This window comes from Pelophylax lessonae (genome assembly GCF_965119305.1).
Source record: "Pelophylax lessonae genome assembly, chromosome: 11".
NCBI classification, from domain to species: domain Eukaryota; kingdom Metazoa; phylum Chordata; class Amphibia; order Anura; family Ranidae; genus Pelophylax; species Pelophylax lessonae.
In genome coordinates, this window is record NC_138778.1 from 140766742 (window position 1) to 141055099 (window position 288358).

The following is a 288358-nucleotide window of genomic DNA, read 5'->3' on the forward strand; positions in this document are numbered from 1 at the left end:
TCCATAAGAGGCAAGTTAAATAAAATAAATTTGTCATGCAGCCATGCCACCAATGTAAAAGGACTATCAGATGTACCAAAAACATTTTTTTCAGTTGTTCATGTCAGACCACAAACTACTGTAACACACATCTCTCACCCTACAGATTTATTCTGCCTGCAGTCACTTACCAGCAGGCAAGGAAGGTTTTGAGCAGTGATGTTTATCCCACTGAGATAAAGCAAAGGAACTTCTGAAAGAATACTTCGGCCAGTCGAATTAAGGTGAAGATGTTGAAAGCAAGATCATGAAGGGTGACGTAATGGTAAATGGGATACAGAAGGACTGGGCGCATTCTACTTCAGGGTAGGTTTTATATTGCCGATTAGAATCTAGAAAGACACCAAGTAAAAATACTGAACATGTTACTGTCCCCAACAAAAATGTACACACGCAACGATTATCGGCCGACCGATCATCCTTCTTTTGTCCAGAGTGGTGTTTTGTTGGTTGGAATGTGCTCTAGACTGCACTGGACTTTTGTTGGCTGACAGAAAATGAAGTCACTAGGTTCGACACATGTCCGACGCTTAAAGACATCAGTCCATCCATTCCAACCTATGATTGTTTATGTTTTATATTATGATGTTAAAATGTTCAGTGGCCACAAGCCCTTATTGATGTATAAAGGCATAGTTTTACTTACCCACCCATGCTAAATGTAAAAGTCAGCATATACCAAAGCTCTAGCTGGTGAATTACAATATTATCACATTAGGAGGTGAAAAATAAATGTATGTAGATATCATATCCCAAAATGCTAAAGATTTCCTTCATGTTGTTTTTATCTTAAAGTTGCATAAGCATTTAACAGACAAATGTGTGTGTAATAATGTGATGTGCTCAAGCACTAATTGTTTTTTCATTTTTTCCCCACAGTATCCCTCCAACGCAGAGCAGTGGCAGGAGATTGCTGCTCAATTCCAGGAGCAGTGGAATTTTCCCAATTGTGGGGGTGCTATTGATGGAAGGCACGTTCGCATTGTCCCCCCCACCGAATTCTGGCTCATATTTTTTCAACTACAAAGACTTTTTTAGTATTGTCATGCTAGCCATAGTCAATGCTAACTATGAGTTCATGTTTTTGGACATTGGGAAAAATGGCCGCAATTTGGATGGGGGAGTTATTGAGCAGACCGAGTTTGCTCGTCGGCTTGAGAATGGAACTCTCAACTTGCCATTCAGGGAGCAAACCATTGAGGGGCTCAGTTTTGTCTTTCTGGCAGATGATGCTTTTGCGCTTGGGGAGAATCTTATGAAGCCCTTCCCTCGGAGGAACCTCACCCCCGAGCAAAGGATCTTCAATTACAGGTTATCCAGAGCTCGCAGAGTGGTGGAGAATGCCTTCGGGATCATGTCGAAGCGTTTTAGGATTTTCCTGACTTCCATTCATCTGGCACTCTACAAAATCGATCATGTGGTCCTGTGTTGCTGCATTTTGCACAACTATTTGCGCAGGAATGCTGAGAGCTATATAAGTTTGCAGCAAGTGGATACTGACCCTGCCATGCCAGGGCCGAGTGGAGAGGCACAACCACGTGTGCAAGTGGAGTCCATGACATCAGTGGAAGTCTGCCGTTCAGGATTGGCATCCCAAAGTGCCCGTGATATACGACAACAATATCTGGAATATTTTGTGGGGAGAGGGGCTGTTTCGTGGCAGGAATTTCTGCCTGACACATTATAATTTTTATAAATATAATATTATTTCTGCAATAAAAAAATATTGCAATGATTATGTATTGTGTCTTATAATAATTTGGGCACATATCAAAAACAACATTTTTTGGGTTCATCATGTGTTATATATGTGTGACTTTAGAAGGGTTAATACATTCATCAGTGTCCTTTACAATCACTTTAAGGGGTCAGATAAACCCAGTCAGTGCACCACCTGAGGGGGAGCAAGTGGTGACTATGGAGGTGTAGTGTAATTCAGTTTTTCAATTAAACCAGCACTTGGATAACAGTGGGGGTTTAAGAGTTGCCCATATGGACTTTTCTATGGGACTAATTGAGGCATGTTTTACCTTATTAGCAGAAAAACTGCATGATTATTTTTAATTTATTCAACAGCACAAATGTATTTATAGGAGTACGTTTATGGGTACAAGGATTGTTTTGATGTATGTTTGTCCACTGCGAATTACTGATTTGTTTGAGAGAGAGACAAGTGTTTTTTTTTAATCATGGCATGAATTAAATTGGGCAGGTGAGTTGGGCTACCTTTTCTTTTTTGAGGACAGGAAGAACCTCCGAAAGCTTTGCGTCAATGCCAAGAACATCCCGTGTCCCTGTCACCCCTCCCTACCAACAGCTTCTGGAAGAAAAATCAATTATTCAAGGAAGAGACCAAACTTGAAGCTGCAGCTGAGATACTGAGTGATGGCACCAACCCCGTTCTTTTGCTAGTTGACAAAGAAGATCTCGCAGTTGGCCCGGAGCTGAAGTTTGATTATGGGGTCACAAAGAACTCCTTCAGGGGGAAGGGACAGATGTGGACTTGTTAAATACATAAGAACCTAGCAGACACCCATCCCTACACTACCGACAACAGGAGGAGTTCTAAGCAAGCATTAAAAGTGCTCAGTTTTGACGTTGAAAACCTGATTGAGGTATTTAATGAATATTCAAACAGTACAAAACAAGTTTCAGAATTAAAATCTTGGGGGGGGGGGGGGGAGAGCTACACTTCAGTTTTTTTACTTTAATGCAGAGAAAGCATTAAGGCGATAAAATTCAGCCTTAAGAAACCACTTTAATAAGATGTTGATTTCTTCTTTTCCATTTTCAGGTGAACAATGTGGCACACTATCTTTTCAATGTGGACTCCAAGAAGGTTTAGTTGAAGTGCATCCACCAGGCAGAAAGGACCATTGAATTCTTCCAGCAGCTTGAAGTATCTGGAGGTAGCAAATCAACCGCCCTCAACTATCTGGACAGGGTTCAGAAGTTTGCAAGGCACGTTGCATCAGAACCAAGATGCCCGAGGATCCTTTTTTACAGCCAGCTACATCAAAATTCTTCAACCTTCTGAAGGATATGCATGTTATAAAACATTTTTTCTTCCCCACAGACATCAGGCTCATGATCCAGAGGTATGCCAAAGGATTGTCTCTCTTGCAAAACCTAATTTTCAAATGAAGGGCTCTAGCTTGAAGACTGAGACCAGATGACCGTCCTTTACTTCCTGGAAGTGCTGCTAACACTGCAGCATCTACAGAGACCAGCTATCATCCAAAAGCTGACCGGGAGTGTTATACAAGTCAATAGAGTTTTACACCAAATGTTGTAACAAGTATCACTTTACACTGACCTCTGCTTTGTTACCCTTCAACAAGTACATCAATGGCTGCTGAGGGCCAGCAAGACAGTCCATTCAGAGGCCGTGGAAGTAACCATTGTCAAGGTGGATGTCGGAACCGCGGAGGCCCACCCCAAGATGGCTATGGTGGTCTTGGAAGGATCTGAGGAAATAAGGTTCAACAGATATTTCCAAAAGATTTCAACTTTTTTGTTGACCTTCAACAAAGGGGACTACTTTTTTGTCACCAGCGAGGGAGGGAAACACGTGATATCTGATGACCTTACTCGGTTCCATAAGAGGCAAGTTAAATAAAATAAATTTGTCATGAAGCCATGCCACCAATGTAAAAGGACTATCAGAGGTACCAAAAACATTTTTTTCAGTTGTTAATGTCAGACCACAAACTACTGTAACACACATCTCTCACCTCTCTCTCAGATAAAGAGAAGGAACTTCTGAAAGAATACTTCGGCCAGTCGAATTAAGGTGAAGATGTTGAAAGCAAGATCATGAAGGGTGCCGTGATGGTAGGTTTTATATTGCCAATTAGAATCTAGAAAGACACCAAGTAAAAATACTGAACATGTTACTGTCCCCAACAAAAATGTCTTCTCAGAGTTGGGCTTTAACACTTGTATTAAAGTGGTTATAACGCTCACAGGCTTTGCTGAGGCACCAGGAGTCTTTGGCTCCCGCTGCTGTTAACAAAAGCCATAGATGAGGAAGTGGGCGGGGGGGGCGGGGTAGAGTCCCGCTGTCTATGGACATAAGACAGCAGTGCTCTGGAGCCAGCCTGCAGAAGTGCCCCCCATAGGAATCGGCTTCCAGTGAGGGCACTGGACAGGGAGAAGGATACAGGTGGGGTACTAAAAAGGAGATTCTGGGATGCCCTGTGCAATTCCATTGTCCAGAGGAGCCAAGTGTGAACCTGTTTCTTTACATTGACAAAAACAGGGAGACTAAGTGGTCCCAGTTGACAAGGAGGTGGCCTTCAGGAAAGTCCTAGATGCATTTCCGGTGGTACCCAAAGAGAAACTGTAAACTGTATTCTGCTTTCAGGATGTTTCAAGAGGAATCCTCTACTACTGAAGATCAGGTAATGTTTTACACTCCAACACAAGGATGGACAACGAACCAACCTGAACCAGAGGACGTCCTGGAAAGCTGTAAGTCCACCACGGGCAGGGGAAAGGTACAATAAGCAGCAGACTTAAGGGCCGTACACACTATAAGATTTTCTGAAGACTTTTTCCTTCAGATTTACCTTTTCTATGTAGTGCAAGGGCCTGCCAGTTTGCATACAAATTGAAAGTGTTTAGGTTTGATCTCATATTATATGGTTTTGGTAAGTCTAAAGGAAAAAGTCTTCAGAAAATCTCATAGTGTGTATGGCCCATTAGAAAGTCAAATAAATTGCAAGACTGGAAAGGGCTTGCCATCATGGAAGACTGCGTTGGAAACACCGGATAGTTTCACGACTTTACCCTTCAAGAAAGGCGAGGTGGTCTGTGACTATCATGTACCCACCATGTTCCATGAAAGAGGCGAGGAGCTTGTGAACTCCATGACAGCATGTGAGATGGTGAAGCAGGTAAAACCTGATATCTGATTGACATTGTGTGAGTCGATTGGTCGCACAAGTCTGCACTTCTCCCCCTGCTGTCAATCACAGCCAGTGAGAATAGAGCAGGTGTTGGGGCCGAGCCCTGCTCTGTGTGTCTGTAGACACAGCTGGCTCAGGAACAAGCACACACAAGTGCCTCCAGAGCATGCGGCTTGCTATGGGGGCACTTGGCTGGGGGGAGCAGCCAGGAGCGCTTGCAGGGAACCTAAGAAGAGGAGGATCAGGGCTGCTCTGTGCAAAATCACTGCACAGCGCAGGTGAAACCAGTTATTTTAAAAAAGTGATCCTTTACAATCACTTTAAGGGGTCAGATAAACCCAGTCAGTACACCACCTGAGGGGGAGCAAGTGGTGACTATGGAGGTGTAGTGTAGTTCAGTTTTTCAATTAAACCAGCACTTGGATAACAGTGGGTGTTAAGAGTTGCCAATATGGACTTTTCTATGGGACTAATTGATGCATGTTTTACCTTATTAGCAGAAAAACTGCATGATTATATTTAATTTATTCAACAGCACAAATGTATTTATAGGAGTAAGTTTTTGGGTACAAGGATTCTTTTGATGTATGTTTGTCCACTGCGAATTACTGATTTGTTTGATTGAGAGAGAGACAAGTGTTTTTTTTTTTAATCATGGCATGAATTAAATTTGGCAGGTGAGATGGGCTACCTTTTCTTTTTTGAGGACAGGAAGAACCTCCGAAAGCTTTGCGTCAATGCCAAGAACATCCCGTATCCCTGTCACCCCTCCCTACCAACAGCTTCTGGAAGAAAAATCAATTATTCAAGGAAGAGACCAAACTTGAAGCTGCAGCTGAGATACTGAGAGATGGCACCAACCCCATTCTTTTGCTAGTTGACAAAGAAGATCTCGCAGTTGGCACGGAGCTGAAGTTTGATTATTGGGGCACAAAGAACTCCTTCAGGGGGAAGGGGCAGATGTGGACTGGTTACATAAATAAGAACCCAGCAGACACCCATCCCTACACTACCGGCAACAGGATGAGTTCTAAGCAAGCATTAAAAGTGCTCAGTTTTGACGTTGAAAACCTGATGATTGAGGCATTTAATGAATATTCCAACAGTACAAAACATGTTTCAAAATTAAAATCTTGGGGGGGGGGGGGGGGGAGCTGCACTTCGGTTCTTTACTTTAATGCAGAGAATGCATTAAGGTGAAAAAATTCAGCCTTAAGAAACCACTTTAATAAGATGTTGATTCCTTCTTTTCCATTTTCAGGTGAACAATGTGGCACACTATCTTTTCAATGTGGACTCCAAGAAGGTTTAGTTGAAGTGCATCCACCAGACAGAAAGGACCATTGAATTCTTCCAGCAGCTTGAAGTATCTGGAGGCAGCAAATCAACCGCCCTCAACTACCTGGACAGGGTTCAGAAGTTTGCAAGGCACGTTGCATCAAAACCAAGATGCCAGAGGATCCCTTTTTAAAGCCAGCTACATCAAGATTATTCGACTTTCTGAAGGATATGCATACAATAAAACTTGTTTTCTTCCTCACACACATCAGGCTCATGATCCAGAGGTATGCCAAAGGATTGTCTCTCTTGAAAAACCTAATTTTCAAATGAAGGGCTTGAGCTCAAAGACCGAGACCAGATGACCGCCCTTTTATTCCTAGAAGTGCTGCTAACAATGCAGCGTCTACAGAGACCAGCTATCATCCAAAAGCTGACCGTGAGTGTTATACAAGTCAAAAGAGTTTTACACCAAATGTTGTAACAAGTGTCACTTTTTGTGGCGAGGATCCATCCCACCATCGGCCCGACGATTCGAACATGCTCTGCGGTAGTTCTTAGCAAGGGCCTTTCGGACGGGCGATCCCCGCTGTCCCCAATTTTGGGTCATCCGAAGTTCCCCCCGGGTTGTGCGGGGGATAGATTTGGAGACCTCCAGCGTGAGGGCTCGTTCCAGGCGTCCCATTTTATCGAGGGTGGGGAGTGGCCGGACCTTTCCCGGCTGACCGCCACAGGTGGGAAATTTTGTCTATCTCGTGGGCAGGTGCTGCAGCTTCTCCATTTTCTCAGGGAGCTGGGCCCCCCCTCACTGTTCGTGAGAGACTTATCGCCATTCGAGATTCTTCTGACCACCTCGGGCCACATGCCTCATGCTCTTTCCCAACTGTATGCCCTCCTTTCGCTTCCCCCTGAGGATTTTGTCCTCCCGGGAATCCTTAAGTGAGAGGGAGAACTCCACAAGACGTTTTCTGAACCCCAGAGACGTAACATCCTCCGGTTCTCCCTTAAATCTTCTATATGCACCCGCATCCAGGAATCTAATTACAAGATTCCTACCCACTGGTATTACTCCCCGGCTAGACTCCGTCATATTTTGCACCCTGTCCCACATCTTTTGGAGCTGTCCTCTGCTCCGGGTTTTCTGGACTGAAGTACGCAGGATTTCCCAACTAATGACCGAGTATATTATCCCAGATGACCCAGCATTCTTTCTACTACATTGCTCTGGGATGGCTCCGAAGCGCTACAAACGATCTGTGCTCCGACATCTCACAGATGCGGCCAAGTCCTGTATTAGCATCTGCTGGAAAAGTACGACCCCCCCACGACGATCTCCCTCTGGTTGCGTAGAGTGAAATGGATTCATGACCTGGAAGACCTGGTACTCTCCGCGCAGGGTAGACGAGAGCAATACTCTAAAACATGGGCATGTTGGAACATGTTTATTCTTTCAGACGAGGGACAGACTGAGCGCATCCCCCCCATCGGACACCACCTGACTGGGGACGGGGTCACCCGCACGGGTTACTTTTAACTGCTCTTTTTCACCGCTTCCCGTCACCCCCCTTCCCTTTACATTCGCCCTCTCCTGGCCTCTTCTTCTTCCATGCTCCATTCCCACTTCTCTTCCCCTATTTTCTTATCCGTCTCTCCCCCCTTGCCTCATGTCCCCTCTCTACACACACAGCTACTCCACCTTAAGCGTATAAATCCAATGGTTCGGTCTTTCGGTACACGTGCTCCTCTGCTTCTTCTGCTGCTTTTCGCTACCACACTGCAGTGATGCCCTGTACTTAGACGCCTTAACCTCTACGTCTTGCATTCGTGTATATGATGAATCTCTCAGTTCCCTGACATTTATACTTAATGTATGCACTTAATCGTGGTTTTTGCTGATGTGCGATACCTCTGTTTCTACGCATTTTGTATACTGTGTTTTCTTTGATATTTCAATAAAGTTGAATTTGAAAAAAAAAAAAAAAAAAAAACAAGTGTCACTTTACACTGACCTCTGTTTTGTTACCCTTCAACAAGTACATCAATGGCTGATGAGGGCCCGCAAGACCATCCACTCAGAGGTCGTGGAAGTATCCATTGTCAAGGTGGATGTCGGAACCGCGGGGCCCACCCCCTGATAGCTACGGTGGTCTTGGAAGGATCTGAGGAAATATGGTTCAACAGATATTTCCAAAAAAGCAGCTTCACTGGTCATATACTGATAATATAAAATCAAGATCAATATATACAATTTACCTCAGTAGAGGAATCACCTGACACTTTAGGTGGTTTATTTCTGAGATTGAAAAACAGCGGAACTTCATACTAACAGGGACGTGGCCTTTTTTGAGAGGTACATTTCAGATAATATGGTCCCTAGGAGTCTCCGCTGGGAGTTTTTTCCTCAGAGCGACATCATTGATACTAATGAGTGTTTCCAATTTTTTAACAAAGAGGGACTTACTTTAATGAATTTTATGGTATCTAAAAAGAAATAAAAACTTTTAAGATTGGACACAGACATTGGGAATATTAAAGAGAAATTATCTGCCTTTAAAAATAATGATGACTATAAAAAGAAATCTGAGGCACTAAGAAAACATTTGGAAAAAGAGGAATCAGAGCAAAAACGTAAAAAGAAAAAGAAATTCTCTAGAGATTTGGGTGATTACAAACGTGGGGAAGTATTCAAATGGCAGACTGCCTTTGTAGCTAAAGAGCCTTCAGGAGCAGACACTAATGATGAGATGGAAATCTCTAGTGCTCCTGTATCAGTGAGGCCCAGATTAACTTCCACCAGAGATTTGGTCACCCCCTTGCCCAGACCCCAGCCCACATAGTGGTTGCCAGTTGGACGAGGTAGGGGACGAGGGAGAGGCAGGGGAAGGGGACGTCCACCCCCACCTTTACCCAATAACACATTACACCACTATAATAGATTTCAACCCTTATCTAGGGATGTGGAAGAACCAGATAGATATATGACTATGTATCCCTCTGAGCGGGAGAGGTTTGTCCCCAATAACAGCGGGTGGGCGCAGCCTGCTCGCCATAGAAACTATCAGGGACCCCCTCCCTTTAATTATGGCCATAATGATCATGATTATGGCTCTCACCATCCTGAGCCTTATACTCATGGTGGGGCTAATAATTTCAGTCACAATCAGTTTTTTCGCAAGGAAACCCCCAAACGGAAAAGGAGGAAAAAACATAAAAGAGGCACTAGAGGGGGGAGGAGAGTCAGAAACAAAAAGGCGATTCTGAAAGATGCCGACCTTTTTAATCTGAGCTCCGCCCCCATATCTGATGAAGAAAAATATGTCCTGAACCATGGATTGAAATTTGCACCACCAAAACCCCTAAGTAAATTTGACACCTTTATTGACCTGCAAAAATTTGTTAGGAAAATGAATATTAAAAGGTATTTACTTACCAATCCAGTTAACCCTAGAACTGATTATGTTATGGGTGTAAAAACCACGTCTTTTTCCAACGCCTCCACTTTTAACCCTCAAGGCCTGGTGGCCCCGTCTGACCGTATTTAAAGAATTGGTCGCCAGAGATATTGACTCCTTAAAAATCAAAAATCCTGGTGTAAACCTTATGTTTAAAAAAGGTCTTAAACGATTAAAAGAGAGGGATGATATTACTGTTAGGCCTGCTGACAAAGGGGGAGGCATTGTAATACTGGATACATCAGCCTACAACAAAGAGATGTATAGACTTTTGGCAGATCGTGATACATATGAGGTTTTGGCTGGGAATCCTACGGTCAAATATAAGAATGAGTTAACAACACTTATGGTTTCCACAAAAAATTACTAACAAAAAAAGAGAAGCTTTTTCTGGTCCCTTCGTCACCAAGGATACCAGTTGTCTATTATCTACCTAAAGTCCATAAGGACCCAATCAACCCACCCGGGAGGCCAATCATTAGCGTTATTGATTCCGTTACCTCCCGGGTAAGGTAAATATATATATAGACAATTTTTAGCAACCGTTGGTTGTAAAAACTCCTTTTTTGCGAAAGACTCCATGCAGGTCATTAATGAATTAAATAACATCAGTTGGAAAAATACCTACATTCTGGCCACTGCAGACGTCTCATCATTATATACCATCATCTCCCATCAAGATGGGAGGGAAGCGGTGGAATATTATTTGAGACAGAATGAACGGTTGGGGTTACAAAGAGAGACTTTTTAATGTCCCTCCTAGACTTTGCGATGGGTCATAACTATTTTTGGTTTGACAATGTATTCTATCGCCAGAGTCGGGGAGTGGCAATGGGCGCAAAATTTGCGCCCAGTATGGCCAACCTCTTTATGGCCAGGTGGGAGGAGGATGTCGTCGGTGTTGTGCCTAGGCCGGAGCTTGTGCTCTAGCGTAGGTACATCGACGACATTCTCCTCCTTTGGGATGGTGACCATACATCCCTAGAGCAATTTATGGCCACTTTAAACACCAACGACAAGGGCATTGTGCTCACGTTTGAGTGGAGTAGAGAAGAGATCCTCGATGTAAAAACTTAAGTGGTTGATGGATAGGGTTATTACTTCCAGCTTTTTCAAGACTACTGACAAGAACGGATTCATTGATACAACCAGTTGTCATCATCCATCTTGGTTGAGATCCGTTCCTGTCAGCCAGTTCTTGAGGCTGAGGCGAAATTGCTCCAGAAGGGAGGATTTTCTCAAAGAGGCCTCCTTCTTAAAATCACGTTTCCTTGAAAAAGGTTATAAGGAGGCAGATTTAGAAGCAGCTATACTACGTGCAGATACACAGAGTAGGGATAACCTATTGCTGCCTAAGGTAAGACCAAAGGATGAAACTTTCCAATATGCGTTCTTCTCTTCCTATTCCACACAGCACTTCTCAGTTAAAAACATTTTGCACAAACACTGGCACGTGTTGAAGAACGATGGGGTTTTGGGTCCCATCCTACCTGAATTGCTACCTGTGATCTTTAGAGGGGTGCCCCTCTGAGGTTGCAGGTGGCACCGAATGTTCAGAATCCCCCAAAGCGGATTTCTTTTTTCAGGATATGAGTGGCTTTTTTCCTTGCAAATCGTGTAGAGTTTGCAAATTAAACATTGCTGGTAGAAAAAAGAGTGAAGAATTCGAGACCTGTGTAACCAAGTTAACACATAAAATTAAACCCTTTATCACCTGCACCTCTAGGTACGTGGTGTAACTCATTAGGTGCCCATGTGGTTTGGAGTATGTGGGACGCACCACCAGGATGCTTAGGGTGCGATTAAATGAACATATTTCAAACATCAATAAAGGCATTCCAAAGCAGTGTCTCCCATCACTATGACACTTGCCACAATAGAGATCCTGCAGGCACTTTGTTTTTAGGGATCAACAGGTTCACAGGCAATTGGAGGGGCAGTAACCTCACCAGGGGGGTTTCCAGGCTGGAGACAGCCTGGATTTACAAGCTAAAATCCTATACACCGTACGGGTTAAACAAAGAGTGGGATGTTTTTATTGCTAATTTCGTAATTGCTCTCTATGTTTAACATTTGATCCCCCCTCTGGCTTACCATTGCCATAATTGTAGTAATGTGGCTAGAATTTATTCATGTTGTGTTCAGTCCAAAAACTTAAGATATATCTCTTGTCCTGTAAATTTATATTTTCATTGTATATATTATGTATATGTTTTCGACATATTTTTAATTTTTTCGTTCTTTGTGTGGCATCTTTTTATTTTGTTTTTAGTATAACCAGTGATGGTGTGGTTCCTTTTCTTAAACACAAGATGGCGCTGTTATCCTATACTGCGCATGTTTAGTTCTAATATATTAACTAAAAATAATTTTTTTTTGGCATCTTGGTAGTTCATTACAATGCCTATTATGCCGCCCGGATATTGATCTACATACTAGCCGAATCCATATATGCATTCCTGTAATATTGGATGCAGGTGTTTTCGGCCAGTCTATCTTTAATGCTCTTTCCTCTTCCGGTCTGTGGAGCGCATTCGATTGCGACTCTCACTTCCGGTTTTCTGCTGGCCAATCCGCATCGTCCTCCTGCTATATAACGGCGTTCGTCTATTACGGTGCCACGCCCCTGAAGACGTCATTTGCGTATGACAAAACGCATTGGGCCGCTGCCTATTGGTGGACGCCTGGACGCACATGCGCAGCTGAGGACGACTGCGGCAATTTTGTTGGTTAGGATCAGAACCACGCTGATCGGCGTTTATATGCTTGTATTCCCCTGCTACAATGTGAGTTTTTTTCTTACTATTTCAATAAATGGTTGATGCATGCCTGCTACAATGTGAGTTTTTTTCTTACTATTTCAATAAATGGTTGATGCATGCTTACATACTGCACCATGAGGGGTATCATTTATTTTTTATGAGTGGTTTCCGGTCTGATATTTGATTCTATACTTGTGAGATCCTCATCTGAGAAGTGGAATGGGACGGCGACCCTTTGATTGTTACCTGCAGTTTGCCATGGCTATTGATTAAGTGTTTGTTCATTTCATCTGTCTGGTAAGCGTGTTCTGGCATTTCACTTGGTGGTGGATCTATTGCACCCTTCCACTCAATATTGGTTGCTGTGTGATTACACTCTTCCACGAGGATCTCTGGATATCTCTTTTTATGGACTATCTATGGACTTTCTTTTAAATTATGATTAGCGCTTGCAGGGAACCTAAGAAGAGGAGGATCAGGGCTGCTCTGTGCAAAATCACTGCACAGCGCAGGTAAAACCAGTTATTTTAAAAAAGTAATCCTTTACAATCACTTATCTTATCTGACAAGGGGTCAGATAAACCCAGTGAGTGCAACACCTGAGGGGGAGCAAGTGGTGGCTATGGAGGTGTAGTGTAGTTCAGTTTTTTAATTAAACCAGCACTTGGATGTCGGGGTTTAAGAGTTGCCCATATGGAATTTTCTATGGGACTAATTGATGCATGTTTTACCTTAGCAGAAAAACCACATGATTATATTTAATTTATTCAACAGCACAAATGTATTTCTAGGAGTACGTTTATGGATACAAGGATTCTTTTGATGTATGTTTGTCCACTGCGAATTACTGATTTGTTTGATTGAGAGAGAGAGAGAGAGACAAGTTTTTTTTTTTTTTAATCATGGCATGAATTAAATTTGGCAGGTGAGATTGGCTACCTTTTCTTTTTTTAGGACAGGAAGAACCTCCGAAAGCTTTGCGTCAATGCCAAGAACATTGTGTGTCCCCGTTACCCCTCCCTACCAACAACTTCTGGAAGAAAAATCAATTATTCAAGGAAGAGGCCAAACTTAAAGCTGCAGCTGAGATACTGAGTGATGGCACCAACCCCGTTCTTTTGCTAGTTGACAAAGAAGATCTCGCAGTTGGCACGGAGATGAAGTTTGATTATGGGGACACAAAGAACTCCTTCAGGGGGAAGGGGCAGATGTGGACTGGTTAAATACATAAGAACCCAGCAGACACTTATCCCTACACTACCGGCAACAGGATGAGTTCTAAGCAAGCATTAAAAGTGCTCAGTTTTGACGTTGAAAACCTGATGATTGAGGTATTTTATGAATATTCAACCAGTGCAAAACATGTTTCAGAATTAAAATCTTGCTTTGAGTTTGTTCACTAGGATTATCTCAATGTTCTCAGGCATGTGCCAACTAGGTGGCTAAGTTTCTTTGCAGCAGTAGATTGTCTATTACTTAGCTGGGAATCCATGAAAGTCTATTTTTTAACATATGGAAAGGAAGACTGCCATCCAGTTATATGGAGCTTGAAAACCAAGAGTACGTCCTAAGTACAACACTTATGCCTCATTTCCACTGAGCGGATCGGTTCGGGTCGGTTCGGTACGCTATTTTGGGTGTTTCCATTATGAAAGTGGCCCATACAACTGAACCAAACCGCACCATTCCTGGTCCTGCTTCAGATGTAGGGCCATAGGAAATGGTACGGTACGGTTAGGGCGGAGCTACTGGCGTCACACGATAGATTCCACTGATTGGCGGACAGGAAAACTTCAATGCTCACGTCAAATGAAAGAGCAAAACAAACACCTCATTTGGTGTAAACCCCGCATGGTCCATGGTGGCCCGACTTGCAGTGGAAGCGCTCACCTGAATAGGCCGGACCATTCTAACCCTTCCAAACTGTACCGACCCAAACCGTTCCGCTCAGTGGAAACGAGGCATTACATTAGCGTAGTGCTTTATTTATTTATTTATTTTTGTCCATTCGTTTAGGTTTTTTTTTTTCACTAAATCAATTAAAACTCTGGAAAAGGATTCTGAAACTGTGCCAGAATTGTATTCAATCATGTCTGATCCCAGGATTCAGCTGCAGAACAGAAAATAAGATTCTTATTTTGGTTACAGAGTGATTTCCAAAGCTGTCACAAGCCGAGCAGGGAAAGTTTAAAACAGAAGCAGTAATGTTTTATGACCGCGCTTTAATCTATTTGGAGAAATGGTTTGAATTTGACAACTCACCATCCAAATACTTTTCATATCTGAATGGTAAAGCCATACCGTCATTTGAAGAGTTAAGGATGATTGTTGAGCTGCTAAAAATTGAAAGCACTGGAGATGAGCTTTATACTGAATATTGCCTACTAAAAGCTGCTTTTCCAGCAATTATAGTAAAGGAGGACATGACTCTCAGAGAAGTGGGTTCTTTTATTTTTTAAAAAACACTTATGCACCCATTCTACTAAAAATAGTTCAGGCAGTACTGGCTACTAAAAATAGTTCAGGCAGTACTGGCTACTAAAAATAGTTCAGGTAGTACTGGCTATTCCCTGCAGCAATGTTTTTGTGGAAAGAGTGTTGAGTATAATGAACAACCTGTGCGCAGATAAGAGGAAGAACAACCTGTGCGCGGATAAGATTAAAATGTTAGGCAGTATGGCGCTCAGATTGTGCAGGGAAATGGTAGCTGCAGTACAGGGTGAAGACATGTGTCCTAGGTGGATAACCAGGACACTGGTCAGCGTAATGCTAATGGGCTGTGGTGGAATTAGCACAAGGTGGGGATTTAAAGTCTGTGTGCAAGTCCCTGAAAATAAAAGGGAAGTAAAATGACCTGGAATCCAATAGGGGATGAGCAGGCACAGGGTGGATCCAGGGATGGATGGGTCGAAGGGCACTCAGGGCTGCTGTCCGTAGGAGTGAAGTCGACTCTGAGCAGTAAATAAAAGAAGAGGAAAGCGCCTCTTGAGTGTGGTAAAAGTAGAGTTTTAATACAGAACAATATAGTAACTTACATATGGGTAAGCGAGTCAGTGCATGGCGCTCCGAGGGCGGCTGGTGGTGATTGCATCCAGGTGTCCAGGCGATTGCTTGGTGTCCGAGGGAAATGTAGAGATCCGCTCTAGCCTTCCGGATTCACAGGACAACGATGGAGACTGGTGCGGCGGCCAATGGTCAGCGGCGTCTGATGTCACAAAGGTATGGAGGGGTAGTGTGGGCAGTCTGGACTCACAACGCGTTTCGGAGCATGCCCAAATGTCCGGTCCTGGACATGCGCACTCCTTTGTCAAGTGTCCAGATACTGGAGCGGAGCAGTCTATATACCCCTCGAGGGGGGCGTGTTCAATCATAAACGAGTGGTGCAGGTGAAAAACGTTGGTGTATTACAGCAATGCAAATATATTATAATGGTGACTCACAAATGAAACAAATCAATAAAACAAAACAGTATTCAGTGAAACTAATCCAATGGGGGATTAAAAATGATTGTATGAGAATTAAATTTGAGCATTAGAACTGGTCAACTTTATATGTTGGAAGTGCAAACACAAATACACTGAAAGTAGCTGGAAAGGACTGGGGGAAAGAAGGGGGGGGGGGGGGGGTTTGTTTAAAAGATACACACAGGCATCCTGGCAGTTAAACTGATATAAGATCACGATATGGGGGATGTTAGATTTCTGAGGGGTATTAAGGCACGGGATGACTGTGGCGGGGGATGGAAGAGGGGGAGGGGGAAAAAAGGGAGGGAGGGGGGGGGAAAGAAGAGAAGGGGGAGGGGTTTTAAAAAAATTCTCATCCGATCATTTTTCATCCCCCGTTGGATTAGTTTCACTGAATACTGTTTTGTTTTATTGATTTGTTTCATTTGTGAGTCACCATTATAATATATTTGCATTGCTGTAATACACCAACGTTTTCCACCTGCACCGCGCCTTTATGATTGAACACGCCCCCCTCGAGGGGTATATAGACTGCTCCGCTCCAGTATCTGGACACTTGACAAAGGAGTGCGCATGTCCAGGACCGGACATTCGCGCATGCTCCGAAACGCGTTGTGAGCCCAGACTGCCCACACTACCCCTCCATACCTTTGTGACATCAGACGCCGCTGACCATTGGCCGCCGCACCAGTCTCCATCGTTGTCCTGTGAATCCGGAAGGCTAGAGCGGATCTCTACAGTTCCCCGGACACCAAGCAATCGCCTGGACACCTGGATGCAATCACCACCAGCCGCCCTCGGAGCGCCATGCACTGACTCGCTTACCCATATGTAAGTTACTATATTGTTCTGTATTAAAACTCTACTTTTACCACACTCAAGAGGCGCTTTCCTCTTCTTTTATTTACTGCTCAGAGTCGACTTCACTCCTACGGACAGCAGCCCTGAGTGCCCTTCGACCCATCCATCCATCCCTGGATCCACCCTGTGCCTGCTCATCCCCTATTGGATTCCAGGTCATTTTACTTCCCTTTTATTTTCAGGGACTTGCACACGGACTTTAAATCCCCACCTTGTGCTAATTCCACCACAGCCCATTAGCATTACGCTGACCAGTGTCCTGGTTATCCACCTAGGACACATGTCTTCACCCTGTACTGCAGCTACCATTTCCCTGCACAATTTATGAGCGCCATACTGCCTAACATTTTAAACTTGTATTTCTGAAGTCTTGTTTGGTTTGCTATTAGATTTGTGCACCACTCAAGCCGCTATACTATCGGCCTTTTTATTCATTGTTCTATATTGTATTTGTCGTTTACCACTGTGTACTGATTTTAACATACTTTTAATTGTATTTATTTATTGATTTTACATCACCACCTTCCTGTAATATCGCTTTGTTGTGTTCCTCGACATATTGCGGTGCATGCAATTACTGATCCATATAGAGCTTTGTCTTATCCCTCCAGCATTGCCATTATTATCATTTTTTTCTCTTGCAGTATGGATCTCATCAATGAAATAGAACTTTTCAAATATGACACCCTAGATAACCTGTATACCACCTTGCCGGCTTCTGTGTTCACCACCACCCCCAACCTTGCCAGAACTACCCGGCAGACGCTATGTGGCCTCTTCAAAAAATTGGAGAGATTGATCCACTCTGCCAACACCCATTGGTAGCATACGTTTGTCCTCCAAAAATACATCTCCAGCAACATCTCGCCCAGAGGCCTCAGAGTACTCACCATCTGCTCCTTCTTAGACCCCACCCATCTCAAAGAATGGCAAAGTATTGCCGAATTTTGCACATCCAAATTTCTAAGTGTCCTCATTCAACAAAGAACGGTCAAGTTTGAGGAATGTGTACACCACATACAGATACTCACCCAAGACATCATTGCATGTAAACAACAAGTCCCCACTTCTTGGTTAGAAATTTTAAAGCTAAACACAAAGAAAAAGAGGACTCTTTAATCACCACCAAATTAGGCAAGTTTAAAAGAGATCTAAATGACTACCAAAATAATAAAATATTCTCCTGGAAAAAACATCAACAGATCCCCTCTCTATTAGATCCCTCATGGGATGCCTCCAGCGTCCACTCATCCCGTACACCAATACCACCTCTTCTCAAGAAACCCCCACAGAAGGCCCCGGGCCCAGGTACACCCTCTAAGATGAGATCATCTTGGCCCCCCAACCAACACAACAGACCCTTACCATTAATACCGAAACCTAAACAGATATACAACAAATCTACCAACATGAATTCCATTCAAAACAAAGGCAATCCCATATCCCTTACGCGCCCCCCCTCTCCCAACGCGTTGGCCACAGTGGAACCTGCCTCCAAACACACCAGTCGACCTACTCCAGTCGCCACCAATATTATTCAGCAGCCCACTTCCACCTCTCAGGTGGTTGGGATACACCATTCTCCGTCACAATCTATTACCACCATCTCATATAGTCATTGGGGACTTTGCAACAGGTGACATACCTACCACCTCATCATCCGACTCTATTTCTTTTTTTAGAGTTGGGTCACCAACACAAAAAACGCTTAAAAAGAAAGAACACAGAAGAGGGTGTAGAGGAGGACGTAGAACCCACTCTCACCCAAAACAAATTCCGGAAACTATAAAAATATTCAACCTTTCATCCTTCCCTTTACCCACCCAAGACACTTCCCTTCTCAGCAGATGTCTCTCCTTTGCCCCCACCACTGCCCCAAACTCTTTCCTAATCTTTAAAGATTTACACAAATTAATCTGTAAACTAACCCTGACCAGATTTTTCAACATAGAATCCAACAAAACTACTACTGAGATCACCCACCCTATCCCTGCCAGACCCAACATTGCTGGGGCCCACATAGAACCTCCCACCAGTCCATCAGGTAGCCTTGACATCTCCACATACACGGAAGATGCTTCTAGTGACCTTGATTCAGATCTAATTCTATATACTCAACATCCCCTCACGTCCCCCCCAGTGCAACATACTTCCTTATGTCCCAAATCCACTTTTTATCCCACCCGCTCCAAGGGTCCGTACATTGAAACTTATTATAGAGAAGTATTCTCAGATCTGCAAAAAATGTGTGATGACTGCCCATTCCTCCAAACTTTGGCCACAAAATGTAAGCTGTGGCGAACGACTATCCCTCAAAATTTTTATCCACAATCCAGACATCATCATAAAGCCCGCAGACAAGGGCGGGGGCATAGTCATTCAAAACAAAATAGATTACATTAATGAGGCCCTCCGACTACTCTCTGATAAAAACACTTATGAAATATTACCTAAGGATCCATTACCAAATTTCCAAGTCGAGGTTCAACAACTCATCAATACCAGACTTGTATAAAGTACTCGAAATTTCTACTTGAGTAAAAGTACAAGTGCTCAATCAAAAAGTGACTTGAGTAGAAGTGGAAGTGCTCGCAGAAAAAGTTACTTAAGTAGAAGTACTAAAGTATTCAACATTTTTTTTACTTAAGTATTGCAAGTAGTTTTTTCAAAAAAATTGCTACTTAAGTACTAAAAGTAAAAAGTACCAGTAGTTTTGAAAAAAAAATTCTACTCAAGTACTGAAAGTAGAAGTACAAGTACTGTGTTATGTAGTTATTAAAGAAAGAAGTCAAAAGTTTGAACATCATATTGTTTTTTATTATTTCAAATGATTTATTCAAATGATTAACCTGTGTTTGTTAGTAGTTTCTTGATGCACTTTAAGCGCTGTAGCACCATTTATTTGTTTGTTTCATATTTTCTTTTTATTGGAAAGATTTGGTATAGCAGCTTTTATTATACACAGCCTTTATTTTCGTATGCGCTGATTTACAAATGACATTATACACATTTTTTTGAGCTTTATGCAACCTGCCATCTACTGTTCTGGCAGTGGTAATTTTTTTAAAAGTAACGAGTAACTATGCAGCACAAAAAAAAAATACTTGAGTAGAAGTATTGAAATCATCGAAAAAATGTAGTGAAGTAAAAGTAGAAGTAGGAGAAAAAAATTCTACTCTAGGAAAGTACAGATACCGCATTTCGGTACTTAAGTACAGTACTTAAGTAGTTCTACTTCGTTACTATACATCTCTGATCAATACTGTCAGTCACCAACACATCATTGATCCAAAAGAAACATCCTTTCTGAAGAGAAATTACTACAAAACACCCTACTTCTACCATTTACCAAAAATACACAAACACCCCACTGCACCCCCTGGCAGACCCATAGTCGCCTCCATAGATAGTGTTACTAGTGGCCTCTCTCAATACGTACACACCTTCCTTCAACCCCTTGCCCAATCTCTCCCGTCATATATCCGTGACTCAGCCCATCTCATGGAGATGTTGGGTCCATACACCTGGGAGGAGCAGTACCTATGGCTTTCACTCGACGTAAATTCACTATACACGTCCATCCCCCACGATGTAGGATTAAAAGCCACGGAATATTTCCTAACCAATGATAATATGATCAATCCGGATCAAGCCATTTTCATATCACAAGCTATACAGTTCTGTCTCACCCATAACTATTTCCTCTTCCAAGATACATACTACCTTCAGACTACAGGCACAGCTATGGGGGCACATTTTGCCCCCTCCTATGCCAATCTCACCATGGGCTACTGGGAAGAAGCATACATCTGGCACAATAACCCATTCTCCCAACATCTCATTTTCAATGGGCGTTACATCGATGATCTCATTATCATCTGGGACGGCCATCTAATACCATTGCAGAATTTGTTCAACACTGCAATAATAACCCCTTTGGCCTATTATTCACTTCCGCTTGGCATCACGACCTATTACCTTTTCTAGACCTAGAACTCAGTCATGATGGTGGCACCATCCTCTCCCGCAATTATTCCAAACCCACACCCGGCAACTCATATCTACACTATGACAGTTGTCACCATCCATTATGGGTCAAAAACATCCCTAAGGGTCAGTTCTGCCGTTTACGGCAAAACTGTACAAAAGATTCCGATTACACCACCCAAAGTAACCATCTCAAACAGAAATTCCTGGATAAAGGCTATCCCTACACACTCATTGATGCAGCTTACAATACTTATCTCTCTGATAAACCCCCTAAAAAAGAAAAGCCCACATCAGATTCCACTACTCGGTTCATCACTAGATTTCATGCACGCCACAAAAAGATGGAAAGCATCTTCTCAAAACATTGGGGTATCCTAAAGCAAGATCCCCTCCTGTCTGTTAACATCCCAGACAAACCCCGTATCACCTACCGGAGGGCCCCCTCCCTCAAAAACAAAATAGCCCCCAGCAAACTAAAAAATCTTAGACCCAACCCCCTCTGCCTTGTACCTCTCAAGGGGATGTTCCAATGTAAAAAAAACTCTTTGCAAAACCTGTGAATTTGTTCAACATGGCCAGAAATCCTTCACCCACACAGGCAAAAACATACATGTTTGATGATTTCCACAACTGTTCCACTGACCACGTGGTTTATTGCCTGACCTGTCCATGTCCACTTCTTTATGTCGGTCGCACCATCTGTCCCCTAAGACAGCGTTTTGGGAAACACCGACGCTTTATCGAAACTGGTTGCGACCAACATAGTGTCCCCCGTCATTTCCTGGAGGCTCATCAAAAATCCACCACTGGACTACGGGTTTGGATCCTTGATTCCCTCCCCAGGGATCTACCTGCCGCAGAACGTTTCTCCCTACTTTGTGAGAGAGAAACGTTCTGGATTTACACTTTAGATAGCCTCAGTCCCAATGGGCTGAATGAGGAATTGGATGTCAACACAATTTTGTAAACCCCACACTTTTGGTTCCCCCCCCCACATATTCCTCCTAACCTGTTTTTGTTGTTATTATTCCAGGTATACCCTTACTGTACATCACACCTTTAATTACAACTGGACCACCTAGTAAGTATATATACAAAACCACACCCAACCCCTTACCCCCTTCCCCCTCATTAATTCTTCTTCCCCCCCCCCCATTTTTCTCCCCTCTCCCCCCCCCTCTCTCTTTTTTTAAACCCCCCCTCCCCCACTTCCATCCCCCACCACAGTCATCCCGTGCCTTAATACCCCTCAGAAGTCTAACATCCCCCACATCGTGATCTTATATCAGTTTAACTGCCAGGATGCCTGTGTGTATATTTTAAACAAAATCCCCCCCCCCCCTTCTTTCCCCCAGTCCTTTCCAGCTACTTTCAGTGTATTAGTGTTTGCACTTCCAACATATAAAGTTGACCAGTTCTAATGCTCAAATTTAATTCTCATCCGATCATTTTTAATCCCCCATTGGATTAGTTTCCCTGAATACTGTTTTGTTTTATTGATTTGTTTCATTTGTGAGTCACCATTATAATATATTTGCATTGCTGTAATACACCAACGTTTTTCACCTGCACCGCTCGTTTATGATTGAACACGCCCCCCTCGAGGGGTATATAGACTGCTCCGCTCCAGTATCTGGACACTTGACAAAGGAGTGCGCATGTCCAGGACCGGACATTCGCGCATGCTCCGAAACGCGTTGTGAGCCCAGACTGCCCACACTACCCCTCCATACCTTTGTGACGTCAGACGCCGCCGACGACCGTTGGCCGCCGCACCAGTCTCCATCATTGTCCTGTGAATCCGGAAGGCTAGAGCGGGTCTCTTCAGTTCCTCGGACACCAAGCAATCGCCTGGACACCTGGATGCAATCACCACCAGCCGCCCTCGGAGCACAATGCACTGACTCGCTTACCCATATGTAAGTTACTATATTGTCCTACACACTAGGAGTGAAAAATATGTAAACCACGGAATACCTATGACATATAGTCACTCACCCTGCGCTCTGACAAATACTTGGATAAGCAACTTATTCAAATAGACTAGAAAATGGATCTAAGCAGCTGCTATACAAAAAAGGATATGCAAAAAGATGTTAATTAGAATATTATACCATAAAAAATACTCGAAAAAACACTAGCAGCGCTAAGTAACAGGACATAGAAATATTCAACAGTCCATATATAAACATTATCAACAGGTCCAATCTGAGAATTCCAAGTCTATTGTGAGTCCGTTATTCAGGAAAACAGGTATGAGGGATCTTAATTACACCACCAGACTTCCACCACCGACAAGTGCTCCCCCCTTGCAGTGGGAACTCACCAAATAGCCAGTAAAAGTAAGCCCTTTTACAATATCCAGCACTCTCAGGATTTAAGACTCCAGATATGGACCACTGAACCTTCTCCTTCAAACGTTACTCCGTTCACCCGGCATGAAAATGAACAGAGTAGGGGCAGACAATAGTGTAATTCCGTATATACAATTTATTCAAACCAGATAAAACACATATGTTAAGCCCCTCTCCCCTTTGGTTGCCTACTTACAAGAAGCCCGTTATAGTGAAGGCATATAGTTCAATACATTGAATGGACCACCACTTCCAAACGCCCCTTCGGTAGAAGGAAAGATGTCCAGCGTGTAGATCAGACAATAAGCGACCGCGCACTACAACTCTAACATGTTTCGTCATGTAGACTTTCTCAAAGAGCTTGTGTGCGCAGCGTGGTCAGCACTTATTTATACAGACGCCGGCGCATGCGCTATTCGCGCAATGCCCGGCGTTCCACCAGCAGTGCACATTATGCTGACACTTCCGGTGACTGTGACGTACTTCCGCCCCGAGCGCCAGCATCCTTACTGATGTCCGCCCGGAAGTGCGTCACCCACAACATCCGGGTCATTGGGCGCGATGTGAGACCTCACACATCCGCTCAACGTTAGGACTGCGGCCGTGCCGTATCAGCGTCACTCCTAGAGAACGCCGCCCCTCCGGATATGTGACAGGACCCCGGAAACAGCAATTCTCATTGTCATTTCCTCCATTAATAATCAATTCGGCCGTAGCCTCTTACTCACTGCAAGAAAAATAATGTCAATTTCTCACATTTTTTCTACGGCATCACTGCATTAGACTAAATGCCTTTCACTGTACATTTATTACATACAAGACATATTAATCTAAATTATCAAAATTGTGATAAAACCTTAGAACGGCATCATAAATTAAATTAAATAAAAGCAGATAGACTGAGCCATAGAATAACTAGTAGACCTTTATATTAACTGTACCAGAATCACATTATATTAAAAATCAACGCTCGCTAAAAAATATAAAAGTTATTTAAACTAGCTAAAAGCCCATAAAAGCAGATTATTCAATTTCAATAAAACACTAAAAAATACACCAGCCTAAAAAATTATTAAAAGTTAGAATCAGATAACACCCAAATCCATCCAGGTACTAAACGGAATAGGACTATAACCATATATCAGTAATTGCTAATAAAGCAATTAATGTCCAAATCCACGTTTAGGCCTTTTGGATGCAGTGACTCAGTTAAATAAATCCAGTGTGTTTCACGCTTAGATATTTCTCGGACCCGATTAGAGCCCCTCCACACTGGTGCTACCTTTTCCACCCCCCAAAATTTCAGATGGGTGGGGTCACTGTTATGAAAGTCACGAAAATGAAGGGACAGGTTATGATCTTTAAATCCATTACGGATGTTCGTTATATGTTCAGAAACCCTGACTGTAATCGTTCTCTTGGTCCTACAGATATATAGTAAATTGAACGGGCACTGTATGCAGTACACTACATGTGTGCTACCACAGGTTATTGTATCTTTTATTTCAAAAGATTGCCCGTTGGCCGGGGACACAAAACTAGTGAAATTCCTCAAATGAGTATTCACCTGCTTGCAGGTTTTACACCTCCTGCAAGCAAAAAAGCCAGGTGTACTTTCCCAGAACATCGTCGGCCTCTCTGGGGGATCCAAAACTTTTTTAACCACCTGATCACCAAATGTTTGACCCTTCCTATATATGAATGTTGGAGTGTCAGGCAATACCGCACTCAGGACTTTATCCATACAAAGGACCGGCCAATGTCTTTTAAAGATCTGTTCAACCTCCCGATGTTGAGCACTGAATTGAGAAATGAAGCTCAATTCATGCCCCTGCGTATTCCGCTTCTCAGTGTCTCTTAGACAATCTTCTTGAGACAATCTACCTATTTCGGATATCGTATGGTCTAATTTCGTGACTTGATAGCCTTTTTCAATGAATCTCTGTTTTAAAATTTGGGACTGAGCTCTAAAGTCATCATCAGTGGTACAGTTCCTTCTAACTCGAAGGAACTGACCCCTGGGGATGTTGGACAGCCACTGTTGATGATGTCCGCTCTGGACGGGGAGATATCCATTCCGATCGGTGGGCTTGAAGTACACTTGAGTCTTCAGCCCACCCTCAAGAAGGGATATCTCCACGTCCAGATAATGGATCTTAGTCCTACTCCAATTAAAGTCCAGCTTTATATTATTTGTGTTATTATTGAGTTTTTGACAAAACTCCTCTAGGGAAGACTCGGTCCCTGCCCAGATAAAGAACAAGTCGTCGATGTAACGATGATAGATAATCAATTCACTATACTGGGCAGCACATAATTACTTTTGGTTCTACAGTAATTTTTACCAGCAACAGAGGGGAGTGGCTATGGGGGCCAAGTTCACCCCGAGTCTGGCTAACATCTTTATGGGTGAGTGGGAGGACCGGTCTATTTATGCTGCCCAGTATAGTGAATTGATTATCTATCGTCGTTACATCGACGACTTGTTCTTTATCTGGGCAGGGACCGAGTCTTCCCTAGAGGAGTTTTGTCAAAAACTCAATAATAACACAAATAATATAAAGCTGGACTTTAATTGGAGTAGGACTAAGATCCATTATCTGGACGTGGAGATATCCCTTCTTGAGGGTGGGCTGAAGACTCAAGTGTACTTCAAGCCCACCGATCGGAATGGATATCTCCCCGTCCAGAGCGGACATCATCAACAGTAGCTGTCCAACATCCCTAGGGGTCAGTTCCTTCGAGTTAGAAGGAACTGTACCACTGATGATGACTTTAGAGCTCAGTCCCAAATTTTAAAACAGATTCATTGAAAAAGGCTATCAAGTCACGAAATTAGACCATACGATATCCGAAATAGGTAGATTGTCTCAAGAAGATTGTCTAAGAGACACTGAGAAGCAGAATACGCAGGGGCATGAATTGAGCTTCATTTCTCAATTCAGTGCTCAACATCGGGAGGTTGAACAGATCTTTAAAAGACATGGGCCGGTCCTTTGTATGGATAAAGTCCTGAGTGCGGTATTGCCTGACACTCCAACATTCATATATAGGAAGGGTCAAACATTTGGTGATCAGGCGGTTAAAAAAGTTTTGGATCCCCCAGAGAGGCCGACGATGTTCTGGGAAAGTACACCTGGCTTTTTTGCTTGCAGGAGGTGTAAAACCTGCAAGCAGGTGAATACTCATTTGAGGAATTTCACTAGTTTTGTGTCCCCGGCCAACGGGCAATCTTTTGAAATGAAAGATACAATAACCTGTGGTAGCACACATGTAGTGTACTGCATACAGTGCCCGTGCAATTTACTATATATCGGTAGGACCAAGAGAACGATTACAGTCAGGGTTTCTGAACATATAACGAACATCCGTAATGTATTTAAAGATCATAACCTGTCCCTTCATTTTCGTGACTTTCATAACAGTGACCCCACCCATCTGAAATTTTGGGGGGTGGAAAAGGGAGCACCAGTGTGGAGGGGCTCTAATCGGGTCCGAGAAATATCTAAGCGTGAAACACATTGGATTTATTTAACTGAGTCACTGCATCCAAAAGGCCTAAACGTGGATTTGGACATTAATTGCTTTATTAGCAATTACTGATATATGGTTATAGTCCTATTCCGTTTAGTACCTGGATGGATTTGGGTGTTATCTGATTCTAACTTTTAATAATTTTTTAGGCTGTTTTTTTGTGTTTTATTGAAATTGAATAATCTGCTTTTATGGGCTTTTAGCTAGTTTAAATAACTTTTATATTTTTTAGCGAGTGTTGATTTTTAATATAATGTGATTCTGGTACAGTTAATATAAAGGTCTATTAGTTATTCTATGGCTCAGTCTATCTGCTTTTATTTAATTCAATTTATGATGCCGTTCTAAGGTTTTATCACAATTTTGATAATTTAGATTAATATGTCTTGTATGTAATAAATGTACAGTGAAAGGCATTTAGTCTAATGCAGTGATGCCGTAGAAAAAATGTGAGAAATTGACATTATTTTTCTTGCAGTGAGTAAGAGGCTACGGCCGAATTGATTATTAATGGAGGAAATGACAATGAGAATTGCTGTTTCCGGGGTCCTGTCACATATCCGGAGGGGCGGCGTTCTCTAGGAGTGACGCTGATACGTCACGGCCGCAGTCCTAACGTTGAGCGGATGTGTGAGGTCTCACATCGCGCCCAATGACCCGGATGTTGTGGGTGACGCACTTCCGGGCGGACGTCAGTAAGGATGCTGGCGCTCGGGGCGGAAGTGCGTCACAGTCACCGGAAGTGTCAGCATAATGTGCACTGCTGGTGGAACGCCGGGCATTGCGCGAATAGCGCATGCGCCGGCGTCTGTATAAATAAGTGCTGACCACGCCGCGCACACAAGCTCTTTGAAAAAGTCTACATGACGAAACATGTTAGAGTTGTAGTGCGCGGTCGCTTATTGTCTGATCTACACGCTGGACATCTTTCCTTCTACCGAAGGGGCGTTTGGAAGTGGTGGTCCATTCAGTGTATTGAACTATATGCCTTCACTATAACGGGCTTCTTGTAAGTAGGCAACCAAAGGGGAGAGGGGCTTAACATATGTGTTTTATCTGGTTTGAATAAATTGTATATACGGAATTACACTATTGTCTGCCCCTACTCTGTTCATTTTCATGCCGGGTGAACGGAGTAACGTTTGAAGGAGAAGGTTCAGTGGTCCATATCTGGAGTCTTAAATCCTGAGAGTGCTGGATATTGTAAAAGGGCTTACTTTTACTGGCTATTTGGTGAGTTCCCACTGCAAGGGGGGGAGCACTTGTCGGTGGTGGAAGTCTGGTGGTGTAATTAAGATCCCTCACACCTGTTTTCCTGAATAACGGACTCACAATAGACTTGAAATTCTCAGATTGGACCTGTTGATAATGTTTATATATGGACTGTTGAATATTTCTATGTCCTGTTACTTAGCGCTGCTAGTGTTTTTTCGAGTATTTTTTATGGTATAATATTCTAATTAACATCTTTTTGCATATACTATATTGTCCTGTATTAAAACTCTTACTTTTACTACACTCAAGAGGCGCTTTCCTCTTCTTTTATTATGTGCGCGGATGAGAGGAAGAACAACCTGTGCACGGATGAGAGAAAGAACAACCTGGGCACGGATGAGAGGAAGAACAACCTGGGCACGGATGAGAGGAAGAACAACCTGGGCACGGATGAGAGGAAGAACAACCTGTGCGCGGATGAGAGGAAGAACAACCTGGGCGCGGATGAGAGGAAGAACAACCTGGGCACGGATGAGAGGAAGAACAACCTGTGCGCGGATGAGAGGAAGAACAACCTGTGCGCGGATGACAGGAAGAACAACCTGTGCGCGGATGAGAGGAAGAACAACCTGTGCGCGGATGAGAGGAAGAACAACCTGTGCGCGGATGAGAGGAAGGACAACCTGTGCGCGGATGAGAGGAAGGACAACCTGTGCGCGGATGAGAGGAAGGACAACCTGTGCGCGGATGAGAGGAAGGACAACCTGTGCGCGGATGAGAGGAAGGACAACCTGTGCGCGGATGAGAGGAAGGACAACCTGTGCGCGGATGAGAGGAAGAACAATCTGTGCACGGATGAGAGGAAGGACAACCTGTGCGCGGATGAGAGGAAGAACAATCTGTGCACGGATGAGAGGAAGGACAACCTGTGCACGGATGAGAGGAAGGACAACCTGTGCGCGGATGAGAGGAAGAACAATCTGTGCACGGATGAGAGGAAGGACAACCTGTGCACGGATGAGAGGAAGGACAACCTGTGCACGGATGAGAGGAAGGACAACCTGTGCACTGATGAGAAGAAGGACAACCTGTGCACTGATGAGAAGAAGGACAACCTGTGCATGGATGAGAGCAACATACTTTCTGTTTGGATTGTGAAAAGTGAACTTTGCATTTGTTACAATTTGGTTTATTCTTGCTCAGAGTTTTATGTCCTAGCAATAAAAAACAGCAAATTATTGAATGCAGCAAAATCAAATACAAAATACACTTTCTAAACAGTGAGTTTATGGTATACAGCTCTGTTGTCTCTGTTGCGGTTTATTTGCACTTTTTGATCCTTTATTGAAGATAGTGTTATCTTTGGCTTGTTTTTGTAACTTCTAATAATATTTTGAAGCCATTGTGTGTTTAGATGTTGGTAAATATATTTACACATAAGTGTGTATACATAGGAGCTATTAAATGTTTGCGTTTGCACTATTTGGTGAAGTTGTCAGATTTATTTGTATTTAAAGCGGAGCTCCATTCCCCCAAACAATTTTTTATCTAAAGACGCCTGTATATTTGACAAAATAAGTACATTAACATTTGTAAAAAGTCATAATGCATATACAGCAGTATTGAATCACAATGTGCCTTGTTTTATCTAGACGTGTACCTTCTATTTTCAATGCATATTGCTGTACCATGTTTCCTTTGCCTTCAATAAAACCGTTTAAAAGAAAAAAAAAAAAAAAAGTCATAATGCTTTTAGTTTTAGTTTATTAAAAAATATGCTATTACTTACCAGATTTCAGAAGCAGGCAGGTTCCATTTTAGCTGTGGGCATCTGAAGCCCTCCTGCATTCATTTCCGGGATTTATGTGCAGCTGGCTACCCAGCATGCACCTCCGGATCTCACACCTGCACAGTAATGTCACGGCTCTCCCTCTTCATGTCCGGTTGTTATAGCAATGTCAGCTTCAGCGGACGTTTCCGGCTCATTGCTATAGCAACCATGGAAATCAGAAGACAGGAGAGGAAGGTAAGGGAAGTTTATTAAAGCCGGGTCGTCCCAAATAAACTTTTTATGCCTGGCAAATGATCTATTCTATGCACCATAATCATTGCTAATGTAAATATTTTGCCATTAATGTAAATATCAAATTGAAGAATTTTTTATATTTTTTTCTTGATCAATATCTAGTGCATGTTTATGGGAATAACTTTTCAATATAGTAAACTGTGTGTATTGTATGATCTGTTATGCCAAATTCTTTCCACTTTGTTTAACTCCACTGCATACCCATCCTTCATGAAGAAAAAAAAAAAAAGTACAAAAAAGTAAATAAATAATATAATATATATATATATATATATATATATAATCTCCATATACACACACACACAAACATATATATATATATATATATATGCATACATACATATACAGTCAGGTCCATAAATATTGGGACATTGACACAATTCTAATCTTTTTGGCTCTATACACCCCCACAATTGATTTTAAATGAAACAAACAAGACGTGCTTTAACTGCAGACTTTCAGCTTTAATGTGAGGGTATTTACATCCAAATCAGGTGAAAGGTGTAGGAATTACAACAGTTTGTATATGTGCCTCCCACTTTTTAAGGGATCAAAAGTAATGGGACAATTGGCTGCTCAGCTGTTTCGTGGCCAGGTGTGTGTTATTCCCTCATTATCCCATTTACAAGGAGCAGATAAAAGGTCCAGAGTTCAGTTTCAAGTGTGCTATTTGCATTTGGAATATGTTGCTGTCAACTCTCAATATGAGATCCAAAGAGCTGTCACTATCAGTGAAGCAAGCCATCATTAGGCTGAAAAAACAAAACAAACCCATCAGAGAGATAGCAAAAACATTAGGTGTGGCCAAGTCAACTGTTTGGAACATCCCTAAAAAGAAAGAACGCACCGGTGAGCTCAGCAACACCAAAAGACCCGGAAGACCACGGAAAACAACTGTGGTGGATGGCCGAAGAATTCCCTGGTGAAGAAAACACCCTTCACAACAGTTGGCCAGATCAAGAACACTCTCCAGGAGGTAGGTGTATGTGTCAATGTCAACAATCAAGAGAAGACTTCAGCAGAGTGAATACAGAGGGTTCACCACAAGATGTAAACCATTGGTGAGTCTCAAAAACAGGAAGGCCAGATTAGAGTTTGCCAAACAACATCTAAAAAAGCCTTCACAGTTCTGGAACAACATCCTATGGACAGATGAGACCGAGATCAACTTGTACCAGAGTGATGGGAAGAGAAGAGTATGGAGAAGGAAAAGAACTCCTCATGATCCAAAGCATACCACCTCATCAGTGAAGCATGGTGGTGGTAGTGTCATGGTGTGGGCATGTATGGCTGCCAATGGAACTGGTTCTCGTGTATTTATTGATGATGTGACTGCTGACAAAAGCAGCAGGATGAATTCTGAAGTGTTTCGGGAATATTATCTGCTCATATTCAGCCAAATGCTTCAGAACTCATTGGACGGCGCTTCACAGTGCAGATGGACAATGACCCGAAGAATACTGCAAAAGCAACCCAAGAGTTTTTTAAGGGAAAGAAGTGGAATGTTATGCAATTGCAAAGTCAATCACCTGCCCTGAATCCGATTGAGCATGCATTTCACTTGCTGAAGACAAAACTGAAGGGAAAATGTCCCAAGAACAAGCAGGAACTGAAGACAGTTGCAGTAGAGGCCTGGCAGAGCATCACCAGGGATGAAACCCAGCGTCTGGTGATGTCTATGCGTTTCAGACTTCAGGCTGTAATTGACTGCAAAGGATTTGCAACCAAGTATTAAAAAGTGAAAGTTTGATTTATGATTGTTAATCTGTCCCATTACTTTTGGTCCCTTAAAAAGTGGGAGGCACATATACAAATTGTTGTAATTCCTACACCGTTCACCTGATTTGGATGTAAATACCCTCAAATTAAAGCTGAAAGTCTGCAATTAAAACATATCTTGTTTGTTTCATTTAAAATCCATTGTGGTGGTGTATAGAGCCAAAAAAATTAGAATTGTGTCGATGTCCCAATATTTATGGACCTGACTGTATATACACATACATATTTTTTTATATGTGCTGGTCCTCCTGGCGATTTTTACCAGTTAGTGATCTGTACAATTTTTGTGAGAATACGTTACTTTAACTGATAATAAGTTATGCAGTGCTTGACTCAAGTTTAATTTATGTTATAATGTTTATCCAAACAAAGCATTGTTTGGGTATCATTTGATCACCACACCTTTTTTTATTTGGGACGATATCAAACAAAAAATTATTATACTTTTTACAAAGAAAAAATGTTTTACTTGCACATATGAAATTGAGACAATAAAATAAAAAAATCAAGGACAATACTTATAATGCCTCATATTCCCAATAAAAAAAGGATAATCAAATATTGACTGTATATTTTATTTCTTAATTATTCAAAATAGTAATGGCGGCGATCAATGACTTATTGCCCGTCTGCAATATTGAAGCGGACAGTTGGACACTGGCTGACACTTTAGACACTTTTTGGGGACCGGTGACACCAATACAGTGAATGGTGCTTAAATTATACACTTTCTTTGTACTAATGACACTGGCTGGGACGGGGATAAATATTTACAATGATCCAAGGTTTACCAGTGATCATAACCAGTGTTGTAGTCCCTGCTTTGGATCCCCCTGTCTGAATTGTTATCTGCCTAGTTTACAGATCTATGTTCGGTGTGGTTTAATGATGATAGGCAGTCGCCGTAGAACATCCATTGCACAGCAACCTCATGTCAGTATCTGCGCTTCTCCATGAAGAATCACAAATGCGAGGTCGCTCCCCTGAGTCGGAAGTGCCGAATCATGTAGACAGCCGATATATAATGTAATCAACCTGTTTAAAATAACATTTTGTTGATTTTCAGCAGTCTAAAATGAAGACAGACACAGTCTTTGTTTCATCAAGGTGTATTAACTATTTCAAATTATAACGTCCTAGTGAAATATATAACAACAGGTCAGATAAAAACAAATGAATAAAAAACAGAATCACTGAGTTGAAAAAAGGATCATCCCCCTTATCTCAGTATTTTCTTGAACCACCTTTTGCTTTAATTGCAGCCTTTAGTCTGTTGGGATTTGTTTCTACTAACGTTGCACATCTCGACTTTGCAATATTTGCCCACTCTTGATGGCACAACTGCTTATGAGACTGACTAACATTTAATTTATAGATATTTTTTTTTTTAGAACAATTTTAAAAAATTATCTAAAATTTACAATGTTTAATGTAAATGATTATTTTTTAACAGCTTTAATACATAAAGATTGCATTGCTATAATCTGAAAAAAAAGTTTCACAGAAAAAGAAAATATAGGATACATCAATTAAAATGGTAAGTATTGTATTTGTATACTGTAAAATACTCTATTATGTGGCAACCTGGATCAAAATATTTTTTTTTGTTTTATCCAGGAAAATAAAGAAAGTTCACAGCCTGAAGCTGGAACATCCACAAACAGTACAACGAGAAGGGAGGAGAGAGTGAGTAAACAAAATTTTACACACTTTGTGCACAGCATATTGTAAATTTAAGGACAGGTTCAACTCAGAACAGGCCTCGCCATGGTTCCCCAAAGAAGTTGAGTGCACGTGCTCAGCGTCATATCCAGAGGTTGTCTTTGGGAAATAGATGTATGAGTGCTGCCAGCATTGCTGTAGAAGTTGAAGGGGTGGGGGGTCAGCCTGTCAATGCTCAGACCATACGCCGCACACTGCATCAAATTGGTCTGCATGGTTGTCATCCCAGAAGGAAGCCTCTTCTAAAGATGATGCACAAGAAAGCTTGCAAACAGTTTACTGAAGAAGACAAGCAGACTAAGGACATGGATTACTGGAACCAAGATAAATTTATTTAGTTCAGATGGTGTCAAGCGTGTGTGGCAGCAACCAGGTGAGGAGTACAAAAGACAAGTGGTTATGGTCTGGGGCTTCATGAGTGCTGCCTGCACTGAGGAGCTACAGTTCATTGAGGGAACCATGAATGTCAACATGTGCTGTGACATACTGAAGCAGAGCATGAACCTCTCTCTTCGGAGACTGGGCTGTAGGGCAGTATTCCAACATGATAATGACCCCAAACACACCTCCAAGATGACCACTGCCTTGCTAAAGAAGCTGAGGGTAAAGGTGATGGACTGGTCAAGCATGTCTCAAGACCTAAACCCTATTGAACAGTGGTCCTCAACACTGGTCCTCAGGACCCACTAACAGGCCAGGTTTGCAAGATAACTAAAATACATCCCAGGTGATATAATTTACTGCTCAGTGATTGCAGTACTCTAGTCTGCATCTCCCCAAGGTAATACTTAAACTCTGGCCTGTTAGCGGGCCCTGAGGACCACTGCTATTGAGCATCTGTGGGGCATCCTCAACAGGAAGTTGGAAGAGCGCAAGGTCTCTAACATCCACCAGCTCTGTGATGTCATCATGGAGTGGAAGAGGACTCCAGTGGCAACCTGTGAAGCTCTGGTGAACTCCATGCCCAAGATGGTTAAGGCAGTGCTGGAAAATAATAGTGGCCACACAAAATATTGACACTTTGGGCCGTACTCACTTTTGTTGCCAGCGGTTTAGACAATAATGGCTGTGTGTTGAGTTATTTTGAGGGGACAGCAAATTTACACTGTTATACAAGCTGTACACTCACTACTTTACATTGTAGAAAAGTGTCATTTCTTCAGTGTTGTCACACACAAAATATAGAATAAAATATTAACAAACATGTGAGGGGTAAACTCACTTTTGTGAGATACTATATATATATATATATATATATATATATATATATATATATATATAGTAACTTTTTTTAACATTATTTTTTGTTAATGGATTGTTAGTGGAAGATCCTTTCCCCATTGTGTTTAGATGGTTATTGGGCCTACAAGAGGATGGAGGGAGTGGGCTGTCATTTATCGCTGTGTATACGCACAACTGTATGACTTTTTATTGGCGTGGCCTACTCAGATGTGAAAGAAAAGGAATCAGCATGTTCAGCATGTAAAATCAATGAAAAGTGAGCATATGCAGTTTTGTGATCTGAACATTAAAAATTCATATCCAGATATTAAACTTTAACAAAGTGTGGTGATATAGAACAGCAGCATCGACCTGGTCTATTTCTCAGACTATGGATCATAAATCGCATATTGACTGAGTTTGAACAGCATGCGATTCCTAAATTTTTTCCACTTGTTAGGCTCAATGTGCATTTTATGAGTTTAACAACAATTTACTAACATCTCCATTGAGTTTAAAGGATTAAGAAAGGTATGCTGGCATAAACTTTGAAGTGTTCAGGCATCAATTTATAAATGTATGCAATCTATGAATTCTAATCAAACAATTATCAAAATGTTTTCTTCTTTTTGAAAGTGAAATATGTTACTGTCAGAAATCTGGTCACAATATCCAGATCCCAAAGATGACCCAGCATTTCCTTATAATCCTTTAAGGAAGATTTCACAGGGAAAATCTTCAGAATTGGTAGAAGAGTCCAAATGAAAGGATTGGAAATAATGCATGGTGCACTTGTAACAATTGTATTGCTATGCCACATAGAGTCTGTCTGCTGTCAGGAAATAGCTGAGGTTGTAGGATGTATTGCCGGTGAAGATATCTGCATAACAGAAGCGGAAACATTCCAGTTATTAGTTGTCCATGAAAGGCACATGCTTATCCAGAACACCGTGCTTCATCAGGAATCATCACCATCTGTAGATGCTGACAGCAACAGGTAAAATTATTTAAAACATTTCAAAATAATTGATTCACATTTTACTACAAAAAAATGGTTGTATCTAATTTTGATCAGCCCAAAAGAACATTTAAAATATACATTTTTTAAAATCACAATTTTTGAGTTCACAATTTTGATAAAATGTTGTTTTCTTCACTATGAACTGCTTATTAATTTCATTGAACATTACAATATATAAGGACGTTGGTGGTTTTTGGATGTTTTAGCGCTGGATTTTTTTTTAGTTTCCAATTACAATTTGATAGAATGCAATAGCTCTCTGTCATTTGTTTTTATATTAGAGTTACCAGTCACTGAAATCTCTACAAACTGTTACTTTTAGAGCCGGTTCACACTACTTCGACTTGGGACGCGATTTGTGTGCCCTCAAGTCGCTTGTCATAACAAATGCAATGTAAATGAATGAGGGCCGTCTTAATTGGCACTACTGAAGTCACTCCGACTTCAGAAAAGGTTCCTGTACTACTTCAAGGCGACCTCTATCCGACTTGTGCACAAAGACTTCAATAGGAGTCGCCTCCAAGTCAGATCCTTATCTATGTTCAAGCGACTGTGATCAGACTTTCCAGGAAGAAGAAAAAGATTACCCAGGCATTCCCCACATTGCAGCCACGCCTACAGAGTTCCTAGATACCGTTACCTCTGCCTGGTCTGTCTGAAAAACTGCTGCTGAGAAAAATGTCCTCCAGACGCCGCAGAGATGTTGTGAGAAGAGAAGTGGTGGACAACAAGCTTCTCATCAGGCTGGTTAAGCATGGCACCTCATGGCAAAGAATTCTGAGGATATGAAAAAAATAACTGTTGCTCTACTTAAAGATGGCCTAGGCTATAAGAAGAGTGCCAAGATCCTGAAACTGAGCTGCAGCACAGTGGCCAAGACCATACAGCAGTTTACCAGGACAGGTTCCACTCAGAGCAGGCCTAGCCATAGTCAACCAAAGAAATTGAGTGAACATGCTCAGCTTCATATCCAGAGGTTGTCTTTGGGAAATAGACTTATGAGTGCTGCCAGCATTGCTGCAAAAGTTGAAGGGGTGGGGGGGTCAGTCAGTGCTCAGACCATACGCCACAAACTGCATCAAACTGGTCTGCTTGGAGGAAGCCTCTTCCAAAGATAATGCATAAGAAAGCCCACAACCAGTTTGCCAACGACAAGCAGACTAAGGTCATGGATTACAGGAACCATGTTGTGTGGTCCGATGAGACCAAGATAAACTTATTTGGTTCAGATGATGTCAAGCGTGTGTGGCGGCAGCCCGGTGAGAAGTACAAAGACAAGTGTGTCTTGCCTACAGTCAAGCATGGTGGTGGGAGTGTCATGGTCTGGGGCTGCATGAATGCTGCTGGCACTGGGGGGCTACAGTTCATTGAGGGTTCTATTTTGTCTTCAGAGCAACACATGAAAAGTAATTGCCATCTTCCCTAGCATGAATTCTATCATCAATGGTTGGTTCCTCAGACCAAAAATAATTGGGATTATGTAGGCAGAGTATATTAAACATAAAACATAATTTATTTAATAGAATTACAATCTGATTGAGTTGCAGATAGTAGAAAAATCATATACTTTCATAAAAGGTGCTATACATTGATATCAACAGTGGCGGCTTGGCCGCATAATTCCATATTACTTGGTGAAGATATGGCGATTCCCGATGTTACTGTTAGGACATCCAGGCTGAAAAGCGGCTGAGGATGTAACTGAACATAGGGATTACCGACGCGTTTCGGCTTAACAAAAAATGCCTCTCTCAAGGTAATCACCAAATTCTAAAAAAGTACAAGTAAAAAAACATGTAATTAGTGACATTTGAAACAAACTTTCTTCATTATTCATACCTTTAGTGCTGAATCCTCACGTCTAAAACGTACCAATCTGTGCAGTAGTGCACGAACTGGGGATTGGGGGGCAACCTCACCCTCCTGTACCCCAATAGCTTTATGAAAGTATATGATTTTTCTATCTGCAACTCACTCAGATTGTAATTAAATAAATTATGTTTTATGTTTAATATGCTCTGCCTACACAATCTCAATTATTTTTGGTCTGAGGAACCAACCATTGATGATAGAATTCATGCTAGGGATGATGGCAATTACTTTTCATGTGTTGCTCTGAAGACAAAACAGAATTTAGAAAATTTTAGGATGGTGAATCTTCCAGACCCTCACTAGTCTTTAGAGCCGACTCTATTAGAACAGCACTTCTACTTTGTATTGTATAAATACACTTCACTTCCGCACAAGTGAGATTACCTTTTCCCTCCTCCCTGAAAAAAACAAATTCAGGCAAGGAGATAACCTCCTTTCTTGGAGGTCTTTTTTATACACAGATTTCGAGCTCAAAGATGGGGGACCTTATGGGTACAGAATGGGACAACCTAATGAAAGGAATACACACCAACTTCCAAACCAAGGAACAACAGGAATCGGACACTATGGCCTTATTCTCAACACTTAAAAGAACACTGGAAAATAAAATTTGCCTTACACTGGCATATCCAATCCTTTGAAAGGTATATAAACAAAAACATAAACCCAATTGGGTTGAGAATACAAATCTTCCCCACACTGGACAACATCACAGGTCATATGAAAAAGGAGTGGGAAAATATTCTAAATGAATGTTCTCGCAGCCTTATGCGATTATTACAAGATAATACCAAAGACAAATTAAAACACTAGATGAAGACATCAAATCTTTATACACACAACGTACACCCTTGAAGAACATACCGCTCTACAGTGAGCAGGAAAAGAAATTGAAAAAACACCTGGAAGAATACAGTAAAATACTAAGGAAAAAAGAGAAAAAAATATTATAGACACAAAAATGCTTTCACCTAAGGGAGGGCATATAAATGGAACAATAGGAGACCCACAAAAAATAGATCCCAGGGGGCGCATGCGCGGCGCGGAGCTGGAAGGTCACTAGCTGCTCGGCTCCGTCAGAGGGTAGAGAGACAGGCGGCTTTCCCGGGGCCAAATCAAAATTTTTTGCGACATAAACTACCAGCACCCCCGTGGGAACACTCCGTGCATGCCGTCAGCGAAAAAAAAACAACCGGTGTCGCCCTCCGAAACACTCTCTGACGACCTATCTTCTCCGCACTAAGGAAACCACCAGGATGACCAAAGATGGCGCCCAGGCCTGTCCTCCGCAGCATGCAGAAACCTCCTCACCGCCACCTTCCACCACATCTCCTGCAGCAGACCGTGAGTACGCTAATAGCATTTCTAAGGCAGATCTGGATGCTAGTCTCACGGCGATGTATAACAAATTGGCAGACAAGTTCCAAACAGAGATTCATAAATCAACCAACACTCTGTCACAGGAGATAGCTGCTTTGGGGGGTCGCACAGATTTTCTGGAGGCAAAACATGATGAACTGGCCATTGCACATAATGATCTCAGGAAAGACTTTGAGCTCCTGTCTGACAATTACGATCTATTACAATCTCAGGTCGAAGACCTAGACAATAGAAATCGTAGGAATAACCTGCGCCTCAGAGGTATCCCGGAGACAGTGACTGAGCTAACCCCTGCAGTGTCCAAACTTTTCAGCGAACTGCTGCCAGATAAACCTGCTGCTGCTTTCAAATGTGATAGAATCCACAGAGCCTTGCGCCCTAAACCTCCCCCGGATAAGCCCCCAAAAGACGTGGTGCTATGTCTTAAAGACTTCCTGGTTAAGGAGGACATCCTGCGTGTTTCCAGGAACACTCCAAACATCATGTTAGAAGGTACCAGGATCCAAATCTTTCCGGATATTTCGCAAGCCACCCTTGAGAAATGGCGTGGTATGAAGGAGGTCACCACCATTTTGCAAAGGATTCGTTACAGATGGGGATTTCCCTTCAAGCTCACAGTACCTCATAATGGTTCTGTTTATGTGGTTTACAACTTGACACAAGGAAAGGAACTGCTTATTAAATTGGGCCTGATGAATGCAGCCCCTGAAGCCCGACCACAAGCCACTCCGAGACCCTCACCTGTGTGGTCTACCCCAGCTACAAGAAGGGATCAGCGCAGATGGCGAAACCCCTTCAGAGATGGTCCCTTTTAAGCCTATGCATACCAAATATGCAGTTCTTTTTTTTCCTCTCATGTTTGCGTGCGAATTAGCAGGAATTCCCTGCGGTGCTTTTGAGGTCTATTGTAGGTACCTATCACTGATGCGAGACCCATCACCTTAGGATGGGTCCCCATTATACCTATAATACCCTTCAGTGCATTAATATTTTGTTATATAATACAGATGGTTTGAAATCTTTAGATTTCTAGGTTTACAATTCACAATTGCCTTTCTCTCCCCCCCCCCCCTCGCTGGTTTGTCCCCCGTGTGCTATTTCGTGGGTGTCTGTGCCCTTAACAGGTGCAGATCGGTGTTATGCCCCAGGTCCCTGGGGCTCCAGGGCGCTGACCCCTACGAATGGCATCTGGACTTAATTGTCCTATGTTTTGTTGTATTTTTGATGGGTTTACATGAGTTGCCCGTCTCCCTAAGATATTTTTCATGTCTAAGAGTCTCTATGACTCTTGTTGGTATTGTCTGTTCTTTGATACTACAAAAAAATTGTTTTTTGAAAAATAGAAAGTCATCCACTCAGATCATTATAACTTTTTTATCGACTCTTCGGTCAGTTGGCCTGTTTGTGGTCTCTTGTCTGAAGGTTGCACTACCTCTCATTTTTGTGATATTTTTACCACGCTATTATCAGAAGGTTGCATATAAGATGTCTCTTGCATATTGGTTTCTGACACACTTAATATTTGCTTTAAGTCATTGGGCTCAGGCTCAATTATCATGCCTACTAATTATCCAGTCGTGTAGATTTTTCCCCCTCAATAACGATGGGTCTTAATAATTTCACACAACGTCCAGGGATTTAATTCCCCAAACAAAAGACACAAAGCATTTAGACATTACAAAAGAATAGGCGCTGATATTATCCTCCTGCAAGAAACACACTTTGCCACGGACAAACACCCCAAATTCTTTGACAAGTCATTTAGGCAATTTCAGTATTCCACTTTTCACAGCAAGGCAAGAGGAGTAGCTATCTTCATCCGTAACAACATTATTTTTGATATATCTTCTACATATAGTGATCCAGATAGTAGATTCCCGATCCTCAAGGGTAATATAGCAGGTAAATTAAATTACAGTAGCCTCTCTTTATGCCCCGAATGAAGCTCAGGCCACGTTTTTTAAGCACTTTTTTGAGATCCTTGACAGATTTACATCGCCCCATATGGTGGTCGGAGGTGACTTCAACCTTTCTGCTCACCCTTCGCTGGATAGGAGTAGAGTTACACCCTCTTCTAAGGCCTTTCCCAAAATTCTTACCAAGGTCCTTAGCGACTTTCAATTAATTGACGCCTGGAGAGCTCATAATGTAGGTATTAAAGAGTTCACTTTTTATTCCCATGCCCATGAAAGTGCGGCTAGACTGGACTATATCTTTTGCACACCGGTTTTACTGGCTAACTCCTCGGATGCAAGGATACACACTTGTCCCTGGTCAGACCATAAAATTGTGTCATTCGAGGCATGTGGGGTTGGTTTAAAAAGCTCAACATTTAATTGGAGACTTAATGACTCATTACTGAATGACTCTGCATTTACAGCCCAGATCGCATCCTCTTTGGATGAGTACTTTAGTTTAAATGAGAATGATGATACCCCCACGACCACAGTGTGGATATCACATAAAGCGGTAATTAGGGGTAAGATTATTGCCCTAGCTTCAGCCAAAAATAAAGCTAGACTAACCGATATAAAATCCCTTACTAAAGAGTTAGATAGATTATATAATTTACATAGCCAAGCTCCCTCCTCAGACTTGATGGATTTGATCTCCACCAAAAGGCGTGCTTTGGATGAAATTTTGTCTAGTGACACTGAAAAGGCCCTTAGGTGGTCCAAGGCAAAATTTATGCTTAATAGCAACACCATGTCTACAATGTTTGCCAAAAAACTCACACAAGATTCTAAACCCACCCATATCTATAAACTTAGAAGGCGGGATGGGAAGACAGTTTCCCACCCAGAAGAGGTGTTGAAGATCTTTACTAATTTCTAGAAGGATCTCCTATCAGTGTCATCTGATGTATCTCTGGCTGAGTTTGACTCTTGGATTGGGAAATTACAGATTGTAATGTTCTGGTACCTTTGGGTACCCTAATTACTCTTTCATAAGTGTATGCGCCCCACCATTCTCTTTTGGTAAGGTGCGCATACACCTTTAAGACTGATGCTGTCATCACTGAGCGCCGGACTGGATGGCTATTTAGATCGCCGGCTCTCACTCACATGTGTTCGTTCAAACTGCTTTGTGCCTTGATGCTAACCTGTCTTGAAGCTCTCATGCTTGCAAGCATACCTCGCTGTCGGAACTACGCTGCGCTGATCCCTGTATCCCGCTACCGGATCATCCGCTCTTGCCGAACCTCTCCTCTGCTACATTGCTATTAGTGATAAGTACCCCACAGGGGAGACCTCTATAACTTTCATACTAAAGCTTACACTATCTAGCTCTGCATACTAAGGACTATTACTACATCTGCATTATCTAAAATTGCTAGCTCTTGAGCCTACTACCACCTGTTCTTGCACTGGGTTGATCTCTCTTGTATGTCCACCTGCTACTCTGTCATCTGCTACCATACATGATTGCTAAACCTATCTGCATCCCATCTGCTACTATCTTACTTTCAAGAACATTTCCTTTCAAGTGTCTGTCATCTACCATCTCTACCCAACCTGTCTCTTCAGCCTATCATCACTGTGTTACTATATACATAAGTCACTCTAGGAAACATCTTATTGAGTGTGTGTATTTACTTGCTGAATTGAGATCATCCACACATGATGAGTCATTGAGAGTTGGGATTGGTGTCTCAGCGTTTCTCTACATGACTACTGAAGTGGAATATTTCTGCAGCTGAAAATCCACATCATACATAAAACGCAGGAGCGTTACACAGATCCCCTCCCTCTCAGCTTCTCAGAGGGAAGAGTTGGAGGCTCCTTGTTCGGAAGATGAGATCCTACACCTGATCAAATCCTTGAAGTCATCCACGGCCCCAGGTCCAGATGGATTCTCCTCCTCCTACTATAAAAGTTTTGCCCCAGTCCTGACCCCTAAATTAACCAAATTATTTAACCACGTTTTACAGGGCGGTAGCTTCCCAGAGAAAATGCTATATGAAAATATGTCACTCATCCCTAAACCCGATAAAGACCATTCTCTCCCACAAAACTTTAGGCCCATCTCGGTTATGAATAATGACCTGAAATAGTTTGGTCGCCTACTTGCCAATAGATTAGCTAAATACATCTGCCATTTGATTAACCCAGATCAAACCGGATTCATCCCGGGTAGGCAACTTACCGACAATATTAGGCTAGTCTCCAATATAATTCAGGACCCCAACATTAGCAAATCACCCACCTGCCTAGTCAGCTTAGACATTAACAAGGCGTTTGACAGCGTCAGTTGGGTTTTCTTGGATCATCTGCTTCCGAGATATGGTCTGGGCGATGGATTCGTTCATGGCTTTAGGGCCCTGTATGTATCCCCACGGACGAGGATCCGCCTTCCCGGATGCAACTTTGACTTTTTTCAGTTGAAACGGGGTACTAGACAGGGTTGCCCCCTTTCCCCTCTTTTGTTTGCCTTGGCAATTGAACCTCTAGCAATCTCTATCAGAAACAATGTCAAGATTAGCGGCTATCGTAAAGAGGGAAGGGAGTTCAAACTTAGCCTTTACGCTGATGATGTCCTTTTTTTGTCCCACCCTCATATATCCCTTCCTCAACTATTAGTAGAACTACAACAATTTAGCTCAATCTCAGGTCTGGGGGTTAATCTCTCCAAATGTTCTCTCATGCCAATCAACCTCCCAAATTGGATGCAGATTTCCATTAGAGAACGATTTTCATTTGCCTGGTGCCCGAGATCATTCAAGTATTTGGGAGTGCATATTACCCCTCACTATGATTCTCTATTTTTGCTAAATTTCCCTAATATGTTCAAAAAACTATCATTAGTGCTAAAAACCTGGTCTAATTATCATATCTCTCTCTTGGGTAGAATCTTAGCGGTGAAGAGGATTATACTCCCCAAGCTGTTATTTCTTTTCCGTGCCCTCCCCATCAATGTCCCAAAAACACATATTATATCCTTTCAAAGAGAAATATCAAAGTTTGTTTGGTGTTCGAAAAAAATCTAGATATAATAAACAGGTTTTACATGCCCCTCAATCTCAAGGGGGTCTGGGTCTCCCTGACTTTTGGCTTTATTACCTCTCTGCCAAATTTCAGCAGCTGGGACAATGGTGTTCCAATGATGATAATATCCCTTGGTTGGATTTTGAACGGGCCACGGCTGCCCCATGCTCGCTGAAGGCCATACTCTGGGATATTCCGAGACCACCTCGGTACAAAACTTTTCCCAACAAAATTATTAACCATTTACTTCAACTCTGGTCCAAACTGAAAACTCCTTTGGAAATGGTATCCCGAACCTCACCTCTGACCTCCTTCATGAACTATTTGGGCTCCCCCTCTTTCCCACTAGATGAAACAGACCTGGAACCTTGGATATCCAGAGACTTGGTTTCCCTTAAAGCCATCACAGTCTGTAATACACTCTGCACATTTGATCAACTTACCCAACAGCACAGTATCCCCAGCTCTGAACTGGGCCACTATTTAACCATAATTGAGTTTTTTCGCTCAAAAGGCACCGCATCACTGAACCCACCATTTTCTGTGTTTGAAAACATTTGCTCCTCTTCCCCCAGAGGAAAGGGTATTGTTTCTACATTATACTTACCTTTAGTTGGTGTTTCTCTTCCTGAGAAGCAGGGGTATATGATTAAATAGGAAGGGGACCTGAGTTGTGGTTTTTCACCTCTAGAATGGAATAAAATGTGGAGTAATCTGCGCAGATGTTCCCGTTCTAGTGCTTGCAGGGAATCCCCCCTTAAACTCTTCACTAGATGGTATTTAACCCCTTCTCTAATACACTCTTTTAACGATTCAGCCTCACCTTCCTGTTTTAGAGGTTGTTCTGAGGAGGGTACTCTGCTTAATCTCTTTTGGAACTGCAATTATTTGCGGCCCATCTGGGATCAGGCTCAAAAGCTTATTTCGAAAATTGTTGGGTCCAACTTTTCCCTCTCCCCTAAATATTGTTTACTTTTTACAAAAATTCCTGGTGTCCCATGCCAAACAGGGAGACTAATCCATACATTAATGTGTTCCATTCATTGGATGATTGCCCCTAATTGGAGATCAGACACTTTGGTGTGGTCTCAGGTACTCTCCCGAATGGAAAGTATTAAGCTGTCAGAAAAAGTTTTTCATTCGGTACATAACTCGATGGCAATATTTCAGGCCAAATGGGCCATATGGGACTCCAACGTTTGATACTATTAAATTTTAGGTTATGGCCACTTTGATCATGTAATTGAGCCTTACGGCACCCTTTATCCTCTTCGGCTTCATTGTTGTTATGCCTGTCTAACTTGTTATTTCTCATGTGCAGACCCATTTATGTAATACCTTTGCTATGAGGTGTAACTTCTGTATATCTCTATTTTGATATATGTTGAAAATGATCTGTAATGTTTTCTATGACTTTCTAATAAAAAATCTTTTGAAAAAAAAAAAAAAAAATAGATCCCAACCAGGGAACAAGTCCAATAATATCTGGGGAACAGTTACTCATCTGACTCCTCATCAGTATCTCACACATCAGGATCTGAACAACTTATGGTGAGAAGGAGGGGGCCATTTCAAAAAACCGCGAGATGGTGGACCACAAACAAGAAAACACACAAGGGAGGAGGATAGACACACAGAAAATGAAGGAGGAGAAAACAGTGGCCCAGATCCTAATTAGAGATGTCCCGAACTGTTCGCCGGCGGACAGTTCCCAGCAAACACCGCTTGTTCGCGTCCGCCGCTGCGGGCGAACATATGCGATGTTCGGTCTGCCCCCTATACTTCATCATTGATGCGAACTTTGACCCTGTACCTCACAGTCAGCAGACACATTCCAGCCAATCAGCATACCCTCCCTCCCACCTCCTATAAAAAAGCAAGGGCAGCATCCATCTTAGATCATTCTGAAGCAGTGTGTTAGTGAGAGCAGGGAGAGTGCTGCTGCTGCTGTTAATAGGGACAGTTGTTAGATAGTGTTCTTGGTCCACTCCTGCTGTAAGGACAGCATCCTGACAGCACCCCAAAAAGCCCTTTTTAGGGCTGGTATTTCAGTAATTTATATATATATCTATCTATCTATTGTGCAGTTGCCTGTCCGCCGTGTGTGAGAGGCCACAGACCCACCACAGACTGTACTGTGTGCACACCACACTCATATCGGGTGGCACAGTACCTTGCAGTTTAAAAAAAAAAAAAAAATTTCCTGCGTCATAATTGCAGTTGCCTGGCCTGCCAGTGAGTGTCAGGTCCACAGAGTGTACTGTGCCCACTGCAGTGCCCACCACTCATATATACGGTGGCACAGCAGCTTGCAAATTAAAAAAATATATATTTTTTATAATTGCAGTTGCCTGGCCTGCCAGTGAGTGTCAGGTCCACAGAGTGTACTGTGCCCACTGCAATGCCCACCACTCATATATACGGTGGCACAGCAGCTTGCAAAATAAAAAAATATCTATTTTTTATAATTGCAGTTGCCTGACCTGCCAGTGAGTGTCAGGTCTACAGACTGTACTGTACCCACTGCCCAACACCAACACTCATATAGGGTGGCACAGCACCTTGCACGCATAGTAACACAAATCTAAAAAAAAAGACAGGCAGAGGCAGGCCACCCCGCAGGGGCCATCATGGTCGTGGTGCTGTGCTTTCCTTTGGCCCTAGAATAATGCCCAGTGTTCAGAAGCCACGTACCCTGAACTCAAAAAATTCTGAGGACATAGTTGACTGGCTTACACGGGACACCCAATCTTCTACAGCTTCCATTCGGAAACCTTGATGCATCATCCTCCTCCAGCTCAGCTTCGGGCACCTCTCAATTTACCACTCACCCGCCCGCCGGCACCACCACCAACACTAGCACCACAGCCGCTTCACTTGATCTGTCAGAGGAGTTATTTACACATCAGTTGGAAGAAATAAGTGATGCGCAACCATTAGTGCCAGAGGATGTAGATAACGGGGATATGTCTCAGTCAGGCAGCATTATACACATGGACGTACATTGTGATAATGATGATGATGTTGTACCTGCTGCTGCTGCCTTTGCTGAGTTGTCAAGTGAAGCGGCTGATGACGATGTGTCTGTGGATGTCACCTGGGTGCCTGCTCGAAGAGAAGAAGAAGAGGGGGAAAGTTCAAATGGGGAGACAGAGAGGAGGAGGAGACGAGTTGGAAGCAGGGGGAGGTCATCGCAAGGAGCTAGTGGCACAGTCAGACAGCATAAATCGGACCCGGGGTCAGCCAGACAGCACGCCAATCAAAGCAAGCTTTTGCCACCACCAGAATGCCGTCATTGCAAAGCTCAGCAGTGTGGCATTTTTTGTGTGTGACTGCCTCTGATAGCAGTGATGCTATTTGCAACTTGTGCCAAAAGAAACTGAGTCGTGGGAAGTCCAACACCCACCTAGGTACAACTGCTTTGCGAAGGCACATGATCTCACATCACAAACGCCTATGGGATCAACACATGAATACAAGCAGCACACAAACTCAAAGCCATCATCTTCCTCCTGGTCCAGCATCTTCAGCCACGTCAACCACTGCTGTCCTCCTTGCCCCCTATCAACAACCCGCCACTCCGCCTCTCACCTTTAGCAGTTCCTGCTCATCTGCCCACAGTCAAGTGTTTGTCAAGGAAATGTTTGAGCGTAAGAAGCCAATGTCACAGAGTCACCCCCTTGCCCGGCGTCTGGCAGCTGGCTTGTCGGAACTCTTAGCCCGCCAGCTTTTACCATACAAGCTGGTGGAGTCTGAGGCCTTCAAAAAATTTGTCGCTATTGGGACACCGCAGTGGAAGGTACCCGGCCGAAATTTTTTTTCACAAAAGGCAATCCCCAACCTGTACTCTATTGTGGAAAAGGAAATCATGTCCCGTCTGGCACACAGTGTTGGGGCAAGGGTCCATCTGACCACTGATACCTGGTCTGCAAAGCACGGTCAGGGCAGGTATTATATCACTTACACTGCGCATTGGGTAAATCTGCTGGCGGCTGCCAAGCATGGAATGCGTGGCTCTGCAGAGGAGTTGGTGACACCGCCACGACTTGCAGGCAGGCCTGCTGCCACCTCCTCTACTCCTCCTACTCCATCCTCTTTGCTAACCTCCTCGGCTGAGTCCTCTTCTGCTGTTGCGTCTTGCTCCACACCAACTGCATCCCCCCAGCTCCCCAGGGGCTATTCCATATGCCGGATACGCCAGTGTCACGCTGTCTTGGGGTTGACTTGGGGAGTCACACCGGACCAGCACTACTGTCCGCCCTGAACGCACAGGTGGATCAGTGGCTGACCCCGCACCAACTGGAGATCGGTAAAGTGGTGTGTGACAACGGAAGCAATTTGTTGGCGGCATTGAATTTGGGCAAGTTGACACATGTGCCGTGCATGGCACATGTGTTGAATCTGATTGCACAACGCTTTGTACATAAGTACCCAGGCTTACAGGACGTCCTCAAGCAGGCCAGGAAGGTGTGTGGCCATTTCAGGCATTCCTACACGGCCATGGCGCACTTTTCAGATATTCAACGGCGAAACAACATGCCAGTGAGGCGCTTGATTTGCGAAAGCCCGACATGATGGAATTCAACACTCCTAATGTTCGACCGCCCGCTCAAACAAGAAAAAACCGTCAACGAGTATTTGTATGACGGGGGTGCTAGGACAGCCTCTGCGGAGCTGGGTATTTTTTTGCCACGTTACTGGACGCTCATGCGCAATGCCTGTAGGCTCATGCGTCCTTTTGAGGAGGTGACAAACCTAGTCAGTCGCACCGAAGGCACCATCAGCGACATCATCCCATATGTTTTCTTCCTGGAGCGTGCCCTGCGAAGAGTGCTGAATCAGGCCGTAGATGAGCGTGAAGAGGAAGAGTTGTGGTCACCATCACCACCAGAAATAGCCTTATCATCGCTTGCTGGACCTGCGGCAACGCTGGAAGAGGAGTCAGAGGAGGAATGTGGCTTTGAGGAGGAGGAACACCAACCACAGTAGGCATCCCAGGGTGCTCGTTGTCACCTATCTGGTACCCATGGTGTTGTACATGGCTGGGGGGAAGAAGAGACCTTCAATGAGATCAGTGAGGACGAGGAATTGGACATAAGTAGCTCGGCATCCAACCTTGTGCAAATGGGGTCTTTCATGCTGTCATGCCTGTTGAGGGACCCTCGTATAAAAAGGCTGAAGGAGAACGACCTGTACTGGGTGGCCACGCTACTAGACCCCCGGTATAAGCAGAAACTGTCTGATATGTTACCGAATTACCGGCAGTCGCAAAGGATGCAGCAGTTACAAAACAAGTTAAAAAGTATGCTTTACACAGCGTATAAGGGTGATGTCACAGCACAATGGGAATCTAACAGGGGAAGAGGTGAAAGTAATCCTCCTCCTACCACAACCACGCCGGCAAGGACAGGACGCTTTACAGACGTGTTGTTGATGGAGGACATGCAGAGCTTTTTAAGTCCTACGCATCGCCACAGCCCTTTGGGGTCCACCCTCAGAGAACGACTCGACCGACAGGTAGCAGACTACCTTGCCTTAACTGCAGATATCGACACTCTGAGGAGTGATGAACCCCTTGACTACTGGGTGTGCAGGCTTGACCTGTGGCCTGAGCTATCCCAATTTGCGATAGAACTTCTGGCCTGCCCCGCTTCAAGTGTCCTGTCAGAAAGGACCATCAGCGCAGCAGGAGGTATTGTCACTAAGAAGAGAAGTCGCCTAGGTCAAAAAAGTCTAGATTACCTCACCTTTATTAAGATGAATGAGGCATGGATCCCGAAGGGACTGACAGTGGGGGATGCATTTGACTAAAAAAGGCCTGATGAGATGCCTTGGGCTAAAAATGGTCCACACGCTGCTGTATTTAATCTCTGCATGCCGGATGACTTACGTGACTTCTCCGCCACCAACTACGGTTCAAGCTGCAATGTTTTAGTGCACTTTCTGCCTGGAAAACCTCAATTTTTCCGGCCGCTGCTACAGCAGCGGCTGCAACAATACCTACTTTTTCAGGCATGTGTACATGCCTAATTTTTCTGGCCTCTGGTGCTACACTGTGGCTGCAAAAAACAAAACACAAAAAGAAAGGCACATACATGTGTCAATTCCCCTTCGTGATCGTTACCTTGTTGTGGTGAAGGGGCTTGCGTATCACAATGAATCGATCACCTCTAGGAGTGTGTTGGCAATGTTGGCACACCCCAGATGATAAGGTCGTTGCTTCATTGTGAACAGACCAAAAGTGATCCGCTGGATAATTTTTCATAGAAAATACATTACTTTTCTTTATGATCATCTTGGGTGATCATTAAAGCCTACTAGGCCAACAATGGGCCCACACTGCAGAATCATTGTTTTCTGGGTCACTTAATTGTCACTGAACTACCTCAGCATGACTATAGGCTTTGAAAAACCGCCATCGCCTGCAATCTCCCAAAACGTGCGCATGAGCACAGTCATCACTACAGCAAGATTGACGCATAGAGGAATAAAATTTATGTCATGAGTGTGTCAACTATTGACAACTCTTTGCGGTTGTCTAAAATCTATTTGATACATGTCCCCTGATAGGGGACGTAACAGGGATTAAACTGATAAGAATAGTACTACTTAACACACCACTCGTATAGGATGGCACAGTACATTGCACGGCGCAGTGCCCAAAATTGGAAGTAAGAGGACAGACCAACCATCTTTTTCCATCTCCCGGTTCCTAAAATCTATTCCATACACCAGTCTCTGATAGGGGACGTAACGTAACAGGGATTAAACTGATAAGAACAGCCTTTTTTTTAATTTTAAAAAAAAGAGGACAGCCTCTGCGGAGCTGGGTATTTTTTGGCTGCGTTACTGAATGCTCATGCACAATGGCTGTAGGCTCATGCGTCCTTTTGCGGAGGTGACAAACCTGGTCAGTCAAACCCAAGGCAACATCATCGACCTCATCCCATACGCATTTTTTCTGGAGCGTGCCCTGCGAAGAGTGCTGGATCAGGCCGTAGATGAGCATGAAGAGGAAGAGTTGTGGTCCCCATCACCACCAGAAGCAGCCTTGTCGTTGTCGATTGCTGGACCTGTGGCAACGCAGAGAGAGGAGTCTGAAGAAGAGAAGTCAGAGGAGGAAGGTGGCTTTGAGGAGGTGGAAGACCAACCACAGCATGCGTCCCAGGGGGCTTGTTGTCACCTTTCGGGGACCCTTAGTGTTGTACGTGGTTGGGTGGAGGAAGAGACCTTCAATGACGTCAGTGAGGACAAGGAACGGGACATGGCTAGCTTGGTATCCAACCTTGTGCAAATGGGGAGTTTGCGGTTGTGCAAATGGACTGACTGACTGTTAAACAGGGAGTTTGGTCTGTCACTGTGAAGAGGGCGTAACCCTTACACTACCTGATTGATACAACATCATACCTGATCGTATACACACACTGGATGTTTTAAAGCACGTTATTCCAAACAATTTAGGAATGTTAGGTGATTTATGCCCTTTATGGATTAAAACCCGACTCTGCGTCAACTTGTAATGTTCTGGTACCTTTGGTACCTAATTCCACTTTTCCTAAGTGTATGCGCCCCACCATTCTCTTTTGGTAAGGTGCACATACACCTTTAAGACCGATGCTGTCATCACTGAGCGCCGCTGGAGCGGCTATTTCAACCTCCGGCGGTCTCACTCACATGTTCGTTCAACGCCGCATAATCTGTCTTGAAGCTCTCATGCTTGCAAGCATACCTCGCTATCGGAACCACGCTGCGCTGATCCCTGTATCCCGTTACCGGATCATCCGCGCTTGCCGAACCTCTCCTCTACTACATTGCTACTAGTGATAAGTACCCCACAGGGGAAACCTCTATAACCTTCATACTAAAGCTTACACTATCTAGCTCTGCATACTAAGGACTATTACTACATCTGCATTAACTAAGATTGCTAACTCTTGAGCCTAATACCATCTGCTCTTGCACTGGGTTGGTCTATCCTGTATGTTCACCTGCTACTCTATCATCTGCTACCATACATGATTGCTAAACCTATCTGCATCCCATCTGCTACTATCTTACTTTCAAGAACATTCCTTTCAAGTGTCTGTCATCTACCATCTCTACCCAACCTGTCTCTTCAGCCTATCATCACTATATTACTATACATATAAGTCACTCTAGGAACATCTTATTGAGTGTGTGTATTTACTTGCTGAATTGAGACTATCCACACATGATGAGTCTTGGGAGTTGGGATTGGTGTCTCAGCGTTTCTCTACATGACTACTGAAGTGGAATATTTCTGCAGCTGTAAATCCACATTATACATAAAACGCAGGAGCGTTACACAACTACGTAATTTTCCATGAGAGTTTTGCCATGGATCCCCCTCCGGCATGCCACAGTCCAGGTGTTAGTCCCCTTGAAACAACTTTCCCATCACTATTGTGGCCAGAAAGAGTCCCTGTGGGTTTTAAAATTCACCTGCCTATTGAAGTCTATGGCGGTTCGCCCGTTCGCGAACATTCGCGGAGGATCGCGTTCGCCGTTCGAGAACGGCAACTTTTAGGTTCGCGACATCTCTAATCCTAATTACACACAAGAATCAGAAGGTATGGTTACCTCTATTAAACCCCACGACATATTCACAAGATCAAAGAAAAAGGACCAGGACCCCACAACACAACAAACCAAAACTTTTTTTAGGGAAAGCAACACAGAAACAACAATGCAGAACACAGGCCCAACCAGACCAATAGACACCATAGACACCAGGCTAAGGGAAGAGGAGGAAATGTCTATCATAAATCTCTCATCTCATGAACTTACAGAAAGGGAAAGGGAGGTCTCTGGCACTAGGCATTTCCTTTTGCCCTAACCACAAAATAGACAAATTTAAGACCATTAAGGATTTAAACCTCTTCGCACGCAAACTATTACTGAAAAGCATGTAGAGTAAAATAGCACTATTCGTGAGACAAACCAAAAGGGAAATGGAAAAACTCATGAGACAACAATAGAATGGACAATCTGACAAGCAAACAGCGTCCGTCACTGAGAACCCTTTGGAACAATGATGGCATAACTATCAAGTCATCAGATAAAGGCGGAAACTTAGTCATTATGGACAAAAATCACTACAAAAACATGTGTTTAAAAATCCTGGAAAATACAAACGTGTTACAGAAAAATTTCTCCAGTCCTCATCAATTCCTATAAAGAAGACTTTTACTATAAGATAGACAAAGCCCTAATGAGGGGATTATATCAAAATCCCTCTGGGAATACGTCCGCACTAAACACCTGCGGACCCCAACCTTTCATGCACTTCCCAAGGTGGACAAGGATCTACTCAACCCCCCTGGAAGACCCATCGTATCAGGCAATGGCAATATAACGGAAGCCATGAGCGAGGTAATAGATGCATAACTCAGGCCACATGTGACGGACCTTTCCTCTCACACTAAAGATACTATACATTTTCTACAAATCATAAATAGAATGGAAATTCCCAAAAATGCACTTCTGGTAACAATCAACGTGGAGTCATTGTACAACAATATACCACATGAAAAGGGCCTACGAGTGGTGAAACAAGTCCTCAGACAACAAAGTCTACACAATGGAAAAATTCAACAACTTTATATTACAAATGTTGGAATTTATATTATTTCACAACTATTTCTCCTTTACAGGCTCCCACTACCTCCAGGTTTGCGGCGTAGCCATGGGGACCAGTTGTGCCCCGTCCTACGCCAACTTATACTTGGGGGTGTGGGAGCAGGAGTTTCTGGTGGAGGAAGAAAACTCAGAATACTCCCAACACATTATGCTATGGCAGAAATACATTGATGACCTGTTTATCATCTGGAATGGTCCTGAACATTTGATAGGCGATTGCCTACAAAAGATGAATCGCAACACCTACAACTTATTTTTCACAATGTCGTATAGTGCCAACCATGTGACCTTTCTAGATACCTGCGTGGAAAAAGACATGCATGGCAAACTACATACCCGACTCTACAGAAAAGAAACTGCGGGAAATACCATTCTCCACGCAGAGTGTTTTCATCCTATATCCTTAAAACAATCGATACCCTATAGCCAGTTCTTACGCATTAAACGGAACTGCACAAAGTACGAGGACTTCCAGAGGGAATCAGATGCCCTGACAGCACGCCTGCTCCAATGAGGCTACACCAAATCATGCTTTACAAAAGCCTTCAACAGAGTAAGGTCCCAAGATCGGAAGAAACTATTGTTCAAAAAAGGCATAAAAACAGCAGCGGATGATGAAAAGGAAACATCAAGGATCATACTGAGATATACGAACCAACACAATCAGATGAAAAAAATCCTAAGGAAAAACTGGGCTATCCTTACTCAGGATACCACAATGAAATGTCTGGTCCCCAATGTACCATTGATCACATTCAGGAAAGCCGGCTCCATAAAAGACTCCCTGGTACACAGTGAATACAAAGAGGTCCCCAATAAAGATCCGTGCAGAGATAAGGGCACTTTTCCCTGTGAGAGCTGCATGCAATGCATAGTTATATGCAGATGTAACTCAAAAATATTACGGAGAGACCTTCAGGCCTAGGCACTTTGCTAATTGTAAGACTAAAGGAGTCGTTTATTTAATGGAATGCAGATGCGGGGCCTTCTATGTGAGCAAAACCCGCCAAGAATTCGGCAAAAGGCTAAACAAACATATACAGAGCATGACAATTGGGAATTTCTATCTCCCACTTGGGCGACATATTGTTCAGACACATAACTATAGGATGCCTAAAGCCCCGTACACACGTACCGATCGTCGGCATACAAACGTCGGTGGACGAAGGATCTGCCGATTGTACGCGTGTTAGTATGGTGCCTCCGACAGATGTCTGCGCACAATCCGCGGACAAAAGTCTTTCTTGCAAACATGAAAATTTTTGTATGCCGACACCAGAACGGACGATTGTTCGCCTGTCAGTACAGAATTCGGCCGACACACAGCTACAAATCCCAACACGCATGATCAAACCAAATGAGTTCCCGGAAGAATTTTCTCTAGTAAACTCAACATTTTATTCAGAAAGAACTTTCGGCTCGCGGAAGTCCAAGAAATAGGTGAAATGCGGAGCACATGCTCATCTTGATAAATGTGAGAAGAAGGAAGATGCTGCTCATAATGCCATACTTTTCTAATAAAAAGGCATGTGTTCTGTTATGATGAAGATAATGTTTGTCTATTCTATCTGTTCTATCAAATTTTATAATTAAATAATTTGAACTCTTCACCATTATTTTTGTATTTTCACACCAAAGATCTAACTATTGATATGACCCTTTATTCTTGTATGAATTAATGTCTAAAACATATTTTTCAGGTTATGCACAATATTAAACATGTTAACAAATTCAGATAGGCCATTTTTTATTTTCAATTTTCTTTATTTTTTGGATCTCAGCAAAAAAAAACAAAGTAAACATCAATACTTTCCGTATAATAAACTAAACATAAAAAAGTTCCATTTGGACAAAATTAAACTAGAAACTGGCAAACAGGGGTAAAATAAATAATAGGGGGTTACAAAAATTAAAGTTGCTGGTAACTGAAATCAGGTTGCCATGAGGGCAGGTTTGGATCCTGCTGGCCATATTGCCACTGGCCATGTGGCATTTGGCGAGGTGGTGGGTGTTGTGGAGGTGGAGGTGGAGGTGGAGGGCACGGGTGCTCCTGGCATGCATGGCTGTGCTCAGTAAGTATGCCGTTTTCAGCCTTTTGCAGCACATCGAGTATGATTTTTCTGGCATACTGACACTGCCTGAGGTCCACCTTATCTAAAATTTTTGCCGTCATGTTGCCGAAGGACTCATTGGCCTCCGGTTTCCGACGTAGGGCTATGGTGGCCTCCTGGATAAACTCGTCGGTGATGTCATCCACGTGCTTCCTCTTTTGCCTCCGTTTGGCAGGAGGAGGTGGTGGTGGAAATAGTTCCGCAGGCTCCTCAGGCTCCTCAGGCTCCACAGGCTCCCCAGGCTCCTGGCTGCAACCTGGCTCCTCCTCAGTGACACTTCCCTGTTGATGAAATGAACAATTGATTAGAATGTTATAGTGTATATAAAAAGTCATGTTTGTTATATTATTGTGAACAAATAGCAGACTTTACATACAGTGGCGTATCTAGGGTCTCCAGTGCCCTTGTTGAGGAGCTGTATTTGGCAACAACCCCCCCCCCCCCCAAGATCAATGTAAAACTGTAACCCACCCCCCCCAAAAAAAATTAAAGGGCATTAAAAGTTTCTAATTTGCCCCTTGTTTGCCCAGTGTAGAGCTCTCTAGTGGGCAATCATTGTCTCAGGTGTGAAAAAGAAAGAGAGGGTTGAGAGATAGAGAGAGGGAGAGAAAGAGGGGGTGTGAGAGAGAGAGGAGGGGGTTGCAGAGAGAGAGGGGCCTGAACTTGCAGAGGGCTTGATGTAGGGCATTGAGGGTGAAGCAGTGCAGGGAAACATGAATAAGGGAGCCACCTGCCTTGCTGACCCACAGTGAGAGACCAGAGACATGGAAGCAAGGATGGATGGATCATTTGCAGGAGCTGTTAGTTTTGTATTAAAAAAGGTTGAGCCCGAGGAATGCTGAGGCTACAGCAGTGTTTGTTAGGACCAGAGGTGTGCTGGGGATGCAGCAGTGTTTGTAAGACCGGAGGGGTGCTGGGGATGCAGTGAGAGGCAGTCTCAGTCTCCTGGTCTTTTGGCTCAGCTGCTCTCAATGTTTTACACCTGCATGAAGCAGCTCTCAATGTTTTACACCTGCATGAAGCAGCTCTCAATGTTTTACACCTGCATGAAGCAGCTCTCAATGTTTTACACCTGCATGAAGCTGCTCTCAATGTTTTACACCTGCATGAATCCGCCTGCAAACTGGGGGTTCTGGGGTGTGCAGGCTGAGTGGATTGTTAAAATAAACAATAAAACAATGCCAATGTTTTTGTGACCCACCCCCCTTGGCCTGCGCCCCTGGCGGTTGCCTGTCATGCCAACCCCTTGCTATGCCCGTTTACATAAAGGGTCAATTATGGTTTAGCTTATAATTTTGTTACATGATTAAATTTTAGCAGACAATATATTGTGAAATGCCATACCTGAGTAAAACTCTCCTCCAGGAAATCCTCATCCTGGCTTGGATCTACAGACACTGAGCCCTCTGCCGAAGTAGAAGGCAGTGTTGAAATTGACGGCCTGGATTCCATGGTGTCTGCCAGGAACCGCATGTTATCATAATACCACAGCCGTGGTACATATACATTCCGTGCCCCTGCTCCAGACTGGGTGGACTCCTCTATTTTTTTTAACTCCCGCCTGTAGGCAGTGCGAATACTGTTTATTTTTTTGCGGATATAAGTGAAATTTGCCCCAGGACAGACGGGCTTGTAGAAGGCCACCAAATGTTCCATGGCCTGTTTTCTGAGTTTTCTATTTTTATAATCTGCGGACTTGACTTGCCACAAACACGGGAGTTGCCTGAATTCATCAATGAAACTGATGAGAAAGTTGTGGGTGGTGAAATTGTCCACCATATTGCAGGACAGTATATGCCTGCAAGACACAAAACAACACAAAACATATTAAAATAGCATGTATTTTGGCACATAATAAAGATATTCCTAATAAAAGCTGTATAGGGCCCAAAACACACACTTTCTATTAAAAGAGTCGTACCTTTGTTTGTGGGGAAAAGTCGTGATTCGCCGCTCGATCGTGCTCCAACTCTCGATATGTCCGCTAGCGAATCGTCGGCCGAACGATCTGGCGTCCTTTAAATACAGCGCAGGCGTCAACTCCTCCTCCAGTGGCGGGCTTGTGCAGGGGTGTGTACGTGCCGAAGATCAGGCCTACATGCGACACTCACACCTGAAGCAGAGGAACAATCTTTTAATCAAGAAGAATGTCTGAAAGATCTCAGAGTTCATCAAGTGGGGGCCGAAGTGATTGGGCCACCAGAAAATCAAGGGCTACACCCATGTCAAAGCCAGAAATGGTGGAGATGGTCTCCATTTTAGAAAAAATGGATTATGATGGCAAGTTGGCTAATTACGAGCGGCCCAATGCCAGGAAAGATGGCATCATGGACAAGGTGGTGGCCTGTTTGGTCAAAAAATTCGGTGTCGAGCGATCGAAAGATCAGATTCGGAAACGGTGGTCTGACCTCAAACACCGTGAGCAGGATCAGCTTTCCCAAATCCATCGGATTTTGAAAAAAAGTAAGTTTTATTTTTTCTTTATTTTTTTAATCATGCAATATGTTTTTTATAATTTGGTGTATGTTGTATTAACATGTCTAGATTATAATGTCTATGTAAAAAGTTAGATTACTCATTTTAGTTGTCATGTCGTGATTTGATCGATCTATTGTTGATGTTTTAGTATATGACATTAAAAGTCAGGAAGCCATAGTTAAAAATATATGTATTGTGTTGCAACGAACGTTCTTTCCTGCACGAATCTTCTCAGCAAACATTCCTATTAATCACAGATTATTATTCAAACCTTTAAATAGGAGAAAAACGTAAACTCCGTGCCAAACTATGGGAAAGGAGGAGGAGAGGTCTGGCAGCTCCATCGGCAGTTGCCGAACAAGATGAGGACATGGGCACAGAAGTTGGCACAGATTCCACTAAAGGTAATTGGTTCCTATGCACTGTCAAACATTAATGTACCATATTTTTCGTAGATAACCATGTACATGTCTTCATATTTGTTACTAAAAGAGCTATCAAGCAGGGCACCATGTCCTAACAAATGTACCTCTTGTGACTTTTATGATATGGCCAATGTTTTGTATTATGTAGATGAAGACATTATTCCGGAAATAATCCTGGTGGAGCCAATAAGTGATGAGACACCAGAGCAACAAGAAGGTTGGTAGTCACAGATTTTTGTGTAGTGGGATCATAGAAATATGTGTATTTGCAATGATTGTTTAACCTTATATTCTTGTATTCCCTTACAAATTTACATTGCAGATGTTGCATCATGCCAGGATGTGGCATCCCCAGCCAGGTCAGAACCCCGATCTCCTGGCAACTTGCCAAGCAGCATGGAAGCCAGTTCCGAAACTGTGGAGGAACCAGGACCAAGTGTCAGAGAGCCAGTTGTGTGCCCACGTAGGTTTTTGCAGAATGATTTTTATCAGTGTTATTTTTAGCCTCCAATTTACAACACTAGTTCCCTATGGGAGCCTCTTTATTTGAATGGAAGTCGCACCCTAAGTCGGATCAGGATGCTCTGACTTGCGGGGCCACTTGCGTTGTGAAGATTTTTGAGGGGGAACTACACCAAAAAATTGAACAACCCACCGTGGGTGTCCCCCCAAGTTCACAACCAGGCCTTTTGTGTGTGGTATTGAGTTTGAGGGTATGCCCACAACAAAAAGACAGCGTGGGTTACCCCCAAAACCCCTACCAGACCCTTATCCAAGCATGCAGCTTGTCAGGCCAGGAAAGAGAACGAGCAAGCGGACCAAACACCCCCTGGACCACAGCAGGACACATGCCCTCAACATGGGGGTGTTTTGTTGCTTTGGGCCAGGGGGCCTCTGCACCGCACACCCAAAAGCACCTTACTCCCATGTAGAGGAGGACAAGAGCCTCATCCCCACAACCCTGTCTGGTGGTTTTGGGGGGTCATGCGGCCAGGGGGTTCCTAGGACTTTGGAAGCAACCTTTAACAAAGGGTGGCCCCCAGATCCCAGACCCCAATCACTATGTGAATGGGTATGGGGTACATAGTACCCCTACACATTAACCACATAAATGGAAGTGTATGTGAATAACGACAGGAGACGTTTATGAAATGTTCTTAAAGATCTTCATCCGGTCTTCTCCACTCTGCTCTTTGGATCTTCTCCTCTCCAGTCTTCTGCTGTCCAATCTTCTGCTCTTATGTTGTCTGCTCTTTTGCCCTAGGCTCTTCTTCTTCCTCCTGTCCTCCTCCAATGCTGTTGCCGTGCATTCTGCCCGTCTCTGGTCTCTGCATCTTAATATATATACATTACAACCATGCCCTCACAATGACGTCATCATGCGTTCACACCCCTAATGAATATATAGTAAGCTCAGGAGACCGGCAGAATCATCAGCAACAGCATCGGAGGAGGACAGGAGGAAGAAGAAGAGCCTAGGGCAAAAGAGCATAAGAACAGGGTAGGTATTAACTCGAGAGGAATTTAAGATTACCTGGACACCAAATGTTTCTCTATTATTATGACCTCATGTAGGTGATTCACATTGACTCATTTTTTTTTAATTTTTACAGACCATGTTTTACATAGTTGCACATTAGCCAAATTGACCCGTGAGGCTCTCCAATGCTGCGCAGACCTGGAACAAATAAAGGAGACTGCAACGGCATTACAAATCAAAATGCGCAATTTTGTGGACATGATTGGCAAATTTTAAGCCACAATTTTACTAGGTTTTTAATGTTTGTATTGGGATGTTCCTGATGTTACAAATTTTTTATAATGTTTTAGGGCATTTTAATTACACTCAGATGTTAAAGAGTGTACCCAAGTTTGGGAAAAGCACTTTACAACACCCTAACCCTAACCCTAACCCTAACCCTGTGAATGTTTGATACTAAAACGTTTTTACATTCAACAATGTGTGTTCAATTCTTTATTAGACTTTCGTTGGGGGGTCGAGGTCTAAAGCTGTGTAAAGAAGCACTAAATGTATGATGGCTGTCCTATTCCCATATTTACATGTTAAAGAAAGCATTTTGGACACTGCCATATGCGAGTTGCTGGAGGTGTCAATGAAATGTTAAAGATACCCCCAGTTTTAACGCATATCACAGTGCGATCTGACATTTCACACAGGATCGGATCACACAAGTTTGAACGATTGTGCGATCCTATCCTGATGCGGCTGAATAAATGCATCATGTGCGACTTTTGTGCGAGTGCAGTGCGAATTGAGCCATACAAACTGTATAGCTGATTTTCGCATGAACATCTGATCGCATGTAATAAAGGAGCAGTGCGCTACGATATTACATGCCATCAGATGTGCAGTGTGAATTGAGACATACACTTTGTATGGCTACATTCGCACTGAACACGCATACAAGTCGCACATGACCCTTTATTTCTGATGTATCTGGATTGGATCGCACAGTGCTTAACACTTGTGGAATACAATCCTGTGCAAAAAGTAAGTGGCGGGTCACCCTTATGCAATGCTGGAAGGCTGCAAAGTCGCAGACTTCCCGCATCGCATAAGTGTGACTCAACACTCAAGGTACTAGCAGTCCTAGGATTCAATATGGCATTGATATTGCCAGTAGCAATCAGTGTAGGGAGATCAGTGTAATCTATAGTGTATTGCTTGTTCGTTGCTCTAGTTCACTTTCCATTACCTATATATATAACACTTTGAGATGAACAATGATCAAGTTTCACATAACACTGACATATCCTAACATTGGTGGGCAGTGAGAAGGATGTCATAAATGAACACAACATAACAGGTGTAGGTACTTTGTTAATACCCTAATGTATTATATGAAATATATAGTATGGGCAACTTCTGGACAATGAACACCAATGTAAGGTGACATTAGATGAACCTTGGGTGTGACCTAGTTCTCAATGTGACAGGGTTTGTGTACATTTTGTGGGGTGCAGAAGGCCCTTGTATTGACACCACTGGCTAAAAAATAACACATGGCCATCATCACTTTGGATCAGCTGGTGAGAGACTACAGTCAAGAAACACACTGATGAATGTATTAACCCTTCCAAAGTCACACATATATAACACATGATTAACCCAAATAATTGTGTTTGGCATATGTGCCCAAATGATTATAATCCACAATACAGAATCATTGCAATTTTTGTTTAATGTGTTGAAAAATAATATATCTCTGACATTTATCTTGTGTGTCCAATCTTTAACAAGATTAATGGGTGTGTGACAGTGATTGCTGCCAGGACACAGCTCCTCTCCCCACTAAATAGTCCAGATATTCCTGGCGGATCTGACGGGCCCTGTGTGATGCCAATGCTGACCGTCCAACTTCCATTGACGTCATGGACTCCACTTGGTTAGAAGGTTGGGCCTCTCCACTTGTACCTGGCATAGCAGGGTCAGTATCCAGTTGCTGCAATACATAATTTTGTGCATTCCTGCGTAGGAAGTTGTGCAAAATGCAGCAACACAAGACCACATTATCCACTTTGTACAGTGCCAGGTTTATGGACGTCAGGAATATCCGGAACCGGTTGGCCATTATCCCGAAGGCATTCTCCACAACTCTGCGAGCTCTGGACAACCGGTAGTTGTAAATCCTTTGGTCTGGGGTGAGGTTCCTCTGAGGGTAGGGCTTCATGAGATGCTCCCCAAGCGCAAAAGCCTCATCTGCGATAAACACAAAGCTCATACCCTCAACAGTTTGCTCCCTGGATGGCAGGTTCAGAGTGCCGTTCTTTAGACGACGAGCGAACTCCGTCTGATCAATAACTCCCCCATCCGAATTGCGGCCATTTTTGCCAATATCCAAAAAAATAAACTCATAGTTTGCATTAACTATGGCTAGCATGACTATACTAAAAAAACCTTTATAATTATAATAAAATGTGCCGGAATTCGGAGGGGGGACAATGCGGACGTGCTTCCCATCAATAGCACCCCCACAATTGGGAAAATTCCACTTCTCCAGAAATTGATCAGAAATCTCCAGCCATTGCTCTGCGTTTGAAGGAAACTGTGGGGAAAAAATAAAAAAAAATAAAAAAAATAAAATTAGTGCTTGAGCACATCACATTATTAATTACACACACAGTTGTCTGTTAAATGCTTATGCAATTTGCTAAAAAAATATACAACAGGAAGGCAAAGGTTTGGATATGGGGATGTAACATCTACATACATTTCTTTTCAACCTCCTATTGTTCTTATATTGTAAAGGGCCATACACACTAGAAGATTCTCTGAAGACTTTTTCGTGCAGATTTACCTTTTCTATGTAGTGCAAGGGCCTACCAGATTGCATAGGATTTGAAAGTGTTTGTTGGACCTCATATTATTTGGTTTTGGTAAATCGGAAGGATAAATTGTTCTGACAATCTTCTAGTGTGTATGGCCCATTATACTCACCAGCTAGAGCTGAGATTTACAAACTACGGCCCTCCAGCTGTTGCAGAACTACACATCCCATGAGGCCTTGTAATTCTCTGACATTCACAGACATGACTAGGCATGATGGAAATTGAAGTTCGTGAACAACTGGTGGGCCATAGTTTGAAGACCTCTGAACTTGAGCTTTGGTATATGCTGACTTTGAGATTTAGCATGTGGGTGGGGGATGGGTAAGTAAAACTGGGCATTTATACATCAATAAGGGCTTGTGGTCAGTGAAGGTTTTAACATCATTACATAAACATACAGAATCATAGGTGGGAATGGATGGACTGATGTATTTTAGATAAATCATTAACTAGGTACTAAAACATTGGCCAAGGAATAATTGTTTGAGGGAAAGCAATAAAATTTGAAAAATTCGACATACTGTTAACAGGCAATGCGTTTAGGGACACATAGGAGAGAATGGTGGGGTGGTTAGTGGGTAATTTTACAAATGGTTAAAGATAATCTACATCTTTACTACTATGTGCATGCGGACAGAGGGTAGTTTACAAATAATGGCCTGTGTCAATTGCTGTACATCCAAAAACATCATAATTCGGGTGAAACTAGTAATACATGTAATGTAATGTAAAAAATCAAACATACCTTGATATAGTCCTTCTGCAAGACCTTGATGATGGCAGAGCAGGTCTCAGGGATGATGATACCAAGAGCTTGGGGGGAGATGCCTGTGGTGAACTTCAGATCCTGCAGGCTTCTCCCTGTTGCAAGATACCTCAACGTCGCAATTAACCTTTGCTCAGGAGTAATTGCAAGCCGCATACAAGTATCCTGCTTCAGAATATAGGGGGACACCAGGGCAAGAAGACGGTAAAAGATGGGATCCGTCATCCTCAAATAATTCCTGAAGTCATCAGGATTATTTTCCTGGAGCTCCCTCAGCAAGGACATATGAGAAAATTGATCACGGTTAAGCAACCAATTTTTCGTCCAGGAGGTCCGCTTCTTCTTCCTATTGCTCGTACGTCGTCTCAGAGCCAAAACTCCAACACTAACGACAGCAACGGACGAATTCACGGTCGCCATAATAAATTCTCGAACGATGTCTCGGAAAATAGCGAAATGTCGTCAACCAAACAAATGCTACCGAAATCAGCGCGAGATGCCCAGAAGGGTCACGGCCAAACACTCACTTCCTCTTTTGTAGCGGCGAACGTGCGTGGAACGTAGTGACGTCATTTTCTGTCGGAAGACAAATGTCCTGGGCAAGTTTAGAGCACTTTTCAACAGACAAACAACAAACACACCAGCCGCGAACATTTGTAGGACGTTCTGTCGGCCGACGATCGGTACGTGTGTACGGGGCTTAAAAGTCACCTTTATGGCCCTAGACAGGATCCATATCCCACCAAGAGGTGGGGACTGGAATAAAGTCCTGCTCCAGCGCGAGATGCGCTGGATTAGGCATCTCTGAGACACTCCCCCCCTCCCCCCGGCCTCAATGACTCTGAAAGTTTCTGTTCTTTCCTGGAGGGTTTCTCCTCAGGAAAAGCAGATTAAATGGACAGACAGCTGTCTGTACCCCCACACCCCATTATCCAGGACATTCCGTGTCAGATAGAGCTTCCCAAACCCTGTCCAACTTAGGTTGTACTAGTACGATCTATAGCACGATTTCTGCTATTTTCTTTGGAATTATTTTGAATGCTATTTCTTTGATTTTTAATGATACAGTTTTTCACACACAAGGCATACTGCATAATTTGTATTTTTTGCTGTTTTTGTCTCTTTTCTGTGTATGCCAATCTAACTTGCAGGGTGCCCCCCTGGGGAAGGGGATCGCCACCTTAGCCCTCCATATCCACCCCACCATAGGGCCACAACCGGCACGGTAAGCCCCATGCTGATGGGGCAAAGTTTTGCGGCGGGACACACCCCAGATACATCATTGGATGCCCTCAGATCCAGACGAGCCCCGGGTCCCCGTAGCACTCTCCCATGTCGGTGCCCTCTTTTGATGTATGTGCTGATGATCCTCCGCCCCGGCGCATGCGCAGTAGCGATTGTCCAGCCGGCAGCCCTGGAGTCAAAGCATCCTGCTGCACAGCACCGCACATGCGCGATTCATACAAAAGGACGCCGGGGATCTAAGCAGACGCCATTCCCCACCTGCAGCGGAGAAGTGAGCGTCGCTGCAGATAGCAGTTTAAAGGAAGCACTAGGAAGAGATCAATAGGATCGGTCCTGCCTACCTCACCAGCCCATATCTTGCTAAAAAAGTTTTATTTTGAACCCTCATTCTCCTTGGCCCATCTTTGCTCCAATTACTTTATCAGAGCCAATGTATATGTCCCTTTACAGGCTGACGGCTACCTAGGAACCTCTAGGAAAACCCTGAAGGACCCCCGATTGTGTCCTCCCCCTCTCATATCCAGCAAGACGGAAGTGCATATTTTGGATCACTTACTCTAAGGGCCCTGGTACCAGCGAAGTTGTTGCAAACAGCATCCCTTATCGCACCTAATGTATGCCCTATTTATCTTATAGGCTGCTGATAACCCGGGGTTACATGCAGAGAACCCGTGGGATACATCCTCCCTTCCCCCTCCTAACTTCCACTTTTTGAACAGTGGGACACAAGTAAGTTTTAAACATAGAGCATCTCTATCCATAATCCAAGCATACAATTAATTGGCAGTAACCACATTGCAATAACCCCCATTGTGACACCTCTCATTTTAGAGAGACGGTGAAATTCCAGCAGAGAACCTACTGGCAATTTGAACCATATGTCTGTCCAAGAAATCTACAAGTGAGTGGCCTCCTGTATTGCTATATTGCTATTCCCGGTCTCTCTGATACCAGGGGACCCCTTTTTTTGAATGATAGTTGTCCCACAATACATATATACACATACATATATGTTTTTCAGGTCCAACAATAACCAACCAATTGAGATCTCGCTGTGACTCTTGGGGTACAGGAGGGTGAGGTTGCCCCCCAATCCCCAACTGGGGCACTACTTTAGACATGAGGATTCAGCACTAAAGTTATGAATAATGAAGAAAGTTTGTTTCAAATGTCACTAATTACGTTTATTCACTTTTTCAGAATTTGGTGATTACCTTGAGAAAGGAATTTTTTTTATTTAAGGCGAAACGCGTCGGTAATCCCTATGTTCAGTTACATCCTCAGCCGATTTTCAGCCTGGATGTCCCAACAGTAACATCGGGAATCACCATATCTTCCCCAAGTAATATGGAATCATGCGGCCAAGCCGCCACTGTTGATATCAATGTATAGCACCTTTATGAAAGTATATGATTTTTCTACTTTCTGCAACTCACTCAGATTGTAATTCTATTAAGTAAATGATGTTTTATGTTTAATATACTCTGCCTACACAATCCACAATTATTTTGGTCTGAGGAACCAAGCATTGATGATACAGTTCATTGAGGGAACCATGAATGCCAACATGTACTGTGAAATACTGAGGCAGAGCACTATCCCCCCCTTCAGAGACTGGGCGGCAGGGCAGGGCAGGGCAAGATCTCTAACATCCACCAACTCTGTGATGTCGTCATGAAGGAGTGGAAGAGGACTCCAATGGCAACCTGTGAAGCTCTGGTGAACTCCATGCTCAAGAGGGCTAAGGAAGTGCAGGAAAATAGTGGTGGCCTCACAAAATACTCACTTTTGTTGCCAGACATTTATGGCTGTGTTGAGTTATTTTGAGGGGACAGTGAATTTGCACTGTTATACAAGCTGTACACTCACTACTCTACATTGTAGCAAAGTGTCAGAACTATTGGGGCTTAAAAGGAATCGTATAAGAAGGCCCATACAGATCATTTTATACATATTGTTATATGAGCATCCTGGTAGCCATTTTGTCATGAGGTGAATGTAAGTTCATTGTCCTTGGGTAAAGATTCTTACAGAAAATCTTAGAGTCTCAGCAAAGACCTTCTCAAGCAAAAAATTAAGAGGGCTCTGACAACACGCCGAGATAAGGACTAGCCGTGGTGCCAGGCTAGATTATGAGAGTGATGTCATTCTTCTCTGGATTTCAACAATGAACAAGAGATCAGAATGTTTCATTTTTATTTTTTAGGGCTCATTTAAAAATCTGCTTGAGTAAAAATTATTATTTGTAGTAATTGTATTAGCAACGATATTATTGTGTCATTGTATTATATGAAGCATATACATAGGCCTACTTAATTGAATAGGTTCTAGGAACATTTTATATATACCGTATATACTCGAGTATAAGCCAACCCGAATATAAGCCGAGGCCCCTAATTTTACCACAAAAAAGTGGGAAAACTTATTGACTCGAGTATAAGCCTAGGGTGGGAAATGCAGCAGCTACCGGACCCAACTGGACCACCACGAGACACAACACAGGGGCTGAGGGCATGGTACAGGAGATGGTTCAGGCATAGTACAGGCGTGGCACGGATGATGGTACAGGCATGGCACAGGAGATGGTACAGGCATGGCACAGGAGATGGTACAGGCATGGCACAGGAGATGGTACAGGCATGGCACAGTCGGTGAGGTGCCTTAAATTTAAAAATGTCACCGCACATGCGCCGCCAATGCTCGGGAAAGCCCGTACACGTCCGGCTATTCCCGGTCATGCGGTGCCATTTTTAAAAACTAAGTGAGCCAGTATACTGAGTATACCCGAGGATAACCCGAGGGGGGCTTTTTCAGCATGAAAAAACATGCTGAAAAAATCGGGTTATACTCGAGTATATACGGTATTTACTTTTATAATATTCATTCATATATTGGGGGGAGGTACGTCTTGAATTATATGTGTATTATCATTGATATAGTAGGTATTAGCTTTAAATATATGAAATAGGGTGATATGTCTACCATTTTTTTTTTTTTATGCATAAAAAACAAATTGGTATACAGAGATTCCACTTTAAATTGCTCACTTAAAAGGGAATGTTTTAATTGCAGTGGTTTTAAAATCCTATGCAGGCAATATAAATCCTACAAGGTAGTCGCTATTCTTGACAAGAAGTGACATGGGGGGGGGGGGTAAACATACTAGTATTTAGGTTTTTCTCCAAGGCTTAGGTCAGAAGGTTATCTTTGAGAAAATAGTTGAATTAAAACCATTTTCCCCAAATTGTTATAGACGGAAAGTGCCCCCTATTGATAATGCAGGGTAGAGCCATATAGAGGATGAGCCACTGTCTGGTGTATTTTCATGTGGAAAACAAAATTCATGCCAACATTCCCATAGGATAAATGTTTAGTGTAAGTGAGAGATGAAAGTGGAGAATTGAAAAGATTAGGAAGGAAGGAAGATGCTTGGATGAGGTTCTGACACTGATGGGAGACATTTGAAGCTGAGGCAGGAGTCAAACGTGACATCTCAAACAACCGACAAAGAAGTCTTTGGTAAAGTATACATTTCTATATTTGCTATAGGCAATTTGCTTGCCCTATACATCTGACTGAAACATTATTATCATTATAGCATCAAGATTTGAATTTAGATAATTCTAATTGCAGTATGACTGATCTATTTTTTTTTTTTTTATCTTGGGAAATTTAGGCTGATTTCAGCCCATAGTAAATGGGGCAGTTGTGATGTATTCTTAAAATATATAGAAGTTTATTTTACCAAAAACAATCTTGACTTCTAGCAAGTCTTGGTGCATGGTGTAACAATTTTTGTCCATGCATTTTCTTTAAACAGTGAGTTGTGAACATCTGTTACTTGAGAGAGGTCATCTGTCAAATCTGTCAAATTTGTTTCCATATTTTGTGAGCTCATGAGAAGCTATTAATCACATTCCAGAAGTTATGGGTTTTTGGTTACTTTGATATTCTGTAATAATATCCTTTGATTGCATTTCTCACATTACCTGTGTGATACATATTATTGAATGTTGTTACACATTTTGTGTTTATTACCAGTTATATTTTTGACATTATTCTGCATTGGATTTTTATTCAATATATATTTTTGCACAAAATTGTATTCCTCTTATCTTCAGATTAGCGCCACTAAACGACCTCGAGTTTTTGTTGATTTATGGAAATAAGTGGAGAATCTCCTTACTTATATAGATCCTTTTTTGCATAAATAGACATTTTTTATCAGAGCAGTATAAATATTCTGACAAATAAAAAATAAAATATTTACAAAAATGTGAGGGGTGTACTCACTTTTGTGAGATATTGTACATCACAGACCTTAAACAGGTGCTTGCGCTCAGAAACCTAAAGACGTAATTTCCTGCTTCTTCTTGAACATGCTGCTTAAAGTAGGACATGGAAGGACATAAATGCCTATTCAGCCATGATTTCAAGTTGGACACATTTTTCATAAGTTGCTTTTAATTCCTTATATTTTTACCTACAATGAGTTCTTATACTTTATACATTGTATTTATGATGCCAATTGTGAGACAATAAATTCACACTTTGTTTTTAAGTCAGGCTATCAATACTAATCATCCGGAAACGCCTAAAAGATACTAAGATATTAGATACCTTTTACAAAAGGAAAGCTCGATTTGAGGGGAAAAAAAATAATTTGGAAACAGCATTGCATGATCGCGCAATTGTCGTTTATAGTGCGATAGCGCTGAAAATTGGTCCAGGCAGGAAGAGGGTGAAAGTGCCGGTATTGAAGTGGTTAACTATCAAGTGGCGCCTTTAAAGTCCATGTTTGTGATTATTCAAAGTAGAGACAACTAGAACTGGTTAGTACCATGTTCACAGAGTAAACATTGTGTATAGTGATGAGGACCCTCAAAAAGCAAGTAGCTACGCATTAATCAGAAAAGGTATAGATTTGATCTGGACCAATCTGCTGAGCTTAAATTAGTGAGTTCTTGTGAAGGTTTTATGTAAAATGTCAGATAAGTGATGACAAGGGCAGAGATGATCAGTGGCAGAGTGTGCCTAGTTGAGTGGGTGGTGGTGACTGTAGTTGGTCTGACAGTAGATGGAAATTGGATCTTTGTAGATATACTGTAGAATCTGGCTGTGGGCTACATTCTTAGAGGTCCCCTATGCATTTTAATCAATGGGACACATTGCATAGACGTACAGCTGTGATTATAAGTTTACATACCCTGGTAGAATTTATGATTTCTTGGCCATTTTTCCGAGAATATGAATGATAACACAAAAACTATTCTTTCACTCATGGTTAGTGTTTGGCTGAAGCCATTTATTATCAACTGTGTTTACACTTACCCTGATAGTCATTCAATTCCCTTTGTGTCAACTTGTGTGCATGTTATTAAAGATAACCATCCACATCTATGATCGGTTTGCTTGTAATTAGTGTGCGTGTATATAAAAGATCAATCAGTTTCTGGACTCCTGACAGACCCTTGCATCTTTCATCCAGTGCTGCACTGACGTTTCTGGATTCAGAGTCATGGGAAAAGCAAAAGGATTGTCAAAGGATCTGCAGGAAAATGTAGTTGAACTGTATACACAGGAAGGATATAAAAAGATATCCAAGGAATTGAAAATGCCAATAATCAGCAGTGTTCAAACTCCAATCAAGAAGTGGAAAATGAGGGGTTCTGTTGGAACCAAACCACAGTCAGGTAGACCAACTACAATTTCAGCCACAACTGTCAGGAAAATTGTTTGGGATGCAAAGAAAAACCCACAAATAACTTCATGTTAAATACACCCTCGTGAGGCTGACGGGCCTCCTGCCCGACAGAAGGTTGGCCAGTCAACTCTCACCTCGAGCATTATCGGGCACCCCCACCCCAACAATTTAATCATCAATATGGAGGGGCAATATCAGAATCAGCAATACTGGACACCTAACCAGTGTTTTTTCCTGGGGTCACCCCCAAAACAAAAAGACAAAAAAAAACCAAAAGGGGGACCAGAGGGGGGAGGAGACTCCGCTACAAAAAGGAGGCGTCTTTGAAGGATGGGGGGCTTTTTAATTTAAGTACGGCCACCATTTCAAATGACGAGAAACATGTTCTCAATAGAGGTCTAAAATATGCTCCCCCTAAACAGCTTAATAAGTTTGAGACATTTATCGATCTCCAAAAGTACATTAGAAAAGTTAATATTAAAAGATACTTGATTACCAATCCCATTGTCTCAAAACAAGAATATAATATGGGTATTAAAAGTACTAACTTTTCGAATGCTTCTACATTCAACCCTCCAGTCCCGGTGGCACCCGCGGTGTCGGTCTTTAGAGACCTTGTGGCCAAAGATATTGATCAACTTCAGATCAAGAAATGTGGGAGGGATTCTGCCTTTAATAGGGGTCTTAAATCACTAAAAGAGCGAAAAGACATTGTGGTAAGGCCCGCGGACAAAGGCGGTGGAATCGTCATTATGGATTCCACAGCCTATGGCGCTGAAATGCACAGATTATTGGCAGATAGAGAGACCTATATCGCCTTGAGGGGAGATCCATCGGTGACTTTTAACAAGGAATTCGTCGTTTTGGTCAATAGTGGGTTCAGTAGAAAACTATTGACAAAAAAAGAAAAGGCCTTTCTGGTGCCATCTGCACCAAAAATCCCTGTAATGTACTTTTTACCTAAGGTGCATAAAGATCCAGTTTGCCCACCTGGGAGACCCATCATCAGTGGCATTTATTCTGTCACTTCCCGGGTGGGCAAATAAATTGATCATTTTTTACAGCCCTTGGTGGTCAAGATGCCATCTTACCTCCGTGATTCCATGCATGTGATAAACGAGCTCAAAAATATCACATGGAGGTATAGTTTCATCTTAGTTACAGCAGATGTTTCATCACTGTACACTATTATATCCCATCAGCATGGACGAGAGGCGTTATCCCATTTTTTGGGATCTGAGAATCTGTTGAGTTTCCAAAGGGATTTTATACTTTCCCTTTTGGATTTTGCCATGTCCCAAAATTGTTTTTGGTTTGATGTTATCTTTTATTTGCAGAACAGGGGTGTGGCCATGGGTGCCAAATTCGCACCAAGCATGGCCAACCTGTTCATGGCCAAGTGGGAGGAGGATGTTGTCTTGAGTGTGCCTAGGCCGGAGCTTGTGCTCTGGCGTAGGTACATTGACGACATCCTCTTTCTATGGGATGGCAGTCCTGGCTCTCTTCAAGAGTTTATGGTAACCCTCAATAACAACCAGAGAGGTATCAGTTTACAATATGAATCTAGCAATACAGAGATTAATTTCCTTGACCTAAAGATACGCGTGGAAGAGGGTCAAATTGTGACCTCCACCTTCAAGGCTACTGACAGGAACGGATTCATCGACACCACCAGTTGCCACCATAAAGCGTGGCTAGAATCCGTTCCTGTCAGTTCTTGCGTTTAAAGCGCAATTGCTCACGCAGGGAAGATTTTTTAAGCGAGGCCTCTACTCTGAAAGTTAAATTCTTGGAGAAGGGCTACAGTGAAGTATTGCTCAATGAAGCAATAGCACGTGCTGATTCACGCACTAGGGAAGATCTTCTACAGTCCAAGGTGAAGGGGACTCAGGATTCCTTTGGTTACACCTTTTTTCTTCTTTTTCCACACAGTAAGTACTTTTCGGTCAATAAGATATTGCGCCGTCATTGGCATATATTGCAAAATGACGGGGTTTTGGGCCCTCTTCTTCCACAGCAACCACAGGTTGTATATAGGGGAGTTTCCCCTCTTAGGTTGCAAGTGGCCCCTAATATTAGGGATCCCCCAAGAAAGCCTCCTTTTCCAGCAGAAGGGAGGCTTTTATAAATGTAGGAGATGTGCAATTTGTAAGTTAAATGTGGAAAAGGGCAGATGTGTGGAAACTTTTAAGTCAGGTTCCACAGGACAGGAATTTGCTACCAAGCCCTTTATTTCCTGTACTACCAAATTCGTAGTGTACCTGATTAGATGTCCATGTGGTCTTGACTATTATAAGGTGATGGTATTTCTATAGTGATTTTTATGTCTCTGCCTTTGTATAATTTTAAAATCTTATATTGTCTCTTTTTATGTGTGTTTTTATATCCATGTAAATTTATATTATTTTAAATTTATGATGTTTCTCCAGTGCGGTTCCTGCTGGGACCTCTAGATGGCGCCGTCTCTTCCGAGTTTAGGCATTGTTTATATTACGATATCTATATTTTTTAGGATATATTTCATAATGTCCTTTGGAATTATGGTCGAGGAATCGCACCATAATATCAGTTGCTTTTGATAGTACTTGTGACAGTAAATCCATTTGGCAATCCATGGGATAGTAATAATTCTGGTATTCAGGATATAGCCATTTGTATTTGGTTTAGGGCATTTTCCGGTCTGTGGAACGCACATCTTGGTTCCGGTTTCCGGTTTGCTCTGGCATTTCCGCTCTCCTCCACCGCTATATATAGCGTAGCGTACCTTGAGACCACACCCCTTGACGACGTCTTTTGATGACGAAACACTTTGGGTGGTGCTCATGGTGACGCACGCCGTTACGAGCAGGAGACGTGGCGGCCATCTTTTCGGTTATCCAGCACAACACGCGGAGAAGAGCTCTCATTACCAACTTGAGATGCCTGTATTTACTACAACACTGTAAGTGTTTTTTTATCTTGTGTGGCAATAAACATTTTGTGCAGTCTGCGCTATGAGAGAGTCCGTGCTCTTTGTTTTATATCACACGCACGGTTGAATCCTGTCAGTCCCGGACCTGTGAGATGAGGATCATGTTCACCTTTTTGCATCTGGCTTTCTTTGATCTCTGTTAAGGGGATCATTGTCATCTGGTAAGGAGTGGTGTTATCAGAGTGCTTGGTGGCGGTTCTCCGGTTCTGTGGTCCTTCAAATTTTCTTTGGGTTTGGAGTGGACACCTAAAGGACTGCTTTCGTCCAATTTATTTGGGACATTTGGTTTTAGCGCCGCAGTTATTACACTATTTGCTTTGAACCTGTGCTATTCCGAATTTGTGTGGCTGCTTCCATATTTTAAATTATAAATGTTACTTATTTTGAGTTTTTAGCACAGCAATACTATGATTTAAATACAGGACTCTCTGAAAACATGTGGTGTTGCTGTTTCAAGATGCAGAACAAGGAGGCACTTAAAGATGGGCTGCATGGTCGAGTTGCCAGAAGAAAGCCATTACTACGCAAATGCCACAAATTATCCCGCTTACAATACGCCAAACGGCACAGAGACAAGCTTTAAACCTTCTGGCACAAAGTCATTTGGAGTGATGAGACCAAAATTTAGCTATTTAGCCACAACCATAAACGCTACATTTGGAGAGGAGTCCACAGGGCCTACGATGAAAGGTACACCATTCCTACTGTGAAACACGGAGGTGGATCGCTGATGTTTTGGGGATGTGTGAGCTATAAAGGCACAGGACATTTGGTCAGAATTGATGGCAAGATGAATGCAGTATGTTATCAACAAATACTGGAGGAAAATTTGCATTCATCAGCCCGGAAGCTGCGCATGGGACGTACTTGGACATTCCAACATGACAATGATCCTAAACACAAGGCCAAGTTGATCTGTCATTGGCTACAGCAGAATAAAGTGAAGGTTCTGGAGTGGCCATCTCAGTCTCCTGACCTCAATATGATTGAGCCACTCGGGGGAGATCTCAATGTGCAGTTCATTCAAGACAGCCCAAGAATTTACAGGAACTGGAGGCTTTTTGCCAGGAAGAATGGGCAGCTTTACCCTCTGAGAAGATAAAGAGTCTCATCCACAAATACAACAAAATACTTCAAGCTGTTATTGATGTTAAAGGGGGCAATACACGGTATTAAAAACTGGGGTATGTAAACTTTTGATCAGGGTAATTTGGGTAGTTTCTGTTGTCATTGCGATTTAAAAAAAGAGTAAACACAGTTGATTAATAATAAATGGCTTTAGCCAAACACTAACCATGAGTGAAAGAAAAGTTTTTGTGTTATCATTCATATTCTGAATAAAATGGCCAAGAAATAATTTATTATCATCAATTCTGCCAGGGTATGCACACTTATGAGCACAACTGTACATAGCCAAGTCCAAAAAAACATGCAAGACACTTCTACTAATCCATGGAGCAGAAGACACTGGTTTCTCTCTATGTTCGGATAGCTCGGATACATCTTATTTTCAGGGACAGAACTTATTTCTTTGTTTGATTCATGGAGATCGTAACTATCACAATCATCCAGGGTTTGTAGAGTATCATTTGCGGGCACATAACTAATTTTCTTGTTTGATCCATGGAGAACATAACTGCCCCAGGATACTGGGTGAAGTCTCTATTCCTTGTAAACAATTACGTAAATCATACAAGGAGATTTCTGTATTATAATGATCCTGTATGATGACCTGAAAGTCCCATGACTGATTACTCCATGTGTTCCTTAGTGGTTTATAAGGCCCCTTTCACACTTGTGTCCTGTGACTTGGGACTGCATTGCAAGTCATACCCCATGATTTCCAATGAGTACCATTCATATCTGTGCGACTTTAAAGTAGTCCCTGCACTACTTTGGTCCGACTTCGAAGTCGGGCAACTTTCAGGTTGTACAAGTGTGAAAGAGGCCTTACTCCATGTGTTCCTTAGTGGTTTATAAGGCCCCTTTCACACTTGTGTGCCTCGAAAGTCAGGCGACTATGACACGACTTGAGGCAATGCCTGTGTAATCTTGAGGTCTTTGGACCTCAAGTCACTTAAAGCCCCCTTTCACACTTGTACGACCCAAAAGTCATGCAATTTTGACTGACTTGAAGCAATGCCTGTTATTTTGAGGTTTAGTGCGTTTTGAGGTCCATAAAGTCAGACCTAAGTAGTGCAGGAACCGCTTTAACCACTTCAGCCCCGCAAGGATTTGCCCCCTCCTGACCTGGCCCAATTTCGCGATTCGGCACTGCGTTACTTTAACGGACAATTGGGCTGTCATGCGGCGCTGTACACAAATGAAATTTATGTCCTTTTTTCCCACAAATAGAGCTTTCTTTTGGTGGTATTTGATCACCTGTGCGATTTTTATTTTTTGCGCTATAAACAAAAAAAAGAGCGACAATTTTGAAAAAAAAAAAAACAATATATTTTTCACATTCTGCTATATGCATTTTAGGCTAATTTGTTTTCTGCTACATAAATCACACAACTGTGAAGGGGGCCTAAGTCAGGTACATGAACTTGTTCCAGCGAGTGTTAATAAAGCTGTGTCAGTGATTTTGGGACATTTTGAACATGCACCTGGTAGCGTAGCATATAGGGCCCCTTTCACACTGTGATGCGACTTGAAGCAATGACTGTGCAATCTTGAGGTCTATAACGCTTAATTTGCATCAAAGAGTGACCAAAGTAGTGCAGGGACTACTTTGGAAATCATAGGGTATGACTTGTCTTGTGACTTTGCAGTCCCAGGTCGCAGGATAAAAAGCACAAGTGTGAAAGGGGTCTAAGTAATCCAAGTTTTCCATATCCCAATAGTAGCTTTGACTTGGTGTAACAAAATAGGAGGCAGCATTCATACAACCAAACAGCTCAACTGCTGTAGTCAACAATACACACTTTAGGAGCTTGTTTGAGGACAAACGCCTGCCAGGTGCATTTAAACAGCCCATGATTACCATACATATTCTGACTATCTGCTGGTAATAAATATTAGAATCAAAGCAGAAAAATAGCCGAGCGCTTGGTTTGCACCCAGTGTGGCAAATCTATTTATGGTGGGGGGCTCAAATACTACTTGAAAATAAGCCCCAACAGCTTGTCATGTACTGTAGGTTCATTGATGATATTATAGGTATTTGGAATGAGGAGGAAAAAATTCTCAAAACAACTTAATGGATAAATTAAATCATAATAAAAAAAATAAAGTTCTCACATGGGAAATGAGTAGAAAAATAATCAACTTTTTAGATACAGAGAGAATTGCCAAATGTGAATGAATATGTACCCGGGTGTTTTTCAACAGAAAGAAATAGGTACCTCCCAAATGACAGCTGCCATTATGACCCATTGTCAGGGAACCAGTACTTGTCTAGCTAATACTCATGTGCCAGTGCACAGATGGACTCTAGCTAGTAACCGATGCACACTGACACATTGGCACATTCTCGCGTGCCAGCGCAAATCAGCGTGCATGTGCTTCTGCACATTGGCATATGCTTGCGCATGTCTAGTCCCGGGAATGGTGATAAGCAGCCTATTTAAAAGCATGTGCTGATCGCTGGATGTTCTTCAGTTCCCTGTGATACTTGTTCCTGTGCATCCTGGTTACCCAGCTGCCTGACTACCCATTACTGTTCCTGGATATCCCTCTGACACTCTGCTGATTACTCATTTGTATGTCTGGTAAGCAGCTTGTAATATCGGTGGAGGTCACTATCTTTCACTTCAGCTATTTATTCCTTATTAAGTGGATTGCACTTAAGGTGTAAATTTCACCATTGGGTGTACATTTGTGATATATGCACCCATAATAATTATACAGTGTTACGCTATGGGATCTTGTATCATTTTTTACATGCACGTGGTCCATGGTTGTTGAGCTTTCCCTGTCGTCTGAGGTTGGAATTTATCCAGAGGTCTATCCTATTGAGGATCCTGGGAGCATACACTTTTGAATCAGGCACTTGATATACCTCAATCTGGTAAGCAGTCTGCGTATCTAGTGGCTGTTCCTTGCAATAGGAGTGATCTAACACTTTGGAATCTCACACGGACTACTGGATTGATCCCCAGGAGTTTTCCAGCAGTTTTTGTGGTCAAGATAATTTTTGACCTTTAGGACATTTTTATTTGCCACTGTTGTTTTTTTTGGGTCCTTATAGGGACTATTGAACTTTAATTAACTCTGCACACAACTTGCTTTACACACTTCCTGGTTGGGTGTATGTCACATTCAAGTTGTTGTTATTATTATTTTTATTCACTGTATATTTCAAGTATCTAACTTGGTATTTTCACCATATATAATATTTTGTGTGTTATAGCACAAATTCACTACTTAGCGCGGCTTACCTTGATATAACTCTGATTGCGACCCTGGCTTGCTGCATGACATCGCTCCTTCTAGATCTCCTGTGCTTGACCCAGTCTTCAGACCATGCTCCTTCTACCAATCCCTGTATGACCCTGGCCTGGCTCCTAACCAGGTCTCCCTCACCAGTCATCTGACCATGTATGACCATGGCTCTAGCTTCCAGACTACATTTGTCTCGCCACTTCCACCAAATGTTCCAATATTCCAAATGGGCAATGCCTTAGAAGAAGAAATTGCACAGAGAAAAGTGATTATATAGAATAGGCTTCAAAAATAGGAAGAAAATGCTACAGCTTATACAGATTGATAGAGATGAACTGATTACAGATAAACAGATGAAAAGAATAAACATCATACACTGGAGGTAGCGGAAACAAAACCTGTCAGCTCCGGTCGGAGCTGCTATAATAACCATGTGAGGGCAGTTCAGCAATCTCCCCACTGAGTGGTTTTCTGACAGGGGGACAGACCCCCCCCCCCCCCCGCCAGAACACTCTGATCAGCACTCTCAGCCACTGGCAGAGAGTGCTGATTGGGAGTCTGTCGGATGCTGGTTTTCCAGCATGCACAGTTGTCTTCTGTCTGACAGACCGACATACACATGGACCGAACCAGCCGTTGTCCCCCAACATTCGGTCAGCGTGTACCCAGTTTAGACTACAATAGACAATATATAAAAAGGAAATCATCTTTAAGAAGTATTTTGTCTTTGTTCTGACTTTTTAACTATTTCTTAATAAAGAATACAATTTTAACTAACAGTGCCTATAAAGTCCAACATTTTTTCTTCTCCATTTTCCTATATCCATTGGGATGAGGCACTTATATATTCTTATTGCGCCTAAGCTTACCCGGTAGCGCAACAAATAATCTATTTAACTTTAAGAGGGTGGTAGCACCCACTAGTGTCCTCACTAGCAAGCAGTATTTTTAAGGCATTTGAAACTTTATTTTCTTTTTGACTACCCTGTTTACTATGAACCCTCTGTAACACTATACCGATAATTTTGGTTTCGTCCTAAGACTACACCAATAACATATTGTGTAATTACCCTTGTTCAACTAGTATCTCTTTCTGCCTTCTTTGTTTTTCTTTCCAAATTCTTTAACCTATATTATCAACTATGGACTTTGTAGGGAACTCGTGGACTGGCTATATGGCTGAAATTCAACAAAGCTGTACTACCCCCATAAAAAATGATATTGGATAAAACCAACATATTAATACTGCCAAGAGATTGCTTAAAAGGAAATCTAATCTCTATTGGCATATAGAATTTTTCCTCAAATACATCCAGGAGGGTGTTTGCCCTCTGGGTCTCAGAATCCAATTATTTCCCTCCTTTGACAATGCCTCAAATGCTTTCAGAATACAATGGGAAAATGCTTTAACTAAATGTAGCTTGGAGTTATGTCAACTCCTGGTTACTCAATATAAATCAGATCTTCTATCTTTAGACTCTGAACTTTCAACATTGTACACTAAAAATGAAGCAATTAAAAATCATGAGGCTTTTGACAAAAGATGGAATGAGGTCAAACAGTATGTCACAAAGTTAAACAAAGACATTATCAATAAGAAACAAACTAAGTTTCTAAAAGACAAACTAGCATTTTCGGCGGGCTTTGCCTATCGGTGGCAAGGTCCGCCCCGTTCTCGGCGCCCCCACCACCCACGTGGCCCCCCAGACACAGTCAGGACTTCAGATCAGAGAGACACTGAGTGGGAATCGGATTCTTCATCGGTTTCCAACACCTCACAACAATCGACACTTTCGAACACTATTATTACACGCTCAAAATCTAAAGCAGGCCCACGTACACGTATTCCACGTGAGGGTAACCACACACCTCACTCGAAAAAAGGATCTGATGCACTAGTCAAATCACAAACACTACCTACCCCACGTGAGACATCAGCTAACACACAAGACCCCTATCTAGGGAATATTGCGATCCAAGCTTTACAAATGTTACAACCTACTTCAGTTACCACTGACAATAGATTACCTAATAGTAACATCCAACTGGGACACAGTACTAATACATCTACCGGCGCAACACAAATACAACAGGGGTCCCAAATGTCGGCTGTCACAGCACTTTCCAACTTTGGTACTAGACAAACTACCCTGGATTCACACTTTAATCCTCCCACCTCACAACCTTCAAATTTTCCCTTGAGCCAGACACCCACACCACCGACTTAAATTTGTCAGTGATTAATCTCACTCCTTACAGCCTCACCACCGAGGAACACGATGCACTCAAATTGGGTCTCACGTTTTGTCCTACAGCCCCACTTGACAAATATGATACCATAAAAGATTTATATCTTTTTTCCAGAAATCTCACATACAGATATATCTTTGATCAGACCAACACCTGGCTTAACCAAGAATGCCAGATCTCTGAAAGTATAAAAAAAAAAAACTTTACCATGAAGGAGTTTCAGGCACTTCGCAATCTAATCCTCCTATTGGAGGACAATGATCCCGGGAACCCCAACTCTCCTTCTAATACCACTTCAGCAAGTCCATTATCCACGCCACAACCTCCTCCATGCATACCAAGTAGGAAATGTAAACCTAAGTCCACACAGTTCCCCGACCTAACAACTAACCCAAAAATTTGGGCTTTTCTCAATACATGTGTCAGTGAGCTTAAACATTGCCAAATGCCTTCTTCTCATCGTAACCTTTCCCCCAAACAGCAAATCATAAGTACTCTCCAAAACCACCCAGATCTGATTATTAAAGCATCAGATAAGGGGGGTAACATCGTCCTTATGACCAGGGACAATTATGAAAAAATGTGTATGGACATATTGAGCAATACGGCTTGGTATAAGAAAATCAATCTGTCTAAAACAGTTAAATACAATTCCGAATATAAAGATCTAATCGGACAAGCGTTTCAATCTAGCCTAATAGATCAAGACACATACAATTTCCTAAATACTCGCTTCCCCAGAGAAGCCACATTTTACGCTCTGCCCAAGACTCATAAAAACATACATTCTCCCCCTAGCCACCTCATCATTTCAGGAATAGGCAATTTAACTGAAAACGCAAGCAGTTTTATTGACTTCTTTCTTTTACCTCATGTCCTTGGACTCCCGTACTATGTCAAGGACACCCTTGATTTTCTGAAAATGATGGAGGGGTTGGTTCTTCCTCCCGACGCCCTACTCATGACTTTGGATGTCGAGGCTTTATACTCGAGCATCCCTCACGAGCAGGGCGTCGGGATGATCAAAACCTTCCTCCTGGAGCAAGATCATCGGACTTGGCCGTTCAATGATTTCCTTCTGAGCTTACTTTCGTTTATCCTCACGCATAACTGGTTTTCTTTTAACGGGTCCCACTACCTCCAGGTACAAGACGTGGCCATGGGCACTTGTTGTGCCCCGGCCTACGCCAACTTGTACCTGGGGAGGTGGGAATGCTCTCTTTTCTGATGACACCCAATCTCAATATACTGTCCATATTGAAGTATGGTTAAGGTATATTGATGATGTATTTATTGTTTGGACGGGCTCACATCAACTATTGATTGAATTTGTCCAACATCTGAACATCAATAAATTTAATTTACAATTTACATTTTCAGTCAACCAGTTAGAGGTCAATTTTTTAGACCTCACCATCAAGAAAGACTTGGACAGCCGAGTCACTACTGATCTTTTTCGAAAAACGTCAGCGGCAAACACGATACTACATGCCTCGAGTGCACATCCCCCAGCACTGGTACGTAGTATCCCCTACGCGCAATATATAAGACTCCGACGCAACTGTACATCTTTGGAAGACTACAACAAACAGGCTAAGTTACTGCGCATGCGGCTGCTTAAGAGAGGCTATACTAAAAGTACCCTTCGTAAAGCCTATAATTCGGCTCTTTCTAAAAATAGACACTCTTTTGTATCGTACAAAGCCCACTCCGTCCAATCCCACCGTTAAACTGATTACCAAATTCTCTAGTCACCAAGGCATTCTTAGTTACATAGTTACATAGTTACATAGTTAGTAAGGTTGAAAAAAGACATCAGTCCATCCAGTTCAACCTATGCATCCAGTTCAACCTATGAATGCGTGTGTGTGTTTGCTTTTAATCGTACATTGTATACCCCTGTATGTTGTGGTCTTTAAGGTGTCCATCTAATAGTTTTTTGAAACTATCAATGCTCCCTGCTGATACGACTGCTTGTGGAAGAGAATTCCACATCCTTACTGCTCTTACAGTGAAGAACCCCTTACGCACTTTAAGGTTAAACCGCCTTTCCTCTAGTTTTAGTGAGTGGCCACGTGTCTTATTGTACCTCCTTTCTCTGAATAGTTTGTTCCTTATGCTCGGGTCACCAGTACAGTATTTGTACATTGATATCATATCCCCCCTCAATCGTCTTTTCTCCAGAGAGAAAAGGTTCAGTGCTTGTAGTCTTTCCTCATAGCTGATGTCCTCCATTCCCCTAATTATTTTTGTTGCCCTTCTCTGGACTTTCTCCAGTTCCAGCACATCCTTCCTGAGGACCGGTGCCCAGAACTGGACAGTTCTTAGGAACATACTCAACCGCCACTGGCGCCTGTTACAGGAAGACCCTATAGTTCGGAAACACATCCAACACCTTTCCTGAGATTACCTTCAAACGCACAACCTCCTTTTGTGACCGTCTAACTTCTATAACCGTACCAAATTAGTACATTCTGGCCCACGTGGCACCTACAAATGTCGCAATTGCGACTTGTGCCCGTGGGTAGCTGAGGGCAATAACTTTGCCCTGCCAAATGGGGAATCTTTCACACCCACTTTTAGAGCCAACTGCAGTACTGAGGGGGTCGTGTACCTCATGTCCTGTAACTGCGATATGTTCTATGTGGGGAAAACTATCCGCAAATTTCGGCGGCGTATCAACGACCACATATATTATTCCTCAGGAGGTAAAATGATTACCCCAGTAAGTAGGCACATAGACCTATATCATCGTTTCAACACTAAAAATGCCCAGTTTTTTGTCTTGGAGGTTGCGCCTCGGGACCCCCAGGGCAGAGACTGGAATTAGCGCATCCTCCAGAGGGAGTCCCTATGGATCGAGCGCTTGAATGCCACTATCCGTCCCGGTCTCAACGAGGCTCAATCCTATAAACCTTTTCTTATAGGTTAGTTTAAACCTCAACTAGCCTTGATGCTACAACATTTTCACCTAAAGCCCCGTACACATGCACGATTGTTGCCGTAAATTTTCGGCCAACGTCCGATCAGCCGATTGTCGGCTTGTTAGTATGATGCTTCCGACAACCGACTGCGACTTTTTCGGCCGAACAAAATCTGGTGTGCATGCTATAAAATTTTTGTTGGCCGTCAACAGAACGGCCAATTGTTCATCAGTCAGTACAGATTTCGGCCGACAAAAATCAGATGAGCAAGACTGGGCATGCTCAGAGAAGAAAAAACACAGGGAAAGTAAACCATCACGTGACATCACTTCTGAAGTTGGTTGTTGTTGGCCGAAAAAATTTGTGTGCAGTCTAGAGCACATTTCAACCAACACAACACTGGACAAAAGTCGGCCGATCGGTCGGCCAACAATCGGTGGGTGTGTACGAGGCTTTAGGCCAATATTTCCTCATTTATGGATCAAACCTACTTCCCCCCCCCCATTTTTCCTTTCTGTTTTCCTCTTCTCCCCCTCCCCCCCCGGTCTTTGTACCCTTGGGTTCATAATCTTCCTTGTTCGTTTGTTAACTTTATTGTTTATATACAGCAATATAATTGCTCTTGTTTTATACTATCTTTTATATATATGGTCTATAATGACATTTTGTTACCTGCACCAACTACACCCGCAACGCAGCGCTCTGTGTCTATTTTATGGACACTCTGGGTTGCTGCACGGGGATAGATCTGTGCATAAATTTTGTCATCTATATTTATATAGGAGGATTCTCAAAGATCTTGTGAAGTACGGCTACTATCATCGTGTTCTCTCTGACAAGGAGCAGAGGTACCTGATGCCAAGTTACAATAGAATCCCCACCATATATACTCTCCCTAACATTCATAAAGATATACAAAACCCCCCTGCCAGACCCATTGTTAATGGGATTAATTCAGCGACCGCCAGACTGGGAGAATACCTGGACTTCTTTTTACAGGTGAGCGTAGTAAACCTTAGGTCGTATTTGAAAGACACCAAGGATTTCCTGCGCGCTTTAAAAGAGGTCCAGCTATCCCCAGGTAAGGAAGTATTTCTGGTGACTGCGGATGTGTCCTCGTTGTACACCGTAATCCAACACGAGGATGCCCTACTAGCCCTGAATTGGGCCTTCTGCAGTAGAACCGACCTCCCTGACCCCCAGAAAAGATTTTTGAAGTGTGCGCTAGAGTTCTGTCTAGCGCATAACTATTTTTGGTTTAACGGCCATTATTATAATCAAAAACGCGGCGTGGCTATGGGAGCCAAATTTGCTCCCAGCCTCGCCAATCTGTTCATGGGGGAATGGGAGGATCGGTTCATTTATGCCAGTGGTAAGAATGAGGTCCAACTATACAGAAGATATATAGATGACCTATTCTTTATATGGGAGGGCTCTGAGAATAGTCTGAGAGAATTTGCTGATTCTCTCAACTCCAATATGAACAATATCAGACTGGAGTTTAATTGGAGTCACGAGACGATCCACTATCTGGATGTAGAGGTGATGCTGATCAATGGAGCATTAGAAACTCTGTTTTTTTTCAAACCCACTGACCGCAATGGGTATATCCCTATCCATAGCGGTCACCACCAGCGCTGGTTACAGAACATCCCAAAGGGGCAGTCTCTGCGAGTCAGGAGAAACTGCTCCTCGGACACGGATTTCTCAACCAATCTCAGGTCCTGCGACATCGTTTCCTGGAGAAAGGATACGATAGTCAGAAACTTGATAAAAACATCTCTGAGGTTTTGAGCATTTCTCAGCAGGAATGCCTTATGGAAACCGTAAGACCAGTGGATACTAAACAAGAGTGGAGTTTCCTGACACAGTATAACTCACAATGCAGAGAGGTGGAGGATATCAGGAAGTTTTGGGGAGTACTGAGTTTGGATAGAATTCTGGGTAATAATATTCCATCTAAACCCACCTTTGTGTATAAGAGAGCTCCCACTTTTGGCGACCAATTGGTGCGTAAGGTCCTTGACCCACCTACCCAACAATGTTTTGGGATAACAGAACCGGGTTTTTTGCCTGTCGTAGGGGCAAGACATGCAGGCAGGTGCGAACGCACTTGCGTGGGTTTTCGTCCTTTTGTTCTTCCGCTAATGGTGAAGTGTTTGATATTAAAGATCTTATCACATGCCATACCACCCATGTGGTGTATGGCATGGAATGCCCCTGTGGGCTCATCTATATTGGAAGAACAAAAAGAACGATCGCAATAAGAATCTCCGAACATATCGCAAATATTCGGAAAGGTTTTAAGGACCATAACGTCTCGTTACACTTCAAGGAACATCATAATCAGGACCCCTCAGATTTAAAATTTTGGGGTATAGAACACGTTAACCCTGTTTGGAGGGGCTCCAATAGGGTGAGAGAACTGTCCAAGCGGGAAACGCATTGGATTTTTTTGACGGATTCTCTCTACCCCAAGGGGTTAAACGTTGATCTTGATATCAACTGTTTTATTAGTGATTATTGATGTTTCCGTTTTTATTCTTTTCCCTTGTTCTGCTTTTTTTAAGTTTTTTAGTGTTTTAGCATTTAATACATTACTTTATTTTATTTACGGTTATGTTTTTATACAATTTGGTGTGAAGTGTATTATCTAAAAGTGGCAATCAATGAAGTGTCAGCAGCTGCTGATATATTATTTTTTCCCTTTTTAAAAAAAGTTATAAGATGAATGATCTGCCGGTGAACCGACGGTTTGAATGTCCTCTATGTGTCTTGTGACACCGGAAGTGGCTAGCAAATCAGATAGGGGATGGCTGTGACGCCCATTTTGGGTGGAACCTAACGTTTTAATACTTTAGGGATATCATCTTCATTTTAATGTGTATTATGTTTTTTAAGTGTATTATGTTTATACAGAAGTTGTATCTAACATGTGAATGCAGTTGCCTTTAAATTGTGTTTTGGTACATAAAAAGGCTGCATGATCCGCTGATGATCCGATGGTCTGAACGCCTGCTTCATGTGTGTCTCCGGATACTGGAAGCGGCTAGCAAGACTGATTGGAGATGGTGGGGACGCCGAGTATGGGCAGAAGTGAATAATACATGGTAAGGCTTGCAGAGTGGGCGGATGTGACGTACATAGCGGAGCGTTCCGCGTCATATGGCCGATTGGAGCCTCCGCCCCCTCTGTTGCTCTTAAATAGTTGTGACCATTCCCGCGTGGCCACGCCCTCTGTTGAAGTCACTCGATGACGAAACGCGTCAGGGCGTGGTCACGCGGTCACGAGGTACGATCCACGTCAGACGCCGGACCCGAGGGCTCGTTCCAGCTAGGTACCAGCGGCGAACCTCACTACGGGGACCGGCTCCGGGACGCAGGTCATGCCTCTCTTTGATTGTTTTTCATGCCTAACTTGATTGTACGACATGTAAGTGCAATATCTACAGGGGTTGTTTTGCTTGGGGAAATAAAGAGGCTTTTAGTCAAACGGGGCTGTTCTATGAGATCTGTTATTCCCACATGTGCCATCATTGAATCCTGGCTTGCTACGCATACCGCTGAGACCGTGGTCTAACAGGTGCTGTGTCTGGAGTTTGATTGGTCCTGATCAAGGGGAGATCGTTTGATCTACTTGCAGTGGGTGATCGGCATTTGTTTGGAGCTTTTCTTTATCCAAGTTCTGGTGAGTGCATTCACTCAAGGGGGTGCACTTTGGTGTGGTGGAGGGTCCGTTGCAGTTCAAGAACAAGGACTTATATGTGCTTAGGACTGTCATTAGAGGATACCCTTCGGGCACTATGCATGAACTTTACTCCCTGTATTGCACTTTGTTTTAGCGCTGCTAGTGCGTTATAATTTGCTCTATTGGACTATTGTAAATTCTATATGCACCTTCTTCTACATGATCTTTTGTTATAGCAGCAGCTTAATTTATGTGATTTTATATTACATTGCAATCTTATGTGCTAGCGCCGGTTGAGCAGGTTTTTTTTTTTTTTTTTTTTTTGTCCCCCGGTTTCTTATTGTTTTACTTGCTCCTTTTTATATATCTATATTTATATATTTGTTTGGATGTATCATTATTTTTGTCCTCTCTATCTTCAGCATAATCTGTATTATGGTTGTTAATCTTTTCCTTTTTGTCCGCAGGGAGGTGCTGTGTGGGGTTCCCCCTCTTTTTCAGGGATATCTCTGGGACTCACGTACGGCAGGGTAGCCACGCCTGCATTTTAGGCTCAGTTCTCTGGTGCATTTTGCTCGGGTAGTTAAGGCAGCGTAGTGAGTCTTTTTGACTCACCTCCGCTCCCGTATCCCCGCCCACATGCGCTATTACGTCCCATGCAACATCATTGCGGTGACACTCGTTTTTCGCGCATGCGCATGGAATACCGGCCTGGGCGGGTGACATCACTGCCCATTGACTCACCGCCCTGGGCCGCCGCACATAAATAGGGCACGTTACTTGCCCTCTACATGGCGGCATTCCCCATCCGGGGGGGCACATATTCTTTGCGCTGGAGCGATCTCTGCCTTACATCAATTCCTGGTAAGCACTATACCCCACATACTCGGGTGCACATACCATTACCAATTCCCATTTGTATAGCCCTGACCATCTCTTTACAAGTACTCCTTTTCCCTTAGCCTTGTCAGCATAGGAGCATCTGTTTTACTATAGGCGTCCCTTAATCCTGGACCTCCATATGTTGTACTCCTGACCTGCATTACAATTCTGGTGAGCTACATGCCTGGGTCATTTTCATATACTTATGACCCTTCCTCTTGGTGCTCCCCCTCTTTCTCTGTCTATTACTTTTGGGGAACTTCATACTTAGTTGCTACACCTTTCAAGGTTTATTCTAATATTGTATCACCTGATTCTCATTCAGGTATGTATGGGCTGATCGATTTCCTCATTATAATGTTCTGGTTTTCTTACTTAGAATATCATTCTACGTGTAGTGGCCCCCTACGTGTGCTCCCGCATGATATCCTTGTCTCCTGTGAGCGATCCCCATTTCACAGTCCCCCTATACTGACAAAAGATTTTATATTATACAATGCTTCGTGTGTTTTCTGTCTCGCTCCTATTGTCACACTTTTTTGGCTGCAATGAAATGTACACATGTTGAAATCTGTATATGTACATTTTTGAACCTATAAATCCATCTCTCATGTTGTCATACAGACACTTCCTGTACCAGTAGCTCCAGAGGAAGCTTGCTATGTAAGCAAAACATGTAGGGCAACCTGGCTACATGCAACGTCTATCTACCAACGCTCACATAGGTGGAACTCAGAGGCGGTTCAGTAACCCCTTCTGCAATCGTCTTTGAGCCCTATCAATATGTGATGTATCATTTCGCTATTCTTAATATTCATATGCAATACTATATGTGTGACTATGTATGTATATGTATTTGAGGTAACATGCCTCTATTATTAAGGTCTTTACCCCCCCCCTCTTTTTGTCTTTGTTCTGACTTTTTAACTATTTCTTAAGAATACAATTTTAACTAACAGTGCCTATAAAGTCCAACATTTTTTCTTCTCCATTTTCCTATTAAGAAGTATTGGCCCATATTGGAGGGCAGAAAAATACCTCGGGAATTTACAGTATTACCAAATAAACTCAAATTCATATACAGAAGAGGACCTACAATATAGGACTGCATTGTCAGGAACACTATAGATCCACCAAGTGAAAGGATGGTCATGGTATTCTATGAATATTCCTGTGGGAGGCGCTATGGCTGTACTGGAGTGAAGAATGTAAAAAGAAAAGCTTTCCAATCCAGAGTGACCAGGAGAGAATATCTTATTAGGGATTGGATTGCATGTCATACAGAAAGAGTATACTTAATCCCTTAAGGGGGAAGGCGCAGTGAGACCCATTTTTCCATATAGGTTAATGTCTCCAGGTAAGAGCAAAAGGTGACTGATCATGTGAGATTCACATTTTTAGATTTACTGGCATTGTGATAAACTTGGACTTCCATTTCATTTTTGAATTTAATTTAAATGTATCTTATTTAATTATATCTACAGAATTTCCAGCACACAGGTCCTTTTGAAAATGTGGCACTAAAGACAAACGTTAGAACTTTGAGTGTTTTTTTCATGTATTTTGATGCATTTTTTGTTTATATTGTATATAGTGGTATTGTAAAAAATTTCCAGTACACAGGTCATTTTTTGGAAAACGTGTAATAAAGTTTTAGGAGCACGATTTTATACAACTGCGTGGCACTTTTAATATAAAGAAAGATACATTGTATTTACTGCTTGATAAGGCTGATGAAACCAGAAATGACTAAATTCAGAGACTGGACACCATTCGGCCATTTGTATATTGACCAAAACATGGATACGTTGTACTGGTGGGGTATAAACATGCAGTTGTGGCAGTAAAAACATGCAGCTAAGGCCCCTTTCACACTTGTGCGACTTGTCACACGATTTGGGACTGCAAAATCGCATGACAAGTCGTTCATTATTTTTAATGAGTACCATTCATATCTGTGCGACTTGAAGTCGCACCGACTTCAAAGTAGTCCCTGCACTACTTTGGCACGATTTTGAAGCATTTTAAGGCCAAAGACATTTAAGCCCAGTCAAACTCGCGTCAAAAATCGCAGCAACAAAGTCGCAATAAAATTGCACAACTTTGAAGTCGCACAAGTGTGAAAGGGGCCTAAGCTGTGTTAATCCTAATGTAAGCTAAAAAGGCACCAGGAGAGGATTGTAAACTTGTCACAGCTGCAATGCTTTAATTTTGTGGTGCAGCAAGGATGCCCCATGTTGCATTTGGTGGCCAGTACAGGCCACCAGTCAAGTGAATGAGCCCAGTGTGGTGGTGCAGGAAGTAAAGATGTTAAGTTACATACTGCCTCAACTCCCTATGAAAAGTGATCTAGTGGGAACGGCTCTTCAAAAGGGTTAATGAAAAAATAATTGAGCCCTGGTAGTGGAAGGCATTGCTATACTTCCAAGATACAAGAGATGATAGAAGATCACATCTCACTCCCCGACCAAGATTCCCCTTTATATATCTGTAAATCCTCCAACCAGAGACCTGCACAGCCCATACAGCTCTGGAGGCACACTGGGTGGGATGATTGATTACAACAGACTGTTGGCTTTGCGAGGTAAGTTGCATTTTGAATGAGCTGACCCTGTGTAGACTTACCTCATCCAATCATGTGCAAGCAAATCTATTTTTGTTTTGTTTTCCCTGCACATTGTAGAGCACTCTTTGCAAAAGTGAAATTTCTCCACATTCACTAAACTCTGGGGAAAATTCCCTTTTAAACTGCAACTTGCAAAGTGATTATCCTACATGCCATTCACTATTCCAGAACATTATCTTCCATATAATACAATGTATCAGTGGCTCCATAAGGACTCATTCACATGGTTATGTAAAGCTCCATGTATAGATATGTACAGTATACAGCTGTGTATGGATCTAATCCCAGTCCTATAGTAATCAATGAGGCCATACACAGCTGTGGGAACAAGCAGAAATCTGTCCACCATACATATATAGAAGGTGGGACATCACTACACCCACATATGCAGATTTTATACTTTTTAAATGCAGCATAAGACATTGTAAGAATTGTACGAGTCACAATGTCAGGACTAGAATCCTGAATTTTATGTCCCATCTTCTGCTAGTCCTGCCAGCAAGACCAAGCATTCCGGGCTGAAAACGTGCCGATGTCCCTGTGAATGGAGCCGAAAATCACAACTGACTTTCTGGATATTCTCTTATTTCTAGAACCTCAGAAGAGACAACTAAGTCCTATTTATGAATGATTTCCCTGGACTGAGCTCTACCTCTGATCTAGAAATCTCCCTATACATAGATAAAAGTAATCTCTGTCTCTCTCTATCTCTGTGCTGATATATGAATGAAGCTTTTACCTAGAAGCAGCTTCAAGTCATTGTAATTTGGTATAATCCCCACTCATCCACACAGCACACCTCCCTCTCCCAACACACAAATGGCTGACTGCTTCTCCTCTCCACCCAGATATAATCACCATTCACCCCGCCCATACATCACATGACCTTTAACAACCAATGAATGTGAAGGTGCTCCAAGCTCCAGCCCTTCCCATTTAGTAATCACATGATCTCTAACAACCAATGAATGGGCCCCAAGCTATAGCCCTTCTTACTCAACAATCACTAAGGGCTCTTTCACACGGGCGTTCAGTTTTTTATGCCCGATCAGTTCCTTTTCTTTTTTTTTTGAAACGGACACGGATGACACTTGTGTCATCTGGTCCGTCTGTCCGTTTTTCATCCCATTCGTTTGCGGATGAAAAACGGACATAATGTATCTCTATGTAAATACGGATGTCAGCGGATGACACCACTGACATCCGTTTTTGCGTCCGTTCCGTTTTTTGAACGGAAGAAAAAATAGGGTTCTCTTCCGTTCAAAAAAACTGAACTGAACTGACGAAAAACGGATGTCAGAGGATGATCATCCGCTGACATCCGTATTTACATAGAGATACATTATGTCCGTTTTTCATCCACAAACGGATGGGATGAAAACCGGACATACGGAACGCCCGTGTGAAAGAGCCCAAACAGACTAAAAGGACTGTCCTGTCCCACCTACTGATCACATCTCATTAACTATTCATACTGATCCAAAGCCCCTCCCTTTCGGATTAACCCTTTTGTCATTCTTTCTCTCTCAGATGATTGATAAAATCTTGATGTAAGAAAACTGCCCCCCCCTATACAGCTATTGGATGGAGGATCTCATCTAGTTTTGTCTATTAACCACTTAATCCCCGGAAGATTTTACCCCCATTCCGACCAGGGGTTTTTTTGTGATTCAGCACTGCGTGACTTTAACGGACAATTGCGCGGTCGTGCGACGCTGTACCCAAACGAATTTGGCGTCCTTTTTTTCTCACAAACAGAGCTTTCTTTTGGTGGTATTTGATCACCTGTGCGATTTTTTGATCATGCGCTATAAACAAAAAAAGAGCATCAATTTTGCAAAAATAACAATATTTTTCACATTTTTTATATGAAATTCCCCCCAAAAAAATTTAAAAATCAAAATTTTTTAACATTTTTGGCCAATTTGTTTTATGCTACATATGTTTGGTAAAAAAAAAAATTGCAAAAAAGCGTATTTTGATTGGTTTGCGCAAACGTTATCGCATTTACTAACAAAGGGAAAGATTTTTGTCATTTTTGTTGTTTTTTTTTTTAACGCATAATGACGGCGATCTGCGATTTTTTTGCGGTACTGCGACATTGCGGCGGACAGATCGGACCCTTGACTGACATTTTTGACACTTTTGGGATTACCAGTGACATTTCTACAGTAATCAGTGCTATACTTATGCACTGTTACTGTAAAACTTGCAGAGAAGGGGTTAACTTTTTTTGAGAGGGAGGGGCTATGTGTGTCCCTAGGGGCGTGATTCTAACTGTGATTGGCTGTGGCTTGAGCTGCAGGAACAGTGATCAACGGATCTACATAGTAGAACTGTATGATCACTATTTCTACACAGGGGAGAATGACCGGCGGCTTGTTTACATCAGCCGCCTGCCTTTCTCCCTCTGCATCGACGATCGCAGAGTGACCGGCAGACATCGGGTCCGCCGGTCACACGCTCGGGGGGGGGGGGGGGTCCGTGGCCGCGCGCTCGCTCCCTAGACCCTTACAGGTCGCTCTGCCTGTGAGGGGCTGACCGCCACAGTAAATCGTCGTGCGGCGGTCGGCAAGTGGTTAAAAGAAGGAACATGGAAACTGGCTACTACAGGCAACTGCTCTCTTTTCTTGAAAAATGACAGAACTATCCAGTGCTAGTGATCTGATCCCAGAGAGGAAAGGATCTTATCAATATCGAACGAATCAATTGTGAAATGTGTGCCAGACAAAGAAAAAAAAATCCTCCAATTACATCTTGGGATTGTTACTAAATTTAATGTACCTTTCTTGGATGACTTTGATAAAACTCATAGACTTGACTTGGCCAAGATTCACAATTATCTCCCGATATCTGCCCTCTACAAGGATGACCTCAGTGATAACGATTGTTTGGGGGGGGGGGGGTTAGAATGGGTTTGTCACTCTTTACAATTGCAGAGAAATGAAGTGTGAAGACAGCCCTACAAGTAGAAATGTGTAATTTGTCTACATCAAATCAGCAAAAACAAATCCTGGAAATATTTAGTGGAGCTAGGTAATAAAGACATGGGGAACAATACTTTAAGATGTGGAATTTACACTTGCAGAAGGGGAGCGGTAAAACTGCATTTTTACTGCCTCTCCTTAAGGGTTTAGGGTTTTTTTGGGTTGAGAAAACTTCTCTATCTGTTAAGGCCCGTACACACGTACCGATCGTCGGCATACAAACGTCGGTGGACGAAGGATCTGCCGATTGTACGCGTGTTAGTATGGTGCCTCCGACAGATGTCTGCGCACAATCCGCGGACAAAAGTCTTTCTTGCAAACATGAAAATATTTGTATGCCGACACCAGAACGGACGATTGTTCGCCTGTCAGTACACAATTCGGCCGACAGACCGCAGATTTGCAAGACTGGGCATGCTCAGAAAATAGAAAACACAGGGAAAGTTAACCATTACATGACATCACTTCTGCAGTCGGCGGACAATATTCTTGTGCTGTCCTTGTGCTGTCTTTGCACTTTTCAGCAGACACCGACATCCCGGGGAGAAAAGAGGAACATTTGTATGCCGACCATCGGTACGTGTGTACGGGGCTTAAGTAAAAACACCCTACAAATGTTTTGTGTACAATATGGGGTCTTGCTTTAGTGGGAAGAATGCACAGATACCTCTGGCATTGAGAAACCAGAAACTATTAGACAAGAAATTCTATCCAGCTGAGTAAATGTTCCCTGGAGGAGACGGATGAGACTCAGACATAACAATTGTTACTGATCCTTTGCAAATAATCTTGATTGGGCAATGAATGTCTGTGAGGACCTAAGAAGCTTATTGGACGCAATTAATTCATTTTGAGTAATTGGGTGGAAAGTTCATTAAGACTAAGTTTACACATGCAGCAGACCTTGCTTCCCCTCTGAAAAGCATTTAACGGTGACTCACTTTTCAGGGGTGTTTGACAGGTGGAGAGGAGGTAATATGTCACCTTCTCAGATCCTGTTTTAATCCCATAAAGCCCACACTACCAAACCACAACTGCATGCTTTGTCCCCATTGTTGGGCGGTTGAGGTGCAGCCCCATTCAATTAAACTCTCATTCACATTGGAGGCAGGTTTGAAATCGTGAGAGTTCAGCTGAACTTGCACAATATCAAAGCCACGTTTCATTGCGAGTTCGGGGACGATTTGAAAGACATCTGTACGGTTTCTTGCACAAATGTCAATTGAAATCTTCCCCTAAGTCGCCAAAAGTAGTGCAGGAACTACTTTTGAATTTGGACGGGGCTTTTGCCGGTGTTCTGTCACATTTCCCTACTTCCTGTGACGTGGCAGCACCAGACATGACTTTCCTCAGCTGGGGGAGGAGGTGTGCCGCACCGCGCAGGGGCAGAGGGAAAGGGTATGGAAATTTTCCAGCAAGCGCTACGGAGAAGGGGCCACCTAAAGCGCTTGCGCTTAACCGCCCAGCTGCACATCGGGAGACACTGACAAACGGACACTGCGCGTGCGCAGTGTGGGGGTAGGGAATTTAAACGTTTCTAACTGCCAGATTTTCATGATCATTTGACCACTGGCTTACAGTGCTTACTGCAAGATACCTTAAAGATACCTTAAAGCCCGTACACACGATATGAAAATCGGAAGTAAAATTTTGTCCGACGAACGATCTGCCGATTTTTGGATTGTGCTTTGAACAGCCGAATAATGAATTTTCGGACGACAAAAACTGGATGTGCAGGCTATAAAATTATTATCGTACGTCAACACAAGCATAGACTAGCATACAACAAAAAATGGATGAAAGATCGTTCGATAAACTGATCGTGTGTACGAGGCTTTACAAAAGAACAGAATTGATGTAAATGAGTGTATAGTCAAAGAGCTTGTTACAGCTCTAAGTACAACAAACCCTTTATTTACTGCAATAAAATGTGGTGGTCTGCTCTCCTCTGAATTCAAAAATAAACAATATTATAGGGGACATTTTAGGGTAATAGTAGGGTCAGGCGTTTTCTTCTTGCAGCCTAAAAACGCCCCTCCATGTTATTCTATGGCCTCATGCACACACAGACGTTTTCAAGCTGTAAGTGGCCTAAGCGTTTTTCAGCTGCAACAAGAACCCACGGCCTGAGCGTTCTGAGGCCCAGCGTTAGAGCGTTAAAAGCGTTTGACGCTATTTAACGCTACTTAACGTTTTTATCTGCGTTTTACCGCGTCCGGCGTTATTAAGCTGTAGACATTTTTAGAAATGTGATTGGTCACTGTAATGGAGTAAAAACACAGGAAATGCATTTTTACATTTCCCAAGTGTCCTTTGCTCAGCCGTGTGGGTGGGTGTGTCTCTGTGGTCATACAGGAGAGAGGGACAATGGCTGCAGACATAGGTCAGACAGAGCTGATCTCTGCCGTTGAGGCTCATCCTGAGCTGTGGGATGTCTCCCATCCTTTCTACAGCGATAGGATAAAGAAAACCAAAACATGGATGGATATCTCAGAGGCACTTACACCAGGCTGGGACCGATTAAGTACAGCAGAGAAGAAGGAAAGCAGTAAGTTTTTCTGAAATGCATGACTTGTGTGCTGTATAATTACAAAGAATGCATATTAACCTTACTTCACTTTTCTTAGGCAAAATATTCCAAAAGAGGTGGAAGTCCCTCCGTGATCGGGTCAGGAGGGATCTGACTGAGGAGGAAAAGGCGAACACTAGTGGTGCAGCTGCCTCCCACAAAAGACGACACTTCTACCACAATCATCTGGCATTACTGCGTCAAGCTATGATAGACTGCAGTAGAGAGTAAGTTGCACATACTGTATTTACACATAGGGGTGCTCAGAGCATCATTTTCTGTGAATATATTGCTATTCTGCAGCCATTTTTTTTTATATATTTTTCAGGACAACATCTAATATTGCGGACATGACACAGGATGCTAGACAGGAGGTGGTGGAAGTACCGTCTGAAGACAGACCCCCCAGTGCTGCCACTGAAAATAGTGACATGACCATATCAATCCAATCCAGTGGATCTCATGTCTTTGATGAATCCACAATACAGGTTATAGTGTCTGTCTAGTCTGTCTGCCATTCTGTTCTTCATTGTATGTGACAAACTGAACCTTTTTCTTTCTTAACAGGAATCCAGGGACCTAGAATTTCCACTGGAAGATATTCCCGATAGTGGTGTGGCGCGTGGCCGTGGCGAGGTACCTGTCCGTGGCAACGAGGTGTGTGTGCGTGGCCGTGGCCGCAATCAGCGTCAGAGGGGTGGCGGTATTGTCCTTCAAAACGAGGACGGGGTGTTAGCGTTGCTGCAGGAAGGAGCAGTGTGGATGTCTTCCTGGATCCTGGCAACACACACGCCGCCTTCTGCCGCACTGCATACCACATCCTGGAGGACATTGGGGGACCCGAAGAAAAGCTTTGTATGGATTGCGTGCTCGCTATTCTAACCCAATATCGGCATGCTAAACTAAGTGGTGGCCCGCCACCACCAAACGATCCATACAACACTTTTCTTGATCCCCCAATGGCCTCTGGGACCTCAGCAACGCTAACACCCCACTTCCAATACCGCCCCCCTCCGCAACGCCACCTACCTACCTTGTCCCCTCCACAACGCCACCCAACACCTGTCTTGTCCCCGTCCTCCTATTTCCCACCCCACTCCTCCATTGATTATTCCCAACCACCTACCCATTACCCACAGCAAAACTTACCTGGACCCCCTTACCACCATGAGGCTGCGCAAGAACGACTGCTCCAAGCCACCCACTCGCATCCTGATATTAGCTACCCACGTGCCAAATCACCGCGGTCAAGACATGATGATCAGTCAGGATACACATATCAGCATCTGTGATTTTTTTTTTTTTTTTGCGTTTATTGAATAAAAGCCTTTTGTTAAAATGATATTTTGCCTCTTTTTTTTTTTAAGTTGTATGTTGTAAAAGAAGTACATTGGCACAGGCCGGTAAGGGCTGGCACACACTTGCCATATGCAGAAGGAAACCCCCCTCCTTCTTCTGCATGTGGCAAGTGTATGCACATACCAGGGCTGGCACACACTTGCCACATGCAGAAGGAAACCCCCCTCCTTCTTCTGCATGTGGCAAGTGTATGCACAGACCAGGGCTGGCACACACTTGCCACATGCAACATTGAACTGGAACAATGGAAGAATGATAGACATCAAAAGAACTGACATAAATGTTTAATAAAAGCTGTATGTGAAGATATCACAAAGTTTACAAGATGAATGATTTTAGACAAAATTATCCTGCCATGCTACTTCCCCATCAGGCGAGACAAAGAAATCCGCAAACATATCTCTGATGGTCATGACTCGTGCTGTTGTTCGTAAGTCCATAAACTGCACGCGGTGCATGGGGTTACGTGGCTCTGGTTCAATGGTGCTCCTGTCGCTTCTCCTTAGGAAATTGTGCAAAACACAGCAGGCCAGGACAACCTTGATGGCAATGTCAACATCCAGTTGCATACATGACAGCAAAACCCTCCATTTTGCTGAGCACACACCAAACGCACACTCCACAACACGACGAGCACGGCTCAGCCGATAATTGAATATACGTTTGGTATGACTCAGTCCATAGCCACTTTATGGCCTCATCAGATTTTCTGCCAGTCCAAATGCTTCGTCGGCCACCATAACCAATGGCAAGCTTGGTTCCTCTGTACACGGTAGCGGCCTGCTTTTTGGTATGTTGAGTCGTCCTTCGTGTAGCCGACGTCCAAAGGCCGATTCTCGAAAGATGCGGGCATCACCCTGGCTGCCATATGCTCCTACATCAACAGCAAGGAATTGAAGATGGGCATCAGACAATGCCAGGAGTACCACAGAAAAATATTTCTTGTAGTTATAGTATGCAGAGCCGGAATGGGGGGGCTTCTTCACCCTGATGTGTTTTCCATCAAGGGCACCGATACAGTTGGGGAACTGAGTTTTCTCCCAAAACTCGTCGACAACTGCTTCCCACATCTCTTCAGTCGGCTCCGGCATGACCACCTCCTTCAACTCCTCCCATATTGCCGCACATGTTTCCTTAACAATTTTGGCCACCGTGGAGACACCTAGCAGAAAATAGTGGTGTAAGGAGACAAAGCTTTGGCCAGTAGCAAGAAACCTAAAATAAAAATTTAAAGAAAAAATTATTACATATTACATATATATATCTATCTTTCAAAAATACATTGAAAATATGTTTTAACTAGGACCTCACCACCACCTAACCCTCTTAACCATAACCCAAGTACTAACCCTAGACAAAACACCCACAAATTATTTCACTTACCGAAGTGTCACAAGCAGCCTTTCCTCCGGTGACACACTGCTTCGCATGTTCGTGTCCATCCTGAATAGCCTTGGCCTGAGCTTCTCCAGCAGGTCATCGAAAAGCGGAATGGACATACGTGAGAAGTTGTACCACTTGTCCGGATACATGCGGAGTTGGGTGTACATGGTGGTAAAGTACCCAACAGACAGACGCTGCGACATGACAGGATGCACCCAGAACCTTCGCCGTCTGCTCCTCTCATTCTCCTCCTCCAACTGTCTCCTTCTACGCATCCTTCTCAAGATGATGAGCAGGATCGCCTCATCAACCTTCTGCGTAACAGGATCCATGACTCTCCTCTCTCTCTCTCTCTCACCAAAATGGCATGGACACATTGCATTGTCGTTATTTTGGGTGTGGAAAATGGAGGACGACTATTTTTTTAAAAAAACGCTGTTTAGCGCTGACGCGCCTTAACGCAGCTTAACGCTCACATAATTTGACAAACGCTGTTTAACGCGCGTTTTTAACGCCGGTTTTTCCCGGCGTCATAACTAGCTTTGACGTACGTTTTTTCTAACGCCCCGTGTGCATGGGGCCTTAAAGTTATAGACCCTGTAGAGTATGTTCTTGAAGCCAAGAAAAACAGAACTTTTTAGTATGTTCCAATACTTGAGTCTTTGCAGAATTTGTTAGACCAGAATGACCTACTTTACAAAGTGGTCGAAAGTCACAGTTCTCAACAATTAGGAAAAGATATTCAGCAGTACAGTTCAATTCAATATGGTCTGTATTGTAAAGCAAATGATTTCTTCTCAGAGGAGTTGAGGATATCTGTGTGCTTTTATGTTGATGACTTTGAAATTTGCAACCCTCTTGGGACATCATGAAAGAAGCACAAGTTATGTGCAATCTATTGGATTTTGGGTAATGTACCACCAATGTTTCAGGCAGCTTTGCCTTTAATTAATCTAGGAGTTTTGTGCAAAACACAAGATGTGAAGGCATATGGATTTGACAAAATCTTGCAACCTCTATTGCATGATCTCCAAACTTTGGAACAGCAAGGTTTGTTTGTCCACAAGCCAGGAACTTTCCTTAAATGAACAGTACAGTGTGTTGTGGCCGATAATCTTGCTGCTAATTCTATGGCTGGCTTCATTGAGAACTTTTCAGGTGACTACTGTTGTAGATTTTGTACAGCTTCGCGTGCAGATTTTCAGACCAATGAAGTGAGGTCAAGTAAATTTACACTTAGGACTGCAGAAGATCACCAGGTACATGTGAAGCATGCTTCAGAAAAAATGGGTGTTAAAAAAGCATGTGTTTTCAGTGAGAGCCTTAAGTACTTTAATGTTACAACAGGCTACCCTCCTGATCTTGCTCATGATCTTTTTGAAGGCATAGTACCAGTTGAACTGGCGGAGTGCTTTGCTGTATTATTTCAAAGAAGATCTTGTCTCTTGATAAGCTCAATGAGCTTAGTCATGAGTTCCCATATAAGTGGGGTGATAAGATAAATCAACCTCAATTGGTGCCACCGATAGTTGCCAGCAGAAAATCAGTTGGTGGCAATGCACATGAAAATTGGTGCCTGTTAAGGTTACTACCATTGGATTATTGGACATTTGGTGTCTGCAGATGAACCTGTGTATATACACACATTACACAAACACACACACTACATTCACTAATGAAATACTCTCACTGCATCCATTACACACACATATATTGTTGAAAACAAATTCTGACTGGCATATGTATATTTTGTGCATTTACCTTAATAGAATGTTTTTCAAAAAATAAAAATAATAAATATCGGTCGATCCATAGTTTCTTTACATCGCACGGTGGGGCATTTTTCGTTTTACAGTGTGAAAGGGATAGTTTCAGTTAGTGGTTACATATGTTAACTAATTGTTACGTATGGCAGTTAGGGTCGTTTTTATACACTTGTAAAAAAATGATAATTGTGTTCTATTTTTAAAGGTATGGAGACAAAGTACAACAAGATCTTCAAATTCCTCTGTTTTGGAGAATACCCATCCGGGTATAGTAAGACACAGAGGCAGACCTTCAGGCAGACCACTGCTAAATTCACTTTAAAGGGTGAATATCAGAAATACAGTTAATCTTAGTTGTTTGTAAAAATAGGTTTGGAATGAATGTAGCTCTTAACTTTTCACTTTCATTACAGAAGGAGAGCTCTTCGTTGGAAGAAGAAGAATTATTAAAAACGAGGAAGAAGCAAGGAGGCATCATTAGAACGCGATCGGCCATCTCCTCGAGATTCTTCTGGCATGGAATGACTATTGAAATTGATAAATGGGTACACACTAATTATCTTTGTGTTTGGCAATATTAATGAAAGCTGTACACAGGTTAACAACTCATTTCCTATAGATCCAGGAATGTGATTAATGCCAGAAGTTTGGAAAGCCAATGTGTGCTCCGCAGCCGTTACAGTGTATTAAGGTAAATATCTACTATAGTTTTACATACCAAAAATATTAAAACATTGGTTTATTAAAAATTAAATATATTTGTTTTATCAAAATACGTATCTGCTGTCTGGGAGCTTGTCGGAATTGAACAGGTACTTTCCCAAAGACAGTTGCTAGTTTTCAGTACATTTTGATGGCTACGGATTATTTTTCGAAGTGGGTGGAGGCGTCTCCACTGAGAACAAAATGTGCTGCTGAGGTGGGATGCCATATTTGCTCCATGGTCTATCGACATGGTTGTCCCAAGCGAATTCTTTCAGATCAGAGTAGACAATTCATCAATCAAGTATGTGTACTTTCCATTTACTATTGTTTGTACTATTGTTTGTACCGTATTTGCCGGCGTATAAGACAACTGGGCGTATAAGACGATCCCCAACTTTTCAAGTTAAAATATTGCTTTTGGGATATACTCGCCATATAAGACTACCCCCCTTCCGAAGCAAGGCAACACCATTGAAAAACATTTTCTCAGATCTCCTTGACTCCAAGGTACTGTAAGAAAGTGAGATAACCATTCAAACAGCACACTAGGTGCTGCATGGCTCTGTCACAGTGTGCCACATAGCTTTTGGGTACAGATTTTGTTATTGCTAAACTGTGTTATAGTCTATCATTCAGTACAGCTATAAATTAACAAAGTTAGCACCCAAAAGCCATGTAGCACACTGTGACAGAGTAATAAAACAGCTAGTGCTCTGTGTCCTAATGCTAATCATCGTAAGGCACTTTGAGGATTCTACAGTGCGGTACTTAAGACATTAGACATTACAATATCCATTTAGTCCCTACTCACTGTGTGCTGCCAGTGCCATGCTACCCACCGCCATCGGGATTAGTTTTAAATCTCCCGCTCCCTGCGAGTCACCTCACATACCGTAGTCCGAGTATACCGAGTGCATGACAGTCAGATCACTCCGCCGCCAGACAGAACTTCCTGAACATGCGACGCTCCAGTCCCTGCATTGCTCCAATCTCCTCTCTTGAAGGTACCTTGAAAATGATATGCTCGGCGTATAAGACGACCCCCGACTTTTGAGAAGATTTTCCTGGGGTAAAAAGTCGTCTTATACGCCGGCAAATACGGTAATAGTTATTTTGTAATATGTTGGTTTATTAAAATTATATTATTCCTAATTTTTTTTCCCAGCTCAACGACCACATGTGTATTGTTGTTGGAATTGAAAGAAGCATGACAGCAGCATATCACCCAAAGACCAACGGCCTGGATGAAAAGACTAATCATAACATCAAACAGGCAAGTTTAATTCAAGTTTTGTGTTTATTTCTTCTTTTAGTAGAACTTTGCTCCACAGGTTCACTTAAAGAAACACTACATTGTCAGGAATACAAACCTCTTCCTGACACTATAGTGTTAAAGTGTTAAAGAAACATTTTAGGTTACAGGCCACTTCTGCTTACTTGTTACTCACCTTTTTCCAGCTATTAGTGTCTCCTCGCGGGTGGACCCATCCATGCACCGTCTCCTTGGCTGAGATAATCAAATCTGAACATCTCTGGAAACTCAATGCTTTCTCGTATGAAAGAATTGGGAGGCTATTGCACATGCAATTGAAAGCGCAGCACTGCAGAAATCGGCATCTCCTCATGTTGTTTTTGCAGTGCACTTGTTTCTATTGTTGTATGCTGAGAACTATAAATTCTGCATTACTTACAAGAGCGTTGTAAATGTGTTTATCTTGTTTTTCATTTTATTCATTGTAGAGCTATCATAAATTGGTGAATGACAAACAAAATAATTGGGACGTGTATTTGGATGCAACATTATTTTCCATAAGATCGAAGGTCCAAACCACGATCAAATTTTCACGGTTTCTTTTGATGTACAGGAGGGAAGCAGTTTTCCTCACCAAGGTTCCTGTTGAACTGTAGGTGAGTTGTTGCTGTTTTTTCTGTATCACCTACAGTTAAATATTTGCATATAGTATATGTAATGATTTTTTATTATATACAGATCTCGCCTCGTTCTGCTTGCTTTATTCAACATAAGTGGCACATAACTGTCCAAAATTATAACAATGTTATTTGTTGGTTAACTATTATCTGATCAAGTTTTCTGCCATAACCATAGTTAATGATAGTGTGTACATGGAACTAATCAAAATATATATTGTTATTCATAAACATTGTATCTTGAAAATTATCAGTTCTGTTTTCCGTTAATAGCTGTATGACTGTACAAAAAAAGGTACTTTTTATTTATCTTTACAACATTTCAATCATACTTTTGTAGCACCCCCCTAGGTAGGTGCTAGGTAAAAGCATCTTATGCTCCTTCTCTTATCAGGGGAGCCTGATCTATTAGGTTGCCTGTTGCATGTTCCCAGGTGTAATTCCCTGGGTCTGAGGGAGTGTCCCCACTGCATCCAATAAGGGAGCTTGTTGGACAGTGGAGAAAAGCCAGTGACACATTAGCTTTTATGGGAGTCCCAGTGGGGTAGGGACATATGACAGGGCGTCTTTGGTGGGAAGCAGATAAGGATGCCAACCGTTCTGTAAAATACGGAATCGTCCCGTATTTTAAACAGACAAGTGCTGTTCCGTATCAAACTGATACGGAACGCACGTTGTTCCGTATTCCGTGGTACCTTATTGGTGTTTGTCACTTTCATCATGTAGTGACTGTGCGTCCCCTCCCCTCCGCCTTCTGACCAATTCCGCAAAGCCGCGCCGATGATGTCGTGACGTCACAACATAACCCCTCCCTGCATTCCCCGCCCGGCGCCCGCGGTACCAAGAAGAAGAAGAAAGAAAACAAAGAAGAAAGAGAACTAGCTGCTGCTGCAAGAAAGCGAGCAGAGCACAAGAGAAAAAAAAGTAAGCAGAAGAGAGAAAAGGGGAGAAGAGCAGAGGAAAGGGGAAGGTTGAGCAAAAAAAAAGGATATTAGGCAAAGCAGCAGATAAGAGGAAGGAGAGCATCCCATCAGGAGAGCAAATAAAATGGGAATAAGAGACAACAAAATGGGACGGAGAGCAGAAAAATGGGGAAGAGGAACAGAGGGAGGAGAGCAAAGGGAAGGAGAGCAGAGAAAAGGGAAGGAGATTTAAAAAAGGGGAAGAGGAGCAGAGAAAAGGGATAAGAGAGCAAAGAAAATGGAAGGACAGCAGAAGGAGCAAAGAAAAGGGGAAGGAGAGCAGAGAAAAGGGGAAGGAGAGCAAAGAGAAAAGGGGAAGGAGAGCAAAGAGAAAAGGGGAAGGAGAGCAAAGAGAAAAGGGGAAGGAGAGCAAAAAAAAGGGGAAGGAGAGCAGAGAAAAGGGGAATGAGAGCAAAGAGAAAAGGGGAAGTAGAGCAAAGAGAAAAGGGGGAGGAGAGCAAAGAGAAAAGGGGAAGGAGAGCAAAGAGAAAAGGGGAAGGAGAGCAAAGAGAAAAGGGGAAGGAGAGCAAAGAGAAAGGAGAGCAAAGAGAAAAGGGGAAGGAGAGCAAAGAGAAAAGAGAAAGGAGAGCAAAGAGAAAAGGGAAAGCAGAGCAAAGAGAAAAGGGAAAGGAGAGCAAAGAGAAAAGGGAAAGGAGAGCAAAGAGAAAAGGAGAAGGAGAGCAAAGAGAAAAGGGGAAGGAGAGCAAAGAGAAAAGGGGAAGGAGAGAAAAGGGGAAGGAGAGCAAAGAGAAAAGGGAAAGGAGAGCAAAGAGAAAAGGAGAAGGAGAGCAAAGAGAAAAGGGGAAGGAGAGCAAAGAGAAAAGGGGAAGGAGAGCAAAGAGAAAAGGGGAAGGAGAGCAAAGAGAAAAGGGGAAGGAGAGCAAAGAGAAAAGGGGAAGGAGAGCAAAGAGAAAAGGGGAAGGAGAGCAAAGAGAAAAGGGGAAGGAGAGCAAAGAGAAAAGGGGAAGGAGAGCAAAGAAAAGGGAAATGAGAGCAGAGAAAAGAGAAGGAGAGCAAAAAATGGGGAAGAGGAGCAGAGAAAAGGGATAGGAGAGCAAAGAAAAGGGGAATAAGAGCAGAGAAAAGGGAAGGATAGCAATAAAAAGGGGAAGGCGAGCAAAGAAAACAGAAGGAGAGCAAAGAAAACAAAAGGAGAGCAAAAAAAAGGGAAAGTGCAAAGAAAACAGAAGGAGAGCAAAGAAAAGGGGAAGGAGAGCAGAAGGAGAGGAAAAAAAGGGGGGGGGGGGGGAGTAGCAGATAAAATGGTAAGGAAAGCAAAGAAAAAGTTATGGAAGTATAATTATATAAAGATATTTGCAATACACTTCCTTAAAACATTCCCCACCCCGTTCCTTATCAGAAAGTTGGCAACACTGTCGATGACAACAAGTGACAACAGCGAGAATTTTAAAAATGACTACCTCCGAGCAGCCAGCAAAAAAGAAAAGAGCACAAAAATACAGAATTGAATGGGAAAATGACTACCCGTGGCTGGAATGCGTGAGGGACAATGAATACAAGGCCAATTGTACCATATGCCGTCACGTTTTTTCTGTTTGTCACGGCGGAGTGTGTGATATTAAGCAGCACGCATCAGGAGATAATCACAAGAGGAGCGAGAGGCTGCAGGGACAGAGGGAACAATGTTGAGGTTCCTTGTCCGTCAGACATCTCCAGAGGCTGATATGGTAGACTATGTAATTATGTGAATTTTTAAAACTCAAATATAGTTGATAGGAATATTAAAAGAGATAGTACAAGTTTAGTCTAACATTCCATCCATATACTGTACATCTACCCAGTGTTCCCCCTTGTGTTCCTGTCCCACTCCCTCATAATGTGTCAATCATTTCTGAATCCTGATGGGTTTCTTAATATGGTACCCTGGCCTGGAGGAGGGAAATAATTATAGATTTAGATAGCTCAAGGTTTAAAAAAGGGGGTTCAAAGATTAGCAAAGTTTATTCAAATGACACTTGAAATTTGTTTTTGACACTTTAAAATCTATTTTCTTTATCTATTTTTTATTTTTATTATTTCGTCACAAAGCATAGGCTTACAAATGGTATATCTCTTTCTTTAGGTCACTGCTGCTGAGCTAGCACATGTATATCATACAGTGAACCACAATTTGAGCTACAACAGTTCTGACTGTGGGCTTAAGCTCTGTCACCGAACACTGAGCGATTCTAATATTGTCAAGAAGATGTCCTGTGGGAGAACAAAAGCAGAGGCACTCGTCACAGAAGTCCTTGCCCCAAAGGCAGTACAGGAGGTGATCAACAAATTAAAAAGTGCTGAGAATCCACCTCCATTCTCTATTCAAACTGATGCACCAAACAAGGGCAATCGCAAGATGTTTCTTCCCTTGGCTGTACAGTTTTTTACTGCAGAGAGCGGGGTCATGAACAAGTTGATAGATTTTGTTGAAAATCCAGATGAATCTGCAGAGGGAATAGTCACTACAATTCAGAGCTCTCTTGAAAACCTGGGCCTGACTTTGGATCATGTGTCTGCATTCAGTGCAGATAATACAAATGTCAATTATGGAATCCACAATTCAGTATTCTCAAAATTAAAAAGTTCGAACAGTGATCTCTTCAGAGGCAACTGCCATGCGCATATTGTACATAAAACCATAAAGTATGCCCTGGATCAACTCTCAGTCGACAAAGAAAATGTAGTTCTGAAGGTCTACAGTTTCTTTTCCATCTCTGCAAAAAGGAGAGAGTCCCTGAAGGAGTTTTGTGCCTTTTGTGATGTCGAGTGAAGTTATGCGCCATGTGGTGACCAGATGGCTGTCACTCAACCCTGCAATCAGTCGCTGCTCCAGAGCTGGACTGCTCTCAAGTCCTATTTCATTAGCATGGGTGTTGACTGTCCAAGGCACCTGCAAACATTGCTGAAATTAACATGTGATGCTGCTGGCGTTGAGGACAACAAGCCTGATCTTGTGGAGGTGTATCTCCTCTTTTGTAACAACATCCTGACCCTCTTTGAAGAAGTGGTCAAAAAGCTGGAGAAGAATGACACCACATCAGCTGACCTCTATGCCATCATGCACTCTTTTCTGACAAAACTATCTCAGAGAAGAGATGATGGGTTCTATGGCTACCTAACTAAACAAAAGCTTCAGCGCCTTTCTCCACCTGATGCTGATGTTGCCAGACAGGAGTTTGCAGCCTTCTTAAACACTGCCATTATGTACATACAAAAATGGTTCAATTTTTCAGAAGACAACTGGCTTTTCCATCTACAGCCCCTCTCTGGGAGTATCTCTTATGATGACATGGAGAAGATCATTGAGCAGCTTCACCTGGATAGAAGGCAAAACATCTCCGTGGATATGCTTTATGATGAGTGTATTACTGCCAACAACATTCTAAAGCATCTCAAAGAGCATGAGGACTGGGTGTCCAAGGGAACAGCAGAGAAGTGGATGGCAGTTCTACAGGCAGCTGATCTCCCAAACATCCTTGCTGTGGTGTCCTTTGTCCTCAGCATCCCATCTTCCACTGGGTATGTGGAGAAGGTGTTCTCGGCAATGAAAAATAAATGGTCAGATGTACGAAACAAATGTTCAGTTGGACTAATAAAAAGTGAGCTGATCATCGCTCTGAATTATGAGATGTCTTGTACAGACTTCTACAGTGCAGCTCTACAGGACAAACAACTACTCGCTGCTGCAAGAAATCAAAAAAAGTACACATGGAAAAAATAGCGGCACAATGTGCTTAAAGCGGTAGTATCCCGCTTTTTGACACTTTTACCTACAGGTAAGCCTATAATAAGGCTTACCTGTAGGTACAAATAATATCTCCTAAACCGGCACGGTTTAGGAGATATTTACAGTGCATGCAGCCGCTCGCGCGAGCGGCGCATGCGCTCTGAAGGTCCGGGGGACCTTCAATTAAGTTGCCGGGAGCTTGCCGGAAAAATCACTCCCGCGCGCATGCGCGGGAGTGACGTCATCGCGGCTCCGGCCAATCATCGCGCCGGAGCCGTCTCTTCTGGCCAATCAGCGCGCCGGAGCCGCCGAACCCGGAAGAGACGACGAGGGACCATGGCAGCGCCCGCAGCGATGTCCGGGGGTCCGTGTCGGGCTTCGTTTTAAGGTAAGTTACACATAATGGGCTAGTATGCGATGCATACTAGCTCATTATGCCTTTGTCTTGCAGGTTTTTTTTTTTTATTTTTTTTTTTATAGAGTTTACAACCGCTTTAATCTGTTTCTGTGATATTTTCCATGTGCATACATACGGGTGTTTGTATTGCTTGAATGCAGTATTTGAGTGCAATATTTTATATTTTCTTTATTAGCTGTTTTTTATGTGTTATTGTTTTCCATAAAAAGTTATGGAAGTATAATTATATAAAGATATTTGCACTACACTTCCTTAAAATGTTGTCTTATTTTTTGCACTGGAAAAAACATCCCCCGCCACGCCCCCGCCCCACCCCCTCCCCCGTTCCTTATTTCCATTTCAGAAAGTTGGTAACCCTAGAAGCAGAGTCCCAGGAGGAGGCTGACGGTTGTCGCTTCTCCTGCTGTATGAGGAAAGTGATCATAGGTAGTCGGCCTAGTGAACCAGGTGTGGAGCTGCATTGCAGAAGATCAAGTAAAGCTGACAGTGTCTTTCGGGAAAAACAGTGTCCGTGAGTACCAGGGGACTTGCCAAAAGGTCTGTCTAGGAAAGGGGACCACTCCAGTGAAGTCAGAGGATCAAGGGGTCAGCTCACACAGAGTGTCAGAGTAAAGGGGGTGCCGTGTAGAACCCTGAAGAATAGGGACAAAGGGGGTGCCGTGTAGAACCCGAAAGAGTGATTCACAATACAGTGCAGTTCATTTAATTCTATAGTGGCAAGGTGAAGCAGCAGCCTTGCCGCATCCATTGTTAACCAGAAGTCCCAGCAATTGTGCATAGTTATCCAGTTGGAGTATCCCACTCATCCCTTCTCCCATCCCAGTTCTCAAATAAAACAACAAAAACCAAAACCCCTGGACTGTTTTCTGACTGAGCAAAGCACTTAGAATATGCTCAATTTTGGTGTCTCTGTATACATATTAAAAACTTTCTGGGGGGCGTGGTCGGGATGTGAAGCTGAGCGGTCGCACTGTGCCTGAGCTCCGCTCCTACCGCTATCCTGAACCTGTTCCAGCATGCTTAAATCTCCTCTCGGCACCCCTTACCTAACACCCTGGGTTCCAGACGTCGGTACGGTACCCCGCGGGCTCCTCCGCTGCCACCCCGAAAAAGCTGCGATCCGGGAAGAAATCCAGCTCTTCCTCTCCTCGAGGTCCCGCGGCGGCCATCTTGGTGCCGCGGCCTGCTTCTCCCACGATGTCCACCGGCACTCGGCGGACACCGGTGGCTCGGCGGATCCGTCTCCCTCCGACATCCTGGAGGCCATTAAAGCCTGCAAAGATGCCCTCACGGTGAAGATGGATTACATGGCAACAGACATTAGCCTCATCCGCCATGATCTGGACAAGTTCCGGGCCAGGATGACAGATTCTCCTGCTTCTCCACGACCTACAAGACTTCCTCACCTCCCTTGCGGGGGGGGGGGGGTCCTCACCTCCCCGGAGGAGATCTTGGGGGCCTTTCAGGAGTTTTACTCTAAGTTGTATTCTACTACTCTCCCCCCTGATTTCCGCCCGGGGGACTTGTGTCGGCTCCTGGACCCGGTGGCGTTGGGGTGGCTGTTGGATTCGGAGCGCTCCGACATGGTCCGGCCGGTTACGGAGGAGGAGTTTCGGGTTGTAATTCAGTCTATCCCGGGTGGTAAGGCCCCTGGCCCTGACGGGCTACCCATTGAATTTTATAAAACCCACTCGGGGATCCTGGCCCCCCTTTTGGCCGCCTTGTACAATGACTGCCTTGCGATGGGCTCCCTCCCGCAGTCTATGGCCGAGGCTCACATCATTTTGATCCATAAACCACCCAAGGACCCCAAATTATGTGCCTCTTATAGGCCCACAGCCTTGCTTAATAATGACCAAAAATTTTACCAAAAATTCTTGCCTCCAGGCTTCGCCCTATCCTCCCCTCCGTTGTTGACCAGGACCAAACGGGTTTCATGGCCCGCAGGTCTACCGATATTAACCTCCGCAGGCTGTACACAAATCTACAGGCTCCCCACTCTAATGCTCGGGCCAGGGTTGTCGCCTCTTTGGACATTGAAAAGGCATTTGATTCTGTCGAGTGGCTCTTCTTGTGGGAGGTGCTCCGCAGGATGGGCTTTCCCCTTCTCTTTATCTCCTGGTTGCAAACCATCTACAAGTCCCCGGAGGCCGCCATCCACCTTGGCGGCAGGCTGTCTGCCCGGTTCTGGTTGTCCCGAGGCACGCGGCAGGGGTGCCCTCTCTCTCCAGCCCTGTTTGCTATTGCCATGGAGCCGCTGGCCGAGGCGCTCCGGATCTCCCCGGAGGTCCGGGGGTTGCGGGTGGCATGGCTGGAGGAGAGGGTGGCACTGTACGCGGATGACCTCCTGCTATTCCTCCAGGATGCGGGGCCCTCCCTACAGGGGGCTCTCCTCATCCTGGACGGCTTTTCTCGGGTGACGGGCCTGTGGGTCAATTGGTCCAAGTCCCTACTACTAGCCATAGATGATGGGACCAAAAGTAGTGCCCCAGCGGATTTGTCCTTGCAATGGGTGGACAGCTTTGTGTATCTGGGGGTGCGGGTATCTAGACAACCTTCTGATTTTATTTCCCTTAATCTGGACCCGGTGGTGAGGGAGATTAGGACCAGGCTGAAGGCGTGGGAGAATCTTCCCCTTTCCTTGTTAGGGCGTATTAATCTGATTAAAATGAAACTTCTTCCTAAACTTACGTATTTATTTCGCCATTCCCCTCAATGGATTCCCAAGGTGTTTTTCACAAATCTGAATACACTCTTTTCCTCATTTTTGTGGGGCTCCCGCCCCCCCCCCCCGAATTAAATTTTCCATGCTGATGCGCCCCCTTTCACAGGGGGGCTTGGCCTTTCCGGACTGCCATAAATATTTTTTGTCCTGCCAGTTGGTCACGGTGGCGTGGTGGCTGACTCCAGATGCCTCTAACTCGGCGGTGGTGGTGGAGGCGGCGGTTCTTGGGTCTATGGAGGCGCTTTCTCACCTTTTGTTTAGGGGCCCTAGGGCCCCTTATCAGTTGACTTCCTCCATGCGCAAGACACTCCGAGCCTGGCGGCAGGGCCTGGCTCTAGAGTCGTACCCGGACACCGCCGTCTCCCCCCAGCAGCCCCTCTGGATCAATCCCACATTGCCTCACCTATTTTCCCTCCCTGATCCAGCAGGCTGGACGAAATATGGCGTAAAACGAATATTGGATCTGTCCTCGGATCTCACCCTTCCCGCATTTGACCAATTGATTGCCTCTAGAGGCGTGCCCCCCTCCCACCTTTTCAGGTATTTGCAGTTGTCCCACGCCTTCAGAGCTCAGTTTCCGCGAGGAGTGGCGCAGGTGGTGCAGTCGGACCTGGAAAGGGTTCTCCGGTTCGATTGCTCCGAGCGTGCCGCCTCGGTGCTGTACATCCATCTCCTCCGGGTCTTTTCTCCAGGGCTCTCGGGCCTCCACTCTCGGTGGGCCCGGGATGTTCCGGACTTGGATGCGGAGGACTGGTTGCAGATTTGGGACACCCCCTTCAGGATCCTGGTCTCACTCAGGGATAGGATGATCCAATACAGAATTGTCCACAGGACTTCTCACTCCTTATCGGTTGCACAAGATGAGCATCTCCCATTCCCCGGACTGTTGGCGCTGTGGCCACTCCCCGGGTGATTTCATGCATATCTTCTGGGCCTGCCCAACTACTGTACCCTGCTGGCTAAGAGTGTTTGAGGTAGCCAACGCAGTGCTGGGGACCTCTTTTGATCCCACGCCTGCGGTGGCGCTATTGGGCCTTCTTGACGATCTGCTCCCTAGGGTGGCGGACCGCACCTTGATGGGTCTCCTTTTCTTTTATGCTCGGAAGAATATTGTCTTACACTGGAAACAGCAGTCTCCCCCATCGTTCCAGCGGTGGAGGACGCTGGTGGACTCAGTGATCCCACTTTATCGAGACACCTATCAGCATAGGGGGTGCCCCAAGAAACATGACAGGGTATGGGCCCGTTGGCTCTCGGACTCCACCTCTGAGGTGCTGGCCATGGTGGGGGTTTCGGCCGCTACTGCCTCCCGATAGTTTTTCTGTCTGCCTCCCTGCCAGTATTTATGATCCGCTCTTTAATGTACAAATATGTGCCTTACTGAGTGTTTTCACCTGCTTGATGCCAATTGCATTTCATGTTATGTACCCCTGCGTGGGTGACCTTTTACTTTGTATAATGTCATCTTGTGCTTGTGGGTGACCCCTTGCACCTTGTTGTTTTATTTTTTGTTTGTTGGTTTGTGTGTTGCAATAATAAAAAAGATTTTCAAAAAAAAAAAACTCTCTTTTTTTCACAGCTTTGGAACATAATTCTTCCAGAGGAGGAGACTTATGTTTCCTTTTTAAATGAGAAGAAAACATCCATGGAGGAGATGAAGGAAACAACGGAGGAAAACATTGAAAAATCACAAGAAAAACAGAAGATGATGCATGCTAAGAAGGTGTTGAAGAAACACAAAGGATGTAGTGTACAGTGTTGGCAATGAGGTCCTTCTTTACAATATGAGGAAGCATTGTAGAAAAGGAGGAAGGATAGAGCCGGACTTCTCTGGTCCTTACATTATTAAGGAGGTGTGTGGCAAGGTGGTGAAACTGGCAAATTCTGACGGGGTTACACTTAACTTAAGAATAAGATCAATGTCGACCACATCAAGCCGTACAGAAGAAGTGAGGAAAGCAAAGCCCACAGGCAGGAAGGTGATGTTGAATTGCCTGAGGAAATCAGCACCTGCGTGTCCTCCGTACCACAAAGGGCCTCTGTCATCTGCTGCACCGAAAAAGGAGAGCACTAGCTCAAAAGTCACTGAACAGCTCCCTCCAGCCTTGCACTGGCTAAGGTAGCTCCTTGTAAATACTTGTGCTGAGCAACTCTTAACTTTGTACACTTCACACTGTACACTGACTCTTCAGGGCCCAAACTGCAGGTACCCCCTCTAATACTTCAGGGTCCTCTGACCAGGCACCCCATTTAACAGCTAGCTGACTCCTGGATCCCTAGAACCTTCTCTGAAGTGGTCCCCTCTGACGCTAGGCAGACCCCCCAGGGGCAGTCCACAGTACTCACGACCTTTGTAGGCTTTCCTGGAACTGGACCCTTCTCTCTCTCCATTGGTTCTCTGCAAACTGTATCCCCTCCACAGCTCAGCACTCTCTGGATCTCAAGCAGCCACCTGAGACACCCGCTTCCTTTGACAGGAGGAGAGACAGCCGTACTCTCCCTCCCGGGACTCTGCTTCCCGCAAAAGACGCTGCATCATGCATTCCTTCAGGACTTATACCGACTCCCAGAATCCTCTGCGGCAGAATCTACCTACTGGGGTAGATACAGGACTGAGTGTGTTTCTGATTGGGTTTCCTCCACTGTCTAGTGAGAATCTTCTCATGGAGCCAGTGGGGAGACTCCCCTCTCAGCAGACACAGCTGTTAGGCAGTCAAGGCCTACTATACTTTTACCTAGCACCTACCTTGTAGGGTGCTACATACAGTGCCTTGCGAAAGTATTCGGCCCCCTTGAACTTTGCGACCTTTTGCCACATTTCAGGCTTCAAACATAAATAGAATCCACCTGTGTGTAATCAAGTCTCCGTAAAAATGCACCTGCACTGTGATAGTCTCAGAGGTCCGTTTAAAGCGCAGAGAGCATCATGAAGAACAAGGAACACACCAGGCAGGTCCGAGATACTGTTGTGGAGAAGTTTAAAGCCGGATTTGGATACAAAAAGATTTTCCAAGCTTTAAACATCCCAAGGAGCACTGTGCAAGCGATAATATTGAAATGGAAGGAGTATCAGACCACTGTAAATCTACGAAGACCTGGCAGTTCTCTAAACTTTCAGCTCATACAAGGAGAAGACTGATCAGAGATGCAGCCAAGAGGCCCATGATCACTCTGGATGAACTGCAGAGATCTACAGCTGAGGTGGGAGACTCTGTCCATAGGACAACAATCAGTCCAAGAGAGTGGCAAGAAGAAAGCCATTTATTAAAGATATTCATAAAAAGTGTAGTTTAAAGTTTGCCACAAGCCACCTGGGAGACACACCAAACATGTGGAAGAAGGTGCTCTGGTCAGATGAAACCAAAATCGAACTTTTTGGCAACAATGCAAAACATTATGTTTGGCGTAAAAGCAACACAGCTCATCACCCTGAACACACCATCCCCACTGTCAAACATGGTGATGGCAACATCATGGTTTGGGCCTGCTTTTCTTCAGCAGGGACAGGGAAGATGGTTAAAATTGATGGGAAGATGGATGGAGCCAAATACAGGACCATTCTGGAAGAAAACCTGATGGAGTCTGCAAAAGACCTGAGACTGGGATGGAGATTTGTCTTCCAACAAGACAATGATCCAAAACATAAAGCAAAATCTACAATGGAATGGTTCACAAATAAACATATCCAGGTGTTAGAATGGCCAAGTAAATAAAAGTCCAGACCTGAATCCAATCGAGAATATGTGGAAAGAACTGAAAACTGCTGTTCACAAACGTTCTCCATCCAACCTCACTGAGCTCAAGCTGTTTTGTAAGGAGGAATGGGCAAAAATTTCAGTCTCTCGATGTGCAAAACTGATAGAGACATACCTCAAGTGACTTACAGCTGTAATCGCAGCAAAAGGTGGCGCTACAAAGTATTAACTTAAGGGGGCTGAATAATTTTGCACGCCCAATTTTTCCATTTTTTGTTTGTTAAAAAAGTTTGAAATAAATAAATTTCGTACCACTTCATGATTGTGTCCTACTTATTGTTGATTCTTCACAAAAAAATTGTTTTATATCTTTATGTTTGAAGCCTGAAATGTGGCAAAAGGTTGAAAAGTTCAAGGGGGCCGAATACTGTATATATCTAATAAATAAATATTTTTTTTTTTATGCAGGTGATTGATGCATACATTCATCATCTGATTGTGAAGCATCTGATAGCATCAGGCAAGTGTGAATTAAGTTCATTCTTGTGTTAGGTTTCTTGTGTTGTTATTTTGCATTATAACTTTTAATCTATTGAAACAGGAACCTGTTCGACAGTTTGATGCTGTCCTGTCATCTTTATTATTTTACGGTGCAATAGAAAAGCTTGGAAAGGTTAGTGACTTGTTATACATATTAAATATATATATTTATAATACATTAATTACCAATTTGGCTTTCTACCTTTTCTTCAGATAAAGTTTCCAGTCGAAGATCTCTGGTTATGCCCTGTGAACGTTGGAGCTCACTGGATTTTATTGGTATTTACTATACTTGTGTGATTTCCTGATATATTTTTTAGGTTGTCATCATGTCCAAGAAGGTCGTTGCATTGGTGGTTCCGATGGGAAATGAAAACAGCAATGTTTCAAAAGTGCAACGGAACTGGAAGTAAGTGTGCGTCTGTAAACAGTTTTAACTTGGTACAAGCTTCAATTAAAAAGTTATTCATTTTTTTTTTTAAGATATATTTTTTAATGTTTTTTTTTTTTTTATTACTAGTATCTTCTTGAGGATGTACAAGCCAGAAGAACAGGCAGCAAAATGGAGCACATGGATAATGTATCACAGCAACCAGCATGATTCCAGTAGCATACCTCCCAACAGTCCCGGATTGAGCGGGACTTTCCCGCATTTACACCTCTGTCCCGCTGTATAGAGGCTTTGTCCCGCATTATTCTGTTGATTATATCCACACTTCTAGCTCAGAAGGACCTGTAGCAGTGTGTACATGCAGCAGAGCCAGGGATTGGTGAGAAAGTTGGCTGGGTGTGCACTTTGCAGCTTCAATGAGAGACTGTACCCGTCAAATCCAAGATGTGATGTCGGGGATGGGCGGGACTGCTACCAACACCCGCCCCCTTTGTCAAGCAACAAGTGCATAGAGAACGGGGGCCAGGGAAATGGTGCCACGCCTTCTGTAATTGAAAGTGAAAGAAGAGAAGCTCTCCCACGGCTCCTTCAACAGCCTCCATATAAGGTAATGACTCACAGGGCTGGGACAAGGCTGGTGGGGAGCAGTAGAGAAAAAGTATTGTTATAGGGGGGGCGTTGTCTGCCTTGGGTAGCCACACCACCAAGCTGATATCTCTGCTTTCTGCCTGGCTCCTGTTATAGGATCTGAGATACAGTCTGGGAGGTGCAGGCACCTGGCTAGGGGTTGGTTGAGGCGGTGGGGAGATCGAGGTCATCCTAACAACAGGAGCCCGGGAGAGTGGCAATCTCCCATGCTGCTGAGGTGTGTGAATTTAGTGGGGAGGAGGGAGTTCTGTACGCTGTGGAAGACTAAGGGGTAGGTGGGGGGGGCTGAGTGTGTTGGGGGACAGACTGCTGCCTTCCATCTAATGTGCCATGCTGTCTGAGCCATCTAATGTTCTATGTTGTCTGTGCCAATATGATGTGCCATGCTGTCTGTGCCATTTGATGTGCCATGCTGTCTGTGACATTTAATGTGCCATGCTGTCTGTGACATTTAATGTGCCATGCTGTCTGTGACATTTAATGTGCCATGTTGTCTGTGCGTTCTAATGTGCCATGCTGTCTGTGCCTTCTTATGTGCCATGCGTTGCTGTCTGTGTCTTTCATGTAACGTGCCATGTTGTGCCTTCCATGTAATGTGCATTGTGTGCAAGTGTCCCTCATTCTCAAGTTCGAAAGTTGGGAGGTATGCAGTAGCTGTAGAGTTTTAATCTTGATGGTAAAAAGTTTTCTAACATAGTAATAGCCAGTGATAACAAATGTGAACTGCGGTTACAAATGTGAATTGTTATTTTACAGTTTGCCAAGGAGTTCCTACGAACAAGAACAATCTCTGAAGTGAAGACATCTGTGGAATATACAATGGATGCACGACTGGAAATAGCTTGTGCCCTACTCCAGTATAAAGGTCAGGTCTATCACACAATGCATGAAAGCTTTGTCTTGAAAAGTTGTCTTCATACTCAAAATCCACACAGATTAAATCATTGTGCCTAAAACATGTGTTTTATTATTAATTCACTCCAAAAACACTACATGTGAAAATACACATTCACTTACATTTTAACATTCTGCACCATAATGTAACATACATTGGTTTTAATTCTTTTTGTAGGTGCTGTATGAGTCCCATCAGGATGGCCCCACATTTTGGAATAGAAGGATTGTTTAATTATTAGACCATTCCATTTATACTTTTATTGTATTTGAGAGGTTCCTGTGTGCAGAATATTTTAGAGATTTCAGTAAGACAGACAAACGTTATCCCATATCCCTTGTACTTTTCATCATCTCCTAGTCTTCATTTTCAGTCCCATCCGTTCCTTTTATGCTGTATTCACTCTAAGGGTCCTTTCACACGGGTGTTCCGTATGTCCGGACAAAGCCTATATGCTGATGATGCCCTTTATTCCTTTCAGATCCCTCGGTCTTATTACCAAAGCTTCTAATTATCTTAGATAATTTTGCGGGCGTCTCTGGCCTAGGGGTAAATGTAACAAAGACAATAACACTCCCTAAAAAAATTCCCCGATTTGAAACTTACACACATAAAAGATGCATACCCCTTTGCTTGGTCGACAGATAAAATTTCATACCTGGGCATAAAACTTTCTAAAGATTATAAACTTTTATTTGAATACAATATTCCCCCTTTTATTCTCAAAGGTACGTAGTACTTTAACAATCTGGTCCTCATACCCCTTATCCTTTCTTGGCAAAATCACAGCAACTAAGATGAATATTCTCCCTAAATTTGTCTACCTGTTTAGAGCCCTCCCCATATCAATCACTAAGGCATATGTTGCCAAAATCCAATCCTCAATCAACAGATTTATTTGGAACAACAAAAGGCCCAGATGTGCTCAAAACATCTTATATCAACCACATAACTTGGGGGGATTGGGCGTACCAAATATATGGACATACTATATAAGTAGCTGACTCTCACAGGTGGCTCAATGGCATATACTGGAGGGAGCGGCACCATGGGTTTGCTTTGAGAGAAGCTCTTTGATTCCTTATAACTTGACGAGTTTGTTGTGGAACAAAGCTATTCCTCTTAGACATATCTCGAACCGTAACAGGATAATATCAGACACATTGAAGGTGTGGGGAAAGGTGGGAGGTTATGAAACTATACCCTCAGACCCTCCCTTTGGTGCCTCTTTTCTGGGCGACCCCAGGCTAAAGGAGTAATTTTTGAGTCCAGAAAGGTTTCTCTGGTGGCAAGTTAACGACCTGCATAGGATTATAGATCTTTATGATGGAGGAGTCTTCCATACCTTTGAAAAGATAACAATCACATAAGAGCCCGATCTCTGAAAAACCTAACTATGAAATATTCAAAACATTTTTTGACAAATATTTTACCCGCCCATCTAACAATTCTCTAGGGGTAGTTGAACATGTATGTCTGGTGGACCCTATGGGAAGAGGCTCAATTTCCAGATAATATTTAAACTTTATCTCACGAAACCCAAAATTAAAATTACAATATATGACAAATTGGGAAGCTGATTTACAAATAACATTTTCAACCGGGGAATGGTCAATGTGCCAGAACTTACGCAAATCTACTAAATCTATAAGTGTTAGAGAAACAGCTATAAAGGTTTTCACTCGTTGGTACTATACACCGGTACAATTGAACAAATTTTTCCCAGAGGTCCCACCCACATGCTTCAGAGGATGTGGAGAAGTAGGTTCATTGAAACACATATTTTGGGAATGCAGTAAGATTGCCCATACTTGGTCAGAAATTTTCTCCTTAACAGAGAAGTTACCAAATAAAAAAATAGTTCTTTTGCCACAACATTGCCTATTATTCCAAACTATCCCAGAAATATCTACTCACCAGACTGATTACACACTATCTGTATTGCAGTGATGTGGACTGTAGCTAATAATGGAAAAATACATAAGTCCCCATTTCCCAAGTATTGAGTAGGATTGAGGAGATTAGATCAATGGAATACATTCCCCACACTATCACCAACTCTAAAAAAATATTTGACCATAAATGGACACCATGGTACTTACATAAATGTTCTCTCATTACATGAAACTACTCACATTGTTCAAGATCTAATACACACTCTTAATACGCTACAAATATTTTTGATATATGCCTTTGTTATTCGTTCTGGAATGACTGATGTTAGCCCCTCCTTTAGAGGCGTGGGAGGGAATGACATCACGAAAAATGTTCTTTATTTTCTTGTTTTTTATTCTTATTATGTTAAAAAAATTTCTGTTCAGAAACAAATTCTATTTTTATAATGTTATATTTCTGAAGTTGATACATGTATGTATAAAAATTCCAGATTAACCTTTACATTGTATGTGTTTATACAATTTTGTATCTGAAATACCTTTAATAAACGTTTTTAAACAAAAAAAAAATAAATGACATTTATTGTTTTTTAAAGAGTGACACATAAAACAAAGGGTGTTATTGTTGTGGTAGTGCAAAAATTAAGTATGCTTGCAAGAGGCCTTATGTACTACTGCTGCCACTTTATTTAGAATTAAAGACATATAGTTTTGTATACTTCTAAACCGCCGTAAATGATGTGCAACATAACTAAACTTGCATTTTTATCTTTGTAGGAACCATAGTGGACAAATTTACATTCCCTGATTTCCTTCCAAAATTCATTGAGCTGTACAGGCAGATGCCCTGCTTGTGGAAGATAAAATCCAAAGAATACTCAGACCGGAATAAAAGGCATGAGGCCCTAGTGAAACTTGTTGAATTTTGCAAAACCATTTCTATGTCTGCGGACATGAATTATGTCCGTAAAAAAATTGCAAATCTGAGAACTGTTTTCAAACCGGAACTCAACAAGATGGTTGATTCACAAAAATCTGGAGCAGGAGCAGATGACATATGACATATACATTCCCAGACTGTGGTACTTTGAAAGTCTGCGGTTCCTCACAGAACAGGAGGATGCCAGATCGTCCATGTGTACACTGTCTTCTACCTGCAGTAGTATACCATCTACATCAGCAGCTTTGGACAACTCTATGTCTCCCGAAAACCTGTCTGAGAGCACAGAGGACACACCACACACATAAAGGTATTAACCTTCTTAATCCTATAACTAATCCGTGCATGCTAGGTTTTCAGGTACAATTTGATGTTTGGGGGTTTGATGTTAATGAGAAATGCAATCTGTGATACAAATATAAGCTTCATTTTCCCTTTTTCAGAGGACCTAAATGTTCTCACTCCAATAAAATAGGAGAGCACTACAATTACCCCAGTGCATAGGCCTCGAAAGAGCCTTAAGGATACCACTTCATCATTTCTTACCAAAGCAAGCGCTGCTCTACAAAAGAGACATGATGAAGCAGATGCTTTTGGTATCCTTACAGCAAGCAAGCTACGCAAAATGTCAGAGGAGCAACGTCAATTTGTGGAAAGTTTAATGCTGGAGACGCTGAACAAAGGGGTTAGAGGGGAATTGTCAAGAAATACCCGCATGACAGAGTACCTAGATAGTAGATCTACATCACAGCCATTTGCCCAACCTTCCCAACATGCATCATCATCATTGTATATTGTCTTTATTATATACAGTATGTACAATTGTAACCACAATTTTATCTTTATTGAAATGAAGACCAACAGTGTAAGTGCAAATTCTATACAAAATGCAAAGAAAATCAGTTCTTCATCTTCAACATTTCTGTCAGTCTTTGCTAAAATTAGGGAATCAATATAACAATGGTAACCAGGCTTGATCACGATAGCTGTATTTTACAATTCTTGATCGAACGTTCGAGAAACATTGGGAATAGGCTGCAAGATTATTGTCGAGTTGTATGTTACACGCTTACACCATTGTTTACATTCTCCAATCCCCTCCCGGGTTATTTAGGTGTTTCCGATCATGCGTGGTGTTTGTTGATCGATTTTTAGCGGACGCATAGTTTACTGATTACACAATTGTCGTTCGCTAGGCTATCGTACAACAGAAGTTTTCCTGTTTGTCCCTTCGGATTTTGTTGGATGAACTGTCGTGATCGGCTGTCGAAAACTGTGTACTAACGATCAGATTATCGTGCGATCAGGTCGAAAGCGAGTTTTATCGTATACGAGGCATAAGGCTTGGATGATGCTGTGATGAGATATTCCTTTAAAACAGCCCTTCATTATCCAATAGTCTATTATGCAGGGACTCCTCAAGGCAGTTTGCTCCTTCCCTCTGGAGCTGTAAAAATCAAAAATATAGTTCAAACTGTCCAAATCCTAACCAGAAAGCATATTACAATCTACATATTTTATATTATTTCAAACTACAATTTCCATGTTGAGGATTAGAGGCCTAGAATAGAAAGAATGAGAGAGCGATTTACATTTTGACTTAAAGCATCTTTGCGACGCCCATAAATTAAGAAAAATCAGGACTTTATCTTAAGTATTTTTCCTACTCTTGACAAAAGACAGAGCTACCCAAGTTGGCTCCTGGCAGGTGAAGTGCCAGGAGCTGAAGAGGAAGAAGATGCATACAAAGGGCATTTTAAGTCAAGTAAAAACTACCTTCACCTGTCCTCCATGGCCACTGGAATACAAGCGGAACAGTGACCATCTGGGATCTTTGCATAATATTCAAAATACATAAATAAAATATCTTAGAAATATTAAGTGCTTTAGGGTTCTATCATAATCTCAGAATTGGGTCTGATGCAACAGAGGGTTCAGTTTTATGAACCTTGTGAATTCATAGTTACATAATTGGTCAGGTTGAAAAAAGACACCAAGTCCATTTGGCTCAACCAATAAAAAAAAAAAAAAAGTAGTGAAAACCCAACCAAAAAAACCAATATACACAATCCTATAACCGCAGTTGATTCAGAGGAATTCCTGCTGAGCCACCTGTTCATAGATGATACAGTCAGGTCCATAAATATTGGGACATTCACACAATTCTAATCTTTTTGGCTCTATACACCACCACAAGGGATTTGAAATGAAACAAACAAGATGTGCTTTAACTGCAGACTTTCAGCTTTAATTCGGGGGTATTTACATCCAAATCAGGTGAACGGTGTAGGAATTACAACAGTTTGTATATGTGCCTCCCACTTTTTAAAGGGACCAAAAGTAATGGGACAGATTAACAATCATAAATCAGGCTTGCTGGGGACCTACATTGACCGAACCCATCTTCCATCCTACACAGGCTCTTTTTTGGTTATAATCCCTTTATGGGATATGTTTCTATACTACGAGTGACTTTAAATGTTTGATTTTATTATTGTATGTTAGTCTGTTGTCATCGCATATGCATGGTAGCCCATGCTTGGTTTTATCATTTATATATTAATAAAATGTAATTTTGGTTTTACAATTGGTTTTGCGTCTGATCCTTCTACTCCCACTGGCCCGCAAAGCCCCATCTTTTTCTATCCCCATTTGTTTTGCTAGTCTCTCATAGGGGTAAGGGCCTAAACTACACAGCATTTTTTGTATAAATCATAAATCAAACTTTCACTTTTTAATACTTGGTTGCAAATCCTTTGCAGTCAATTACAGCCTGAAGTCTGGAATGCATAGACATCACCAGACGCTGGGTTTCATCCCTGGTGATGCTCTGCCAGGCCTCTACTGCAACTGTCTTCAGTTCCTGCTTATTCTTGGGGCATTTTCCCTTCAGTTTTGTCTTCAGCAAGTGAAATGCATGCTCAATCGGATTCAGGTTAGGTGGTTGACTTGGACATTGCATAACATTCAACTTCTTTCTCTAGAAAAAACTCTTTGGTTGCTTTCACAGTATGCTTCGGGTCACTGTCCATCTGCAATGTGAAGCGCCGCCCAATGAGTTCTGAAGCATTTGGCTGAATATGAGCAGATAATATTGCCCGAAACACTTCAGAATACATCCTGCTGCTTTTGTCAGCAGTCACATCAATAAATACAAGAGAACCAGTTCCATTGGCAGCCATACATGCCCACGCCATGATACTACCACCACCATGCTTCACTGATGAGGTGGTATGCTTTGGATCTCTTCCCATTACTCTGGCACAAGTTGATCTTGGTCTCATCTGTCCATAGGATGTTGTTCCAGAACTGTGAAGGCTTTTTTAGATGTTGTTTGGCAAACTCTAATCTGGCCTTCCTGTTTTTGAGGCTCACCAATGGTTTACAGCTTGTGGTGAACCCTCTGTATTCACTCTGGTGAAGTCTTGAAATTAACTCTGGACCTTTTATCTGCTCCTTGTAAATGGGATGAGGGAATAACACACACCTGGCCATGGAACAGCTGAGCAGCCAATTGTCCCATTACGTTTGGTCCCTTAAAAAGTGGGAGGCACATATACAAACTGTTGTAATTCCTACACCTTTCACCTGATTTGGATGTAAATACCCTCAAATTAAAGCTGAAAGTCTGCAGTTAAAGCACATCTTGTTTGTTTCATTTCAAATCCATTATGGTGGTGTATAGAGCCAAAAATATTAGAATTGTGTCGATGTCCCAATATTTATGGACCTGACTGTACACAACGATCCTCTTATTAAACAGAATTGGTATTCATCCATAAGCAGTGTTTAGGTGATACAGTCACAGTGTAAGCAGTATTGAGGAGATACTGTCAGCCCCCCAATATACTGCGCAGACCCCACATGGCTGAGAGTGTTGGGAGCAGGGAGAGACTGACCTGATAGATGCCAGTCAGGATGCACTTGATGATCTCCCTGCCCGCTGGTGCGCACGTGCGGTGTATCCTGCTGCGTGTGGCCAATGAGAGTAGTTAGCCACGCGTGCGCACTGGCCCGTTATTTTCCCCTACCGCACACCCCCTCTTACCCCTCCTAAAGGCTCTGGGCGCATGCGCAGTGTTTCCCAGTGTGCAGCTGGACGGTTAAGCGCAAGCACATTAGGTTGCCCCTTCTCCGCAGCGCTTGCTGTAAAATTTCCCCTACCCTGTCCTTCTGCGCCTGTGCAGAACACCCCCTCCCCCAGGTTGGGAACGTCATGTCTGATGCGGCCACGTCACAGGAAGTGACGAGGGTAGGGAAAATTGACGAGGTAGGGAAATGTGGCTGAACACCGGCAATAGGCTGCAATTTGACATCTCAAATTGCATGTCAAATCACCCTGATGTGAATGCCTCACATACAGTGGCAGTACTGCCCATCAAAGAAAGGAGGTATCATTTTTTGCATAAACCCCAAAGCACCACAGGCAACCCCCTCTGGCTTTGTGTCTTAAGTGGGACAATCAGGATGCAGTAAAAATGCAGCTAAACTGTCAATTTCTGCCACCTCATGGTACATCTTTAATATAATATAAAAAAAAAATGCATTGAAAGAAAAAAAAAACACAATGCTGGCATTTGTCATCATGGATTCACATGAAAAAAGGTTCAGGAGTTATACCAAATCTATGTCTACCTGGGCTCCAGTACCTGTGATACCAGAGCCTGGGAAAGTTGACTGGTGGCAGAAGGTACAGCAATATTCTGTAAGGCCTGCTTCACACCTATGCATTTTTAGTGCGTTTTCAGTTTTGCAGAAACACATTACAGTCCATTTATCATGGTTTCCTATGGAGCACGTTCACATCTATGCTACTTATTGAAGGGGCCGGGGACTTATTTCTGGTTCTATAGACTTCAATGGATCAAAAATGTGTAGTGAAAAAGGCAAAACGCGCCTGGAATATGCTAACTGCAACCTGCATAGGTGTGAACCAGGCCTGAATGGTTTGAAAGGAACAATACTGTAAAGCCGATCATTACACAGCTGTTCATTATAAACCCATAAATATATGATGTCTGGAGATGAAGACATCTCCAAGAGGAGATATAAGGAACATAAACCTGAAGATCAGCATCTCATTTATCCAAGAAAGAGTCTTCTGTGACTTCTTCCCTCCTGCTAGATGTCACACAATTTCAATATTTACCAACACATCCATTCTTCATACATGAAGACGGAGAAGAAGCCACATGATTAGGGATTGTATCGTCGGCATGAAGCAAGCCCCACTAACAGACAATAAAAGCAATCTTTGCAGAAGAGAAGACTTCATTGTGGACTACAGAATGATTGGCTGGGATGTTTGAATCGTTCATTCAAAACAATGTAATGCCTATCAGCAGGGCTCGAGTCCTGCAGGAACGCATGGGAACGGCGTTCCTGCACTTTTTCCACAGCAGAAACTCCGTTCCCATTGCTCCAGTCCTCCTGCAGGACCAGGGCAGCCAGAAGATGGACATAGAACAGTGCAGGCGCCGCGAGACGCTGCCTCGCAGCACCTCTACATACAGGCCCGTGGAGGGGGGCGTGCACAGCGACATGACGTCACGCCAGCAGAGGGTGATTGCACACCAAGCACCACCAGCCCATTCCAGGCCCAGCCCAGGCCTAGAGCGTGCGCAGACTGGACAGGCGCGGCCTGACTGGAGCGTATAGAGTCAGTGAGACTAGAGTGTCGGTCAGTGAGGCTGTGAGGCAAGGCAGCATATGCCAGCCAAGCAGCAGTCAGAGGAGCAGGCCGGTTTTAGAAGTGGCAGCCGGTTTACCAGGACAAGAGGAGCAGGCCGGTTTTAGAAGTGGCAGCCTGCCTGTTGGAGGTGAGTCACTGGAGCAGTGAGTCCACAGTCCACTCACTGCACATTTGCCTCTCATACCACCCTCACACCCCTAAAAATGACTATGTGGCTGACATGCTGACAGAATTTTACAGCTGTACTGCTCCACTTACCTTACCTGCCACTTCTAAAATTAAGGCCCCCAAGCCTGCTCCTTGTGTGCTGGCTGTCTGGTTCCTTTACTGCATGCTGCTGCCTCGCCTTACCGGTGACTCCACTGATGCTGTCTGCACACACTCTGGGCCTTCAAATGCATAAACATGAAATATTCATGACTGATTCCCTTTGTCAGGAGTATTTCATGTTTATGCGTCTTAATAATTGGCGAATTTGTCACCAATGTTTCATGTTTATGCATTTGAAGGCCCAGAGTGTGTGGACAGCATCAGTGGAGTCACCGGTAAGGCGAGCCAGACACAGTCAGCACACAAGGGGACATTGATTTTAGAGGTGCCAGGTAAGTGGAGCAGTGAGTCCACTGCACATTTGCATTCTCGTACCACCCGCACACCCCTGAAAATGACAATGTGGACTGACACGCTGACAGAATTTTACAGTTGATCATGGCAAACATGTATAATACATTTCAGTAAGTTTGCTATGTCCAGCTGTAAAATTCTGTCAGTGTGTCAATCCACATTGGCATTTAACGTTAATTCTTTTAATATCCATTGTCAGGAATATTTCAAGTTTATGCGTTTGATACCCGTTGTCAGGAATATTTCATGTTTATGCATTTGACGGCCATTGTCAGGAATATTTCATGTTTATGCATTTGACGGCCATTGTCAGGGATATTTCAGGTTTATTCGTTTGATGCCCATTGTCATAAATATTTCAGGTTTATGTGTTTGATTCCCATTTTGACAGTAATATTTCATGTTTATGCGTTTGATGCCAATGTCAGCAATATTTCATGTTAATGCATTTGATACCCATTGTCAGGAGTACTTTATGTTTATGCGTTTGATTCCCATTGTCAGGAAAATTTCATGTTTATGTGTTTAAGTCAATGCGCATGCTTGGCACAATGCCGCTCTGCACCAATCAGCATCTCCTCATAGAGATGCATCAAATTAATGCATCTCTATGGGGAAATTTCTGCGCTTCCATGACAGGTGTGGACAGGTGTCCCTAGGCAACAATGAAAACAGTGCTTTTTCTCTAAAAAGGCAGTGGAATGCCTTAAGGACCCTAATCTAGACACCGGAACAACCTCACTAAGCTAACATTTTTCTGGTTTTCTTTTGTTGTGGCACTTTAAAAGTTGCGATAAGAAATGTTAATTATAATTATTATTGTTATTTATGCCTATGCTTTATGAGCAAAATAGGTATTGCACTTCATTTTGCAATGTTTGCCATTATAAGGTTTAGACCCCGTTCACACAGGGGCGACGCTAATTGCTGGGGCAACCTGTGAAGTCGCGGTGCATAGCGTGCACCGCGACCTCGGCACGACATGCACGGACTTTATATCATTGAAGTCAATGCAGGTCGCCTCCAGGTTGCCCCAAAGTAGTACAGGACCCTTTTTCTAAGTCGGAGCGACTTGTGTCGCTCCTATTAGAACGGGTCCTGTGCTAATCAATGGCGAGCGACCCACCGCGACTTGTCAGGCGACTTGGTCGCGGTGGGTCGCTCGCCATTGAGGGATATGAAGTCCGTGCACGACATGCACGGACTTCATATCATTGGAGTCAATGCAGGTCGCCTCCAGGTTGCCCCAAAGTAGTACAGGACCCTTTTTCTAAGTCGGAGCGACTTGTGTCGCTCCTATTAGAACGGGTCCTGTGCTAATCAATGGCGAGCGACCCACCGCGACTTGTCAGGCGACTTGGTCGCGGTGGGTCGCTCGCCATTGAGGGATATGAAGTCCGTGCACGACATGCACGGACTTCATATCATTGGAGTCAATGCAGGTCGCCTCCAGGTTGCCCCAAAGTAGTACAGGACCCTTTTTCTAAGTCAGAGCGACTTGTGTCGCTCCTATTAGAACGGGTCCTGTGTTAATCAATGGCGAGCGACCCACCGCGACTTGTCAGGCGACCAAGTCGCCTGACAAGTCGCGCTAGTGTGAATGGGGACTTAATAGTGATTTTTTTGTAGGGGATTTATAATTATTACATACATTTCATCTATAGACTTAAATGAGCATTATGAAGGGCCAACCCTTCTTGGTAGTTTCTCATGGAAGTAGAGCTAAATCAGCTCTTCTTACAGGACTAGCGAGCTCATTAGAGTTGGCACTATATATTGTAAATTTTTGTTTATAGGTCATGTTAAAGGGACTCTTCAGCGTCCTTCTCAGAAGTACGCCTAAGGACTTTTTAGCATCTTGATGAAAGTCCCTAGTCAGATTGAAATGTTGACGCTCAAGTGTATTGTATTTTCAACAAATAAATAAAAAGTTTGAATTTGTAACAAGGCCTCTGGAGTGCATTCTATTCTTGATAGATAGATTTTTATATATATATATATATATATATATATATATATATATATATATATATATATATATATATATATATATATAAAATTGCATTTTATAGTTGGCCCCCCTACTTTTGTCCCTGTGCTCCCCCCTACATAAAAAAGCTGGAGACACCACTGAGGGCAGCTGGTGTCACTCCTCACCTAACAAGCAGATTGCAGCGCCTCCTAAACCGATCCTTTAATCCGTACGAGCGGGAGCACAGCAGCAGCGGCATCTCCGCATAGTGAAAGAGTCGGGACCTTGACTCCGCCTCCGACCTCGCCACCTCCCCGAGTGACGTCACGCGGAGCCCCGGATCTCCTCTCCCCACTTCAGAGTCAGACTGACTGGCTGAGGTGAGGAGAGGAGTGACACACGCAAGTCTCACACAGCACCTTCTGCAGCAGTGGACCCCCTGAGGCCCCCCTCAAGCCAGCATTTAACCCCCTGAGGCAAGCAGTGCACCCCCTGAGGCCAGCCAGGTCAGCAGTGCACCCCCCCAGGCCAGCCAGGCCAGCATCCTGAGGCCAGTCAGGCCAGCACACTGAGGCCGGCCAGCCAGCACCCTGAGGCCAGCCAGGCCAGCACCCTGAGGCCAGTACTCTGAGGCCAGCCAGCACTCTGAGGCCATCAAACACCCTGAGGCCCGCCAGCAAGCATCCTGAGGCCAGTCAGCACCCGGCACCTAGCACAGCCCTGATCCTTGACTCAAGGATGAGCCAAGTCTTCAACTCAAGTTGAGCCAGTCTTCAGAACTGTAAGTAAATATGTAAGGGGAGCTATTACTTGTTTGATGGGGGTAAGGGTCCTTTCACACGGGCGGTGCGCCTGACAGACTCTGTATGGCACAGCAGGGATCAATCCGCCGATACCCGCTGAGCAGGCGGATGACAGCTCTGTCTCCGCTTACTTTGCAGAGACAGAGCTGTCAGATCCCCGCTCTCCTTTATGGGGGATCGGATGAAAATGGATCGCCTGTACGTTTTCATCCAATCTTATCCGATCCTATAGATGGATGGGAAATAGGGATTCCACATGCCTGGATTTCACAGACAGGATTGGATAGCAGTGGGTGTCAGCGGAGATGTCTCCGCTGACATCCGCTGCCCCATAGGGCTGCATGGAGCATCCGATCAGTTCTACCTCAAAAACTGACAGGCGGACCAGATCAGAAAGCCCATGTGAAAGGGGCCTTTGGGGGCTGGATGGTTGGAGGGATCTAACCAGTATACTGACAGTTGCAGCTATCGATTTAATGCAGTGGTTCCCAAATTGTGTGCTGCTGTGGGCCCTGGTGCGACACGCCATTTCTTTTTGTTTTTTTAATTGTTAGAATAATCATACAGCCATTTTATTTCATATGTTTTGTGCTAATTTCTTTGCTGGATGGAGAGGGGCGAGGGGCAGTATTATACAATCTGTATATGTATATAAAATGTAATCTGCAAAGTAAAACATTTTTGTGTCAAGCTAGGAATGTGCATTTTTGTTTTTATTACCTCTTTCTATCATTCCACCAGCACTGAATACACAAACCTCTAGGCAAACTACACTAGATGCTCATTTCAACCCTTCACAAACCCAAGCACCAAATTTTCACTTGAGCCAACCACCCAATCTTCCAACTTAAAATTATTCATTGTGAATTTAACCCCCTATGATTTCACCTTAGAGGAACAGGAAGTCTTAGAACTGGGTCTCACCTTCTGTCCCTCTGTAGCGCTAGACAGGTATGAAACAATTAAAGACCTATACTTGTTCGTTAGGAACCTGACATACCGTTATATATTTGACCCTGAGAGAAAGCGTGCCATACAAGAAAAAGAAATATCAGAGAAGATTAAACACTTCTCTATGAAGGAGTTCCGTGCTTAACGAAATCTCATTCTTTTACTCGAGGAGGGAAACCCCTCAGATTCACAATACTTGAGTCAACCTAAACAGATGACAATTCCTCCCTTGAAACAGGCTTCCTTTAAACCCAAATCTACAAGCTTTCCCGATTTAACCACTAACTCTAACGTGTGGGCTTTTCTCACCACCTGTGTTGGTGAGATAAAGAGATGTCATCTTGACCCCATACAATGTAATTTATCTAATCAACAACTTAAAACATTAACCAGGTTAAAAAACCATCCGGACCTCATTGTAAAATCATCAGACAAGGGGGGTAATATAGTACTAATGACTAAGAACCTTTATGAAAAGATGTGCTTGGATATCCTTACTAATCGGGCTTGGTACAAAATAATACCCCTTTCCCCAGTCATCCTCCAGGACGGTCACATGAGAGAGATAGGCTCCACCTCCTGCAGGAAACACAAGCACACAAGTTTAAAACAAGCCGCCCTAGGCTGCCCCTTCAGTTCTTGTGTTTCCTGCGTCCTGCAAACACAGCAGTGTTTTTTTTTTTAGGCCTGGAAACAGGTTTATTACCCAGGGCAGGCGTCCCTGGGTACCCCCTGGACCTCCTGAATTACCACTGGCGAGGCCGTCAGTCTCAGGTCCAAGGAAAAGGAGGACTAAGGGGGGGGGGGGTCACAGGGCCCCCCCGTTTGGAAACACCACAGCAACCTCCCCTGTGATACAGGTAAGTCACTGGCGGGTGCTCCTCAGAGGGTTTCCAAAAGGGATTTCCCGGACACTTCCCATCCCCGCTTTAGGCAAAGTGGGGGATGGGTATACAGCCCTGAAAGTACTCACTGGGACTCCAGATGGACTCCCCCAGTGCGGTCGCCACTTCGTAAGCCTCCGGGCGGGCTCATGCAGGGGATGGCGGCTGTAGACACTGTTCACATCTCCCCGCATACTGCCAGCAAGCTCTCCTACTCCCTCGGTGTCTGCTTCACCCACGGACGTCGGAGCAGAAGTGACATCACCAAGATGGCACCCGCACAGAAAGTGCCTCGGCAGCCATCTTGGATAAGGGAAAAATACATGGCAGATAGGGCGGATGCCCTTACTTTCACAGGGCGGGCCCCACACTCATTTTGGTGCAATCTTTTAAAAGTGACACAAAACAATACAGCAGTGGATTACCACTGCACACAGCTCCTGCAGTGATACCCCTCCAGGCGGCACAATGGCGGAGGACCGCACCAGACTGCCAGAGGCTGCAGAGCCCAGCCCCAGCTCTCACTCGGTAAGTGAGCAAGGGGCAATCAAAAAGGGGGGTCTTACAGAGGAAAGACAACCACTTACCCCAACCTTTTCTCGTATGTCTCCTCCCACCTCCCTCACCTCCGCTCTCACCTATTCTTCCTTTCTCCCCTACTTTCCGCCTGCACCCCTGCAGACCAAAAGCCAGGAACAGACGGACAGTCTGAACAAACCAAAAAAGAGAAAATACTGCCGTACATGCAGTACAAAACTTCCAACAGAAAGCGACAAACTTTTATGCACCAAATGCATTAAAAAAATTGTCGACGAAGAAACAAATCCATTAGCAAAAGACTTTTTGGATTTCAAAAAGGAAATGACAGCCACAATGCAGTCTCTGCAGGCTACAATTAATGCCATGAAAGGGGAGGATCAGCCCTCCACGGCATCAAGAGGCAAAACCCCTAAACTTAAGGGGAAACCCAAACCGGTACCCCAACCAAGCTCCTCCGATTCGGAATCAGAAGAGGGGGAACTGCTATTTAAAAGCAGCTCTGATTCAGATGACGATCCGGGAACGGCGGAAAAAACGCCCAAACACCTCTTACCAGCGGAGGAAACTGAAGAATTACTACAGGCTATATATATAACCGAAGACATCCCAGAAGCACTCCCCGCAGTCTCCATCAGGGATAGACTTTACAGGGGACTCCAGGAAGAAAAACGTAAAACGTTCCCAATACACCAGGCAATCAAAAACATGATAGAAAAAGAATGGAAGAACCCAGAAAATAAACTTTTCTTCCCCAAGGTGCTGAAAAGACAATTCCCATTCGAGGAGAACCAGATCACCGCGACCAAATGCCCAAAACTGGACGCATCTTTGGCCAAAGTCTCGAAGAGATCTGACCTATCCTTCGAGGACATGGGCCAATTGAAAGACCCAATAGATAAAAAGATGGAGGTTGTACTCCGGCGAGCCTATGAGGCAGGGGCAGCGGGGTTTCAACCCAATATCGCGAATACTTGCGTGGCCAGAAATGTTTCATTCTGGCTGGAACAACTCAGAGGTCATCTGAGCAAGGTTCCAGGGACAGAAGAGGCCCTTGACTCCCTCCTACTCATTGAGAAAGGAGTGGCATATATGGCTGATGCCTCAGCAGATGTGGTAAGATTCGCTGCCCGAACCACGGGCCTGATCAACGCAACCAGGAGAGCACTATGGCTGAAGACCTGGGGGGGGTTACTATGCTTCTAAAAACAAGCTATGTAACATTCCCTTTGATGGCAACCTACTCTTTGGCTCAGAGTTAGAGAAAGTGCTAGAAAGATCAGCTGACAGAACAAAGGGCTTCCCGTTCAAAAAACCCAAACAAGGGGAAAAACATTCCTTTCATCAACCAAGACGAGAAAACCAGGCGAAAGGGGAAAGACCCCAGACTCAACGCCGGTGGAACTTCAACAGGAACAAGGGCAGGACCAATTTCCTGTTCCCAAAATCCGCATCTACCAGCAAAACCCAATGACGCCAGCCGGATGGCGGTGGGGGGCAGACTACGTCATTTTCTCCCACAATGGGAAACGTTCTGTTCAAATTAATTTATTTTACAGATCATTGCACTGGGTTACATGATAGAGTTCGAATCCGAACCCCAGTACAGATTCAAAACTACAAAGGTCAAAGTAGGATCAAAAGGCAAAATACTAATGGACTTGGCAATCAAAGACCTACTAAGCGAAGGTGTGATAGTGGAGATACAACCAACCCTTCACACCAGAGGGCACTATTCTCACATATTTCTCAGAGAGAAACCCTCGGGTAGGTCTCGTTTAATTCTAAATCTAGAGAATCTAAACAAATCCATAAAATACAGAAAGTTCAAGATGGAAACAATCTTTTCAATAAGAACAATCCTACCACCAGCAGCCTTCCTAGTAACACTAGATCTGAAGGACGCTTACCTTCACGTACCAATCCACCCCGACCACCAAAAGTTCCTGTGTTTCCGCACACAGGAGGGTGCGAAAACGTGCCATTTTCAATACCAAGCGCTTCCCTTCGGCATCTCTTCAGCCCCGCGCATTTTCACCAAGATAATAGCGGAGGTAGTACAGGAACTGAGGTTAAAAGGAGTCCAGATGATGAGGGAATGGATACATAGAGACCAAGTAGGGTTTATTCCAGGCCGGCAGGGCCGTGACAACGGAATTAAAACTATCCTCCTAATTAATCAAATGCTAAAAAATAGACCATCGAGTATAATAATGTCAATAGATGCTGAAAAAGCATTTGACAGAGTTGATTGGGAGTTTATGTTTAAAACCCTAGAGGAGCTAGGGATTGGCCCTACAATGATGTCTAGGATTAAATCACTTTATAACCACCCAATCGCAAGAGTAAAGATCAATGGGGGGATGTCAGAACCCTTTGAGATGTTTAATGGAACCAGACAAGGGTGTCCATTATCCCCAATGTTATTTGTTCTATCTCTGGAACCATTATTAGCAATGATAAGGAGAAGTTCTGACATTGGGGGTATAAGGATAGGTGAAGAGGAGTATAAGATCTCTGCTTTCGCGGACGACATTCTTTTGTATACAACTAACCCCACGATCACCCTGCCAAATATAATAAAAACTATGAAATATTATGGTGAACTTTCAAATTTAAAAATCAATCAAAAAAAGTCAGAGATACTGAGTATAAATGTCAACAGAAAAGAAGAAGAGAGGTTAAAAAATGAATTCCACTTTAAATGGAGAAAAGATTAAATAAAATACCTAGGGATCAAACTAACAACATCCCCAGAGAAATTATATAAAGTAAACTTCCTTCAAATATTAAATGATACGAGAGCAGATTTAAATAGATTATCCCCTAGGATCTCCTCACTGATAGGGAGAATAAATACAATAAAATACAATAAAGATGATAACCCTACCTAAAATATTATATATATTCCAAATGATTCCCATCCCAATCCCACAAGTATTTTTTAGAACACTCAAAACTTTGATAATTCAGTTTGTATGGAAGCACAAAAAACCAAGGATTAGATACACAATATTAAGGAAAGAAAAGGGACACAGAGGGTTGGCATTACCGGACTTTAAAAATTATTATTTAGCGTCAATACTCACACGGGTGATAGACTGGAGTAAACAAAAAAGTGAAAAAGACTGGGTAACAATAGAAAACACGCTTAGTAAAGCACACTTAGCAAAAATTATTTGGGTACCCCCGAAGTTCAGAGAACTAAACAGTAACACGGACACAATCACACGACATGCCCTAAAAATTTGGGACACGACACATAAAAGAAAATTGGAATTACAATTCACCATTAATACCTCTTGTAAAGACAAAATTTTTCGCACCGGGAGAAGGAAAGGAATTGGGCAATTGGATAGAATATAGGGAAGCCCGATTAGGGGATGTAATAGACCAAGGGAGAATTATAACCTTTGAAGATCTAAAACAAAAAAAAGAGGAGTGGAAAATAAATGAATGGAGATACATACAGTTGAGACATTTTGTTGCCACACTGCCTCAACCACTAAGAGATTTGGGGGATTTGAGACCCTTCGAACAGCTGTGTGTTTCAGACAGGGTGGTAAATAATGTCTCAAGTGTCTATAAAATCTTGCTAAGAATAACAAAGGAGGTAGGCCCCTCATTAAAAGAGAAATGGGAAAGAGATCTTGGTCCCTGTAGTGAGGACATTCTTTGGGAAAGAAGTCTACAGCTCGTTCATAGATCGGCGATTGATACAAACACCGAAGAAATGAACTATAAATTGCTCACTAGGTGGTATAACACTCCCGATAAATTGGGTAGATTCCAGAGGGAGAGTTCTAAAGATTGTTGGAGAGGATGCCAGATGACTGGGACAATATCCCATATTTGGTGGGAATGCCCAAAAATTAAAATATTCTGGAAAGAAGTCTTATCCTTGATAAAAAAAAAAATTACAAAAAAACACATTCCGGAAGATCCTTGGAAATGCCTGTTTCATGGAACACAGATGTCAGTGAAACATTATAGGAAAACTCTAGTGCCCCATCTACTAAATGCAGCTAAAAGTCTAATTCCCTTAAAATGGCAAAAAGTAGATCCCCCATTAAGTAAAGAGTGGGTGATCAGAGTTGAAAAAACAAGAAAACTAGAGTCTCTAAGGAATTGGGGTGAGGAAGATCAAGGGATCGAAATAGAAATTTAGGGTGAGTGGCAGAGTTTTAAAGAGACAGAGGAATATAAAGAAATATTAGGAGAAGGATCGATAGAAGAACAAGGGGTTGTTGGGGGAAAAGAGAGGGTGAATGGGTAAAAGGGTTTATGGGTAAAATGTTTCAAAGTTAAACTGTATGGATATTCCTCCAGCGATTGGAGGGTTGAAATGCCTTTCTTTGCCCTTTTAATTGTAATATGTGAGTTCCTAACTTATCTGGGGTGGCAATTCAATTTAAAAAAATCAAACAGAATTCCCTCCCAAATGACCACGTTCCTGGGATACACCATCAAAACCATAGAGCAGAAAATGATCCTCCCGGAGGAAAAAATAATGAAGCTGGGCGACAAAGCAAACCAACTTATAACCGAAAAAGGAGAGCAGTCATGTCACTCCTGGGATTGATGGCGGCAGCAATCCCGGCGGTCCAGTGGAGCCAATTACATATGAGAGCTCTACAACATCATCTGCTGCAAGGCTGGGACAAAAATCAAGACTCCCTGGAAGAAGTCATACCAATCCCAAGAATGGTCAGGGAAACTCTAACCTGGTGGACCGGGAAGAACACCCTAGGAAGAGGCAGACTGTGGCTACCTCACACACAAGTTCGGGTCACCACGGACGCAAGCGCTTCTGGTTGGGGGGCACATATAGGGCAGCAAGTCAGACAGGGGCCCTGGGAACCCCAGCTAGTGAAAGCATCTTCCAACCTGTGAGAATTGTCAGCAGTATGGAAGGCCCTTCAGGCGTTTCAGGAAATTATAATAGGAAAACATGTCCAGATCCTGTCGGACAATGCAACGACGGTGGCTTACATCCACCGTCAAGGGGGCACAAGGTCAAAAACCCTAATGAAGATGACATATTCGCTCCTTTCTTGGGCAGAAATACACCTCCAGTCGATATCAGAAATACACATAAAGGGCTCACTCAACACACTAGCGGACATACTAAGTCGTCAACAGCTAGACCCAACAGAGTGGGAGCTGAACAGGGTTTTTTTTTTTCCCGAATCATTAAAAGGTGGGGAACCCCGGAGGTGGATCTCTTCGCCTCAGCAAGCAACAGAAAGACAAAGCAATACTTCTCCCTAAAGAGGGAGAAAGACTCCCTAGGAGTAGACACACTGGGCTTCCCATGGTCATTCAAACTGGGGTATGCTTTCCCGCCCATACAGCTAATCCCCAAAACACTCTGGAAGATCCGGATGGAGAGGGCGAGGGTAATCCTGATAACACCCTACTGGCCAAAAAGGTCTTGGTTCTCGGTCCTGGGAAATATGACAGAAGAAAAACCTTGGACCCTACCAATACAAGAAGATCTTCTCCTGCAGTCAGGAGCCTACCACCCCCAACTCCAAACCTTAAAGTTGACAGCCTGGCTGTTGAACGGGGCATCTTACGGGGAAAGGGACTTACCCCAAGGGAGTAGAAACTCTGCTGAAAAGCAGAAAACCGGTTACGCAAAAAATCGACGGAAAAATTTGTAACAAATACTCCAATAACATGCGCCAGTAGAACAAAGACCTACAAGAGGTTGGTACGGTACTAGAATTCCTATAAGACGGAGCCGAAGCAGGACTGGCGGTACGCACCCTTAAAGTGCATACGGCAGCTCTCTGTCTTTCTGGACACCCAACTCAGCGTAAACCCGCTAATCAAATGATTTTTCAAATCAATTTCCAGAACACGCCCAGTTGAAACCACAAACGTGGCTCCCTGGAACCTCTCCCTGGTACTCAGGGCACTTACCCAAGCACCCTTCGAGCCAATTTCAGAGGCTTCTCTAAAAAACCTAACACTGAAAACATTTTTTTCTGGTGGCAATCACGTCAGCCAGAAGGGTCAGTGAGATTCAAGCTTTTTCCATAAAGGAACCGTTTCTCACGGTCTTCCCAGATAAACTGATACTCAAAACGGATCCGCTATTCCTCCCCAAAGTCTCTTCAGACTTCCATCGTACACAAGAAGTCATACTGCCATCCTTCTGTCAAAACCCAACGAACCAGGGGGAAGAAAAATTTGCAACCCTGGATGTCAGGAGGTGCACTTTGGCCTACCTTGAAGCCACCAGGCAATTTAGAAAATCCTCAAATCTGTTTGTACTATTTGTAGGTACCCACAAAGGAAAAACAGCATCTAAAAGCTCCATTGCAAGATGGATCAGGAATGTAATTAAAGTAGCCTACAACAGCCAGGAATCAGCCAGACCAACAAACATAAAAGCTCATTCCACACGCTCCATAGCCACTTCCTGGGCAGAGAGCGCTGGAGCGTCTATTGAGCAGATCTGCCGGGCAGCTATCTGGTCCAGTGACTCCACGTTCGTGAATCACTATAGGATCGACTTGGTCTCCGCCCAAGACCTAACCTTTGGTCGAAAGGTCCTGCAAGCGGTAGTCCCACCCTAGGTATGAATCTTTGGGGTCTCATGTGACCGTCCTGGAGGATGACTGGGGAATGATAGAGTTATTACCTGATAACTCCTTTTCCAGGAATCCTCCAGGACGGTAGACCCCCACCCTTATAGATGTAAGATACTAAGTCCATATATCAGCACATACGTGTTAGACGACAAGGAAATCTTTATACAACTGAAGGGGCAGCCTAGGGCGGCTTGTTTTAAACTTGTGTGCTTGTGTTTCCTGCAGGAGGTGGAGCCTATCTCTCTCATGTGACCGTCCTGGAGGATTCCTGGAAAAGGAGTTATCAGGTAATAACTCTATCATTCTGAAACAACCAAGTTCCAGGCTGACTATCTGGACCTAATTGGATCAGCACACCAATCAAGATTCCTACAATTACCTAAACAATCAGACAGGCGACATTTTACGCCCTTCCTAAGACACATAAGAACCTTGTAGCCCCACCCGGCAGACCAATTGTTTCGGGTATTGGGAGCCTAATGGAAAACGCAAGTCGCCTAGTGGACTTTTTCTTGTTACCCCATGTGGTCAGACTCCCGTCCTATGTAAAGGATACATTAGACTTCCTCAAAATGATCGAAGATATGGTGGTTCCTCCCGACGCCCTGCTCGTGACTTTGGATGTTGAGGCTTTATACTCTAGCATCCCCCACGAGCAGGGCGTCGGGATGATACGTACCTTTCTATACGAGCAAGACCACCGCACGTGGCCCTTCTGTGACTTTCTCCTCAAATTACTTATGTTTATTCTCAGACATAATTGGTTTGTGTTCAATGGTTCCCACTACCTCCAGGTACAGGGTGTAGCCATGGGCACTTGTGCCCCGGCCTTCGCCAATCTGTACCTGGGGGGGTGGGAACGTTATATTACTTCGGATGATGCGTTAACGCATTTCTTTTCTCACGTAGCTATCTGGCTACGTTTTATTGACGACATTTTTGTGGTGTGGACAGGCCCGGAACAATTGTTGGATGAATTTATTATGAGGCTTAATATCAATACGTTCAATCTGAAGCTAACCTGTACCATTGATCGATCACGTGTCAATTTTCTAGACTTGACGGTAATTAAACAAAACAATGGGCACCTCACCACGAATCTTTATCGGAAGGAGACTGTGGGCAATGTAATTTTGCATGCCTCTAGTGCTCATCCCCCTGCACTTATACGCAGTATCCCATATGCCCAATATATTCGTCTACGACGTAACTGTACTTCGGATAGGGATTATAAAATACAAGCTGACCTACTCCGTAACCGTTTAAGATCTAGAGGCTATAGTAAACGCATTCTACGTCAAGCGTTTAATCGGGCCTCGGCGCAAAATAGGAATACCCTTCTATTTAAAACTAAATCGGTACCTGCGCAATCCACGGTCAAATTCATTACTAATGTACTATGCAACATCATAGGTCTTGGCTTATAATTACATTGCTTATTTTTCTGCCACAAAATATGAAGTAATTTACGTTGTTTTCTTCTTCAATGCCATTAAAGACTTTAAATGCAAAAAAAAAAAAAAATTAATTACTAAATATTCAACCCATGAAAACACATTAAGAACCATTTGGAAAGACACTGGCATCTATTACGTGATGACCCCATCATTAAAAAACATGTAAGCGAACACCCTCAAATAATCTTTAAACGCACAACATCTCTAAGGGACCATTTAACTTCAAGTCACTATCAAACAACAAAAACAGTAGATCATCTCCAGGAGGGACATATAGGTGTCACGCTTGTGCCCTGTGCCCCTGGATAAAGGAAGGAAAGCAATTTACACTCCCTAATGGGGAAACCTTTGCACCTAAATTTAGAGCCGATTGTGGCACCCGAGGTGTAATTTACCTGATGCATTGTGCGGGTGGCACTTTTTACGTGGGTAAAACCATACAAGAGTTACGACAACGGATTAATGACCACGTGTATGTGTCGGCGGGAGGGAAGATGATCACACCAGTCAGTAGACATTTGGACCTATATCACAAATTCAACCCCAAAAAAGCCTGTTTCTTTGTATTGGAGATCATCCCTCAGGACCCTCGTGGGGGGAACAGGGATCGACAGATCCTCCAGAGGGAGGCCCTCTGGATTGAACGCCTCAATGCCACTCGGAAACCGGGAACTAATGAAGCGCAATCATATAGGTCCTTTTTATAGAATGTGAATGATGTGATACATATCCACATTCCTATGTAGGTCGCCTTGCTGATCTCCCTTATTACAGGATCCTACTGGTTTCTGCTTTGTACTGGTACTGATCATCTTCCCTCTCGCTTTCCCCTTTCCCTTTTCCCTTGTTCCAATTCCCTTTTTCTTTTCCCCTCCCCCCCCCCCCTTTCCCTTTCCCTCCCTTGTCTTCTCCCCATTCCCCGATTCTCAACATACACTCTAGGTTTGTTTCAAGACTTGGACAAGTTTCCATGAACATCTGGGATTTTTATATTGGGTTAACATTAGGACACAAGGCTTTTGTGTGCATATTCATCTACCCCTGTGGAAAGGTTTTGGCTATTTTCTATGCCAGGCAAACCCCTGGTAATTTGGGTAATGTTAAGGGATATCTTCAAACGTATCTTCCTTCTGTATGGTACTGAATTCATCTTACGACCTTATTGTCATTATGGGTTATTCCCCTTGCCTTATAGGTATGTTTATCTCAAGGTTTACACTTTACTTTTTACCAACCAATTTACCTACATTGTGATATTTGAATGTTAATAAATATCTTTTTCCTATAATATCAAATGTTAAATGTTTGTATGGTTGTTCTTTGCCATTCTGTAAATCATGTTGTTCATGTTGGAACCTGTAGGGGCGCTATGAGGCTTGATCTGGGCGGCTTGCATTTGTGGTATATGTGCGGCCAGTAAGGCCACAGTCTGGCTCCGCCCCATCCGGTCGGAGCTTCCTGTGGCACCCTGAGTGTTCTATGCTGGCAATTTCCTGCCTAGCATGTCCGCTCATCCCCATCGGAGCCGCCTCTGACCGTTTGCGGGACGCTTCGGGCGTTCTGGTGATCGGATCTGTGTGCGGCATCCGGGGGAGTGGCTGAGGCGGTGACGTCATTGACGAACCGCCCGGGATCCCCACTATATAAGGGCTTGTCTTACATGCCCTCTCTATGGTGGCGGTTCCGCATCCGGGGAGGGTCTCATGTCTATTGTTTGGGAGCTCTAGGAAGGTAAGTCATCCAGGTTGCTACTCTAGGCTTGCTGTCTGCCATCATATGCATTCACTATAGGACAGTCTTCAGTTTATTTACTATATTTACCCTATTCCTTCTGCAGTATCTATCAGATGGGTCTCTACTTTAGACTCATACTACAGTAAAAGCACAGTATTGGGGCTGTTGGTAAGTTACCAGTGAGGCTTTTTCATGCCTGTGTTTATCATTATCATTTACTTATATACCCCCCGCTGGTGGTTATCCTTCGATAGCTCACAGCTTTTACTTACTCTATTAACTATATAATCACCGGGTGCTTGATCTGTGTGCCATGTAGCCTTAATTAATTATCGACCTTATATGTACTTATATACTCTGTTTGAATGCAGACGCCAGCCAGATTTGTGTGAATCCTTGGTCGTTACGATTCCAAGGTTTTCTACCTTCTACTAATTATAGGAGCTTCCCGCAATCCACGATACTCTCCTCGTTATTTACAATTGATGTTGATGCACATGTCTAGTTCTACAATACTATACAGGTATGTGTAAATCAATTTACTCTGCCTTAATTGCCCTACTTCGGTACCACTACATACAATATATACTGTTAAATAACTTGGACTACAGTGTGGACCCCCACATATAACCACTGGTAGGCCGCTATGGTCTGGTTGCTCGCTGCTCCTCATGGGCCCTGATATGATCACTGATAAAGTGGCAATCAATCACTGATATACTATGTTGTATGTATAGCAATGCATGTTGTAGCCTGAAGTCTATGAGTTACATTTTTTTGTAATGAACTAATGACTTGATTATATTGGTTTCTAAAATATGTATGTTTATTACAGAGTATTCCATTAAAAATGCTCCAGATGAAGCTTTGAAAAAGGCGAAACATGTTGAGCAATGTTGAATCTGTACATATGCATGTCTGAATACAACATCAGCTGGTCTGGTTGGACAGCAGCCCGTGTCTTCTGGCACCCGTCGGCAAGATTCCTCATCATTCCTGATGTCAAGTATTTGTTTACACAAAGTCTGCAATTTCTTATGCAATTTCTGTATGGAACTAATATGTATACAAACTGCTACATCATTTGTATATAACTCTTGGACCTTTCATTAGGTCACTTTTTAAGTGATTTCCCCTGTTTTTATATATAATCACAAATAAAAATGTGAATTTTATTACTATGTTGTGCCAAACAATCCTTGTCTCCCAATCCTTCCTCTTCTATAGATCATTTTTAAGGATTTGGCATCACCAGCATATGCTCAGATTGCTGCTGTCTGAGTGCATATTCCCCCTTTCAAATCAATTCATCCAATCTTATCCGATCAGATCCTATAGATGGATGGGAAATAGGGATTCCACATGCCTGGATTTCACGGACAGGATTGGATAGCAGTGGGTGTCAGCGGAGATGTCTCCGCAGACATCTGCTGCCCCATAGGGCTGCATGGAGCATCCAATCAGTTCTCCCTCAAAAACCGACAGGCGGACCAGATCAGAAAGCATGTGAAAGGGGCCTTTGGGGGTTGGGTGGTTGGAGGGATCTAACCAGTATACTGACAGTTGCAGCTATCGATTTAATGCAGTGGTTCCCAAACTGTGTGCTGCTGGGGGCCCTGGTGCGCCACGCCATTTCTTTTTGTTTTTTTAATTGTTAGAATAATCATAAAGCCATTTTATTTCATATGTTTTGTGCTAATTTCTTTGCTGGATGGAGAGGGGTGAGGGGCAGTATTATACAATCTGTATATATATATAAAAAGTAATCTGCAAAGTAAAACATTTTTGTGTCAAGCTAGGAATGTGCATTTTTGTTTTTATTTTTTATACATTTTAGAATGTTACATTTTGTTTCATACATTTGTGCTGATTTGTGCCTTACGCTGCGCCTCACAGTCACCGGACCACCCCCCACCACTGCCACCAGAGAGACAACAGCGGAAAGAGTTCTTCACAACAAGAGGTAATAACAGAACGGATTTGGAATTCTTTGCCTAAAGAGGTAATTATATCAGATTTGTTTTATCAGAAAATGATTTTTACACCACTTTTTGTTGTTTTTATTAGTAGAGAAGGCATCCAGTAAGATGCTGATTCTGCAAGTTGCTCAACTCAGTCTGAGCCTTTACTTCAGAAACTACACCAGTCTGTGAATCAGCTGCAGAAACTACACCAGTCTGTGAATAAGCTGTACTTGACTTGGTTACTGATGTGGCTGAAGATACCGCTGCCGATGTCAGTGATATCATTATTCTTCCAGAATGTTTGGACCAGAATCAGTGGCTAGAATTTAAAAAAAAAGTACCCTTGGCTGTTGGTAGAAAATGGTCTTTTAGGGTGCAAAGTGTGTCATGAGGTTAAACACCTTGGAGTGTCTGTTTCACAGGGTGTATCCATTTCAAAAGAATAGAGCACTGGTATAATTACTCCATATGGCAAAACAAAAAAAGATATGTTGACCACACTGCGTAAAAAAATCCACATACATAAGGTTTCAAAAGCATATGTAAAGGCAGGGGATATCCAAGCAGTATCCAGAAAGGAGATTTTGCAATCCAATACTGCAGAACAGCAGAAGCATAAGTTTGCGTCCACCACTAAAGTCTTTCGCACTGCCTACTTTTGTGCGAAAAAAAATCGCCCTTTCAGAGACTTCCGAGATCTTATCAGCTTGCAAGTTGCAAATGGAGCTGACTAATGGGCCATACACACTATAAGATTTTCTGAAGACTTTTTGCTTTAGATTTACCAAAACCATATAATATGAGGTCAAACCTAAACACTTTCAATTTGTATGCAATCTGGCAGGCCCTTGTACTACATAGAAAAGGTAAATCTGAAGGAAAAAGCCTTCAGAAAATCTTATAGTGTGTATGGCCCTTTAGGATGTATTCTCCATAGTGAGTACACAGCAGCACGATTAATAGACTGCATTGCTAGTGAAATGAGGAAAAAGCTTTGCAAAGCAATTGTTGAGCAAGCTCCAAAAATTTCTGTTTATATTGATGAATCTACAACAGTTTCTACCCATTCTGTGTTAATCGTTTATCTTCGTGCCTCTGTTAATGGAAAATACCCAGTTACTTTCTTTCTGGATTTGCTTGATTTACCTAAAGCAGATGCACAGTCTATTGAAGACACTCTTCTAACTTGTCTTTCTTTGGGTTCAGTAATGACTTTCTTGCCAAAAACTGGATTGGGGCTTGCAGTGATGGTGCAAGTGTAATGCTTCGAAGAAAGTCAGGTGTTCTGGAACGACTCAAAAATATCCACAGCTTGTCAAATGGCACTGCTTGTGTCATAGGCTTGAATATTTCAGATACAATTGATTCTATTCCTGGTCTTCATCATGTAACATCATTTTTTGAGAAGTTGTATGCTGTGTATCATCAGTCACCAAAAAATCTGGCAGAGCTCTCTGAATGTGCAAAAGAATTAGAAGTACAAATTCTTAAAATTGGAAAAGTTTTTTCAGTTAGATGGGTTGCTTCAAGCCAGAGAGCTATACGAGCAGTTTGGGAGTCATATCCTGCACTACACAGTCATTTCTTTTTTTTTTTTGTAAATGTCTTTTTATTAAGTTTTGTACAAGCAAAACAAACGACAATAAAAATAAAAAGCCAGCTCCCCCCAACATGGGGGAACCACACATACACAGTGAAAAAGCAAAAACTGTGAACCCCCCCCAACCCAGGCAACCCAACCCCAAATGAACAAATACTTCACAACCAAGTTATAAAGATAGGACCCGGAATGACTGAACCTCCGGAACCAGCATCCAGTCGTCCCGGCCCCCAGTTCACACAGAAAAGCATCACTTAATTAGGTGGACAACATCAGTGCAAGTTTCAGAAGACATTCAGCGCACCGTGTCAGAAGACTCCACCCATGCCCTCCACACCTTCTCAAACTTCTTGGGGCAGCCTCTGGACTGATAGGCTGCCTTATACAGAGGCAGGACAGCATTCACCAACCCCTTCCAGTACAATAAGGTAGGCGGGGCCACCTTCTTCCAATGCAACATTATGGCATTTTTCACATAAATCAATAGGATAGTCAAAAGTGTTCTAAGTGCCACCGAGGGAACCAACTCCTCCACCAAACCCAAGAGACAGACGCTTGGGGTCAACGGCACCGGCGTCATCAGCAGCCTCCCCAAACAGGCAGCAACCTCAGACCAGTACCGCCGAATCAGCGCGCAATCCCAGAAAATATGCGTCGCATCCGCCGGGGAGGCAGAGCAGCGCCAGCATTCAGCAGAGGAGGTGGGATAAATTTTAGCTAAGCGGGCAGGAGTATAGTATATCCTATGGAGAAATTTAAATTGGATAAGTTTGTCCCTGGCAGCAATCAGATGTTTAAAGGGTTCCACCCATAGATCAACCCAGTCCTCACCCTGGAGCTCAGGAATTTCAGCAGTACACAGTCATTTCTTGAAAGCAAGCTTAAGCTCAGCTCATAAAAGCCAACAGAAATCTATTTAATGGCCTTAACAAGGTCTTGACATCAGAAGATTATTTGTTAAACCTTGCTGGGGTTGCGGATGCTGTTCAGGAAATGGGACTGTTATCTGAAGCTCTACAAAGAGATGACATCACACTTCCACGAGCCTATCAGCTGATTATTCGTTCAATTCGTGCAGTTGAAAAAATGAAAGACATGCCTGGCAAACATCTGAAAGAAGACCATCAATCAAGAGAGTTAAAAAAAAAAATCTCCCTCAATTTTATCAGTGTTTGGTGGATAATTTACGCTCCAGACTCTTTGCTTTAACTGCGAGCAACAGACCTGCAGCTTCATCACAGTCAGGTGAATTTGAGAGTCTTGTCTCTGAAATTGACATACTGAATTCACAACGCTGGCCAATCAATGTGGACAGTCCGTGGTTTGAAGGTGAAGTGAAGCTGGAACAGCTGTGCAAAAGATTCTGTCTCCGCTATGCATCCATCTGTGAAGGTTTCAGAGACTACATTAATTAATGGTGGTGCAGAGATTCCTGACACGCTGAAACCAGTGGTGACAGCAGTTAACAGTCTTCCAGTGACATCCGGTGATTGTGAAAGGGGCTTCAGTACCATGAATTTGGTGATGTCACCCATTAGGAGTGGGCTTGGCATTCAAGCCTGTCTTCTCTTTTGTTTATTAGTTTCATTGGCCCTCCTGGGCATTTATGGGATTCTATACCATACGTCATAAAATGGCTGACCACACATTGCAGCGCAGATGATTCTAAATCCCGAAAAGTTGGAAATCTTACACGGCAAGGGCAACGTTATTCCAGTTTGTGGGATATTTTCTAATGTGCTGTGTATTTAGTTTTTTTAAACACTATTTGTTTCAGAAATTCCCTGCAAGGGTAAGATCTTCACCCATTCTGGTGATTATTCTGTTACTATGACAAATAAGTTAACTTATTTTGTTGTTACAACGGTTCTATATTTAATTTGTTTAATGCAGGTGAATTTTGGAGATGTTGTTCTTGTAAACTGGCACTTTACAATAAATGTTCCATTGTATTTTCTGTGAAGCGTAAATTTTTTTTTTCTTTTTTGGGGGGGGGCGGGGGGGTGGATCTTGGGTGAGTTCCCACACTTTCTTTTCCCCAGAACTTGACCCCTGCCTATCAGTGCGAAGGAACCTGTCCAAACCCCATGAACGAAAGTGCCAATCATTCATATCTGCAGAATTTATTTTGTTATTATAGGTATGGTTATAAAGATCTAAGAATCAACAGAATGGTTCAGCAACATAAAATCAGCAGGATACCATAGCTCTGTCTATGTAATCATGACAGAGCTCTCTGCCCTGGCAGTAGGGGTGTGCTGGTTTTTATTACCCTGCAAAGCACATCTCTAAGGGCCGGTTCACACTGGTGTGATGTGGGAAACCCTGCAAAACCAGTGTGGGTTCCCGCATTGCACCTAAATCGCCAGCGGTTCACACTGCCCTCTGCGAACTTTATCAAAAGATAAAGTCACGTTAATGCTGTGACGCAATGCATCGGGGGAAGCGTCTGACGTCACTTCCGATCTACGGCCGAGACCGGAAGTCCCTGGATTACAGTGCCTGACCGCTGCCATGCTACTTTATGCTACCTATATGCTGTTACTTCATTAATTGAATGTGAGTGTATTACTTTTTACTTTTCCAATAAATGTTTTAAACATACTACACTATGAAGTGCTCCCTTTTATCTATGGTTTGAGTCTCAAACCCTACCCAGAATATTCCCCCTTGATGCTGGTTTCCCAAAGGATTTAAAGAGCCTGCCTTAAAAGGGACTACCACTGGACCTCTATTCCTATATCGGAAACCCTGTTACCTATTGGTACAAACGCTCATTAAGAGTGTTTTGGAGGTGAGCGGCCATTTCACTCATTTATGAATTTATGCTCACCACCACAGTGCTATTAGTTTCCCGCACCATAGGAGTTTCCCGCACATCCGGCAATACCTCTTCACCAGCACTTTCTATGAACTTTTTGATGAACTTTTAAACATTTTACGTTTTTATCTCCATTAATTTTTTGCTTTTTTTATACCCAAAAATTCGTTTTTTTGGGGGGTTTTTTTTTGCCTTTTTTGGGTTTTATTAATTTTTACTTATTTTTGGTACTTTTTATCACCAATTATATTTATATTGTGCACTTTTATCACTGTTATTGTGATTAGACCATTCCTTATTTGATCCTTGCTTCTTTATTAGCACGGTGCACTTTATAGTTCACTTTCACTATATTTCCCCCTCAGTGATTTTTCTATCACTTATGCTATTGTGGTATTTTTTTGCACCTTTATGCACTGTGCACTTTACCACAGCTCTCTGTTATTATTCAGCATTAATATCCAGTATATATGACTATTTATTTTCATCTACTTGCTCTTATCTATTTATTTGTTGACCTTTATTGTGGTCTAATTGGCACCATTGTCACTGTGCACATCACCTTTATTTATATTGTTTTTGCTGCTACTCTGCTTATCTATTTATTCAAATGTATTATGTATATTTATTTCTATGATTCCATTATTTATTGGGGTTGATTGAGCGCCGATTCTATTTATATGTTCAATACAAAGTTAATGACACCCACAGAACGGTTTGCAGATTGCAATGTGAACTGTGAATTCGGACAGGAATCGGATCGCATGGGTGTGAAAACCTATACGATCCTATTCTGGTGCAGACCAAATTTGGTTAGAATGCAATGTAAATTCAGCCATACGGTTTGTATGGCTGAATTTGCATTGCAAAGACATCACATGTGATCTGCACAGCACCACATAGAACACACAAAAACACTGGCTAGGCACAAATTTAATTCTTTGGACGCCCTAGATGTTTAACCCCTTCCCAGCCAGTGTAATTAATAGGTTAGATATCTGGCGCACAGACAAGTGGGTGGTTTAAAACAAAGTAAAAAAGGTCCTTGGTATTAGCATAAAGAGATGTATAGAACTGTTCGCCGGCGAACAGTTCCCGGCGAACTTCGCATGTTCGCGTTCGCCGCTGCGGGCGAACATATGCGATGTTCGGTCCGCCCCCCATAATACATCATTGAGGCAAACTTTGACCCTGAACCTCACAGTCAGCAGACACATTTCCAGCCAATCAGCATACCTCCCTCCCACACCCTCCCACCTCCTATAAATAAGCAAGGGCAGCATCCATCTTAGATCATTCTGAAGCAGTGTGTGTAGTGAGAGTAGGGAGAGAGCTGCTGCTGCTGCTGCTGTTAAGCTAGGGACAGTTAGTCAGTGTTCCTGGTCTTGCAGTGTTCTTGGTCCACTACTGCTGTAAGGACAGCACCCCAAAAAGCCCTTCTAAGGGCTGGTATTTGTGTAATTTTTTTTTTATATATATATATATATTTCTAGCGTCCCCAAAAGCCCTTTTAAGGGCTGGTAATTGAGGTTTTTTTTTTTTATTTATATATATACATATATATATATTTAGCGTCCCCAAAAGCCCTTTTAAGGGCTGGTAACTGGTAATAGAGTTTTTCCTATATATATATATCTATTGTACACTGCAGTTGCCTGCCCGCTGTGTGTGAGAGGCCAAAGACCTACCACAGACTGTACTGTGTGCACACCACACTCATTTCGGGTGGCACAGGCACAGTACCTGGCATTTTAAAAAATATTTTTTTTTTTCCTCTGTCATAATTGCAGTGAGTGCTGTGTCAGGTCCACAGAGTGCACTGTACCCACTGCAGTGCACTGCCCACCACTGATATATATACGGTGGCACAGCATCTTGTTGCAATAAATTGAAAAAAAAAAATATTTTTTATTATTGCAGTTGCCTGGGCTGCCAGTGACTGTCAGGTCCACAGAGTGTACTGTGCCCACTGCAGTGCCACTGTGTGCCCACCCACCACTGATATATAAGGTGGCACAGCAGCTTGCAAAGTAAAAAAATATATATATTTTTTTTAAATTGCAGTTGCCTGGGTGCCAGTGACTGCTGTCAGGTCCACAGAGAGTGTACTGTGCCACTGCCCACCCACCACTGATATATAAGGTGGCACAGCAGCTTGCAAAGTAAAAAAAAATATATATTTTTTTAAATTGCAGTTGCCTGGGTGCCAGTGACTGCTGTCAGGTCCACAGAGAGTGTACTGTGCCACTGCCCACCCACCACTGATATATAAGGTGGCACAGCAGCTTGCAAAGTAAAAAAAAAATATATATATTTTTTAAATTGCAGTTGCCTGGGTGCCAGTGACTGCTGTCAGGTCCACAGAGAGTGTACTGTGCCACTGCCCACCCACCACTGATATATAAGGTGGCACAGCAGCTTGCAAAGTAAAAAAATATATATATATATTTTTTTACTTTGCAGTTGCCTGGGTGCCAGTGACTGCTGTCAGGTCCACAGAGAGTGTACTGTGCCACTGCCCACCCACCACTGATATATAAGGTGGCACAGCAGCTTGCACTCATAGTACAACAGTAACAACTAGTGTTGAGCGAACACGGACTGTATTATTCGTGTTCGTACCGAATAATTGGATTTTTTGTACCCGAACACGGACACGGACACTTTACTGTATGTTCGGGTAAAAATCCGTGTTCGGTCGTTTTATTTCCGGGTTTTGCATGCTTTGGCGCTCTTTTCATGGCGGGCTTTCAACAGCCAATCAACAATCGTTTAACTGGTGTGCCTTAAGCCATCCCAGCCATGCCTGCAAATGTCTCAGTAGCTGTGATTGGCCGTCTGAAGCATGTGACCAAGTCTTTATAAGTTCGAGGCAGCCGCAGCGGCGTCATTATGCTGCTTAGATTCAGGGACAGAGCACACATCAACGTGCTGGCTGCTGATTAGGGAAAGATAGGCAGGAAAAAACCATTTGTGTCCGGATAGAATTGAGGGACAGGTCGGAGTGTTTAGGCAGGGCGAGTTGTAGGCATTTTAGGGATAGAGTCTGCTGAATTATATAGGGTCAGTGTCTTCTACAAACTACAATCGATATTGCTGTGTGGGGGGTGGGGTCTGCACTCAATCCTGATCTACGATCTCTTCTCAATCCTGTTAGGGACAGAGTCTGCTGAATTTTAGGGAAACTGTGTTCTACAAACTACAATCGATATTGCTGTGTGGTGTGGGATTGGAGATAGGCAGGTGTCAGTGATCCACATCCATTTTTCTGTGTGTGAGCTGCAGTGAACACAATCTTTTTGGGCTGCAGTGAACACAATCTTTTTGGGCTGCAGTGAACACAATCTTTTTGGGCTGCAGTGAACACAATCTTTTTGGGCTGCAGTGAACACAATCTTTTTGGGGTGCAGTGAACAAAATCTTTTTGGGGTGCAGTGAACACAATCCTTTTTGGTGTGCAGTGAACACAATCTTTGTGGGGTGCAGTGAACAAAATCCTTTGTGGGGTGCAGTGAACACAATCTTTTTGGGGTGGAGTGAACAACATCCTTTTTGGGGTGCAGTGAACAAAATCCTTTTTGGGGTGCAGTGAACAAAATCATTTTTGGGGTGCAGTGAACACAATCTTTTTGGGGTGCAGTGAACACAATCTTTGTGGGGTGCAGTGAACACAATCTTTTTGGGGTGGAGTGAACAACATCCTTTTTGGGGTGCAGTGAACAACATCCTTTTTGGGGTGCAGTGAACACAATCTTTTTGGGGTGCAGTGAACACAATCTTTGTGGGGTACAGTGAACAGAATCTTTGTGGGGTGCAGTTAACACAATCTTTGGGGGGTACAGTGAACACAATCTTTGTGAGGTGCAGTGAACACAATCTTTGTGGGGTGCAGTGAACACAATCATTGTGGGGTGCAGTGAACTCAATCTTTGTGGGGTACAGTGAACACAATCTCATACTGAAGGTTTGAGGGTGCTGCCTGTTCCATACTCCCCCTACTCCTCATCTAGCCTTTTAGGGGTACAAACAATAGTAATTGGGGCCTAGTGTGGTTGTGTACGTGTGATATACATACACTTTTTTGGGATCATATTTTCTATTCCGCTATTTAATCAAAAACCTTTGGGGATCAGTTAAATTGGGGGATAGTCTGTGTTGGTACGTGTGAGAGAGATCCACCTTTCCAAGTTGTTGGGGTTCATCTCATACTTCTGAAGGTTTGAGGGTGCTGCCTGTTCCATACTCCCCCTACTCCTAGCCTTTTAGGGGTACAAACAATAGTAATTGGGGCCTAGTGTGGTTGTGTACGTGTGATATACATACACTTTTTTGGGATCATATTTTCTATTCCGCTATTTAATCAAAAACCTCTGGGGATCAGTTAAATTGGGGGATAGTCTGTGTTGGTACGTGTGAGAGAGATCCACCTTTCCAAGTTGTTGGGGTTCATCTCATACTTCTGAAGGTTTGAGGGTGCTGCCTGTTCCATACTCCCCCTACTCCTAGCCTTTTAGGGGTACAAACAATAGTAATTGGGGCCTAGTGTGGTTGTGTACGTGTGATATACATACACTTTTTTGGGATCATATTTTCTATTCCGCTATTTAATCAAAAACCTTTGGGGATCAGTTAAATTGGGGGATAGTCTGTGTTGGTACGTGTGAGAGAGATCCACCTTTCCAAGTTGTTGAGGTTCATCTCATACTTCTGAAGGTTTGAGGGTGCTGCCTGTTCCATACTCCCCCTACTCCTAGCCTTTTAGGGGTACAAACAATAGTAATTGGGGCCTAGTGTGGTTGTGTACGTGTGATATACATACACTTTTTTGGGATCATATTTTCTATTCCGCTATTTAATCAAAAACCTTTGGGGATCAGTTAAATTGGGGGATAGTCTGTGTTGGTACGTGTGAGAGAGATCCACCTTTCCAAGTTGTTGGGGTTCATCTCATACTTCTGAAGGTTTGAGGGTGCTGCCTGTTCCATACTCCCCCTACTCCTAGCCTTTTAGGGGTACAAACAATAGTAATTGGGGCCTAGTGTGGTTGTGTACGTGTGATATACATACACTTTTTTGGGATCATATTTTCTATTCCGCTATTTAATCAAAAACCTTTGGGGATCAGTTAAATTGGGGGATAGTCTGTGTTGGTACGTGTGAGAGAGATCCACCTTTCCAAGTTGTTGGGGTTCATCTCATACTTCTGAAGGTTTGAGGGTGCTGCCTGTTCCATACTCCCCCTACTCCTAGCCTTTTAGGGGTACAAACAATAGTAATTGGGGCCTAGTGTGGTTGTGTACGTGTGATATACATACACTTTTTTGGGATCATATTTTCTATTCCGCTATTTAATCAAAAACCTTTGGGGATCAGTTAAATTGGGGGATAGTCTGTGTTGGTACGTGTGAGAGAGATCCACCTTTCCAAGTTGTTGAGGTTCATCTCATACTTCTGAAGGTTTGAGGGTGCTGCCTGTTCCATACTCCCCCTACTCCTAGCCTTTTAGGGGTACAAACAATAGTAATTGGGGCCTAGTGTGGTTGTGTACGTGTGATATACATACACTTTTTTGGGATCATATTTTCTATTCCGCTATTTAATCAAAAACCTTTGGGGATCAGTTAAATTGGGGGATAGTCTGTGTTGGTACGTGTGAGAGAGATCCACCTTTCCAAGTTGTTGGGGTTCATCTCATACTTCTGAAGGTTTGAGGGTGCTGCCTGTTCCATACTCCCCCTACTCCTAGCCTTTTAGGGGTACAAACAATAGTAATTGGGGCCTAGTGTGGTTGTGTACGTGTGATATACATACACTTTTTTGGGATCATATTTTCTATTCCGCTATTTAATCAAAAACCTTTGGGGATCAGTTAAATTGGGGGATAGTCTGTGTTGGTACGTGTGAGAGAGATCCACCTTTCCAAGTTGTTGGGGTTCATCTCATACTTCTGAAGGTTTGAGGGTGCTGCCTGTTCCATACTCCCCCTACTCCTAGCCTTTTAGGGGTACAAACAATAGTAATTGGGGCCTAGTGTGGTTGTGTACGTGTGATATACATACACTTTTTTGGGATCATATTTTCTATTCCGCTATTTAATCAAAAACCTCTGGGGATCAGTTAAATTGGGGGATAGTCTGTGTTGGTACGTGTGAGAGAGATCCACCTTTCCAAGTTGTTGGGGTTCATCTCATACTTCTGAAGGTTTGAGGGTGCTGCCTGTTCCATACTCCCCCTACTCCTAGCCTTTTAGGGGTACAAACAATAGTAATTGGGGCCTAGTGTGGTTGTGTACGTGTGATATACATACACTTTTTTGGGATCATATTTTCTATTCCGCTATTTAATCAAAAACCTTTGGGGATCAGTTAAATTGGGGGATAGTCTGTGTTGGTACGTGTGAGAGAGATCCACCTTTCCAAGTTGTTGAGGTTCATCTCATACTTCTGAAGGTTTGAGGGTGCTGCCTGTTCCATACTCCCCCTACTCCTAGCCTTTTAGGGGTACAAACAATAGTAATTGGGGCCTAGTGTGGTTGTGTACGTGTGATATACATACACTTTTTTGGGATCATATTTTCTATTCCGCTATTTAATCAAAAACCTTTGGGGATCAGTTAAATTGGGGGATAGTCTGTGTTGGTACGTGTGAGAGAGATCCACCTTTCCAAGTTGTTGGGGTTCATCTCATACTTCTGAAGGTTTGAGGGTGCTGCCTGTTCCATACTCCCCCTACTCCTAGCCTTTTAGGGGTACAAACAATAGTAATTGGGGCCTAGTGTGGTTGTGTACGTGTGATATACATACACTTTTTTGGGATCATATTTTCTATTCCGCTATTTAATCAAAAACCTTTGGGGATCAGTTAAATTGGGGGATAGTCTGTGTTGGTACGTGTGAGAGAGATCCACCTTTCCAAGTTGTTGAGGTTCATCTCATACTTCTGAAGGTTTGAGGGTGCTGCCTGTTCCATACTCCCCCTACTCCTAGCCTTTTAGGGGTACAAACAATAGTAATTGGGGCCTAGTGTGGTTGTGTACGTGTGATATACATACACTTTTTTGGGATCATATTTTCTATTCCGCTATTTAATCAAAAACCTTTGGGGATCAGTTAAATTGGGGGATAGTCTGTGTTGGTACGTGTGAGAGAGATCCACCTTTCCAAGTTGTTGGGGTTCATCTCATACTTCTGAAGGTTTGAGGGTGCTGCCTGTTCCATACCCCCCCTACTCCTCATCTAGCCTTTTAGGGGTACAAACAATAGTAATTGGGGCCTAGTGTGGTTGTGTACGTGCGAGATACATACACTTTTTTTGATCATATTTCCTATTCCGCTATTCAATAAAAACCTTTGAGGATCAATTGAATTGCGGGATAGTCTGTGTCGGTACGTGTGAGAGAGATCCACCTTTCCAAGTTGTTGGGGTTCATCTCATACTTCTGAAGGTTTGAGGGTGCTGCCTGTTCCATACCCCCCCTACTCCTCATCTAGCCTTTTAGGGGTACAAACAATAGTAATTGGGGCCTAGTGTGGTTGTGTACGTGCGAGATACATACACTTTTTTTGATCATATTTCCTATTCCGCTATTCAATAAAAACCTTTGAGGATCAATTGAATTGCGGGATAGTCTGTGTCGGTACGTGTGAGAGAGATCCACCTTTCCAAGTTGTTGGGGTTCATCTCATACTTCTGAAGGTTTGAGGGTGCTGCCTGTTCCATACCCCCCCTACTCCTCATCTAGCCTTTTAGGGGTACAAACAATAGTAATTGGGGCCTAGTGTGGTTGTGTACGTGCGAGATACATACACTTTTTTTGATCATATTTCCTATTCCGCTATTCAATAAAAACCTTTGAGGATCAATTGAATTGCGGGATAGTCTGTGTCGGTACGTGTGAGAGAGATCCACCTTTCCAAGTTGTTGGGGTTCATCTCATACTTCTGAAGGTTTGAGGGTGCTGCCTGTTCCATACCCCCCCTACTCCTCATCTAGCCTTTTAGGGGTACAAACAATAGTAATTGGGGCCTAGTGTGGTTGTGTACGTGCGAGATACATACACTTTTTTTGATCATATTTCCTATTCCGCTATTCAATAAAAACCTTTGAGGATCAATTGAATTGCGGGATAGTCTGTGTCGGTACGTGTGAGAGAGATCCACCTTTCCAAGTTGTTGGGGTTCATCTCATACTTCTGAAGGTTTGAGGGTGCTGCCTGTTCCATACTCCCCCTACTCCTCATCTAGCCTTTTAGGGGTACAAACAATAGTAATTGGGGCCTAGTGTGGTTGTGTACGTGTGATATACATACACTTTTTTTGGATCATATTTTCTATTCCGCTATTTAATTTAACTGGGCCTCCATGCGAGACCTGTGTGCCTTGTTGCGCTGTTTTGAGTACTCCACCAACATGGCCAGTGGCAATGACGCCGTTCTCAGCTTAACTATCCCACTTCTATGCCTCCTTGAAAAAACAATTCGGGCGATGATGGAAGAGGATGTGGCACAGGATGAGGAGGAGGAGGAGGATGAAGAGGTAACATTTCCAAGGCTTTCAGGGCAGTCATTCGCAAGGGGCTCCGAGGGTGGGTTCCTGCACACGCAAACGCCAGGGACGCAATTGTCCAGCAGGGGCACAGTTCTGGAGGATGAGGAGGATGAGGAGGAGGAGGAGCTGGAGGAGGAGATGGAACCATGTTCACAGCAGGGTGGCACCCAGGCCAGCTCATGGCCATCACTGGTGCGTGGCTGGGGGGATACAGAGGACACGGACCATACACCTCCCACAGAGGACAGCCTTTCGTTGCCTCTGGGCAGCCTGGCACACATGAGCGATTACATGCTGCAGTGTCTCCACAACGACCGCCGAGTTGCCCACATTCTAACTTGTGCTGATTACTGGGTGGCCACGCTGCTGGATCCCCGTTACAAGGACAACGTACCGTCCTTAATTCACTCACTGGAGCGCGATCGCAAGATGCGCGAGTACAAGCGCACGCTGGTAGACGCCATGCTGCTGGCATTCCCATCTGACAGCGGGGCCACAGTGGAAGCACAAGGCAGAGGAGGAGGAGGAGGAGGTCGCCAACGCAACCAGGGCACCGCCAGCACCTCAGAAGGCAGGGTTAGCATGGCCTAAATGTGGAAAAGCTTTGTCAGCACGCCACAACAAACAGCAGCACCAGCAGCTCAGATGGAACGTCTTAGCAGGAGGCAGCATTTTACCAACATGGTGGAGCAGTATGTGTGCACACGCCTACATGTAGTGAATGACGGGTCTGCCCCCTTCAACTTCTGGGTCTCCAAATTGGGCACATGGCCTGAGCTTGCCCTTTACGCCTTGGAGGTGCTGGCGTGCCCTGCAGCCAGTGTATTATCTGAACGGGTATTTAGCACGGCTGGGGGCGTTATAACAGACAAGCGCAGCCGCCTGTCCAGAGACAATGTGGACAAGCTCACGTTCATTAAAATGAACCAGGCATGGATCCCACGGGACTTTTCCGTACCTTATGCAGAATAGCAATGGATACCGACCTTACCCACCCATTGTTCCATTTTTGCTCTTTCTCACTCTTTTGGGGTGTACCCTCATTTAAAATTTGTGAAAAGAAGCAGTGTTGGCTACCTCGTCCTCCTCCTCAGGGCCAGATTAATGTAGGGGCTATTGGAGCTGCAGCTCCAGGCCCCTACCTTTTATATAGGCCCCGGGTTGGCCATATTCACTGTTACCGCTCTTCTGTCACTTGTAAACACAGAAGTCTGGCTTCTATGCTCGCTTCCCCAGGCAGCACCCTCAGAACCTCCCCACACAGCGTGAAGGCCGGACAAGGAGGGACAGTTGGCGATGCATGGATGTGTTTATGGGCTTCAGAGACAGCATCCCATGTTGAATTAGGCATGCATGGCTGCACCCTTCCTCCTCTGGGTGCCTGGCAAGGCACGGCCCTAAGGCCCTTCAAAATCCTCAGCACCAAGCCCATGATGCTGTTAATCCGGCCCTGGTCCTCCTCCACCGCCGCTTCCACCTACACCGCCCATAGGTGTGCGCAGCCTATTGCATTAAGGTGTGCACCCCAAAGTTGAAATACACATGCATGTGTTTGCCAGCAGGGAGAGTAATGTATCGGGGCCATGTACCTGTAGGCAAGGAGAAATAGAGCAGAGCAGGTCCCAGGGAGATCTTTCCCATCTCCTCACTGGCAATGCTATGTGCCCTAGGTGATTAGGGTGTGCCCAGGCACACCCAGCACACCCTGTGCGCACGCCTATGTCACCGCCACATCCACCACCACCTTAACCTCCCTCCTACTCCATATGGGCCTCGTCCTTCAGAGATGAAGAAGAACATTGTTTTATTTTTCTGTTTTTTTTTGTTGTTTTAAGTTATTTCCCTATCCACATTTGTTTGCAGAGCACTTGCCATGCTCTTAATTACGTTTTGCTGCCATTTGCAGCACTCTAGCCCTTTCCTTTGGTGTTTTAGAGCCATTTTAGTGCCTTAAAGTTCGGGTCCCCATTGACTTCAATGGGGTTCGGTGTCCGGGAAAAGTTCGGTAAAAGTCCGGGACACGGACCCGGACTTTTTTTTAAAGTTCGGCCGAACCCGTCGAACACGGACATCTAGGTGTTCGCTCAACCCTAGTAACAACACATTAAAAAAAAAAAATGACAGGCAGAGGCAGACCCCCCCGCAAGGGCCGTCGTGGTCGTGGTGCTGTGATTTCCTTAGGCCCTAGAATAATGCCCAGTGTTCAGAGGCCACCACAGACCCTGAACTCAAAAAATTCTGAGGCCATAGTTGACTGGCTTACACAGGACACCCAATCATCTACAGCTTCCGCTCGGAACCTTAATGTACCATCCTCCTCCAGCTCAGCTTCGGGCACCTCTCAATTTACCACTCGCCAGCCCGCCGGCACCACCACCAACACTAGCACCACAGCCGCTTCACTTGATCCATCAGAGGAGTTATTTTCACATCAGTTGGAAGAAATAAGTGATGCGCAACTATTAGTGCCAGAGGATGTAGATAACGGGGATATGTCTCAGTCAGGCAGAATTATACACATGGACGTACATTGTGATGATGATGATGATGATGTTGTACCTGCTGCTGCTGCCTTTGCTGAGTTGTCAAGTGAAGCGGCTGATGATGACGATCTGTCTGTGGATGTCACCTGGGTGCCTGCTCGAAGAGCAGAAGAAGAGGGGGAAAGTTCAGATGGGGAGACAGAGAGGAGGAGGAGACGAGTTGGAAGCAGGGGGAGGAGGTCATCGCAAGGAGCTAGTGGCGCAGTCAGACAGCATGTAGATTCGGCACCCGGGGTCAGCCAGACAGCACGCCAATCAACGCAAGCTGTTGCCACCACCAGAATGCCGTCCTTGCAAAGCTCAGCAGTGTGGCATTTTTTTTGTGTGTCTGCCTCTGATATCAGCGATGCCATTTGTAACCTGTGCCAAAAGAAACTGAGTCGTGGGAAGTCCAACACCCACCTAGGTACAACTGCTTTGCGAAGGCACATGATCTCACATCACAAACACCTATGGGATCAACACATGAGTAAAAGCAGCACACAAACTGAAAGCCACCATCCTCCTCCTGGTCCAGCATCTTCAGCCACGTCAACCAATGCTGTCCTCCATGCCCCCTATCAACAACCCGCCCCTCCGCCTCTCACCTTCAGCAGTTCCTGCTCGTCACCTGCCCACAGTCAGGTGTCTGTGAAGGAAATGTTTGAGCGTAAGAAGCCAATCTCACAGAGTCACCCCCTTGCCCGGCGTCTGACAGCTGGCTTGTCGAAACTCTTAGCCCGCCAGCTTTTACCATACAAGCTGGTGGAGTCTGAGGCCTTCAAAAAATTTGTCGCTATTGGGACACCGCAGTGGAAGGTACCCGGCCGAAATTATTTTTCACAAAAGGCAATCCCCAACCTGTACTCTATTGTGGAAAAGGAAATCATGTCATGTCTGGCACACAGTGTTGGGGCAAGGGTCCATCTGACCACTGATAGCTGGTCTGCAAAGCACGGTCAGGGCAGGTATATAACTTACACTGCGCATTGGGTAAACCTGCTGGCGGCTGCCAAGCATGGAATGCGTGGCTCTGCAGCAGAGGAGTTGGTGACACCGCCACGACTTGCAGGCAGGCCTGCTGCCACCTCCTCTACTCCTCCTACTCCATCCTCTTTGCTAACCTCCTCGGCTGAGTCCTCTTCTGCTGTTGCGTCTTGCTCCACACCAACTGCACCCCCCCAGCTCCCCAGGGGCTATTCCACATGCCGGATACGACAGTGTCACGCTGTCTTGGGGTTGACTTGCCTGAAAGCAGAGAGTCACACCGGACCAGCACTACTGTCCGCCCTGAACGCACAGGTGGATCAGTGGCTGACCCCGCACCAACTGGAGATCAGCAAAGTGGTGTGTGACAACGGCAGCAATTTGTTGGCGGCATTGAATTTGGGCAAGTTGACACATGTGCCGTGCATGGCACATGTGTTGAATCTGATTGTGCAACGTTTTGTGCAGAAGTGCCCAGGCTTACAGGACGTCCTCAAGCAGGCCAGGAAGGTGTGTGGCCATTTCAGGCGTTCCTACACGGCCATGGCGCACTTTGCAGATATTCAGCGGCGAAACAACATGCCAGTGAGGCGCTTGATTTGGGACAGCCCGACACGTTGGAATTCAACACTGCTAATGTTCGACCGCCTGCTCCAACAAGAAAAAGCGGTCAACGAGTATTTGTATGACCGGGGTGCTAGGACAGCCTCTGCGGAGCTGGGTATTTTTTTGCCACGTTACTGGACGCTCATGCGCAATGCCTGTAGGCTCATGCGTCCTTTTGAGGAGGTGACAAACCTAGTGAGTCGCACCGAAGGCACCATCAGCGACATCATCCCATATGTTTTTTTCCTGGAGCGTGTCCTGCGAAGAGTGCTGGATCAGGCCGTAGATGAGCGTGAAGAGGAAGAGGAAGAGTTGTGGTCACCATCACCACCACCAGAAACAGCCTTACCATCGATTGCTGGACCTGCGGCAACACTGGAAGAGGAGTGTGAGTAAGAGGAGTCAGAGGAGGAATGTGGCTTTGAGGAGGAGGAACACCAACCACAGCAGGCATCCCAGGGTGCTCGTTGTCACCTATCTGGTACCCGTGGTGTTGTACGTGGCTGGGGGGAAGAACACACCTTCAATGACATCAGTGAGGACGAGGAATTGGACATGAGTAGCTCGGCATCCAACCTTGTGCAAATGGGGTCTTTCATGCTGTCATGCCTGTTGAGGGACCCTCGTATAAAAAGGCTGAAGGAGAACGACCTGTACTGGGTGGCCACACTACTAGACCCCCGGTATAAGCAGAAAGTCTGTGATATGTTACCCAATTACCGGCAGTCGCAAAGGATGCAGCAGCTACAAAATAAGTTAAAAAGTATGCTTTACACAGCATATAAGGGTGATGTCACAGCACAACGGGAATCCAACAGGGGAAGAGGTGAAAGTAATCCTCCTCCTACCACCACAACCACGCCGGCAAGGACACGACGCTTTACAGACGTCTTGTTGATGGAGGACATGCGGAGCTTTTTTAGTCCTATGCATCGCCACAGCCCTTCGGGGTCCACCCTCAGAGAATGACTCGACCGACAGGTAGCAGACTACCTTGCCTTAACTGCAGATATCGACACTCTGAGGAGCGATGAACCCCTTGACTACTGGGTGTGCAGGCTTGACCTGTGGCCTGAGCTATCCCAATTTGCCATTGAACTTCTGGCCTGCCCCGCTTCAAGTGTGCTGTCAGAAAGGACCTTCAGCGCAGCAGGAGGTATTGTCACTGAGAAGAGAAGTCGCCTAGGTCAAAAAAGTCTTGATTACCTCACGTTTATTAAGATGAATGAGGCATGGATCCCGAAGGGACTGACAGTGGGGGATGCATTTGACTAAAAAAGGCCTGGTGATGACTGAGATGCCTTGGCCTAAAAATGGTCCACACGCTGCTGTATATAATCATTCTCTGCATGCCGGATGACTTACCTGACGTCTCCGCCACCAACTACGGTTCAAGCCGCAATTTTTTAGTGCACTTTCTGCCTTAAAACCTTAATTTTTCAGGCCGCTGCTACAGCAGCGGCTGCAACAATACCTGCTTTTTCATGCATGTGTACATGCCTAATTTTTCTGGCCTCTGGTGCTACACTGTGGCTGCAAAAAAACAAAAAACAAAAAAAAAGGCACATACATGTGTCAATTCCCCTTCGTGATCGTTACCTTGTCGTGGTGAAGGGGCTTGCGCATCACAATGAAGCGATCACCTCTAGGATTGTGTTGGCACACCCCAGATGATAAGGTCGTTGCTTCATTGTGAACAGACCAAAAGCGATCCGCAGGATAATTTTTCATAGAAAAAACATTCATTTTCTTTCATTCTTTCTGTGGAGCTGGGTATTTTTTGGCCGCGTTACTGAATGCTCATGAACAATGGCTGTAGGCTCATGCGTCCTTTTGCGGAGGTGACAACCCTGGTGGTCAGTCGAACCCAAGGCAACATCATCGACCTCATCCCATATGCGTTTTTTCTGGAGCGTGCCCTGCGAAGAGTACTGGATCAGGCTGTAGATGAGCATGAAGAGGAAGAGTTGTGGTCCCCATCACCACCAGAAGCAGCCTTGTCGTTGTCAATTGCTGGACCTGTGGCAACGCAGAGAGAGGAGTCTGAAGAAGAGAAGTCAGAGGAGGATGTTGGCTTTGAGGAGGTGGAATACCAGCCACAGCAGGCGTCCCAGGGGGCTTGTTGTCACCTTTCGGGGACCCTTGGTGTTGTACGTGGCTGGGTGGAGGAAGAGACCTTCAATGATGTCAGTGAGGACAAGGAATGGGACATGGCTAGCTGGTATCCAACCTTGTGCAAATGGGGAGTTTGCGGTTGTGCAAATGGACTGACTGACTGTTAAACGGGGAGTTTGGTCTGTCAGAGTTTGGTCTGTCACTGTGAAGCGGGCGACGGGTGTAACCCTTACACTACTTGACCGATAAAACATCATACCTGATCGTATTCACACACTGGATGTTTTAGTGCTGGTTTACACTGCCGCTACCACTAAAGTAGCGTCGCTTCCAGTGCGACTTTGGCGCGACTTTGGCGCGACCTCATCGCGAGGCGACTTTTTATTTGGCCAATCACAATATCATGTTTTGTGACTGCTGTCACCTAATTTCCTTTTCCTGTTTTTTGTTTTACATATTTCCCCATGTGTGCAGTGTTGTCTGTGTCATAGCTCAACTGATAGGCATGTTTGCCTTGGCATATCATATTTCAGCTTGCCAGAAAGAAAAAAGACAGCTGGAAAGACACTGCATTAGTTTTCTACTAAAAATTATAAGAAAAATGCTGTTTTTTTGGGGTTCTGGACATACTACAGAGCTGAAACTTGACAGGTACACTTTTTAGACCCCCCAGACACTAAATACAAAAAATGACATGCCTGCCTAAAAAAATGCCCGATAAATGCCTGCAAGAAAAAAAGCCAGCCGCAGAGAAGCCATATTCCTGAAAATATAAGAAAAATGCTGTTTTTTAGGGGTTCTGGACATGCTACAGAGCTGAAACTTGACAGGTACACTTTTTAGACCCCCCAGACACTAAATACAAAAAATGACATGCCTGCCTAAAAAAATGCCTGATAAATGCCTGCAAGAAAAAAAGCCAGCCGCAGAGAAGCCATATTCCTGAAAATATAAGAAAAATGCTGTTTTTTAGGGGTTCTGGACATGCTACAGAGCTGAAACTTGACAGGTACACTTTTTAGACCCCCCAGACACTAAATACAAAAAATGACATGCCTGCCTAAAAAAATGCCCGCTAAATGCCTGCAAGAGAAAAAGCCAGCCGCAGAGAAGCCGTATTCCTGAAAATATAAGAAAAATGCTGTTTTTTAGGGGTTCTGGACATGCTACAGAGCTGAAACTTGACAGGTACACTTTTTAGACCCCCCAGACACTAAATACAAAAAATGACATGCCTGCCTAAAAAAATGCCCGCTAAATGCCTGCAAGAGAAAAAGCCAGCCGCAGAGAAGCCGTATTCCTGAAAATATAAGAAAAATGCTGTTTTTTAGGGGTTCTGGACATGCTACAGAGCTGAAACTTGACAGGTACACTTTTTAGACCCCCCAGACACTAAATACAAAAAATGACATGCCTGCCTAAAAAAATGCCCGCTAAATGCCTGCAAGAGAAAAAGCCAGCCGCAGAGAAGCCGTATTCCTGAAAATATAAGAAAAATGCTGTTTTTTAGGGGTTCTGGACATGCTACAGAGCTGAAACTTGACAGGTACACTTTTTAGACCCCCCAGACACTAAATACAAAAAATGACATGCCTGCCTAAAAAAATGCCCGCTAAATGCCTGCAAGAGAAAAAGCCAGCCGCAGAGAAGCCGTATTCCTGAAAATATAAGAAAAATGCTGTTTTTTAGGGGTTCTGGACATGCTACAGAGCTGAAACTTGACAGGTACACTTTTTAGACCCCCCAGACACTAAATACAAAAAATGACATGCCTGCCTAAAAAAATGCCCGCTAAATGCCTGCAAGAGAAAAAGCCAGCCGCAGAGAAGCCGTATTACTGAAAATATAAGAAAAATGCTGTTTTTTAGGGGTTCTGGACATGCTACAGAGCTGAAACTTCACAGGTACACTTTTTAGACCCCCCAGATGCTAAATCCAAAGAAATTTTTTATTTTTATTTTTTTTTTCATTTTTCCAATAATTGGCTCTCTATCAAAAAATTATAATTTTTAAGAACTTTTTTTTGCGTGATCCCTCTCCGGCATGCCACAGTCCAGGTGTTAGTCCCCTTGAAACAACTTTTCCATCACTATTGTGGCCAGAAAGAGTCCCTGTGTGTTTTAAAATTCGCCTGCCTATTGAAGTCTATGGCGGTTCGCCCGGTTCGCGAACATTTGCAGATGTTCGCGTTCGCTGTTCGCGAACGGCGAATTTTAGGTTCGCGACATCACTATTAGCATATAGTGTCCATTAGTCCAGGATTATATCATCATAAGGTTATTTAAAACTAATAGGCAGCAGCCGTCTCAAGAGTGTGTCCAAGGAACTCTGTAAGAAATGTCAAAAAAGAACGGAAGGAGCACCTAAGTGTAGTATTAAAACATTAGTATTTATTACATTAGATTAAAAACACTTACAAGATATAAGGCAAATCACGATTTTATAAATGTGTCATCTGCCCCGTGACTTTCACTGTCCTGTAGGCTCATCTGGCGATCAGGAAGGCTGTGGGCAAGGGAGCTGGGATGCCTGGGAGCGTTACAAAGTCCGTGCAACCTGGCATGGAAGGCACAGATGGAAATGACATCACCAGAAGATGGACCTCAAAAGTACATCCAACCTAACCCATTAGAGCTGAAGGTGTTAGATGATCTAGCCAACAATCAGAATATTAAATCTGCAGACAAGGGAGAAGGTATAGTGGTACAGGACAGACATGATTACATCCAAGAGACTCACAGATTATTATCACTTATATTGGGCTTACACATGATCCATTATCTAGATTCTTTGGCATCCCTAGCTAACATGGCTTTTTCTGTTGGTATCATTTTCAAAGCGGAGTTGTCCTTGATCAAGAGAGATTTCTATAGGAGGTCATATTTCTATCACTTACCAAAAGTCCACAAGGGCCTGCATAATCCACCAGGATGCCCCATAGTGGCCTTGATGGGAAGTGTCACCAGTGGGTTCATCATGTATGTTGATAGGTTCCTCCAACCTCTAGCCCAGAACCTACCATCATATATATCAGAGATGGTACACATCTTCTAGGGATGCTCCTACCATATCACTGGGAGACCACATACAAAGTGCATGTGGGTTTCTCTTGATGTAATGTCCCTTTACACCTCAATACCACATGAGGTAGGTCTCAGGGCTGTACAGCATGTTATAGCAGAGGATCCCTTGGGAAACCCTAGACAGGCCCATTTCATCTTAGAGGCTACAATTCTGCCTCAAGCATTATTACTTTGAGTCTGATGGCGCCTACTACTTACAGTCCAATGGCACAGCTATGGGGGCAAATTTTGCCCCCAGCTATGCCAACCTAACAAAGGGCTACTGGGAGCTACAGTATATTACTCATAACAATCAGTTTGCCGCCCGTGTGAATTACTATGGTCGCTAGATTGATGATATCGTAATTATATGGGATTGCCCCCCAGAGAGCATTGAACTGTTTGTACAACACTGCAACAATAACCCCTTGGGTTATCTTTAACTCATGTTACTGATCCGGATCAATTAGCCTTCCTGGACTTAGAGCTATGTCGTGATGGCCCAAAAGTTTTTTGTTAAACCGAATGCCGGTAATTCTTTCATCCACTACTGTAGTTGCCATCAACCTAAATGGATTAACAATATCCCAAAAAGCCAATTATATCGGCAGCATCAGGAAAAAGGACGATGAACGTCCGCTAGCTGTCCACTTTGCAAAGTTTCATGGAGGTAATTCACAAGACCTGCGCATCAATGGCATCTATGGAATCAATCTTCCATTGGGGAGGGGTGATTTTGATACAATTTTAGTTCAAAAAAGAGAAAATGTGGATTTACAGGGTGGGAACCCATTTTCCTAAGGGGTTAAATACTGAATGTAACCATTCTTGGAAGCCTAGGTGGTTGACCACCAATCCTTTCCCTCCCTTCCCTCTCCTTTTTATAAGTAACTACAGCATGAACAAAAATAAGGGAGGAAATAGAAGTACAAACATGATTGATAGCTTTGAATGTATCTTTCCATCCTTTTATTGCACTCTTTGTTTATTTGACTTTTGTGATTAATATCTATGAGGAGTTTATGATGCATGCTATGCACCAAGCATATCTAAAGACCTCCAGATGGAGGCCTTCCTCGCTCTGAAGATACGTCCACGAGATATGTCCATCAGACCCAATAGGAGTGAGAGAGGTGGAAATATACGACTGCAGAGAGATCTGTTAATCCCCAAGTACACCAAGGTACACCATTCCTACTAACAATCGCTATTCTCCACTAAGGAGGCCAGGACCCTACACCCCAAGGGACGACAGAAGAAATAGAGGGTTCCATGACGACCAGAGGGGATTTTTTCCAGGCTGGTCCACAAGGGAGGCCACCACCACCCAGGTACCAAGGTTGGTATCGACCACCGAGACAACAAGGATGGAGAGGACCCCAAGGATACAACAATCATTGGAGTCAGGACCATACTCTAGACAGAGGACCCCCCCAAAACAGAGGAGCAGGGGGCTATGTGGGAAATTGGAGAGGATTTCTGAGAGGTGTGGAGTTCACGAAAGAAGAACTCATGTCCTGGATTTAGGCCTTAAATACCATGAAAGTCCGTATGGTATTAGAAGATCCAATATCAATATACGATCCACGGCAATGCCTAAATTTCGCAACAATAAGTGGTTGAATATTTTCCTTACCTTAGTAGAAGAGGACCTAAAAAAGTACGTTGGGACTGGTCACTTCCAGATTACCTCACAAGTGAGAAAGAAAGGCCCTTAGAGACTTGAGGGAAGCCAGTGGCCTAGTAATAAAAAAGAGCGACAAGGGAGGGAATGTAGTTCTGCTCTCAGAATCCAACTATGAGAAGGAAGTTATGAGACTTCTGTCTGATACACATACCTATAAAAAGCTTGTGAAAAATCCTTTCCCAGATTTGGCTTCTAAATTGAACGAGAAGTTGGACTTTGCTAGGGAAGCATCACTCATCACAGAAAAGGAAAATAGATTCTTAAAAGTTAATAACTATAATGTACCCACGTTTTATATAATCCCCAAGGTTCATAAGAACCAGCTAGAACCCCCAGGGAGACCAATTGTCTCAGTGGTGGGAGGTCCCTTAGAAAGAGTGGGTAAATACTTGGATTCCCTTATAAAAGAGCTAGTCCTCGACCTGCCCTCTTATGTAAGAGACACGGGGGATGTCCTGAATAAGATCGGTGGCCTCAATTTTGAAGGAGAAGTGATGCTAGTGGGTATAGATGTCGAGTCCTTATACACCTCGATACCTAATGACTGGGGTATCCTAGCTGTATGTCATTTTTGGGAAAAAAAGTTTCTATCTAACGGACCACAGAATTAATTCCTTGCTGAGATATTGGAGTTTGCACTGTCTAATAATTTTTAGAGAGGCACTGCGATGGGTGCACCCTGGGCCCCATCGTATGCCTGCCTTCATCTTGGTTTCTGGGAAGAGGAGATGGTGTACACCACATCTATGTACCTCAGCCATGCTTTGACTTGGCTGAGGTACATAGATGACGTGTTCCTTGTATGGAGTGGTACGCCGTCCCAACTCCATGAGTTCATGGGTGAACTCAATAACAACAGCCGTAATATTAACCTCACCTATACAATGGATCCAAAACAGATCTCTTTTCTGGACCTCAACATCTGTCTGGAAGGGGGTACCCTAGTAACGTCTACTTTTAGAAAGAAAACAGCTGCGAATACGCTTCTGAGGGCAAATAGTTCACACCCGGACCCCCTTAAGAAGGGGATACCAGTAGGGCAGTTTATTAGGTTAAAGCATAACTGCTCCAAATACAGTGAATATCTCAAAGAAGCCAAAAAACTGTATCTTAGATTTCGCGAACGGGGGTACTCCCATCGTACCCTTCGGAGAGCAAAACGTCGAGCAGGGCTAAAAACCAGGGATCAACTTCTAACATCCACACCCAAAACAGGTAACGGTATCCCAGCCCCCCCCCCCCCAAGACTAATCACGAGGTACGGTAATCAATGCCAAGAGATCCAGAAAATACTTGAGTGCCAGAAAATATTCTTCTCTAATAAAATGTGTATATATATTTTTCCTTTTCTTTCACTGAACCTTTATAGAAACAACATATGTGTAATAGTTACATGTTAAAATTAACATCTAAATACTATCTGGTATAATTAATCCTTGTATGGTATAAGTGACAACCTTATTGATTTAGGTTGGGCTTTTTAAAAAATTCCTCTCTCTCCATAGGATTAAAATAACAACATAAACTAGAAAAAAAAGTTTGTCGAGACAAACTTTAAGTTGGCTTGAGAAAGCCTGACCAGAAAGTTTGAAAAGTTTAGAAAGTTTGAAAAGTTAGAAAATGTGAAAAGTTTAAAAAGTTTAAAAAGATTTGGCCAATGTTTTTCTTTTTTCTTGTGTGCATGCAATAGATTTTATGTAGCCCCACACTTTTTCTGCACTGCTTGGGTCTGTTAACTCAAATTAGTTTTTTTCTACTACACATTGGACCCCTGGTGGAATGATTTAAAAAAAATAAATGTTATTTATTATGTTCTTATTGAAATGAAATATTTTTTAATGGTTTTATTTATTATTATAATGTATATGCATTAAAATAACTTAATGAATTGTATTTATAATGTATGCATTAAACTAATAACTTAATTTATTATTATTATTATAATTATGTATTTAAATAAACATTTTTTAATTAATTGTATTTATAATAATGCATGAATTTAAATGAACTTATTTCAATGAACTTTATTTTAATAATGTATTTAAATAAACATATTTTTATGCACTATGCGTATTTAGAATCAAATAGAATCGGGCATTTATATAGCGCTTTCATATGTACTACTGTACACCCAAAGCGCTTTACAATCATATCAGGGGATCTCTCCTCAACCACCACCAGTGTGTGGTTAACCATTAATACACTATGCGTATTTATTATAATAATGGATGTATTGAAATTAATTTATTTTTTAATGGAAGATGGAAGAAGAATGTCAGTAACCAGACAGTTTCTGGTCCCATTGACTTCCATAGTATATATTTTTTCCTACTATGGAAGTCAATGGGACCTAGAAACTGCCTGGTTACTGACATTCTTCTAAATATCTTCCTTTCTGTTCAGCAGAAGAAAGAAATTCATACAGGTTTGATACAACATGAGGGTGAGTATATGATGACAGAATTTTCATTTTAAAGTGAACTATCTCCCTTTAATAACATGTCACGTAGATTATTGGCTAACATCAGGATCCACTTGTCACCAGCATAGATGTCTATGGACACCACGACCTGCAAAACTCCAACATGACAAAAACTTTACTAAATCCCAACTCTGAACCATAAACAGTAATAAAAAGGATTCATGTTTATATGTGAGCTTATTTTAAAATCTTCATCATAACATGTATAGCCTATTTTTTTATTGCAAAAACTAATAGGACTTTTATATATTAAGAACAGCTAATGTGGCCCTGAATATGCGTAAATTATATGCGTAGATAATGAGTAGATTGTATGCGTAGATAACTGGATACATAGATAATGAGTAAATTAAATTGCTATTATGAGACACAATTTGCCCTGCTTCTTCCAAAATGGACAAAAATTCAGGACATGTGGCTAAAAAAATTAAAATCCCCCCTACAGAATCAAAATAAATACTTTACGACTGTCACTATCTCAAAGTGAAATGTGAAAATAAATTAAGTGTTCTGGCATACATTGAGCATTAGGCTACAACCAATCACACACGTGTGATTGTGTATTGAGCTCAATACCCAATCAGATGGCTGGTGAATTAAAAAAACTCTGGATTCACGGAAGTTTTACCGCGTTCATGCCATGTGCTCAGCTCAGCTCAAGTCAGTGCAGCAGCGACACAGAGTGATACCAATTCTCTCATCAAATACTGTGTGCATGCAATAGACCTAATACTATAAGGTCTATTGCATGCACACAAGAAAAAAGAAAACCATTGGCCAAAGTTCATCATGTGCCTTGGTGATATCTCTGATTGGACTGCTGCCAAGAATAAAAGACACCTGCCCCCCCCCCCCCCCATCAAGGATCATTCATCAAGCACTACACCTATTTTCTGAGGCAAGTCACTTTGTACTTTTCTACAAATGTTGCTTAAGTTGTAACTTGACAACTAAAAACGTAATAATTCCAATAAAATGAAAGTGATAAGGCCTATGATGGTGACAAGACAGGCTGAAAATGGAGGATAAATTAACTGACAGGATTTGTTCTGAGAGGAGTATTTCTGACAGTAAAATGTAGTTTCTGAATGTCTTCATTACAGTAAAAAAAACATTAAAATATATTATGACAGGATTTGATCTGGGAGGAGTATTTTTGACAGGAAAATGTTGTTTCTGAAGTAATTTTTTATCTTAATTCAAATTAATAAGTGATTTTTAAAACGTAATGAAGACTTGACAATACAGTAAACTATATTATGACAGGATTTGTTCTGGGAGGAGTATTTCTGACAGGAAAATGTTGTTTCTGAAGTAATTTTTTATATTAATTCAAGTTACATTAATGATTTTTTACTGTAATGAAGACATGACAATACAGTAAACTATATTATGAGAGGAGTATTTCTGACAGGAAAATGTTGTTCCTGAAGTAAAATTGTAATGTGACTCTAAATTGAGTTTAACACCCCTGCACTAAACCAACTGAATGGTGCATTTGTTGGACATAGTCATATTATTTGGCTGATGATTGCCATTGTTTTTCTGTTTTAAGATGATACATGGGGCAACTTTTTGTTGTTGTGGTGGGCACTTTTCCATTGAGATATCCAGAGAGAAATTTGTTGCCCATCTTAATGGAGAAAGTGCCCAAGCAACATTGCTCAAAGTTGCCTGTGTATCATCACCTTTATTCTTTCAATCAATCTTTTCTCTTTCTCTTACCCTCCAGAATGTCAGCGGCAAGTTCGCCATACAGCAGGCCTGCGCCCACCCGGATCATCTGTGTGGACAATCGGGCAAACCGTCGGGCTAAGTCATATGAGGTGTCCAAAAATGAAATTAAAATAGCATCATACAAAACCACTACAATAAGTGCCCTCAGCGATGGCGTGAGGGCATTTACTGCTCCTGTGGATGGGGAAATCCCACTTTTTGAGACCGGGAGGGCCTGTATTATAAAAAATTACACCCTGTCCCACAAATTTGGACGGGAGTGCATATTTCTCAACCCCAACTCGAAGAAATTCCAAACTGCTTCCTTCGAGTTGCCAGAGGAGGCAGAAAGGTCAGCGAAATACCTCCTCAATCCACCAACTGCCCTGCTGCCTGGGGAAGAGCAGGACCTGTTCACAAGGGGAGGGTTCATCTCCCTGAAGGGAGAAATTGAAAAAGTGAGCAAATTTAATAACATTTTATTCAATAAATTCAACTTGAAAAAAAAAAAAAAGTCCCCTCCCAAACTGTATTTCTATAGCCACAAATGTTATGGTAATTTTTATTAATATTAAGATATTCTCTGCCATCATTTTATTGCTTTTTTTGTGTGATTAAGTAATTTGCACTGCATACACTTACTGCTAAATGATAATGCAATATTGGACTTCATAAACAATATATCTTGAAGGACATTGTATAACAACTTTTAGATGATTTGTCTCTTTTTTTTTTTTTTGTATCGTCTACAGTAGATTGGACATCTTCTGTCCATCTAGGTGAGTAAAGTACCATTATTAAACATGTACAATTACACAGATTGTTAGCTTTATCATAGTGAATAAAACATGTTGGCAGTTTTGTTTTGCTGTTAAAACTTAAGAATGTTTTCTTGTTCGCAGTGTTGCTCATCTCTGGAGAAGCTCACCATATGTAAGTACTACTGTAATGCTAATTTGTAATGCCATTTGCACTGTATGTTCACTTAATTTTGATTGGTAGAAAGTTTTAAAATCACTGCAGCATGTTAATGAATTATTATGGGACAACATAATATATCCTGAAGAAGAGTGTTTTACAATACAAACGTTTGATAAATTTGACCTGTGTGAACAAATCTAAATTGTCTCTTTTCTTTTTCTCTTGTCTACAGTAGATTGAAGTCTTGTCCATCTAGGTGAGTAGAATTGTTAAACAGGTTATTGCAACAACAAATATTTATAGTGAAATTTGGGAATGTTGATTACTAAGATTTAAAAAAAAATAATAATAAATTTCCATCTTCAGTAATAACAAAAAAAGTAAGTTACTTATTGATGTTATTATTGTATTCAAAATGATTCATGCAATGGCAATTTAGTTCTTATTAGCATTTAATAATTCAATAATTCCTGTACTTTTATATAGGCATGTTTGTCTGTGTTAAGAATGTAACTAACTTGTTTTTTCTTCTGTGTGTATGTGTCTCTGCATGCGTGTGTGTGTGTGTGTTATCTGTCCTGTCCTGTCCTATCCTGTCCTATCAACACCTTTTATCCATTTTCACTCAAACCTTTATCCTGCTTATTTCTCAAACCTTTGCAATTTCTTCACTTTCTCTTCCCAAAATGACAAAAAATCTGGCCTGATCACCGAACGCCGCTGCTCTGCTTGCTGCTTGCTTGCTCGCAAACCAAAACGCACTCAATGCAATCTCTTCTACAATGCAAAACAAACCCAAACGCACTGACGCAGCTTGCTAACGCATCTTCAAAATAGAGCCAGTAAACCCAGTTCATGAACCGTATAACAAACCCAAACCTTGAACCAATATAACAAACCCAAATCTTGAAACAATATAACAAACCCAAACTTTGAACCCAATAACCAATTGATTTACAGTGCCGGACAGCCTGAAAGAGGGACCAGCTCCATCTCCAGTCTGCTCTCCTGATCTCCAGTCTGCCCTGCTGCCTTCCTGATCTGAGGACTGCTTTGGAAGATCATCCTCCAAGCACACACACACACACACACACACAGTCATTTGTTTGATAACCAACTGTTTAGCTTTATATTACATAGTGTTTCATTTTCTATAGCTTTATATTACATAGTGTTTCATTTTCTATAGTCTTATCAATTATTCAACTTTATTTAGCTTTTGTTTAATTGACTGCTTTGAATCGGCTCTTATCAATTAATCCCAGTTTCTGTTCAGTCTTGGAACATCTATATTGTATAGTTGATTTCACAATTGTAATTCTATACACCAGTCTAATATTGTTTGGTGATATTGGTGGTTAGCATTTTACAACCCTAAGTTAGAGTTTTATACTTTTATCCTAACCCTTCCTGATCTCCAGTCTGCCCAGCTGCTTTCCTGATCTCCAGTCTTCCCAGTCTGCCCTGCTGATCTGAGGACTGCGTTGGAAGATCATCCTCCAAGAACACACACACAGTTACTTTATTTAGCTGTTGTTTATTTTTTGTGATTGCTTTTATTCGGCTCTTATTAATAAAGTCCAGTTTCTGTTTAGTAAGTTCAGTCTTGTAACATCTATATTGTATAGTTGATTTCACAATCTTTGGGTGTAATTTTATAAAACAGTTTAATATTGTTTGGTGATATCAGTGGTTAGCATTTTACAACTTTCTCATTTTATGAGTAACCTTTAACCTAAGCTACAGTTTATCAAGCAAGATCTGGTTTAGTATTGTGTTAAGTTCCTGTATTGTTTATATCACATTTAACTCGATTACAGACAGATTTTTTTTTTTGGTCAAATTTCCTATATTGGTCAAATACTTTGATATAAATTGTCTAAACTAATATTAGTTTCTGTTTTATTATATTTACTGTAAAGTATATTCATTGTTAGGTATAGTAGGTTCCTTTTCATAGATCAATTAAATATTGTGTATTTTAGATAATCGTTTTTTATTTGACTTAGTTGGAGTCCAACTGATACATTATAATACAAATATTAAGAATAAGAATTTGTTTGTCTAGTGAGTGTTTTTATTAGGTGTTTTTGCAAACTGCTACCATTTGCGTTTTTACTTTTACTGGCTGAATCTTCAGAAACTGTGAGAGAGATATAAATTTACTTATACACGGTTTTCATATTCTCAAAGGAGCTCCGGTTAATTTGTAAGTATTCAATAATCAGTACATTTTCTTATATTTACTGCATTTGTCAGCATTAAAACATCACCATGCCGAGTAAAGGTAAGAGGAGTGCATCTCAGAAACAGCGCAGAATGCAAGAAGCTTCAGGTGGCTCCAGTAGCGGTAACTCTGTGTCACACAGCGTCGATGCAAACCCGTATGTTCTGTCTGTTACAGCATCGCACTTTCAAGGTGATACTAGGTATAAGATTTACTCCAGAGGCTATCAGTGTACGTGCAATGCTTTAATGTTCCTGGCTGTCCATAATGAACGCAATTTGCAAAGTTTCGATTTAGACCACATTTTACAAAGAGGTGATGCAGTTTACACTAGTGTCAAACGAACACAGCAGAGCAAAAGACAATTTGTGGCTAATTTTTTAAACTTTGATGAGCTGCCAAGCACAGTTAAGACCAACTCAGCCTGTTACAACATCCTGAAACATCCTCCGAGAGTTGGACTTCTGAAAGATTCACCTGTCCTAGGCGAGTATGAAAACCTTGAGAATACTCTGCAGTGCCTCAGAGCTGAAGTGAGTGATGCATTGCTGCTGATTGGAACCATGTGTATCGCCGTATTCAGAGATCGCTCAGGGAGGTTTGGTTATTTCGACTCTCACTGCAGATCAGCATATGGAATGCCTGAGGAAGAAAGCACAGGTACAGCCATGATGTTGACCTTCTTCCGTCTAGAAGACATGATCGAGAGGCTGATGCTATTGTTTCAATGGTGTTTCGATTTGAGAGACCAGCAACAATTTGATCTGCTGCCTTTATCGTTCATTAACCAAATAACTGAAAGCAGTGCACATCCTAAAGTCTCCCTGAACTGCTGTGAGCTCGAACGTGATGTACAACCATCTGTCTCTGCTCTGTCAAACAGTGAACAATGCAGGTCTGCTGATGTCTCACAACAGTGTGTCCAAGATCCGGAACCATCTGGGACTACAGCCACGTCAAATAATGATCAAGCCCACTTGACATATCAAGATAAAATTGACCTTATAACTTCTGTCACTCAGAATCAAGACAGTAACAAAATTTTGTCATTCAGTGAACTTTCTCACGGCATGCTGCAGGATCAGTTGCCATTGTCGGCTCCAAATCACAATTATTCACAATCAACAAACAAGCAGACAGAAAAACTGAACAAGACTCGGAAGCGAAAGGCTTTCAAAAAATTGCAGAAAAAAATTGTTCAGAGGCAAGGTGTATATGACAAAAAACAGGCTGTACGTAAACTCTATGATTATAAAAGAAGCAGTGAATCCAGGGAAAGATGTAAACAAGCCATGAAGAACAAGTATTGGAACAGTATGTTTTACAGGGAAGAACACAGACAAGCAATGAAAAACAAATATAGAAATATTAATGAATACAGAGAGAAAAGAAAGGCTTACGTAATTAGCAAGTACAGAAATAATGAAAAATACAAAGAGAAACAAAAGAGCTATGCAACCAACAAGTACAAAAATAATGAACAATACAGAGAGGAAAAAAAGAGCTACGCAACCAACCAGTACAAAAATAATGAACAATACAGAGAGGAAAAAAAGAGCTACGCAACCAACCAGTACAAAAATAATGAACAATACAGAGAGGAAAAAAGAGCTACGCAACCAACAAGTACAAAAATAATGAACAATACAGAGCAGACAAAAAGAGTAAAATAACCTTTAATTACAGGAATGATGAACAATTCAAGGGGAGACAAAAAAAAGTATATAATTCAAAATTACAAGAGCAATGATAACTATAAGAAACAACATATGCAATATCTTGTTGATAAATATTTCAATGATCCAATTTTTAGGCAAAGACAAAAAGACCATTATAAAAACCAATGTATACATGATCCTAACTTCTATGAAAGAAGGAAGAACATTTTTAAACAACGGTATCACTGTGATGCACATTTTAGGGCTCGTCAGAAAGAATATAATTTATTCAAATCTAAAAACAAAATATCTGCCCTCAAGATACTTCACACAGTACAGTGTGCACAAGACATACAGCGCAAATACAAAAACATGAATCTGATGCGCCAGCAGAGAGACACTGTACAAAATACCCAGCCTGACGCAGTACAAGATCCGACTGTGTTAAGAGCCTTAAATGTTTTCAGAGATGTTATAAAACAGGGGCCAACTTATGTCTGCACATGCTGTGCCAGAGCGCTCTTCTCAAATCAAGTCAAATCCTGTGATCGTGCGCGCTATCAGAAGAACCCGACAGTTGCTTCAGTTTGCTTGACTGGAAACTATCTTCACGTCTGCTCCGACTGCCCTGATGAATGTCCCTTGGAGAACAGGAACACTGAGTGGATCTGTCACTGCTGCGATAACACACTATTGAGAGGTCTGATGCCAGACATTTCTTTAGCCAATAAACTTCAGTTTGCTCCCATTCCTCCAGAACTCTGCGATTTGAATGTTCTTGAAAGACACGTTATTGCAAAGTACATTCCTTTTGCTAAGATTGTTACACTACCGAAAGGCCAGCAAAGAGCTATTAAAGGTGCCGTGATTTCTGTTGCATCTAAAGTAGAAACAACAGTGAATTCTTTACACAGACCAAGTAGTGAATCACAACTGCTTACAGTGAAACTCAAAAGACGTCTGTGTTACCAAGGCCACTATTAGTTTCAGACTTTGAACATGCAAAAGGTTTTGTCTGCTTTAAGGAAGCTAAAAGATATCCATTCAGAATATAAAGATATCTTCATTAATGCAGAACTCTCTGAAGAAGAAATGTTTAATGAACATGAACAGTGTGCAAATGACATCAGTGTTCCTGATGAGATGAGGAAATGTTTAATGAGCATGAAGAGTGTGCAAATGACATCAGTGCTCCTGATGAGGAAATGGATATTGATAGAACTGAAGAACAGAGCAATGAGAATGAACACAATGATTTTAATGATGACACTCCTGCAGAAGAGCAATTGTGAGGCCTTGCCTTGGACACATGTCTTCAGCCCCCAGATCTCGGCCAGCAGCTGTTGACTTATGATGATGGGATATTTTGCATTGCCCCAGCAGAGAGAAACTCTCCTGTAAACACTTTCAAAATTCCTAAACTTGAGTCTATGGTGTTTCCAGTGCAGTTTCCTAATGGCACGAACACATTTGATGAGCCGGACAGAGCAAAACATGTTTCCCCCAGCAGATACTTTAACTCTAGGCTATTCTCTATTGACAATCGTTGTGCGAAGGATACCAACTATATCTTCTTTGCACAGTTTGTGACTGAAATGCACATGGCCACATCTAGTATGTCTATCCAACTGAGGAAAGGAAAACCCATGACCCTTGATGGACGCAGAATAAACTGTTCAATGCTGCAGGACAAACAGGAGTTAGAAAAGCTTGTGAATAATAAGGAAGCTACACGATTCATGCAACCATTAAGAGGGACTCCAGCATACTGGGAGAAATCTCTCCGTGATCTGTTTGCGATGCTGAGACAGCTCGGAACTCCTACATTTTTCTATACGTTTAGTGCTGCTGAGATGAGATGGCCTGATGTGATTACTGCTATTAAAGCACAACAAGGTGAAACCGTAAACTTTGCTGAATTAGACTGGTCTGAAAAATGTGAAATCCTTAGAAGTAACCCTGTGACAGCGATGAGAATGTTCGACAAACGAGTTGAAGCCCTGATGAGAGATTTGATCAATTCCCCTGCTCAACCTATCGGTGAAGTAATTGACTTCTTTTACAGAGTGCAGTTCCAGCTACGTGGCTCTCCACACATTCACTGCTTATTTTGGGTGAAAGATGCTCCAGAGTTTGAAAAAGATGAAGATCAGGATGTGTGTGATTTCATTGATAAATACATCTCATGCAAATGACCAGACCCAGACAGAGACCCAGAACTACATAAAATTGTAAGTGAAGTGCAGATGCACAGTCGTAAACACTCAAAATCCTGTAGAAAAAACAAGAAGCACTGCCGGTTTGGATTTCCTAAACCACCCATTAAAAGAACAATGATATCACGCCCCAGGCCTCCTTCTGCAGATCAGTCTGATGAAGGGAATGAAGCAGAGGAAATAAATGATGGCAGTTTCGCAAAAGAACAGCTACAGAAGGTTTGGGATCTACTGAATGACTCAACTTAGAGTTTTGATAGCATTTCACAGCTACTTAATAAAGTAAACATGACATATGAAGAGTACAAGAAACATATTGATACTATTTCTACATCAAGTTCAATATTTATGGAGAGACGACCACAGGACTGCTGGGTGAACGGCTATAATTCCAATGCTGTTAAGAGCCTGGGATGCAAACATGGACATACAGTTCATTCTGAACCCCTACAGCTGCATCATGTATATTCTATCGTACATTTCAAAAGCTGAACATGAGATGAGTGATTACCTTAAAAAAGTGATAAAAGACTCAAGTCATGATAATCTGTCTGACCGTGAGTGCATGAAGCAGGTCATGAATGCCTATTCAAAGAACAGAGAAGTCAGTGCTCAGGAGGCAGTCGCTCGCACATGCAGTCTGAAATTAAAATCATCATCACGTGCTGTCATATTCATACCTACTGATGACAACGCTGTAAAGATGAGTTTACCAATGAGCTGCTTGCAGACCATGGATGATGACATTGAGAATGTGTGGATGACAGGATTGCCAGAAAAGTACAAGGCCAGACCTAACAGACCTGAATTTGAGAACACGTGCATGGCTGAATTTGCAAGCGAATACCGCATTGTTTATGCAGGACAGAAAAAAGGTAAAAATGTTTTGCCACTTCAAAAAAACTTGGGACACATACAGAAAAGAACAAGAGGAAAACCTGCTGTCATCAGATTTGCCCGTTTTTCACAGCAGAAAAACCCAGAAAAGTTCTATGGAACGCTTCTAAAGCTTTCCTTGCCATATCGCTCAGATGAGCAGCTGAAGTCGGCCAGATTCCACACATATGAATCATTTTATGCGTTTGCTTCAGTGAAACTACCAGGAACTGATGAACTGCAGCGTGTGCACAGTATTGTAAACGAAAACCGTGAGAAATATGAAAAGCATAATGAGGCTATTGAACAGGCTATTGAGGATTTTGAACAGAATGGTCCAGTTGAAGATGCATGGACTACATTGGCTCCAGCAAATGAGATGGTCCGTTTGGAGAGCATATCAGAACGTGAACCCACTGATCCTAATGATGTGAACGAGCAGGACGATATTCCTGAATACACAGCATCTACCTCTGTCAGTAACACAGCCATGCCACTCGTGGAAGCTACCCAACAAAATCATGCACAGATTCGCAAAATGTACCAGAGCTTGAATCAAACACAAGCTTCCATATTCTATGTAGTCCGAGACTGGTGCAAAAGATTTGTCTCTGGTAAAAACCCACAACAGTTTCTTTATTTTTTGAATGGAGGAGCAGGAGTTGGTAAATCACACGTTATCAAATCTATTTATGCAGAAGCAACTAAGATTTTGCGCAGGCTTCCATGCATACGAGAGCATACTGACATTTCCAAGCCAACCGTTCTTTTAACAGCATTTACAGGAACTGCAGCCTTTAACATCTCTGGTAAAACACTGCACTGTCTCCTGAAACTCCCGAGAAGCTTGAAGCCTCCATACCAAGGCCTGGGAAACAGCTTGGATGAAATCAGGGCAGACCTTTCAAATGCACACATTTTAATTATCGACGAAATATCAATGGTGTCAAAACAGTTGTTCGCCTATGTAAACTGGAGACTGCAACAGATTAAAGGAAACCAGAAACCTTTTGGTGGATTATCTATACTGGCTGTTGGAGATTTTTTCCAGCTACCGCCTCTGGGAAGAGCAAAACCACTCTGTATGTATGAGGACCATGTGCTGGACTTCTGGACAGATCATTTTCAAATGATAACTATGACACAGATCATGAGACAGAGAGATGATATGCTGAGCTGCTCAACAGACTGAGAGTAAAAAAGAAGCACAAGAAGCTGACTGATGCAGACAGGTGCATGTTAGAAACCGTCATAAGATCATCCCCTGAAGAGTGTCCAGCTGATGCATTACACATCTATGCAACCAATAAAGAAGTAGACAATCACAACAGTGAAGCCATATCCTCCTGCTTTTCAAATATCATTAACATCGATGCACATGATTACAAGAAAGATCCCAGAACAGGAGAAATGAAAAGGCAAGCGGCACCATTTAAAGGAGACAATCGTGACCTTATTGACACACTGCAGATTGCTATTGGTGCACGAGTGATGCTAACCAGAAATATTGATGTGTCCGACGGTTTGGTTAATGGGACTTTTGCCAAGGTCGCGACTATAACAACTCATACCCGAGATGGATATGTTCAATTAATTGGTCTTCATTTAGACAATGTGACTGCTGGACAGAAACATCGCAACAAAGCACCTGGTGGAGATGACAACATTGTCTATATTGAGAGGTCAGAGGAACCACTGAAAAAAAAAGGAACAGTTCGAAGACAATTTCCCATGAAGCTTGCTGTCAGGGAACTACCAATATCCTGGCGAATCAGCGAATTCGCGCATTGGCGCGAATGCGCATGCGCGCCCAAACACGGGCAAACGCAGTTAGGAATGTGCGTGCGCCAATGCGCACGCGCGTACGCCATGCGTAATGGCGCTTGGCGCCAAACGGCCTATTTAAAGCCAGCAGCCACAACATCTAGTTGCTGGATGATCAACAGCCTCCCGTGTTCCCTGTGCCTTGTTTACCTGCTTATCTTGCCTTCCCGTTGCCGACCCGGACTGTCTGACTTGCTTCTCCTGGCTCCTGACCCCTTGGCTTGCTCTCGGATTCCTGTTGTCTTCTCCAATACTTGACCTCGGCTTGGCTCCTGACTTCGCTCCAGTATTTCTCCCAGTCTGTTCCTGTCTGCACCTTGTAACTGCCTGGCTTGCCAAAGTGTTCCAGACCTGCTTGGGACTTCTCAACAAGTTGGTTCCTGCTTCCATCCTGGTCATCCCAACCGGCAACCCGTGCTACTTCGGGCACAGCACTCCCTGTCCCACTTCCAGGGGTACTCTGCACCTAGCCGCAAGGGGAGCCCTCTCTACACTCCGGCTTCGGATCAGGTACGTGACAGTATCATCCAGCCATGTCAGAAGCCGAGAGAGGTGCCTCCCCGCTGGAAACCCTGTGCTAGCAAGTGACAGCATTAACCCAGGCGGTGAAGAATCTTCAGGATGGGTACTTCCAACTGGAAGGTCGTTTGCAGTACCTGACTACACCATCTCTGGCAGCGACTCCAAATCCACCCGCTGCAGTCTCCACCTCCGCTCCTGTAACTTCAGGACAATCAGCTCCAACTCCTATGATGATGACTCCGCCTCCAGAACCAAGAGTACCTATACCTGAACGCTTCTCGGGGGATCGCCGCAAGTTTAAGTCATTCAAAAATGCCTGCCTGTTATACCTGGCCCTGCAACCCAGAACTTTTTCTTTAGAGACAGTTAAAGTGGGGTTTATTATTTCCCTGTTGTCTGATGAACCCCAGTCCTGGGCCCATCAGTTACTGGAACAGAAGGATCCTGCTGTCAGTTCCGTTGAGGTTTTCTTCGAGGCTATGGCACAGCTATACGATGACCCACAACGTATGGCCACTGCCGAGGCTACGCTCCATAAGCTACAGCAAGGCCGACGCCCTGTAGAGGATTACACAGTGGACTTTCGTAGGTGGGCCGCAGACACAGGGTGGAATGAGGCCGCCCTCAAATACCAATATCGGTTAGGTCTGTCTGAAACCCTGAAAGATGAGTTGGCACGAGTAGAGACCCCCACCTCATTAGAGGAGCTCATTCAACTCGCCATCCAATTGGACAGACGTTTGCGGGAACGCAGGTCTGAACGAGCTCAGTCTTATCAGCCTACTTGGATGTTACCCAAGGTGCCACCATCTCCTGCTCCTCTACCCACTGCTACCAGCCCAATGTCTCCTGAAGAGCCTATGCAGATCGGAGTGGTCCGCTCAGCCTTAACCCCTGCTGAAAGGCTTCGTCGCAGGCAATTGAACTTATGTCTTTACTGTGGGGAAGATGGACACTTTCTCCGTGACTGCCCAGTGAGACCAAGTAAGCCCGCTGCTTTCAACCATCTGCATCTCCAAATTCCGGGACCCTCTCCCGCTCACCTAGTCCTTCTTGTTTCATTACAGGTGGCAGAAGGAGAGATCAAGCTGCCAGCAATCATTGATTCCGGAGCCTGCAGCTGTTTCCTGGATATCTCTGTGGCAAGAAACCTTCACATTCCACTCCAGACCAAGCGCCATAAACTGGAAATCCACCTTGCAGACGGCACCACTCCCAGGTCCGGGCCCGTCATTCAGGAGACCTTACCCGTACTTGCCACTACTGGCCCTGGCCATAAGGAACTTCTTCACTTTGACGTCCTTCCTTCACCTATGTTTCCTGTAATTCTGGGAATTCCGTGGCTACGGGCCCATAACCCGTTCATAGACTGGTCCAAAGGGGAAGTATCCTTCAAATCAGTATACTGCCTCCAACATTGTATGACTCCTGAGATACCTCCCCCTGCCAGCTGTCTTGCCATTCAGCCTGTTTCCAATGCCAGCCAAGACGTTCCTTCCGCCTATCATAGTTTTCTGGACGTATTTGATAAGAAGAAGGCGGACTCTCTACCACCTCACCGTCCCTATGATTGCCCAATAGAATTGTTGCCTGGTGCTGAGATCCCTTTTGGCCGTATTTTCCAACTTTCAGAGACGGAACTTGAAGCCCTACGGCAATACATCGATGAAAACCTCAGCAAGGGCTTCATTCGTCCTTCTTCCTCTCCGGCCGGAGCCGGAATCTTCTTCGTGGAGAAAAAAGACCACACTCTCAGGCCATGTGTGGACTACAGGGACTTGAATAAAATAACTATAAAGAACCGGTACCCACTCCCTCTCGTTCCTGAACTCTTCCAGAGGTTTCGTTCTGCTCAAGTCTTTACTAAATTGGACTTACGAGGTGCCTATAATTTGGTGCGGATCCGCGAGGGCGATGAGTGGAAGACTGCCTTTCGAACCCGTTTCGGGCATTTCGAATACTTGGTTATGCCCTTCGGGCTGTGTAATGCCCCCGCCACTTTCCAGCACCTTGTAAATGATATTTTCCGAGAATTCCTGGACAATTTCCTCATCGTTTATTTAGACGACATCCTTATTTTTTCTACTACCCTGGAGTTGCATAGAATACATGTACAAAAAGTATTGGCCACTCTCAGAAAACACGGGCTTTATGCTAAAGCAGAAAAATGTGAATTCGAGAAGTCATCCATACAATTTCTGGGTCTGATTATCTCCACTGATGGAATAGCAATGGACCCTCAGAAAGTGTCTGCCATCCTGGAGTGGCCTGCCCCCTCTGACAAAAAGGGCATCCAAAGGTTTGTGGGTTTCGCAAACTTTTACCGAAGGTTTATTAAGGACTTTTCCCGCATCATTGCCCCCATTACGCAGATGACTCGGCAAAACACTCGGTTCCAATGGTCCCCAGAGGCCCAAAGTGCATTTGACAAGCTCAAGGCTGTATTCACCAGTGCTCCGGTGCTACAACACCCAGACCCAGCCTTACCCTACGTCCTTGAAGTTGATGCTTCAGAAGTGGCCACGGGAGCAGTCCTATCGCAACGCCAGGGACCCAAGGCATTGCTTCACCCAGTAGCGTTTTTTTCTAGAAAGCTCAGTCAGCCCGAGAAGAACTACGATGTAGGGGACCGAGAACTATTGGCCATCAAGGCCGCATTAGAAGAATGGCGATATTTGCTGGAGGGCGCAGCCCACCCAATAATGATATTCACGGACCACAAGAACCTCGAATATCTCAGATCAGCCAAACGCCTAAGACCTCGGCAGGCCAGATGGGCACTATTCTTTTCAAGGTTTAACTTCCATCTCACATACCGGCCAGGCTCTAAGAATGGGAAGGCAGATGCCCTCTCGCGGATGTTCCCTGAAACCCCTGTGGATGTCACCCCCAGTACAATTCTGTCCTCTCAAAACTTTCTTTTACTCCAGCCTGATCTTAGGACCACCCTTGAACTGGCCTCTGCCCGCTGTACTGCTCCTGAGACTGCTACTCTCCAAAGACAGGGAAAATGTTTTTTGCATGAAGACAAGTTCTTTGTACCCCAGGAAGCCAGACTCACGGTCCTTAAAGCTCTTCATGACCATCAACTTGCCGGTCACTTTGGGGTCCGAAAGACCTTAGAGCTAATTCAGCGATCCTATTGGTGGCCAAACCTAAGAAAGGACTGTAAGGACTATGTGAGTTCCTGTACCACCTGCCTTCGGAGTAAAGGCAGTCACGTCCAAGCCTGGGGTCTGTTGAAACCACTTCCGGTCCCAAGACAACCATGGGAGATGTTGTCCATGGATTTTATAGTGGACCTACCTTCTTCAGAGGGATTCTCCACAATTATGGTGATAGTAGACCGCTTGTCCAAAATGGCCCATTTTATTCCCATGGTTGGCACTCCTTCGGCCGTGGACACGGCACATACCTTTGTCAAGGAAATAGTGAGGCTACATGGTCTACCCGGCAGCATTGTATCCGACCGTGGAGTACAATTTACTTCCAGATTTTGGAGGTCTCTCTGTAAAGCCTTGAATATTGAAGTCTGCTTATCTTCAGCATATCACCCCCAAAGTAATGGTCAAACGGAGAGAACCAACCAAACCCTTGAGCAATATCTCCGCTGCTTTTCCACATTTTCGCAAGACAACTGGGTATCCTTACTCCCGTGTGCGGAGTTTGCCTACAATAACACAATTCATGCTTCCACCCACCAGTCTCCATTTTTTGCAAACTATGGGTTTCACCCATCCTTTTTACCTAACCCTGTGTCTGAGACTACAGTACCTGCTGTTCAAGATAGGGTAGCCTTCCTGCAAGAAAATTTTCTGCTATTACAGAAGACCATGCAAAAGGCACAAGAAGCCTATAAGGAATGCTACGACAAGAGAAGGAGGGATAGCCCGGCCTTGAAGGTGGGAGACAAAGTGTGGCTGTCCACTCTTAATCTTAAGTTGGCCTGCCCATCCAAGAAGCTGGGTCCAAGATTTATTGGTCCCTTCCCGATCAAGAAGATGGTCAATCCTGTGGCCTTTGAATTATGCCTTCCAGATACTTACAAAATTCACCCAGTCTTCCACGTGTCTTTGCTTAAACCGGCCAATCCTGGTCCTTTTCCTGGAAGAGATAGCTTGCCTCCACCTCCTGTTGTAGTAGATGGAGAAACGGAATATGAAGTGGAATCCATCCTGGACTGCCGTAGACGAGGAAGGCAAATCCAGTATTTAATCAAATGGAAGGGCTATTCTCTGGAGGAAAGTTCTTGGGAACCTGCTGGAAATATACACGCTCCCAGACTGTTACGTGACTTTTTCAAAAGATTCCCTGAAAAACAGGCTCTGTTAGGCATCCGGAGGCTGCCCCTCAGGGGGGGGCACTGTCAAGGAACTACCAATATCCTGGCGAATCAGCGAATTCGCGCATTGGCGCGAATGCGCATGCGCGCCCAAACACGGGCAAACGCAGTTAGGAATGTGCGTGCGCCAATGCGCACGCGCGTACGCCATGCGTAATGGCGCTTGGCGCCAAACGGCCTATTTAAAGCCAGCAGCCACAACATCTAGTTGCTGGATGATCAACAGCCTCCCGTGTTCCCTGTGCCTTGTTTACCTGCTTATCTTGCCTTCCCGTTGCCGACCCGGACTGTCTGACTTGCTTCTCCTGGCTCCTGACCCCTTGGCTTGCTCTCGGATTCCTGTTGTCTTCTCCAATACTTGACCTCGGCTTGGCTCCTGACTTCGCTCCAGTATTTCTCCCAGTCTGTTCCTGTCTGCACCTTGTAACTGCCTGGCTTGCCAAAGTGTTCCAGACCTGCTTGGGACTTCTCAACAAGTTGGTTCCTGCTTCCATCCTGGTCATCCCAACCGGCAACCCGTGCTACTTCGGGCACAGCACTCCCTGTCCCACTTCCAGGGGTACTCTGCACCTAGCCGCAAGGGGAGCCCTCTCTACACTCCGGCTTCGGATCAGGTACGTGACACTTGCTTTCGCATGCACCATCCATAAAGTGCAAGGAATGACGGCTGATCGCGCTGTTGTATCTCTGAAGCACATATTCGAATCAGGCATGGCATACGTTGCACTCTGCAGAACAACATCACTCAGTGGACTGCACATTAATGACTTTGATGAAAAGAAAATCTTCTGTGATCCAGAAATAAGTGCCTCCTTGGAGAACATGCCAAAAGCAGATTTTCACAGTATCCAGCCCATCCTACATATTGTACAGGATTCCAACCTGAATTCAGCTCTTAAAATCATTCATCATAACACAGAGGGACTGGAGTGTCATATGGAGGATTTAAAATGCCACCATGAGCTTCTCTTGGCTGATGTTTTGTGCCTCACTGAAACACACCTGTCAGGCTCAGCTGTTCCTGCACATCTACATCTGGATGGATACACCATGTACAAACGCAACAGGCATGCATCCTACACAAACTATGCACATTTGGCAAACAAGAATGGTGGTTGAGTGGCCATTTATGTGAAGAACAGCTTTAAGGTTTGTCCTCTGATGTACATGCAAAATGTTACTGACTTGGAATATTTGGTTTTGAAGATACAAGCCCCCAAACAAGCACTTCTTGCTGTAATCTACAGACCACCAAGTTATAATTTGGCAGAGTTTTTGGCACATCTGAACGCCCTTTTGACATCTCTGGAGATGACCGATTTAAGGCCTCTAATCGTCTATGGTGACTTCAATGAAGATCAGCTTTCTCATTGCAACAAACCTATTCTCAATTTGTTTGAAGATAAAGGATACACACAGCTAATCAGCACCGGGACAACAGAAAAAAACACTCTTCTGGACCCTGTGTTCATAAGCGGCGCAAACTCAAACGTCAGAGCCGGAGTTCTACAGACGTATTACAGCTATCATGATCCGGTATATTGTGTTTTAGGATAGATACATCAAATATATCAAAATCTGCATCAAACATTCAACACTTCTGTAAGATGACATCTCTATTTCAAGGAAAAATAATGCTTAACCCTAACCATAACCTCTAATTACTAAACTGTTGACATTTTGTCTACTTCTTGTGTGCACGTGTGTGAATGTGTTAGATATAAATTGTGTGTATGTATGTGTGTGCATGTGCGTGTGTGTGTTAGATAAGGAATGAATGGGGAGTAAATGTCCTTTCCAAGGATCGCCACCTTGACGTGGTGGAAAGGCTTGTGTGTTCCAGTGATCCCAAGAGTGAGTAATTCTGAGTTTTTTACTCCAGTTTGACTTGCTTAAGGGTGAGGTTCCAGACTAAGTGCGATCCAAATGGGCATTAGCTGAATAAAATGAAATTTTCAGTATAATTACTTTTCTCTTTCTTTTGGCTTTCTTGATCCTTTTATAACGATAAAATATTGTGTGGCCATTACATGGAAAATGATCCATTAGAAAAATACGCTGGACAAACATATATATTCTATCATTGTCTAATAAATTGACAAATTACCTACCATGGTAATGAAATATTAATCAAAATCACATTGCTCAAAAATACATATAATGCAAATAAAAATGTGCATATAATTTTTCTTTGTACTTCAGTATAGATTTTCATACTATAGAAACATGTATCTAAAAAGCTCAATAGCATTCAGTTTGACACAAACATTTAAAAAGCTCAAGAGCATTCTAGATAAGAAATAATAGAAAAAAAGATTAGAAATATTAGATAATTTAGATAGATTAGAAATGATGGATTATAATCTTAGATAGCAGTTTGATTGTGTCTAGGCCTTCAAGGAGTTTAGATTTGTATTTTTGAGGGGTGGGGAGTTTGATCTGAACATTCTGTCAATGCAAGTCAATGGGTGATTTTCCGAGATTTAATAAGGGTAAACATAAGTCCAATCAGTTAGAAAAGATAGCATACCAAGTCAGAACAGTCTGAAGGTATGAGCCGAGTTTGGAGTTTGTACAGTTAAAGCTAGGAGGAGATAGAGTTCTAAATTTAGGGTCAAAATAATAATAATGAAGATAGTAAAGTATTACTTTTCGAGAAAGAAAGACAGATAGATAGATTAGTTAGAAATAAAGAAATATAGATTAGTTAGAAAGATAGATAGATTAGTTAGAAAGAAAGATAGATTAGGTAGAAAGAAAATATAAAAAATAAATACATTTTTTTTTATTCACTTTGGTACTATTTTCACAAGTTAGGTGTACATTTTCCAAACTCTTAGTGCTAATATCACAACAGATCATCAAAAGTGCACTTTTTTTCAAACATTTCATTATGTTTTCAATTGTGTTAGCACAGTACACAAAATCACAAAGTATCCTTTTCACAACACAAAATAAGTGTTTCATCTACATAAATGTTTCATTCACAGATTTACCACGATTTACCATAGTTTACCATGATTTACTATAGTTTACCATGATTTACCATGTTCAAGTATGATTTACTGATTAGCATGTTGCTAGCATGATTTTTTAAAATTAAATTTTAATTTTTAATTAAATTTAAATTTTATTTTAATTTAAATTTTAAATTTTTATTTTAGTTTTTGATACAATTGTAGTCCAAAAAGAGAAAATGTGGATTTACAGGGTGGGAACCCATTTTCCTAAGGGGTTAAATACTGAACAACCAGTGAGCATTATATACATCATACATGACCTCACATAGTGATACCCCCAGGGGCATGGCATACTCATTAGGAGAAGATTTTGACCTAGAAATAAGGGAAGCCTTTACAAAGACAGCACCACTTCTTTAAGCAACCAGGAAGAAATAACAAATAGATTTAAAGAACACAAAAAAACTCATTACCAAACACCTCAACAGGAAATGGGATGTTTCTTTTCTGGAAACCTATATTAAGGATAAGATAATTCCAAGAGGCCTACGCGACAAAGTAGTACCAGCGGAACACCTCCAAAATGAACGCTTCCTCCCGAAATGGCAGGATCTCTGCATAAACCACAGAATTGAAGTAATGAAACTCATTGTTGAAGAAGAAAAAACTCAATTAACAGAACTCACAAACCAAATAACAGCAAGCATAAAAGGATTAGAACCATTTAAAAATTGTGAAGAATTTGACACGCATAACGACAATCTTAAAAAAGACAGAAAAAGCCCAACAAACCTTAAAAAGAACTAAACAATCGAAAATACAAACGAGATCTAGAGGATTGGGAAAAAGGCCAAATTTTTTACCTCACCAGGAGACGCACCCGCTATAGGTCCAAACAGAGACATCCGCAATCTAGATCAAGATCTCGGGAGACCCAAACTCTAGCGGAACAGACGACAAAAATCGCACTAAATCTGTGAGTTTTTTAGTACCAGGGGAGGAGACAGATACGGACACGGACCCCAATCCACAACATCCCAGCTCCTCCCAAAGCAACAAAAAAACAGGGGAACCCAGAAAAACAGAAAAGAGGAACAAGAACCAGAAGTCAGAGGGATTAGACCAAACTACCAAACAAGACGACACTTTAAACGATATGAAAATTATCAACCTCTCTGAATTTCCACTAGAGGAACACCACATAAACCTTCTGAAAAGAGGACTGTCGTTCTCACCTAAGAACACCATGGATGAGTTTACGGTCTATAAAGACATAGTACTCTGTCTACGGAAAATATACCTACGCTCACTATATGCTAACCAAACCACCCCTAATGAACCGGAACAGATCCAAGATGAAAACAATAGAAAAATGTTAGAGATCCTAAACTCGTTACTATTAGAAAACGATGAAATGACACCTCCAGACAGACAAGAAACTTTCAGAAAATCAGGCATGTGCATCAATTCTCTAAATATGCCCCAACTTAACAAAAACAAATGGCTAAGCCTAAATCAAGTCCAAGCTGACTTGCACAAAATAGATTGGTCGAATAAAGGTATCGACAACATCACTAAGAAAGAACGCCTGGCAAAGAACTTAATGAAGCTAAGAACATCATCATCAAACGTAGCTACAAAGGGGGAAACGTGGTACTCATGAATGCAGCTCAGTATGAGAAAGAAATTCACAGACTCCTCAGTGAGAGGAATACCTATAAGAAACTGGACCGTAATCCATTCCCCAAAATGGTGGAAGACCTCAATTGGAAAATCAGAATGGCTAAAGAATAGGGCCTGTTAACGAAACAAGAAGCTGAATACATAAGTGTACAAGACTACAACACACCTATCTTCTACATAATACCTAAGGTACACAAATCCCTAACCAGCCCCCAGGGAGGCCAATAGTATCCGCGATCAACGGACCCCTCGAGAAGGTGGGGAAATACTTGGATTCCCTCCTCAAAGACATGGTCACCCGACTAGAATCTTATGTACAAGATACAAGAGACGTCTTGGAAAGAATTAACAACCTACGAGTAGAAGGTGAAACATGGTTAGTAGGTATTGATGTAGAATCGCGCTACACCTGCATACCCCACACACGGGGAATCAAAGCGATAGAGACTTTCCTTGAGAAACACTACACTGACCTTAGCCACCAGAATGAATTCATAATTGACCTGCTCTCTTTCACCCTACACGATAACAATTTCCAGTTTCTAACCCAATACTATCAACAAATCCAAGGTACATCAATGGGAGCATCATGGGCACCATCATACGCTTGCCTGCATCTCGGTCTATGGGAGGAAGAAACAGTTTACCTCAATGAAATGTACAAAAGCCACGTTCACACCTGGCTAAGATACATAGACGACGTGTTTATGATCTGGAAAGGGGATGACACAACACTGCAGGCATTTATAAGAACCTTGAACATAAACGATAGAAATATACACTTTACCTACACGTTTAATAAAATCAAAATTTCTTTCCTAGATCTATGGATCAGAATTGAAAAAAATCGGTGGATCACAAACACTTATCGTAAAACCACAGCAGCCAACACTTTATTTAAGGCAGACAGTCATCATCCTCAATGGTTGAAGAACGGTATTCCAACAGGCCAATTTCTACGGATCAAGTGAAACTGCTCCGAAAAAGAAGATTTTCATCAAGAAAGTAGAGACCTTTACGAAAGATTCCGTGAAAGTGGCTACTCGCATAAACAACTTAGGAAATCAAAACAAAAAGCAAGCACAAGAACAAGAGAAGCCCTTCTATGCCGTAAAACAACCTCCGAAAAAGATGTAATTGGGACCACACGAATAATCAACCAATACGGGGGCCCAATGGGAACCGGTGCGCCAAATCCTAAAGAAACATTGGGGTATCCTCAGCAATACACCTACCTTAAAAGACATAGTTGGCATTGATCCCATTATGGTAGCCAGACGAGCAAAAAACCTCAGTGACATACTAACGAAATCGGAATTTACAAAAGACACCGATGGCACATGGCTTACGAAAACCCCCAGAAGCAAGGGCATGTTCCCATGTGGACGATGCCAGATCTGTCCATATGTGGACAGAACGGATATGTTCTACAATGCCACAGGCGACAGAGAATTTAAAATTCACAATCTCATCAACTGCTCAACAACCAAAATTATCTATATGATTACCTGTCCTTGCAACAAAAACTATATTAGGAAAACTAAACGACAACTGAAAATACGAATTGGAGAACACATGCGAGAGATAAAAGAGAAGAACCCGGACAAACCCCTAGCCAGACATTTCACGCAGCATCATGCTGGAAATAAAAAAGGCATGAAAATCAAAGGCATTTACGAACTGAAACTTTCCCCCAGACGTGGCGACTTTAATCGCATTTTACTTCAGAAAGAGAAATGGTGGATTTTTAACCTCAACGGCCTCATCCCCACAGGCCTCAACACCGAAATGAACTTCCAGGTCTTTTTGGAACAATAAATAACATATTGCTCATTTATTCCTCCCTAGCATCCCTTTTGCATTAACTCTGACGTAATGGGTTCCCCTCATAGCAAACTGTTCCCTAGACTTCAAACACTGCATCTATAAATTTTTCAATAATAACCACCTAATTACATTGAGACAGCATGGTTACATTTATATACAAACATAACTAAACCAGTACGTCTGTCAGTGTTACATGTTATCTAAATGTAATAAATGCTCTAATCATAACAGATGTCTAAATATCCCCAATGCTTTTTCTTATATACACGTATATCACACAATCCACATTTTCTGACTAAGCTAACACTTAAGGTTAATTCAGTTCTTAAGACAAATTGTCGTTAAATATGGTAACTCGTTAATGACTGCATACAATCTATTGCTGAATATCATAGGTGAATATATGTCTTCAAGACTAATATAGTATTCTATTTGTCATTAACACTACGTTATGCCATAATCCACAATGTCTCCAGTTTTCATGGTTAATGAACATAAAAGACTATTTTTTAACCATACATGGCAAATCTATATCGGCTGTATAAGTTTCCCTTCAATCTGGATTCCAACACAAGTATATCCCTGCCCAGCCTCTGCAGTAAACACCCCGGTGATGTAACACACTAACAGAAACTCCCTTTTTCACCAATTAACTCCAAGCCCGATCAGCTGAGAAGAACGATACATAAGGGATCAGCTATCGGGCTACTTACGTCCAGACGAAGCTACACTACCTTAAGCGAAATGCGTCAACATCACCAGTCCGGCGGTGCACTCACCACACCTCCTCTCATATGGCGGATCTCTCGGAGAACGCAAACCACCAGCAGCGCCTTTACGGATGACCAGAAGTGACCGATACAAGGACTAAACACACAGCCAGAGGACATCCAGCAAGGTATCACCACAACAAGGTACTGTTTACTTTTGGGGTGAAGAAACAGCCATACGGCTGCCAGAGCCATAAACACATGCAACCGGCTTACAACCCGTAATCACCTTACACACGGAGTGCTACTTACTAAGCACGGATTACACCGGTCACCTCACAAAAGACTTCCACCAATCCATCAGGCTGCAGTCGGAGAGACACATAGCCAGCATCAGCCTATTTAGGCTTCAGGAGGGGTGAAGACATGGCACAATTGCTGTCAGAGAAACAGGCATCCCTGTCTACATCTCTGCCTAAATCCCCATAAATAATTGGATGCATACAAGACGATCAGTCCTACGACTATCCCGCAGTAGCACACTGCAATACTCTCCCTCCAGTCACGATCATCCACACCGCTGCAGTCATTACCCATACGTGGAATTTTCTCCCCTTCCCTTGCTTGACTGAGCATATCACACACTAACATCGGATTAATTTTTCGGCACATTATAGTGAACCCACTCAGTCATCCTAAACAGATCCGAACTTCCTTAGGAGTCTATCAAGAAAATCCCACTCCATAACCATTTGGAAAACATTATATCATATTTCATGATATAATGATTATTGTGCACCGGCCGGTTTTGTTATTATCTGTTTATATGTTTTGTCAGTCTTGTTTCTTGTAATTACCACTGGTTATATCTCATCTGTTACTTGCACGGTAGTATATTGTTACATAATACTTTATTCAATAAATATCTATGATTACACTTAATACTGTTCCCCGACTCTTTTACAGCTGACAATAACAACCTACTTTTATTCTGCAGCCTATGCAGAATAACCTTGTTTATATTCTAGTTTTGGTTTGGTCGGCAACTCACACACAGACATAGGGGCATTTTCATCGATCCCACATAATTACTCCAAACAATCACTTTATATAAATACTGAATGTAACCTGTCAGCATTCTTGAAAGCCTAGGTGGTTGACCACCAATCCTTTCCCTCCCTTCCCTCTCCTTTTTATAAGTAAGTACAGCATGAACAAAAATAAGGGAGGAAATAGAAGTACAAACATGATTGATAGCTTTGAATGTATCTAGCCATCCTATGCCTTGTGACATTTTTAATTATTGCACTCTTTTTTTATTTGACTTTTGTGATTAATATCTATGAGAAGTTTTTTGATGCGTGCTATGCACCAAGCATATCTAAAGACCTCCAGATGGAGGCCTTCCTCGCTCTGTAGATACGTCCACGAGATATGTCCTTCAGATCCAATAGGAGTGAGAGAGGCGGAAATATACGACTGCAGAGAGATCTGTTCACATACGAGAGAGTAGAACCGCAGAGGATTTCCAGACCTTAATCCCCAAGTACACCAAGATACACCATTCCTACTAACAATTGCTATTCTCCACTAAGGAGGCCAGGACCCTACACCCCAAGGGACGAGAGAAGGGATAGAGGGTTCCATGACGAACAGAGGGGATTTTTTTCAGGCTGGTCCACAAGGGAGGCCACCACCACCCAGGTACCAAGGTTGGTATCGACCACCGAGACGACAAGGATGGAAAGGACCCCAAGGATACAACAACCATTGGAGTCAGGACCATACTCTAGACAGAGGACCCCCCCAAAACAGAGGAGCAGGGGGCTATGTGGGAAATTGGAGAGGATTTCTGAGCGGTGTGGAGTTCACGAAAGAAGAACTCCATGTCCTGGATTTAGGCCTTAAATACGCTCCCACAAAAGATTTAGATAAATTTGAGGTATATGTTGACCTACAGAAATTTATGAGGAAACGGAATATAAAAAAATCATTTAGTTTGAAAGGGGCCCATCCACTACAACCATACTTCAGAATTCCAACATATGGGCTTGAGAAATAATTCTCTTTTTATCCCAAGGTTCCCAGTAACGAATGCATGGGAGCTTTTAAAAAAAGGACATACGGAAACTGGAAATAAATTCAAAAACTAATAAAAATATATGGAAATCCATAAGGAATCTGGAGAAGAAGAAATAAATTGTTATTCGTCCAGCAGACAAAGGTGGAGGCCTTGTCATTTTAAAGAAACAGGAATACGAACAAGAAATGGAAAATCTGTTAAAAATAGAAGGCACCTATAAGAAGCTCCGTTGTAATCCCAAAAACCAATATAAGAAGCTTAAAGCATTTGTGGCTAAAGGGAAAGATGTGGGGATTTTAACCAACAAAGAAGCTAAGTATCTCGTTCCAGACTCCTCCAAGACACTGATAATTTATTATTTACCAAAAATCAAGAGAGACCCCCCGGGAGACCCATTGTGAGTGGAGTGGATACACTTTTTTACAGGTGAATATCTGGACAAATTTCTACAACCGTTGGTACGAAAGGGTAAATCCTATCTTTTAGTACAGAACTGATAAAAGAACTTAAGATTAAAATCTCTGACAATTGTATTTTAGCCACCATTGATGCTAATTCTTTATACACTAGCATCAAACAGCGTGATGGCCTGGAAGGTGTATCGAAAGCCCTTGATAATACTGACCTGAAACAAATTCAAATCCAGTGTATATTGTAAGGTCTGGAATTAGCCATGGGGAACAATCATTTTTTGGTATAACGAAGACTTTTACGCCCAAACTAAGGGTGTGGCCATGGGGGCACGCTATGCCCCAAGTGTGGCTAATTTATTCATGGATATGTTTGAGGATGAATTAATTTATGCGAGGGACATATCTTAACTTAAGTTCTATAAACGGTACATAGATGATATCATCATTCTATGGGAAGGCCCGGAAAACTCCCTACAAGACTTCTTTCAGAAGCTTAACACTAACCAATACGGAATTACGTTTACAGGAGATTTGATCTTTACATTTTTAAAAAACATAATTATTTACGCACGAGAACCTTCTTCAAAGCCATAGATAGGAATGGGTATATACCCATCTCCAGCTGCCATCAGCAAAAATGGAAACATCCCAAAGGGACAATTTGTGAGATTAAGAAGGAATTGTGACAACATGGAAGATTTCAAACAACAAGCAGCTACCTTGACTCACAGATTTAAAGAGAAAGGGTATGATAAGAAGCATTTGGAGACAGTAAAAAATAAAGTAAAGGGTATGGAGAGAGAGGAACTACTGACAAAACAAACCAAAGTAAAACAGACCCACACAGACTTAGCCTTTATAACTGGTTTTCACAAACAGTTTAAGGCAACCGAACAGATTTTTAAGAAATATTAGCCAATATTAAAATCTGATAGAACTCTCTCAAAAATTCTCCCTAATAAACCTACATTTATATATAGGAAGGCCCCTACCTTGAGAAACCATTTGGTCCACAAAGTAGTGAACCCCCTTAAAAATGTCAAGATGTTCCCTAACACCAAAGGCTTTTTTAGATGCAACTGATGCCTACCGTGTATAACTAACAAAACTCAACCTAGGAAAGTTACCAACTTCAAGTCCAGGTCGAATAATGTGGAGTTCCAGATTAAAGAACTTATCACCTGCACTACCACTCATGTCACATACGTGACCGAGTGCCCATGCTGGTTGCAGTATGTAGGGAGGACTACTGGACCCCTGTTTGGGAGAATACGGGAACACATTAATAGGAAGGGTTTCCCCAAACACAGCCTCTCCAGACACTTCCTGGAAATTCACAAAGATCCTAAAGGGCTGACTTTCTATGGCATTGATACCATCAAAAGCCATTGGAGAGGGGACAACAAGAGGGTCAAGGTGTCTCAGAACAAAACCAGTTGGATCTACAAATTAAACACTCTACAACTGAGAGGATTGAACATCGATATCGATCTCAACTGTTTTGTCTCCAATTTTTAGCTTTAGATCATCTCCCTTCATAGATTCACTTTAATACAGTGGTCTGCCCACTAACATTTATCCTTTTTATCATTTATGAGTTAAGGCTTATGTCATCTAATGGTACCCTTTAACAATCTTACGCTTGGGCTATCAAATCCATGTATTAGTCTCTTTATCTAGGATATGTCCTCCTCATCAGTGTTAATTTTGGCAGCAAATTTTCAATTTAGTTTTAGTCATAGTCATAATTTTGACTAAAATGCCATTTTAGTTTTAGTTGTATTTTAGTCATCTGAATTGTTTTAGTTTTAGTCATATTTTAGTCGACTAAAATATCCAGTACATTTTAGTCGACTAAAATCTCATACATTTTAGTCAACTACAATCGAATAGGCTTAGGTTAATTGTAATGCATTATTTAAACATTTCTCTAGCATTTCCAAATGAATTGTATACTCCTGGAGTAGTAATAATAAGATATAATAATGTTATTATAAGGTTTGAACACGCACTACAGACACAGATTTAGCCATTGTGATATATAACATCTTTAAAAAATAAAACCAAGTTTCATAAACAAACAGAAATATTGCTTTTTGACAACCTGAAGTGCAACTTTAAAATACAAAAAACTGTAAACTCCATAGGCTGTAATGTCATTGCACATATTACCTGAATATGTTACCAACATTAAATATTAAAGAAAATATAAGAAAAGCCATTTTCTTAATTTTTTAGTTTTCAGCAGCTTAGTAGATGCCCTTACTTATGCTTATGCGGTGGTGCAATACATGTTTAAACCTTAATGTCCTAGTATTACAGGCTCTAGCTGGAATTGTGTTGCCGATTTAGAAATGGCCAGTAGAGGAGTGTTCAATTTGATGATGTCAATTTTCAATTAAGTTTTAGTTATAGTCTTATGACTAAAATGCCATTTTAGTTTTAGTCGTATTTTAGTCATCTGAATTGTTCGTTTTAGTCGTATTTTAGACGACTAAAATAGTGTTAATTTAGTCAACAAAAACATTTTAGTCGACAAAATTAACACTGCTCCTCAGAACACAGATGTTTATGATATACACCCAGTTTCCCCATGTATCAATGTAAACACCAACTTTCCTCATCATCTATCATCCTAAGAAGAGTCCATGTATTTTCTAGGTGTCTCTTACCGGGGCACATATGGGTATGATATATAGGCGGCCTCCCCACTCGCCTACTAACACCGCTATTGTTATGGGTTTAGACTAGTTTCCATGTTCAAGTACCGCCTCTTTTTAATATATGTATATATTTTTTATATACTGTTACGGGCACTACTACTCCCCCCCCCCCACCTTCCTTTCCTCTTTCCTGCACCCTCAGTACTTTGCTCTTCCCCAGCTGCGGCCAGACAACACAGACTCTTCTATAGGTTCCTGCAGGCCTCTTCAAACCTGTCTGCCAACCTGGATTGTGGAGTTACCCTGTCCCTTCCTGCAAACTGAAGTGTGGATTTACCCTGTACCTGCCTCCAACCCTGCGTGTGGATTAACCCTATACCTGCCTGCTGGTGTGTGGATTACCCCTGGGCCTACCAGAACTTTGTCACCTCATTGTTTGCCCAGACCTGTGTGTGGCCCAATTCCTCACTGGCCAGGACTTTGCCCGTTCTATTGGGAGCCCCCTGTTACGGACTACCCCTGTTATCTGGAACTTTGTCCTACCCACGTTGGGTCTGACCCTGGGCATCTTTGTTTTGGCCCCTTTCTTTGTGAGCCTACCCGCTACCGTACAATAAAAGGCTTTGTTGGCACTCCTTCTCTCCATGTGTCTTCTGTCCCACGTACACTTCCGTTACATATACATTTAGACATATTTTTCATTAATTTTTTGATTATGCAGATTCAATGATGCATTTTTTATTTGGACATTTTGTTTTTAATCCATCTATTTATTTATTTCTTCTATTTCATACACACTAGTATTTATGTTTACACATATGATATGTATTTTTACACACATAATATATTCAGTCCTATCTAGCAGACTATATCCTCACGCCTCTCTTGGTCTTATTCAAAGTACGTAAACTTTAAATATAAATTAAATATATTAAAATATTTTTAACAATTTATTTTTAATTTTTTGCTATTTTTATTTGCATTAATGTATTGTTATATTATACATTGCTGGGTAACCTATCTACGACAGATATTATATATTCTTTACATACACCTAATAACGTTTAGAATTTGCTTTTTATAGTTGCATTACCAATGCTATTACATTCCTAGTGCTTACCTTTCTACATTACACTTTAAACAAATTACAGGGGTTTAAACTAGCCTTTGTGTCTTTATTGTTATTCATCCCTTCCGGTTTTTATATTGACGGCTTGCCTTGCTGATTTCCAGATGCGCCTGTTGATCCCTTTCGCTAGGTTACCTCAGTGTTTATATGGTAGCGGAATGGACGTAATATGACGTTCCTGATGACGAAACGAGTGCCACTACGTCACTTCCGCTTTCGGCTTTTTGTAACGCGCTGTGTTTCGGTAATCACTTTTACAAAGCGCCGATACTTTTACATGCATGTGAGTACCCTGTAATTTGCTTTCAATAAATCTAACACTATATGGTCCCTCCTTGTTTATCTTTATGTGGGGAATGCCTGTCAGGGTTACCTGATCCGAGGTCGAGGTGCTGAGAGGGCTCCCCTTGCGGCTCAGTGTGGCACACCCCTGGAGATGGTACAAAGGGTGTGGTGCCCCAATTGGCATGGGTTACCAGCTGCAGGCAGGTAGGTAGAACCAGGAGCAATCCGAAAGCGAACTGGAACAGGCTGGAATCACAGCAGGGTATGAGTCTTCAAAGGCTCTGAAGCAGCCGGGCTACCTTGTGCCAAGGAATAGTCTCTAGTAGCGGAAATCGTGGTACAAGCCGAGGTCATGCACAGGAAACAACCAGAATAGCCGAGGTCATACACGGTAGGTAACTAAAGCAAGGTCAGTGGGAGAAGCCAAGGGTCAAACCAGGAGCAGGAGATCAAATGGAATCAGGAACAAGCCAAGTCACAACAGGAAGTCCAAACAGGAAGCACAGGAACACAGGAAGCTGAGAGATAATCCAGCAATGAGTCTGTTCCTATGGCCACCTTTTATAGGCCATTTCCCTGACAGGCCAGCAAGGGGCTATGTCAGTTAAGTCAGGAGCGTCCATTTCTATTACTGGCAATGTTGCCAGTTCTCCTATGGCCATTTCCCTGACAATGCCTCATGAACTAAGGATTGCTGACACCTGTGGATAAGCGTGGCACCACAGACTCCCTATCCAGGAATTGGGGCGCCCATCACTAGGAGATTCCAGTGAGTGAGACCCACTCTAGAGATCCACTCTAGGTATGCCTTGGTGTAATACCCCTGTGTGGGAATGTTTCATCTGGCGAGTGCAATATTTACTAGTGGGATCACGAGCACTCCAACTTCACCAAAATTCCCATTGATACTTGGGAAACAGCAAAGCTATTGATTTTTTCACTGGATTTGCATGGTTGCAAGGACTTTTTTATTTATATTTGTTTGGAATACCTGATCGTCCACCATTGTTTATTTATTTATTAAGTATACATATATTCATCTAGTTGTGATATATTGCATCACTATATGCACGGAGTCACTTTGTTATTGCCCTTTAATGTGTTGCTGTGAATTATTTCACTTTTATTTATTTAACCATATATTTAATTATTTATTTTCAGATTATCACAATTCACATTTGACTGCACATTACATTCACTTTATCCACACAGTTAATATTCACTGGCCTTTGTCGGCCAATTTATTGTAATATTCACATTTACTGGCTTGTATCCATTGAATATAACTAACACTCTATTTATATATATATATATTTGTACTCTATGGAACACTTGGGAGAGTATCAACTCTGCTCGTTGTATCAAATCCACATCCCTATGAATACATAGATACAAGAAAAAACAAATACCTAACCCGCTGGTCCTAGAATCCAGTCGTGGTCATGCTTGTTGGTGGGACTTGGTAGGATTAAATACTCACAGTAAAAACGGTAAGCATATATAAAAATAATACATATTTTATTCAAAGAAGCATATATAAAAACAAGTCATCAGATAAATATACAAAAAGGGTAATGGTTGGGAAATATATCTAAAGCAAGGTGTCCTATGAACTGCCCATTTTACGCGTTTCGCAGACTGGTGTGTCCAGTTGCTGCTTCATCAGGAATATAGTAGGTACAGGGGGTTGCGATGGGGACCTCCTGTGCCCCATTGTATGCCAACCTGTACCTGGGGGGATGGGAGCGCTCGCTGTTTGCGGACGATACGGCATCGTCGTTTCTCCGTCATGTACTACTATGGCGGCGTTACATTGACGATGTACTTGTGGTGTGGACCGGATGGGTGCAGGAGCTCCACTCCTTTATGGGGCACTTGGCCCATAACCGATTCAACCTTAAGACTCACAGATTCCATTTCTGGATACCCAAATCATCCTCAACAGAGATGGGTTCATACACACATCACTGTATCGCAAAAGTATTGCAGGTAATACAATTTTGCATTTTGACAGCGGACATCCACGCTCTCTAGTGCAGAGTATACAGTACAGCCAGTATCTAAGGCTGCGCAGGAACTGCACTAGAGATGCGGACTTCAAGAGGGAGGCCGATGCCCTTCCAGCTCGTCTGCGAGCTTGTGGGTATAGTAATAAGGTATTAAAGAGGGCCTATTCAAAATCCAAATTGCTGGACAGAGATCAACTTATCTTGGCTCCCAAAAAGTGTCAACAAAAAGGGACAACGAGAATCATTACTAAATATAACGCCCACCATCAGGCAATTAGATCGGTCCTCGCAAACAACTGGCACTTTTTGCGAGATGATCGTATTGTCTAGAAATATGTGCACGTACAACCAGAAATTACTTTCCGTAGACCAGGTCCATCAGGGATGCATTGGTCCACAGCCACTATTGCCCCCTTCAACCACCAATAGAGAATGCCATGGAAACAGTAGCGACCTTTAGGTATGGCGAATGTGACCAATGTCCCTGGGTTAGAGAGGGTGACACACTCCCTCTTCCTAGGGGCATTATATATTAAAATGTCGAGCCTTTGCCAACTGTCAGACAGAGGGGGTAGTGTATATCGCCAACTGTCAGTGTGGCGCCTTCTATGTGGGCAAGACCAAGAGGAAACTTGCAAAAAGAATCCAGGATCATCTTTATTACTTGGACATAGGTTTAATATACACACCCATATGCAAACATGTAGGTCTCTACCATGGGTTCAACCCGAATTATATTAGTTTCTCGGTTCTCTAGGTCATCCCCAAGAATCCCCGTGGGGGTGATTTCGACAACCGTATCCTACAAAAAGTGGCCAAATAGATTTTTAACCTACAGGCGACATCTTGGCCGGGTTTGAACACTGCGGTGTCGTATAAACCCTTTCTGTAGATCAAAGGTGATTGGGCAATGGCACCCCATCAGACTTATGTCAATGGTGAGGTTTTATTTTATTTTGTTCAATTTGAATTATATGTGTCTTTTGTTCTTTGTTTGTCTAGTTGGTGGCATCTCTGTATGTTTTTGTCTGACAGGTTATGTGTTGTATGTTCCATGCGTTGCATGGTTTCTTATGAGCAATATGTGGAATATTATATATGCCATTATAGGTAATTGTATAATGCTGTAATAAAATCTGCTCTAACTAATGATATGACCTTAATGTATGTAGTTATTTATTGTGATTTTTGTGTATTTATTTGTGTTCTGTTATATACCTTAGCAAACAGGTGCTCCTCGAATATGCATCCTGATGCCCTATTTTGGTGCTGGCTCGGGCGCAAAGCAGGAACAGGAAGTGAAGTTTCGGATGTCGTGTCACTTCCGGTGGGACCGGCTTATCAGTGGATAGCGTGCAGGGGACGCCATCAGCAGCTCCTCTCAGCGCTCCACTGTACCAGGCAGCAAGGTAGCCAGTGCGTTATGCAAACGAGTCATTATCCGCTGCAAATACCGGCATGTGTGTCTTGACTGCTTCTTTCTGGATGGGACATTTGTGGTGCTTTAGGACCATCCCCTATTCCTTGGGACATAGAGTTTTAAAAGGGCAAGGTGTTGTGGGCTTATACATTTCACGAGTACTGCAGCAATAATACACTTAGGCAAATGCAGCCCTTATGTGAAAAGCAATATTCTGGGATACTGGTCATGAGTCTGGCGGCAAATGACAGGCGAGGGTACCCCCCTTCCCCCCCCCCCTATTAGTTCGGGACTCTGACTGAGATAATTGGCCATTGTCTATCCTTTTTTAATCTGATATATATTTATTTGTATTTCATTTAGATGCTGTTTTTTTTTTTTTATTAATAACAGAAGTACAGTTTATTTAAAAAAGAAAAAAAGCCTCCAGATCATGTACATTTTTAGTATGAACCAAGTACAAAAAAAAAAACATTTATAAGTCAGTTGCATTTTTCCATCTTTAAAAGGAAGCCTGTCATAACCAAAATACATGTTGACTGTATCAAATTGGCAGTTGCCTGGCTGTTTCTGGGTCTTTGACTAGCAAGAGTGTTCGCAGAGCCAGATCTGCCTTCATTAGCTGCTCTAGATTAGTGAATTAGAAGTACATAAGTTGGGGGATCAGAAGCACAGCTTGACAAATAGCATTTTAAGATATAAAAACAATATTTTAGATGCAGTAACAATAGCCCACATAATGGTTTCATCAAGATAGTTCATTAAGATATTATACCCATGCCCTTCCTCTCGCTATTTCATCTAAAGTTGGCCATAGACGGTTTAGCAGGGACTAGTCAAATTTCGTTCAGTGTGTCACCATCCCTGCTCAATAGAAGTTGATTGATTGACTTCTGTCCAAGGAATGGGCTGGAACATATTTGTCTATCAGCGGCGGCAGCCAATCCTCTACAGCTGCCGATCAGTGTATTCTGACAGCAGTGGTTGCAGCTGTCAGAATTCAATTTCCTGGCAAGGGAGCTTCCTCCATCTACCTTTCTTGTATGGACGGAGGAATCTATTTGTTTATTTATTTTTGCTCAACCCGCTGGCTGAATGAGGAAAAAAAAAGTACCTGTCTACGGCCAGCTTAACAGGCTCTTTATTGCTTCAATTCTCATATCACAGCTCCCCAAAAATCCCCAAACAGCAGCCGTGAAAACTCCATGTAAAAATCTAACAAGTAAAAGGAAAAGGTGCGCTGCTATGGTGACAACTACCACACCTAAGAGGTGAATGGCAGCACTCACCAGAACAAGTAATCAAAAGCTTGTAAAATCAATAAATTATAAAAAGGGGTGGTGCGATGTAGACACAAACACATAAACAGTAGTAAATATCAACTCTTTACTAAAATAAAAACAGAAAATGATAACCGCCATCAAAAGTTGTGATCAGAAAAGTCTTGTAAAATCTTCACGTGCATCAAACCATAATCCCAATTTGAATAGTGGTCCAAAAATATATTTAAAAATGGAAATCATAAAGACGCACTACACTGCTACCTCCTCTCCCTAATCATGCGTGTTCACCGGTGATTGAGCTGTTCGCTGCCATAAGCCCTGTAAAATCGAGGTCTTGAAGAAATGGTGGAACCTCGGCAGAATCCACAAGCCCACAGCCTCCATTAAAAAGCCTTTTTTTAAAAGTACAATGCAAAAAAATCCACACAGGTTTTTTTTGCATTGTTCTATCCAACAAAGGCTATCTGCCTGTGGATTCCCCCGAAGCTCCACCACTTCCTCAAGACCCATGAGTCACATTAAATGCTATCTATGTCCCCATAGATGAGACTACTCTTCATTTGTCTGTCACCTAGAAAAGGAAATAAGAAAGCATCTCGGAAATAGGGACATAGACAGAAAATACAAAAGTTCATTGTATCTGTAGTTGATGCTGCTCTACAGAAAGAACGCACTCTCTTTGAGAAAGTGTCTCATCGCAGTGTGAATTGTATTCCCGATGGCCATGAATTTAAAAAGAAGGAAAATATGACAAAGATTTTACCTCTTCCCAAAGAGTTTGGCTACAGTTATAAGTGAAGTAAAAAGGGGTCCATATAAATTACTTAAAGTGGAACTTCACTATCTCAATCAACATGGACTATTTCCAATCATTATGCTGCGAACACTAGTAAATAGACAGGAAAGTATAAGAGTGTATATCCTATTCACTGGCCTTACACTTTTTTTCTTTTTTGCATTTCTCCAGTTACTTCCTGGTTTCCATGCCTAGGCAAATGATGTCTAACATCCCAGGAGTTTTGAGGAGGGGAGGGAGGGTTCTCAGCTCAGCCAATGTCTGAGACAGATTCCTGGAAGTAAATTCTACATGAATCATCTGCCCTTATTCAAGATGGCCACTGCCAGAAATGCCAGGGGGCGTTTAATAAAATTATTTCTCAGCAAAATAAAGCATGGAGACATGGATGGATGGGTGAGTAAGCTTTAAACCCTAAAAATGAATGAAATAGCGTTTTTTGCTTTGTGGTGCCCAGATACAGTGCAGTTCCATTTTAAAGGCTAAGTCCACAAAGATTATTTAGTCTTTAGTGCCAAGTAATTAGAGCATCTAGAATCTGCAGGTCTACTAATCTTTGGAACTCATTGATGTTTAACTTCCTCTGCTGTATTTAATACTAATAATTTGCCTGCAACAAACTGGTGGAGCTAAAACCGACTCCATTTGTCCAAAAAAGGGTTTCGGTAGATCTCGATATTTTGGAAGTAGGACCAGCAGTAACCAAGACCAATAAGCAAACTCCATTAAGGCATATTTTCACATTAGGTATTTGAAGATAAATGTAATTGCTAAAAAAGGTGCTCCACTAACAATACACCCAATAAAAAAACAGATTACATTTGTATGAAGTGCTCATTTAAGAAAAATGCATATTTCTTAGGAGGCAAATTATAAAGAAGACAAATAACCACTCCGTTGCTTTCATCAATCTGATGGGTTTTGGATGACGATCAGTAGATTTCATGCTTCTTTGAACGAATCCTGAGGAATGTGAGATCATTTTGAGGGTCGATATCTCGTACAGTGCTTCTAGCTTTCATAGACCACTGGTGAAGTAGCCCGGCATACTGAACGGTGGTGGAATTATCTAGAGTAGTCCTAATTGGAATACCTTCAGAATTCACTACTATTGTTCCAATGACTCCTTTCTGAGCCTGAATCCTCTTCAATGTTTCCTCTACCTCAGACATGTTGCTGCAAATGCCGCGCACACCAGGAAGCCACAACAAACTGCCCCGTCCACCGGTCTCTATGGAAACCCGGAACCTACGTCTGGGGAAGGTGTGGTCTTGACATCACCATCAATCACGTGTTAAGCCTTGTATTTTTTTAAAGGTTGTTTGCTGCCCCTGCTGGCCATCCTAGATTATTGCAGGGTGTAGTGGTAGACACCATTGGCGGGGTGCAGTCCGAGATGCTGTTAATGGGGTTATATCCTCATTCCATCTTTAGTGCCTGCTGTAGTGAACTTTTGCCGCTAGATCAAGCACGGTCCAGTCTGCACCGGTAAATCTGTCTCCTAGGGTGGGTGTTTGTGGCCCCCTATGGTGGAAGGTTAGGGTTCATGGGCTTGGCTGTTTCAGTGATGCTCCTGATTGGACTGATATATATTTGATGATGGTTATGAAGTATGGTAAGCATGCATATAATCAAGAGGAATGTGATGCTATAGTCTATATGTTAACATTTTGTAATAGTATGATGATTTGCATCGCTATTTCTTTTTCATTTCTTTGAAGCTTGCAAAGGTGAACTGACCCCCTACTATATTCCTGATGAACCAGCAACTGGACACACCAGTCTGTGAAACGCGTAGAATGGGCAGTATAGAACACCTTGCTTTAGATGTATTTCCCAACCATTACCCTTTTTGTATATTTGTCTGATGCCTTGTTTTTATATATGCTTCTTTGAATAAAATATGTATTATTTTTATATATGCTTACCGTTTTTACTGTAAGTATTAAATCCTACAAAGTCTCACCAACAAGCATGACCACGACTGGATTCTAGAACCAGTGGGTCAGGTATTTGTTTGTTCTTCTATCTATATATTTGTACTCTATTTTATCTCAACACTTCCTTTATACTTGCTAGGCCTCATCCCCCCTAGGCAGCACCACTATCCCTTCCATTTTTTCACTATTTATATAACCTCTGGTTATATTCTTAGGGAGGCTGCAGCCTTTTCACTCACCTTAGCGCGGGACTCTTTTCTTATCTATATTCTACATATTCATTGGGTATGAACAGTTCTGCAGCTATAGACATTTTTGGATACATAAGGAGTAGAAATATTAATGTTGAAGAGGTATTCAATCAGGAAAGAGTTACTAATAAACAAGATATGGATAGTTTGTTTAAACAACTCAAACACACCTTGGAGAAACAACTCAGTGTGTGGTGGAATATCTCCACCCAAGAGATGTATGCTAAAGAAAAAAATGATACCCAGGAGCTTAGGTGGGATTTTAACCCCAATGATGAGTTAGAGGAACGCATCCGCATGGATGATTGGTACACATTTTTTAACAGATATGAAACAGATTTGCTAAAACTTATTAATAGAAGGAAGAACAAACTTAAGAACATAAAGATGCATATTATTAACCTAAAAAACTACTAGCACCCTTTGCGAACCTACGAAAATATCAAGAAAAAAAAAAGGAACTACAGACCTCCACTGCTAAATATGACTTAGACATACAAGTAAAAAAAAAAAAACAAAAGAAATTCAGTAAAGATGTGACTGATTTTAAGAACCAGAGAGTATACAAGTGGCAAACTGGCAATAATGAAATTAACATTCCAGAAGCCCCAATACTGTTTGAGTCTATAGAAACTACCCCAGAAGCGGGTGAATATGAAGGACCTCTTGAGGCCTGGGTTACGAGGACACTACGAGATATGTCCTTCAGACCCAATAGGAGTGAGAAAGGCGGAAATTTATGACCACAGAGAGATCTGTTCACATACAAGAGAGTAGAACCACAGAGGATCTCCAGACCTGAATCCCCAGGTACACCAAGATACACCATTCCTACTAACAATCGCTATTCTCCACTAATGAGGCCAGGACCCTACACCCCAAGGGACAAGAGAAGCGATAGAGGGTTCCATGACGACCAGAGGGTTTTTTCTCGGGGTGGTCCACGAGAGAGGCCACCACCACCCAGGTACCAAGGTTGGTATCGATCACCGAGACGACAAGGATGGAAAGGATACAACAACCATTGGAGTCAGGACCATACTCAAGACAGAGGACCCCCCCCCCCAAAACAGAGGAGCAGGGGGCTATGTGGGAAATTGGAGAGGATACAATCAATAAGGCAACATACGGGCCTGAGAAATAATTCTTTTTTTAATCCCAAGGTTCCCGGTAACGAATGCATGGGAGCTTTTAAAAAAATGGTAGAAGAGGACATACGGAAACTGGAAATTAATTCAAAAACTAACAAAAATATATGGAGATCCATAAGGAGTCTGGAGAAAAAGAAAGAAATTGTTATTCGTCCTGCAAACAAAGGTGGAGGCCTTGTCATTTTAAAGAAACAGGAATACGAACAAGAAATGGAAAATCTGTTAGAAATAGAAGGCACCTATAAGAAGCTCAGTGGTAATCCCAAAAACCAATATAAGAAGAAGCCTAAAGCATTTGTGGCTAAAGGGAAAGAAGTGGGGATTTTAACCAAGTCGTTACAGACTCCTCCAAGACACCGGTAATTTATTATTTACCAAAAATCCATAAAAATCCAGAGAGACCCCCCGGGAGACCCATTGTGAATGAAGTGGATTCACTTTTTTCCAGATTAGGTGAATATCTGGACAAATTTCTGCAACCGTTGGTACGAATGGGTAAATCCAAAGACAGTACAGAACTGATAAAAGAATTTAAGATAAAAATCACTGACAATTGTATTTTAGCCACCATTGATTCTCTATACACTAGCATCAAACAGCGTGATGGCCTGGAAGGTGTATCGGAAACACTTCATGATAATACTGACCTGAAAGAAAATTCAAATCCAGTATATATTGGAAGGTCTGGAATTAGCCATGGGGAACAATCATTTTTGGTATAACCAAGACTTTTACGTCCAAACTAAGGGTGTGGCAATGGGGGACACGCTATGCCCCAAGTGTGGCTAATTTATTCATGGATATTTTAGAGGATGAATTAATTTATTCGAGAGACATACCTTATCTTAAGTTCTATAAATGGTACATAGATGATATCATCATTCTATGGGAAGGCCCAGAAAACTCCCTACAATACTTCTTTCAGAAGCTTAAAGCGGAGTTCCACCCAAAAGTGGAACTTCCGCTTTAGGGAGTCCTGACCCCCTGACATGCCACATTTGGCATGTCATTTTTTTGGGGGGGAGCGGGTACCTAGTTTTGACAGGTACCCGCTCCCACTTCCGCTCGGAGCGCCGCGGCACCCTGAACGGAAGTTCTCCTCTCCCCCTTCCTCCCTGCAATCTTCTGGGACACGTCAGAGGTCCCAGAAGATTGCCGGCCAATCACGGCGCGCAGCGCGACTCGCGCATGCGCAGTGGGTACCCGGCTGTGAAGCCGCAAACTGTCACAGCCGGGTGCCCACAGCAGTGATGCCGGCGCAGAGGGAGAGGATCGAGGCTTCGGGCGGCCGCATCGCTGGACCGTTGGACAGGTGAGTGAATGGCTGGAACTCCGCTTTAACACTAACCAATACAGGAATAAGTTTACAGGAGACTGGAGTTATGACCAGGTTAATTACCTTGATCTTCAAATTTTTAAAGAACATAATTGATTTACGCACGAGAACCTTCTTCAAAGCCACAGATAGGAATGGGTATATACCCATCTCCAGCTGCCATCACCCAAAATGGAAAGAGAACACCTCAAAGGGACAATTTGTGAGATTGAGAAGGAATTGTGACAACATGGAAGATTTCGAACAACAAGCAGCTACCTTGACTCACAGTTTTAAAAATTCTCATTAATAAACCTAAATTTATATATAAATTTACCTAACTTGCGAAACCATTTGGCCCACAATTGAACCCTCTTAACCACTTTCAGACCGGAGGATTTGGCTGCTCAAAGACCAAGCCCTATTTTGCGATTCGGCACTGCGTGACTTTAACGGACAATTGCGCGGTCGTGCGACGCTGTACCCAAATGAAATTGATGTCCTTTTTTTTCCCACAGAGTTTTATTTTGGTGGTATTTAATCACCTGTGCGATTTTTATTTTTTGCGCTTTAAACAATAAAACGAGCGACAATTTTGAAAAAAATAACAATATTTTTTCACATTTTTTATATGAAATTCTCAAAAAAAATGTAAAAATCAAAATGTTTTAACATTTTAGGCCAACTTGTTTTCTGCTACATATTTTTGGTAAAAAAAATTGCAATAAGCATATTTTTATTGGTTTGCGCAAAAGTTTTTGCGTTTACTAACTAGGGGAAAGATTTATGTCATTTTTATTGTTTTTTTTTTTAACTAGTAATGGCGGCGATCAGGGCCAATCCTGTTTAATTTATTCATAAATGATCTAGAGGAGGGGATATCTAGTACAATCTCAGTAATTACGGATGATACTAAACTGAGCATGCCAATATCTTCTATGCAGGATGTGGAAACAATACAAGCAGACCTGAACAAAATAATGGGGTGGGCAACTACATGGCAGATGAGGTTTAATGTTGAAAAATGTAAAGTAATGCACTTGGGTGTCAGAAACACGAAAGCAAGCTACTCACCAGGGGGGGGGGGACCTCTGGGTGAGTCTAGAAAGGAAAAGGACCTGGGGGTACTGGTAGACAACAGGCTTGGCAGTGGCATGGTCCAGCCACATGTGGAGTATGCTGTCCAGTTCTGGGCACCGGTCCTCAGGAAGGATGTGCTGGAACTGGAGAGAGTCCAGAGAAGGCAAAAAAAATAATTAGGGGAATGGAGGGCATTGGCTATGAGGAAAGACTACAAGCATTGAGGGGGGATATGATATCAATGTACAAATACTGTACTGGCGACCCTAACATAAGGAACAAACTTTTCAGAGAAAGGAAATACAATAAGACACGTGGCCACTCACTAAAACTAGAGGAAAAACGGTTTAACCTTAAAATATGTAAGGGGTTCTTCACTGTCAGGATGTGGAATTCTCTTCCACAAGCAGTCGTCTCAGCAGGGAGCATTGATAGTTTCAAAAAACTATTAGATGGGCACCTTAAAGACCACAACATACAGGGGTATACAATGTACGGTTAACAGCAAACACACACACATCATAAGTTGAACTGGATGGACTGATGTCTTTTTTCAACCTCACAACTATGTAACACATTAATAACATCAGGAAGGGGTTCCCTAAGCACAGCCTCTCCAGACACTTCCTGGAAGTTCACCACAAAGATCCTAAAGGGCTGACTTTCTATGGCATTGATACCATCAAAAGCCATTGGAGAGGGGACAACAAGAGGATCAAAGTGTCCCAGAACGAAACCAGTTGGATCTACAAATTAGAAACTCTACAACTGAGAGGATTGAACATCGATATCGATCTCAACTGTTTTGTCTCCAATTTTTAGCTTTAGAACATCTCACCTCTTAGATTCACTTTATTACAGTGGTCTGCCCACAAACTTTTATCCTTTTATCATTTATGAGTTAAGGCTCATGACATATTTTGTCATTTAATGGTACCCTTTAACAATCTCACGCTTGGGCTATCAAATCCATGTATTAGTCTCTTTATCTAGGATATGTTCTACTCAGGACACAGATGGGTATGATATACACCCAGCAGGGCCGGCGCTCCCGCTAGGCGAACTAGGCAGCCGCCTAGGGTGCACTGCCGCCTAGGGGCGCACTGCTGCCGATGCAGGCCAACTTGGCCACATGGAACAGAGATGTCATTCATTCAGACCTGTAGACTGTCACTTACAGTTCGGGACCGGCAACAGCCGCGGCCGCCACGGCTCCGGCTACCTGCTGGAAAGAATAGTGCTGTGGAAGTGATGACCTCATGATGAGTCATGACCTGGTGTAGTGGACTGCTGTGGGCAGCGGCCTGCTGGCACAGCAGTGCTGTCTCCTCCCTCTCCTGTTGCGGTGGTAATTGTAGTAGCTCCGCCCACCTCCGCGTGACATCTTTCCCCCTCCTGGCTCCAGTACAGCCCCTCCCACAAGAGAGCCAAGGGAGCCCGCGCAGTCCCTGGCCTGGATGTCAGTGTCAGAGTCAGACTGAGTCAGTCAGTCTGTCACACACCCACACGGATCCGGGATCCGGGTTTCTGTCTGTGTTGGCGGGATTCAGGAATCGGGATAGAGATAGACTAGTCTGACTGGAGGCGCCAGCCAGCTCAAAAGTTCAAGTAAGTCTCTGTGACGTCCATACTTTAATAAATATGTATTTGGTGGCATGATACTACTACTGTACACAGCCTGAGCCTGGGAATTCTTCCAAATATGATGCCTGCAGCCTGTCTTGTTAATACTGTCTTAGTCATATATGTGCAGTGCAGTGCAGTGCAGTTATAAAGGCCACAGAACAGACTGTGTGGTTATAGACATTTGGATACTGCTGTTGGATTGATGTTCTAGTCTAGATAAGAGATGAGATGGGGAGTGGACGGATCAGTGTGATAAATGATACATTACATAATAATGTAAATTATAAAAGTAGCAGTCTTGTGTGCGTGCCAATTCCCCAATATTATATAACAGCAGGAAATATTTATATATATATATATTATTATTATTAAAATAAAAGACTTCTGCTTTTGTATATTATATATAGGCTTCCAGACTGCCCCACGTGATGCACATATACTAAGTGAGGCAGGGCGGCCCTCCAGCACAGAACAACATACCGTACCTGTATCATGTATGTCCAGCGGACCCAATTACCCAATGTCAATGACCCGGTCACCATTCCCGACCTAGACAGAACGGTGATCTGCCTATGTAAACAAGGCAGATCGCCATTCTGTGAGAGGGGAAGATGTAGATCTTGTGTTTCTTCCCCTAGTCAAAGCATTCCCCACACAGTTAGCAAACATTCCCAGGGAACACATTTAACCCTTTGATTGCCCCTGATGCTGACCCCTTCCCTGCCAGTGTCCTTCGTACAGTGTGACAGTGCAAATTTTCTCTACTGAGGGAACCACAGTGGAAAACCGTAGTGGGATACCTTACTGTCGCCTGACCACAAGGGGTCATCTGTTAAGTGAGTTGTGCATGCGGTGGAGGTGGAAAGAATTAGCACAATCCCACTGAAGTTCGCACCAAGTGATTATTGTCTTGCTGCTACCTGTTGTATTGTTTTGCTGCCACCTATTGTATTGTTTTGCTGCCACCTATTGTATTGTTTTGCTGCCACCTACTGTATTGTTTTGCTGTCAGCTACATACCACACAAATCAAGCACAAGAGCACCTTTACAGAAAATTGGACATTATTTATATTTATTTATTTATGTATATCCACTTTGGACTCTCACCACCATTTATTGGATTGATATTTCTATATTATATTGTGGAGGTCATAGAGGTTGGGTCCTGGATGGGTGTTACATTTCACCAATATTTGGGCTGTGGTCCCTTTAACAGAAGTATGGGATCACAGGAAGGCAAGGGTTAAGCCCTCTCCCAGAGAAACCAGCTCTTAAAAGACAGGAAGTAGCGTCAGTGGGTGTGAAGAGTAGGAGCTGGATACACACCTGGGAGAATGAGCTGCAAGAAACAAGTGTGTGTTTGTATGCTGCATGGTGTCTGGAGACAAGCTGCTGCTTGGGACGACATACCTGGGGTAAAAGCCCCTGCCAAAAGCCAGTATTGTTTTATAATTTCCATTTATGCTGAAGTTAAGCAGACTTTCAAGTTATATCTATTTTCTGGACTGTTTGCTGCTGGAAGCTTTATTTCTGTTTTGAAGAAAATAAACCACTTCTTGATTACGTTTACCCGGCTTGTGCATGTGATCCCTTGGAGCTATCACCCCAAACATCACAACTGGTGGAGGATGCGGGCAGTGCATTTAAACTGAAAAAGCCGATTTGAAAGGTGACTTTAAAGAGACAGTGTACCCATTTGCATGTCTTGGGTGAAGTCTTTGCATACAGCAGGAAAAGACATGGAGGAGGTTATCAAGGCACTAATGCAAGCCACTGTGTCCCAGCAGCAAGCCTCCATAGAAGTGAACCATCGCCATGAGGAGGCTATAGCAGCTCAGCAGAAGACTACCCGCTTGCTGGTCACCCATCTTACAGCCCAGCAGAAGGCTACACAAACGCAGGTGACGGCCTTAAAGGAGGCAGTACAGCACTTAGCTCAAGGACAAGAGCAAGTAGTTGTTGGCCCTGGCAACCAAATAGCCGTGAGAGCCAGCCATGTTTTATAGAAACTGACTCCAAATGATGATGTAGAAGCCTTTCTGTTTACTTTTGAAAGGATAGCGGAGCGAGAGGAATGGCCCCGTGACCAACGGGCTGGCATCATCGCCCCCTTCCTTACCGGTGACCCGCAAAAGGCTTACTTTGATCTTCCGACGGAACACATCAAAGACTATGAGTGGCTGAAGGCTGAGATCCTGGCCCGCCTAGGGGTGACTACAGCCGCTAGGGCCCAAAGGGTGCACCGCTGGAGGTACCAACCTGACCACCACTGAGGTCTCAGATGCATGAACTGGTGCAGCTGGTCCAAAAAATGGCTGCAGCCAGAAACGTTGTCTGGCCCACAAATGCTGGAACAGGTGGTGATGGACAGGTACCTGCAGTCCCTGCCGGATGACCTTCAACGCTGGGTAAGCCATGGAGACCCCGCAACAGTCGACCGGTTGGTGGAGTTGGTTGAAAGGTATACCGTGGTGGAGGATCTGCTCGGACCTGCCAAGCGACAGGAAACCACATCAAGGGCAGGATGGCCAGCTGCAGCATCCAGGAGGGGAGCCCTACCAGACCCAGGAACCTGCATCCCTACCTCAGTTTTGCCAGATCCACGGAGATGCCCCTGGCAACCGAATGGGAGACATACAGTGTTAGCGTTGCCGATCCTGGGGTCATACCTGGGCGCAGTGCCCACTTCAGGAGGAGCCCATGGAATGTGGGGTGGGCAGGAGAGTCTCCTTCTATCCCCAACTAGCATGTACCACCCATCTCGATCTAACAGCAGGACAGTTTGAATGCGAGATTTGGGTGAACCACCTTCCTGCCAAGGCATTACTGGACTCCGGGAGTATGGTGACACTGGTCCACGCTAGAGTGATCGGGAGACTCGGCCCTGTAAGTAAGACTCTTCGGGTAGTATGTATCCATGGGGACACCAGGGAGTACCCCTTGGTACCTGTGACTGTTTCTTATGGCTGCCCCTCAGTGACACAGGAAGTAGGGGTGGTAAACAGCTTAATCCACGATATCATAGTGGGGCGGGATTGTCCACTATTCCTTGAACTATGGAACCAGGTGCAGAGTGGACTACCTGGACGGCCAAGAGAACTAGAGACAGTGGGGCCCGAAGGGCTAAAGTCTTAGGGGTCCGGTCCAGAACTTCCCACAACACACCCCATTAGCTTTGAAACACCTAGGGGTGGTAGTGGTATACTAGAGAATATTGATATGATTGATGATGTTCATGTTTCAGGTCTCAATCCCGAGTTGACCCCTGAGGGGGGGGGAGACTCTCTGTTACAGGTCATGTTGGGGGAAGATGAGGAGGAACTCTCCCCATTGCAGATTCCCCTTGGGGAGGCTGAAGGGAAAGTTTCCCCCAGACCAGTGCTCCCAGACCTGGACATATCCAAGGGGGCATTTAGCTCCGCCCAGTTACAGGACCCCTCTTTAGTCAATGCCAGAGAACAGATTTCAGTGGTGAATGGAGTCCCACAAATTCCAGGGGCAGAACAAAAGTTTCCGCACTTTGCGTTCATTGGGGATTTGCTCTATCGAGTGACTGAAAGTCGAGGGGAAATCATTGAACAGTTGCTGGTTCCCCAGTCGTATCGGCGAAGGCTCCTCGATTTAGCTCACAATGACGCATTAGGCGGACACCTGGGGGCAGAGAAAACAGAGGCCAGAATAACTGACCGGTTTTACTGGCCAGGCGTGAAGGCAGAGGTAAAGAGGTACTGTGCTTCCTGCCCCACGTGTCAGTTAACAGCCCCAGTGTCACACTATAGGAACCCCTTAGTTCCCTTGCCTATAATTGAGGTGCCGTTTGAGCTTATTGCTATGGACCTGGTGAGGCCTTTAGTAAAATCTGCGAGGGGACACCAATATATATTAGTAGTATTAGACTACGCAACCAGGTATCCGGAGGCAGTACCATTACGGAAAACAACCTCTAAGGCTATTGCCCAAGAGTTGTTTATGTTTTCACGCACTGGGCTGCCCAAAGAGATCCTGACGGATCAGGGCACACCGTTTATGTCAAAAGTGATGGCGGACCTCTGCAAACTTTTCCAGATCAAACAGTTGCGAACGTCCGTCTATCAACCGCAGACAGATGGCCTTGTTGAGAGGTTTAATAAGACCTTAAAATCCATGCTAAAAAGAGTGGTCCAGAGGGATGGCAAAGATTGGGACATGTTGATCCCGGCCTTATTTGCCATCCGGGAGGTTCCGCAGACCTCCACGGGTTTTTCGCCTTTTGAACTTGCTGGATATGGTGAAGGAAACATGGGAAAGTGAGTCCTCGCAACACAAAACTGTGGTGGAGCATATTTCCCAAATGAGAGAGAGGGTGGCAAAAGTAATGCCGTTGGTAAGGGAACACCTCCAAAAGGCACAGGATGCCCAGAGGAGGGTGTATAACCGGTCCGCCAGGAAAAGACAGTTCGAGGTAGGAGACCGGGTAGCTGTGTTAATACCCACAGTAGAAAGCAAATTCTTGGCCAGGTGGCAGGGTCCATTTGAGGTGGTGGAAAAAGTTGGTGATGTGAATTACAGGGTACACCAACCTGGGAAGAGGAAACCCTACCACATCTACCTCGTGAATTTGCTAAAACCCTGGAGACACCGAGATCAGGTATCCGCTGTGGTAGGGGTCACTGTAGAAGACCCTGCAGGAGTTGAGCTGGTGCATGTTGCTGCCACTCTGACTAAGTCCCAAAGCCAACAAGTGAGAGAATTCCTGCAGAGAAATAAAGAGAAGTTTTCAGGATTGCCAGGTTTAACCAACATAATTGAGCATGACATTGTTACAGAGCCCAATGTAAAAATCCGCTTAAAGCCCTATCGCATCCCAGAAGCATATAGGAAAGCGGTGTCTGAAGAGGTAAAAAGAATGTTGGAACTTGGCATCATTGAAGAATCGCAGAGTGAATGGTCAAGTCCTATCGTTCTGGTACCAAAACCCAACGGCACTCTGCGATTTTGCAATGACTTCAGAAAACTTAATGAAGTCTCAAAATTTGACGCATATCCGATGCCCCGGGTAGACGAATTTATTGAGAGGTTGGGTCCCGCCCGGTACATTACCACACTAGACCTTACAAAAGGGTATTGGCAGATTCCCCTCACCAAGGATGCCAGGGGAAAAAACGCTTTTTCCACTCCAGGCGGCCACTGGCAATATAAAAGAATTCCGTTTGGTTTACACTCCGCCCCAGCCACGTTTCAAAGGTCTATGGACAAAACATTATGGCCCCATGGACGACATCGTCATTTTCAGCACTGATTGGGAGTCCCATCTATCTTGGGTGAAGGCTGTCCTAGACTCTTTGAAAAGAGCAGGGTTTACTGTAAATCCAGAGAAGTCAGCTGTTGGGATGGAGGAAGCGAAGTACCTGGGGTACATTGTGGGTAGGGGACTAGTAAAGCCTCAGATGAATTAGGTAGAAGCCATCCAGAACTGGCCCCGCCCGCTAACAAAAAAACAGGTCAGGGCCTTTCTGGGCATAGTTGGTTACTATTGAAGGTTCGTCCCCAACTTTGCTACTATTGCGGCCCCATTGACGGACTTAACAAAAGGGAGGAAGTCCGTGATGATAACGTGGAATGCAGAGGCCGAGGAAGCTTTACAGAAGCTTAAAACCACATTGTGTGAGCATCCAGTGCTAGTAGTGCCGGATTTTCCCAAGGAGTTCGTAGTACAGACGGATGCCTCGAATGCTGGACTGGGTGCTGTCTTGTCGCAAGTGGTCAATGGGGAAGAGCACCCCGTAGTTTTTCTCAGTAGGAAACTGATGGCGGCAGAGAGAAACTATGCTGTGGTGGAGCGGGAGTGTCTCGCCATCAAGTGGGCACTAGACTCTCTGCGCTACTTCCTTCTGGTTAGGAAGTTTCGTCTGGTGTCCAACCATGCCCCGTTGACCTGGATGCGACAAAACAAGCAGACCAATGCCAGGGTGACGAGGTGGTTCCTGTCCATCCAGGAATTTAACTTTATGGTAGAGCATCAGCCCGGGAGACAGCATCAGAATGCCGATGCGCTCTCCCGAGTGCATTGTATGGTGTATGATGGTGCCTCCAACACCTCCGCGTTGAGGCAGAGGGGGGGGGGGAATATGTGGAGGTCATAGAGGTTGGATCCTGGATGGGTGTTACATTTCACCAATATTTGGGCTGTGGTCCCTTTAACAGAAGTATGGGATCACAGGAAGGCAAGGGTTAAGCCCTCTCCCAGAGAAACCAGCTCTTAAAAGACAGGAAGTAGTGTCAGTGGGTGTAGAGAGTAGGAGCTGGAGATACACCTGGGAGACTGAGCTGCAAGAAACAAGTGTGTGTTTGTATGCTGCATGGTGTCTGGAGACAAGCTGCTGCTTGGGACGACATACCTGGGGTAAAAGCCCCTGCCAAAAGCCGGTATTGTTTTATAATTTCCATTTATGCTGAAGTTAAGCGGACTTTTAAGTTATATCTATTTTCTGGACTGTTTGCTGCTGGAAGCTTTATTTCTGTTTTGAAGAAAATAAACCACTTCTTGATTACGTTTACCCGGCTTGTGCATGTGATCCCTTGGAGCTATCACCCCAAATATCACAATATATATATTTCTATGTCAGGGTTATTTGGGGAAGTTAATTTCACAAATAGAAATGAAATGTCATATTTTGATCTGTATAGAATTAGCAGTAGCATCCATTTTGGTCAGGTTACTAAATGGTTAAAATATCCTTTAACAGAAAATTGCCTGTTCAGGAAATTTTCTTAAACAGGTTTACCCCAGACTGCTGTGTGACCTAAGCTAATAAATAAAATAGTCTGTTTGACTTACTTTAAGATAAAGTCCAGCTGACAATAGTCTGTTGACTTTCTTTAGACAAAGACTAGCTGACGCTATACCAGGATAATCTCGTCTATGTGGTAATCATAAAACACTGGTCAGGTATTCTGTGTTTAAATTCATTTTAAAAGAGATTTAAATATATATTATAATCCTAGGTAACATAATATTAACAATAAAATGTATATATATGAATAAGGTAGATAAATGTGTAGGAAAATATTAAATATGATAATTTGTTTCATCAACTGATTTTGATGACTCATCTCTGCAGGATAGAAAGATGGCAGTAAACTTTCGTAATTGGTAAAATATCATAAAACTGTTTTTGGCCTTGCCTTAAGTCTGGTCTAGAAGGTCGGGGATTAGACTCTTGGTCAACATAAGGTTCAAAGTTTAATTGTTATATTCTACATACTGAATATGAGAGTAATGCAATACTGCAGTCATTGATTATAGAAATCAGATCCTTCTAGTGACGTAGAATTTATATGATAATGAGATCCCCACCCACACTGCTGGGGGCATAAAAGGTTCTTGTCAGCTAGAGGGGGGGGGGGGAGGAGGACTGGAGAGATCGTAAGAAAAGTCAGATGCTTTGAGACACTGAGGGTGACATTTGACCCTGTAAGGCAAGACAGCATGACATCTCAGATAATAGACTTGGCTGGTAAAGTATATTCCTATTTTTCCTACAAACAGTTTGATCTGCTTTGATTAGATACACCTAACTGATCCATCATTGAAACTGTTAGTATCAAGATTTGAATTTAGGACCATTCTAACTGCAGTATGATTGGTTTGATTTTCTTTTCTTGAAAGCAATTTTGGCTTTAGTATATGGTTCAGTTGTGATGTATTCTTTATAGTAGATTAACTAAATAGAAACATATTTTACCAAAACTAATCTGGATTTTTGAGGCGTGGTACAACAATGTTGAGCCATGCAACTTTATTTAAAACATAGGAATTGAACATCTGTTAGATGAGAGAAAAGTCACGTGTCACATCTGTCATGTTGGTTGCCATATTTAGACTATTAATTATTTTCTAAAAATCTTTGGTTATGATCATTTTAATATTCTGAGGCCAAAATTCTTTGGTTTTATTCTCATATTACCTGTGTGATTTGTTTCATTGTATTTTGGAGCCTGCCCTGCTGTACTGGGGTGAGATTACTCCCTAAAATAGTTTTTGTACTCTTTCACGCACACACACTCCACTTTCTGGATTGGCTATCACTATTCAAGCCAACACTATAGCACCTTATTTTGTGATTATTAGACTAAACTTTGTTACACCATCCATAATTAGGCAGCGCCACCTTACCTCATTTTTCCCACATATTTAGATATAGTCTTTTGACTATATTTTGGGGTCGGCTGCAGCCTCCTTCCCTGTCCATAAGCGCGGAATTCTTTTTATCTTTGATTCTTCAGGAGGTTCTCATTCAAGTTCCCAGGGGTCAGGAGGGTCGGGGGTTCCATTCTCACATCTTTTTGGTGAAGAAGCCCTCCGGCAGGTATCGTTTGATTCTAAATCTGAAGATCTTGAACAGGTCAATCCGGTACAAACATTTCAGGATGGACACTATTTACTCTGTAACCAAGCTTCCATCCCCAGGTTGCTTCATGGCTTCGTTGGATCTAAGGGACGCCTATCTACATGTCCCGATAAATCTATCATGTCAGAAGTTTCTGAGGTTGGCGGTCAATCTGGGGGATTCGGTCTGGCATCTCCAGTTCAGGGTTCTTCCCTTCGGCCTTTCTTCTTCTCCCAGGGTGTTCACCAAGGTGATGGCAGAAGCCCTGGAGCCTCTGAGGCTGAGGGGGATCTCCATTGTCCCATATCTAGACGATCTGCTGATTTTTGTGGATTCCAACAATCAACAGTCAGTGTTTGGTGCACCTTCAGGAGACTCGAGTCCATCTAGAGAGCCTGGGATGGCTTCTGAATCTGGAGAAGTCCAATCTGGTTCCATCCCAGCGGATAAGGTTTTAGGGATACATGTTAGATTCAGTCCTTCAAATAGTTTTTCTGCCTCAAGAGAAGATTTCAAAAGGTCCAGGCGGCAGTCGCTCAGATGCAGACCAATGTCCAGGTGTCAGTACAATCCGCTATGGCTGCGGTCTCATTCCCGTCTCTTTCAGAGGGATATCCTGCGGAAGTGGTCACATCTAGAATCGCTGGAAAAACCCATCATGATTGCCAAAAGAGCAAAAAGAGCTCTTTGGTGGTGGAGAGATGCCAGGAATCTGGAGAAGGGTCTGATGTGGTCTTTTCCCCAAAAAAAACGTCTGGCCACAGACGCTAGTGCCTGGGGAGCCCAGCTAAATGGTCGGACGGTGCAAGGGACATGGTCCAAGGCGGAAGCCAGAAGGTCATCCAACTGGAGGGAGTTGAGTGCTATCTTTCTAGGTCTCCGGGCGTCTCAGCATGTGGTTAGGGGTCAACATGTTCAGATTCTTTCTGACACCATAACAGCAGTGGCTTATGTTTCAAAACAAGGAGCAGAAATCTCTCAGATTTGGCGATGCAGCTGCTTTCCTGGGCAGAGCAAAACGTGGCCTCTCTAACAGCGATTCATCTAAAAGGGTCACAGAATCTCCTGGCAGATCTTCTAAGCAAAAGAAAAGTGGTGGAGGCAGAATGGAGTCTGAATCAGGAGGTTTTTACGATGATTACAGAAGTTTGGGGGTTTCCTCACATCGATCTGTTCGCCAGCCAACAAAACGCCAAGGTTATGAGATTCTTTTCCCTCCACAGGAGGATCAGGCTTGGGGTTTGGACGCTCTTGCTCATCATTGGGACTTCCCCCTGTGTTATGTATGTCCTCCCTTCCAACTAATACCACTGGTTCTCAGGAAGTTCAAGGAAGAGGCCACAGATTTAATTCTGAAGAATAAGAAAAAGGTTTGTGGCGCTGCCAGAATATGCTAATTGGTCTATATGTTTTTCAACGATGATAAAAATAAATTAAATAAATATGTGTCTCAGATGTAAGATAAAAAGATGAATCGAATAAATATGTGTCTCCAATGTGAAATAAAAACTTAATAAAGTGTCACGTGCAACATATATGTGACTGGTGAAAGGTGTATGTGGATAAACAATAATGATCGGCGATCCCACCCTGTGGAGGGTATATGTAAGTGCTAAGACAACTTTAAGATGAATGAGATAGGTGATACAAATGAATGAACCGTAGAAAAATCTGAGTGATATCAACCAAATAAATAAATAAATAAAATGGATAGTACTCAATTAGACCTAAAATTAATAACATATGGGTGAACTGTGAATATCTTAAAGCTTTGTGGCTAAACAATAAATAGCATCATATATAGACCTGGGATAATAGATTACAAAAAAGGAATTGAACATCTGTTAGATGAGAGAAAAGTCACGTGTCACATCTGTCATGTTGGTTGCCATATTTAGACTATTAATTATTTTCTAAAAATCTTTGGTTATGATCATTTTAATATTCTGAGGCCAAAATTCTTTGGTTTTATTCTCATATTACCTGTGTGATTTGTTTCATTGTATTTTATTCTAATTTTGTGTTTATCACCAATTATATTTTGACATTTTATCTTGCACTTAAGTATTCAATAAATATATATATTTTTGCACAGAAATTGTATGACCCCTATCTTCAGTTTAGTGTCACTTAAAACGATCTTGCATTTTGTTGATTTGTGGAAATAAGTTCAGAATCTCCTACTTACAGATCTTTGCTTATTTGCATAAATAGACACTGTTATATCAGAGCAGTATAAACATTCTGACATCTATATTTACTTATATATTTCTATACACACAATTTTGTATTTATCTATGCACATTGGTGAACTCATATGAATAGTTATTTATTTATTTAAACTCTAAATGTATGAATGTAAATCCTTTACCTGTGCACTTTGGTGACACCTATATGATTTTCTCAAATCGCCTTTCAGGACAGCACCTGGAGAGAGCGCATCCACCCATAATTACAGGAAACACAGCAAGTTTAAAAGCTCCTCCTCTTCCACCATGCCACGGTTTTTGTGTTTCCTCCGCCATGGTGGAGGCACTGCATGGAACCTGTTATGGGGCTACGCTCTCTCCAGGTGGAGTCAGGGTGGACTTACCCCTAGTCTTTTTTGGCTATCCGTAGTGACCATCCCAGCACCCCTCCCTGAGTGCAAAGGGGTTGTTCTCGAGCGGCCGTCCTTTCTGGCTCAGGGAAGTGGAGTGGAGCCCGGGCGGTCTCGCCTTTGCACTGGGGGTCCGCTTGGTTGGAGCTGGCAGGCAGCTCAGGCAGGAGTTTTGTTTTAATCTCTCCCCGCATGTCGGTCCCTGGTCCCGGCTGACGGGGGACGTCAGGTTAGGTAGGCGGGACTTCCGGTGGGGGCCTGGTGGCTCTGGTTCCAGCCACTAAGATCGCAGAGGACGGCGGAGGGTCAGAGGTCGGTGCTTCTGCTTCCGGTCTTCAGAGGAGGACGCGGGGAGTGGAGTTTAAATCACCTTCTGGCGTGGAGGGTCTGCCCTGTTCCATTGCACGCTCTGCAGGATGGAAGACAGACCAGCAGCATCAGCGGAAGCAGGCGCCGTCAGCACCGGCCCAGCCCAGGTAAGTGAGGTACAGCGGTGCCTCTTTTTCTCTACTATTGGGCTTATGGGTCTGTTTATTGTACCTCCTTTCGGAGCCTGCCCTGCTGTACTGGGGTGTATGTTCTCAGTTTTGCAGGTTTCTTTCTGTCTGGGAGTCTGTTATTGTTGGTGGGGTCACGTTTTCGGGCATTTGTCACTGTTGGTTTAGTGTTATTGAGAGGTAGCTGATGGGTGTTTTTTCTTTCTAGGTTAAAGCCACAGTTAAAGCCAGGACTTCAGCAGCAGCGAGGAAGTGCCCTTTTTGCAAAAATTCCCTTAAGGATTCCTGGCCTAAGCCACTTTGCAAAACCTGTATTGCGGATTTACTTAAAGAAGAAACAGCTCAGCAGAATAGTGATCTTTTTGCCTCTGTTAAAGAGCTTACGGACACTTTGACCTCTGTCCGCTCCCTTTTGTCCAAGGGATCAGGTTCCCAGACAGATTGCCAGCAGAATGTATGGGCAACTTCCCAAGCATTCACCTCTAAGTCGGCAGACAGAGGCCTGTGACTCAGAGGAAGAAGGAGCAAGTACTTTACTCTCCCTCAGAGATTCTGATGAAGAGGAGGAAGAAGCGGCTAGGGCATCTAGATATAAGCTGTCATTGGAAGAAGTGGATGAGTTGCTTAAGGCAGTTTATACTACCCTGGAAGTCCCGGAGGAAAAGGTACAGATGTCAGTACATGACAGAATGTACCAGGGCTTAGATCAGGTCAAGCATAGGGTCTTCCCTGTCCACAAGGTCCTTACGGATTCAATTAAAAATGAATGGAAGGTTCCTGAGAGGGCCCCCTTTTTCTCCAAATCCCTGAAGAGAAGGTTTCCTTTTAAGGAGGATGAAGCACATCTCTGGAATAAGAAGCCTAAGGTTGACGCTGCTTTTTCCCAGGTATCTCGCCGCACAGATCTGGCGTTTGAGGATATGGGGGTACTGAAGGATGCTATGGACAAAAGGGCAGACTCCCTCCTTAAGAAGGCTTGGGATTCCACTACATCCAGCCTTAGGCCGGCCATGGCTTCCACTGTGGTAGCCAGAAACTTGGAATTCTGGCTTGAACAGCTCAAGGGGCATGTGGAGGCTGGAACGGCTAGGAAAGACCTTCTTGAATCCTTTACCCTGCTCCTTAAGGCTGTTACATGGCTGACGCATCAGCTGAATCAATTAAGATGTCCGCCAGATCGTCGGCTCTGGTGAACTCTGCCAGGCGTGCGATTTGGCTGAAGACTTGGTCTGGTGACTCGGCCTCTAAAGTCAGACTTTGTGGTTTGCCTTTTTCAGGAGACCTGCTCTTTGGACCAGATTGAGGCTATTCTGGATAGAAAGGTGGATAGGAAAAAGGCCTTTCCTTCCAAAAAGAAACCACCTCCCAAGAAGAATTTTCGTCCTATTCCGCAAGCCCAGAGAACTAGGAATCAGGACCAGAGATCAAGATGGTCCTCACAGAGAGGAAAGTGAAGAGGCGGAATACTGTTCAAACCACCTGAGCAGTCTGCAAAAAGCAAGTGACATTCTTTTCCCAGTGGGAGGAAGGTTGTTATGGTTCCTCCCACAATGGGAAGAAGTATCCTCAAGCCCCTTTGTGAGGAACATTGTGGCTCAGGAATACAACCTAGAATTTTCAAGAACCCCTCCAAGCAGGTTTTTGGTTACTCCCCTTCCAGCTTCTGCAATGATGTCTCTATTAGAAGAGCTGATTCTTCAGGAAGTTTTCCAGCTTCTCCAAAAACCTCACCTGTTCTTATTCCAGGCCTTTCTGAGAAAGTAATTCAAAAGCCAAAAGTACAGATTGTTTATTCTCCCGACTCCAGTATTGTTTCTTCTGCCGCATCCAGTATTGGCTCAGTCGACACAACTGGCTCCAGGAAAGAGGAGATCCCATTACCCAGGTGAAAGGGATATTTTCCCCCCCAGGAGCCCCACACATCACTGGATAAGAGGATACTGTATCAAGGTTTACTACCCCTGTAGGGGTATATACCTCTGGTGAGTGCGGGAGAAATTGGAGGGGTGCACCTGTGTTTCTCACCCATCACCTAGTATCTTGGATCACCTGGCTCACCTTATAAGCACCTTAAGACTGTTTGTTACTTTTCAGAGGATATCACTTTTTTATTCATCACCTTTTTATTCAACATCTAAGGGACTGTTTTTTATATATTGGACTATTATATCGTTTTTACTGTGTGATCACCATTACTATTTTTATCTGTTTTTACTGGCACACCGGTTGTTTCACAGATTGAATGATTTATTTATTGGATTCATTGCATTAGATCATATTTTTAATTCAGTGAATATATCACTCACACATTTTCTCACTGCCTTTTTTTCACTGGTATATTAGTACATTTATTCATTTACTTATTTATTGCACTTCACACTTTGGAGCACTTAGTTGGGGAGATTACTCCCTAAAATAGTTTTTGTACTCTTTCACGCACACACACTCCACTTTCTGGATTGGCTATCACTATTCAAGCCAACACTATAGCACCTTATTTTGTGATTATTAGACTAAACTTTGTTACACCATCCATAATTAGGCAGCGCCACCTTACCTCATTTTTCCCACATATTTAGATATAGTCTTTTGACTATATTTTGGGGTCGGCTGCAGCCTCCTTCCCTGTCCATAAGCGCGGAATTCTTTTTATCTTTGATTCTTCAGGAGGTTCTCATTCAAGTTCCCAGGGGTCAGGAGGGTCGGGGGTTCCATTCTCACATCTTTTTGGTGAAGAAGCCCTCCGGCAGGTATCGTTTGATTCTAAATCTGAAGATCTTGAACAGGTCAATCCGGTACAAACATTTCAGGATGGACACTATTTACTCTGTAACCAAGCTTCCATCCCCAGGTTGCTTCATGGCTTCGTTGGATCTAAGGGACGCCTATCTACATGTCCCGATAAATCTATCATGTCAGAAGTTTCTGAGGTTGGCGGTCAATCTGGGGGATTCGGTCTGGCATCTCCAGTTCAGGGTTCTTCCCTTCGGCCTTTCTTCTTCTCCCAGGGTGTTCACCAAGGTGATGGCAGAAGCCCTGGAGCCTCTGAGGCTGAGGGGGATCTCCATTGTCCCATATCTAGACGATCTGCTGATTTTTGTGGATTCCAACAATCAACAGTCAGTGTTTGGTGCACCTTCAGGAGACTCGAGTCCATCTAGAGAGCCTGGGATGGCTTCTGAATCTGGAGAAGTCCAATCTGGTTCCATCCCAGCGGATAAGGTTTTAGGGATACATGTTAGATTCAGTCCTTCAAATAGTTTTTCTGCCTCAAGAGAAGATTTCAAAAGGTCCAGGCGGCAGTCGCTCAGATGCAGACCAATGTCCAGGTGTCAGTACAATCCGCTATGGCTGCGGTCTCATTCCCGTCTCTTTCAGAGGGATATCCTGCGGAAGTGGTCACATCTAGAATCGCTGGAAAAACCCATCATGATTGCCAAAAGAGCAAAAAGAGCTCTTTGGTGGTGGAGAGATGCCAGGAATCTGGAGAAGGGTCTGATGTGGTCTTTTCCCCAAAAAAAACGTCTGGCCACAGACGCTAGTGCCTGGGGAGCCCAGCTAAATGGTCGGACGGTGCAAGGGACATGGTCCAAGGCGGAAGCCAGAAGGTCATCCAACTGGAGGGAGTTGAGTGCTATCTTTCTAGGTCTCCGGGCGTCTCAGCATGTGGTTAGGGGTCAACATGTTCAGATTCTTTCTGACACCATAACAGCAGTGGCTTATGTTTCAAAACAAGGAGCAGAAATCTCTCAGATTTGGCGATGCAGCTGCTTTCCTGGGCAGAGCAAAACGTGGCCTCTCTAACAGCGATTCATCTAAAAGGGTCACAGAATCTCCTGGCAGATCTTCTAAGCAAAAGAAAAGTGGTAGAGGCAGAATGGAGTCTGAATCAGGAGGTTTTTACGATGATTACAGAAGTTTGGGGGTTTCCTCACATCGATCTGTTCGCCAGCCAACAAAACGCCAAGGTTATGAGATTCTTTTCCCTCCACAGGAGGATCAGGCTTGGGGTTTGGACGCTCTTGCTCATCATTGGGACTTCCCCCTGTGTTATGTATGTCCTCCCTTCCAACTAATACCACTGGTTCTCAGGAAGTTCAAGGAAGAGGCCACAGATTTAATTCTGAAGAATAAGAAAAAGGTTTGTGGCGCTGCCAGAATATGCTAATTGGTCTATATGTTTTTCAACGATGATAAAAATAAATTAAATAAATATGTGTCTCAGATGTAAGATAAAAAGATGAATCGAATAAATATGTGTCTCCAATGTGAAATAAAACTTAATAAAGTGTCACGTGCAACATATATGTGACTGGTGAAAGGTGTATGTGGATAAACAATAATGATCGGCGATCCCACCCTGTGGAGGGTATATGTAAGTGCTAAGACAACTTTAAGATGAATGAGATAGGTGATACAAATGAATGAACCGTAGAAAAATCTGAGTGATATCAACCAAATAAATAAATAAATAAAATGGATAGTACTCAATTAGACCTAAAATTAATAACATATGGGTGAACTGTGAATATCTTAAAGCTTTGTGGCTAAACAATAAATAGCATCATATATAGACCTGGGATAATAGATTACAAAAAACTGGTAAAACCACTCTAAAATCTAACAGTCATAATCCAGTTGCTAATAAGTCCGTAGTGACTGGAGGGTTTAACAAAGAGAAGGATAGTCCCACAATGAAAAAAACTCAAGTGACTTGAGTGCAGGTGCTCTAACGGAGAAGTTGGAAGGTGCTCGGATAACAGTGACCATTCAGTGCTCCCCGCAGTCCTTGGACCGCACTCACCAGAGTTGATCACCCCTACAGGGGTATCAGGCCTTGGATATTTAATCCTGGGGTTCCCTTCCCTGGTTGTTGGGGTCACTGTATGGTTCGATGTTCTGTCCGAGTCCTATGTGTCAGGTTCCTGGAATTGGGGTCCACCGATGCACGAGTATGTATGGGGGAAGAAGGCTCATATAGAGTAGTACCGCTTAAAAATTGCTTTATTAAATCAAAGAAAAAGGGTACTCACAAACATAAAGTGATAAACAGCATGTAAACAGCGCTAGATGCGCACTTCCGGGACACCATGCGGTCCACGGACCGGATGTGCGTTTCACTTGGGCGGATATGGCGCAATGACGCTCTACGTACGTTTCGTCGGAGTGACGTCTTCAGGAGTGGCGTCATCACGCCATCTCCGCCTATTTATAACAGTATGGTAAACGGGACTTGTTGCGAGCTCCAATCGGAAAGCCGCAACGAACGTCCAATAGAAAAAAACTTGGTCATCAGCTGTTGCCGGGTAGAAAATGTGTCTCCCAGTGCTCATGGATTTGCATACATACGACTGCATAATTGAACTTCCGGAGACCGGCAGATCTTACCTCAATGTTTAAGGAAGTAGTATGCAGCGATGTATATCAAGTAAAAACTAAGAAATAGGGGAAAAAGGAAAAAAGGAAAAACAAACAAAAGAAGGGGAGGACAAGGAAATTCATCCTTTGTTCCAACTGAATATTATAATAATACCAGAATAAAAAAAGTTTTATCGAGTCCCTGTACCATATTGTTGAAAATGCACATTAGGGCAAATGACAGGCTCATTAATACAATAATATATGTTGACATATAGGGCCATACAAAAGACAATGGATCATCCCGGATACCAATAATATAATGTTACAATATATATATAAACCAGATGTGTAAAGGTGTGTATATAAAAGGTGTATTTATATAAAATTTACACCCAATTACGCGGTATAAATAGAGGGGATCAATTATATGAATGTGTGTCATTTAATTTAGTGTAACTTGATAAAGGATAAATATAAATAAAAATAAAAATGTCCTCAGACATAATTAAATATTAAAGCATACCTATTCTTGTGTGGACATGCTAAACAAAACAGTACTATATAATGTGCCACCACTGATTCCTAAATGGTCCTGACGGGCAATATAATGTTAGATAAGGGTCTTTTATCCAATATATAATATGGGCTGTTGAATTATTACCTGAGGAGCTATATCGATAGGGAACTGGGGAAAGTGGGGTTTCCAGCAGTATGTGATAAAATATACATATAAATGGAATATTAAAAATGATGAAGTGTATGGTAACTTCTAAAAATAATAGAGTATGTGGTAACTTATTGGGGGTTAGGACAGAAGTGTATAGTAACTTCTAAAAATAATAGAGTATGTGGTAGCTTATTGGGGGGTAGGACCGACCGTCCCATTAGGAGAAAACCATCCCATACGGAAAAAATTGATTAATTAATTATTATCCTAAAGCAAATGGAAGAGTGATAGATCAATGGATGTATCAAAAAAATCTCTATGGGAGTGGTGGGTTAGACCTCCCCAGTGAAAGTGGTTATCCATAATAAAAGGAGGAAGAAACCAATTAAAGAGTCTGGGGAAATGTTAATTCTTTCCAGTGTATAAGTCCAATTGGCGAAAACAGAGAAGTTCAGATCAAAATAGCCCATGAGGCTAAACCTGGTATTTAAAAATGTATAAAAATATAAATATGCTGGATTTTAAACTTTTAAAAATTAGAAATAAAACAGTTCAAATCTATATCCAGGTTGAGTCCTTTTGGTTGAAGTGATTCGAGCAGATATATCCACTTGGTTTCATTTTGAGAGATTTTTCTCTTTTTGCTTTCGCCTCTCCAGTGTCCTTGAATCGAGTCTATGCCATAGAAGATTAACCCTTTGGGATTTTTGTCATGAACTTCTAGGTAGTGTCTGGAGAGGCTGTGTTTCGGAAAGCCATTTTTTATGTTAGTTATGTGCTCTCTAATCCTGACATGAAGAGGTCCTACATATTGTAAATTGCAGGTGCATTCCACGACATACGTGACATGTGTGGTGTTACATGTGATGAGGTTGTTGATTTTATGTCTCTTGTGGTTCACCTTTGATTTAAAGTCTAGCATTTTTCTCGGTTGTTTGGGGTTGTTCCTACAGGCCAGACAATTTCTACATCTGATGAACCCCTTCATGTCAGGAAAAAGTTTAACATTTTTTGGAGGGTCGATCACATTTTTTACCAATCGGTTTCTCAGGGTGGGTGCCCTACGGTAGATAAATTTGGGTCTTTCTGGGAGTACTTTGGCAAGCGTTTTGTCACTTTTCAGCACTGGCCAGTATCTCCTAAATATCCTTTCTACCTCCTTATATTGTCTATGGTAGCCTGAAATAAAGGCACACTCGAACTGTCCCTTATTCTCCCTTATTTTAGTTTCCAGCAGTGTCTCTCTGTTCATATTCCTCACTTCCTCCCTGGTTTTTTCCAAAAGATCCTTTTGGCACCCTTTCTCCTCAAATCTTTGCATTAAAATAAGCGTTTGTTGGTCATAATCTTCCAATCTTCCACAGTTCCTCCTCATCCTCATAAACTGTCCTTTTGGGATGTTGTTCTTCCATTTTGGATGGTGACAACTTGTTTTCGGAATATATCCGTTCTTATCTGTGGTCTTAAAAAATGTTTTTGTTTGCAGATGGCCCCCTTCTTTAAAAATTTGTAGGTCAAGATAGTCTATCTTTTCCAGATTCCAATGTCCAGTGAAGGTCAGTCCATATGGGTTGGAATTAATTTCTTCCAGGAATTCTTGTAAAGACTCTCTTGACCCCTCCCAAATCATTAAAATGTCATCTATATATCGTTTATAAAATTAAATTTCCGGTAAATTTTGGTTATAAATATGTTGCTCCTCCCACATGTTCATAAAAACATTTGCCACACTGGGGGCATATCTTGCCCCCATGGCAACCCCTTTTGTTTGTACATAAAATGATTTCCCATACCAAAAGTAATTACTTTCCATGGCCAATTTGAGGCCTTCAAGTATATACTGTATCTGAGTTCTTTTCAAACTATTGTCCTCATAAAGTGCTTTTTTTAATGCACTAAGCCCATCTTTTTGTTTGATGCTGGTGTACAACGAATTGGCATCTATTGTAACCAGGAACTGAGATTCATCAATGTTTAAGTTCCTGATTTCTTTAAGCAATTGGGTACTATCCTTTAAATAGGACTTTCCTTTTGATACTAATGGTTGAAGGAATTTATCTAAATACTCCCCTAATCGGAAGAACAAAGAGTCCACCCCACTGACTATGGGTCTCCCGGGGGGTTTTTCTAGACGTTTGTAAATTTTAGGAATGTAGTATATCACAGGTGTTCTGGAGGATGCAGGTATCAAATACTTTGCTTCTTTTTCTGTTAAAATGCCAAGATCTTTACCTTTCTGTACATATTCTTTAAGTTTCCTGATGTATTCAATCTTGGGGTCCTTTTTTAATTTCTTATATGTGTCTGGCACTTTCAGGAGGTTCTCCATTTCTTCCTCATAATCTTTTTTACTCAGAATGACAAGTCCTCCTCCCTTGTCTGCTGGTCTGATAACCAATTGCTTAAAGAAATCAGGAACTTAAACATTGATGAATCTCAGTTCCTGGTTACAATAGATGCCAATTCGTTGTACACCAGCATCAAACAAAAAGATGGGCTTAGTGCAATAAAAAAAGCACTTTATGAGGACAACAGTTTGAAAAGAACTCAGATACAGTATATACTTGAAGGCCTCAAATTGGCCATGGAAAGTAATTACTTTTGGTATGGGAAATCATTTTATGTACAAACAAAAGGGGTTGCCATGGGGGCAAGATATGCCCCCAGTGTGGCAAATGTTTTTATGAACATGTGGGAGGAGCAACATATTTATAACCAAAATTTACCGGAAATTAAATTTTATAAACGATATATAGATGACATTTTAATGATTTGGGAGGGGTCAAGAGAATCTTTATAAGAATTCCTGGAAGAAATTAATTCCAACCCATATGGACTGACCTTCACTGGACATTGGAATCTGGAAAAGATAGACTATCTTGACCTACAAATTTTTAAAGAAGGGGGCCATCTGCAAACAAAAACATTTTTTAAGACCACAGATAAGAACGGATATATTCCGAAAACAAGTTGTCACCATCCAAAATGGAAGAACAACATCCCGAAAGGACAGTTTATGAGGATGAGGAACTGTGGAAGATTGGAAGATTATGACCAACAAACGCTTATTTTAATGCAAAGATTTGAGGAGAAAGGGTACCAAAAGGATCTTTTGGAAAAAACCAGGGAGGAAGTGAGGAATATGAACAGAGAGACTCTGCTGGAAACTAAAATAAGGGAGAATAAGGGACAGTTCGAGTGTGCCTTTAGTTCAGGCTACCATAGACAATATAAGGAGGTAGAAAGGATATTTAGGAGATACTGGCCAGTGCTGAAAAGTGACAAAACGCTTGCCAAAGTACTCCCAGAAAGACCCAAATTTATCTACCGTAGGGCACCCACCCTGAGAAACCGATTGGTAAAAAATGTGATCGACCCTCCAAAAAATGTTAAACTTTTTCCTGACATGAAGGGGTTCATCAGATGTAGAAATTGTCTGGCCTGTAGGAACAACCCCAAACATCCGAGAAAAATGCTAGACTTTAAATCAAAGGTGAACCACAAGAGACATAAAAACAACAACCTCATCACATGTAACACCACACATGTCACGTATGTCGTGGAATGCACCTGCAATTTACAATATGTAGGACGCACTACCAGACCTCTTCATGTCAGGATTAGAGAGCACATAACTAACATAAAAAATGGCTTTCCTAAACACAGCCTCTCCAGACACTACCTAGAAGTTCATGACAAAAATCCCAAAGGGTTAATCTTCTATGGCATAGACTCGATTCAAGGACACCGGAGAGGCGAAAGCAAAAAGAGAAAAATCTCTCCAAATGAAACCAAGTGGATATATATCTGCTCGAATCACTTCAACCAAAAGGACTCAACCTGGATATAGATTTGAACTGTTTTATTTCTAATTTTTAAAAGTTTAAAATCCAGCATATTTATATTTTTATACATTTTTAAATACCAGGTTTAGCCTCATGGGCTATTTTGATCTGAACTTCTCTGTTTTCGCCAATTGGACTTATACACTGGAAAGAATTAACATTTCCCCAGACTCTTTAATTGGTTTCTTCCTCCTTTTATTATGGATAACCACTTTCAATGGGGAGGTCTAACCCACCACTCCCAAAGAGATTATTTTGATACATCCATTGATCTATCACTCTTCCATTTGCTTTAGGATAATAATTAATTAATCAATTTTTTCCGTATGGGATGGTTTTCTCCTAATGGGACGGTCGGTCCTACCCCCCAATAAGCTACCACATACTCTATTATTTTTAGAAGTTACTATACACTTCTGTCCTAACCCCCAATAAGTTACCACATACTCTATTATTTTTAGAAGTTACCATACACTTCATCATTTTTAATATTCCATTTATATGTATATTTTATCACATACTGCTGGAAACCCCACTTTCCCCAGTTCCCTATCGATATAGCTCCTCAGGTAATAATTCAACAGCCCATATTATATATTGGATAAAAGACCCTTATCTAACATTATATTGCCCGTCAGGACCATTTAGGAATCAGTGGTGGCACATTATATAGTACTGTTTTGTTTAGCATGTCCACACAAGAATAGGTATGCTTTAATATTTAATTATGTCTGAGGACATTTTTATTTTTATTTATCCTTTATCAAGTTACACTAAATTAAATGACACACATTCATATAATTGATCCCCTCTATTTATACCGCGTAATTGGGTGTAAATTTTATATAAATACACCTTTTATATACACACCTTTACACATCTGGTTTATATATATATTGTAACATTATATTATTGGTATCCGGGATGATCCATTGTCTTTTGTATGGCCCTATATGTCAACATATATTATTGTATTAATGAGCCTGTCATTTGCCCTAATGTGCATTTTCAACAATATGGTACAGGGACTCGATAAAACTTTTTTTATTCTGGTATTATTATAATATTCAGTTGGAACAAAGGATGAATTTCCTTGTCCTCCCCTTCTTTTGTTTGTTTTTCCTTTTTTCCTTTTTCCCCTATTTCTTAGTTTTTACTTGATATACATCGCTGCATACTACTTCCTTAAACATTGAGGTAAGATCTGCCGGTCTCCGGAAGTTCAATTATGCAGTCGTATGTATGCAAATCCATGAGCACTGGGAGACACATTTTCTACCCGGCAACAGCTGATGACCAAGTTTTTTTCTATTGGACGTTCGTTGCGGCTTTCCGATTGGAGCTCGCAACAAGTCCCGTTTACCATACTGTTATAAATAGGCGGAGATGGCGTGATGACGCCACTCCTGAAGACGTCACTCCGACGAAACGTACGTAGAGCGTCATCGCGCCATATCCGCCCAAGTGAAACGCACATCCGGTCCGTGGACCGCACGGTGTCCCGGAAGTGCGCATCTAGCGCTGTTTACATGCTGTTTATCACTTTATGTTTGTGAGTACCCTTTTTCTTTGATTTAATAAAGCAATTTTTAAGCGGTACTACTCTATATGAGCCTTCTTCCCCCATACATACTCGTGCATCGGTGGACCCCAATTCCAGGAACCTGACACATAGGACTCGGACAGAACATCGAACCATACAGTGACCCCAACAACCAGGGAAGGGAACCCCAGGATTAAATATCCAAGGCCTGATACCCCTGTAGGGGTGATCAACTCTGGTGAGTGCGGTCCAAGGGGTGCGGGGAGCACTGAATGGTCACTGTTATCCGAGCACCTTCCAACTTCTCCGTTAGAGCACCTGCACTCAAGTCACTTTTTGCTCCCCCAATTTGAGGGAGTTTTTTTCATTGTGGGACTATCCTTCTCTTTGTTAAACCCTAGTCACTACGGACTTATTAGCAACTGGATTATGACTGTTAGATTTTAGAGTGGTTTTACCAGTTTTTTGTAATCTATTATCCCAGGTCTATATATGATGCTATTTATTGTTTAGCCACAAAGCTTTAAGATATTCACAGTTCACCCATATGTTATTAATTTTAGGTTGATCTAATTGAGTACTATCCATTTTATTTATTTATTTATTTGGTTGATATCACTCAGATTTTTCTACGGTTCATTCATTTGTATCACCTATCTCATTCATCTTAAAGTTGTCTTAGCACTTACATATACCCTCCACAGGGTGGGATCGCCGATCATTATTGTTTATCCACATACACCTTTCACCAGTCACATATATGTTGCACGTGACACTTTATTAAGTTTTTATTTCACATTGGAGACACATATTTATTCGATTCATCTTTTTATCTTACATCGGAGACACATATTTATTTAATTTATTTTTATCATCGTTGAAAAACATATAGACCAATTAGCATATTCTGGCAGCGCCACAAACCTTTTTCTTATTCTTCACTTCTACTATATTTTTAGGAATATAGTGCATAGGTGGGCTGCAGCCAGTACCCAATAACATACCACAGGCTAAAATTAATTATCCTAAGCGCGGATTCCTTATATTACAGATTTAATTCTGATCACGCCCTTTTGGCCAAAAAGGCCTTGGTTTGCTCTACTTCTAAATCTGGCTTCAGAACCACCTTGGAAGCTTCCGTCCAGAAATTATCTTCTGACACAGGTGGCCCTAAACCATCCGGAATCAGATCAACTTCAGTTGAAGGCGTGGTTTCTGAGGAAGACCTCTTAAGGGCCAGGGGTCTTTCTGAGAAGCTTATTGCTACCCTTCTCTCCAGTAGAAAGAAGGTAACCAGGGCCATTTATAAGAAGGTTTGGAAAAAATATAATTCTTGGTGTTCCATTAAGAAATGTGAAGTTTTGAATTTAATTTCAGTGCTGGAATTTCTCCATGAAGGAATGGAAATGGGCCTGGCAGCCAGCACCCTTAAAACCCAAGTGGCGGCTCTTTCAGTTTTTTTTGAGAGAACATTATCTCAAGAGACTTTAATTATAAGATTTTTTAGGGCCTTAGCCAACAACAGGCCAGTAGCCCTCAAGGTGTTCCCTAGATGGGATCTATCCATTTTATTACAGGGATTAACTAAATTTCCGTTTGAACCTTTGGAAGTTCCTTTGAAGAGTTTAGTACTTAAGACAATCTTTTTGATAGCTATTACCTCGGCCAGAAGAATTAGTGAGATTCAGGCCATTTCAGTTGCGGATCCTTTTTTGTCTGTTTTTTTCGGATCGTGTAGTGCTCCGTACAGATCCAGCTTTTCTTCCAAAGGTTGTCTCCAATTTTCATCGTACCCAGGAAATCGTGCTCCCAACCTTCTCATCAACTCCTTTTAACACTCAGGAGGAGTCTTTCCATACGCTGGATGTAAGAAGATGTCTCCTTCGTTTTCTTCTTGTAACCAAGGAATTCAGGAAAACAAAGGCTTTATTTGTTCTTTTTTCGGGTTCTCGTAAGGGAGAAAGAGCATCCAAGAGCACTCTAGGAAGGTGGCTTAGATGGGCTATTGAGCAAGCTTATATGGCCCAGGGGGAGGAACCTCCAGAAGGTATTGTGGCACATTCCACGAGGTCAGTGGCAACCTCATGGGCCGAAAGGTCTGGTGCTTCGCCAGAACAGATATGCAAAGTAGCTACCTGGTCTAGTTTCTCAACCTTCCTTAGACACTACAGGTTGGACCTGTTGTCAGCTACGGATCAGGCCTTCGGCAGAAAGGTTCTACAGGCAGTGGTCCCACCCTAAGTGTAAGTTACTTGCTTATCTTTTCCAGGTGCTGTCCTGAAAGGCGATTCGAGAAAACCTTAGTTAGACTTACCGGTGACAGTATTTCTAAGAGCCTTTCAGGACAGCAGCAACTACCCTCCCTGGTTCTTTTTTCGTATTATTAGGTTTGTAATTTTTAACCTATGGTGGTTGTTGCATTTCATTATGTTTTCCAGCATGTCGGAGGATACCCTATAACTGAGGCATGGTGGAAGAAGAGGAGCTTTTAAACTTGCAGTGTTTCCTGTAATTATGTGTGGAGCTGCGCTCTCTCCAGGTGCTGTCCTGAAAGGCTCTTAGAAATACCGTCACCGGTAAGTCTAACTAAGGTTTTTTAGATTAGATTAATATAGAGTTGGTTCACGTATTCATCTACACTAGTATTGAAGTGCTGTCCCCATTGTACTCACTAATTTCCAACCAATTGTTGTTTGACAAGCATCTCATACATATTTTATTAACAGAATTTAATTTATTTTTCACGTGAACACTAATACTGTTATAACAAATTGATCATATCTATATCCTGTGCGCATCTGCTCAATCAAGAATGGTATTTCTTCTAATGCGACTGAATCTAGATTATTGGGTCTCATTATTAATAGAAGGAAGGTCAAATTAGCCAAACTTGAAGAAAAAATTGGCATACTCAAGGAATTACTACACCCATTTAAAGCCACATCTGAATATAAAGAAAAAAACACAGATACAACAATTCCTGTAGATAAATAAAGTAGATAAAGATACTAAACATAAAAAAATTAAAAAATTATCAAAGGGATCTGAAAGATTACAACAGTCAAAACGTTTACAGATGGCAAGATACCCCGGAGCATTTTGTCATTGATTCTACTCATTCATCCCCCTTAGAGTCCTTTCACACGGGCGGTCCGTATGTCCGTTTTTCATCCCATCCGATTGCGGATGAAAAACGGACATAATGCATGTCAATGGGATTGCGGACATTAGCGGATGTACATCCGCTGACATCCGTTTATCGTTCGTTCCGTTCATGTCCGTTTTTTTGGACTGAAGAGAACCCTATTTTTCTTCCGCTTAAGAAACGGAACGGACGCAAAACGGATGTTAGCGGATGACGTCTTTGAAAACACCCAGAGGGAGGGCGAAACGCGTTGACGCAACTTCCAGCACGGACTAGACATATCGTCACTTCCAGTTAAGCACTTCCTGGTCACACTGTGGAACGCACGCCAACTGCAGCGTCCATGAGTTTGTGAGAAATGCGATACCATTTTATTCTGTTTGTGAGTATGTTTTTAAACCTTTAATTTGGCAATAAATCGTAAATACATACTTCACTATGTGCGGTCCTTTTATGTTTTAATGGTGGATACGGAGGCTGATCATACCCACTTCTATCCGAGGATATGCGAATATACCGAACAAGTTCCTGAAAGGAGGCTCTGTGTAGCATATACTTCAAGCGCTAACAATCTGGCATTGTGGTGAGTGGGGAGCCAAGAGGGGTCACCATCACCTTGGAGCACTTTATAAGTTATTTCTGCACTGGAGCACTTTATCTGGATTTCTTCACTGATATCACAAGGACTATTTGTTTACTTTGTATTTCACAAATATCACTAAAATTGTCATTGTAGTTTTTATATGCTAGCGCTGCCAAATTTTGGTTTTATATATTTTACCTAAGGTTTACTTAGAGTTGCAGCAGCTGCATATTTGCACCTATATATTTTTTATGCATTTTTATATATTTATGTCCATGTATTTATTTCTTGAAGAGAGTATTTATTCACTATTTTATATTAATTTTTGGTTTATTCATATTGTTTTATTATCTTATCAGCGCAGGAATTAATATAGTAATTTCACAGGAGAACATAAGGAGTGAACCCTAGAGGAAACCCCCTAAAGACCATCTGCACCCCTGAAACCGCGCTCTCTACTGAGGGAACCACAGTGGAAAACCCTAGCGGGATACCTTACTGTCGCTTGACCCCAAGGGGTCATCTGGTAATTGGGGGAAAGAGTTAGCACAATCCCACTGAAGTTCGCACCAAGTGATTATTGTCTTGCTGCCACTTATTGTATTGTTTTGCTGCTACCTATATACCACACAAATCAAGCACAAGAGCACTTTTGCAGCAAATTGGACATTGTTTATATTTATTTATATTTACTTTGGACTCTCACCACCATTTATTTATTTATTGGATTGATATTTCTATATTTACTTAGATATATTTCTATACACACAATTTTTGTAATTATCTAAATGTAATTATCTATGCACATTGGTGAACTCATATGAATAGTTATTTATTTATTTATACTCTAAATGTATGAATGTAAATCCTTTATCTATGCACTTATATGAATTTTTAGATTAGATTAATATAGAGTCAGTTTTATTTATATGCTTTCACGTATTCATCTACACTAGTATTGAAGCGCTGTCCCCATTGTACTCACTAATTTCCAACCAATTGTTGTTTGACAAGCAGCTCATACATATTTTATTCACAAAATTTTATTTATTTTTCACGTGAACACATACTGTTTTAACAAATTGATCGTATCTATATCCTGTGCGCATCTGCTGAAGTGTTTATACACTTAATTTTATACTGTCACTGACAGCCTGGTCTATTTACTAAACGCCGGAGACGTCTACGTTCATTCATCTAGCTTCAGCAATGCAAAGCATCATTTTTGCCATTATAAAATGATGCTTTGCACTGTTGCACAGCCAGAGCTAGATGAACGAATGTAGCGGTTGTTCAGCTAGCTGAGCTCCCTGGCGGTGCTGGCATTTTGTGTATAGACCTGTCAGTGTCTTAGTGACAACATTTGCACATTGCACATACATGTACATGTGTAACCTGGTGACCACTGTAAGTTTTAATTTGTTTTTTAGTTTTTTTAAATATACAAAGTCTGGTATTACAGAAAAGCAAATGTTTAATTTGTTTTTTAGTTTTTTAAATATACAAGGTCTGGTATTAAAAAAAGCAAATGTAACAAAATCATGATTTCTAGTTACATCCGTGAACCTGGACGAATTACATTCGTGTCTGCACGAATCACGAAAAAGCGAAAGTTGGCTTTAAAATTCCCTAGGTAAGCCTCAGCTGTACGAACTGCAATATAGACTGAAATAGTTTATATTTTCTCAGATGGGCCGTAGCGCTGAGTTGAGAAAACCAGATGTCCTTTATTCTTTTTCCAGTGAACTATGGCTGATAAAAAAAACGACCTTCTGGAGCCCAGTACCGCAAACGAAAAGCAGAACAAGCTAAGGAGCAAGAAAAGCGGTATTTCAAGAGGGGTCCTTCTTGAAATACCGTCATACACAGAAACTACATCAAGAACAAGTATGTGACTTTACTCTTGTTGAACCTGCCACTGGGGAGCTGAATGTTGTGCTCAAGTGATGATAGTGAAGTTTCACAAATTGGAAATGTTTCTGGAAAACACACAGAGGAAAAATGGGATGTCAATAAAAGTAACAGCACTGAAAAGTAATTTACAAAGCTGTATAGAAATGGCTGCCAGGCCAGATGAGGTTTCAGGAGAGATGGTGGGGATAATTGATATTTGTGTTGAAAGTTTGATGATGGTAGGCTCGAGCCGTAGTGGCTGGGCCATGTTGTGAATTTTCAAGAATTTGAGATGAATGATTCAATAATTTGTTTAAATGGTTTGATTATAATTTTGTTAAACCAATAATAAAGCCGCGACCGTTATTTAACCAAAGGAAGTGTAAGTGAGTTTTATTTATTAGATAAGTAGCTTGCCTCCTACGATACCCATGTTAGGAAAAAGAGGGGGAAATAACTTCAGGCCACCCCTTTTCCTCATGGGATTGTGGAGGCAGCAGTTTCAAGCTGCCAGGTAAGATTTATGAGGTAACTGTTTCCTGACTGGTCAGTGAAGTCATGGGGGTTAGGAATATTCCAGAGTTCTGGAAAAGGTGTCCCGGGATTGGTCCACTGGGTCACCTGACCCATGGAAAATTCTGAAACACAGGGATTTGTACCCAGGACAACCCTCACCCCCCCCCCCCCAATCCCTCGTCGTGGCTTGTTATGTGGGGGGACCCCCCGTTTCAGTAGAAATAAAGAAGAGGGGAGGAGGATAATTGATATTTGTGTTGAAAGTTTGAAGATGGTAGGCTCGAGCCGTAGTGGCTGGGCCATGTTGTGAATTTTCAAGAATTTGAGATTAATGATTCAATCATTTGTTTAACTGGTTTGATTATAATTTTGTTAAACCAATAATAAAGCCACGGCCGTGATTTATCCAAAGGAAGTGTAAGTGAGTTTTATTTAGTAGTAGCTTGCCTCCTACGATACCCATTAGTACGTTCAGTTTTTGGTATCCCTTGTTACATAGTACATCATCTTTTTTAAAGTCAATCTTTCAAGCAAGCTACTACAAAATAAGGAAGCTGATTTAAATTCAGCTACAAGACAATTGCAAGTGACTAAGAATTATCTTGTGGACTGCAGCTGTGATGAGGGTTTTCAACAAGTTTTGACAGATGCTACTGAGATTGCAAAGGAGATGCAGATCCTACCAAACTTTGAGACAGAAGCTCAAGTTAGAAAAAGGAGAAAGAAACGGCAGTTTGAATTATGAGGCCCGAGAAGAGGCACCACAAGATCCAAAGTAGAAATTTAAAACAGGTTTTTGCTATGCTGTTATAGACATGGCCATACAATCTACTGAAGAGAGATTCCAACAGCTACAACAATATAATTCACTATTTGGCTTTCTGTATGATATATACAGTATCAATAACAAATCTACTGAAGATGTACTGCATTTGGAATAGACACGCCACTGCTTGTTGGCCGTGTTGTGTTTGTGACTGATCGCGGAGCCAACATAGTTGCTGCTCTGCGTGGGTACACCAGGCTGAACTGCAATACAGATATCCTGAACGTCATCCTGTCCAGCGCATTTGCCCCAGATGTGTTGGCCAAGACAAATGAGCTGTCTGAACTGTTGACCAGTGCAAAAAAAAATGGTAAAATATTTCAAACATTCAAGACTGCAGACAAGCTTGAAGACATCCCTCAAACAATCCATCGAGACCAGGTGGAATTCAAATCACGATATGCTAGATTCAATAATGCAACAGCATGGGGAGATCTCCACATTGTTGATGGCCAATAACCAGTATGACAAAATTGCACAGATAAATGAAAACAGTTTGAAAACGTCATTGCGTTTCTCAAGTTATTTAAAGAGGCTACTAACGACCTTGAGTCCGAAAACTCCTCTCCAATCGCATCACTTGCGCTGCCGTGGTCCGCCAGACTCCTTTAACAATGCCAAGCAGCATCCCTCGAGCCTGTGCTCTCCGAAGTTGCCAGTGTGTGTGCCTCACGTCTGGAAGAACTGATGGGCACTAGTGACACATCAGCAAATCCTCTCCACATGATCTACAGAATTGCAACGTTCCTGACTCCCAAAATGCGATTGCTGCGGATGTTGTGCCCAGATGCAAGAGATAAAGTGATCAGAGGTAATGTATTACTGTGTAATATAAATGAATAGTTAAAATAGACTATATTGTTTTGAATATTGTGTTATTTAATTTATTTACAGACATATGCCTTTTTTTACAATCTAATTCAAAGGTGCAAAAGAAATTATCCAAAAGATGAAGTTTGACCAGGTCCCCCTGCCCCTGGCCACAGCACAGGATGAAGTTGAACCACCACCAGCCAAAGCAAAGCTACGTTGATCGATTCACAGACTGGGAAGACGTGTCCTGCATTTCAGCACCAAAGCCCATCGACGCTGAAATAGCAGAATATCTTGGCAGCCGACTTGCGGACAAACCAGATCCAGACAATGTGTTTCAGTGGTGGAAGTTCCACAAAGAGCGCTTTCCTGTCCTCTCAAAATTTGCACGTTTTCAGTGTGTGTGGGCGGATCTTGGAAGAAAGACGCACCAGTCTGGGACCGCAGTCAGTCAGCAATATACTTTTCCTTCATAATATTATGGAGTAAGCAAAGCAAGGCCCAGTTAACTTGAATGAATATTTAGTCTGAATATTTGGTAAAGTTATTTCCTAGTTAATCATTTGGTGCGTGTGTATGCAATAGGCCTGCCACTAGTTGGGGTTTTGTTTTGACGGTTAATGTTTTATAACGCTAATAAAAAAATACCCAATGTTTTTGTCATGGGTGTGGTGCTTTAGGTAATCATTGGTTACTTCTTCTTATTTAAACACAATCATGTTTAAAGTCTTCTATTCTGGATGTTAACTTGAACGAATATTGAGTCTGAGTATTTGTGTGCATTTTTCACAAGCTCTGAGATAAAGTTCACGGGAGAGGACACAAACATTGCGGGTAAGGCGGGAGTGGACACAAACATTGCGGGTGCAGGCGGGAGAGGACACAAACATTGCGGGTGCAGGCGGGAGTGGACACAAACATTGCGGGTGCGGGCGGGTGTGGAACTTATAGGTTGCGGGTGCGGGCGGGCCTGGTCATACATTCAGCAGGTGCGGGCGGGTGTGGGCGGGTGCGGGCTTAAGAAAACAGACCCGAACAGGGCTCTATATTCTAGTTCATAGCAGATAAAGCAGGGGTTTCAGTGCTGATAGTAGGGGATTTTAATATGGTTATGAATACCCAGGTGGATAAATTCCCGTTAAGAAATGGACAAACTCATTAAGACATTTAGAGAAAAAGGCCTAAGGGATTTGTGGCGGAAATGTCAACCCACAACCCAGCAATTCTCATGTTATTTCAATCCGCACCTAACACTCTCCAGAATAGATATGGCAATAGGCAATGACGCATTTAGTGCAAAAGTAATTAGTGTCAGATATGAGGCCAGAGGTCTGTCAGACCACCCTCCTATTGTTTTGACAGCAAATTTGGGCAAAAGACATGAAAGAGAAGAGTGGAAAGTTAACCCATTCTGGCTACAGTTAATTTCCTCTAAGGAGGTTATGATGGGTAACCTTCGAGAATTTTTAGAGAACAATAAAAAAAAACAGCAAGGCAGGATATAATATCTGATATGCTTAAGGCCTATTTAAGGAGAATTCTAATCCAACAAATCTCTAAAAAGAAAAAAATTACTCAGAAAAACTATGAAGAAGATCCATCACCAGATAATCTAAATAAATGGTCAGAGGCCCAACAGATTTACCAAACAGCATTATTAAAGAAGATTTTTTCTGAAACAGGCACATTATGAGGAAGGTGAAAACACTGGGCACATGCTGGCTCTCCTGGCTAGGTCCCAGGAGGCCAGAGCTGACGCTGTGGTGTCTATGAAGACCCGGGCAGGGAGTGTGACCATGTGCCCAGTGGAAATTTTGGGTATTTGTAGGAAATATTATTCTAATCTTTATAAATCTAGAGTAGGCAAAATAGGAAAAAAAAAAACGGGTGAATTCCTGGGAGGTTCTGGCTATTCCACACCTTTCAGAGGAAGATAGGACATTTTTAGACCAGCCCATTACCATTAAGGAACTACAAGAGGCCGTAATAAGTTTGCCTGGCCATAAGGCGCCTGGGCCAGATGGATTGCCAAATTAAATTTATAGGGAATATGGGGAGTTATTAATCCCAGAGTTACTACATACACTGAATGAGAAAAAAAAGAAAAGTCTCTCATTATCCATGACAGAGGCAAGGATCATAGTCATTCCAAAAGAAGGGAAAGACCCCCTACAACCTGCATCCTATAGGCCGATCTCCCTGCTATGTACAGATGTCAAATTATTGCCAAAGGTCTTAGCGAATAGACTTACTAAAATAATTCACACTATTATACATCCGGACCAATGTGGATTTATGCCAGATAGATCTACAGCAATAAATATAAGGAGACCGTTCCTAAATCTGCAAGTACCATCCGAGGAGATGGGCTAAAGAGCAGTGCTGTCTCTTGACGCTGTCAAAGCGTTCGACAGCGTCAAGTGGCAATACCTGTGGGAAGTACTGGCAGCCTTTAATAAAGGTCCTGGCTTTATAAATTGGGTGAAATTGCTATATACTAACCCAAAGACAAAGGTTAAGATCAATGATAAAATAGAGTGCTTTCCACTCTTCCGGGGCAGGAGACGGGATTGTCCGCTGTCCCCGTTGCTTTTTGCAATGGCGGTGGAGCTATAGCCATGAGGGCGGCGGACGATGTCAGAGGCTTCAGAAGAGGGGAATGTGAGGAAAAAATCTCGTTGTGTGCAGACGATATCCTTTTGTTCCTGGGAGATGCAAACTATTCACTGTGTGTTGCAATGGATATTATTGGAAGAGTTGGAGAGATCTCGGGAATCTCCATTAACTGAGAGAAATCAGTTTTTCTCCTAGTGGATGGACTAGCACAAGAACTGCCCAAATGTGCTAAGCATCTACAGATAGTGGAAGAATTTAAATACTTGGGAGTAAATGTTACGATAAACCCCAAAGTGTACATCCAAAAAAATCTAGCTCCTTTGTTAGAATCATTTAAGGGGAAATGCAAGGTGTGGAATAGACTTCCTTTATCAATAGTGGGCCGCTGTAGCTTGATAAAAAGGGTGTGGTTGCCTAAACTATTATATATATTACAGAATTCACCAATTTGGATTCCAAAGGAATGGCTTGGGAAAGTGGAAACTCTTTTCAGAAATTTGATATAGAGAAAAGGAGAAAATAGAATTTCCATCACAGACTGCAGGAGGCAGTCTTATAAGAACGGATCTAATATGAGTGGCAAATATAATGGTATGCAGGCCTTAATTTGGGGAAAAAAACACTTGCTGAATACATTCCCTGTTGTGCACTTTTACTTAATCTTGTTAAACAAAATGCTGTAAACAGCTGTCCAGTTGGTTTTGTTCTTTAATTTTGTTCAGCGGTTGTATTGCTTTTTTCTGCTTCAACTCATCAGTGGAATCTGTTAAATAGTGTCAAACCATGTGGTATACCAACAATAAAAAGGTTATCTGATACACGTTAGTCTGCTCACCATGGTGCTGTGAATGCCTTACAAAAAGGCTATAGTACTATCAGAGATTACCTCTGAAATATTTTGAATGACGAATCCACAAGTTTACAAGCAAAGGGCCTAAGCAATGTTATGGATCAGCTGGAAAATGGAATAATGGTTGAAGTATGGTCTGTCATTTTACCTAGGTTACAAAATTAGATCTGCATACAGCAACAGGCATGCTGAACTCTCTGAAGGATTTTGTGCAGTCTCTCCATTCTAGATTCTCTGAATTTGAACAGCAGGGTAAAAAATATTTCTGGCTGAGAGGAGTACCAGCGAGTTCAACGTGGAAGGAAAGTGAAAAGAAATAAAAGATGGGACTATGGTGATGCAGAAGATGCTGATGTGACTCCCTCTGAGAGGTTTAAAGTGCATACCTTTTGTAATAGTGCATATGATCAACTGTGACTCCATTTTGTAAGAGAAAGAATGTAGAGTCTTACCTTATTCTGTTCTGCTTACTCTGAACCCCCCCCCCCCCCCATGTGGGCTACTGTGGTTAGGCTACTTCATGAAATGTGTTTGTGTTCTTGCTAAATTTTAACACCATTACAACTGTAAAACCGTGGTTAAACAGAATTGTATATGTCAGGAGTGATATTACTCCTCCCCTCTTTCCTGTCTTCTTTGTCTTTTAAAGCTACAATGATGAATAAAGGCCTCAGACTTGCTTTGACATTAGCATGCTTTGGTGTTCAATGACAGTCTCCAGAATTCTGAAGGGTCGTGGTGGGTTGCCTGGAACAAAGGGTAGTCGGCTGTCCATTAATAATTACTTTCAGCTTGGGGGCTCGTCTGGGATAAAGCTATCATCCACGGTAAGTGAACTTTTTGTCTTGAATTATTTTCTTGCTGAGGCTCTGATAAACCTTTAGTGCCCATTCACACTACCGCAACTTGTCAGGCGATGGGTCAGCCTGACATGTCGCGGTCCATGCAGTGCTACGGGAACCGACTCAAGTGGCTCCGACTTAGAAAATAGTTCCTGTACTACTTCGGGGCGACATCGTAGCGACTTGCATTGACATTCATTATATGAAGTACGTGTAAGTCGCGGTGCACGCAACTTCACAGGTCGCCCCCGAAGTCGTACTGCGGTAGTGTGAACCGTCACTTAGTCCTGTAAAAGTATGTAGAAAGGAGACGGACCACGCCTGCATAGACCAATATAGAAAAAAGGTCTTTGGTAGACCTAAGAAGTCCTTTGGAAGGACACAAATAGATAGAACAGTACTGTTGCTCGTTTTGGGAAGGTGATAGTCTATGAAGGTAAACCCACCATGACCCACAATTTTCCTGCTTTATTTTTTTTGTCGCTTAGAGGTATAAGATAATTTGTTGTTTGGACAAGGAAACTGTAAGGTAAGGCAGTTGATTTGCCACTGTAATATGGGTCAAGAACATGGCAAAGAACATGGTAAAGAAGTTCCTCCCCCTCCTCCAAACCCAGGGGAAACATGTAAGGATTATATGGCTAGGACCTGTGGAACAGATTATAAATTCATAGTCCCCTGGGTATCAAATTTGTCCGGGTGGACCAAGTTTATGCATAGTACTGATCCTTTTACCCAGGATGGTGATAATGATGAATTCCATATGGATATGGTAAATTGCTTATGTCTGGTTGATAGGAAGGCGTTTCCCTGGTATGCAGGGGACCCACAGTGGAATATGGTTTATATGAAGAAGGGTGGAGAGAATTGGTTGAAGTATATCCCTTACTGGTTCCAGAGGGAGAATAAGAAACAAAAGAAGCCAAAGAAATGTTTAACTAAAGAAGAATATGATAGAAAACAAACAAGAATCAGATGTCAAAAGAGCTGACCCAACTGCCCCACCCTTGCTGTTTGTAAATCCTTCTCCCCCCCCATATTTAAGTATTTACCCTAGTTTAACTGGAGATGATATAGACCTGTTGGCAGGTCATCACGCTGTTAATCAGAGACGGGCTCCAGCCCCGACTCTGGGTCAACAGCCGGTCCAACAACAACAGCAGGGAGATAGATCAGCAAGTCCTGTAAGAACTGAAGGCCAAGTAACCTCTGAAGCCTCAGAAGGTTCAGATTCAGAGACTGAAGAACAGAGGATATCAGGAGGGGAGGCAACATCATTAACACCCATTATAAAAGAAAATACGAGATAGAAGGAAAAGAGTAAGGAATATAAAAGGAGATTAAAAGAGGCTCAGAATACCTATGAGAAATTACAAAAAGAGGTTGATAGACTTACCGAGGGAATAACCTCCTCCAAAACTAAAGCCCCGTACACACGTACCGATCGTCGGCCGACAGAACGTCCTACAAATGTTCGCGGCTGGTGTGTTTGTTGTTTGTCTGTTGAAAAGTGCTCTAAACTTGCCCAGGACATTTGTCTTCCGACAGAAAATGACGTCACTACGTTCCACGCACGTTCGCTGCTACAAAAGAGGAAGTGAGTGTTTGGCCGTGACCCTTCTGGGCATCTCGCGCTGATTTCGGTAGCATTTGTTTGGTTGACGACATTTCGCTATTTTCCGAGACATCGTTCGAGAATTTATTATGGCGACCGTGAATTCGTCCGTTGCTGTCGTTAGTGTTGGAGTTTTGGCTCCGAGACGACGTACGAGCAATAGGAAGAAGAAGCGGACCTCCTGGACGAAAAATTGGTTGCTTAACCGTGATCAATTTTCTCATATGTCCTTGCTGAGGGAGCTCCAGGAAAATAATCCTGATGACTTCAGGAATTATTTGAGGATGACGGATCCCATCTTTTACCGTCTTCTTGCCCTGGTGTCCCCCTATATTCTGAAGCAGGATACTTGTATGCGGCTTGCAATTACTCCTGAGCAAAGGTTAATTGCGACGTTGAGGTATCTTGCAACAGGGAGAAGCCTGCAGGATCTGAAGTTCACCACAGGCATCTCCCCCCAAGCACTTGGTATCATCATCCCTGAGACCTGCTCTGCCATCATCAAGGTCTTGCAGAAGGACTATATCAAGGTATGTTTGATTTTTTACATTACATTACATGTATTACTAGTTTCACCCGAATTATGATGTTTTTGGATGTACAGCAATTGATACAGGCCATTATTTGTAAACTACCCTCTGTCCGCATGCACATAGTAGTAAAGATGTAGATTATCTTTAACCATTTGTAAAATTACCCACTAACCACCCCACCATTCTCTCCTATGTGTCCCTAAACGCATTGCCTGTTAACAGTATTTTGAATTTGGGTCATTTTATTGCTTTCCCTCAAACAATTATTCCTTGGCCAATGTTTTAGTACCTAGTTAATGATTTATCTAAAATACATCAGTCCATCCATTCCCACCTATGATTCTGTATGTTTATGTAATGATGTTAAAACCTTCACTGACCACAAGCCCTTATTGATGTATAAATGCCCAGTTTTACTTACCCATCCCCCACCCACATGCTAAATCTCAAAGTCAGCATATACCAAAGCTCAAGTTCAGAGGTCTTCAAACTATGGCCCACCAGTTGTTCACGAACTTCAATTTCCATCATGCCTAGTCATGTCTGTGAATGTCAGAGAATTACAAGGCCTCATGGGATGTGTAGTTCTGCAACAGCTGGAGGGCCGTAGTTTGTAAATCTCAGCTCTAGCTGGTGAGTATAATGGGCCATACACACTAGAAGATTGTCAGAACAATTTATCCTTCCGATTTACCAAAACCAAATAATATGAGGTCCAACAAACACTTTCAAATCCTATGCAATCTGGTAGGCCCTTGCACTACATAGAAAAGGTAAATCTGCACGAAAAAGTCTTCAGAGAATCTTCTAGTGTGTATGGCCCTTTACAATATAAGAACAATAGGAGGTTGAAAATAAATGTATGTAGATGTTACATCCCCATATCCAAACCTTTGCCTTCCTGTTGTATATTTTTTTAGCAAGTTGCATAAGCATTTAACAGACAACTGTGTGTGTAATTAATAATGTGATGTGCTCAAGCACTAATTTTATTTTTTTTATTTTTTTTTATTTTTTCCCCACAGTTTCCTTCAAACGCAGAGCAATGGCTGGAGATTTCTGATCAATTTCTGGAGAAGTGGAATTTTCCCAATTGTGGGGGTGCTATTGATGGGAAGCACGTCCGCATTGTCCCCCCTCCGAATTCCGGCACATTTTATTATAATTATAAAGGTTTTTTTAGTATAGTCATGCTAGCCATAGTTAATGCAAACTATGAGTTTATTTTTTTGGATATTGGCAAAAATGGCCGCAATTCGGATGGGGGAGTTATTGATCAGACGGAGTTCGCTCGTCGTCTAAAGAACGGCACTCTGAACCTGCCATCCAGGGAGCAAACTGTTGAGGGTATGAGCTTTGTGTTTATCGCAGATGAGGCTTTTGCGCTTGGGGAGCATCTCATGAAGCCCTACCCTCAGAGGAACCTCACACCAGACCAAAGGATTTACAACTACCGGTTGTCCAGAGCTCGCAGAGTTGTGGAGAATGCCTTCGGGATAATGGCCAACCGGTTCCGGATATTCCTGACGTCCATAAACCTGGCACTGTACAAAGTGGATAATGTGGTCTTGTGTTGCTGCATTTTGCACAACTTCCTACGCAGGAATGCACAAAATTATGTATTGCAGCAACTGGATACTGACCCTGCTATGCCAGGTACAAGTGGAGAGGCCCAACCTTCTAACCAAGTGGAGTCCATGCCGTCAATGGAAGTTGGACGGTCAGCATTGGCATCACACAGGGCCCGTCAGATCCGCCAGGAATATCTGGACTATTTCGTGGGGAGAGGAGCTGTGTCCTGGCAGCAATCACTGTCACAAACACATTAATCTTCTTAAAGATTGGACACACAAGATAAATGTCAGAGATATATTATTTTTCAACACATTAAACAAAAATTGCAATGATTCTGTATTGTGGATTATAATCATTTGGGCACATATGCCAAACACAATTATTTGGGTTAATCATGTGTTATATATGTGTGACTTTGGAAGGGTTAATACATTCATCAGTGTGTTTCTTGACTGTAGTCTCTCACCAGCTGATCCAAAGTGATGATGGCCATGTGTTATTTTTTAGCCAGTGGTGTAAATACAAGGGCCTTCTGCACCCCACAAAATGTACACAAACCCTGTCACATTGAGAACTAGGTCACACCCAAGGTTCATCTAATGTCACCTTATATTGGTGTTCATTGTCCAGAAGTTGCCCATACTATATATTTCAGATAATACATTAGGGTATTAACAAAGTACCTACACCTGTTATGTTGTGTTCATTTATGACATCCTTCTCACTGCCCACCAATGTTAGGATATGTCAGTGTTATGTGAAACTTGATCATTGTTCATCTCAAAGTGTTATATATATATAGGTAATGGAAAGTGAACTAGAGCAACGAACAAGCAATACACTATAGATTACACTGATCTCCCTACACTGATTGCTACTGGCAATATCAATGCCATATTGAATCCTAGGACTGCTAGTACCTTGAGTGTTGAGTCACACTTATGCGATGCGGGAAGTCTGCGACTTTGCAGCCTTCCAGCATTGCATAAGGGTGACCCGCCACTTACTTTTTCCACAGGATTGTATTCCACAAGTGTTAAGCACTGTGCGATCCAATCCAGATACATCAGAAATAAAGGGTCATGTGCGACTTGTATGCGTGTTCAGTGCGAATGTAGCCATACAAAGTGTATGTCTCAATTCACACTGCACATCTGATGGCATGTAATATCGTAGCGCACTGCTCCTTTATTACATGCGATCAGATGTTCATGCGAAAATCAGCTATACAGTTTGTATGGCTCAATTTGCACTGCACTCGCACAAAAGTCGCACATGATGCATTTATTCAGCCGCATCAGGATAGGATCGCACAGTCGTTCAAACTTGTGTGATCCGATCCTGTGTGAAATGTCAGATCGCACTGTGATATGCGTTAAAACTGGGGGTATCTTTAACATTTCATTGACACCTCCAGCAACTTGCATATGGCAGTGTCCCAAATGCTTTCATTAACATGTAAATATGTGAATAGGACAGCCATCATACATTTAGTGCTTCTTTACACAGCTTTAGACCTCGACCCCCCAACGAAAGTCTAATAAAGAATTGAACACACATTGTTGAATGTAAAAATGTTTTAGTATCAAACATTCACAGGGTTAGGGTTAGGGTTAGGGTTAGGGTGTTGGAAAGTGCTTTTCCCAAACTTGGGTACACTCTTTAACATCTGAGTGTCATAAAACTGGCATAAAATATTATATAAAAATAGGAACATCCCAAAACAAACAGTAAAAAATTTTAAATTAATTTTTTTTAAAATTTGGCAAGCATGTCCACAAAATCACGCATCTTTCCTTGCAATGCCGTTGCAGTCTCTTTTATTTGCTCGAGGTCTGAGCAGCATTGAAGAGCCTCACGGGTCAATTTGGCCAATGTGCAACTATGTAATACATGATCTGGAAAATAAAATACAACGGAGTCAATGTGAATCACCTACATGAGGTCATAATATAGAAACATTTGGTGTGCAGGTAATCTTTAAATTCCTCTCGAGTTAATACCTACCCTGTTCTTATGCTCTTTTGCCCTAGGCTCTTCATCTTCCTCCTGACCTCCTCCAATGCTGTTGCTGATGATTCTGCCGGTCTCCTGAGCTTACTATATATTCATTAGGGGTGTGAACGCATGATGACGTCATTGTGAGGGCATGGTTGTAATGTATATATATTAAGATGCAGAGACCAGAGACGGGCAGAATGCACGGCAACAGCATTGGAGGAGGACAGGAGGAAGAAGAAGAGCCTAGGGCAAAAGAGCAGACAACATAAGAGCAGAAGATTGGACAGCAGAAGACTGGAGAGGAGAAGATCCAAAGAGCAGAGTGGAGAAGACCGGACGAAGATCTTTAAGAACATTTCATAAACGTCTCCTGTCGTTATTCACATACACTTCCATTTATGTGGTTAATGTGTAGGGGTACTATGTACCCCATACCCATTCACATAGTGATTGGGGTCTGGGATCTGGGGGCCACCCTTTGTTAAAGGTTGCTTCCAAAGTCCTAGGAACCCCCTGGCCGCATGACCCCCCAAAACCACCAGACAGGGTTGTGGGGATGAGGCTCTTGTCCTCCTCTACATGGGAGTAAGGTGCTTTTGGGTGTGCGGTGCAGAGGCCCCCTGGCCCAAAGCAACAAAACCCCCCCATGTTGAGGGCATGTGTCCTGCTGTGGTCCAGGGGGTGTTTGGTCCGCTTGCTCGTTCTCTTTCCTGGCCTGACAAGCTGCATGCTTGTATAAGGGTCTGGTAGGGGTTTTGGGGGTAACCCACGCTGTCTTTTTGTTGTGGGCATACCCTCAAACTCAATACCACACACAAAAGGCCTGGTTGTGAACTTGGGGGGACACCCACGGTGGGTTCTTCAATTTTTTGGTGTAGTTCCCCCTCAAAAATCTTCACAACGCAAGTGGCCCCGCAAGTCAGAGCATCCTGATCCGACTTACGGTGCGACTTCCATTCAAATAAAGAGGCTCCCATAGGGAACTAGTGTTGTAAATTGGAGGCTAAAAATAACACTGATAAAAATCATTCTGAAAAAACCTACGTGGGCACACAATTGGCTCTTGGACACTTGGTCCTGGTTCCTCCACAGTTTCGGAAGTGGCTTCCATGCTGCTTGGCAAGTTGCCAGGAGATATTGGTTCAGACCTGGCTGGGGATGCCACATCCTGGCATGACGCAACATCTGCAATGTAAATTTGTAAGGGAATACAAGAATATAAGGTTAAACAATCATTGCAAATACACATATTTCTATGATCCCACTACACAAAAATCTGTGACTACCAACCTTCTTGTTGCTCTGGTGTCTGGTCACTTGTAGGCTCCACCAGAATCACCTCAGGCATAATGTCTTCATCTACATAATACAAAACATTGGCCATATCATAAAAGTCACAAGAGGTACATTTGTTAGGACATGGTGCCCTGCTTGATAGCTCTTTTAGTAACAAATATGAAGACATGTACATGGTTATCTACGAAAAATATGGTACATTAATGTTTGACAGTGCATAGGAACCAATTACCTTTAGTGGAATCTGTGCCACCATCTGGGCCCATGTCCTCCTCTTCTTCCACAACTGCCGATGGAGCTGCCAAACCTCTCCTCCTCCTTTCCCATAGTTTGGCACGGAGTTTACGTTTTTCTCCTATTTAAAGGTTTGAATAATAATCTGTGATTAATAGGAATGTTTGCTGAGAAGATTCGTGCAGGAAAGAACGTTCGTTGCAACACAATACATATATTTTTAACTATGGCTTCCTGACTTTTAATGTCATATACTAAAACATCAACAATAGATCGATCAAATCACGACATGACAACTAAAATGAGTAATCTAACTTTTTACATAGACATTATAATCTAGACATGTTAATACAACATACACAAAATTATAAAAAACATATTGCATGATTAAAAAAAAAAAAAAAAACTTACTTTTTTTCAAAATCCGATGGATTTGGGAAAGCTGATCCTGCTCACGGTGTTTGAGGTCAGACCACCGTTTCCGAATCTGATCTTTCGATCGCTCGACACCGAATTTTTTGACCAAACAGGCCACCACCTTGTCCATGATGCCATCTTTCCTGGCATTGGGCCGATCGTAATTTGCCAACTTTCCATCGTAATCCATTTTTTCTAAAATGGAGACCATCTCCACCATTTCTGGCTTTGACATGGGTGTAGCCCTTGATTTTCGGGTGGCCCAATCACTTCGGCCCCCACTAATTGAGCTCCCAGATTGTTGAGACATGGTTCGTAATTAAACAATGATTATTCCACTGCCTCAGGTGTGAGTGCCGCATGTAGGCCTGATCTTCGGCACGTACACACCCCTGCACAAGCCCGCCACTGGAGGAGGAGTTGACGCCTGCGCTGTATTTAAAGGACGCCAGATCGTTCGGCCGACGATTCGCTAGCGGACATATCGAGAGTTGGAGCACGATCGAGCGGCGAATCACGACTTTTCCCCACAAACAAAGGTACGACTCTTTTAATAGAAAGTGTGTGTTTTGGGCCCTATACAGCTTTTATTAGGAATATCTTTATTATGTGCCAAAATACATGCTATTTTAATATGTTTTGTGTTGTTTTGTGTCTTGCAGGCATATACTGTCCTGCAATATGGTGGACAATTACACCAGCCACAACTTTCTCATCAGTTTCATTGATGAATTCTGAATTCGGGCAACTGCCGTGTTTGTGGCAAGTCAAGTCCGCAGATTATAAAAATAGAAAACTCAGAAAACAGGCCATGGAACATTTGGTGGCCTTCTACAAGCCCGTCTGTCCTGGGGCAAATTTTGAGTATATCCGCAAAAAAATAAACAGTATTCGCACTGCCTACAGGCGGGAGTTAAAAAAAATAGAGGAGTCCACCCAGTCTGGAGCAGGTGCACGGAATGTATATGTACCACGGCTGTGGTACTATGATAACATGCGATTCCTGGCAGACACCATGGAATCCAGGCCGTCAATTTCAACACTGCCTTCTACATCGGCAGAGGGCTCAGTGTCGGTTGATCCAAGCCAGGATGAGGATTTCCTGGAGGAGAGTTTTACTCAGGTATGGCATTTCACAATATATTGTCTGCTAAAATGTAATCATGTAACAAAATTATAAGCTAAACCATAATTGACCCTTTATGTAAACGGGCATAGCAAGGGGTTGGCATGACAGGCAACCGCCAGGGGCGCAGGCCAAGGGGGGTGGGTCACAAAAACATTGGCATTGTTTTATTGTTTATTTTAAAAATCCACTCAGCCTGCACACCCCAGAACCCCCAGTTTGCAGGCGGATTCATGCAGGTGTAAAACATTGAGAGCTGCTTCATGCAGGTGTAAAACATTGAGAGCAGCTGAGCCAAAAGACCAGGAGACTGAGACTGCCTCTCACTGCATCCCCAGCACCCCTCCGGTCTTACAAACACTGCTGCATCCCCAGCACACCTCTGGTCCTAACAAACACTGCTGTAGCCTCAGCATTCCTCTGGCTCAACCTTTTTTAATACAAAACTAACAGCTCCTGCAAATGATACATCCATCCTTGCTTCCATGTCTCTGGTCTCTCACTCTGGGTCAGCAAGGCAGGTGGCTTCCTTATTCCTGTTTCCCTGCACTGCTTCACCCTCAATGCCCTACATCAAGCCCTCTGCAAGTTCAGGCCCCTCTCTCTCTGCAACCCCCTCCTCTCTCTCTCACACCCCCTCTTTCTCTCCCTCTCTCTATCTCTCAACCCTCTCTTTCTTTTTCACACCTGAGACAATGATTGCCCACTAGAGAGCTCTACACTGGGCAAACAAGGGGCAAATTAGAAACTTTTAATGCCCTTAAATTTTTTTTGGGGGGGGTGGGTTACAGTTTTACATTGATCTTGGGGGGGGGGGGGGTTGTTGCCAAATACAGCTCCTCAACAAGGGCACTGGAGACCCTAGATACGCCACTGTATGTAAAGTCTGCTATTTGTTCACAATAATATAACAAACATGCATTTTGATATACACTATAACATTCTAATCAATTGTTCATTTCATCAACAGGGAAGTGTCACTGAGGAGGAGCCAGGTTGCAGCCAGGAGCCTGGGGAGCCTGCGGAGCCTGAGGAGCCTGTGGAACTATTTCCACCACCACCTCCTCCTGCCAAACGGAGGCAAAAGAGGAAGCACGTGGATGACATCACCGACGAGTTTATCCAGGAGGCCACCATAGCCCTACGTCGGAAACCGGAGGCCAATGAGTCCTTCGGCAACATGACGGCAAAAATTTTGGATAAGGTGGACCTCAGGCAGTGTCAGTATGCCAGAAAAATCATCCTCGATGTGCTGCAAAAGGCTGAAAACGGCATACTTACTGAGCACAGCCATGCATGCCAGGAGCACCCGTGCCCTCCACCTCCACCTCCACCTCCACCTCCACAACACCCACCACCTCGCCAAATGCCACATGGCCAGTGGCAATATGGCCAGCAGGATCCAAACCTGCCCTCATGGCAACCTGATTTCAGTTACCAGCAACTTTAATTTTTGCAACCCCCTATTATTTATTTTACCCCTGTTTGCCAGTTTCTAGTTTAATTTTGTCCAAATGGACCTTTTTTATGTTTAGTTTATTATACGGAAAGTATTGATGTTTGCTTTGTTTTTTTTTTGCTGAGATCCAAAAAATAAAGAAAATGAAAATAAAAAATGGCCTATCAGAATTTGTTAACATGTTTAATATTGTGCATAACCTGAAAAATATGTTTTAGACATTAATTCATACAAGAATAAAGGGTCATATCAATAGTTAGATCTTTGGTGTGAAAATACAAAAATAATGGTGAAGAGTTCAAATTATTTAATTCTAAAATTTGATAGAACAGATAGAATAGACAAACATTATCTTCATCATAACAGAACACATGCCTTTTTATTAGAAAAGTATGGCATTATGAGCAGCATCTTCCTTCTTCTCACATTTATCAAGATGAGCATGTGCTCCGCATTTCACATATTTCTTGGACTTCCGCGAGCCGAAAGTTCTTTCTGAATAAAATGTTGAGTTTACTAGAGAAAATTCTTCCGGGAACTCATTTGGTTTGATCATGCGTGTTGGGATTTGTAGCTGTGTGTCGGCCGAATTGTGTACTGACAGGCGAACAATCGTCCGTTCTGGTGTCGGCATACAAAAATTTTCATGTTTGCAAGAAAGACTTTTGTCCGCGGATTGTGCGCAGACATCTGTCGGAGGCACCATACTAACACGCGTACAATCGGCAGATCCTTCGTCCACCGACGTTTGTATGCCGACGATCGGTACGTGTGTACGGGCCTTAAGAGTGGGAAAACATATGGGAGGGAAAGTAAGGGAGAAGAGGATTCTCCAACTTTTCCAACCCCATTCATGACAATAGGAAATTACATGCTTAAGAAAATCATAGACATAGATGATATAAACAGGATAATTAAACATTGTCCAAAGCCCATCCTATTGTCTATAGCCACAATAAACTACCTTAAGAAAGCTTGCCAAGGTAGAAATTACACACAAGCTTTACTAAGATTGAAAGGTGAGGAAGATGAGGTAGTGCCACAACATGAGTGTATGGACCTCATCCACCAGGATACATCCCCCAGACCAGACATGTCTTCCACTGCTCTCCCTGGAGCACAGAATGTCTTTTTGGATTGATCTTGTTAAAGGCCAAATGATAACACATACCATGCAGAGTATGCTGGTGTTCAATTGCTTGATAAAATATTAGAAGCAAACCCCAATTGCACAAGCTGCAGAACTAATAGCCCTCACAAGAGCTTGTCAGCTCTTTGAAGGACAGGATGTAAACATATACACGGACTCTAAATACATTTTCGGAGTAGAACATGATTATGGAGTTATCTGGCAAAGAAGGGGTTACATAGCAGCAGATGGTTAATCAATTTTACACTCCACACTTGTCACAAGCTTGTTAGAAGCCATACAACTACCAAAAAACATTGCTAAAGGAAATGCATTTGCAGATAAAACAGCAAAAGAAGCAGCAGCTACACAGCAAGCAACCATAGAAATGCCATTACTTTCACCAGAAATGCCACCACTAGATCAGGTATTGCATGATCTCCAAAGGTATGCCACAGAAATTGACATAAACCAATGGAATGCTGTTTGTGCGCAGAAAAGTTTAGATTCTGAGCTTGTCTGCCAAGAGGGGAGGCCATGTATTCCTGTAGCCAGTGCTCCTTCATTCATTGCACAATACCATGGTGTAGGACACAGAGGCTGGCAGGTCACATGTGAGTTGTTAGACAAGGATTTTTACATCCCTGGTCTTCCCTCCTTAGTGAAAGCATGTCTCAAGATGCGTCACTTGCATCCGAAACAACCCAAGGAATCCACATAACATGAACATTTTCAGTGTCTCACCACTCCTTTCACACACTTACAAATTGACTTCACACCCATGCCTAAGTTAGGTAAGAAACAGGAGTATTTAATTGTGATAGTAGACATGTTTTTCAGGTGGCCTGAGATATTAGTAACATCAAAAGAGGATGCTCAGACAGTGTTAAAAATCCTCATGCAGGAAATAATCCCAAGGTGGGGTTGTTCTTTGCAGATAAACTCTGATAATGGTCCTGCTTTCACAGCAAAGGTATGTCAAGATCTAGTGAAACCACTTAAGATTGACTGGAAATTTCACATACCTTACCACCCTCAAAGTTCAGGCATAGTGGAAAGGATGAACAGGACCCTTAAGGATAAAATAAGGAAAGCTACAGGGGGCACATATGGCAACTGGAAGAAGGTCCTACCAGCAATATTAGCAGAGGTTAGAATGCCCCCCCCCCCCCAAGAAAACAGGATATTCTCCTTTTGAGATCCCAATGGGTAGGCCGTTCCCCACTTATGATAGAAAGAGGGCACCTTGATCTTATTCAGGAAGAGTATGTAAGAAAACTTTTTGAAATGTTGGATAAAGTCAAAAGAAATGTTGCTTGCACCTCTCCTTTTACTTTACAGGAACCTACACACCCTTTCCAGGTGGGTGACACCGTGGTGGTCCTGCAGTTAAACCGCACTAAGAAGCAGGAGTATCCCTTTGAACCCCCAACCACAATAATCAGCTATTCTGATAGAGGGACAACATGACTGGATTCATGTCAGTCGTGTGAAGAAGGTGGACCAAACACCTAAGAGGAAGATTAAAGACAAAGGAGATGAAGCAAGTAGTGAAAGTCCTCGAATAGTGAGTGAAGCAGGTGGATTAGACTCTGAAAAAGATGACCTCACTTATTTCACCACAGACTTCTGGGAAGGCATTTTGCCTCCTATTCCTGATCACTTTGATTGTGTTCCTACCCACATGGATCATAACTAACTGTATATATCACCCTGAGGACCTGGGCGCCATAAAAGGCATATGTGGAGCACAACCTATATATGATACACATAACAGGTCAAAAAGAGAATTATTGGCAGAAAATGATATAGAGGAAGGGTCAGCCTTTTTCCATGGTAAAATGTTACTGATGAAGTTCAAATACGCATATGCACAAAAATCAGGTTATAAGTGCTGGATATGTAGTAAACTGTATCCTGATACAGCCCGTATTCCCCTCATGGTTGTACCTTTAAATATCACTTTTTTTTTTAAATGAAACCCCTCCCATTTATTTAGCCAACATATCAAGTTTATATGAAAATAACATTGTTACCTTTCCAATAACTGGTAGAAGTCATTTCCCTGACTGGTGCTTCAATTTAGGAAATGAGATACAGATTAATCCCTCTGTATGCAGTAGGTCAATATTTAACATTTTTTATGTAAATCTAAAGGAAACTCCGCCTGTTCACTGTTCCACACTTCTGATCCTGATTTAAACAAAACCTTGTCTGACTATTTTTCCCTCCCTAAAAATGTACGCACTATACTATTCCAATTTATAATCGCAGCACAGGACAAGTATACTCATGAGCATATTGCTAAGCAATCATTTGCACTAGGACAAAGTATCTATGTGTGTTGTAAGGAGGTATGCTATCCGTGGGTCCCCCTCCATGTCACAGGATGGTGTTATTTAGCCTCTTTAGTACCAATTAGTACCAATTATGGGAGTAATGGGTAACAATAAGGAAGAACACCTACTTGAGGCCAGTATGCATCCAAGATACCCTCTTAGGCATAAAAAAAAGAGAGAATTGTTCACTAAGGGAGAAGAGGCCTGGGCCTGGTTCCCTTCATGGACAGGGTGGGGAATAGATATGATGAGAAAGCTAAATAATTATTGATGATATCATGGAAAAGGACTCAGATGATATTGGTTTATTAGGTATTGAGCAAAGAGTATTCGGAAAGAATTTAGAATTACATGACCTGGCCATTGAAAGTATGAGTGCAGCACTGACTGGTCTCTGTGAACACCCGGAGGACTATGAGTGTTGTACTTGGATATACAATACTAGTATGGAGGTGCCTGACTATTATGATATAATTGCACAACTTGGGAAAGAAGTTAAGTTGCAAGAAGAAGCCCGTAACATTGCACAAGATTGGGATCCTCTAAAAAGTCTAGGAGGTTTTGAGCATGGAGGAATATTTCCCTGGTTAAAAGATATCACTGTGACAATTTTTATGGTTTTACTTTTCTTATTATTTTCATATGCATGTTTTAAGCTTATTATGTGTTTAATTACTAAAGCTACTAGAACCTTTGTCCCAGGTGCTGGAAGTAAAGCTTACCTTAGTCTTTATTATAGTAAAAGTTCTGATTTTATAACTGTAGAAACAAAGTAAGTCATGTTCATGACTTAAGAGGGGATTGTAATAGGGCATATGATCAACTATGACTCCATTTTGTAAGAAAAAGAATGTAGAGTCTTACCTTATTCTGTTCTGCTTACTCTGAACCCCCCCCCCCTTCATGAGCTACTATTGTTAAGCTACTTCCTGAAATGTGTTCTTGCTAAATTGTAACACCCTTACAACTGTAAAACTGTGGTTAAACAGAATTGTATATGTCAGGAGTGATATTACTCCTTCCCTCTTTCCTGTCTTCTTTGTCTTTTAAAGCTACAATGATGAATAAAGACCTCAGACTTGCTTTGACATTAGCATGCTTTGGTGTTCAATGACAGTCTCCAGAATTCTGAAGAGTCGTGGTGGGTTGCCTGGAACAAAGGGTAGTCGGCTGTCCATTTATAATTCCTTTCACCTTTTATCCTATAATTGACCAACTGACAGAATCCCTGAGGCACAGACAAGCAGTAAACAGCATAATTCAAGAAAGATTTGGATTTCTATCAGAATTATGCACTCTAGCAGCTGATAGTCTACACTCCGGAGCCAGTACACTAGTGACAAAATACCCTGAAGATCTTCAACCCCTGTTTGCAGAAGAAATTGAACAGTTTTCCTCTATTTTTAAAATGTACCAATCTTCCCTTGCAAATAAAGACATTCATGAGAGTCAAGAAACATAAATGTACAATCCCTAGTCGGTGCGTTTCCAAATAAATACATATGTGACCCTCCGCATGTATTTGTGTTTAATGGTCAGCAATTGCAGTTTCAGCATTAAAATGTGTGAAAAATGACCTAAGATCTTCCATGGATCAGGAGCGTTTAAATGCGCTTTCTCTGTTGTGCATTGAAAATGGGTTGCTGAACGAACTTAATCTTAATTCTGCAATTGAGGAATTTTCAAATAAAAAAGCAAGAAAAGTCAATGTGTAGTTTTATTTTAATCTGCCAACTTGATTCATTTAGGTTAAACGCAGTTTAGAGTTCAGTGAAAAACCTGTTTTGTGTTTATAACTAGTGATTGCTGTTTATTATTTCAAGAGTTATTCTCTGCACCATAATTATACCAGCAGACTGTATTGATTATGGTGGTTTAATATTAATAACACTTTAAGAAAAATATTTGTATGAGCCAAACATCATATATTTATATTTGAATTATTTATATTGTTTATTTAAAAAAAGGTTATTGCGAATGTTGCATTTATAATCGTTTTGTTGAATTAACAAGTTTTCTATTGCTTACAAAAAAGAAATATTTTCAATGTGTTTCAGTTATTTCACTTTAATTGTAATTCAAATATTTAATTTGTTTTAAGATAAAAAATGTTTGCGTTTTCATTTTATTTCCGTAAAAAGGCCCACCGAAATCCTCAGCACCAGGCCTATGATGTACTTAATCTGGGCCTGGACATGGTAACTACATACCTTGCAGAACCCATTTCCCCCCCCCCCTCCCACCGAAAATCCTTTAGTGTTCTGGGATGACAAAAGAGATATTTGGCCAGCTCTTTCTAAAGTAGCCCAGGAACTCCTCTCATGCCCACCTTCAAAGTGAACATGTTTTTTCTGTGACTGGAAACATATTGTGCCCCCAACATTCACAATTGGCCCTCAAGCTAATGGAGCAACTTGCATTCCTAAAAGTCAATTTGCCCAATTGCTATGATACAGAATGAAAGTGCGAAAAATGTTTTTTTATTTTTGGTCACTGTTGTGTTATGTTACATTTTTCCTACTATGATTCCTGGTATGTTTTTGAATGATTAACATAAAGCCTTATAAGGGCTCTTTCACACGGCCGCTCTGATTTCTTCTTCCGCTGTGCACTTTTTTTTTTTTTTGACGGACACGGATGACACTTGTGTCATCCGCTCCGTATGACTGCATATCATCCCATCCATTTGCGGATGATATACGGACATAATGTATGTCTATGTGGATTGCGGATGTCAGCGGATGACACCGCTGACATCCGATTTTGATTCCTTTCCGTTTTTTAATGGAAGAAAAATAGGGTTCTGTTCAGTTCCAAAAAACGGAACAGAACTGAAAGGACAAAAATTGGATGTCAGCAGATGGTCATCCGCAATCCCATTGACAAGCATTATGTCCGTATATCACCCGCAAACGGATGGGGTGATATACGAACATACGGAACGTCTGTGTGAAAGAGCCCTTACACATTTACTGTCTAAAAAATTGTGTTGTGCTGCCACAAAAACAAATAAATATTACAAAAACAAAAAAATCCTAAAAAATAAAATGTTTTAGTTTTAACTATGTGTGTGTGTGTATATATATATATATATATATATATATATATATATATCTACTATTCACGATGCTGAGGATTTGTTAAGGACTAAAGTTCATTTGTCACCAAAAGTGGTTTCCATAGGGTAAATTTTCATTGCAGTTTGTTTATTCAGGAGTCTCACCCATGCAGTGTGAGAAGCTTTTGGGATAATAGTGTGAGGAGAGGAGGCTGACCGCAGCACTGCTCACCTGTGCCCTATCTGTGCCTCTCCCGTGCCTCAATCATGCCTCATTCGTGCCTCGCCATGCCATGTCAGAGGAGGGTTTTGGGACTTTAAATGGAGCGCATGGAACCATGCACCCCCATTCCTATTTATATAGGTAAGAGAAAAGTTTTGCGACTGAGGTGAGAGACAGACTGCTTGAAATCATGGCACAATAAAAAAAATGTATTTCTATATATGAATAAAAATGAAACATCATATTGCAATAAAAGTATGGTTAGGCTGTGACGGTACTCACTGTCACTTGGAGTAAAAGACAGATACCTTATTGTTTAGATTGCTTCAAATGGGTTCTGTGTTTGAAGTTCAATACACATTATCATAAGTTTAAATGTCAGAGACAGGCTCTCCCTATTGTCTGTCTATTGAGGCGTGGATTCTAATGAATTCACATATTGTTTCTGTCCAGATGGCTAGATAATTAGTTCAGGTTAATTATATTTCTGTATACAAGTTCATCTGCATATGATAATGTAATCAGGCAACCCTTGACCTGTGTGGTAATCTGATCAGGAGGGGGAGGTCCATGATGTATAGAAACTGTGACTGTTCAATAAAGTAGAGATTCCAGTACAAGTTAAGTTGTGTCAGCTAGCTTTGCATGGGGGCGGCTGGAAAATCTGATATCTACAGTTGTATTCAAAATTATTCAACCCCCCCCCCCCCCCATGCTATAAAGGGTTTTAGGGAATTTAGTGTACATTTGTAATTGTATTCAGAATGAAATCCTACAAGGACTTCTTAAAGAACCATATGCAACTAAAATTACATCAATTGGTTTTGTAATACAGTAGTAAATGTTTCTTTTGTGAATTCTTCATTGACACAATTATTCAACCCCTTAAAGACTACCACTCTGAAGAGCAGAGGTTCATTGAAGTGTTTTCAATCAGGTATTGAAAACACCTGTGGATGTCAGGGAGCAGCAATAAAGCCTAATAAGCACCAATTAGGCAGCTTTAAAATGACTGTGATACTCAGCTCCTTCTAGACATTTACTGGTGTGGTTACAAACATGGTGAAGTCAAGAGAATGGTCCAGGAAGACAAGAGAAGAGGTGATTACTCTTCACAGGAAGGGCAATGGCTATAAGAAGATTGCAAAGATGTTAAACATACCAAGAGACACCATAGGAAGCATCATTCGCAAATTCAAGGCAAAGGGCACTGTTGAAACGCTACCTGGTCGTGGCAGAAAGAAGATGCTGACTTCGACTGCTGTGCGCTACCTGAAGCGTAGAGTGGAGAAAAGTCCCCATGTGACTGCTGAGGAACTGAGAAAAGATTTGTCAGATGTGGGTACTGAAGTTTCTGCTCAGATAATACGGCACACACTGCGTAATGAAGGCCTCCATGCCAGAACTCCCAGGCGCACCCCCTTGCTGTCTCCAAAGAATAAGAAGAGTCGACTGCAGTATGCCAAAAGTCATGTGGACAAACCACAGAAGTTTTGGGATAGTGTTCTGTGGACTGATGAAACAAAATTAGAACTGTTTGGGCCCATGGATCAACGCTATGTTTGGAGGAGGGAGAACAAGGCCTATGAAGAAAAGAACACCTTGCCTACTGTGAAGCATGGCGGGGGGTCAATCATGCTTTGGGGCTGTTTTGCTTCTGCAGGTACAGGGAAGCTTCAGCGTGTGCAAGGTACCATTAATTCTCTTCAGTAAAAGGAGATATTGGATGACAATGTGATGCAGTCCGTCACAAACCTGAGGCTTGGGAGACGTTTAACCTTTCAACAGGACAATGATCCTAAGCATACCTCCAAGTCCACTAGAGCATGGTTGCAGATTAAAGGCTGGAACATTTTGGAGTGGCCATCACAGTCACCAGACTTAAATCCGATTGAGAACCTCTGGTGGGAATTAAAGAAAGCAGTTGCAGTGCACAAGCCTAAGAATGTGACTGAACTGGAGGCTTTTGCCCATGACGAATGGGCGAAGATACCCGTAGATCGCTGCAAGACACTTGTGTCAAGCTATGCTTCACGTTTAAAAGCTGTTATAACTGTAAAAGGATGTTGTACTAAGTACTAAGATTGAATGTCACTTGGGGGTTGAATAAAACTGATAATGATGTGAGCACAGAAAAGACATTTGTGGTTATTTCATTATAAATGTTAGGTTATATTTGTCTGACCTACACGTGCCTCTTTGATTTAATTGTAAGCAGGATGACTGAATGATCAAAATCAATGTCAAACTGGCCAAAACAATCAACTTCAGTAGGGGTTGAATAATTTTGAATAGAACTGTATGTTCACGACTAGGAGGAAGCCGTATACTGATGGAAGTCCACAAGCACAGTGTGGGTCACGGTTCTATTACATAGGGTATAAATTGGTACATACTAAACACAGGAAAACTAACTGTAGCTCATGTTTACACAGTAAAAATGTGAACCAACTTTACTCCACATGACGAATTCAATGAAGGAGCAGAGTTGGTCTAATAAATAAATGCTTGGGCATTTCATATAAATACACAGTGACCTATATATATATATATATATATATACACACACCAGAAGTGTGAGCCGAATGTACTCCATATCATGAGATAAATGGATATAGCAAAAATAGTATACTAGGCAGATGGATCATGGATAAATGGCATGACTGCATCCAAAAAGCTTGACGCGTTTCATGGATGTACTCCATTTCCTCAAAAGCGGATGCTCAACATTTCTGAAAGAGAGTATAAGGTTTCCAAATGGTCTAATAATTAACCCAAACGACAGGGAGAGAAAAAATATTGATAATGAAAAGGGCAAAATGTTACCATCCCTAAGATACCTATATGGTTAAAGTTTGTGACATGCGGTACACCAGTCACACACTGATCACCAGAGCCCTGATTACACAAGAGGAAATAAAATGCCATAACTGCCCACCATCAGTGCCCAAAGTGCCCGCCATCAGTGCCCCCCATCAGTGCCCACAATCAGTGCCCATAGTGCTGCCAGTCAGTGCCCATCAGTGCCTGCTCATCTAGGCACTGATGGGCACTAAGTGTGGGCACTGATGGTGCTGCCCATCAGTGCTCATCAGTGCCGCCCGTCAGTGTCCATCAGTGCCACCCGTCAGTGTCCATCAGTGCCACCTCTCAGTGCCAACTATCAGTGCTCATCAGTGCGGCATATTAGTACCTCCTCATCAGTGCCACCTCATCAGTTCCCATAAGTGCCACCTCATCAGTGCAGCCTATCAGTGCCCATCAGTGCTGCCTCATCAGCGAAGGAGAAAAATGTATTTATTTTCAAAATTTAAGAAATAAAAAACCCAGAGGTGATTAAATACCACCAAAAGAAAGCTCTATTTGTGTGAAAAAAAATGATAAAAATGTCATATGGGTGCAGTGTAGCATGACCGCGCAATTGTCATTCAAAGTGTGACAGCGCTGAAAGCTGAAAATTGGCCTGGGCAGGAAGGGGGTGAAAGCGCCCTGTAGGCAAGTGGTTAATAAGGCTTGCAATCGTGTTGACTTTTGGTTTAATTAGATTAATCAATGCTGCCATCTAGTGGCCATTTTGTATAACTGCTATATCGCCACGTTCCAAACAGAAGTAAGTGTGTTGACAGCTCACCTCCTCGTAGAATGTTAAGAGTTCAAGAAGCGGAAGGGGCGTGGTGAGTGCATGACGCGGACAAGCCACATCTAAGCGACGGCTCCACGAGACCGACGGCTTGAGCGGAGATATGCCATTGAGGTGAGCGGCAGGCTATGACATCGCCGGCGGGAAAGACCAACAGTACCCGATCTAGCCGATCCACCCGACTCACCAGAAGCACCCGGTCCTCCTCCCGTGCTGCTCACACAGCACAGACCACCAGAACCGCTGCTGGGAAGAGACAGAAACAGAGGAGGCAGCCACCCCCAAAAGTGCTAACTACAAGTTCGATAAAGAGATACCTATCATCTTCAGCTGAAGTAACATCAAAGACAACGGATAATCCGGGTAAGCACATTTCGGCTGATAAAACTGTATTTGAAGTAGCAGCGGCAGTGGAGGCAGTGAAGGAGCTGGGAATTAGCAGCAGATATCCCTTAACATTAGCACATACAAGTTTGCATAACAGTGCTAGTATGTCTCCTACTTTGTCTGGATCAGATACAGAGCTTATGGGGGAGCCAAGCAGCGAACATGGGGGTGCTATGGGATCACCCAGTAGTAATGAGATGCCAGCTTTTATGAGAATATTCAAGAAGGAAATGGCTGGTATGTTCACCAATATGGAGAAATCCAAAAAAAGGAGATTGGGGTGGTGAGGACGGATTTGGCACATATGTTGAATAGAATGGAGGAATCAGAGAAGAGGCATGATACTCAGGAGGAAGCAATTAAAGAGTTACAACATGCAATGGTTACAATACATAGGACCACCATATATAAGATGGAGGACATGGAAAATAGAAATCGGAAAGCGTTAAAGAAGAAGATCTTAAAGACACAGTTCAAAGTATTCTAAATAACATCATGGGGAAACCAGCAGAGGAAAATTTAAGGTTTGATAGGATTCATAGAATTACCCGCCCACGTGGTTTACCGACAGAGCTGGCGAGAGATGTGATATGCCGTATGCATTTTTTTGAAGACAAGAATAATATTATGTTAAAATTACGCAATGCAGCACCAATAGAACTCAACGGCACATGTATTAATATCTTCCCAGACCTATCTAAAGAAACGCTAGATCGGAGAAGAGCCTTAAAACCATTATTGCAAGAGTTGAAGGAGAGTGGGGCTACTTATAAATGGGGTTACCCTGCACGTTTAATAGCCTCTAAAGATGGAAAAACACAAGCGCTGAGATACCCTGAAGAGCTACATGATTTCTGCCAGGCTTTCCAACTAAAATTAAGGGAACTACCAGAATGGAAGGATTATATACCCTCGTTTCGGGTTAAACAGGATGAGCAGTGGAAGAAAACATCAAATAAAAAAACCTAGAAGGGAGTGGGGGGAGCGGGAGGGTTGGAGAAAATGTTGGGCTTCAATTGACCTAAAGAATTAAGGGAGTATGGATGTCCCTCAGACTGCAGGGTTCTTTTTTCCATTTTTGCCCCCTTTTTCCTTTTTTTTTTTTTCCAGCTTCTGGGCAGGACTGAATCAGGACTGAAGCAGGACTGAATTCGGAGTCATTTATGGGGCCTGTATGGAAATGGAAGAGGGGGGGGAGTGAGAGAGTAGAGTACTAACGGGAATAATGTTTTTGGGTATTCCCCTCTCTCTTTTCTTTGATTTGTTTTTTTTTCCCGTGGAAAATATGAATCAGGAAAGATATAACATAAGCTGCTGTTTTCTATTTCTCACTCCCGCTTCCTCTCTGTTCCCTCTCCTCCCCTCATCCCCCCTTCCCCTCCATCAGTCCATAATTTCTTTCTCACTGTGTCGCTTTTTGTTTTTCCTTTTCTTTTGCTCTCTCCTCCTTCTTTCTTTTTTTTTTTTTGATTTTTGATAATGGCAAGGAAGAAAGTTATATCCATCTTCTGGGATATGTGAATGTGTTCCATGTGTCGCGAGATAATATTAAACAAATGTGGTCAAAATTAATGTAAGGTATGGGAGGCTCCTGACATATGGGACATTTATGGGACACAGGATATGTGCAGGGGAAGATGGATATAATGAATATGAGATAAAGAGCCGTCGGCCTCTAGAGGCCTCGTTTGTCCCAGCATGTTCTGGGGCACCACACCCTGGCCCGGAGGGGGGAGGATAGTCCGTGGTGTGCGCCATGGGGTTCCACATGAATTAGGTGGACCACTGGGGGCACCCCGGGGTGGACTCCCCTATCCGGACCATTGCATGCACATTGTTGCATGGGAAGTAGGAGAATTTTGGGTGGGTTGTTGTTATTGTTTTTCCCCTTTGTATGTGTTTGGAGGGACCTGCTTTCCTGGCGGGGTATATTATATTACACATATTTAGAGAGTTATGGCCTCAACCAATAAGGACATGGCTGCATTGAAAATATTGTCATACAATGTAAAAGGCTTAAATGTTCCTGCTAAACGGCATGTGGTGTTGAGGGAATTAAGAAAGTTGGGAAGTTCAGTTGTATTTTTGCAGGAAACGCACCTTACACATCAAAGCATGGTGCGCCTATACTCACCCTCTTTTCCAAAATGGTATTATGGGTTATCAGACAATAATAAGGCTAAAGGGATGGCTATAGGTTTTAGTAGAGACACTGTTTTTCAACTGGATGAAATGATAGCGGATGATGCAGGTAGATACCTATTTTTGAAAGGGACTATTGGAAACTCCAGATGCACATTTGCAAACATATACTGTCCCAATATACAGCAAATTTCATTTAAGTCCAAGGTCCTTAATAAATGAATAACATTTGCGGAAGGAGTGATTGTACTAGCAGGGGATCTTAATATCGCCTTGGATCCTTTGATGGATACATCAACAGGACGGTCCAGTATAGCGACTAAAAAATTGATACTTATTAAGAAAAAATTATATGATTTACAATTGATGGATATATGGCGTCTTTTAAACCCTAAAACACGTGATTATACATATTTCTCAAAGATACATAATTCATATTCTAGGATTGATGTAATATTTATTAATCATTATTATTTACCAGCGGTAAAGGAAGCATCTATAGGACAGCTTTCAATTTCTGATCACGCACCGATCCAGATAAAGTTGGTATTTCCATCATTAACAAAAAAAGTAAATTCATGGCGATTAAACGAGTCCCTGCTAGTTAATCCAGCAGATATCACGTCTGTCTCATTAGCCCTGACGCAATATTTTGAGGAAAACTCAACTACTGGCATTTCTCCATCTATACTCTGGGAAGCCCATAAAGCCAAAATCAGAGGCGTCTTGATAGAACTGGGGGCTAGGAGGAAAAAGGAAAGAGGTTTACAAAAGAAACAACTTCTGTCAGAAATAAAGATATTGGAGACTTAACATAAAATGTCCCTGCAGGTTCAACATCAGGAAGCATTGGAAAGTAAAAGGGAGGAGCTACGCTCTCTCCTTAACCTGGATATAAAGAGACAAGCACAGAAAGTAGCACGTACAGTCTATGAATGGGGTGATAAGCCTGGAAAACAATTAGCACGCTCCCTGCAAACAAAAAATTCGGTCTCTTTTATATCAAAGATTAAATCGGCTTCTGGTACTATGGTTTACTCCACCCCGGAGATCGCTAAGGTTTTCCAGGAATATTACACAGACCTTTACAATGTAAAAGGGGGGCTTTCCCATCTGACAAAGGAAGCAAAGATTGAAAAGATAAATATATATCTGAAAATGTCTAATTTACCAACTATATCAGCGGAATCTTTAATGTCTTTGGAAGACGATTTAACAGAGACAGAATTTAAAACAGCATTAGAATCTATGGAAGGGGGAAAAGCACCAGGACCTGATGGCCTAACAGTAAACTACTATAAGATATTTAAAGTACAAATCTTACCATTTTTAACAACATATGCCAACTCAACATCAACAGGGGGTAAATTAAGAAAGGAGACACTAGAGGCTCAAATCACGGTCTTGCCAAAGCCAGATAAAGACCCATCATGCAGTTCCAGTTATCGCCCCATCTCTTTATTGAATGTGGATGTAAAACTAATGGCAAAAGTTCTAGCTTCCCGTCTAGGACCCTTGATACCACAATGGGTAGCTTTGGATCAATCTGGCTTTGTTCAAGGCCGGGAAGCCCGAGATAATGTATTAAGAGCAATCTCCTTGATCCACTTTGTCAGGCTAAAATCCCAGTCCACCCTTCTTCTTTATACAGATGCTGAAAAGGCGTTTGATAAGGCGACTCTTCAGCATTTTGAACTTGGGCCTAAGATGATGGAGCGGATATTTTCACTTTTTGCCTCACCTTCAGCTAGGGTTAGAATAAATGGGTCATTGAGTGAACCCATTATTTTACATAATGGAACTAGGCAAGGATGCCCCCTTTCACCTATACTGTTTGTCGCCTCGTTAGAACCGTTGCTTGCTACAGTAAGAAAAAGTGTAGATATCAAGGGAATACAGATAGGAAAATAAATACATAAATATGCTGCATATGCGGATGATATTCTTTTTTTTTTTTACAGAAACCATTTATCTCTTTACCTAATATAGTTTTTGCGTTGAAGGAGTATCAATTACTATCTAATTTCAAGATTAATATGAATAAATCGGAAATAATGAACATTAACCTTCCCCCTTCTGAGATTGACAAAATTAAGCCTTCATTTCCGTTTAGGTGGCAATCACAAAGTTTAAAACATTTGGGGATCCAGCTTACGTCTAAAATCTCTAGGTTATTTAGATATAATTATGTACCGTTAATGAATGGGATTAAGGACCTCCTACGAAGGTGGTCATCTATTTCACATTCTTGGTTGGGGAAGGCGAATGTAATAAAAATGGCTATATTACCCCGAATATTATTTTTATTTCAGATGATTCCACTGGGCGTCCCTACCAGCTTTTTTTTCTGTAACTCAAAGATTACTCTCTAAATTTGTCTGGAAAGGCAAACCACCTAGAGTTGCAAACACAACTCTATTTCGCATTAAATCAAAGGGTGGCCTTGCGTTACCCCATTTGAAATTATATTATTATGCGGTAGCCTTATCTAGAATAGTTGATTTGGTACATACAAATAAGACTAAACTCTGGGTGCAGGTGGAGCAGGAATTATGTGGGATAGACATTTCTAGCTCTCCATGGGGTCCACATAAATTTAGAACATTGGACGCTGCGACTTCACCAATTACTTTAGCATCACTAATGGTCTGGGACGCTATGTTCAAAAAACTTAAATGGACGTATAATTCACCCTTAATGCCATTAGCGGGACATGCCATGTTCCCCCCAGGCATTTTAGACCCTGGCTTTAAACACTGGTCTCGGGAAGAGGATTTACGCATAGGCCACGTATATAAGGAGAACCAAATAAAACCCCTAAATGAAATCTTGTATCCAAGACACCCGTCTAGGCTGGATGAATGGAGATATGGCCAGTTGATGAATTTTTTAAACTCACTTCCTAAACCTATAAGAAGCGACTCAGAGCTTAACCCTATAGAAGAGTTGTTCCAGACTCAACAGCCACTAAAGCATGCCATTTCAGCCTTTTATAATGTATTATTGAAAATGTATTACCCTGAGGAACCGAGTTATTTAACCAAATGGGAAAAAGATTTGGGGACTGTATTATCGGATTGTCAGAGGGGGAGAATTCTCCAAGTGGCCCTCTCTTCGTCAGTATCTTCTAAAATAATGGAAGTAAATTTTAAACTCTTGTCAAGCTGGCATTATACTCCAGTAAAGTTACATGCAATGTTGCAATGTTTCCTACAAGATCGACTTTGTACTGGAGGAACTGTGGACAAGTGGCTACACATGCACATATATGGTGGACATGTCCGGCCATTCAAAAGTACTGGGATAAAATATTGCTAAATATAAATAAGATAACCGGTTTAGATCTGCCACGGGATCCCTGGAGAATTCTCTTTCACTGTACTATGGAACCTTTGAAGGTATATAAAAGCTACATAACACCACACCTTTTGAACGCAGCAAAAGCAGTTATCCCAGTAAAATGGGGGGAAGTGGACCCACCCACTTTGAGAGAATAGTGTATTAAGGTTGATTCCATAGCGCTTATGGAGGACCTTACGTATATTTCTAAAGGGCAGGTAAATAAGAGTAATAAGATTTGGGATGCCTGGAAAAAATTTAAGACAGACAATAACTGGGTTGAAGGTGATGTGTGATTATTACAGGATGAACAAGGAAAACACTAAGGAGTAAATGATTAAATGAAAGACGTTTTAGCAAAATTTTCTTTCTTTCTTTTTAATAATGCCCGCCAGGAGCCCCCCCATCCCCTCTTTTTTTTTTTTCTCTCTTTTCCCCTTATATTTTAGGTATGTCAGATGTGTTAATTATAGGTTATGTCTAAGTATGTAATGGTTATGGAAGTGTGTACTATCAATAAAAAGATGTTAAACAAAAAAAAGAAGTAAGTGTGTTTTGTGGAAAAGTTAAAAATACAAAAAATATCAAATGAATATCATTTATGAAAAGTAGTATATAGCAGCCCCAACATTGCTTTATGGCACCTGCATGTTCACATTTAAAAGGTAAACTCTTGTGATTAAGGCCCCTTTCACACTTGTGGACCTTTCAGATCCGCCTGTCAGTTTTTCAGGCGGATCTGAACGGATGCCCCATGCATCTCTATTGGGCATCGGATGTCAGCGGAGATATGTCCACTGACATCCCATCTGATCCTGTCCGTCAAATTCGGACGGATGGAAACCCTATTTTCCAACCGTCTGGCGGATCAGATCGGATGAGAAGGGACAGAGGGTCCCTTCTCATCCGATTCCCCCATAGAGAACAGCAGGGATCTGACACCTCTGTCTCCACACACAGAGCGGAGACAGGAGCTGTCATCCACCTGCTCAGTGGGGGATGGGCAGATCGTTCCCCCGCTGAGCAGAACAGACTCCGTCGACGGAACAAAGCCGTGTGAAAGGGGCCTAAGGCAAACTGTGACTTCACTTTTTCTCTGCTGTAGTCAAACAATTAAGTTTGGTCACTTGCCCTATCCCTAACCCCCTGATAGGACGGTGCTGGACCACATGATAACTGTCATACTGCATTAGGCAGCGCTCTAAAATGCAGGGTAGACTGACTGACTCGCACTGCTATCTGTCCCTTTCCTACACTGAATCCTGTTGCAAGGAAGGAGACACTAATACAGAAACAGCTTTGGGTAATTCTACTAGCTGTATTTAAGAAATAGGTTTACTATATATATATGACTGGGAAAGCATATATGACTGGGAACGCATAATGGTTTACAGTATATCTGACTTGGGGTTCATAGATCATTGTATTAGATTAAACAGATGTACAGAAGACATAGCTGCCAACTGTCCTGTTTTTGCCAGGACAGTCCTGGCAAATAGGACCTTGTCCTGGGTAATTTACTCTGCTACTTTGGCCTTAAGTTTGAAATTCCCTTTTCAATGTCCTGTAATTCTCTCTTTGAGTAGACCCTATAATCTGATAAGTAGGCAGGGATTAATTATGTGGAGTGGGTGGGGCTTCAGGGAACTGGGTGTGGTAAGTAATTGATTGCTGTGCTGCAAAGTGTCCCTGGAAATGTTTTTCAAATGTTGGCAACTATGCTACTGTTGGTGTCAGTGTGAGAAATGGCGCCCTACTGTTGGTGTCAGTAGGCAGAGTAGTGTCTCGTACCAGTGGGAAGAATAGTGACCCAAGGGTGGGATAAAGACCAGCAAAGGGACTCACCCTGTTCTCCCAGATGTTCTAGTGACAATGGTACTTTACTCTCTATGCTCTGGAGGAGCCCAAAACTATTACCATACTGGACATCCATCTTCCAAACCTTCCAAGATCTGAGCTCTCTTCAAATACCGTTTGACCCTAAACTGAGTATTATCCCTGAGACTGAGGGACCTCCAATGTTCACAATATTACTGATACACTTACTGGTTCTTGATTGTAGCTTAATGCACGAACACTGGCTGGTCTCCTGGCTTCTCCTACTTTCTTAATGACAAAATTTCATTAATGCCATTATAGACTTGGAAAAGCTAACATATCAACACAGGCGATATTCAAAAGAAAGTTTTTGTATATTTCGTTCCGCTGGTTGTCGTCCTCCATGTTAATTTTGACCATCTCTATTCTTTTAGGCCCGTTTCACTGATAATATTAGTGGATAAATGTCCCATGTATGGTGATATCTGTGTCTGGTGAGGATTGTGTGCGGAACTCTCTGTGGCATCTTATCTATTCCTTGTAGCTGGATGTGTGCTACAACCTCATCTCTTCTGTCCAGGTCAAAATTCTTCTCCATCTGTGGAAGGAACCCATTGTGTTCTATTACTGTCCTCTCTGTGCTCTTCTTCTCTATGCTGACTTATATGATAAACAAGAAAATATTACTTTATTGAAAAAAAAAAATAATAAGTGTGATATTTTACTGTGCAGGAAGTGTGAAGCAGTCCTAAATTGTTACATATAATAAAAGATATTGAAAGGATGTTGTGGCCGGGTAATTTTTTTAGATGAGAGAATCCCAGCGTTGCACACAGGTTTGTTTTCAGTGTATTCTGTACAGAGAACCCCAAAACCGATCCCTAGAAAATATTTGAACAGATATCTCTGAATTTATTGTTATTCGTCATTTTTATTCCCAGGATTTTAAAAATAAGATCTTCCAAAAAATGAAGTATCATCCAGATGTTTGATCTTCTGGGGATCCCACTACATGTGGTCAGGCAGCCAATAGACTTCAATCCTCAGCTCAAGGAAACTTTTTCTAACCGATGCAAAATAATTTCATGTAAGTTTTGAATTGAAAAAAAAAACGCTGGCCATACACTATACGTAAAATCGTCCAAAATTGAGTTTGTCCGTTTTTCGGCCAGTTAATGGGCACAAATCAGTAATCGATTTTGACACTTTTGAGCCAAAAAAACGAGAGACAAGTTTGGAAATTTTCTGCCGAATGAACGATAAATTAATGTGTTTCTCATCCAAATTATTTGCACTAGGTATATACGGAAAAATTAACAATAAACTGAGTCATTTATATCCATTGAATGATTTATGTGTCCGCATTTAGGGCTCTTATCTCTGATGCACTTTTCAACCATGTGATTGATCAAGAATTGTATGATTATCTCAATGTGAAGTGGCCGATTGTACCAACTTTCTATTCCCTTCCAAAAGGTTCACAAGAACCTAGACCAACCACCAGGGCGTCTAATTTTCTCTGGCATTGGATGCATTACAGAAATGACCAGTAGGTATGTGGATAGCCAACTCTGTCCTACCTAAAAGGATATTCTTGAGGTTCTGAAGACTTTGGAGGGACTTATGGTCTCTGTAAAATGCTTGCTGGTCACGATCGACATAGAAGCCTTATATTCGAGTATACCACACACTCAAGGAGTGGAAGTCACAACCATATTCCTTTGGGAACAGGAGCGCTCCAGTTGGCCGGTGGCAGACTTCGTTGTGAGTCTGCTGGATCACATTCTCTGGTTCAACATTTTCACCTTCAATGGTGACACCTTCCTCCAGGTACAGGGGGGTGCGATGGGGACATCTTGTGCCCCATCGTATGCCAACCTGTACCCGGGGGGATGGGAGCGTTTCCTGTTCTCAAATGACATAGCATCAGCATTTCTTCATCATATATTGCTGTGGTGGCGATATATAGAATTTCTGTCCCACGTCCAGTTTAACCTTAAATTCACTATGCAATCTAGTGACACAAGTATTCCTTTTCTAGACACTACCATGTTTTTACACGAGGATGGATCCATATACACCTCATTGTATCGAAAAGAAACAGCAGGAAACACTATCCTGCGCTTTGACAGTGGGCACCCACTGGTACGAAGCATACCATACAGTCAGTACCTGAGACTGCGCAGAAATTGTACGATGGATGTGACTTTGGGCGTTGAGCTATAGCAAGAAGGTGCTGAAAAAGGCATACCAAAAAGCCAAACTGCAGGATAGGGAGAGACTAATTTGTGTCCCTAAGACCCGTATGTTCAATGGAGACCACTAAGATTGTCACTAAATTTAATGTACACCACCAGATACTAAGATCAATACTTTCAAATAACTGTCATTTTCTTGTGGATGATAATATCATCTCCAAATATGTACATACCAGACCAGAGATAGTAGTTAGGAATTCAAAATCAATTGGAGACTCCCTAGTACACAGCCACTACCTACCCCTTCTTTGGGGGTTGGCGGTAGAGTAGGTACGTCTCGGTGTGGGCGATGCGACCAGTGCCCCTGGGTCAGGGAAGGTTGTATCCTTAAACCTCGTTTTTTGGCCAATTGTCAAACGGAAGGCGTGGTCTATTTGGCCAATTGCCAATGTGATGCATTCTATATTGGCAAAACAAAGAGAATATTTGCTAAGAGAATACAAGACCATCTGTACTACCTGGATGTGTGCCTTTTATATACACCTATTTGTAAGCAGCTGGGGCTTAACCACAGTTATGACCCAAATATGATTTGCTTCTCAGTTCCCCTGTGGTGGGGATTTTGGTAACCGGATCTTACAGAAAGAAGCTGAGTAGATATACAACCTTCAGGCTACAGCATGGCCTGGTTTGAATATGGCCATGTCATTCAAACTTTCCTCTAGCCTTTTGGATCTATCCACCATGCCTCTGGAGTATATAATATTGTTTGGTTTTTCATTCAATTTGTATTTATTATAAGTTCTGAATTTTATATATATATATTTTTTTTTTTGTGTAGTTCTTTGGTTTGGGATATCTCCATAAAATGTTATGTATTATTAAAATGTATTTATATGTTTGTGTTTTTTGTTTCTATATACTGTGTTTTCACTTTTGATTGATGCGTATATGTAATAATGGATGTACTAATTGTGTCTCTCCTATAGGTGGTACTGGCGACCCACCATGCTACCAGCACTCTGGTAGCTATTAAAATCGTAAGAAAGGACTCTGTGATTGAACACCCGCCCTCCATCCTAATTGAACGCCAAGTCATGGAAATGGTTGGGGGCAACTTTTTTTTCACCCACACATATGGCACATTCCAAACCGACGTAAGTGTTTCTCATCCAAATTATTTGCACTAGGTATATACGGAATAATTAACAATAAACTGAGTTATTTATGTCCATTGAATGATTTATGTGTCCGCATTTAGGGCTCTTATCTCTGATGCACTTTTCAACCATGTGATTGATCAAGAATTGTATGATTATCTCAATGTGAAGTGGCCGATTGTACCAACTTTCTATTCCCTTCCAAAAGGTTCACAAGAACCTAGACCAACCACCAGGGCATCTAATTGTCTCTGGCATTGGATACATTACAGAAATGACCAGTAGGTATGTGGATAGCCAACTCTGTCCTACCTAAAAGGATATTCTTGAGGTTCTGAAGACTTTGGAGGGACTTATGGTCTCTGTAAAATGCTTGCTGGTCACGATCGACATAGAAGCCTTATATTCGAGTATACCACACACTCAAGGAGTGGAAGTCACAAACATATTCCTTTGGGAACAGGAGCGCTCCAGTTGGCCAGTGGCAGACTTCGTTGTGGGTCTGCTGGATCACATTCTCTGGTTCAACATTTTCACCTTCAATGGTGACACCTTCCTCCAGGTACAGGGGGTTGCGATGGGGACATCTTGTGTCCCATCGTATGCCAACCTGTTCGGGGGGATGGGAGCGTTTCCTGTTCTCAAATGACATAGCATCAGCATTTCTTCATCATATATTGCTGTGGCGGCGATATATAGAATTTCTGTCCCACATCCAGTTTAACCTTAAATTCACTATGCAATCTAGTAACACAAGTATTTCTTTTCTAGACACTACCATGTTTTTACACGAGGATGGATCCATATACACCTCGTTGTATCGAAAAGAAACAGCAGGAAACACTATCCTGCGCTTTGACAGTGGGCACCCACACTCCTTGGTTTTTCATTCAATTTGTATTTATTATAAGTTCTGAATTTTATATATATATTTTTTTTTTTTGTGTAGTTCTTTGGTTTGGGATATCTCCATAAAATGTTATGTATTATTAAAATGTATTTATATGTTTGTGTTTTTTGTTTCTATATACTGTGTTTTCACTTTTGATTGATGCGTATATGTAATAGTCTGCGTTTATTTGTCAGATCGCTGCACTCACTATGGGTGGTCCATGTCCTATTATGCGGACTCAGGCGCAAAGCAGGGGAATGATCAGGGTTCCTTCCCTGGTCTGTCTCCCCTCTCGATCCTCTCCTGATCGGAACTGTGCAGCCCCGTCAGCTGGTGGACTTCCTGTTCGCGGTCCACCGTGGTTCGGAGCATGAGCAGTAATCTTGCGCCTGGCTTTTTAGCTCGCTTGTCGGGGACGCCGGTTCTCAACTCCCTGTCAGTGCACTAGACTAGTGTGGAACAAGATCGAGCAGCAGGTATATATATCTATGGATCTGAGCAACACTAATCATTTTTATTGGGCATGTGTTCCAATAACTTTGGCCCTGTTTTTGTTGGAAGTACCCTTTACTTGGCATGCCATGGACATATTGTCATAAGATCCATCTCTGATTAGAGACTGGGGAAAGTATATACAGCTGCAAGAAAAAGTATGTGAACCCTTTGGAATGATATGGATTTCTGCACAAATTGGTCATAAAATGTGATCTGATCATCATCTAAGTCACAGCAGTAGACAATCACAGTATACTTAAACTAAAAAGAATGAAATGTTGCCATGTTTTTATTGAACATACCATGTAAAGATTCACAGTGCAGGTGGAAAAGGTATGTGAACCCCTAGACTAATGACATCTCCAAGAGCTAATTGGAGTGAGATGTCAGCCAACTGGAGTCCAATCAAAGAGATGAGATTGGAGGTATTGGTTACAGCTGCCCTGCCCTATAAAAAACACACACCAATTCTGAGTTTGCTTTTCACAAGAAGCATTGCCTGATGTGAATGATGCCTCGCACAAAAGAGCTCTCAGAAGACCAACGATTAAGAATTGTTGACTTGCATAAAGCTGGAAAGGGTTATAAAAGTATCTCCAAAAGCCTTGCTGTTCATCAGTCCACGGTAAGACAAATTGTCTATAAATGGAGAAAGTTCAGCACTGCTGCTACTCTCCTTAGGAGTGGCCGTCCTGTAAAGATGACTGCAAGAGCACAGCGCAGACTGCTCAATGAGGTGAAGAAGAATCCTAGAGTGTCAGCTAAAGACTTACAAAAGTCACTGGCAAGTGCTAACATCCCTGTTATCGAATCTACAATACGTAAAACACTAAACAAGAATGGATTTCATGGGAGGATACCACAGAGGAAGCCACTGCTGTCCAAACAAAACATTGCTGCGCGATTACAGTTTGCACAAGAGCACCTGGATGTTCCACAGCAAGTACTGGCAAAATATTCTGTGGACAGATGAAACCAAATTTGAGTTATTTGGAAGAAACATACAACACTATGTGTGGCGAAAAAGAGGCAGAGCACACCAACATTAAAATCTCATCCCAAATGTGAAGTATGGTGGTGGGGGCATCATGGTTTGGGGCTGCTTTGCTGCGTCAGGTCCGGGATGGATTGTTATCATCGAAGGAAAAATGAATTCCCAAGTTTATCAAGACATTTTGCAGGAGAACTTAAGGCCATCTGTCTACCAGCTGAAGCTCAACAGAAGATGGGTGTTGCAACAGGACAATGACCCAAAGCATAGAAGTAAATCAACAACAGAATGGCTTAAACAGAAGAAACGACGCCTTCTGAAGTGGCCCAGTCAGAGTCCTGACCTCAACCCCATTGAGATGCTGTGGCATGACCTCAAGAAAGCGATTCACACCAGACATCCCAAGAATATTGCTGAACTAAAACAGTTCTGTAAAGAGGAATGGTCAAGAATTACTCCTGACCGTTGTGCACGTCTGATCTGCAACTACAGGAAACGTTTGGTTGAAGTTATTGCTGCCAAAGGATGTTCAACCAGTTATTAAATCCAAGGGTTCGGTTCACATACTTTTTCCACCTGCACTGTGAATGTTTACATGGTGTGTTCAATAAAAACATAAGCAGCAGTCTCCTTGGTAATTATCTTTTTGAGCCCCCCATAGCTATGGGAAACCCGCTTTTAAATTAAGAGGACTGCTGTCTCTTCTTTTCCCCCTTATAGGCCCCCCCCCTGTTGTGGATTGGAGAGGTATATATGTATATACAGGTATGGCACCTTGACACTGACATGCAGATATGTTTATTTATTCTCACAGATACTAGTGTACTCATCATCCGAGGAGTGCAGTGTCTGTGGGGTGCCTGCCCTGTCTTCTTCCACGGAAGCTCGGTCCAGTTAGCATGAGTATTCCTCTGGGCCAGGTGTATCACAGCTGTCCATGAGGTTAAGTTGGACAATATGGTATACCCTTGGATGGTTAAGCGGGGCTGATTAAGTAAAAACGCACTCTACAGTGTATTTGTGAATTATGGGGAGCATGATTTCAATCGGACCTTTGGGCCCAGTAACTATACACATTGAACCAGGCATATGATGTCTTTACACATAATTGATACAGTTTGTATTATGACCTTTTGGTCAATTTTGATGTATTATTGCTTTTAACAATTTGTTACGATTTTTCGTATAGTGTATGGCCAGCATAAGTCTACAATAAGACTGGAACCAGCTGAACCCATTTTTTTTTTTCACAAGAAACCAGAACTTCTAAAGAGCCATTATAAGCTGGCTGATAACACTTTTACTCTATCACCCAGATAAGTTATAGTGGCTCTTCTATTATCCATAAAGATGACACAAGAAGTGTAACTACCACCCCAATCCCTGGGACTTTCCCTACAACATCCTCTCATGTCTTAGGGAGAATTCACACTTGAAATCGCAGAGCAATTCGGTGCTCCGGCAGCTCTGCGTTGCTTGCCGCTAGGGGGCAGTGTGATACACCATCCAGCGCATCGCACTGCTCTTATTTCTTCTACAAGCTTTGTTTAACCGCTTCCTGACCGTACATTGTAGAAATACGGCTGCAGTGCAGTCGTCTAGTTCTGAGCCGACGTTCCTGAACGGCTTCCCAGAATCGCGCTCCCGCGCGTGCACAACATCGGAGGATGAAGAAAGTGTGCCCAAGGCGTATTGACGAGGAGCAGGCTACCACAGATAGAGCAGTGGCATCAACCAGCAGCTCAGTGCCATCCACCATTAGCGCAGTGGCATTCACTAGTAGCATAGTGGCATCCACAGGAATTGGAGTACCACTGCATGAAATGCCAAGCACTAGTGGGGTGTCATCTCAGCCCCAAAGGGTTAGCACCCATGCCAGCCTATCCTATGCCCTTCAAAACCCTCTGTGGCGTCCCCCTAATTCAGGCGCAGCAAACATCCCCCCTTTTACCGCCCAGCCAGGTGTCCAGGTGAACACAGAAAATTTTGCCCCTATTGATTTTTTTGATTTACTTTTTACCCAAGACCTTCTATCTACCATCGTGGCACAGTGCAACCTCTATGCACAACAGTTCATTTCAAGCAACCCAAGTTCAATTTACGCCCGTCCCTATGTGTGGAGAGAAGTAACAGTGGAGGAATTCAAAATATTTTTAGGACTCACAAAAAAAAAACGAATAATATTCCTACTGGTCAACCAAGCCTCTTCACCTCATGCCAATCTTCTCATCCGTTATGCCAAGATCAAGATACCTTATGATCATGCGGTTCCTGCATTACAATGACAACACCCAGTGCCCTCCCCAAAATGACCCAGCATTCGACAAATTATTTAAAATTCGGCCGCTTCTAAATTTTTTCTCTGAGAAATTCCCCCAGTTATTTACCCCCGACAAAAATATATCCGTGGATGAGTCACTTGTCCATTTCACAGGACGGCTGGGCTTCAAGCTGTTTATCCCCAGCAAAATGGCCCGATATGGGGTTAAACTCTATAAGTTGTGCGACAGAGCCACAGGTTACATCTACTCCTTCCGGGTGTACGAATGGAAGGACACCCAGCTGCATCCCCGTGAATGCCCAGAGTACATTGGAGACAGCGGAAAAATTGTTTGGGAGCTTGTATATCCACTCCTTGAAAAGGGTTACCATCTATATGTGGATAATTATTATACAAGCTTGCCCCTCTTCCGCAATCTTCACAGGAGGAAGACTCCAGCATGTGGTACAGTGAGAGCCAATAGGAAGGGCTTCCCGCAAAAGCTCATTAATCAAAAACTACGACGAGGGGAGACATCAAGTTTGCGGAACGATGAGCTATTGGCTATCAGGTGGAGGGACAGAAGAAATGTCTACATGCTCTCAACTATTCATAACAACACCTATGTGGAAATCCCCAGAAGAAGAAACGGCCCAATCAAGAAACCAACATGTGTTCACGACTACAATTTATTCATGGGAGGAGTCGACTACAATGATCAAATGATTGAACCCTACCTTCCCACAAGAAAAACCCACCATTGGTATAAAAAAGTCTCCATTTATTTTTTCAGTTTAGCCATGTATAATACTTATGTTATTTACCGCAAATCTACTAAGACCCCCATACCCTATCTTCAATACCAGGAAGAAATTATCACCACACTTGTGTATCCTGAAGGCCCACCAGAAAGCATTCACTCGGATTCAGTGAGCAGACCCTATGAGCGGCAAGAAGTCACGTGATGTGACGTAACGCGTAGGAGGAGCAAGCCAAATCAACCGGAAGTGACGTTACGGACCGGAATCAAGTTCTCCAAACGCTATGCAATATTAGACCACGCTTGTACCAAGTGGTAACACTGTAAGTGCATTGATTTATTTTATTAAATAAAGTAGTTTTTAAAGAAATACTGCACCATGATGGCACTTTATCTTTAAATGAGCCCTGAGGTCACGCTAAGAGGCTAGGACCCTTAAGAACCATATTACACCGAGGCACACCCAGAGAAGGATTTCGGGATAAAGACTAGGAAGCCGCAGGCAGCGAATCCAGGCTCACCAACACCCAATCGGGGGTCCAATACATATATTCAGGCGATCTTAATCTTTATATGAAGGTGAGAGTTTTGTACACCTAGAGGTGACTATAAAAAAGGGGATATTGCTGCGCTAAAATGTAAAGATAAAAACATACATGAATAAAAAGTCAACAGACCAAATGAAAGCAGCCAGCACCTGATCTAGAATCAGAAATACCAGATCTAAATAGCAATATAGAATGGGATTGGTGCAGCGCTAACACAATTGAATCCACAGTCCATACAAATGTTCAAATGGATCAAATACAAAAGTGCAGTAAACAAAAGTTCATCAGAGAGTGCTCTAATAAAGAAGGGAAACTGTCCACCACTTCAAACTTGGAAAAAGCCCCGAGTGCAGGAACCGCCACCAAGATAATAAATGGCCTCTTACCAAATTGCAATGACCCCCATTACAAGGATCAAAGACAGCCTGTGTGATCAAATCAGTGCCCAGATTGACATGTATCGATTCCCAGTGTTCCCTCAGCAGCTCCGACCGGAACAAGTGAACATAAGGAAAAGAGGGACAACTCCAATAGTGAAGTACGTTCACAGGTTTATTCAGTAAAAGCAGAGTGGCAACTCACGTTTGCATGAAGAAATCACAGCATGTCTCGGAGCTATACTCTCAGAACCTTTGTTTCCAACCAATAAAATGGCCACCGTGTCTCCTTGCTGGCCTCAGCACGACGAACCGCAGGCTCCTCCTCCGACCGGTTTCGTCAACACATGACTTCGTCAGGGGGTGTGGCCTATGGCAGAACGTCTTTCCTTATATGCTGGGTGAGACAGGGCGGAACTCGCTGCGTCCAATCCGGAGCCAGCAGGAAGAGGTCATCCCAAACCATCAACAGGAAGGAGACCAACGACCCTTTTAGGCATTGATAAATTTTCAGGCAGTTGTTGACTTTTTATTCATGTATGTTTTTATCTTTACATTTTAGCGCAGCAATATCCCCTTTTTTATATTCTTGCTAATTAGTACATGTGCTGCTGCTTTGTGAATTCTGAGTAAGGATCTGTCGAGCGAGATATCCACATTTGGTTTTTTCGCATCATTATACCAGTGTTGGTTGGCCTTTCTGTGCTTGTACTATCATGGATGTATTTGAGTACAGGAAGACCTATTCCATCAACCTGGAAGGCATTTTCTCGACCTCTAGTGAGCCTGCGGATGACATGAGTGGTCTCTTTTTGAGACTTAAGAACATCATGACAACCGAGCTCCACACGGGGTGGGATATTGCCTTCTTTGAGAAATATCTTGCTGAAAGTATGGTACCTAGAAGCCTGAGGTGGGAGGTGGCACCACAGAGTGACATCTTAGATTTAGATGAGTGGTACCAATACTTCAACAAGGCAGGGCTTGAATTACTACGTTATATGGTAACCAAGAAACGGCTTAAACTTAAGAAATTGGATGAGGAGATTAATGTTATTAAAGGCAAACTGGAGGAATTTAAATCTAAAGACCTCTACAAACAAAAATCTGACCTCTTAAAAAAGCATTTGGAAAAGGAGGACTTAGAACAGAAAAATAAAAAAAGGAAGAAATTCCTAAGGCTCCGTTCACATCTAGGCGTTTTGGGGCGTTTTTGGGGCGTTTTTCTGCTCTAGGATCAGCTCTCAAAACGCCCAACAAGACAAATCCTATTCATTTCAATGGCCCCTGTTCACATCTGAGCGTTTTGACGCTGTATACAAAACGCCCAACGCTCAAAAAAGTACATGAGCTTCTTTTTGGGCAGATTACAGGCGTTTTCCATTGATCTCTATTCAATCTAAAAACGCCTGCACAAAAATCGCGGTAAAAATCGCGGTAAAATCGCGGTAAAAAAACGCCGCCAAAATCGCGGTAAAATCGCGGTAAAAAACGTGCGAAAAACGCTACGCTCAGGTGTGAATGTAGCCTTAGGGATAGTGGTGATTATCAGAGTAAGCTAGTCTTTAAATGGCAAGCCAATAGGGACCCGGCTGATGTTGGCACAGGACAACCCTCTCAGCTTGTACCCCCCCCCCCAGTACCCCAATGGAAGTTGGTGAGAGTTCTGGCCAGTCTCATTATCCTCTTATTTCAACGGAGACATGGGCTCAGCCCAGAGGACGGGGACGAGGCCGTGGAGGTGGTAGGGGAAGGGCTAAAGGTAAGGGGAAAGCTGCCCCTCAACAAGGATATAGCCAACAACCCTCTGGAAATAGATTTTTACCAATCCGAGAGGATTATCAGGGAGCCGCTCAATATATCACCACACACCCGCAACAAGAGGAATACATACCTCCTTTTCAGCCACAGGGACCCTATTATCAGAATAGAGGGAACCAACGGCCACAGACTTCACAGGGATACCACCAGCCTCCATCTGCCTACTCTAACCCTCCTGGGGGGCAAGGCTCATGGAACCAGCTTAATACCCCTTTTCACGGGGGCACCCCAAAAAACAAAAGGCAAAAGGAGGGCAGAGAGGGACTAGAGGGGGGCGGAGGGTCCGCGACAAAAAGAAGTCGGCGTTGAGGGATCGGGGTTTGTTTAATTTGAGTTCAGCTTCTCTTTCGGTTGAAGAGAAGCATGTGTTAAATCATGGACTCAAGTTTGCTCCCCCCCCGACCTCTTAACAAATTCGACACTTTCATAGACCTTCAAAAGTTTGTGCGTAAAATGAGCATTAAAAGGCATATGATGGGGAACCCCATCACCCCTAGAGTGGAATATAATATGGGCATCAAGTCCACTTCATTTTCCAATGCCTCACTATTCAACCCCCCAGGTCCTTTGGCTCCCACTCTGACTGTGTTCCGAGATTTGGTTGCCAAGGACTTGGATAAGCTTAGCCTCAAAAAAGTCCATCAAACACATATGTTTGAACGGGGACTTCGCTCCTTAAAGGAGCGTAAGGACATAATTGTGAGGCCAGCAGATAAAGGGGGAGGAATAGTCATTCTGGATACTGTGGCCTATAATGTGGAAATGAATAGGTTATTGTCAGACCGGGACACGTATATTCCCCTGAGGGGTAACCCTACGACATCATACAAAAAAGAACTTGTCGACTTGGTGGAGGATGGCTTTCAGCGCAAACTCCTTACCAAGAAGGAGAAATCCTTTTTGGTACCATCCGCCCCAAGGGTGCCAATAATGTACTATCTACCCAAGGTGCATAAAGATGCGGTGAACCCACCCGGGAGGCCAATCATTAGTGGCATTGATTCGGTTACCTCCCGGGTGGGTAAATACATAGACTTCTTTCTCCAGCCCCTTGTGACCA

General features: G+C 42.7%; 2 pseudogenes across 2 annotated transcripts; one reads left to right on the forward strand and one right to left on the reverse strand.

Moving 5' to 3' along the window:
- Positions 1-97641: 97641 nt before the first annotated feature.
- Positions 97642-98892, reverse strand: LOC309566922 (annotated as a pseudogene). The gene is made up of 2 exons: positions 98690-98892; positions 97642-98521 (listed from the first exon to the last, which is right to left on the reverse strand). The product of its transcript is annotated as an uncharacterized misc_RNA (transcript).
- Positions 98893-103017: 4125 nt separating this feature from the next.
- On the forward strand, positions 103018-112995 carry LOC309566923 (annotated as a pseudogene). Its single transcript has 2 exons — positions 103018-103068; positions 112501-112995. The product of its transcript is annotated as an uncharacterized misc_RNA (transcript).
- Positions 112996-288358: the final 175363 nt, after the last annotated feature.